Source organism: Vulpes lagopus, chromosome 7, assembly GCF_018345385.1.
Source record: "Vulpes lagopus strain Blue_001 chromosome 7, ASM1834538v1, whole genome shotgun sequence".
In the NCBI taxonomy this organism is placed as follows: Eukaryota; Metazoa; Chordata; class Mammalia; order Carnivora; family Canidae; genus Vulpes; species Vulpes lagopus.
Genome location: NC_054830.1, coordinates 38,030,286 through 38,318,643, shown reverse-complemented (window position 1 = coordinate 38,318,643; position 288,358 = coordinate 38,030,286). Strand labels below are relative to the sequence as shown.

The window sequence follows — 288,358 nt, the reverse complement described above, 5'->3', positions numbered from 1 at the left end:
AGGTTATATTAGTCCAATTCTATACTGAATGAGCTGAGGTCCTAAGCAGTTTAGGAGAATTGATAAAGGCTAAACAGTTAACTAGTGCCTGGGTCTGCCTCAGTCCACAGTTCAGCTGCTAAATAATTACTATGCTTTAAAATTAAAATATAGTTTACATACAGGAAATCAAACACATCCTAAGTGTGCTTGATGAATTATTACATACATGTACAACTATGTACACACCACCCAGATCAAGATAGGAAACATTCCCATCATTTCAGAGTGTTCCTTTGTGCTCCTTTCTCAGTCATTATCACCCCAACATAAGTACCATTCTGATTTCTATCAGCATGGATTAGTCTTTCCTATTCTTGAACTTCGCAAATGGCATCATGTAATGTGTGCCGGTTTGGGTCTAGCTTCTTTCACTCATAAATGTTTCTGAGCTTGACCTATGTATGTACTGCTTGAAATTAGTAGTTCCTTCATTTTTTATTGCTCAGTAGTATTTCACTGTATGAATATACTGCCCATTGTTAATTCATTCATTTGATAGATACTTGGCGAGTTGCCAGTTTTTAAGGCCAAGTGCTTTTAACACAAATATTTCACGGCAGATGGCTCAAGGCAGCTGAGTTACTTGTCATAGCAGAGAGGACAATTGCGTGAAAAAAGAACAGGGTTTCAGAGGTCAAGACAGTGAGCACTCAAGCTAAGAAAAAATGGAAGCTGAACTGGACCCTCATACCCTTGGGTTTTTACAGGGCTCACCATCTGGCTTCCTTCATTCAGACCTCTGCTTAGATGTCACATCCACAGAGGGACCATCCTACTTAGAAGGGCACTTCTCAATAGGCTAATTGACAACACAGAGGTTCAATCAGCAAAATCCAGACTGTGGGAAATTCTTTAGATAAATGACCTGGTCATTTCAACAAAAATCTGCAAGAAACAAAAATAAAGAAAGGAAATGGATGGAGAACCTATAGATTGAAAGATGTGTTGAGTCAGAATCAAAATAAGGTTTATACCGCGTAAGCAAGCAAAATATGTAAGACAATGAGGATGTGTGAGTGCTTATGGACTATTAGAGCGTATTAGGAAATTCTTGTTAATGTTGTAATAAGTGTGATAATGGTATCGGGGTTATGTTTTGTGAAAAGCTCTTTTTATTTTAGGGTTAAAATAAGTGCCCCTCTTCACTCTTTATCTTTCTCATTCTGCTTAACGATGTGTAGCAGCACTTCCCTCCCCAAGCATGATTCCTTTTGCCATTTTCGAATAGAAGTTTCATGAAGGCAGGGATTTTTGTCTTGCTCATAGCAATTTATACCAGCACCTCAAACAGCACCTGGCATACCATGTGCTGAGTAGGAAATCAAGGTACTCAATAAATATGTGTTAAATGAGTGCATGAAGTATGTGAGCAAATAAAATGTCAAAGAATTGGGATCCCTGGGTGGCGCAGCAGTTTGGCACCTGCCTTTGGCTCAGGGCATGATCCTGGAGACCCGGGATCGAATCCCACGTCAGGCTCCCGGTGCATGGAGCCTGCTTCTCCCTCTGCCTGTGTCTCTGCCTCTCTCTCTCTCTCTCTCTGTGTGACTATCATAAATAATAAATAAAAAAAATTAAAAATGTCAAAGAATTGAGAAACAGAAAGCAATGATGAGGCCAAGGGACATGGTTTCTGTAACCAGAGTGTCTTGCTGTGAGAATGGTTGGCTGTGAAGGGCAGGTTTGTTACCAGTGTTGATGAAACTCTTAGCTGTGCTTGACCAAGGGGGAGACAAAAACCTCCTTCCCCAAAGGATCCCTGTATTTGAGCTGTGGGCTGGGTTGTTTCTAGCAGCTGGGATCCACCGGGTGAGCCCGTGACACGGGCAGAGGCTGTGGTGTTTGAAGACATGCTCTGTGAGTATGTAACTAAGTCATCCTGGGGATGTCCTTTCACTTCTCTGAGCCTGTTTTTTCTGTTGTTAAGAGTTGTTCAATTGTACAGCTACCACACGGTGTTTTTGAGAGAAGCAAACAGGGATATTCATATGTGGGGAGTCCTGAGACATGCATTCGATGAGTCCCATTCTTCCTGTTTCCAATAATTTGGGGCAGTACTTTGAGAAATGACACAGATCCAATTCACTTGATACACAGAGGGGACGTTCTAAAGTTTACCTAAAACAAACTGCTAACAGGAAGAATGGCCCTTGAAAATTCTTTGGGAAAGTGCTTCACTGGTTGGGGGGCAGGGTGTGGACAGCCATGTGTCCACAAGTGGCACAGATTTCCGAGTCCTAAGTGAGCTCTCGATGAAGGAGGGAGACACCAGCCTCACCCTCCATCTCAGTGAGGAGGGCACAGAGAAACTGAGACTATCTGAGGAGCACCTGGCCATGGGCCTGGGCAGGAGCTGAACCCAGGCCACTTGGCTCCGGAGGTGGGTCCTTGACCACCAGGCTACATGGTCTCTAGCAGAAGAAGACCTCTAGTGTCTTCTCTTGACACAGTAGTGCGTGGCACAAAGTGGTGTTAGAAACGTCAATCTGGATTCAGCACTCCAGCTGACCTGAACATGGGGAGGGGGAGGTGTGGACACAGAAGTGATGACCACAGAAATGCAGGTGATGGGGAGGTGTGAGGCCTTGGCCCAGTGTCCATTCAAAGGGCAGGAGTAGCGCAGGCCAGTCTTGCTTCGAAATGGGCTCAGCCACCAGCCCTTGGTCCGAGCTGCTCACAAATCAGAGGGGCTGGCTGCTTGGAGTTTCTCCTTGTTTGTTTCTCTTCCTTTCCTTCCTGGGTGTAGGTGTCAAGAGGTGGCCGAACAGCCCCCAGCGGGACCTGGGGTGATAAAGGGCGTGGAGTATCTCGACCTGAAAGCCAACAGGGGGCCCCTGCCCTGGGTCAGCGGGCACTAGCCGGCATGCCTGCATTTCCTTGGGGCTTGGGAAGAGGCTGCAGGATTCCTGGTTCTCCTCCAGACCCTGCCACCGCTTCCCCTCCTCCTCCTTCCTGCTAGTAAATTTCGGTCTGTTTCCAAACGCTGTTTTTGTAAAGGCAGCAGCGCCGTTTCTGCTTTGGCTATTACCTCTGAGACACCAGGAGCGAACTGCCAAAGAGCTGCTGGTGGCTCGGAGCCTGGACTCGGGCCGCCACCCCCCTCCAATGAGTCATCTCCACTAGGAAGAGCCCTCCCTCCTCCGACCCCTGAGCTGCTGCAGAAATGGCCATAAAAGCCGATAGGAGCGTTGCTCTTGCCTTTCCCCCCTTGCCTGACCACCCCGCGCCTCCTGCTGCCGTCCTGCAGTCCTCTGTCTGCACCTTCACCCGCTGCCTGTACAGTCATTCATAGAGTCTCTGCCATCGGGAGCCCGGGGCCTGCCTTTGGCCACCTCCCCTCGGGCTGACCGGCTTCCCACTGCCATCGCTGCCTGCAGGCCTCCTCTGGCTCCCCCAGGCAGCTCGGCCCCAGGTCAGGGCCAGGGCGCCAGATGCTGCAGGGTGTGGGTGCTCCCAGCGGTGCCCAGCAGCCCCCAGCCGCGGCGTGGTGAGGGTTAGTGGATGAGTGCCAGGCCCCCTTGCCCTCTCTCGGGGTAACCTTGAGGTGGGCCCCGTGCAGCAGTCTCGAACACACGCTGGGCAGCTCCCTCACTTGCCTGTCTTCCATCCCTTCCCTCTTAGGTCGCCTCCCAGTGTAGCTACTTGCACGGGCATCCTTGTCAGTGGAGATTCGATGCAGGTCAGCGTTTCAGACGATTGGCAGGCGATGGAATACCCGGTATCGGCATGGCCCCTCTTAGGCAGTGGAGGGATGAAGGCCCACCGACAGGCCTGACTCCAGACATCGGGGAGACTATGGTCTACCAGATGGGAGAGTCGCTGAAGCACTATTACCAGACTTGCCAGGCTCTGGTGGCATGGGGATGGGCAAGTGAGACCAGGACCCTTCCTTTCCTGGGGTGTACACGTTAGTGTAACAATTGAATGACTGCGAAAACGTGTCATTTCTAAGTGTTAGGCTGAATGTAATGTTGCTACTTTATTTATTTATTTATTTCAAAGATTTTATTTATTTATTCACTAGAGACACGGAGAGAGAGGCAGAGGCATAGGCAGAGGGAGAAGCAGGCTCCATGTAGGGAGCCCGACATGGGACTCAATCCCAGGACTCCGGGATCATGACCTGAGCCAGAGGCAGATGCTCAACCACTGAGCCACCCTGGTGCCCCTAATGTCACTACTTTAAATCAGGTGCTCGGGGAAAGTGGTGTTGAGGCAGGGGTATGAATTACAAAAAGAGGCTGGTGGATTAAGACAAGACAAAAAGAAGTCACAGCTAAAGGGGGAAAACAAGCAAAAGCAAGAGAGATGTCCGAGTGTTAATAATTAAATAGTTGCCTGTAAGCAGGGCAGTGACTAAGGGTAGGTGCAGAGTACAGGCTTAAGCAAGCAAGCCAGCCTGGTCTGGGAATTCGCGAAGTCTTCTCTGAGGAAGTATGAAAAAAACATAAATCTGAACAATCAGAAGGAGTAATAGAGAATTGGGAAGAGAAAGAGCCTTCCAAACAGAAACCACATCATGTACAAAGGGCCTGAGGCAGGAGATAGCATGATACATTCAGCATGGCTGAGTAGGAAATCAAGGGTAGAGGGCTCAAGACGTGGCTGGGGCAGGGGGGCGGGGGAGTGACTGTGTTGTAGTTGAGCAAATATTCACTCTCTTCCCTGCTCCTCTTAGGGATAAGTATACTTGCCCATTGACTTGAGGTTTAGCTTTGTAGCTTGCTTTCATCAATGGAATGTGAGCAATCATGACAGAAGCAAAGTCTTTAAATGTGTTTGGGCCCTTGGACTTGGCCTCTAGCATTCCTCAATGTGGGAGACCATCAGGAGCTATGTAGGAAGAAGCCTTCTACAGCTCACTCAGATTGATCCGTTGGGTTGGGAGGCCACTTCTGCACAGTTGTTCTACAAAGGTGTTATGGTAAAGATGGATGGATAACTGGTGGGAAGCTGAAAAAGCTGCTTTTTTTTTTTTTTTTTTGGCAAGAGAGAAGGGTCAGGCTGCTGGGAATATGCGTGAATCCTGAGCTTGTCCATACTCATCAGTCTCTGGGGATCCCCAGGTAAACGGTCTGTGTGTGTGCACGGTCTAGGATGTTTATTTGGTGGGAAGCCACGTCCAGACTCTTGTTTCCACACTGGACAACTTGTGGACCAAGACTTAAGGACGGGCAAAAGTGCAGATACACATCCTGGCAAACAAAGAGAAAAGCAGCCAAGCAGAGGCATGCAAAACTCAGGAAATAAAATGTTAAGCCTTTCAAACGTTAAGCCTTTCAGCACAATACTGGAAGGCTGCCCCCACTCCCCCCACCCCACCCCTGTCTCTCTGCTCCCTGCAAAGAGCCTGCTGCCTCTTGGGATGCATGCCCCAGCCGGATCAGTGGCCCTGCAGTGGGAGAGCCTGTTCTCAAGGAATAGGAATCTTTGGTGTGGAAGAGAGAGCAGATAGCTTAAGAATAACAAGAGAGGAAACTGTCTGGGAGAAGCTGTTTAAGACCAATGTCAACAAATCCAATCGTGGTGTGGGTTGGAGGCTGGGTCAGGATGGGGGAGAGAAGCCAGGGCTCTTGTGAGGACATTTCAGCAGAAGTTACAGCCTTCTCTCATCAGCTCTTGGAAGAACTAGATTTCCCTCATCATCTTAGAAAAATGCTTCTAGAGTCAACTAAGAGCAATCGAATTAGTAGGGCTGTCTAGGTTTTGCTGAAATCCTGCTTTCATTACAGCCCTGAGCCTTGAGTCTAGAGGTGCTTCACGGGGTGTAGGGATCCTATGAAGTCATATTTGGTCCTTTGCAGCCAGGACAGAGGAGGGAGAGGGAAAGGGTGAAGCCGGTGAGGCTGTAACCTCTCACCTCACCGACGACGGAAAAGCTCTTTCTCTTGCCAACATGTGTGGGCACAGAAGCCCTCCCAAGGTGGGCATTGAAGCCTGACTGTCACTTCAAAAAGGTTCTTCTGATTCTTCTCCTGTGGCCATTTAGGATCAGAGAACGTTTTCATCTCCAAAGACTGGACTCCCATTTTATATCTCCGCGGCAGCCCGCAACTCACTTTGCTAACCTCAGTATTACACTGTTCTCTGTCTTGATTAGAGAATTAGAGAACATTGAGGCACAGAAGCTCAGTGACTCAGGGAAGTTGTGTGGTCTCCTGTACTCAGCTTGCAGAGGTTCAGAGCATTCATCAGTTACCCCTTTTATTCATGGGACAAATGTTTCTTGATCATCTACTGTGTTCCAATCACTGGAGCTGCAGGAGTTAATGTACAGTCCGGTAGGTGAGAACAGTGCTTTTCAAATTTCTGATGCCACGGCACATAGTAAAAATGATAATTTTATCTGATGTATCCCAAGATGCTCTCATCTAATACAGTCTCTTTCCTTTTTTTTTTTTTTTTTGCTTTATAAAAAATCATATTCTGTTATCTTTGGTTCAGACCATGGTCCCCAAAGAGCCTAATAATGTGCTAGAATCTATATGGTGGTCACCATAGTAAAAGAAATTATCTGAAGGCCCATCTTAACAGAAACCAATTTGGAGACAAATATTTGAGTGCATTTTTCGAAGAGGATGTGGAGACAGTCTTGGAAGGGAATGGAGAAGTGATACAGGGAGGAGCAGGCTGCTAATGAAAGATGTTACTAAGTCAAGTCCCACTGTGGTGGGCACCTGGAGCTGGTTTCCATAGGACAGCTCTGGGACCTGGTGTAGAGCACACACCTCAGAGTTGCCCCACCCAACGGGCAGGGGACCTGGGGTATTTGGGGGTATTTATATGCTATTCCATCTCACCCCACCCTGTTATTGGCCAAGAGCTGTTCCTGGCAGGTGTTCATTCTCAATACTTGCTCTGCTGCATTCTCCAGTTCTGGAATAAGACTTCTAGTTCAGAAATGCATTTGCCTATGGTGGCATTTGGCTGGAGCACACAGAAAAGCTAGGGACATGTCTGGGACACTGGCAGAGATTGCCAGACCCATCAGGAAGAGGTTGGGAAAAAATTGCATAACACATGATTTTAAGCAATGGGTAATGTAGGACTATATTCATCAACAAAGAAATGCTCAGCAACATATCATCAAATGAACAAAAGCAGCCTACAGAACATCAAGTAGAATTAAACCCACATGTGACTCACATACAGGAAGGCAAGGCCAGGTCTAGCCTGGGGCAAAGAGGTACTTGCAGATTCTATGGGGGCATCAAAAAAATCAGAATCAAGATAAATAATATTTCCATGCAATGTTTTAAAAATAGTAAAATTAATGCCAAAATGTTACGATGAACAAATTAGCAACATTTTTTTTAAAAAGTCCGTACCTGGCCCTCTACTTGCACAACGTGGCATCATTCACTTCATTCTAATCTTGCCCCCTTTGGATTCTGCTTCCTTAAAATTGGGATCCCTTGAGGTGCAGATAGAGTTGGGGAGATGCCCTGGTCACTCTCCTCTTCTAGCCCTTCAAATCTTGATAATGCCTCCCGTTGGCCAGTCCCAGCCACTGCTGACTTCGGAGCCTGAGAAACCCAACCTGCAGGGGGTCATTCTTTCCTCTTCTCTCTGTCCTCCTCTTTCCCTGCCCCTTGCTCAGCCCTGCACACAAAGCAGGGAAGCTGAAGGGTAAGGAATATTTATGAGGTTTTGAAGGCCCAGGACCAGTACAGTTCCCCCAGGAACTATGACAATTTGCCCGCCAAGAGAACTAGTTCTGGAGCCGGCCAACAAAAGCCTTAGCAACTGAGACTTTTGTCTTCCAGTCCTGGTCATCAGTGGCCAGTTAACGATGCCAGTTATTTGACAGTCCTCTAGAGCGACAACCTGGGGTCAAGCTGACCTGGCCAGGCTCTGGTTCGAGAGCTGAGAGCACACAGCCAAAAACCAAGTAATCAAAGCCAGCTTGTTAAAGCCACGCCATCCTGACCCTTTGCTCCCAGACAGTCGGTCCAGTGCCAAGAGCTTTCTGATCCCGGCTCCCTGGGGAGTCTGTGTACTGCTGCCTTGTGCAGCCAGCCCCTTCCCAAGTGGGGATCTCAGTCAATCAGGGATCAAGGGCTCGGTGTAGGCATCTTCTCTCCAGAGGCTCAGCATGGCGAGAATGGAGAACCGTGAGTTCTCCTAGGTCTTTGCAGGGCAGTGAACAGAAAGACCAAAGTAGCTGTGAGGAGTGTAAACTGAAGGACAGAATGAAATTCTATTTCCTTCGAACATTCCATTGATCCTCAGTAGTGTTCTTTTTGGGGGAATGTTGGCCCACGCCAGTGCGAACAAAATAATGTTTCCGTCTTGACTGAGTCATTTGGCCAAAGTATCAGTTTCATAGCCAACATTCAGACTGATGCACATGACCTTTAGTTTTCTTCCCCAGAAGACTGAAGCACAATGACTTGTTGTCAGGTTCTTGGCAAGTGACAATGGTGGGCTTTCTTTGTCATGTTGGACACCGTGGTTTCCATTCCCCTCTACCTGGTGTACTGTAATGAATGTATGTGGGAGGTCTCTAAAGCAGAAAAGGAGAGAAAGGAGGGGGCGGTTTGGAATATTCCCCAACCAGTCTGAGTACCGTGTTGAACACAGAACCAATCAGAGGGTTGCTGTTTCCCAGGATAACTGAACAATGAATGACCTGTGGTCCAGAGGGTGGAAGAGAAAGAATTTGATCTGTAAGTCCTCATCACTCTTTGGGCCCCAGCATGTTGGCAGCCACATCTCGGGAGCATGGGCTCTAAGTTCCAGTCCTGGCTACACCACTGTCTTCTGCTGTATGTCTTTGGACAGGTGACTTAACTTCTCTGAGACTCAGCTTCTTCATCCATAGAGTAAAAGGTGATAGTACCTACTACATAGTGTTGTGGCAACTGCATCCAACCATGCCTTTGATCACAGTATCTGACAAACAGTAAGAGTTTAATAAATGCTATCTTTTATTATTACTACTGGAAAAGGCCCATCTGGAAGTTCCATATTAAACGTCTGCTCCATTTCCCCCCACAAGCCCATAACTCTGGGTCAAATGCTTGCAGTCAACATTTACAAGTATGATATATGCATTGCATGTCACAACCCAAGAGGGACGGAGGGAGAGCAGGAGATGAATAATAGTTCATCTGAAATCCCATCCTGCTTTGCCACTCTTCACCCCGCTCAGCTCCCCTTCTCATACTCACCCTGTCCCCTCGCCGTGGAACCCCAGTCCACAGAGGAAAGCACCAGATCCTGCTGGCACATAGTAGGTGTTGAATAATCGGCATCCGTTTGTCTTTGGTTGGATCTACCGCCCCTCACCTTGCCACCCCAACCGTGAGACAAAGCATGGAATATCAGTACTCTCTTTGCGGGTTGAACCCAAGAAGCACTAGTAAGAAGCTGAAATGAGGGAAGGGAAGGTACATAATTAAGCAGATCACTGCTGTGGATCAACTGCTCTGGGCTGCTATTGACAACTGCTATGGGTTCAATCCCACTGGTAACTTACACGAGGCACTGGGGAATATGCCTTCGAGGAAGCCGGGGATTTAGCCACAAATTCCCATCAATCATTGGCTCAGCACTGCTTCCACGGCCATGCTCCTGTAGCCAGGGCCACAGGTGGCTGTGGGAAAGCCATCAGGAGTAGGAAAGCTGGTCCCAGTGAGACATAGGCGGGGCGCTGGCACCTATAGCTGGGCCATCCTACTATTGCTGACCTTTCAGATAACCTTTTGCATTTGACTCAGGATATGTAGTGCATGTTAAATAATTGTCAGATCTGATGGGATGATTTTGTGTCACTGTAACGCCCCTGGGGGCATGAGTCTAATTAGGGCAGTGTGATTTCTGCTACGTGGGCACCACTACCTGCTAATAAATCTACCTTGAATGGATTGTCTTTTCTTGAAGGGAGCTACAGAGGCCATGAGCCAGTGCCCCCTCACTGAATTATCCATAGAATAAGCCAGCATCTGGAGCCTGGAGTTTCCATGTGATAAGAACTGAGCCGAGCAATTAATCTCCTTAAGAATTTGCCAAAAACTGTAGCTTTTGGTCAAGGTGACCTTATAGGCATGAGCTGACAACTAAAGAGTAAACCATTGAGGCGAAGGCTGCTGACATGGGGATACCATGACTGTAGTCTCCAGGACTATGTTTGAAGCCTTTCTATGCTCCTTGATTCTTCTAACTTAACAATAGCTATCATTCATTGAGCTATTTTTATGGGCCAGGCTCTGAGCTAAGCGCTTCTCACATTTATTATGTCAAGAGGCAAATAAAAAGGTTATTCCTGTTTCACAGATGAGGAAATAGAGACAAAAAGCAGTTAAGTAACTTGCCTAAGGTCATAGAATCAATAAGGAACAGCACAGTTGAAACCAGGTCTCTGACTTTACAACCACCACAGTATAACCACCACAGTATAGCTTATTTGTATATAGGTTTTTCCTTTTTAACCGTGAAATGTTATTCCCAGTAGTATAGTAATAAGCTAGTTTTAGGAAGTAGGGTTGAAGGGGGGGTAAGGCGGGGCAGGGGGTGGGAGCCACTGGGCAGGAGGTATGGAGACCAGCCCTGATTTGTAGAATCTGCCAATTTCTGCGGTGTAAATACTTCCACCATGGCCAATTTCAAGCTACCAAGGATTTAACAACCAATTTACAAAATTTCTGAATATTTAACAGTTGGCTTGCATAAGCCAGTTTGAACCAGCTCCAGCACACCACTGTTGATACCACATTCCCAAAGGTCTTAATTACTAAGATTTCTAGAGAACATTGTTGCAATAGCTTCTTTTCTTAACCATCCCACTCCTTGCCCTGGAGCCCCAGGATTATACATAGGATGCCAGTACTCATTCATCCAACAAATAAAATCAAGTGTTGAAGAGGCACGAGGGGTACAGAGATTAAGGGTCCCAGTCTACCTTGGGTTGAGTTCCCCAGGAGCAGACCTAGAGGCAAAGAATTTGAGTGACTAATTAGAAAGTGTCTCAGGGGGAAACTGATAGGATGGTGGGGAAATGGTGTGGTATGAAGCCAAGTCCTATAGAGAATGCATTTGACTCAGTCTTGTTGGGGGAGCTCTGGAAAGAGAGCAGGGTATACTCACAGTATATTGATGAGGGAGAGACAGAGCCAAAGCATTAAAACTTGCTACCATCACTTGCTAGTCATTGGTGAGGGCTGTCTCCAGAAGGACATACATTTTCAGGCACTTCCAGCTCTGCACTGGTACTGACAAAGCTAGCTCTAGCACCCCCCAAAGACACAAGTGCGGGTTGGGTGGGGACCACAGCACATTTGGAGCTCATGCACCAAAGGGATCTGAGGGTTTAGGTGTAGATTCTGAGAGTGTCTGCTTTCCAGTCATTCATTCAAACAATGTTTACTGAGCAGCTCCTGTGTGCCAGGCATTGTCCTAGGCTCCAAGGATAGAAGGATGAGTGCAAACAGGCAGTGTTCCCGTTTTCCTGGAGCACACAATCTGGAATAGAGGGGAGTAGCCTGCAAAAAGATCATTACAAATTGGGATAAATGACATAAGGAAAAGTATAGGGCCTTGGGAAAGCATGTAAGACAGACACTGGATTAGCTGGGCATGGGGTTGGGAGAAATAGTACCTAATGCACATAATTTCTTATGTGAAAAGTGAAAGGAAATGAGTTGATGTATGCATAGTTTGATAGGGAAACCCCTGGCTTTCACCTAGGGTCTTGAAACAGTGTGCAGGGTGACAGACAGTCCTCCTTTGTCTTTGAGCTCTTTTAGGTACTGGAAGTCCTGTTCAGAAACAAAACAGGTACAACAAAACCACAGATTACTTATGGTGCTTGGTGATTCCCTGTACCTAAATCAACTATCCCAACTTATGTTGTGATTATTCCTGAGTAAATAATAATATTTATATATAATATAATATATTATAATATATTATATAATATATTAATTATAATAATTATTAATAAATATATAATATATTATATAATATATAATATAATATATATTATTATAATAATATATAATAATATTTATATATATTAATATAATAATAATATATATATTATTCTAGTCATTTATAACTATTCAGTGTGCATTTATGCATAGAGATCTTGGGACTTCCCTACTTATTTTTTTCTTTTAAATATTTTATTTATTTATTCATGAGAGACACAGAGAGAGAGAGGCAGAGACATAGGCAGAGGGAAAAGCAGGCTTCCTTCAGGGAGCCTGATGTAGGATTCGATCCTAGGACCCCAGCCAGGATCATGACCTGAGCCAAAGGCAGACGCTCAACTGCTGAGCCACCCACTTTCCCCTGGACTTCCCCACTTTTGACATCTAACATCTATAAAGCTTGCAGACTCTAGAATCAAAGTGTCTGCATTCAAAATTTTCTGAAACACCGAATTAGCTGTGTATCCTTTGGCAAGTAGCTTACACTCTCTGTGTCCTTTTCTTCATATGTCGAAGAAGAGAAATAGTACCTACTGCACATAAGTTCTTTTGTGCAAAATAAAAGGAAATTACTTGCTTTTATACAAACTGCTTAGCACAATGCCTGAGCACATTCTAAGCACTTAATAAAAAGTAGGTGTTATTTATATTATTGGATATTAGCTTTGGCATGGAAGGATATCCTTGATACAATTTTACAAAGATTTTATTTATTTTAGAGAGAGAGAGAATGATTGTGAGCTGGGAGAACAGAATAGGAGGGAGAGGGAGAGAGAAAGAATCTGAAGCAGACTCCATGCTGACCATGGAACAGTATTCAGGGCTCAGTCCCACAACCAAGAGATCATCACCTGAGCAGAAAGAGGGTGAGAAAGCTCTCTGGGGTCTCTTTGATTAGGACACTGATCACATTTGTGAGGACTCCCCACTCATGACCTAATCACCTCTCAAAGGCCCCACCCCCTAATACCATCACACTGGGGATTAGGATTTTAATTTAGGAATTTGGGGAGGAGGACACACACATTTAGTCTGTAACACATGTAAATTATATTTTTATGAAAAAATTATCTTTTTAAACAAAATCTATTTTTAAAATTCGATTGTTTTACACCTTTGCAAATCTTTTCAGTGCCTGTATTAGTTGAAAATAGCCAGATTCTCATGTCTGTTCTGCATTCCATCTGTTGTGATGTGGTGTTTTGGTTGATATATATGAGAAAAATCTAGCTTCACCACAGTTGGAAAAGGAAGGAAAATTTTATTAGCCTTTCAGATATTTGTGGTAATTTGATGTTACATGAAAACTCACCAAGTGGTAGTTTTTTAAAGGATAGTTGCAACATGAATTTGAAAACCAGATCAGTAAACTTTAATACCATGTTATGTTAAAATCAGTTGGTCTATGTTGTATTTTAAATGGATCTTTTACCCATGCAAGATTTTGTAACATCATTTGGAAAATACTGGTTCACTGAGTTGTGGAGATCTTTCAAATGTTGACACATTTCATTATACAATATCAAAATGTCACATTTGTTAATATCAACACTGATCTCATCAGAAAAGTCTTTAAACACAGGAAATCTGTCAAGCACATAGTAGAGGATCCAAGTTTTTCAAAATTCCAATTTTTGCTTGAAAGCTCAAATTTTTCATTGGCAACAAATACTGTCAGTTGCTTTTTGTGAAATGACAGGCCACTTTGTAAATTTTGTAAAAATTTTCTGCCAAATTTCCAAGAATGCAATAACCAAAGCTTGTCTGACAGTCATACTTCCAAGTAAAAATGGTGTTCCATGAAAAATGTGGCTAGTTGAGCTGGCAACGCAAATACCCCACAAACACTTTTCTTTGGGACAATCCTCATACATGATATGCAGAAGTGTGTCGTGCATTCTTCCTGTTTCATCATGAAGAATATTGAAAAAATGTGTTCTCAAAAAAAAAAGAAAGAAAAAGATGTATTCTCAAGGGTAGAGATTTAATAAAATTAATAGTTTATAAGGCTTCCTCAAGGACAATCTTTAGAAAAATTCAATTTGACTAAATTGCAAATGTGTGGAAGTGATGAATCCAATGACTGACAATGACAATGATTTATTGGTGCTATTTTTTAATTTGTGCCAGGGTGCTGGTTTGAACTACCACTGCTTTTGTACCATCAGTGCAAATTACACAGTGAAAAAGGCAAATACTCTCCTAGTACTATTATGAAAATAATTTTGACCCGAGGACTCTCTGAACAGGTTGCAGGACCTTCAGGGTCTGCAAATCATATTATGAGAAATGCTGGCTTAGAAAAATGTACACCAAACTGTTGAAGCATTTATTTTGAGGAAGAGGCATATAACACTAGGGGCCTCGGAGTGGGTGGGAGATTTTAACTTCTGTATTCATTGCAGTTTTTACATTGATCATATGTTGTCAGAAATAAAACAGAAGATATTCCCATTTTAGAAAAAGTATTAAAGAGACTTTCATTCTGGTCTTAGGTCTTTTTTTTTTTTCCATCTGAGAAATAGGCATCCTTCCATCCTCCTTCAGGAAGCTGTGAGAACCTAGGTTCCCAGTATTGGAAGGAGTGCCAGATTTATTTATAATTTTTTAAAAAGATTTTATTTATTTATTCATGAGACACAGAGAGAGGCAAAGACATAGGCAGAGCAAGAAGCAGGCTCCCTGCAGGGAGCCTGATGTGGGACTCTATCCCAGGACCCTGAGATCATACCCTGAGCCAAAGGCAGATGCTCAACCAGTGAACCACCCAGATGCCCCAATCAGTGCTAGATTTAATTGTCTCTTCCAGGCAGAGTGGTGGGGAAGGTCAGTAGAGGTGATGAGGACACAGTATTTTTGGACTCCCCAGGTCCTTTGATTACCCTCTGTGGAAGACTTCCTAGATTCACTATCTGAGCTCCAGCCTTTCCTAGCCATGACCTTGGGAGAGTTACCTAACCTTCCCATCCATCATTTCTTTCTTGGCAGAGGAGCAATAATATTACCTTTATCTTGTAAGATGGTGAGGATTAACTGAGTACCTGAAGAGTGTCTGACATACAATCAATGCTTAATAAACGTCAGCCTATATGAAGATGATCACTATAATAGCCAAAGTTGTTTTTCTTGCTGGGAGTTTCCAACATGGTCAACAATTCCAGTGTCTTCCCTCCTGGTATCCATGGAAAAAGTCTTTGTAGAGATGAGTTCTGGCCATTGAGCATGACTGAATATGGAAGCATCTCCTCCGAGCCTTTAGGGTCTAAAGGGGTTCAGCAGAAATGTGGGCTGTGTTCCCCTCACCTCTGGAACCAGGCCCCAAGGACACTACAGAGAACTGGGCTCTGGGTCAGACCACCTGAGCTTATTTGATAGTTCAGATCTGGGTAGGGCAAGGAGAGGTCTTGAGATTTCCACCCAGCCTTAATATCATCACATAAACGCCAAGCTTCCCTCCCATGACCTCTCTTCCCCATTGTTCCTACCATGTATCAAAGGTCATTGTTCTCACTAGGATTTAGCAGTGCTGTTTTGCAAGTGAGTTGACGGTATTTAGTTTTTGTGAGTCACCAATTTTTTTTTTTTTTAACTTTTCTCGTAGAGTGTGGGCAAGGCCATTATTTCTGCCTCCAACTCCTTCTAGTTTCAAATTACATTCTCCTCTTCTCTGTGGAATGATATATTCATTCCCATGAGCAGTTAGAGACAGGACAAGGAACAGCATGAGGTCACCTACTGAATAGCTCTTGAATCAACTCTGCTTTTCTTCCTCTGATCTCCCACAACTTCACTAGAAGTCACTGTTTCTTTGCTGGGATTTTAGCAACAGCTTGACAACTGGTTTGCAAGCCTCCCTTAATATACTCCCCTCACCAGCCAACAAGCAAATCTGCAATAGCCCTGCCCCTGTTATTTGTTGGGGCCTGGGAGAAAGGTATAAATGGAGGCCTAGTCCTGGGATATTCCCACCTCCAGCTCCACATGTATGTGGATGCCCCAAATCTGCTCCAAGCACTGCCCCCTGTACATGCACAGCTGCCTCTCAGACCAGCCCTCTGTCCCAGGGCTTGGCCCAGACCACAGTGGCCTCTCTGGAGAAGGAAAATGGAGGCTTACAGAGGCCCCAGAGGTAGGTTTGGGGCCTTTGGAGCAGGAAATTCTGAGCTCTGGGTACTAAGAGTATATAGCCTAGAAGGGAGCACGAGCTCCAGGTCATGTGTCCTCTGCCACTGCTGGCTCCCTGACCCATGAGGAGGGGACAGACTCTGAGCAAGGATGTGGGGTGCCCATGTGTGAGGGTGGGAGAGTCTGGAAATCTGACACACGTCTACAATGTATGCCTCTACTACAGCGCTTCAGCGGCTCTTCTCCAGCCACGAGATTCATCACCCACTTCTTGGTCTTCCAGCCCTCTCCTAGTCTGACTCCTGCCCACTTTTCAACCTTGCCCTTGACCATTTCTAGCTCTAACCTTACCCTTCCCTTGGTGGTCCCCACGTCCCACGCTCTTCCGCTGGCAGAGACTTTGCAAGATGTTGTATCTTCTGGACCTTTCTTCATGTGATGCCTCTTCTTTGCTTCCTGCACAGAAATAATTCTTGCCTGACACCCCATTCCCTCAGCCTCCCAGTCAGGTCCTGTTCTTCAGCCCGCGTAGCTTTCGTCTCTCTCTTCTCTGTCCTCTCCCAAGAATCAGAGCATGACAGTTACCATTAGGGACTGCTTACTGTATTTATTCCCATTTCACAGGTGAGAGAACTGAGGCCAAGAGTGGGAGCTAATCTGGTCAGTTGACCAAGTAATAACAGAGCCAGGCTTCGAGTTTAGACACCAAGCTTTTAACCTCTGTGCCAGGGACTTTTTTTTATTGTTGTTTAAAATAAAGCACACTAATTGTTTTACAGTTCTAGACATCATGAATCCAATCTCCTTATCTTAATATCAAATGATAGACAGTGATTCTTGGTTCTTAAACTTTTGAGTACAACAAAATCTCTGGTGCTGATGAGGGTAGGGAGAGGAAGTTTGTGAAAAATGCAGATTCCTAGGCCACACCACTCCAGTGATTCTGAATCTATAGCTAAAGAGTAGGACCTAGAAGTCTGCATTGTGATATGCTTTCCAGGAGCTCCTAATGCAGGTGCAGTAATGGCTATCACATGATTTACTGCAACCACAGAGCCTAAACTGTCATGTGCTAAATATGATTGGACTTTCTGGGTTCAGTGGAGCCCAGAGGAGGAGGAAAAAAGTAGAAGACTTTGCTTGCATCAAGCAGGCTGGGTTGGAATAGGGTGCCCTCCTCTGGGTGGAAGACGCAAGCCCTAGTGGTGCCATACAGGTCACGCCAGAGCCATAACCTGGGCTGGCCAGAAGCCAACGGACCCTCCTCTCACATCCTGTCTCCTCCACAGGGAGAGGAAGAACCTCATTTTAGGGACAGTGTTCAACTCTGGCTTAGCCTTCATTACCTGGAAACTTCTCTGTCTGGCATCCCCGTCCCCACCCAAGCCCACCAGCTCTCCTGCTAATTGGAAGCCAGATGGAGAAGGTCAGATGGAGAATGTGGGTTGAGAACATAATTTTGAAGTAGTCGGCCTGTGGCTATCGGAACCCATTCCAGACAAGCTGCGGGAGCAGTTCTGTACCTTTTCTACTTCTCTGTCTCTTCTCTGAGACTTGTAGACAGTTAAGCAGTTGAGCAGCAGCTGCCACTTAAATGTCCTAAGGTGCACACGTGTGTGCCTGTGTGTGTGTGTGTGTGTAGGGGGAAGGCAAAAGCGATTAACTCACTATGTGATGGCCTCATCAGGTGGGCCCTGCTCAGATTTGGTAGAGGCCTTCCCTGCAAGAACAGCTCTTCCAGGAGCGCCTGGGTGGCTCAGTGGGTGACCACCTGCCTTCTGCTCAGGTCATGATCTCAGGGTCCTGGGATTGAGCCCCATATTGGGCTCCCTGCACAGGGGCAGCCTGCTGCTCACCCCACTTGAGCTCTCTCTCTCTGTCAAATAAATAAAATCTTTAAAAAAAAAAAAAAAAGAAAAAAAAAAAGAACAGCTCTGCCAGCAAGAGCGGACTGACAGGGCCACTCCTTGCAGAGGAGAGAAGACCTGTCCCCAGGGAATCCCCGGAACAATCAGGGAGACAGCAGGCTTTTCTTCTATCTGATTATTTCCTCCATCGTGAATGTTCCCTGCCCTTTGATTCCTTCATCACGCATAACATAATCCTCCCAGCCCACTTCACCTTCTGAGAGAGCTTGTTCTCCGAGTTCCTGCAGAGGGGTCTATAGTCCTTGATTCCTGCCCCCTCATCCATAGGCTACTGACCACATGCCCCAAGCAGGGCCAATCAGACCCCCTCCCCCTCACCTGGTTACCTGGCATTAGGACTCAGATTTGAAGTGAGCAGCTGGGCAGAGTAAACCTTTCATGTATGTAGACTCGGGCTGGGACTGCCCGTGTAGGTACAGCCATGCCTGGGGCCTGAGATTTGTGTTCCTCCCACCAAGCTGGTACGTGGAAACATAACCCAAGGTGATGGTATTGGGAGGTGGGGTCTCTGGGGAGTGATTAGGTCATGAGGACAGAACCCTCATGAATAGTATTAGTGCTTTCCCAAAGGGGACCCCTCATCACTTCTGCCTGTGAAGACACAGGAAGAGAACCATCAGCAGAACCCAACCATGCTGGCACCCTGATCTTGGGCTTCCAGGATCCTGAACTGTGGGAAACAACTTCCCATTGTCTCCCAGCCCCCGGGCTGTGGGGTTTGGCTACAGCAGCCGGACAGACCAGGACGGCCATGCTGGGGCCCCAAGTTCTGAGGAACAAAACAGAAAGAGCTGGAAGGCTGTTCTGAAACCTAAGGCGGGAGAATGAAGCAGAGGAAGAGGAAAGTGCTCCCCAGGGACCCAAAGAGAAAGAGGATAAAGAGCCGATTTGATTCCTGCCAGCTTTCCAATTCCCAGTACCAGTCTCTTGTGAAGCATTTCTCGTCTTAAATGAGTGGGTACCCAAATGAATTCTCGCCCTTGGGGCCCACGAGATAACCTAACTCCTCATAATTGCTTTCCTTTTATTTAAGTTAGCTCAAGTGAGTTTGTTTTTGCCAAGCAAATGATCCCTGATTAAGACAGCCCTTTCGGGAGAGGTGAGGCCGGCCTGACGCTCTCCGATGCTAACCAACCCCGGCAGAGCCTGGATGTGCCCCAGGGCCAGGCGGTGGGATACAGACCCAGGCCAGAGGGTGCCCGGGGGCGGGGGCGGGCTGGGGTAGGAGAGGGGCTCTCCTTCCCTGGGCAAAGAGGAGCAGGGCCAGGGGACACATTTGAGGGATAGGTCAGTTTGGTTTGTTCTATTGCGTACTGGCCAGAATATAAAGCAGAAAGTTGCTGGGTCAGAGTCAGGGTGCCAGGATTGTGTGTGTGTGTGTGTGTGTGTGTGTGTGTTTTAAAGATTTTAATCATTTATTCATGAGAGACACAGAGAGGCAGAGACATAGGCAGAGGGAGAAACAGGCTCCTGTAGGGAGCCCAGTGCAGGACTTGATCCCAGGACCCCGGGATCATGCCCTGAGCCGAAGGCAGATGCTCAACCACTGAGCCACCAAGGCGTCCCTGGGTGCCAGGATTTCAGTCAGGTGCTAACCAGTGGCCCTGGACACATTTCTTAAACCGTGGAGACCTCCTTTTTCCAAGCTGTGACATAGGGATGGTAACTCTGTGAGGGAGCTTGACTTAGAACAGTGCCTGGTGTGTAGGAAGTGCCCAGTTATTTGTCTGCTATGATTTTTTTACTCGGGTGGGAGAAAGATTCACAAGAGCCAAAATTTTAGCAGGGCCGTGTTGCTGAAGGTTTAACAGACCAGGCAAAGGAGTTTGGATTTTGTCCAGGGAAACTTGAAGAATTTTAAGCAAGTAAGTGGTCTGATCTAATTCTGTACCCTCCCCCTAAAACACACACCCTCAGGGGACATTTGACAATGTCTGAAGACATGTTTGGTTGTTAACACTTGGGTGAGGATGCTTTTGGCTTTCAGTGGCTGGAGGCCAGGGATGCTGCTCCACATCCAACAATGCATAAAACAATCCCACGTAACAAGCATAGAGCAGTCCCCAGCAGGATCTGCCCCAAATGTCAACAGTGCCAAGGTTGAAAAAGCCTGGATTCATGCATGATGAAGAAGAGAAATCGGGGATCCCTGGGTGGCTGAGCGGTTTAGTGCCTTCGGTCCAGGGCCTGATCCTGGAGTCCTGGGATCGAGTCCCACGTCGGGCTCCCTGCATGGAGCCTGCTTCTCCCTCTGCCTGTGTCTCTGCCTTTCTCTCTCTCTCTCTCTCTCTCTCTCTCTCTCTCTCTCTCTCTCTCATGAATAACTAGATAAAATCTTAAAAAAGAAAAAAGAGAAGAGAAATCAATCATGTCCCATGCTGGGGACTTAGTTTCCCATCTTTCAAAAGGTGGGCTTGGAAGGATCAACCGATCTGTTCCTTCCACGGGAATCTGTAATGTTTTCCCATCGTGATTGACCCCGTGTCCTGGGCCCCTCTTACACCAGCTCTGGTGCTTTAAGGCTCACCTTACAGGTAATCCTGACAGAGCCAGAGAGTTTGTGAAGGATATAGGCTCGGGATCCCCCCACCCACTTGCCAGCTGCAAGACCTGGAGCGATTTTCTTTGCTTCTCTGAACTTCGGTGGTTCTGTCCATAAGCAGGGAGTGATAATAACACCTTGCTTGTAGTAGAGTTGAGAGGGTTTGGACAACACCTGTCCCATAACAGGTGTCTGTCCCATCAGCCTCAGCCCTGGGGGCACGGACTGCGCCACCTCATAGGGTGTGAGATTGACAAACTCAGGAAATTTTTGAGAAATTCAGACGGGGTTCTCTTTGGATGCCTGTGATAACCCCCATCAGTCAGAGGAAACCAAAGACACACACACAGACACACACACACACACACACACACACACTCTCCTTTGAATATTTGCTGAACTCCATCACAGAAGGGGAGCTGGAAAGGAAAAAGGAAGCCTCAGTGCAGTGCAGGACACACAAACCCCGTGTCTCAGGGCTAGGGAGGTAATGCCAAACAGCAGGGTTAGTCAGTCCGTTAATGACTTGACCGAATGGTACCAGAGACCTAGAAACGAGAAATGGTTTTCTCAGAGATGCTGAATGGTGGACCAGGAAGCCTGGAACTAGCTGTGGGAACTTGGGCAAGTCACTTTACCTCTCCATGCCTCAGTTTACCCCTCTCTAGAAATAGTAATCTAGAAATGATGATAATACCTACCTCAAAGGGCTCAGAGAATTCAGTATATATAATATACATAAAAGCACAAGTATTTGTGCCTGGCACAGTACAAGTGCTAGGGAGGTCATAGCTTCTAACTTCTGTTATGATTCTTACACTGAAAGCAAACACTCTCCATCACCCTGGGAGTGAAGCAGAGTGGTCTGTAGACCAACAGCAACATTATCACTTGGGAGCTTGTTAAAAATGGGAGTTCTCAGGCTTCACCCCAGAACTACCCAATCAGAAACTCTGCTCTCAGCTCTTTAGTGTGACATTTGTCTTCTGTCAGTTTCTAGACTGTGCCAACCTCTCTTCTGCCCCAGGGCCTTTGCATGTACTGTTCTTTCAGCCAGAATAGCTATGCCTTGCCTCTTCCTCCCTGTGGTTGATCCCTGCCATCTCTTCGGCTTTAGCTTAAATGTCACCTCACCAGAGAGGTCTTCCCTTACCATCCACCCCTGCCCATCCCTCATTACTCCATGTCTCTACATGTCACATATTTCTTTCCTGGTACTAGTCCCACTCAACAGTTAACATGTTTCTGAGTCTGCTTATGTGCCTCTTGCTGTCTTCCCTCTCAGGATGTAAGCCCCAAGAGGGCAGGGATTGGGTGTCTGTGCTCAATGTCTGGCACAGAGTGAGTACTCCATAAACATTCATAGAAGCAATGAATGTGTCATATAATGAGTAGAGAATGTTCATCACACTGCTGGGCACATGGTGAAAGTCCTGTTATAAAAATAGTATTATGATATTTTTAGGACAGAATGGGCTTCCATGCAGACCTGGGCTTCTTGTGAGTGTGGACCATGGCCTTTGCAAACGGCTCCCTGAGCAATGCAGGGGCTAGCAGAGGCCCTTCCATCGCTCAGCCAGCCCCTGGCTGTCCCTCCTGCCCAGTCATGTAATGGGGCCACGTGGAAGATGATGTTTCATTAAAATCTGGAAATGGCTGTCATATTGTTGTCACCTCACCCCAGCCATCAAGCACTCCAAATTGGTTTTTGCCATTTTATACAGCACAACATACATTTGTTAACTTTTCGAACAGTAAACACCACCTGCAAAGTGCCTTTAATATTTAATATAACCATAAATTGTTTTGAAAATAAATCCAGCCATGTGGAAAGGCAGCAGAAGAGGCAAGAAGCAAATCCAGGCACCTGCTCCGTGTGGGGCAGAGCTGGTGAAGCCAACACCAACCACAGCCCCAGTTCGGCCAACCCAGCTCTCAGCCCCCCGACCAGCCACGCCGGCCATTAGCACGGGGAGCATGCGGTGTCTAACAGCCTGAGTGTTTCATTTGCTCGGCACGTGCCATTTGTTCCCCTTTTTGTCTCTCTCTGTCCCTTCTCACACATGGGTATGGGGCCTCAGCTCTTTTTGTCTTATTCACCTCGGATGTAAAATTGGGGTGCTAATAATATCTACCTTGCTCATTGCTGTGCATCTGAATGGGGGAGTGTACGTGCAGATGTTAGACCAGTGCCCGGCAGACAGGACAGTTTATGAATGTTTGTTGTAGGTTTGCTGTGGGTTGGCTGCCAGGCCTGATGGGCATCGTGCAGCCTGCTCCCTGTGGCTCTCTTTACTCCCATTCCAGCTGCATCTGCCTCTCTGGGCCTCGAGTGTTCCCTGCTCCCTCCTGCCGCTGGGCCTTTGTACCAGCTGTGGCTTCTGCCGAGAGCACACGTTTCCTTCCTTTGTTTGCCTGGCTAACTCTTGTATATCTCTCAACTGTCAGCTCAGCCAACTGAAATGTTGAACTTTTGGGGAAAGGCAAACCTATGCTGGGTCCGAGGGATTTGGCAATGCCCCCAGAAGAAGGGAGCTGCTGTTCTTGGCAGACAAGGCTGTCATTGTCCATCACAATGAGATGTGTGTCCCAGGACAGTCCCCCTGGGGACCACATGAGGAGGAGGTAGGCATCTTTTGCTTTGGTGGAGGCTAGAAGGTAGAGGGCTGATGATTTGGAAGACATTTCAGAGAAAGGAATGAATGAGAGAGAGGGAGAGAGGAGAAGTCTGGGGCTTCTGACTTGGGTAAGAGAGTGTATGGTGGTACCTGGAAAGGGAATGACTGCATCCTTGTCTTACCAGTGACCTTATGTGATGTAGCACAAACAAGGAGTGGTGGAGGGGTCTGAGACAGTGGTACCCAGCTCAGACAGGAGGACGGCTGCGGGAGCAAACAGGGAGCCCGGAGTGACTCATTTCATACCATTTAAGCAGATAGATAAATGAATGCTGGCACTGACTCTGCTAATTAGCAAAGGGGAATTAATGCCACCCTAGTTAATGTTTGGCCCTCCTGGCCAAATTCAAGCTAAGACTCACTGTGTCTTCTTGCTTGCTTCTTGAAGTTTCCGAAAACACTGAAGGCTCCGTGTAAGGATATCTGATCATCAGTTGCCTGGGTTCTTGACTCTCCCAGTGACCATGCTCCCTAGTATGAGAAGGTTGGGCCCCTTACTGAGCAATTTGCTACTAGCCACTGAGTTATCTAAATGGCATACAGATCCAAATGGACCCATGGTTGGGAAGATGTTCTCAGCTCTGCTCATCAGTGGACCATTGGCCATCTCAAAACAGCATGCCCAGAGAAGACTTCTTGGCTTTCCTTCCCAGACATGACCTTCTCATCTCAGTACATGGCACCACCATCCACCAAATCCTCAAGCCAAAATCCCAAAGCTTGCATGCTGTCTCCCCTTTCCCCCTATCCAATCTACATAAATTTACCTATAAATCCCATTGGCCCTACCTCTAAAATATACTTCAGTGTCTCCCTATCTAGAATAATCCCCATCACCTCACTTCTTTCTAGTCCAGAGGTTGGCAAACTTTTTCTGTAAAGGGTCAGATAGTAAATATTTTGAGCCTTAAGGGCTATATGATGATCTATGTTACACTCACTCAAAGTATCTTTAGTGCAAAAGCAGCCATAGACAATAGTAAACCCAAGCATGACTACATTCCAGTAAAATTTTATTTACAAAGACAGCAGCCCGCAGGCCATAGTTTGCCGACGGCTGTTCAACACACACACACACACACACACACACACACACACACACACACACACCCCTGCTCCCAGGTCCAGACAGTACAAAACCTCCAAACTGATCTCCTTGCTTCCACTCCTGCCACCTGTGCCACACAAGATCCCCACAGCAGCCAAAGCAATCTTTAAAAAGTAGTCAGACGGTGTCTCTCCCTGGCTTAAAATATCCAGAAGCTCCCCACTGCCCTTCAGTGAAATTCCAGTCTTTGCCTATTTTCCCTCTGCCCTCTGGGCTCCTGCCCCCATCCTTGTCCACAGCACCACTCTTTCCCTGGGTTCTTTGGTGCAATTTTTCCTTCTGTCTTCTGCTGGAACATTCTTCCCCTAATTTCCTCCCCATTCAGCTCCCAAGTCAAATACCTCCTCACCAAAGAGAGCCCCTCTGACAATTGCCTATCGCTGCCCCCCGCCTTCCTCATTGGCTATGTGAAACCGTCTTGTCTGTGGATTTGTTGACTGTCTTCTCTGGCACATACGCTGTGTGAAAGCAGGGACCTGGTCTCTCTCTTTGGCACTACTAGCAGCTCATGGCCATATAGGAAATCCTCAAATATTTGCTCCCTGAATAAAGAGAGGCTTCCATGCTGTATTTCCAGGCCATGCCTGTTCTACTGTCTCTTCACCTTCAATTTCTCCACCGGTCATCCTGCCCTTCTTGCCTGGCCCAGGAAAGGCTTGCCTATAACTTGTTCAATGCATGCAATAAAGCAAAACAAAAACGAAAACCAAAAACATTTCTTGCTTGGCGGCGTCATTTTGCTTGTCCTGGGACCCCTGCCTGTGCAAACTTGTGTGTCATCCCAAGGCCACACCAGGAGAAGGACTGCTCTTCCGACAGCTGGGCTCCACACGGAGGCCTATTTACCAACAGCTGTCATGCCCTGGAAGGACAGTGGGGACGCTTGGTCCTCTTGAGGCTCTGGTTCAGGAATCTGCCTTCTGCTCCTGGTGCTCCCTGATGTGTGCTACAGGTTTACTGGAGCTTCATTTCCTTCTTTCTGAAGTGCTCCCTCTCAGGTGTCCCCACGTCTCTCCCATCCCCTCCCACCTGTTTGCGTTATTGATGCTGGGATCAAGGGACTGCTAGTTGCCACCAAATATCCTTTCTTCCCTCTTCCTTGGTCCTAGAACCCCAACTGTATTGGAAGTGGTAATGAGCCCGGCAAAAAGACTCCATTTGTCTCTTTTGCAGTTAGGTGTGGCTGTGTGACTATGTCTGGCTAATGGGATAGAAACAGAGGCTCTGATGGAATTTCTGGGAAGGGTGGTAAGAGGGGGCTGACTCAGCCATGTCTTAGTCTGCTCAGGCTGCCATAACAAATATCGTAGACCGGGGTTGGGGGTGGGGGGGCGCGGGTGGCAAACAATAGACGTTTTCTCACAGTTCTGGAGGCTGGGAGTCTGAGGTCAAGGCCAGCCAGTTTGGTTATCTGGTGATGACTCTTCCTGGCTTACAGCTGGCTGCCTTCCCAATGTAAGAGAGAGAAAAGACATTTTTCTTTTTCTTCCTCTTCTCATAAGGTCACCAATCCTATCAGATTAGGACCCTACCTAAGGTTAAATAACCTCATTTAACCTTAATTATCTCCTAAAAGCCCTAAATCCACATAAAGTCAAAATGAAAATTAGGACTTAAACATAGAAACTTGGAGGGACACAACTTGGAGGCTCAGCGGTTGATCCTCTGCCTTCGGCTCAGGTCCTGATCCTGAGATCTGGGATCAAGTCCCGCATGAGGCTCCTTGTAGGGAGCCTGCTTCTCTTTCCGCCTATGTCTCTGCCTCTCTCTCTCTCTCTCTCTCTCTCTCTCTCTCTGTCTCTGGGTATCTCATGAATAAATAAATAAAAGCAAAAAAAAAAAAAAAAAAAAAAAGGAAGCTAGGTATGACCTTTGCTTTTCCCCTTCCTTTCTTTCTCCTTCCTCCCACTTAGAATGCAAATATGATGGCTGGAGCTTCAGCAGCTATCTTGGGCCATGTGGTGACATTGAGAATAAGTGCCAGATGCTGAGGATGAAAGTGTAGACAGATGGAGAGGATCTGGATTGACTTTGCAGAGCCACCATTTCATCCCTGGAATGATGTTGGGATTTGCCTTATGGTCGAGCCCCGGTTTTCAATTGCAGCTGCACAGTAGAATAACCTGGAGAAGTGTGAAAAATCCTGGTGCTTAGGTGTCACCCCCAGAAATGTTGATGTAATTGGCCTTTTAGAGTGCAGCCTAGGAATCCTGGTGGTTTTTTTTTTTTAAAGCTTCTCTGGCGATTTTGATGTGTTAAGGTTGAGAACACTGTGTTAAAGAATAAACCCTTGCATAAGAGAATAGACTATATTTTAAACTCTGGTATTTTAGTTTTGTTATACGAGACTAACACAACTCCTAACAATCAGAAATCTAATTTTGGGAGATGAATCACTTCCATCTTCTAAGATCTGCAGAGCAGGAACTAGCCAGAGCCGGCAGGAGCCCTGGTCACATCCTACCACGTTCAAAAGCATGGACTGGTAAATCTCAATTCAAGCTGAATGGTGACAGAGCTGTGACATATTAACTACTATTTTCTTTCCCTCCACCCACATGAATAAAACAGTGTGTGTAACTAAAAATAAACTTGAGGATTAAAAATAAGCATTTGATTTAAAAATAGTCAGAGGTGGCACTTCTGTCAATACTTTTTTTCTTTTCCCCTGCAAGTGAAATCCATTGGTAAGGATCACTGGAGTCCAGTGAACTCTTCTTTTCTGTGACCCAAATCCGTCTTTGTGTCCCTACCACCAGTGAGAACAGGTGAAGGGTAGGAGCTCTGAGAGCTGGTGAGAGAGCTGGTTTAAAATCAGCAGGTGCCTGAGTTTGAATCCCGGCCCTACCACTGAGATGCTGAGCCCTCTGAGGCAAGTCATTTTACCTCTCTGTGCTTCAGATGCCCTCTGCACAAAATGGGGTTACAGTTCCACCCAAGCCCTGGGTTGGCGATGCAGGCTACACCACAGCAGGCAGAAAAAGGACTCAGCATCGTGCCTCACATGGAGTGTTTGCCAAGTGTCAGCTGTCACTCCTAGATATGGCCAGCTGCTCTTCCTAAACTGCGTGTCCTTCCCATGGGTGGGGATACTCTTCCCGCTCCGTTTCTGGGGAGGGCTGCCAAAACGGGGCTGCCTTTATGAATAGGGTGCCAAATGAGCAAACACACGTCTGGAAATAAAGGTAATTCATCCCTGGGGAGATACCATCTCCCAGGTTCAGGGGTTAATGGGCTTGGAGGATCCAGGACAAACGGGGCCTGAGACAAATTGGCTGAGCAGCTATTGTTGGGCAGACAGCTTCAGCTGTGTCCCATTTATTAGCGTGGCTGCCCGAGAAACAAATGGAAAGGCAAGCCCCCGCAAAGATAAAAGAACTCGAGCGCGTGGGGCAAAGCGCCCCGCAAGTCCTTGCTGCTTGGTGGCAGCCACCCCGGGGACCCAGGCTGGAGGGAGCTGGACAGAGGTCAGCTGCGTGCAAGGCGCAGGGCTCTGCTTGGTGGCCGGTGGCCGGGGAGCCACCAGGGAGGCAGCCCCGGAGAAGCACTGACAGATGCGAGCAAGCTCCCCCGGGGCCCTGTGCCACCCTCGGGTGCAGCACGGACCAAGCCGAGAGCAAACCAACCGTCCTCTCTGGGACTGTGCATCTGGAAGCGAGCAGCCAGGAGCGTTAGGACCAATAAGTGCACCCAGCCCAGCACCGTCCGGGGGTAATTGCATGTTTTCATCCTCCCGGACCATGTGGAAAGGCTCCTTATGCAAACCTGCCAAACCACAGCTGACACCCCCACCCCGCCCCTGCCCCTGCCCCTTCCTCTTAGCTGGCCTGCTGGGGCGGCGCTTCCGGGCCTGTAGGTTGGTGCAGCCCGTTTTCTCAGAAAGGACAGTGAGTGGCGAAGTCTTAAGGTCCTAGAAGCTTTGCAGTGGGAGTGGCAGTCTGGGAGAGTGACAGGAGTCCTTTGCAGACCTGTGGGAAATGTGACCAGATGGAGCGCAGGCCTCTGTGGGTAATTGGCTTCTTTAGGGTTTCTCAAAGTTGGGCCCTGGACTGCTTTTTGTTGTTGCTGTTGTGTGTTTTTTTTTTTTTTTTTTCTAATCCCAGAGTACTGGTTAATCATATGGATTTCTGTGCCCTACTCCAGACCCCCAGGATTCGACCCTTGGGAAATGAGTGCAGGAATCCTGCATTTTAATACAGCTTCTTGAGACATTCTTATGCATGCTAAAGGAGTCTTCCCAGGCTTGGGTGGGCATCGATCATCCACGGAGCTTGTGAAACACAGGCAGTAGAGCCCTGCCCCAGCAAGCACTCCTGACTCAGTGGGTCTGAAGTGGCACCTGCAGACTTGCATTTCCAACAAGCTCCCCCTCATGCTGCTGCTGGGGGCCTGGGGGGGCTATGCTTTGAGTAGCATGGCACTTAGATCCACAGGGTTTGCATTCAGGCCAAACAATGTCCCATTTGTCAACAAACATAAATGAAACCCCAGCTGAGTGCTACACCTCCCTGTCTTCAGGCATCAGACCCTGAGGGCCAAAGCTTCTTAACTCCTAGGCCCCCAAAGATGCCTGAAGATATCCCCCAAGTTAAAGATGACCCCAGCAGGACTTTTTGCTACGGCTTCGGCTTCGTTTGCAGAAACAGAGGGCTTACCTAGACAGTGGTTCTCAGCTGAGGGAGGTCTTAAAGACTCTCCAGTGCCTGACAAAAACACCAAACCAATTAATTTAGACTCTCTGGGGGTGGGACTCACTCAGGCATCATCGGGGTTTTTAATGCTGCCCTGGGGAGTCCAATGTGCACCCAGGGCAGAAAACTACGCGCAAATGTTATTAACCCTGAGTACTGTTGAAACCACCCAGGGAATGATGAAAGACCCCACTACTGGGCCCACTAGGCCCCACTTCCCCATCATCCCGATTCCTTATTTGGGGTGGAGCCTGTTCACTGGTGTTAAAACAAAGCCCGCCCACGATTCCCAGCGCAACCACAACTGGAGTGCAGGGGCGCACACCTGCTGGCCTAGTGGAAAGAGACTTGGGAGCAGCAGATCTTGGGAAGGACTAAGGGGTGGGATGAGCCAAGGATTGGGCCAGATTCCTTCAGGTCACCACAATCAATGATGTTGGTAAAGCAGATCACAACAGCGATGAAGCAGTTTTGTGAAGTGGGAGCAAAACAAATTTCTTGCCCTCATACCAGAAACAACCACAAACTCTTGTCTTCCTCCCTGGCCAGGGCAAGCATTTGTGGGCAGGGTGGGGAGACCAGGACAGGAACTCCCTCTGCAGCTTCAGACCTGCCTCTCCTGGACTGCACAGAGGGGCGTGTCCCTGCCGGCCGTCCAGCCTGTACACCCAGATTTCTCCAGCTTTGCGGGCCAAGGAGAAAGTTCTGCTAGAATTACTACCTCACCTGTGTTATCTTTTTTATCAAGATGCTGGTTCCCTGGGTGCCATTTCAGCCTTCTGAACCTGGGGGTAGGGCAGTGAAATCTGCATTTTAAATAGACATTCTGGGTGATTCTAATGTACTTAATAGTCCAAGAATCACTGGCATGAAGCTTCTCTAGCTCTCTGAGGAAAGGGGAATTTTAGAGAGGTAGGGCAGAGAACACGGAAGGGGTGTTCTTTGCCATTTTTGGGTTACCTGAGGTCTCTGCTGGGCCCAGGATCTCTCAGAAAATCATTTCCCCCAGAGATAAGAGCCTGACCTTTTAACACAATTTACATCTGGGTCTAATAAATGGAGCTGACTTTACCCATGTGAGCCTGGGTGTCATAGTCAGCTGTCTTTGTTTTGATGTGTTTTTAAGGCCTCTCTAATAGAATGAGCTAGATTTCTGGCAAAGAAATGGATTTCTCTTCTCTCTAGAGAATTCTAAATCTCCTCACTAGAGATTTAGGCTGCCCGTCCCAACAATGACAAATGTTTATCGGCCCAGCTTTGGCCAGTGGTCCTGGCCTGCTGTGTCTGCCCATGACAAATGTTCCTTTGTGATCTGCTCACTCTGGGGTTACCAAGAATTTCAAATGGGGAGAGGGGTGGGGAGCAAAAGGGGAGGGAAGTGCTGGGACCTATTTGAAGTCCACTATGACCTTGGAATTCACAGACCAACTGAAGGACCCGAAGCTCTGTGACCCACAGCCATTTGCTATTTTGATGAGGCACAAGTTTGGACAGTGTGTGTCTTGACACTAATGAAGGTGAGTAGCTGGGGCAGGGGTTGAGATGACCACCGACCTCTTCACTTTGTAGGACTCACGACACGGTGCAACTCTTGTTTCCTGGTGAATATGGCTATGTGGCTAGAGAGAGAATTTCAGAGAATAGGAAATAATTATCAAGTTGTGGTAAGAGAATGGCACAGGGTGCTCATGGCTCTTGGAAAGACATATGATTGGGACAAAGCCAGGGATCTGTGTCATCATCTCCATCACTCTGAATCCAAGATTCCTGGAGGTCTCAGAACTAGCCCTCCCAAATATCTGTGGTCTGCTCTGTGCTGGCTGGGTCATGGGGGAAGGAACGGTAAACAGGAACTCAGATTTGAGTGCTGGTTATGGGCCAGGAAAAGTACAAAGAGTTTAGCATACATCATCTCATTTAGTCCTCATGCGATCCTGGAGGTACATACTTTTGGGATCCCCATTTCCTAGATGAGGTACAAAGAGGTTATCCAGTTCTATCACAGCTGCACAGGGGCAGAACTGAGATTTGGACTGACAGACTCTTTCCTTGGCCAACTTCTTGGGCCTGTCCAGCCCAGTCTTAGCAAAGAATCCTGCTGAGTCGTTGAGAAAGAATCCCCCCCATCCTTGATGTCTGCTCACCCTTAATACCTGGTCATTGTAGTCTGTCTTTGATGTATCAGCCCTTGACCTGCCATTCACAAGAATCCTGTGAGATCGGTTTGCCAAAAGTCCTTACTTTTGACGTCCTCTCTTAATAATCTTCCATCCACCGACTCCTTTCTCCATTACTGGTCCTGCTGGATTCTACATTGAGCCTAATCTCTCTCCCCTGTTGCACTTGTCTTAAATAAAGTCTTTCTTATTATCTTAACAACTGTCATATAATTTTTTTCTTTCACAGAATACAGGCAGTTGAACTCTGGGAACTACATTCTTAATCCTTACACTGTCCTGGCAGACCAGTGGTGTCAGATAGAACTATAATGCCAGCCACATTTTTCACTGAAGATTTTCTGGTGCCACATTAAAAAAGGAGAAAGAAACAAAATGAAATTAATTTTTTACATATTTTTCTGTTTCTGAACTATTTCAACATGGAATTGATACTAAAAAGTAGTATTAAGATATTTTACATCCTCTCTCTCCCTCTTTCTCTCTCTCTCCCTCTCTCTTTTTCTTTTTTTGGTCTATTTAAGTGTTTGAAACCCTGTGTATTTTTGATTCAGCACATCTCGCTCTGGACGAGCACACATCAAGTGCTCAGTCATCACAGGTGGTGAGTGGTTATGGCACTGGGCAGTGCAGTGGGGGACCAGCCCCCAGCAGGAGACAGGCTTGAGTCAGAGGATTTGTTTGTGCAAGTGCCTGGGACAGGCAGACTGCCGAGGGTGGAGGAGAGAGGAATAAAGAGACAAGGAACCTACCTGAGGAGAAGCACTGCTGACACCCACTGACCATAGGGAAGTAGAGCCTACTGGGCAGTTGTGCCATGGTGGTAAAAAAACAAAAACAAAAACAAAAACAAACAAACAAAAAAGAATGCCCCAGATTTAGAAGTGAGAAGGATAAATGGTGAGCAGCCTGGAGGACCTGGCTCCAAAGCTAGGGCAGATAGAGCCTCATATGATTGGGAAGGGCAGGTCGGTGATCCATGAGGACCTTGGTATCTTGGTATCTTCGGTTGGAATGCTCATCTCACCCTCTCACCCAGGAGCCTGTTCAGATGCAGATTCTGATCTGGTTGATCTGGGATGAAGCTAAGAGGCTGCATTATTTCTCAAGAACGCTAAGGTAGGGTGGTATGGCTGGTACATGGACCACACTTTGAGTAGCAAGGGCTAGAACACATATTCGTGCTTTGAATGGTTGACAGGCAACATGGAAGTGGATGAGGTCGAAACTTTCTTAAGCCGGCGAGAGCTTTTGGCTTGAGTTCTTTCTAAGCTGTGGCCACAATTACAGCTCCTGCCTGTTGAGTATCTACTCTGTCCTGTGCTTTATACCAGGGGTCGGCAAACTGTGGGCACTGGGCCAGATCTGGTCACTTCCTGTTTTGGTGAATAAAGTATTATCGGAATCCAGGCACACCCATATGTTTACATACTGTCACAGCTGCCTTCATGGTACAATGGTAGAGCTGAATAGTTGCAACAGAGACCATATGGTGTGCAAAGCCTAAAATATTTACCATCTGGGCCTTTATAGAAACGTTTTGCCATCCCTTCATACAGTGTCTCATTCACTTCTCATCACATTTCACGGTGAGTTAAGTACTATTATTGTCCCTTTTTACAGATGGACAAACAAAGGCTTGGAGGCATCAAGGCATTTGCCCAGCACCTCCCAGCTAGTAAAAGAAGCAGAGCTGGTTCTTATGCCTGGGCTGACTTGTGCCAAAGAGGCCAAACCCCAGGCTCTTTGCTATCCTAGTCTTGTGGGACTAGGAGTGGCTTCTACAAAGTAAAAATGTCTGTGTGGAGCAGCAGAAGTCGGAGTGGGAACACATTTTTGTGGAATGGACACAGACACATGTGTTCCTTGAGCACCCCCTGTGTGCCCACGCAGGCTGGGTGCTCTCTGTTATAGCTCTTGCCCACCTTTGCCTTTCCCTGAAGCAGGGATGGCCTCCCACCGCAAACTGGCATTGCTGTCCCTGAGGCCTCTCTCTCTGCTGTGGGATGGCATTTGTTAGATCAACACCCCAACTTTGTGTCTCTCGGCGGGACAGATCAGAGGCACGGTCCCCCATGTCACCCACCTAGTCCCTGCCTTGCGCTTCTGGTGAGTAGCTCCCAAACAAACTACCTGCATCCAAACCGTATGTTGGGCCCCGCTCTTAGGGAAACCCAAACTAAGACTCATAGCTGCTCAACTAGATACCGTGATAACTGGGAAAGTGCTTGCAGACCCACATTTTACAGGTGAGGAAACTGGGAGCTCCCGAGGACAGTAGCTTGTGTCACTTTTAGGGGTGGGGGTTCATAGCCAGATCTGCCCAACTCATTACTCGATGAGTCACACTGCCTGTTCTTTGATGATGATGATGATTTTGATGGTGATGGTGAGGACTGCTGAATGCTCCCTGTGGACAGATGAGGAGTCAGTGGCTCAGGGCAGTTTGGTAACTTGCCCAAGTTTTGTCCCCATGTGAAGAGGTTTGACCCAAGGAAGCCTGGAGTAACAAGGCTGGAGACTGCCGTGGGCATGGTGTTGGCACTTCAGCCCTGCCCACTGGGTGGGATGAGCATCTTCAATGACTGCTCCTGGGGCCGGTTGCCATGGCTACCACCAGGTAACCCTTAGAATAATGGAGGTCAGTGATGGGAACTGCAGCCATGCCAGCACCTCAGTGTGATGTGCCCTCCCCCCATTCCTAGTGCAGTGGAAGCTGGGGGGTGGGCAGGGAGCAGCCTGATTGCTGTGAGACCCAAGGGAGCAGCTCTCATGATTGCATCTCTAGACACCTGTGAACTTGACCACAGTGACTGGGAGTTGCTCTTGCTCTCCCTTACCCACCTACCCCCTTTAATTCTTCCCATACCTGGATATGAGCAGGAGCTTGCCTGCCAAGGGGGGGGGTTCTCGCTCAGCCCCCAATCTGCTCGTGCCCTTGTTGTTGTCGCTCAGCCCCCGATCCTGCCTGTCTCTCCCTCCTCCTCTTCCTTCCACCCTTGCAGAACCCCAGTCTTGCAAAGGCTACAGACCTCTCGCTGCGTTAGCAGAGAGGCTTGCCCAAGTCCTGGATGCCCCCTCCGGAGGCTCTGAGGGTTTTGGTGGTGATCCCAGTCTTGTCATCTGGGAGATGGGGACACAGGCTACTGTGAGGACAATAGCAGGACAGCTAAGAGCCTGATCTGTGAACTGGGCAGACTGGCCTATGAATGCTGGCTCTGCAGCTGTGTGTCACCGTAGGCCGGTTAATTTTCTGAGCCTCTGCTTCCTCTTCTGTATGGTGAGGATCACAGTTGTAGCAACCTCCCCCGGGGCTGTTGTGTTAATGGTTCTAACGCCCAGAGCCTGCTACCTCTTATTTCCCGAGCCCCTGCCTGCCCGTGACCCTGTAAGGCTTTGAGTCTGCTAAGGGCAGTGGGTTTCTTGTTCCAGACCAAGCACGGTGACACAAGACTGTGCTCTGCATTGAGAGGGAGCAGCTTGCCTTCCAGCCGGATGCAGGAGAGGGAGATAAGGCACCTCTGTTTCCTCCCTTGACTCGCTGTGCCTGTCACACAAATCTGATAAGATAGGGCCAGCCGGGTGGGCCCCCACAGCTCTGGAGGGAGGGAGGTTAAGAGCTTGGAGCTGAAGGGGACACAGACTTCTTGAAGCCTGGGGTGGTGGCGTCCTTCATCACAATCAGGCATGGGGCAAGGGTGGCAGAGGGTGAGGATGGGGAAATGGGAAAGATCTGTAAAAATCCTTTCCCCAAGCTATGTTGATTCTTCTTTCCCTCCTTCCCGCCAGCCCTGAAGATGCTCTGATAGCATAGGAAGGAATAAGGGGGGTGGGGGTGTCTCCAAAATCCACGATAGGCTCTGGGATGTCTTTAAAGCCTCCAGGAATTTTGGGAAAATTCTGCAAGGTTGCGCATTTTTCAGTGCAAAAGGGGACAGAGTGTTCGTGCAATTCTCATCCAATGGGCTTCTTCCAGTCTGGTTCCTGTGGCCACGTTTTACGGCCGTGCTCCCAAGAGCTGGTTGTTACATTTTCAGGGATTTGGAGAGCTGGTCGTTAAACACAAACATTAAATATTAAATGACAGAAACTTACAACAAAATAAGTATATTGAGAACAAAGGTAATAAATACTTCCTGATGTGTATACCTGTTACTATTTTCTCGCTCTGGGAGCTGGGTACGTCTGTTGTATCTGTAGGTGTGTTGCTGAACATTGTCCAGCTCTGCCTCGGTGATGCCACATGGATAGCCAGATGTTGGCCATGGTGGCAATATTCTTAGCAAATGCCACAAACCAGCCCTTCCCTGCACTCTGAAACTCTTATTAAACATTGACTAGTACGACACGGTGCCCACATCACCCACAACAGAATTATCTGAAGTTGTCTGAATGCAGATGCTAGAGCTCCTCTCCAGACCCACTGAATCTCTGGGTTGGGGGTTGGGGGGGGTCCCAGAATCTGTGTTTTTAGAGAGCTCCACGGAGGATTCATGAACACTGTGTAAATCCTGAAAGCTTGGAAGGGAATAAGGGAGGGAAGGAGATTTTCAGGGAAAGTTAACATGAGGGAAATTCAGGAGAATATATCCCAGGATAATTGTAATGTGGGTGAAGACTGAATCCCAATATCTCCCATCTTTTATTATTATTACTGTATTGAGAGAGACATCTACTGAGCACTGGCCATGGTTCAGACACAGCGCTAAGTGCCTTCAATGTACGTTTCATCTCTGTCTCACCTCGATGTAAAAGTCAGTTTGGGTACCCGCTCTATAGATGAGCAAACTGGAGCTCAGGCTCAAGTGCCTTGCTCAGGGTCCAACCTAGTGAGAGTTAGAGAGAAAATGCAAACAACGGGAGTGACAACAGAGCTGGCGATTTTATTCCAAAACTCAGTGGTGGGGACCTAGAAGGGACTCGGTGAATCTCAATGGATGGACTTATCTAGAAGTCACCACCTGACCAGAGCAACATTTCCTCTGGAGCGGATCTTATGATTCAGGGTAATTTCTTGAATGCCATTAACTATCTCACATGAGGAAAGAGAAATGCACCTCCTCCTGAGATGTGAACAGTCAGGATGGGGCATCGCCATGCAGGGGTCAGGCATGGGGGAGATGCCCCACGTTGTGTTTTGTGAGGCACAGGGCTCCTCACAGGCTCGTCCTCTTCTGTTCCTTTGCTGGGCCACTTAACACACGTCGGTGAGGACGAAGACGAAGATGGCAGTGAGCATGGAGCTCTCAACACAGTCTGGCAGATTCCAATGAAACTAAGTGAAAAATTAAAAACACAGCAAGAGTCAAACAAGAAAGAAACCGAGTCACTGCCTGTTGTCACACATTTAGTTTACAAGCACGTGAAGGTTAGGGGGTAACAGGCAGGTCTCGTGGGGGCAGAGGAGGCTCAAAGTGGAGCAGCGACAGATGGAGATGGGAGGCTGGCTGATGTCCTGGGAGAGGGGTGGGTCAGGAATGCTGATGCTCGAAGTCAGGGAAGGATGCAGTGGTTTCCAAGAGCGGAAAGAAGCTTGAAAGGGCTGTGCTTGGAAGGCATCCAGGGCACTCTACCGTGAGCATCCAGCTGGGGCCAGGAGGCCATGGTGGGTGGGGAGCACCCCAGAAGGCCTGGTGCCCAGGCTGGCTGGCTTTCCCCAGGGGGTTCCAGAGGACTTCAGGACAGCATTCAGCTGAGGCTGAAAGAGAAACTCTTTCCTGCTCTCTACTCCCACCACGCACACCCCAAAGAGTGGTATTTCCCTAAACCGTGATCTCTAGGAATTCTGGAAAAAGAGAGCCTCATAGACAGGTTCAGGAATTGCTATATATCATATCTTTTTCTGTAGACATAAAAATCATCACAGTAAAGGTTCTGAAAAGGTCTGCACCCAAGAAACATTTTTAGCCTCGTGAATCATTTGGAATTGCAGGTAGCAGACACTGGCGGACTCCACCCACATCCCTCAGATCCCTGGTTCTTGTTTCCATCCCACCCCTGCTTTTCTGCCTGCCTGCTTTTTTTCTGCCTGCTTTTCTGCCAGTCACTCCTAATGGTCCCCCTGGTGCTTTTTCAGAGAACTCCCCTCTGGCTAGGAGGCCTAATGGTGTCTTGGAATTTACACCTCCCCACCCCCCACCCCCATGGCAGCCCTTAAGCAATGACCAATATGCTGTCCTAGTTGGGGCAGCTCTGAGGCTGAGAGCCCAGAGTTCCCCCACAGGACCAAGCCAAAGCTGCCCCGGTGGGACTTGGCTTCATGGGTCATCCCGGGCTGTGCCCTTAATGGCTCTCTCCACTCAGGGTCAGCCTCCGGGGAGCCGGGCCTGCCAAGACCTCATTTCTCCCACATCAGGACTGTGTGCTTCTGAAACACCTATTGATGTGGTTTGGATCTCCTGGCCCTCTTTGGCAGGTGCTTTGATAAACTCCGCCCTGGAGAATAGCCTCCACACCGTGGAATTGATTTTCTGGAGAGGGAGAGCCCTGATTTGATGAGAAGAGGCCTTGCTCTCGCTCAGCCTGTGCTTTCTGAAGCCTCTCTTTGCTGTCCTCAATCCCGGGCAGGGTTCCTGCAAGGGCTCTGAGAAGAGATTTCCTATCCCAGCACCCAGCATCTCACCTGGGGAATTCAACAGATCAGGCCACGTGGGCTGGATTTTCGAGGCGAGCATAATTCACCTCTGCCACGGTGCATGTTTATTTTTGGAGAATGGGTCCCCATAAACCTTTCTCACCGTCTTGAATCTATGTCTCCCTTTGTGGCATGAGGTTTGCCTGGGAAAGAAGTCAGATGCCTGCCTGGGCCAGGCGGATAGTGGAGGGTGAATCAGCCGTGTGGTGAGGTGACCGGGAGTGACAGGGGCTGGGACAGAAAGAGCAGGGTGCCTCCCATCAGAGGAGGCAGGGCCAGGGGCTCCAAGCTAGTTGTTGCTTGTAGGAATTGGACTTACAGGCCAGGAATTTTGGGGGAAAGCCAGAGATCCAGATGTTACTCAAAATCCCTTAACTTCCCAATATTAGCAAGTAGTTCTAATGTTTTGAAACGTTGTGGTACCAAGTAGTCTAGCAGTGCAGGCTTGATGAGAGATGCCGGGTCTGGATTATCTGCAGAAAAGCAAAGATGATGGAGAGACGCCGCCGTGGAGGCAGAGGTCTCTGCAGATGTACCCCCTACCCCCAGCACACATATGTTGTCCACTCACTTTGCACATGCTGGTCCCTCTGCCTGAGACACTTGTCCTCCAATGCGTTGCCTGGCTAATTCCTTCTCATCCTTAAGACCTTTGCTTCCTCCTGACCCCAGGCCCCTGAGATGGCCTCGCCTTCCTGTGAGAGCTCCCACTGGCTCTCAGCTTCCCCTTTTATAAGACTCATCCCATTTATAACCACCCGCTCAAAGTCTGTCTTCTGTGCCATTCTGCAGGCTTTCTAGGGGCCAGGACTGTGTCTGCCTTGTCCTCTGTTATATTTCCAGCACTGGACATAAGCCTGACACACAGCAGGTGCTCAGAAGTTGTCTTTTCAGTGAATGAAAGAGTAGTGCATCCAAGAAGCTTCCTTTAAGGGTAATGAAGATCCCACACTCAGTAGAAAGGATTTTGTTGTGTCCTTGAAAACCACTCCCCAAAAAAAAAAAAAAAAAGAAAACCACTCCCCTGGCTGTTGGTGGTAGGCACTCACTGCGATTGTTCTTGTGTTCACATTGAGGCCCCCAAGGATGGACATTGCTGAGCAGAGAGCTTAGGGCTGTGCATGTTGAGCTTTGTGAATAGAATCTCCTAGGGTGAGGGGTGACAAACTAGCCTTAAGCCAAAGCTACTCACTATTTGTTTTGGTAAATAAAGTTTTATTGAAACATAGCTACACCCATTATTTCTATGTTGTTTTTGGCTGCTTTTGTGCTGCAAGAGCAGAGCTGTATAGTTGAGACAGAGACCATGTGGTCTTCAAAACCTAAAATATTTACTACTACAGTAAAAATGTATAGGCCTCTGCCTTTCAGTGCTGCAGTGCCCAACCTGCACAGCTTTACGTAGCGGCCGTGTGGCTAAGTGCACCCCAACCAGATTTGAGAGCCACTAGCTACTGAGACCAGGCACATGCCCACAGGACTTGTGAATAGTCCTGTTTTGGCAGGACGATCGTCAGCACCCTTTCTCCATTGCCATCCATGGATAGAAAAGACGAGAGAGAAAAAGGCAGTAATCAGAGGGCCACAGATGGTATGTGGAATAGCAACCACCTTTCCCCCTGGCCTCTCCACCTCTTATGAGATGGAAAGTGTGGAACAAGTCAGAGACTGGTCATGGTCCTTTTGCTCCAAAGTTGTCGAGGTCCAGGCCAGTGACTCCTGAGTGTGGAGAAGGGGCAGGAGGGAGCTGGAAGAAACGGGATAGCCTGCAGGCCCACCTTCCAGCCTACCCCTGATTAGTGCCTCCCATGGTACTATGACTGAGCGTTCCCTTCACCTCCCCCTCCCCAGTCCATAGGTTGAAATCCTCACCCCCACCTTGATGGTCTTAGGAGGTGAGACCTCTGGGAGGTGATTAGGTTAGGAAGGTGGAGCCCTCATGAATGGGATTTATGTTCTCATCACCAAATCTTCCAGCTCCTCGATCTTGGAATTCCCAGCCTCCAAACAGCATGAGAAATCAATTTCTGTCGTGGGTAAGCCACTTAGTCCGTGGTGCTTCATTTTAGCAGCCCACGCAGACTAAGGCACGGGGGACAGTGGCTACCAGTGAAGGTGGCTTGGCTGTTGCCACCACAGGGATCTCAGCAACAAGAAGCCATGAGACAGATGGCCCAAAGCAGGACCTGCAGATGGGTTAGGAGGACATTGAACCTGAGCCCGATTTCCCATGTCGAGGGTCTATATGGCAGGGACATCCCCACTGGGCCTTCCAGAGGACCAGCGATTGTTGCTCTAGTTATCTAATGCTATAAATAAACAAACTATCCCATAACTGAAAAGCTGAACAAAACAACAGGATTTATTTTGCTATGAATGTGTGGGTAGGTGGTTCTCAGCAAGGACAGCTGGTCTCTGACCAACTCATCCTGAGCGAAGGGGTGTCCTGGGCCAGGGCTGGAATCACCTGGGGGCTTCTTTGCTGGTATATGTGGTGGTGCTCACCAGCTGTTGGCTGAGACCTTCCCTGGGGCTGCTCGCTGGTCCACCTCCCACCTCCATCCGTCCTCCCCATCAGCTGCTGGTTTTCCTCACGACATGGTGCCTGGTCCCAGTGCCCCTGAGACAGAGCTGGATGGAATTTGGATTGTGTTCTCTACCCTAGCCCAGAAGTTCCATGGCATAATTTCTACAGGATTCTGTTCCTTAGGAAGTCAGTCACGAAGGCTGGTGTATAAGGAGAGAGCATTGGAGAAATCGTGGACATGTTTAAAACCTCCACCAATACACTTCACCACGAATGACTCTTTGGCATCTGCCCTAGGGAGAGCCCAGAAAGAATGCAGCAGGAGAAGGAAGGAAAAGGAAGCCTGTTTCCTTCTCTCACTCCATCACTGGGGGGACTCTTGCGGGAGGCGGAAACAACCTCTGTGGTCAGTGCAGACTCCAGACACCATGCTCAGTCCACTGTTGGGAAAAGTAGACAAGCCTTTCAGTCAAATGTTAGATTCAAGCTTTAGGGTAGGGCTAAGCCTTAAGATCCAAAGTGAGGCAGCTTTGATAATCAGAAGGGATGGCCACGTTAGGGAATGAGATGGAAAGTCAGTTAAGGAATCCTTCACTGCTTAGGGAAGCAGGGAGGGGGTTGGGGGGACAGGTGTCCATAGGGCAGTGCAGATAGTAGCAACAACAAAAGTACAGATGGGCCATATTTCCAGCCCAGCATCAGCAGGCTGAGACTCCTCTCCTAACGGTCCCCTTTGAAAAGCCTTGCTCAGTAGTCCGGTCCCATGAAGTTTGCTTTTCAGGCCCTATGTTTCAGGGAAATTGGATAAATTGATCCCTGGGGGCCCTTCCCAGACTAACATTCCCCGATTCTCTTGCTAACAGGGGCCGGGTGCTGACAGTTTAGTTAGGAAACGGTGACTAAGAATGTATTTATTTCATTAAGGCAACTCTCAGTACAGACATCATAATAGTAGCTGGAGGAATTAGCTTTGTTCTCTGATTTCAGTGAAAGAGAAGTAGTTACACATGGCCTTTCCCGGTGTCTCTGTCTCTCTGGCCTCTCTGGAGATGGCAGCCTCGCCCCCCACCCCTCCCTGAGTGTGATTTGACAAGAGGCTTTGAACAAATTTCTAGCAGTGGGACCACATTTGGAGCCAGACTTCCTGACTACTGGGAGTCAGTTTTATAACCCCTGGTCTTTAGAACTTCACAGCCCAAAATGTGGCCCGGAAACCATCAGCATCACCTGGGAGCTTGTTAGAGATGCAGGCTCCCAGGCTCGTCCCAGAGCCCAGGGATCAGAATCTGCATTTTAACAAGATAGGGGTGGGGGGTGGTTCAAATCTTCTACATCAAAATTGGAGATGTGCTGTTTTAAGGATCACAATCCCTGGCTTATTATTCTTACTCTGTCTCTTTCAAGACATCTGGAAGTCAAAGGGTCTCAGAGGTGAATTTCTTCCAGTTTTGACCCCTGGAGTCCCTGGCAACTCCCTTTCGAGCTGGTTCTTCAGTGATGGCTAGAGAGCTTAGGGGTAGCTCGCTGTAAATCACTAGCTAAAAAGAATCATGCCACACTTTCAGTGCTTGAATTTAAAATGCCCTTCTTGGAGCCCCTGGGTGGCTCAGAGGTTGAGCATCTGCCTTCGCCTCAGGTCGTGATCCTAGACTCCTAGGATCAAGTCCCACATCAGGCTCTCTTGCAGATAGCCTGCTTCTCCCTCTGCCTGTGTCTCTGCCTCTCTCTCTCTCTCTCTGTGTGTGTCTCGTGAATAAATAAAGTCTTTAAAAATAAATAAATAAATAAAATGCTCTTCTTTACTCTTTATCTGGAGAATGCTAGGCAGAAATACTTAATGGTAAATGGTTTCTATTCAAATGTCCGTGTTGTGGAAAGCCAGTGTCTTTTTTTTTTCCTTTTAATTCCAGTCTACAGCAAGGTTTCCTAACACCCAGAGCCACTTCCAACTGTGCACTTCAGACTTTAGTTAATGTCAAATGGCTTGTCCTGTTGCAAATCTCAGAAACATTTCTGTTACAAGGTGGCTTGCCTCTAGCTATTTGTATAAAAAGCTAAATGAGCAGTGGAAAGGTACAATAAAAATCCTCTATGTACTAGAAATATCACACCATTGTGTTGGGCTATTGTGCATACTTCTCTTTTACCATTTCCCCCTTAGACCACGAACATAAAAACCAACAGGGAGAGGTTTATAATTTTAGACACCCACAGCTCTCTACATTGACTTGAGTTAAAATGCTCTCATCTGACCTGATGAAGTACTTCAGGCATTTCCATTTTCATTTCGAGGCATTTCCATTTTGAACAAATTTTGGCTTGATCAAGTGACAACAGTCCACAGGTGGACTCAATCCATTTTTAGGCCTAAAGTGGTATCTTACTAAGAGTGTATCAAGGCTCTTGGGCACAATCTAAGTCTCTGAGCTAGCCCACCTTAGAAGCAAGGTTTCCCAGCACTCATGTCTACTCAACTGTAGACGCCAGATGAATAGTGATAATAGTGGGTATTCTTAAAATGGCTGCTTGACATCTGCTAAGCTTGCTGATGATTTTTTTTTTTTTTTTTTAGATTTTATTTATCTATTCATGAGAAACAGAGAGAGAGAGAGAGAGAGAGAGGCAGAGACACAGGCAAAGGGAGAAGCAGGCTCCCTGAGGGATCCCAGGATCCCGGGATCATGCCCCGGTCCGAAGGCAGATGCTCAACCTCTGAGCCACCCAGGTGCCCCCTTGCTGGTGATTTTTAGTCTTCCTAAGTTTGGGTTTCCCCTGAATGCCCAGCCCAAAGCGAGTTTGGGTGCAGGGAATTGAGAAGTGGTCCCAGGAAGCCGGAGTGAAGGGAGCAAAGGGGGAAGGTGATCTGAAGGAGACCAGGCCCATATGGGTGGGGGGAGGGGGCTTCTCAAGTTTACTGCAGTCTGCCGGGGCCAAATGGCCTTGGGGCCTTCGAGAAGCATAGAGAACACCTCTCAGAAAGGTGCCTGAAGGGGGATCCCTGGGTGGCTCAGCGGTTCAGCACCTGCCTTTGGCCCAGGGTGTGATCCTGGAGACCCGAGATCGAGGATCGAGTCCCGCATCGGGGTCCTGGCCTGGAGCCTGCTTCTCCCTCTGCCTGTGTCTCTGCCTCTCCCTCTGTGTCTATCATGAATAAATAAATTTAAATTAAAAAAAATTAATTAATTTTAAAAAATCTTAAAAAAAAAAAAAAAGGAAAGAAAGGTGCCTGAAGCTCAGGGAGTCTGGAACATTCATGCAGTGCTCTAAAACCTGGTTGGCAGAAGGCCGCACCGGGGGCACGGAGCCGGCACTGCTCTGGCCTGGGCCTTAGCCCCAGCCTCGCAAGCTCCTGCGGCCTGGGCGCCTCACGCAGAGCGCGGCCGGCCTTCGCGGGAGAGGGCCGGGCATTGCCGGGGAGGGTGCGTGCAGACGGGCCCCTGCCCCATCTCGCAGCATCTGTGTGAGGCGACTCTGTCTCCGTGCTAGAGCCGAGGAATGGGAAGCCGGAGAGGCGAAGCCGTGTGCCCTGCTTGGAGGTAGGGACTTGCGGGTCCTGCAGCAGCTCTCTGACCCCAGAGCCTCTTCTGAGGACTGCAGACCACCCATCCTGTTTGCCCAGGACTGTCCCAAGTTTAGCCCTGCAGGCAGCATGTCTGGGAAACCCTCAATGCCAGGCCCTAGGAGAGGACAGGGGACCTGGCGGCATTTCCCTACCTCGGCAGCTCCTGGCTTCCTCCCTGGGCTCCCTCCCTGAGCAACAGCACGCACATGGGTTCCAGACGGTCTCTCTCATCTCTTGCTCCACTTCTGCATTCCGGTGAGGCTGTTTCCAAGTAAAACCCGGATAAATTTGGATTTCATATGGTGGTTTCTCCTGAGTGAACCTTTTGTGTAGAAAGTGGGAGACCAGAAAGTTTGGTTTTTTGTTTTGTTTTGTTGTTGTTGTTGTTATTTTACTTCTTTTAAATGAGGCCCATTTATTCTAATGCTCGTGGGGAGGGTGTGATGTCTAGAAATGAAATTTTATTTATCAGCTAAGTATCCATTATTGTTTCACTAGGGTTTTTTTTAATGTTAATGAAAAAAATGTGTGTGTGCACGTGAGGGTGTGTGCGCATGTAGGCACACATCATAAGTCTACGTGTATAGTTTCTAGGGCTGCTGCATCAAAGTACCACAGACCAGGTGGCTTATACAATAGAAACGTATGAACTTGTGGTTCTGGAGGCTGGAATTTTGAGATCATGGTATTGCCAGGGTTGGCGGTGAGGGAGGATCTGGTGCAGGCCTCTCTGCTTAGCTTACAGTCACCTCTGTTCCCCCTGTGTCTCCACAGCGCCTTTCCTTATGGATGTTCTGTGTCTATACTTCTCCCTTTACCAAGGACACTGGTCATGTTGGATAAAGGCCCACCCTAATGACCTCATCTTGACTTGATTGTCTCTGCAGAGAGTCTCTCTCCAAATATGGTCATATTCTGAATACTGGGGCTAGCACTTCAACATATGCATATGGGGGGACACAATTCAATACATAGCACCCTTGTCTGGCGTAACTAAGAAGGTCTCAGTTTTGCTGGGCCTTATTGCCTTACCTCCTTCCCTCCTCATCCCCTTTGAAGCTCCTCACAGTCTTCGCCTTGGAGGATCCCACTGACTCAGCTCTACCTCCTATCAGAATATGTCAGGCAGAGAATCAGCAGGTGTGACATTCCTATAGTTCTCTGACTCACACCTTCAACAAACATTTTTTGAGCACCTGCTGGGTGCCTTGAAATGGGCCAGATGCTAGAGAACAAAACAGAGATGAACAAGACTCAAGCCCTACCCTCACGAAGCTCACACAGGGTATAGGAAGAATCTAGTCCTTCGAGCCAAATGACTTTTGGTTCAGATTCTGCTTTTATTTTTATCCAACTTTTGGTGGCCCTGGCTTGCCACATGAGATCTCTGAGCCTCACTTCTATTCTTGGCAGTAGTAGGCAGGGCAGGTGATGAAAGTGCTCAGCCCTGAGAGGGGCTCTCCGGGCGCCGGCTGGCATGTCGGCTCTGATGCGCTTGGCGTCTTTCGTTCACGTTGGAGGCCAGTTGTTCAGAGGCCCCGGCCAGCGGGCGGCTGGAGGCGGTGGAGTCCATCATGCTGGTGGCAATGTGCATATCGAGCCCCGGTGTAGACAGCTTCTCCAGCTGACCAGGTCCCAGGTGATCCAGGCCGAGTTCTTCAGTGGCACCATGTGGTTCTGGATTCTCTGGCATTTTTTGGCATGACTCAGATGCTGTGCTGGGTCACTTTCCATATCCAGATCCTTCCCAGTGGACGGGTGAGGAACTGGGTATCCTTCCTGATGATGAAGACTGAAAATATAGATTGAACTCTTTGCAAGCAGGAGCCAAGTGAGAATTTCAAGCAATTACGGACTTCATATTGTACATGAAAGTTGTAAAATTAAAGTGTTTTGGTCAACAGTGAAAAAAAAAAAGTGCTCAGCCTCCAGGGTTGTTGTGAGGAGTAAGGGTCCAAGTAAGTGCCCAGCACAGTGCCCGACACACAGTAGCCATTTAGTTAATAGCTGTTCAGTGAATGAGAAGTATGTGCTCAAGTAGTAGCACCAAAGTGTTTATTAGGAATAGCTAATTGTATAAACAGATAAAGGAAAAATACAAAGAGGTAGGTCCTACCCTAGGCTGCGGAGGTCTACGATAGTGTAATTCTGGTCTGTTTGGCATGTTTCTTTGGGTATCCCCTCCACATGCTGTGAGTCCCACTGAAGCCCATCTAAAGTGCCCTGCATCCTCAGGGCAAGGTTAGGCCCATGACCTCAGATGGCCAATGACTGAAAAGTTTGTCTTCCCTGGCCAAACAACTGGGTTCACTGATGCATGGAGGAAAAACAGGGCCAATGATACCTCCCTGGAAACGCCATCTGTGTGTTGAAAGAGAGGGTCTTGTTTTCCACTGGCTTGCTAAACTGGGACTACATGTAGATGGCAGTCATTGTCCCATGCTGCATATAAGAGGACATCTGGGGACAGAACTAAGGAATGGAGATAAGAGAGAAGGAGACAGGAAACTGACAAAGTTGATGGTATTGTCAGACCCTGGATCCAGCCATGGGTGAAGCTAGACCTGCCCCTGAACATCACCTTCCTGAGTCTGGAAGTTATCTATACTGGCCTAATCTGAGCTGAGCTGAGAGATCTCTGCCTTAATAGTGGGTGTGAACAAAGTGATTGGGAACCCAGAAGCTGGTCCTACTAATCTTGACAAGGAGTATCAACAGTTTTCTTGAAGCACATGACATGTGGGCCCTCTTCAAAGATTAGTCCATCCTCACCCGGCAGAGGAGCCCAGAGGCACTGGAAGGAGTGGTGTGTGTGCAAAGGGAGTGATGGGTGGAAGGGCAGGGCATATTCATGCTGGAGAGGTTGTGGCATATTCAGCCACAACCTTGTGGCTATGGTTGGAGCTGGATCTTATTACTGAGGATGGAGGATATGGTTGGACTATGAAGGGCCTTGAATGCCAAGGCAAAGTGTCTTTGTTCACTCAACCCAGGGTCCTCTGCTTTTTTGTCTCCCTCCCCTTGAGAGGAAGATGTGGAGGTCAGGGGAAAAATTGTTTGAAAGGGGGAGAAATCTTATCTCCAGGCTATCAAATGTCAAGGGAGGCACCCATTTCCTCCACATTTTTCCAGTGTCTGAGTACCCAACCTGAAGACAATAACTGAATGGGAGGGACCAGTTCATCAGGAAGTAAGGGACCCCATTCTGTGGAGGCCCATGGTTCCTATGCTAAAAATACTGATAGATACAGGTGAGCAAAGGCCCAGAAAGAGGACCTGACACTGAGTGAAGAACTTGAAATGGTTTAGCGCAATTTCTTCTTCAAATGGAAAGAAGGGAGCATGAAAGAGGAGGCAGGCAGGTATCCTAGACAGAATAATGGCTCCTAGGAGTGTCCACGTGGAATTCCCGAGGTCTGTGGATAGGTTACCCTACATGGCATAGGAACTTTGTAGGTGGGGATAAGGGAAGGATCTTGAGGTGGGAATGTTGATGATCCTAGTGGGCCCATGTAATCACAAGATAAGAGGGAGGTAGGAGGGCCAGAGACCGAGAAGGAGGTGTGAGCACGGAAGCAGATGCCACGTTGCTTTCATTGCTGGAAGGGGCCACGCTCTGAGGAATAGTGATTCAGTCTCATGGGAAGATCCAGGTTGGAAGTGGGTGGTGGGATTATCTCCCTGCCCCATGCAATATACCAAACCAAACTCGTGGATCTGGGTGTGTACTATTTCGGGGAAGGCCATAGAGTCAGACAGGGGTCATCTTGAAAACAAGAGGACGGCACTATTTAAACAGAGGAAATATAACGTTTGGCATTCTATTTAAGCCTCTTAAATCAGGGTCCTCTGGTCAGCAGTGTCTGCATCTCCTGGGAACTTGATTGAAAAGCACATCCTCAGGCCTCCTCCCAGACCCCCTGATTCAAAAACTCTGTTAAGACTGTGCAGGCAGGAATAGATTCTCCCCTAGAGCCTCCGGAAGGAACACAGCTCTGTAGACATGTTAATTTTAGTCCCTAAGATCTATTTTTGGACTTTGAACTACAGAACTGTAAGATAAAAGTTAGCATTGTCTTAAATCCCTGTTTGTGTTAATTTGTTACAGCAGCAGTAGGAAACAAAGTATAGAAGAAGCAGTTCGGAAACAGTAGGATAAAAGCTTAGGGCATGGGCTCCTGGGTTTACAGACCAGTTCTGCCGCCGTCCAGCCTGCAAGTTAACGCACGCTCTCTGGGCCTCGGCTTCTTCCACTGTAATGTGCATTATGCCCGCTTCTTGGGAGAGTTGGAGAAAAATCAAATGAGGTAGTGCACACAATAATAATCACAGTGCCTTGTGCGTGGTAGGCGCTTAAGTAATATTAGCCATTTTCCTTTCATTTTTTAAAGATATTTACTTGAGAGCAAGAGCAAAAGTGAGAGCGGGAGCGAGAGAGAGAGCACGAGCACAACAGAGGGAGCAGGAGAAGGAAAGGGAGAAGCAGGCTTCCTCACTTTGCAGGGAGCCTGATGCAGCAGGACTTGATCCCAGGACCCCCTGATCATGACCTGAGCCTAAGGTAGACACAACCCACCGACTGAGCCACCCAGGTGCCCTTTCCTTCCTTCCTTCCTTCCTTCCTTCCTTCCTTCCTTCCTTCCTTCCTTTCTTCCTTTCTTCCTTTCTTTCTTCCTTTCTTATCATGACATGCAGAAAAATGTAAAAAATATGATGAGTAGTATTCAATGTAAAAAAAAAAAAAAAAGACTTTTTTTCCTTGTCTTTTAAATGTTTATCTTCCAAATCCTTTTCCGTGGGGGCTGTTTTGGGATGTCATTTGTAACATAAAACAAGAGAATTATGAAGGAACTTTTATGAACGCTTTTAATAACAATTTTTACATTTATATGATGTTTCATGGGCTCTGCCCAAACACATAAACTAATACGAAAAAAGAGAGCAAGCACAAAACAGTTATATTAAACCCAATCAAACCACAACTTGTTTTTCTAGCAGTTGGTTATAAAACATTTCAGCTGACTGGATAAAGGTAATCTGTTGCTTCAAATTATTTACTTTTTGATGCAGAAATAAGGACTGTTTCCATTTTTATTATTTTTATTTATTTATTTTTGTTTCCATTTTTAAAGCACTGCGTGTTGTCCCAGGACATGTTCCCATTTTACGCAGTGGGGAATGAATCTTTCCAGGATCCATGGCCTTGGACCTAGAGTTGGTACATGTTGGAGCGCATGAAGGCTTTGTCCTCGATCCCCCCATCCTCTCCCTGCGTCTTCTTTCATCTATACCCTCCACAGGTGACCTTACCCAGTTCAGTGATTTTAAATCTTGCCATATGCTTGTGAATTTGAAAAATACACCTCTAGCCATGGCCCTGTGCTTGCATACCAGGCTCATGAACTAACCGGCTACTGGCCTACGTGATGTCTCCATTTGGATGCCTGCTACATATGGCTGACTCATCCTAAAAAGAAGTTTTGATTTATTTCCCTTCGTGGGCTAGCCCCTCCTCCAGCCAGTCCCCTCTCAAAGAGTGGCATCCTCATCCACAATCCTTTGTGGGGTCTTTCCGACAGCTAGTATTATTGGCTGTATACCCACAATATGACCCAAATCTGTCCTTCTCTCGCACCTCTATCCCTGTCATCTGTACCTAGATGCCTTCAGCTGCCCCTTGAAGTCCTGTAATATTCTCGCTTATAGTCTCCCTGCTTGGTGCTTACTTCACTACAATCTGTCCTACACAGTAGCGGAAACGATCTTTGAAAACATTGAAAATTTGATCTTGTCACTCTCGTGTTCAAAACCCCATAGTGGCTTCTCATTGTATGATCAAACTAAACTCTTTACCTCCAGGAGTAAGTCCTCAAAGGCCATATAAAGAGCATTTTCTGGCTGAAATGATGTGGAAGGAGAGGACCACAAACTGTCTCAAGGTCTACTTTAGGGAAACCAAACTAAGACACCTTAACCAGGCTCTCTGCATAACGGGAGAAGCAAGTCCCTACTGGGGAATTGCCAATATGTGCTTCCCAATTACTACTCTAGTAATAACAGCCCTGATTTGCACATGACTGGTATAAAGACTAAATTTCCCAGTCTCCCTTGCCTCCAAGTGTGGTTGTGTGTGTAAGTTATGGACAATGCAACATAAAGGTTTGTGTGCACAATTCTGGGAAGTACCCATTAAGGAAGAGAGCATGTTCTTCAATGCTTTCCTTATTCCTGCTAGCTGCAATGCAGATGTGTTGGCTGGAGCTCTGGCAGACATTGTGAACCATGAGGTGACCTTGGAACAGAAGCTACATCATAAAACACAAGAATGAAGGCTGGGTCTCTGGTGGTTTGAGGAATGTCACACCACCCCTGAATTGCTAATCACATCTCTGCTTTTTTATTTTGAGTTTGTCCCTTGCAGCAGAAACAAATGCTAAGTACTGTAGAGGAGGGGCATGACCGACCAGAAGCTGGGAAAAGTTTTTTTTTTTTTAAGATTTTATTTATTTATTCATGAAAGACAGAGACAGAGAGAGAGAAAGAGAGAGAGAGGCAGAGACATAGGAAGAGGGAGAGGCAGGCTGGATGCAGGGAACCCAATGTGGAACTTGATCCTGGGACTCCAGGATCATGCACTGAGCCAAAGGCAGACACTTAACCGCGGAGCCACCCAAGCATCCCGGGAAAACAGTTTCAAGATGCCTGCAGCTCACCACCCAAAGGCCTGAGTAGACTGATGGTGATGGGGAGATGTGGAAAACATTGAGGAAGGTGTAGGATGCAGACACCTTGATAATAAATTAGAAGTGGAGCATGAGCACACAAAAGACAAATGTCAAGGACACTTCCAGTTTTCTGGCTGAGCAACCACATGGTTACTAGTTACTGAGTTAGGGGCCAAGAGAGCACACAATTAGCATTTCTGTGAAAGAGCTTTGTAGTGTTGTGTATCTCTGGCATTTTGTCATCTGAATCATTGTATTTATGTCACAAATTTGTGGTGAAATGAGCCACTATTTAAATCAATGCATATGATAGGGCTATTGTATACATGTCAGTGCTTTTCCAAATATCTGTAATTTCCATTTCTCATGAAGAGAAATGCCCTTGTTAGAGCCTATTTTTAGGGGTTGGTTCTCAGGTAATGATGTTATTCTCCCTTTGAGCTCTGGGTCAGTATAATCTACAACACGTACAGATTGAATCCTAGGCTCTTGGTAAGAGAAACACGATGAAAGATAATCTCCCAGGCCCTTATCCAGGCCTTCCTTACATTAGATTTATGATTTGGTGGTGGGGAGGGGAGGAGGGTAGTTCTAAAATGTGCTTGGAGCTTTAACTCATGTGGCCTTCCCACTTATTTGGGTTGGCAGAGTCACTCATCTTCTTTATAAAGGCTTGGCTCGTTGAGGATGGTATTTTATATTTTTTATGTTAAGCTGGAATTTCCGGGTTGGGTTCTGCAGCATATGGCTCTGTTTTTACTAGGTTCTGGTGGGCTGACAAAGGAATTTTCCCTGTTTTGTTTATTTCATGCTGGAGTTTGGGATTGGATCTCCATGGAGGAGGAAGGAAAGTATTGGCAGGGGAGACATTGTCTATCCAAACACAAGTCTATCCAGCACAAGTCACATTTTGGTTCCAGCTCTGGAGATCTGGTTATCCTCAGACTCCAGGCCAGAATCATAAGCACAAGTGAAATGAATTGCACCAAGGTCCTTCTTTTCGCAAAACAATTGGGCTACATGTTAAACTGTTACCCTAAGGCATCTAGCTGTAGACCTACCCGATGTAAGATGAGGGTCCCTGACTCTACTCGGTAGAATTATCAGTCATGTTCTTAAAGTCTTCCAAAAGAGTGGGCTGCTTTCAAAGAAAGTGATACTGCATAGCCAGCCTCTAAAATGGCCCGTGGTATTACCTATCTCCTGATATTTAAATTCTTATGTCCAACGCTTCCACTTTGAATAGGGCTGACTTGTGTAACCAGTAGAATTCTACAAAAACAAAAACAAAAACAAAAACACGATGTGACTTCCGAAGCTGGCCCCTAAAAGACACCACAGCTTCCATCATCATGCTATTCTTGGATCACTCACTCAGGGCAGCCAGCTGCCACGTCAGGAGAACACTCAGCAATCCTATAGGGAAGTCCATGTGGTGAGGAGCTATGGCCTCCTGCCAACAGCCATGGGAACAAGCCATCCTGGAGGCTTCAGTCAAGCCTTCAGATGACAGTGGCTCCCCACTGGCATCTTGCCTGCAACCTTGTGAGACACTAAGCTGGAACAACCCAACGAAGCTGCTCCCAAATTCCTAACCCACAGGAACTGTGAGATAGTAAATGTTTATTGTTTTAAGCTACATGTTTTGGGAAAAGCAATTGATAACTAAAACATGATGGTACAACTTGAGAGTCTTACTTAATTCATCTTAAAATAAAATAGCAAAATTAAAACTTATAATAGGAAACATTTTCAATAATTTTTCCCCTTCTTAAAAGTCTTATGAAAAAAACCCTTTTTGGGGGGTATTGTTGTGAATGGATGTGGCAGTTGTTTGTCATTTGTAGCTACTCCAATTCCCTTCACCTCATAGTTGGAATTTCTATCAGGGATGTTATTCTTCCCTTATGTAGAAAATCTGGTTAAAATGTCTTTCTTTGGGTTCCTATAAGGCAGACCTTGAGATGGGGATTTAAGTGCAAGTGGCCATTTGGGGAAAGGTTCCAGGAAACCCTGAGAGAGTGTGGAAGTAGGACATGGAAAGGAGGCCACTGTTTCTCATTTGCATTAAAACTCTGGTCATCACTGTGGGCAACTGGACTCAATCACACTGAGGACCTTCTGAGAAGGAACATACTTCAGAATTTCTTTTTGAAGGACGAGGGGGCTGAATTATTGATCTTCCAGACCCTGTCCCTCATTGGTTGAGGGTAGCTCACTGGCCAGGGAGAGAAACAGTCTATACATAGGTGAGCCAATAGGTAGCTTCTGGTGTAGGATGAGGGGATAAAGATGAGCATTGACTGCAGCTTCTGCAGAGGGCAATTTCTGGTGACCACTACCCACAGGGAAAGCCAGCTGGTGGAGAGGGAGGGGGTGATGTGGGATAGAGAGTATAAGATCTCAGCTGAGTTCCTCAGGCATTTTCTCGGGTCCCAAGAGTACAAGAGGAGGGACAGCTTAGAAGGCTCTCACTGAGTTAAAGACATTTGGATCAGACTGTTCTAGGTTCCAGACTGCAGCTCACCTCCCTGCTTCCTTGGTTCCTGTTGGTCCTAAATCCAGTCTCCAAAAATCATGGGGGTCTCCTGTAAATTCCACAAGCCCTGGACATCCTCTCAAGAAGTTCCTCTTTGCCTACATTGGCCAGAGTTGGGTTCTGTTGCCCAGAGCAAAGAGGCCTAACTGAGACAACAATGGGTCTCACTGAGATTAATAGTAAAGTTCATACTTTTCCAACCCAAATCCCAGCGGGATAGCATAGATTTAAGAACTTGCTAAATGGAGTCTAAAGGTCATCTGTATGTGCAAGATATTCAAGAAGGCTTTGAAAAAGAAATGTGAGGCTGCAAAGATCTGTGATGGCATTAAGTGGAGACTGCAGTTTATAGAACCACTGGTTTAAAGATAAAGGGCCGCTGGCTGGTCTAATTTGGCAGACAAAAATTTCATTATCTAGAGCACATAAGCCTCTCCCTCTGTTAGACAAGAGATGAGATCCTGTCTATAAAAGCTTGCTCTCGATTTCAAAGGTCAACACTCAAAGCGTGTACATCTGCCACCCTCTTACTGCAGACCAAAGACTGGGTAGGAATGACTTGATATTTAAGCATGACCTGCCTGTCTAGACCTTTTCGTTCTCTTGTGCTCTCTTTCTCCTGCTACCACTTACACTCCAGTGCCTGCAGACCTCATAGATTCAAAACTTGTGTTAGCCCATTAGGAAAGGGTGAGGAAAGGCTGCTTGCAGTGAGTACTTCTGAGAGGTGTCAGCAATAATGCTGCTCATTTTCATCAGGTGTAGACCAGCTACTAATCTCTTTGGTGCTGAGGGGCAGTGGGAGGGAACGAGTTTCTTTAAAATACATTATTGACCTGCTGAAGTTGTGCACATGGTGAGGTTGGATGGTCATCACGGCAGTATAGCATAGTGGTTCAAATCGTAGTTGGTGCTCAAACAGCCTGGGTTCCAGTCATGGCTTGTTATTTTCTGATTGTGTGAATTGGAATTTCTCTAGGTCTGAGAGTCATTGACTGTACGGCAGAATAACAATACCCACTTCATGGAATTGTTAGAGAGGAGGATTAAATGAAACAGCCTTTGCAGAGCTTACAGTGAGTGTTTAATAATCCCCATATCATTTATACCAGTGAGGCTCATGGCAGGAAGCAAATGGCAGACTCTGACTGGTACCTTGGAGAGAATTTAATAGACTGCTTACAAAGTATAGGCAGGCTATAGGGACATTAAAAGGGAGAGTGCAGTTTTACCAAGGGCTATTACCACCCCTGGCCAGGGAAGGGGGGAGTGGGGAGAGGCCTACCAGAACCCTGACACTGAGAGAGTTTTGTAGAGAGGACCACCTGACAAAATGGTCATGATGGATGTTGCTACCATGGTGGGCCTTGAGGAGGAGGGTAGGGAAATCAGCATCCTGACCTCCTTCTCTTCCCTCCCTCTAACGTCCTCATGTTGGTGCTCCAGAACACAAAAGAAACTGGGGGAAGATACGAACAGGGCACAAAGCAAGTTGAGAAAGGGCACAGCATGGATTTAGAAGGAACAGTAGGAAACGTTCAGGCTACGATTACTGCCGGTGTTTCTGGGATACTGAAAAGAAACTTAGAGGAATGCCAGGAGCTTCCAATCAATGTCCCCACAGAAGAACCATGGATTTTTTTTTTTTTCTTCTGAAAAGACTCTGTTTGCCTGAAATTTTTCTGTGTTAAGCTGTCTTGATTTTAAAGTTTTGTGATTCCTCATTCCTATGATTCCTCTTTTTCCAAATTCTCCACCTAGTTTTGGAAGAAGACTGAATTCAGTGAAGCAACTTCTCCCCTCCTTTGTTCATCTCTTTCTAGAAGCTTCTAAATTATGGTAAATTTCCCATCACCAGCTTCCCACTGAGCCTGTGGATGCAAATTCAATTATAATCAATACAATCTCCGGAGGTTAAAGCTACATTAGGTGGAAGCTTGGTAGCTAGATTGAGGACACACAGTTATACACCAGGGTTGGGTGTATATGGTGTACATGGTTGGGCCATGAGCATCCAGCTTTGCCTTTAAGGGTTAGCTGAAGTTTGTAGGTGTGGCTTACCCCATTGACAGGAGATGATAGTTCCCTCCTTTTTAATACCCTCGTGTTTTTATCATTTGATTTAATCATTGTGTTATTTCAATAACCTCCTGTTTGAAAAGACACTGGCTTATTTATAATAATTTAAAATATTTATATTTTGGGGTATCTGGGTGGCTCAGTCAGTTAAGTTTCTCTGCTTTCTACTCAGGTCATGATCTTGGGGTCCTGGGATAGAGCCCCACATCTGGCTCTCTGCTCAGTGAGGAGCCTACTTCTGCCATTCTCCCTGCTTCTGCTCTCTCACTCTTGCTCTCTCTCAAATAAACAAACAAATAAATAAAATCTTTTTTAAAGATAAAAATAAAGTAAAATATTTATATCTTGAATTTTTATAATTAATTCGCAAACCCTCTTCATTCAAAAAAATTTACTACAATCTTCAGCTCCACCTAACTTTCAGAAGATTAGGCATGTCTTATGACTCTGGTGAACTATTTTGAAGCGCCCACATTGACTCCCCAATTTAAAAAGTTTATAGTGAAATGCTTACTGACAATTAGAAATTTCAAGGCTCAGTGCTTTGGAAGTGGCCAGGCCTTTCTACCTACCCCCCCCCCCTTGTCAATCAGACATAGATGTGCCCCCTCCTTTAAGGGCTCTCTGCAGCTGAGACAGTCCCTCGGGACTGATGGGTTTTCAGCTGATCTACCAACTGCACTTCTCATCCCCAGGGCACCAAGGCCTTCCTTGAAGGGGGATTTAGGAAGAGTACCCCCCTGTCCTTCACAAAGAGCTTGAGGGAAGATGTGACTGTATGCGCATCTTGTCGATGAGGAACCTGAGATTTAAGGAGCTGAAAGATCTGACTAAGATCATACAACCATAAATCCACAAGCCAGTGCCTGACACTCTCAGGACAAGAGTTTTATATTCAAAATTTTCTCTTCTAGAAAGGAAATTTAGTGCATACACCACATATCACACTATATCTCTGTATTAGTTTCTGTTGCTGCTGTAATAAATAAGCACCAACTTGATGGCTTACAACAACACAGATTCATTATTTTACAGTTCTGGAGGTCAGAAAGCCTGAAATCGAAGAGTTGGCAGGGATGCGTTCTTTGAGGAGGCTCCAGGGGATATCTGTCCCCTTGCCTTCTCCAGCTCTAGAGGCCACCCACAGTCCTTGGTTCCAGCTTCTTCCTCTGGCTTCCTAGCCATCAGCATAGCTTCTTCCAGTCTACTCTTTCTCTTTGACCTCTGCTACTGCCATTTTGGCTCCTGTTGCTCTGAGCCCTCCGTCTCCTAGAAGGAGCCCTGTGATCACAGTGGGCCCACATGGATAATGCAGCTCATCTTGCTATCTCAAGGTCCTTCATTCAATTAGATCTCCACTCAGTCCATTTTTCCATATAAGATAATGTTTTTTTCAGGTTTCAGGAATTAGGCATAGTTATTTTTGGAGGCCATTATTCTATCTTTTTCTATCTAACACAACACCAGAAGTGTTTAGGAGAGCAGTCATAATCAGAATCATTAATATTTTTGCAGCAAAATGTGTATACATTCATGCCAAATCATGTACATCAGTGGTTAGCAAGCTATAGCTTCTAGGCCAAATCCCACCTGTTTTGTAAATCCATTTTGTTAGAACACAGCCCCTCCTATTTGTTATGGCTGCTTTCATGCTACAGTGGCAGACCTGAGCAGTTGTGACCTGCAAAGCCTAAATTATTTCCTGTCTGGCCCTTTATGGAAAAAAGAAATGTGCTGACCCCTGGTATAAGTAATATCTCTAAATGGTTCAGATCAGCTTTGCCACCAATTGAATTTTCCACAAACCTAAAGAAAATCTTTTGGTTTTCAAAATTCCTGAATTTTGGAAGTAGAAACAAGACTACTTGTTAATGTTTGAGCAGAGGACTTGAGCCCAGATTGCCATAAAGCCCATGCTTTTTTTTTTTTTTTTAAGATTTTATTTATTTATTCTCGAGAGACACACAGAGAGAGGCAGAGACATAGGCAGAGGGAAAAGCCTGTGGGGAGCCCAATGTGGGACTCGATCCCAGGACCCTAGGATCACCACCTGAGCCGAAGGCAGATGCTCAACCACTGAACCACCAGGTGCTCCAAGCCCGTGCTTTTAATCCAAACAATCCTTGACCCCATCGCCTTTGCATTTAAAGCAAGAGTATGGTGTGACTCTTTACTGGACCCATTTTAGGATCTCAGACACCAAGAGTCTTGGAGCAGAATGTGGCCCTGGGCATCACCCCCTCCTTGGGTCTGAAGATAATAGTCCAAAGGCCACTTGGGACCAGAGGTGTGGTAGCTAGAGCAGTGATTTCACAGCCGTGCACCCGAGAGCCTTTAGCCAGAAGCGTACATTCTGATCAGCGAGGTCACCAACATACCCTGACTCCCCGTTGCCTCACCCAAGCTCCTTCACTCATTGACATTCCCGGCTTGGTCCCTGAAGGCATTTGAGATCCAACTACTGACCTCTCTTCTCCCTCCTATCCTATAGAGGAAGAAAACAAGATCTAAAGAAGCAGCTAATGTAAGGTTACAGAGAAAAGAAGTGGCAGACAGGAGACCAGAACCTGGTTCCCCTGCTCTCTCTTCCAGTTCCCTTTACTACACTACAGGTACTTGGTCTTGGCGCAGGGCCAGCTGTGATTCATACACACGGCCTTTACTGGCTCGCTCCTCCTGCCACGTCAGTCCCCTCCTCTGCTTGACTTGGTTTTCCCCGCAGGTCACCAGTAAATCACTTGCCTAAACAATCATCACCTTTAAATGTGCAGTGGTCCCAGATGTTGTAATCTCTCTTGGCTTCCTTTGGTACTCTGGAGAGAAATTTCCTTGGAGATCTTCCAAATTTGGGGCTGAGAACTTGTGATCACATGAGTTTCAGACTAGGCCAGACTTGGGCTTTCAAAACCATCACAGCTCACCTTTCCCCTAAGTCAGGGTTGAGCTGTGGCCTGAGGAAAAGGTGCCTGAGTCTGGGCGGGGTCAGTTCTAGGTGGGGTTCTGGGGTCTTGTTGTTAGAAGGAAGAACTTTTGGCCCTGGGATGATGATCCACTTACATCATCCTCCCTGAGGTCATTCCTGAAGGGATTCCAGAAAGAAAGAAAAAAAAAAACCTACCTTAATGAGAAAGGGTATAAAATCTCTTCCAGCTGTTGGACTTTTGTGAGGACGATAAAGTTCCCTTTCTGAGCACTCCTCTGGCTTGAACTTAGCCAAACCTCCTCCATAAAGTATCCACCGTGGGGAAACAAATCACTTTTTAATTAGAATCCTTAACGATAAGTTCAGGGATAGGGCCAAGAACACCCTGGTATGCTCCATTACATCTTCCTCTTGAGGGACATTGCAGAGAGCTGGATGTTTCTAGAGGCTGAATATCTGTTTTTCTCTGCATTTGAATGTAGGTATTGTTTTCATTGCTATTATTACATGCTTCAACAAGTATATGGTCATTGATATAGATTGGAAGTTGTACCTGGAAGGGTCTGGTACACGGAAGAAATTTAAATTCTCCCATAATTTCTATCCACTGATCCTCCTCCAGTCATTCTAAAAGAACATACTATCTGAGTAAAAATAAGGAGCTTCTCTGTAGATGCACTTCCACACCAAGGCTTCCAGCCATTCCCTTCCCTTCCACCATATTGTCTCCAAGCATCTCTAGAGGGAACTTGTTCAGAGCCACTGTTTGGAATTCAGACTATCTTACTGAAGCTTGATTTGCTACTTGGATAATTACTGTAATGATCTCCACCATTCAATAAAACAGTATTTTTCTGGGATGCATGCGTAGATGTTTTGCCAAAAGCCCAAACTGAGGGAGCCCTGTAATGTCCTGTAGCCCCTTGATATTTCGTACGGGCTACTCGTGTTGGTGGGCATTCCATCATATCTGCCCTTCATCTGGGTGAGCCCAGAGTTTCTGTGAGGCTCTTGTGCCTACTATTTGAAGTCTTCATTTATCCTCCGACTGTGCTTGTAGGTGCCTGCTAAGTATGCTAGGCTCTGTGAGGAATAGTCTACTCCCTTTACTATAACTATTATGAGTATATAAAGCTGACGTTGGATTTCTTCCTACACACCAGGCACCATTTTAAGTACTTTATATGTATTAACACATTTAACCTTCATGAGAATCTTATAAAGTAGGTACTACGGCATGATTATTCACATTTTACAGAAGAGGAAACCGCATCAAGGAAAGGTTAAGTAACTTGCCAAAAATCACACAGCTAGTGAGCCGCAGCATGAAGCAGGACTCTAACTGGTTTGGGTCCCAAGTCCATGCTTTTAACCATTGCACCCTATGAAGATTAAGAAGGGATGCTTTCTGCTCTCAACTTTGGTACAGCAGGGCTGCAAACGCAAACGCTGCCCGGGAGCAGGCAGGAAATGGAAAAGAGAAATAGGCCAGCTGGGCAATGTGGGGAAACAGACAGCTCCACCTTTTTGCAGGGGGCAACTGCTGCACAGACCCAGCCCATCATCACCCTGTAGGCCTAGCAAGGCCCTGCTCACCCGTACTTCAAGAGAAGCCAAAAACACAGAGGTTTGGTTTGAAAGCTGAACTCTCTAGCCATAAATGAATGAATGAACGAGTGAATGAATAAATAAGTAAATAAATAAATAAATAAATTTACGTTTACCAAATATCTGTAAGCTGGGATAAGTCTGTGGGTTGGCAGTTTGCAAATCCAAATCATATAACCCATATATGCTGGTACCCATCCTGTAATGGGCACAGTGCTGTGCTCGAACAGAGGCACACTGGGGAAATGGTATGGGAATTCAGAATAACAGAGAAAGGTGACATCTACATGGCACTGGGTAGAAAAAAATGGCAGTTCTGGTGGTCTGTGACAAGGGGCTGGATTTGTAAATGCAGAGAGGCCCTTGTAGGGCAGGTAAGGGGAATCAGAAGTTGGCCCCAGGGAAGTCTGGTAGTCATTAGGTGTTGAATGTGCTGTACTGGTTGGTAGGCAGCCAGTGGCCCCCCCGGGGGTCCTCGACCAGGCCTTTCCCAGAACCAGGAACGATAAAGGGTTAATGCAGGGCACCACTGACGTCCAGTCTACTTGGTCAGTGCTTCTTTGGCTCCTTGTCAGGTACTTCAGCACCGCTGCCCCTGACTGTAGAGAGGGTAATGGAGCTAAGGCTGGCCCTGGGGAGTCAGGCCACGCGTAGTGACCCCGGGTGCCAAGCCCAGGTGTGCGGACCCTGACTCTGGAGAGCCCTAGAAGGTGTTCCTGCAGGCCCGGACTTGGCCGTGCGTTGGGCCTTTCAGTTCTGAGTCAGGGAGCGGAGGAGGGGAGCCCTGGTGACAGGAATTAGGGCAGAGGCAGTGGGAATGCAGTGGGAAGGCGCAGGCCGAGGAGAGGCAGGGCTGGTAGGGACGCCAGCCACAGGGGCAGTGCAGCCACGGCCGCTTCCGGATCAAGCCCAGGTGTGGTGCAGGTGGCATTACCAGATACCTGGAGCTGGGCGTGGGGGAACGGGGCGAGGAATAGAAGTAATCTTCAGGACAGTTCGGTTTTGAACAACTGCTGGAACTTTCAGGCCGTGTGTATCACTGCCTGTGTTTCCCAGGAGGATAGCCCACGGTCCAAAGCAGGAACTATATACATCCACCTCCTTGCCCCTTCCCCAGAAGTAATTTCTTTAAAACATATCAAAGCTTTGAGAGAAAGAAGCACGGGACTGGCAAGTTGTACCTCAGAGGATGAAACACTAGATTTGGGAGCTTTGTCATAAAAAGCCCAGGTAGGAGCAGCCCAGGTGGCCCAGTGGTTTAGTGCCGCCTTGGAGACCCAGGATCGAGTCCCACGTCAGGCTCCCTGCAAGGAGCCTGCTTCTCCCTCTGCCTGTGTCTCTGCCTCCCTCTCTCTCTGGGTCTCTCATGAATAAATGAATAAAATCTTTACAAAATAAAAATAAAAAATAAAAAAATAAAAAGTCCAGGTAGGCACTGCTAGAGGCAGCTCAGGAATGCAGGAGGTAATGTTTATGGAGGGCTTGCTCCCTCCCAGGCATAGGCAAGGCTTTATGCAGATTATCTCATTTGATATTCAGAGCAGAAGGGCCCTATGAGCTAGGTTACTCTGACTATTCCCATTGTATTTAGTTTTATTGTTTTATTATTCCCATTTTAAAGATGAGGCGGGGGGGGGGGGGGGGGGGGGGGTTACATCTATTTGTGGGAACCGTCCAAAGGAAAGACAGGACTTGTAAGGCAGACTTGATTCACTTTATGATGTGTTTTCAGAGAGTGCCCTAGTTCCAGGGGATGCTATTGTCATGAGTCGCAATTCCAGTGTTTCTACACGTATCTCAGAACTGCGGCTTTTCATGAACGCCCAGCCCTGGTGGACTTGTCTTTGAGCCTTGTTGAGGCAGCAAGTGCACAGCTTTTCTTAGAATTTAAGGCGCCTCCCTGTAAATTTTATGTACTGTTCAGAGAACTTCCATAGGAGGGGATATGTTTATTTATTATGACAAATCATATTGGGGTCGACCCTTGATGACACAGTGGCTTCTATGTGTGGGGTCAAGTTGAAAAGCATGGTCTTTGTTTTGTGTTTTGTTTTGCTTTGTTTTGTTTTTGAAAAGTATGCACTTTGGAGTCAGAGAGACCTGAGTGCCCATTTTATGTCCATTCTTTACTGGCCCTATGACCTTGTTCCAGGCATTTAAGCCTTCTTTGCCTCCGTTTCCTTGTATTTCATGCCAGCCTCATTGGATTGCTAGAAGGGTGATGCAGTCTTTTAAATAAATGCTTTTTTCGGGATGCCTAGTTGGCACAGTTGATTAAGCATCTGACCCTTGGTTTTGGCTCAGGTCATGATCTCAGGATTGTAAGATCGAGCCGTGTGGGCTCCATGCTTAGCTCAGAGTCTGCTTGTCCTCGTTCCTCTGTTTCTACCCCATCCCACACTTGTTCACTTGCTCTGTCCCTAAAATAAAGAAAATCTTTAAAAAATTAAATATATATATGCTTCCCCCCTCAATTCTCTCCTATAATTCTCATATTTTTCTTCTATATTCTCTTTTTTTCCACTCCACTTCCATTTTGGATATAACCTAGGCCAGGATCAGCAAACTTTTTCTTTTTCCAGATCAGGAACATCTTAGACTTTGGGGGCCCTACAGTTTCTGTTGCAACTACTCCACTGGTTTCTGTAGAAGAAACGCAGTCAACAGACAGGATTCACAGGTAGATGTGGCTCTGTTCCAATAAAACTTTATTCATAAAACCAAGCAGCATCTGATTGGGTCCATGGGCTGTAGTTTGATAACTCCTGGTCTAAACTGAGCGGTTTTGGGGACTGCCCTGGCAAGTTTGGGAATGAAAAGTGCTCTGCTGGTAAGGAAGCCGACTTCCCGATGGGGGGAGGATTCTAAAGAGCTGCTTTCTCAAACATCCCTCACGAACATGATGGGAACTCTGTTTCTAAGGAAATGCACAAAAAGGCCTTAGGGATTTCTGAAACAGCTTCTAGAAGATGAGATTTTAATCACTTTTAATGGTTCTGAGATTAAACTATCAGATTTACTTTCAAAGAGGTACTTGTAAAAACAAACAACAAAACAAAACCGTTGGGCATTGGGATGTCTGCCACACGGAGAATGTGCTCTGCTTTATGGCTTCTGGAGGACAGAGGGACCATTGCATCCCAATGGGGCTTTGCTCACTGCCTGCTTTTCTCCCACAACTCTGTTGCAGGACCATTAATGCCACCAATGTCCATGGTCCCTGGGGTCTGATTCTCCTGGCTCCGGTGAATTAAAAAAAAAAAAAAAATTGAGCCCCAAATTGGCCTTCTGAGGCTCGGACTCAAAACAAATAAGGCAAAAAAAATAATTCTCTGAATGTGCGGGGTTTCTTTAATAATATATGTGGCAGCATCGGGTGTGAGCCACTGTAACTCCAGCTCCTGGGCTCTGAGCTCCACCCCTGCGTTTACACCAAAGCCATGCTTCCCACAGATTGCTCCCCGCCAGTGACTGAGTGGATACTGGGGCCCACTTATTCCTGGGATTTACAGACTCTTTGGATGCTGACTTTGGCTCTAAACCTTCTTGAATTTTCCTTAGTCTACACACATCCTAGGATGCTTTTCTCTACACTTCCATTCTCTCCTTGGGGCAGGATCAGATGGGCATAGTTGTCTGAAGTCTCTCCCTTCCCTTTCTCTCATGAGTGTTTTCCAATAATAAAAACCTTGCCTGTCTAATCCCATCTTGGTATCTGTCCCTCAGAGGACCTGGACTGGCACAATATATACTTTAAAAAATACATGAACCCCCAGCACTAGAGTAAGAAGGCCCTTTCTGTGATAGCAGCCACCTCTTACAGAGAGAGCATTTTGAGTCCCCAGCATCCCTGCCTTAGTTCAGGTCTCCACAGGAGACTGCAAAGACCGGGACTTGACTATATAGTAGTTAGTACGGAAGACAACTGTGGGGATCAGCAGCAGGAGAGTGTGCAAGTGAGACAGGGAGGACCCAGAAGCCAGTAGAGGCTATGTTAAAGTCACTGTCATGGACAACTAAAGCCGAGTCCTGTGGGGGGGGGGGGGGGTCCCTGGAGACCTCCAAGTTGTACCACTGAGGGAGGGGTGGGCAAGGAAGCTGGGTTGGATGGTTTTTCCATCCATTCCTATGTGCCATTGGTTGGGGCCAGATCCTGGGGGTATTAATTCCCCAACACTTCGGTCTTCTCTGAGCATGGGCGGAGCATGCTCTCCTCTCTAGTGGAAGCTCTCAGGGAGTCACAGGTGCTTCCACTAGGAGGCCATGGGTGTAGGAACAGTGAGTGCCAGGACTCATGGTTGGAGCCTGCCAGTGCTTGCCCCAACCTTCATTTTTAGGTTATGAGGTTCTGACCCAAGGCGTGCTCCCATGACCTAAACACTGTCACCTTCCAGCCACGGTGATGAGTTTGGGGCCCCAACTCAAGCTGGACCAATCACAGTCCTCCCTGGAACTTTCACTAGCACTATCTGGAAGGAGATGCTTGCTTTTGAGGTCAAGAGGACTATACGCCACCAAACGGTAGCTGGCAGCTGTCTTGCCCTGACAGTGGAGCAACTGCCCTGAGAATGAATGAAGCCAGCATAGAAGAAAGTAAAGTGAGGGAATGGAAACAGGCAGAGAGGGGCTGATGCTTATTGGTGACATTACTGAAATGTCTAGATCCAGCTGTGCCTGAAGCCAAAGCATTTCTGGGCTTTCTGATCTCAGAGTGATTAATTCTGTTTCTTGCCAAAGCAAATTTGGATAGGGGCTCCATCATTTAAAAACAACAAGATTCTGATATGAGTAGACTCCTTTCTCCCAAGGGTATTATTTTTAAAATATTTTATTTATTCATTCATTCATGAGAGACACAGAGAAAGAGGCAGAGACAGAGGCAGAGGGAGAAGCAGGCTGTAGTGAGCCTGATGTGGGACTCAATCCCAGGACCCCAGAATCACTGCCTGAGCTAAAGGCAGATCCTCAACCCCTGAGCTACCCAGGTGTCCCTCCCCCAAGGGTATGAATGCGGACTTGAGAAAGAGGAAAGAACTATTTCTTAGCGTAGAATCTTAGTTTCATGAGAAGACTTGCCCACAAGATGTGATGATCTAGATAGAAGATAGAAAAATGGAAGATAGAAATGGCCCTGAAGTGAGGCATAGCAGGAGCATTTAGCAGACATCACAGGCCACAGATTTTGGAAGGACCCCTTCCCAGGTCCTATTCTTCTCAAAAGAAAACTTCATGGAATGACATAATGGAAGCTCTTACATTTGTCGTTTGAAGCTTTTCAATAATCATAAAGTAAATGAGCATGTCAGGGCTAGATTTCCAGGTAGCCATGCCACAGGAGTGTGCTATTGGAAAACTATTTTCACCAATATTTCATTCCATTTATTATTGAAGAATTCTCTGAGCTTGACTTTTTTACTATCAGTGCCCATCTCCTAAAATTACTTCTGTGGCTGAGGCCTGTAGTTATATGCTTTTTTAGCCAGAGTTCTGAACTTTGCATAAAGAGTACAGATAATTTGCCCTTTGCAAGGTTCAAATAGTCACTGTGTAAGACCTCCCAGTGAGGAATGTTACCAGCCCCATTCCCATGTTAAACCCCTAACCGTCAATGAGATGGTATCTGGAGATGCGTCCTCAGGGTGGCAGTTAGATGGAGAAGAGGTCATGAGAGTGGAACCTTCATGATAGGATTCGTGTCCTTATAAGAAGACACTTGTTCTCTCTCTGCACATGTATGCAGAAAGAAGAGGTCATAGGAGCACATCGAGAGATGATGGCAGTCCACAGACCAGGAACCAAAACGGACAAGACCTTGATCTTGGACTTTTCCAGATTCCAGAACTATGAGAAAACAAATTTCTTTTGTTGAAGCCACTGACTCTATAGTATTTTGTCATGGCAGCCTGAGCAGACTGAGACAGGGGAAGTGGATCTCACTGTAAGTGGAAAATGAGCCCAGGAGTAGGTGGCTCTTTGTCACCATCTCCAGGTCTACAGTCAGAGGTAGTGCTGCTCAGCACAGCCACATGGCCACAGTTGGTGGCTGCGGAGGGTGTGGGACCTGGAGATGTCTACCGTGGTTTCTTGACAGGATTGGTAAGGATATTTGGGGTGGGACAGTTCTTCGAGAGGGGCTGCTACATGCATTATAGGATGTTTAGCAAGCCTGGCCCTTGTCCACTAAATGCCAGTGGGGCCTCCCAGCCACGGGGATGAACAGAAGTACCTCCACACATTTCCAAACTCACCAAGGGGAAGGTAGTCCTGCGCCTAATTGCATCCAACTAGAACCCCCACGTTCTGAGCGTTTAGTCCTTGCTTTATTACCATTTTAATAGTTGGCGTGTTAAAGCTTACCCCGTGGTCAGGGCTGCCCAGGGAGTTGTAAGGGGAGAGCATGTCATTCCTTCCGTATTTGATGAGAAGGTGTCCCGGTGCTGTAAGATTTCCAGGGCTGTAAGATTTTCAGAGGTAGTAACATCTGAAATCCAGGCCCTGGAGAGGCAAAATGGCATGTGTCCAATGGGTATGCAGTCAGTATTGTACCTTGACAAATTATTTCATTGATTTCTCGCTTCCAGACAGAAACATTAAACTTATGAAGACTGTCACCTTTTTCCCTAGCTGGCCCTCTCTCATTTGTCTTCTGAGTCTGTGCTCTCAGAAATACCTTCCTTAATTAGTCTTGCTGCAACTTATACCACCTTCTCCTTGCCTGGGCATCCGTATTGTATTACGCTCAGAGACATTAGAACACACGGGGTCTGCAGATTGATCTCTGGAGTTAGATCATAGGTTCGAGTCCTATCTCCGTCCTTATTAATTGTGTAACTGTTAGTTGTATAACTAACAGCAATATACTTTTTTCCTCCTGTCTATAAAACAGGGGTAGCAGTAATAGCTCCTATCTCCTCAGGCTGTCGGGAGGGTAAAGTGAAATTCCTGGCATTTGAGGGATGAAGAAGCAACAGTTGCCCAAAAGTCTCCTTGCACAGAACATTCTGTGGCTTCACCAAGGTGCAAGATAATCTCAAAGTTTTCTGCCATTTTGGGGTTAAATTATTTAAAACTCCAGTTTAAAATGCAATTATTGGGAAACTCCTGGAGCACAGAGTTGTGTGTTATCTTTGTATCCTTTGTATGAACCCATGGAAGGTGGGCACCAATCGACTGTGCAGTGAGTAGTGTGTCCAAAGGCTTTCTTTGGCCATTGTGATGGTACCGATAATGGCAGCCCACCTCCACTGAGTACATACTGTCACGCTGAGCTCCAAGTGTTTTACATAGATATTGAGTTATTTAATCCTTATGAGGTAGACAGTTTTATCATTTCCATTTTTTCAGGGAGGAAACTGAAGCTGCAGAGAAATTAATTTGCCCAGGTTCACACGGTCGGTAAATGTGACCTCAGAAAAAGACAGAGCAGCTTGGGAGGGAAGCAAAGCTCTGTCCTGAGAACCCTGGCCTGCTAACAGCTCCCCGGGGCCTGGGTGGGTGGGTGCTGAGTGGCAGAGTGGATGGTGGTGGTGGGTGGGTGGTGGCTTTCCTCCAAAGAGTGATCGCACAGGATGTCATCTGTTCTCAATTTCCACTCTGGTTGTCCTCCGTGGCAGTCCTCCAGCCCAACACACGTGCTCAGGCTGTTGGCCAGGAGCTAAATTTATTTGCAAGCTCTGGGTTCAAACAGGTACATAAATTGTATGTATACACCCTCATTCCTCAGTTTAGCCTGACACAGCTGAGTACCCATAAGGTTTTCACAGGCTACGTACTCCCAGGCCTAAGCCATCAAGCCCATCAGATGGCCTCCAGTTGCCCTCCCTTCCATCGCCCCCCAAGCACACACCAGGCACCTCGATGGCCAAAAACTGGTGCATTTCCACCCTCACCTCTAGTGAGGGCTTCCTGATATCCCAAGAACCTAGAACTCAGTCCAGCCTTCTGTCTGAACTCTGCTCAGCTTAGTCCTTATGTCCTGTTCTCTCACGGCCTGACCTCCTCTGATCCTTGTGATTCATCCCTCTCATGCTCCTTCATGCTTTTCTATTGCTCCCAAATCAAAACCCACTCCATTCAAGGGATTTATTACTCTCTTTACCCTGGGGTTCTTGCCCACCTCTGTGGGCTCCCCCCAACTTTCTTCCAGTGCCTCCCTGCATCTTCCCGACCTTCCTTAGTTTCTTATGAGTGAACAGGATATTTTGTTGTTGCCAAGTTGGGCGATCACTTTTCCTTAACTATGAGGGAATAGTCTTCCAGTGATGGACGAGCCTGTGTCCACCAATAGGCTTTGCTGGAGGGATCCCAGCAAACTGCTCATAGTGTAAATCACCTTCTTAGAAGTCTCGTCTACCATGGAGTCGGTTCCCACGTTTGTGTTTCCTTCAGTGCCATCAGGTGTATGGCTTTCAGAGGCTGTTTTAGGGAGGCCCACATGACAGAAATTTCAGATGCTCTTTCCACATTTGAGAAAAGACTCCATTCCCCCCAAACACAGGGCTTTTGGTTTTTTTTTTTTGGGGGGGGGGGAGGTTAGCCAAACAGCCTTGAGAGTAGGGCCTTAGTTTTGCATCTTCTGCAGAATTTGACATTTGTTGAACCGAATGGAAAGGGGTAAAGTCTAGTTAGGACATTTCAGAGGATGAGGAGGAGGTTGTGCTAGCTAACATTGGTAGCAACCCGAACCCGCAGTGAGTGCTTTACAATACACGGCACCTGTTAATAATCCTCCAAACAATTCTCTGAGCCCATATTTTTTATCCCCATTTTGTGAAGAAGAAAACAGACCCAGAAAGGGTGAGCAGGTTACCTCAGGCCACACAGCTGGTCTTGGGCAGTGGCAGCATCATGACTGAGGCTTTCCATTCCTTCTACGGTACTGACTTGCTGATTAAAGTCAGTTAGGCCATCGTTGTGTTTCAGCTTAGATAGATCCATTTGCTTTTCCCTGTTCCTATAAGACCCTGTTTTCCAAACCTCTAGTGAGGGCTTCCTGATATCCCAAGAACCTAGAACTCAGTCCAGTTTCAAATGTTGTCAGAATTCAGAAGTTTTGGAAGGCTGGCAGCTATCCAGATTTTTCTTTTTAATGGAATTCTGGTAGTAAGTAGTCAGTGTTTGGAATCCACTATCTGAACATTCAGGAGAGTGTCGGAAACCTAGCTGAATAATTTACCGAAGTTTCGTTCACATGTGCCTGCATTATGAAATTCCAGTCCTTTTGCTTTTTCAATCATGGGAAATATTTGGGGTTGAGCTATATCTAAGAGGGAGCATTTCTTTCTTTATTCAAAGGAGTTTATTATTTTATATTTTGTTAAATACTGAAATACATTGAGGGGGCCTTACTTGCTGCAGATATGGAAATGGGACCACTTGGGTTATATGTTACCAGTTGCCAATCTCGCACGCGCTTCCACAATCTGTCTCCTTTCAAAGTATGACAGTTGGCAGAAATTCTCCAGCATATGAGACTGTGATTGTTTCCCGACATTAAAAATCAGCCTTCAGATCATTGTTCCCACATCTCTAGCCCCGTCCTCCGCTTGCCTCTTGCGCACAGCTGTAGCTCACCGGCATCCTCGGGCACGGAGGAGACCCCCTCGGGTGTGCACACCGGGGGCATCGGGTTTGATGCTCTCTACCTTCGCTCTGGGGTGGCTAACGGCTGCCATCCCCTCATGTAGAGAATCCATCAGCTGCCTGGAGAAGGCAATGAAGCATGTGAGACCCAGGAACTAACTCTATTTCCTAGCAACCGGGGAAAACCATTTCTCCTCTGTCAGCAGGAATGCTCAGATTTATGTAAGCTACAAACGCCCGTTATCACTATAATAAACCATATATTTGCAGGCGGTATTTACAGCCAGCTAATCGTGGCACTCCATCCTGGCAGCCCCCGGCTTGAGGGCTTCCTATTTGGAGCCCCCCAAAATACGATTAGGTGGATGCTGAGTACTAATTTAGTTAACAGCAGTGCCTGACAAAGCTACTAACCGCCTAATTATGAAGGAAGATTACTGATACCATTAATTGAATGGTTGTAAAACTCTGGTAAAGTCAGATGGTAGTAAAGTCCATTTTCAATTTACTAGGCTATTAAAAGTATTTCCGGCTATAAAATAAACAGACACAAAGCATACTAAACAGGCTAATATGGAAACATAAAAAGAGAAGGGAGAAGCTTGTCGTAGCAATTAGTGGTCATGATTAGCTGTGCCACAGACCCGGTGGTGGAAATTAAAGATTAATTTATGACAGTGCTCTGGCGAGGGAGATCTGCTGGTGACTGTTCGGCCTACAGGTGGGCTGGGCACTTGTCGTTTCGGTTGCCAAAAAAAATCATCTCTGGCTTAGGCAGTGCTTCAGGCTTCTGTGAGACTGTGTTTGTTAACCTGTAACTGAAAGCTGCTTCATTGAAACAGTCCCTCCTTTGGAGCCTCCGTTTCCGTACAGGAGTGAGCTGGTTTAGGGGCATTGCAGCTGTAGGAGACCCTAAGGGGACCTGTTCCAACATCATATCCTACCAGCTGGGATCCTTACTGATCCTTAAATACAGTTCATCTGTTCATGGTGTTCCTACCTGGACACTCCTCTCCACTCGCTCTTGGGGAAACTCTTCTGGTTTCCACATTTTGGAGAGTTCTTTTAGAGAACCTGGTCTCACTTGCCATTCATCCCCACTGCCTCTTCTTGTCTGTATTTTTAGTTGACCCAGCTGGTAGGTTCCTAGGGAGCTCAATAAAGGTATGTGGACTAAGGGAAGGGAAAGCATTCCAGGGCCGTGAAGCATGTCATATCTTGGTGAGTTTCACCTAGAAGGTGTGGGAAAGTTGAGAAGAGGTTACATAAGAACCAGTTACTATGCACAAATAACAGGAATGACGTTTGGTGTGGAATTTTGTTATCAAAACATCTTTCATGTTCTGATGTCCAGAAGCAGTGATCAAATAAGCTGTTATAATAATAATGCGTATTACGCCACTCTTGCTACTGAGGAGATCGAAGCTCAGATAGGAGCGCTGACCTCTTTCCAGGTCTCAAAGTCAGCAAATGACAGAGCTAGGAATAGAAGCCATGTCTCTGGCCCAGGCTCGATGAGTCGAACACAGGAACTCCTTTGGGGGTTAGTGTTGGCCTAAAACCCTACAAATGCACTAAAGTACTTATTTGCAATATGAATGCAGATAAGAATGCACCATGGGGGGACTCCTCAGACTCCATTTTGAGAATGATGTGTGACATGTAGCTTCATCCAATAAAGTGAAGACGTTATGCTCCAGCAGAGCTTGGGTTGCATTACCTTTTTTCCAGCTTCTTGGATTGGACAATTGGGGATTGCTTCACCAAAATTTAGCCACCCCGTCACTTTCTCGTTTCTCCAGCCTAGATCTGGGCTACTCAGAGCGTGGTCTCTGAGCCAGCAACATCAGCATTCCCCAGGAGCAAGGAAGAAATGTAAATTCATGGGCCCTACCCCAGATGGGCTGAATCAGAATCTGTTCCCTAACAAGACCTCAGGTGTTTTCTGGGGATGTTTAATGCACAGTAAAGCTTGAAGAATGCCTCTCCAAATGTTTCTTCCTAAATTATCCCAGAGTAAGAATCATCTGAGGAATTTGCTGAACACATAGCCTCCTTGGCCCCTGTCTGGAGCTTCCCCACAGCATTGGGTCCAGATGGGTCCTGGGCCTATGTGGGTAATGCTTTCAGGGGTTCCTTTCCCTGAACAGAAGTCAGGGTTCCCTGCTGTAACCCTGTGGTTCTCAGTCCCAACTGTCCATTAGGATTACCTGGCAAGCTTTTCAAAAATACTGAAGCCAGGAATGTACTGAGAGCAATTCCACTCCATTGGGAGGAGGTGGAGCCCAGGTACTTTCCTGGTGATTCTGGTGTAAAACCAGTGTTCATAGCCACTGTCTCAATCATTGGTTCTCAAAAATGTGGTCCATAGACCAGTTGGATAAACATGACCTGGGAACTTGTTAGAAATGCAAATTTGGGAGGCTACCTCCCAGACCTACTGATTCAGAAACTCTGGAGGTGGGCCCAGTTTTATGTGTTTTTAAGTAAGTTATCCAGACAAGACTGGCTACATAATTTGTGGGGCCCAATGCCGAAGGAAAACACAGGGTCCCTTGTTCAGAAATTAAGAATTTCAAGGAGGTGTCAGCAAAGCATTGAATAAAACATGGAGTCCTCTAAGCACCCATGAAGTCAGCACTGCTTCCAAGTGATTCTGGTGCATGCTAAAGTTTCAGAACCACTTGTCCAGATTTTTCTCTAGGTTCAAGCTTGTGTCCAGGGGTGATTCTCAGGACTTAGCATCCATTGTCCCTGGAATAATGATAATAACAGTACAATTCATTGATCATTTGTGAGATACCAGGTTTGGCACTTCCCACACATTATTTCATTCAAATCTCAACACAACCCCGGGAAGCAGGTTCTGTTATCTTCATTCCCCTTGTACAGATGGGAAAACTGAGGGCTAAGGCCAGTCGCCATTGGTTGGTTGACTGTGTTGAATATCAACTGCATATCTACTCCTTACAATTCTTCTTGCTACAGTAATTATCAGCCCTGAGGCCATCTTTACTCATAACTCTCTAGGTGAGGACAGATTGGAAGAGGAGGGTCTGAAAAGCTTTGCTCTCATAGGATATAAAAGTCTATAATCACAAGTCTTCTACTTAATGTTTTACCAATAGGGAGCTAGAGGCTAAGACAAGGGACAGAGCTAGTTAGTTAGTGACAGTCAGGATTTGAATCCAGAATCTTCGGATCTCGAGTTCCTCCTACTGTTTGAGGCTGCCAGAGTCCTACACACTCATTTACAGGGCAGATAATGTTCCTCTTCTGGTAGTTCTGAAAGAGAGGGGAAGAGTAACAAGCCAAGGAAAGAAATGACATCTTCAGAGGGCTAGAAAAAGTGAGCAAGGAACAGCAAAATACCCTAGAGAAGACTTGATTAGAAGAGAGAGGACACCAAAGTGAAATTGTTCCATCGTTGTCAGCTGGGCATCCCTGAGCAAATGACTTCACCTGAGTCTGATTGTTCTCCGATAATAGGAGTATAATAACTACTTGCCTTTATCGGGTTATTGTGAAAATTCAATGAGACCATGGTTTAAAAGAGCCAAAGTGCTTAATATAGTATGTGCTCCATAAAAGGTGGCCACTTGTGTTATCACTGGGGTAGCCTTTGCTCCAGGCCATGGGATTGTGAAGGAAAAGTCTTTGCTCTACCCCTCTCCCCATTCCTTCCACCCCCCATATCTGCCTTCCTTACAGTGGTGTTAAGTAAATAAGAAAATTCTGGACAATTTCAGGTTCTGTCCCAACTCCACCACTGTCACTTAGACTTTGGACTTGTCTATCCCCTGTTCTAGGTCTTGGTTTCCTCAGCTGATAGTAACAGGCTTGGACCAGTGACCTATGAGGCTCTAAGATGTCCTGCTCGCCTCTGAGCATCACAGGATCCATTTGCACTTGAAGCCTTGTTCCTGAGCACATGGTCTCTTGATAAACACTTGAAAAGAAAGCTGAGAAGGGAGAGATTCCAGAGGCAGGTGGGATTAAGGTTTGAATCTGGTCTCACCCAGCTATTTACTGGAAGAAGTGTGGGAAAGTGGAAAGTCCTCCCTCTACATGCTGAGCCTCAGTGGCCTGGCTTCAAAGGTTTTCCTGGCATTTCCACGAAGACCACGAGGATCCCTGACTTTCCATGAGCCCCAGAGCTGAATTCTGACTACCATAAATTATGGTGCAGCTCAATTCGTTCCTGTTTCCCTTTTGCCCATTGGATCCCCCAGGAAGCCAACTCCGAGCTGCCATTGGTGAGCAGGAGGCAACTCTGTGGAAGAGAAGGGGAAAGGAGGTGTGGGAAGAAAAGGGGAGAGGAGGAGGGAGGAGAACCAGGCCAAGGGAGAAGTGGAGCTGCAATGCTGTCACGAAGAAGTCCTCAGCCACCTCTGCAGGGTGTCATCTGAGTTGGAGCTGGAGTGGGGGGGGGGCGGTGTTGGGCCCTGATGCCCCCTTGTCTGTCAGTCGTTAGAAGCAGCCTCCATGGAAGGGGACAGGCTTTGGAGAGGAGGCAGCTCTGACTGGCTGCCTCCTTCCTTAAGGGGTATTTGGATAGCTCCGTGCCAGGTCCACCACTCCTTTTTCTAATTGGTGCACCTTGGAAATGCAGACCTCCTAATCTTAGTCTTTGCAAGTGCTAATTGTGTGGAGACTCTAGAGTCTCTTGGTTTTTCACCAATTTGTTCTTTTCCTCTTGAAAATAGGTCGCAGGCAGCTGGGTGGCTCAGCAGCTGAGTGACTGCCTTTGGCTCAGGTCGTAATCCCAGGGTCCTGGGATCTAGTCACACATCATGCTCCCTATGGGAGCCTGTTTCTCCCTCTGCATATGTCTCTGCCTCTCTATCTATATCTCTCACGAATAAATAAATAAAATCTTCAAAAAAAAGTGTCACACTGGGAGTCAAAGCTGGCTGAGAGTTCAAGCAGAGGGAGTGATATGGGATGATCTTGTCCCAATACTGATATTAAGAGCTCTTAGTTGCTATCAGTTACTGAATACTAACTATATTCCAGACTGAGGATGTCTCTCATTTTCTTTAAGGTCCTTTCACAGATCTAGTGTGGTGCTGTGAGCGCTGACTCTGCACCCAGTGGTGCTAAGAGCAGCCCAGTCAGGAGCGCCTGGCCTGGGAAAGGCCAGAGAGGCTTGTTCTGGAGAGGGCAGCTACAAGGCCTTTTGTTTCCCACATCTTGTGTGTAACAACCAAAGCTCTGCTCAGTAGCATCCGTAATGGTGGAGATGAGGTTGTGTGTGTGTGTACATATCAACCTTTGACCGGCCTCATGAATATTAGAAGTGTGCTGTCTTTGGTGAAACTAAAGCCGATACATGGATCGGCTCAGGTCCCTTAGAGGCATGCACGTGTTTTCATGAACAGGGTATAAGAATTCAGGGAGGTCTGTAAAGTTGGCCCCAAGAAAATCACGAGGCACAATCACTAAATGCCTCTGTAAATGTTCATGCCGAGGGGGTGGTTGCAACAAAAGAGGTCTTATGAACTGTTTCATGCTTGCTTGTTAATAAAATACTCATTGATAACTTTTCTTCTATGTGGCAGAGTCCATCTCTTTAAAACACAGAAACAGAGTGGTATGTGCCATGGCTCGCCCTGGTCACCTCCAGCTTCCTCAGCAGCTGCTCCCTGTAAATCCGTGAAAGAGCATGGGGGCTGTCCCTCGACCACATTCTCTCTCCAGGGCCACTGGCACCTGGGCACTAGGCCAGCCACCGTCTGCGTGTACTTCATTTAATACCCATGGCAACACAAGGAGGTAGGTGCTATTGTTTATATCCACTTGATTTGTGAGAAAACCAGAGCTCAGAGTGATGCACTACCCCCATCCGAGGTCCTCACAACAGACCGAAGTGGGATGTGGATCCCTGCCTGTTTGTTTCCCAAGCCTGTTTGTTCTCCACTTCTGGTCCGTGCTGCCTGCCAGAGGGTTGTCTGGGGCGGCAGGAGGGAAAATGAAGTGGGCCTCGTGCTGTTCAGCTAGTCCTTCTGATCCCCTGTCACTGTGTGCTACAGTAATATTAGGGAAGTGGCCATTCTTGCACATCTGGGTGACTCATTTCTAAAGGATTTTGGCCAGCTCATGAGTCTTGAATTTCACCTCAGCCACGAGAGCTTACTTCTAAGATTTTATCAAGCAGATCAAAAGGCCAATATTTTCACCTGAATGAACGAATGAATTTGAAAAAGCTCATTTCTGACTCTGTAAAAACCAAGGCCTGTATCTGCCTATGGCTCCATCATGAGCCATCCATGTGACCCTGAGCCAGTTCCTTTAACCTTTCTGCATTAATTTACTTCCTTAAAAAAAAAAAAAAAAGATTTTATTTATTCATGAGAGACACACAGAGAGGCAGAGACATAGACAGAAGGAGAAGCAGTTTCCATGTGGGGATCCTGATGCGAGACTCAATCCCAGGACCCTGGGACCAAGTGTCTGAGTCAAAGGCAGAAACTTAACCACTGAGCCACCAGGTGCCCCTTGGTTTACTTCTTCCAAAATGGAAATCATCCCTCCTGCCAATTTATGTCTATGATTTGGGTGTGTGTATGTTTTAAGAAATATAAAGTAGGACCCTAAGATGATGGAACTCATCGTGAGAATGCTCAAAACTGGCAAAAATATCCATAGAGGATGCATCTGCTGTCCAGAAAAGAGCATCAGGAAGTGTGGGCTTTCTGAGCCTTTTCATGAGTAGAACTGGCCTGTGGCCTGATAGAAAGAGGAACAGCTTTGGAATCAGCCTGTTCTGGTGTCAAAGATGATGGCAGCACCATCCCTCACCCCGCCATCCCCTTGGCACTCACCATTGCCATGTGTCCCCTATCTGGTGCTTTCTCTGGCCACTGGAGTATGCTCAGTTTATAGACAGGCATGGCTGGGTATGCCTAGGGATGATGCCCCTGACAGCAGCCCTGACCAAAGAGGAATGGGGTTTGGTGGATAAACACCCGTTTCCTTGTCCCCGAAGCATGTGCTCCATAGTCTTCCTGTGGTCTCCGGCTGACCTGAGCCCTAATCGCCCACAGAGGTACCCTAGGCACTAATGCATTCCATTGGCTTTCTTCTCTGTTTCATCTCTTCATTTCTTTCCCGTGTTCCCTGGGACCACCTTGCAGATGAACTCTTTGCTCTCAGATACCGGTTTCAGGGTCTGCTTTTATAGAACCAAGATCCCTGGTTCAGATCCTTTCTCTGCCACTGACCAGTTCTTCGTCTTTGGGCAAATTACTGCAGCATCCTCACCTAGAATAGGGAGATGGCAAACAGAGAACACATCTCACAAGACGGTTGTCAGGATTCCAGAAAATATCCTGTGTAAATTGTTTAGAACAGCATCTGGCATATGGCAGGCGCTCAGTCAATGCTACCACTGTTGTTTTTTATTATTGTGATTATTTGTATTATAATTGATAGCTCCTGAGATTCCCTTGGCCAAGTCTAAATCCATTCTGAGCACTCTAAGCCCTCAAACCTCCAACTTACTCTGGCTGAGTCTCCCTGGTTATTACAGGGCATCTAATTCATGTATTCCTTTAACATATCTTTAGCAAATGTTGACTTAACACCTATTATGTTGAAGACACAGTGCTACGGTGGATATAAAGAATAAGATGAGGTCACTGTCTCCAAGGAGATAAGACATATCCACACATAGTTCCGGTCTAAGATAAATTGTGATATGAGCTCTACTCTACCTGCCAATAAAGCAGAAAGTGAGTCGAGAGGAAAGTGAGGATCACTCTATCTGGTGGAGGAGGAAGTGGTATTGGAGGTAGATTTTGAAAGTTGGGTAGAATTTCAACAGAGGAGAAGGAGGAGAGAGAATGTGGTAAAAGGAGGAGTCTGGCATTCTGAAGAGAGCTCGTCCGTTTACAGAAGCACCAGTTGATGGATGAGTCCTCTTAGCTGAGGGGACAGCAGATTCTCATGATAATAATAATAATAGTAATAGTACCTTTCACTTACATAGTACTTACCATGTGCCAGGAACTACTGTAGATGTGCTATACATGTTAACTCAATCCTTACCTTCAAGGTCAGTTCATTGTACAGATAAGGAAACTGAGGCACAGAAGAGTCTAGTGTCTTGCCCAAGCTCACTCAGATGCTACGTGGCTGGCATACAAATCCGGGCGGTTTGGCCACAGGGTTCACACTGTGCACTACATCTCAAGAATGACACCTCTTCAGAACTTTAAGGGAATGTGTTGCTGGGATGTTGACAACGGTGTACAGCCTGTGAAAGAAAGCCCCAGAGCCCCATAGAAGAGGTCTCCAAGGGATCAGAGGGCTCTGGAAGTTGCAGTTACCCTGACAACGCTCCGCTCAGGCCAGCCACACCCCCAGGCTCACTCTCACTGGTTCCCAGCCCTGGCTTTGCCCCTGCACAGAGTCCCCTTTCCCCTCGGGGCCTGCGAGGAAGTATCCATGGCTTGCGGTGGGTGGCTGCGGTTTGGCACTTGGGACCCATATGTAAGAGGAGCTCCCTGGGGCAGAGGCATGTGTTTGTCTCCAGAACTCAAGCCCCAGAGAGCCTCAAATAGGTGGTAACATCACTGGCTTGATCCAAATCCAAACAGGGCAGGGTTTTCCTGTTTGTTTGTTTGTTTTTCCTCCAGCAGGGAGAGGAAAGAATGTGCCCCGGGCTGCTAATTGGATAGCGAAGTGACCGATTTATTATTTTCTTATCCATGCTGAGCAGAGCTATAGGAAATCTCTGGGGCGAGGAAGGACACAGTGGGGAGTCTCTGGGTCTCTTGGAGATGGAGTTCACTGTTAGGACCAAAGCTGCCAGCTGACATGTTTTCTTTGGCCTGCCCAGCATTTAAAAAATGTTTTTAAATAGATGCTGACATTTTAAAACGGGGGAGATTATACATGAAATCCTGCATTCCTGGCCGTATTGAGAAACTGGAAGATCTGGGCTCAGATCCCCCAAGGTAACGGTCTGGGCTGCAGAGCTGGGTCTGCCCCTTTCTGCAGATGGCCAGGATCCCCACCACCAGTTTGACTCACCAGCCTTAGCTCTGTGGCCCCCTCCACATCGGAGCCTGTGACCCCAGAAGGAAGAGAAGGTGTCCTCCTAGGACACCGACCCATCTCAGGACAGGCACTATCGTGCAGTTGTCGTGGTTCAGCAAGCAGACCAACAGCCAAGGCATCCTGCGAGAGGTGCTTCTGGAGTCAGTTTAATGGCAGATTAAGTTGCCCATTACGAAGCCATTAGAGCACAGCGTGATGCATCACTGGGTAAACGAGAGGGGCTGAAGTCAGAGACAGGTTCCTGGAGCGCTCCAGCCAATTTACTTCTGCTTCCCCCCACCCCCACCTCCACCCCTAGGCAGATGAGAGTAGAGACTGTAAATCACTCGCTACGCAATGGCTCATCATAAAGGATATGGAGAGAAATTAGGGGAGGCAAGAGAAGGAAAAGCAGTGATGAACAAGGCAGGGTTGTTACGGCGTGATTGAAGACAGCAAGACGGTGCCTGTGAAGCTGCTGGAAATCCAACTTGGGCTTCCGGCCTGATTTTGGCCATCCTGCACTAACTGGAAAAGCCACCATCCAGGCTACTGCTTTGCCCCAGAAGGCCTGGGGCTGGGGGTGGGGGTGGAGTTGGGGGTGAATACGTGGCTAGAGAACTTCCCAGACAGTGCCTGATGGTGCCAACTACATGGAATGTGAAGTCACTCAGGAGTCTCTTAATCCCGCTTCTGTTGCTTTGGGCTGTGTGACTTTGGATAAGTTACATAACCTCTCTGAGTCACATTTTCCTCATCTCTTGGAGAAGTAAACATCTAAATGCAAAGGGTGGTGCTGGAAGTCATTGTAGGCACTCACCAGGTGATGCTCTCTTCAATGTAATATAAAAGCTATAAATTGGATGATCCCTAAATAAAGGTAGAGTTCATGACCCCCTGTCTCAGGTGGCACAGTCAGTTGCACAGGGATGTCACTGGCAGGTTCCCTTTTGTTCCTCCTGAGGAATGGAGAGAAGGCTTTCCCCGTGCAGGGTTCTCAGAGTGTCACAGGCTTTCCATGAGGCTCAGGTAGGCAGTTTTGAATGGGAGAGCTCCGTGGAAGAGGAAGCTGCCCTCAGCTCGCTGTGCTTCTCCAGGACTCCCCAGCACCGGGCAGGAACAGCCTCCATCCAAGCTTGTTCTCTCCCCTCTCCCCCTGCTCAGGGCCCTGGGATGCTGACCCCAGCACCGCCTTGCTCTTTGTCTTTGTTTGGGCTTCCCCCAAAGCAGAGCCTTAGATGAGGACTTGAGGACTGCTGGTTTCTCAAGAGGTCAAGTGAACGGGGAGCTGCCATTCAGATCCCCCTTCAAGGAAGGACTGGTGGCCTGGGCAGGGCAGTCAGCTCCTTCAGAATCTGCCCCAGCTGCAGAGAGAGCAGCTCTAGTGCCTGAGGTCAGGCCCTCCCTTCTGGGGGCTGCTAGCATCCCCTCTGCTCCCACAGCCTGAAGGGTGGACGTGGAGAGGCCTGGCCATGCAGCCCCAGGGGGGCTCGCCCCAAATTCCCCAAAGCTTTGTTGGTCCTGCCCCACACCTCACCTTTTCCCTCTACCCAGGGCTCCTTCCTTCCCTAGGTTTCCTAATAAACATCTTGCCCAAAAATGCCGCCCAAGAGTCCGCCTCTAGAGAATGCAGGCCGTGGTAGGGTGGTCTCCGGACTCAGGAGAAAGGGCAGCAGGGAAGGCAGGAAAGGCAATGTAAGAGTGTGTTGTCAAAGCCAAAGGTGCTGCTAGGACCCGGAGAATGGGCCAAGACCTCCTGGCATTTGTCCACGAGCTGCCCACGGCCCCACATTCCTGGGTGTCGCCGTGGACTGGCTGAGAGGCCTCCCCACCTTCTGGGAGGACCCCGAACGGAGAGTGGGTGCACTGGAAATGGGATGCTGTCAGCATGAGTCTGAGCTTTATGACGCATCTCACTGCAGCTGGGGCTGAAGTCAGCAGAGGGTGAGGGGTGGGGGGGCATGGCATGGGACACCCCAAACATGTTGGGTATGGCTTCCAGGGCCCAGTGGAAGCCCCAGCAGGAGTTCAGAGTGAGGAGGGGCCTGTGATTTCTCCCCTGTTCCTTGCTGCCTCCACAGCAGCACTCAGGCAGAAACTCGGCTCCCTGGGATGCCAGCTCGTCCAGGGATGGATCAGAAACCCCAGCCCCCCTCACCCCTTCTGGCTGAGGAACAAGGGCCTCCCTGGATTGCTGGTCTCGGGGTGTCTGCCCCCCCTTACTGCTTCCTTTCGCTCTGCCCTCACCTCTGTCCATGGTCTCTTCAGGAAAGGGTCTTCGGCTGGATGCTCTGGGGACCCTGATTGACACGACGGACCAGGCCACCTCTCGAGGACGACACAGCCTTGTCTCTGAGTGACCCTCCGGGCCCCGTGAGCCCCCAGCCGCAGCTCCTCGTCTCTCCTCCCTCCCTCCCTGCCAGTGTGGGTCTCCCCACAGCGTCTGCTCACTTTTGAATCTCTTTCTTGTAGATAAATTTATGCCCTCCTCCTTCACGGCTTTGCCTTTTGATTTGGAGGAGGGAAAAAACCCATTTCTATAAAGCTATTAAATGTTTTCCTTTCACAGACACCAGTTTTGTACATCAGAAGCGCGTTGCCTTTCATGACTATTGAATTCTCGGAAATGGGCTTCAAGTGCCTATTTCAGGAGTTAAAATCTGAACATCAGCTCTTTTTCCCTCTGTGCATTCCTGCCACGCAATCCTAATCCTCTCCGTGATGGATCCCTCTGGCTGGGTAGAAGGAGGATCATTTAAAGGAAATGTGAGAAAGAAAGAGGAGTACTCCATTTCAAGAGATTTTTCTCCCAGTAGTTATTTTCCACAGGTGAGAGGCAGTGAGACTGGCAGCAGATTTTTTCAGTGAATATATAACCACTCCTCCACCCTGGGTCCCCAACACGCGCATTCTCCAGAAACGCTGGAATACCCTGTGAGCGCATTCATTCAGCACATGCTGAGTGCCTACTGCATGCCAAGCAGCCAGGTCCTGAGAACGAGGCATGCGATTCCTTGCCCCTGCCATGCAGTCTATATCTAGGCTGCGTGTTAGAGATGAATCCAGTGATTCACACAATGTCACGTTGCAGTTTTCTCTTTGCACTTGCTCTTCCGTCTGCCTGGAATGCTTTCCCCTTGGGTACGCACGTGGCTTGCTCCACATCTCCAGGGATTTTCTGCAGTCCTCACTCTTCATGGAGGACCTCTGGGCCACCCAGCATTCTTGCTCTCTTTTCTCTTTTGTTTCCTTGTTGATGGTCAGTCTCTGACAGAAAATAAGCCCCATGAGAGTAGAGATTTCTCTCTCTCTCTCTCTCTCTTTTTTTTTTTTTTTTGGTTCTCTTTAGTAATCTCAGAGCTGAGAAGAGTACACGGCACATGGTAGGTGCTCAGACAATGCTTACTGAATGAGTGAACTGTACCAAGTACTAATAAGTGTGGGGCTCACAAGGACTGGAAAAGGAAGGCTCCTGGGTGGAGATGCCGACGGGGCTAATCTAAGAAGATCCAGAGTAGTAACCAGGCCTCAAGGGGAAGGGACTGATAGCAGGCAGGAAGCCCGAGCTTGGGCAGAGGCCGGGGACAAATGGGAGCTGAGGGGCTTCAGGAACTAAAAGGAGTTGAGTGAGGTCAAAATGGGATGGAATTGTAACAGCTCGCTCCCGCAGTGGTGAGCAAGCTGCTGTACTTATCCCCATTTTAGAGGTTGAGAAAATCAAGGCACAGGGAGTTTCAGTGACCTGTATGAATCACAGACCTGATGGGCAGCAGAGTTGGAGTTCAAACCCAGGTACTCTGACTCCAGAGCCTGTGGTCTTTTCCCCTCTGGCCATAGGTCTCTATAGGAATAGACTCAGCCAGCACCTGTGGCGCTGTGGAGAGACACAGGATCCGGGGTAAGGGCTGCAGAGTTGCAGGCAGTTGCAAGGGGAGTGTCCCCCCACATCCCAGGAGGGATTCCACACTCAGCCCTCCCAGCTCTGCACACCTCACCTCTGCTCCCCCAGGCTCTCCTGAGCCACATCTGCTCTAATTGGATTGACTGTCAAAAACTTGTTCCAAAAACAAAACAAAACAAAACTTGTTCCCCATTTCTAGTCTGGATGGGCAAAAGCAGCCTAAACTCCCTAACGGTTTGGCTGTGTACCAATAAGATCCCTTCAGAGATTGTTATAAAGCCACTGCTCTGTTCTCTGGGATGATGAGTTATTTTAAAAAGCATTAACTAGGTCATTCGCAGTGCAGTGTGGGTGGTTCTCAGCCTTGGCTGTCCACTAAAGTCACCTGGGGAGCTTTTTAAGCATGTCTGTGTCTCAGCCACACCCTGGCCATTTATATCAGAATCGCTAGGGGTAGGACCCAGGCAGCAATATTTTTAAAGCTCTCCAGGGAAGCCTGGTGTGCAATCGAGTCTGAGAATCACAGCTCCCAGCTCCTCACAGGGTGGACGGGTGGCCAGTACCATCAGCATCCCTGGGAGCTTGTTAGAAACACAGAGGGGATGCCTGGCTGGCTCAGTTGGTAGAACATATGACTCTTGATTTCATGGTTGTAAGTCTGAGTTCCATGTGAGGTGTAGAGATTACTTAAAAAAATAAAATCATAAAAAAACCCATCTTGCTCCACTCCAGACCTACTAATTCAAAATCTGCATTTTGTTTTTATTTTTTTGTTTTTGTTATTTTCAAAGTCTGCATTTTAGTAAGGTGATTCCTGTCCACGCTGAAGTTGAAAAGGCAGCTCTCTCTAACCACACTGTCCAGTACTGTAGTCACATGTGGCTATTTAGATTTAAATTAAATAAAAAAGATTCAGCTCCTCAGTCGCACTGGCCACATGTTGCATGTCGCCACCTGCAGCTAGTGGCTACCACATTGGACAGGGTAGATACAGACTATTTTGATGATTGCAGAAAGTTCTACTGGAGAACGTTGCTCTAGAACATTCTGGAAAGGGGTAGTAATTAGCCACCATCTGTTTCCTTTGGCTGCTACCAGGCATACAGATAGCAGGCAATGCCACTCACTTGGGTGGGACAAAACTGAGATGTAGTCAACTTGGCACATATCTAGATTATTTTCCATTTATTTTAAATCAAGAGCATGGCCATATCTTCCTAAGCCCTGCATAAGTTCAGTTGGTGTGTGACATGGGGCTGGGGGCACAGATGGGTGGGGGAGAGAGAGGCAAGATCACTTTCAAGGGCTAGGACAGAAGGCGAGACTGTTACCCTGGCCCCCACCCTCCGTGTCAGTCCCAGTCCAAGGCAGCAGGAACACACTCCCTAATAATCACAATGCAGGAAAGCACTCGGCGACCAGATGTGACTCATTGGTGACTCCAGGTGCAAATATGAAAAGCGGGCATTTTGTCAGCTGAATAATAATAGCCAGGCTCCAGTGTGATGAGGCTGGGGGCTTAGGTCGTTTTTCTTTGCAGGGTAGAGTTGTTGTTTTTTGCGGGAAGGAGTTCAGTCCCTTCAGCAAAACCCTTCCTCTTTTTATTTTTTTATTTTTTTGAAAAAGGCCAGGCACTGTTTCTCCTGGAGACCTTTGGTTGCTGACAGCAGGCTGCATAATGCAGCGGGAGCTGAACAGTATGATGATGACAGCCCACACCAGCAGTGGAAAGCGACGTGCATTTTCCTGAGAGAAAGCTGTTCTCTATTTAGAGGGCCACTTTGCCAGCTGACAGCAGGAGAGGGGCCGCGCTCAGCAAGCAGCGCCTTCATTTACGCATAGGGTCCTGTGGGTGCTCGCCCTGCAAAGTACTGTGGGGCAGGAGATGGTTCAAAGGGTGAAAAAGCAGAATAAGAGAATGGTTGAGCAAAATGTGTCCCTCTGGGTAGCAACTTGTGCCATGGGGTGCTGTGTAAATCTTAATGAAATGTCAATCTTACCACTCCGTTCATATTGTTAAACAGCAAGGCTTTGCATTTTGGAGTTGTTTTGTGATAGCTTTATAAGCTTTATAAGGTTGGTCCTTGTGACTACCTCAGGAGGAAGTCGCAGCAAGTTTCATCATCCCCTTTCAGGTGACAGCCCAGGGTGGTCAAGTGATTCTTCTAAGGTCACACAGCTCCTAATGAGTGGAAAACATAAAGCAATCGTTTATTTACTAGTAACTATTTCTTGAGAATCCTATCAAGTGCCTGACTCCTGGGATGTTTCTGTAGAGTTTCTATTTCCATCGACCTTAGTTTCTTTTTTTCATGGAGCTGGGTTTCTAAAGAGGCTGTGAGAGGGGAAAAAAGGCGGGGGCGGGGGAAGAGGAGCAAATTAGCAAATGATTGCAAATTATGGTGAATGCCATGAATGAAAAAAACTCAAAAACTACAAAACAACCCAATGGCCGAGGGTAGAAGCACTAGGAGAGAGGTAGGCAAGATGCGCAAGTGGATTTGCAAAGGCTTCTCTGAAGGGGAGACATTTGCGTTGAGGCTTGAGGGATGGGTGGTAACTGGCCTAGGTAGGGGTGGTGTGGAGGCTGGGGGGCACTGCAGACCGAGGGGACTGAAGGATGTAGGGGGGGAATCTGCTGGCCTCCAGGGGCTGCCTGCAGGAAGGCTGTGAGACAGAGTGTGATGCAGGACAGGACACCTGGCTCCCTCCCTCTGCCTTTCACCCCACATACCTGTAACTGAGGGGCTAGCCTCTCAGTTCCTCCTTTCTCCAGGTCCTCTCCTGAGAATCAGATCTGCAGGCTGTTCCAAGATTTGGCGCTGTAGCATGCGGGGATGGTGGCGAGATATGGCTCTGGAAAGTTGGATGGAAGGGCAGTGGGGCCTCCAAGACACTGAAGCCTGGGTGTCCATGGAAGTGGGAGCAGAAAGGTGGAAATGAAGAATTGAGAGACAGTCAGAGGGCAGAGGTTCCAGAGCAGCTGTCAGCTGTGGGGAGAGGGGCACAGAAGCTGCAGCAGGCTGTGGGTGGAAGCCTCTTCAGTCTCATCTGAGAGGTTACCTTAGGCTGCGTCTCTCTGTTTCGTTGGACAGCCTATTGCCCAGAGACTGGATTAACATGAGCTTATGGAGGTTATTCTAAAATACGATAAATCAAGGCTTGACTCCCAACTGAGAGCCCTGCAGAGTTTGTCAAAAGGCAGTCATAACGATGGGCTCCTGCACATAGAGATTGGAGCCAGAGCCATTCAGCAAATAACAGAGTTCTTTTCTTCTCCACGCCTATGCCAATTGGCTCAGCACGGTATTTCCAGTGACTGCTGCATTTGGGAAGCCTGACTTACTGGATGGAACTGTACACATTGTGAGGTTGGGCCTTGTTAGGTCAGATTAGGAGGAGAGGAAGGAACTAATCAATGGTTTGATAGTCATTACTCACATGTTCACTAATGTCACTATTCTAAGCCTATTACATGCATGAATTTTTTTAATCCACATCAGAACCTTGCAGAAATGAGATAGGTATAATCTACAGCCCCATTTTACAGAAGAAGAAACGGAGGTACAAACTCCTATTGTTTTAAAAGTTATTTATTTATTTTAGGGATAGAGAATGCGCATGAGGTGGAGAGGGGGTACAGAGGAATAGGGAGAGAAACTTTAGCAGACTCCGCACATAGTGTGGAGCCTGACACAGGGCTTGATCTCAGGATCTGAGAGGAAACCAAGTTAGACGTTAAACCAATTGCACCACCCCGACACACCTTGATGTATAAACTCGTAAGAGTTAGTAGGTGGCACAGCCAGGACTTGAACTTACTGTGGCTCCAGAGTTCCTGCCCTTTAGCATCGTAGAGGTGACATAAGAGACCTACGGTCTCATTTGACCACAGATACCACCCCCTTTGGCCACAGTACCTGACCAACATGACAATCACTTCTAGAGCACTTATTAAGGGCAATATTAGGTAACTAATACATTACTGTAAGCTCTCTTCTCCCTCACGAATATGATACATACAGGATTTATCAGTAAAGGCAGTTGGTGAGGAGAGGATAGCTTACAGATGTGGAATGACAAACAACCAAAGGTCTAGAAAATTTGAGTTTCTACCAATATATGGCAAAGTACATTGCCATGCAATAAGCATTAGGTTGTTTCTAAAAGAACTAGTGAGAGAAATAAGTCACCACCATGTGAATTCAACAAACCATTGTCAGTTGCCTACTCTATGGAGGGCACTGTATGAGAGACTGGTGTACTACATTGGGTTGTTCTGACCAAGTACCACAAACTGGGGTGCTTAAAGTAATAGAAACTTTTTTCAAAAAATATTTTATTTATTTATTTGACACAGAGAGAGAGCACAAGCAGAGGGAGTGGGAGAGGGAGAAGCAGGCTACATCTCAGGACCCTGGGAACATGACCTGAGCCAAAGGCAGATGCTTTACAGACAGATCCACCCAGGTACCCCTAAAGTAACAGAAACTTTATTCTCTCACAGTTCTAGAGGCTTAAAGTCTAAAATCAAGGTGTTGGCAGGACTGTGGGCCCTCTGAGGGTCCTAGAAAGAATCTGTTCCAGGTTTGTTTTCTAGCTTCTGGGGTTGCCAGCAACCCTTGATATTCCTTGGCTTATAGATGCATCATTCCAGTCTCTTCCTCTGTGCTCACATGTTCTGCCCTTTGGTCTTCGTGTTGTCTTCATTCTATGCATGTGTGCCTCTGTGTCTCTACTCCCTGTAAGGACACCAGTCATATTAGATTAGGGCCCACCCTAATGACCCCAACTGACCTTGATTGTATCTGCAGACCCCACATCCAAATAAGGTCAAAGCCACAGGTACTGAGGGTTAGGACTGCAACAGCTTTTAGTGGGACACAGTTCAACCATAGCACTAAGATGGATAAGATCCTTTCTCCACCATGGCAATTAGAGACCTGTGTGTCTCTAAGAGTAACCCACATGGTAAGCTAGCAAGCATAATTTGGGAATACCTCATGGGCCAAGGGACAATGTCACTGGCCTTCAAAGGATGAGTAGAAATTCGGCATTTGGAAGAGAAATGACATTTCAGGCCAAAGAACTGGAGTGAGCAGAGACAGAAAGGCCAGAAAACAGAGGAACTGCTGAGGGCTAAGCAATGGCTCTGACGCTGAGTAGGAGGGAAGATTTGTAGCCAGGTTAGAGAGGTATTGATTGCTAGTCTGAGAATCTGTACTGGATTCTTGGAACAGTCTTTAAGTGCGGGCTCATAGCCCTCACCTACCCTTTACCGTGTCCACACCTGAAGTCAGGCGAAGGTGAGTGTATGGGGTCTGCCCAGAGGCAGGAACCTCTGGGTGCAGCAGCTTTGCCTTTGCCCCGGGGCAACCCTCTGGAGAGGGTTGCAGGCAGCAGCCGGGAAATGGGAAACAGAAGGACCCCGCGGGATCTGGCGGGACACCCCAGCCTCTGCTACACAGGGGAGAATCCAGGTGCCAAGATCCTGGCGGCAGGAGGAACTAAGGCAATGGAGATTTGGAACGGGGTCTGGGTTAAAGATGTGAGCTTGGGATTCATCCATATGTAGGGGATATGAACACCTGGGAGTGCGTGAGGTCCCCTAGACAGAACACGAAGTGTTCAAAGAAAGGAAGCCAGAAGGCAGAGATGAGAAAAACCTGAATCAAGGAGATCAGTGTGCCTGCACTTGTTTAATTAGGCAGCTCCAAGCGCTAGATAATTGCCACCCAGGGTGAAAGCCCATGCCTTGGGGAGCTTCAGTAAGACTCATCCCCACCATTCTTTAGGGACTGAAAAAAAAAGTCACACTTCTCCTGCATGGCTGAGGTTCATTTCCATAAGGGACCTTTGAAAGACACAGGTCTTTATTCAAAAAAATAGTGACCTGTGTTAGTTCAGAGCTCAGGCTCTGAGGTTTGACCCTTGGATCTGGCTTTTGACTCCATCACTTATTTAACTGAGAGACCCTAGTGGAAATTACTTACTTTTTTGAGCCTCCATTCCCCATCTGTCCAACGGGAGGAGTAACAGTACTGATCTCAAAGAGCTGTCCAGAAGATCATGAGAGACTGCACGTAAGGTGCATGGCGCAATGCTGTGCCCCTGACAGGTGCTGTCAGTGATGGTCACATTCAGTCAGCTGCTGGGGCCACACTCCTCAGACGACTGTTGCAAGTCCAGGTTGTCGGGTATTATGCTGAGTGAAATAAGTCAATCGGAGAAGGACAAACATTATATGGTCTAATTCATTTGGGGAATATAAAAATTAGTGAAAGGGAATAAAGGGGAAAGGAGAGAAAATCAGTGAAAATATCAGTGAGGGTGACAAAACATGAGAGACACGTAGCTCTGGGAAGTGAACAAGATGTAGTGGAAGGGGAGGTGGGCAGGAGGTTGGGGTGACTGGGTGACGGGCACTGAGGGGGGCACTTGGCGGGATGAGCACTGGGTGTTATGCTATATGTTGGCAAATTGAACTCCAAAAAAAAAAAAAAAAAAACAACAACAACAACAAAAAAACAAGTCCAGGTTGTCACCTACGCTTCTGGCCTACCTGCTCTAGACTGAAGTTTCCAGCGACCCTCTCTTTGGGTTCAATTAATTTGCTAGAGAGGATCACAGGACTCAAAAAGACCTTTTGCTTGCTAGATTACCAGTTTATTATGAAAGGATATAATTCAGAAACAGCCGATGTAAGAGATGCATATGGAAGATATGACGGGAGGATGCAGAGCTTCCTTGCCCTCTCAGGGCAAATGTGACACTTTCCCTGCAACTCCACATGCGCACTAACCTGGAAGCTCTCCAGATTCCTCCTTTTGGGTTTTTATGGAGGCTTCACCACAGAGGCATGACTGGTGAAATCACTGGCTGCTGGTGATCGCACTCCCTCTCCAGTTCCTTTTCCCTCCCCAGAAGGGGAGAGGTGAGGTGGGGGCTCAAAGTTCCAACCCTCTAATCACGTGGTTTGTTCTCCAGGCAGCCAGCCCCACCCCACCCCCCAATCCTTAGGTGTCTTCCAAATGTCACCTCATTAAAATAACAAAAGACACCTTTATCACTCTCATCACTTAGGAAATTCCAAGGGTTTTAGGAGCTCGGTGCCAGAAAAGGGAAGCTGACCCAATACACATATCTTATTATAAATCACAATGTCACACCATCCATCCCTTGAGGGAGAAGGGAGGGGTGGCGCTGAATTAACTCCTGAACTGCGGAAAAGCTCTGTTGATACCAGAAACAGGGGGAAAGATCACAAAAATAACAGATGTTTGGGGGATTGTGAAACACTACCCAGTCCTAACAAGCCTAGATTAGACAACAGTGTGGTGTGGATACTAAAACACTTGGGTATGTGGACAGAGAAAAAAGGGACAAAATACCTTCAGCCATTTTACTGTGCTATTGGGGGAGAACCCTGTGTCTCTTGATAATGTAAAATTGTAGGAAAGACAGGGCTTTGTAATTTGATAGGTGTGAATTCAATACCAAGCTCTACCAATTACTAGCTCTGAACCTATCATAACCTTCAGTTGTTTCATCTGTAAAACTGCAGTAGTGGTACTCACCCCCATAGGGTTATCACCAAGATTAGATGAGGGTGTGCACGTACAGTGCCAACGGAACGCTGGCATCTGTAGCTAAAAGATGTGAGGAGAAGGAGAATGATAAGGGCTAAAGACTTACTCTGTCTTTCTGGAAAGGGAGGACACCTCCCGACTCTAAATATGTTCTATTCTTTTTTTTTTTTAATTTTTATTTATTTATGATAGTCACAGAGAGAGAGAGAGAGGCAGAGACACAGGCAGAGGGAGAAGCAGGCTCCATGCACCGGGAGCCCGACGTGGGACTTGATCCCGGGTGCCCAGGATCGCGCCCTGGGCCAAAGGCAGGCGCCAAACCGCTGTGCCACCCAGGGATCCCTAAATATGTTCTATTCTTATATCACTTTATGCAAGGTTAAGATCCCTAGAAGAGACACTCAGATTGGTCAGGCTTGGATGACAGGGAAGGCCAGGTGGGGTCAGCACACCTTGCTTGGCCAATCCACTGAGACTGTCTAAAAGGGGGATGGAGTGGTTCCCAGCAGAAACTGGGATGCTGCTGGAGAAGAGTGGAGTTGGATGCTGGATAGGAGAAGCACAGATGTACACTACAGACATTCTCCAATGCAGCGTTCCAGGAAGCCCTGCCAGACTTTGGCCCTCTCCTGCTTCCTTGCATTAGGTGTTTCCCCTAGTGGCACCCAGAGAGGAGGTGAATGGGGGATTGTGGCTGACGCTGTCAGTTACCTCCCTTAGGACCTTACTCCACCTTCCTCATAGTCCACAGGGCCTGCTTAAATTCAAGAGTTCACTGTTCCATGTTGTGAGGGGGATGTTGCTTTTTCTCATTGATTGTGGTAGTTTCATGACCCTTGCCAACAAGGAAGGTCAGGTGGCTCTCATAGCCAGTGGGTTTTAAGGGGCTATCAGCTGTGATGCTCTTGGAGAGACACATGGAATAAAACCCTTCTCTTCTTCAGGCAGATGTTACTGGGTTCCCATGTGATACCTGAGACTGTGGCAACACCTTGTAATAACAAGGTGGCGGGGCAACTTGGTGGCTCAGTGGTTGAGTGTCTGCCTTTGGCTGAGGTCCTGGGATCGAGTCCCTTATCGGGCTCCCCGCAGAAAGCCTGTTTCTCCCTCTGCCTGTATCTCTGCCTTTCTCTGTGTGTCTCTCATGAATAAATAAATAAAATATTTAAAAAAATAACAAGGTGGCAATTTTTTAATATTAAAAATATTAACAATATTTAATATTGTTAATATTAAAAATATTAACAATTTTTTAATATTAAAATATTTTTAAAAATTACATTTGGAAATGCTAAAATAACCCAAGAGCTAAGTGGATGTGATGGCAATGGTAGGACAGAAATATATCACATCATCATTTGCTGATCTACTTCTTGTAATGCCTATCATCCAAACTACGTTTAGATAAGTTTTCTGTTACTTGTTGACAAAGCATTTGAATGATATATGCCCATCCACCTCAATATCTCCAACAACAAGGAAGACTTTCTGATCAATGGTTCTACAAGTGTGGTTCCTAGACCAGCAGCACAGGCATCACAGAAACTGATTTGAAAAGCCAATTCTCAGACCCCATCCTGCCTCCCTGGATCAGAAGGGAGGATTGGGGGCAGCAGTAACCTGTGTTTAAACAAGCCTTCCCACTGATCATGATTTAGGATGGAATTTGCCGATCCTTGCTTTAAATTAATATATGTCATTCTCACATCAGAACTAACCATTGGCAGTGGTCTCACACATTATTCCTTCTAATGTACCCTGTCCTGTTACTGCTTTGATTCCACCATGTCTAAAATAAAACAACTTTTTAAGAAAAGAAAATATTTGAAAACTATTGGCCAGATGAACTTTTTGCCCATTGTTTCAGTTTGCTTGCTTGAAGTCATTACCTCCTTCCAGACAGTACGTTGGTCTATAATAGCTAGCCTATAATAGCTAGAATGTGGCAGTTAGTTCCAAAATGTTTAGAAATGCTAATAATCTTTATTAGTAATGGTCCATGAGGGTATCCACTGAGCTTTTGGAAGTGAAATTAGTAAGGAATTTTGGGGACTTGTACACTGCTCAGGATAAGCAAATAGCCATGTGAAGAGCCAAAGGATTCAGAGTTAGAAGAGGAAAAGAATGAAGAAAGTCACTGCGAGAAAAAGGAAAAAACATAAAAAGGAAAGCATTCTGGTTGGGACAGTAGATGAAGATGGATTTGTCTTCTAGGACTCTATGCATTTAAACAAATGGAGGGGAATGTGTGGGGAGGCGACTCAGGTGGGGGAGGGCCATGAACAAGGTATCAGGGAAAGAGGGCATGAGATGTGTCTAGAAAAGTGGGCAGCCATGGATAGAATGGTCTACTGGACGCCCTGTGTGGGATGGAGGACCACAGCAAGCCCGAGCTCTGGCACCACTACCTACTAACTGTGGTCTTGGACAGCTTCCCTAGCTTCTCTAAGCCTTAGTTTTCTCAACAGTCCCTGGGCTCAAGAATAGAGGCTTGGTGGGAGGTTTACATGAACCAGCATGCTGTAGACTGTATTGTGTGCCCCCCCCCTCCCCATTCATATATTGAAGCTCTACCCCTGCCCCCCAATGTGATGGCATTTGGGAGAGGGGTCTGTGGGAGCTGATTAGGGTTAGATGGGTTCATGAGGGTGGCTTTATAAGAAGAGGAAGAGACCAAGATCCTGCTCTGTCTGCCATGTGAGGACACAGCAACAAGGCAGAGGAATGCAAGCCAGTAAGAGAAGTCTCGCCAGAAAGCCAATCAGCTTGCACCTTGCTCTTGGACTTCCAACCTCTACCACTATGAGAATATAAATGTCTGTTGTTTAAACCACCCAGTCTATGGTATTTTCTTATGGCAGCCCAAGCAGACTAATACACAGCATATGTTAGGGACCTTGTAGGGGGCTTGGCTCATTGTAAGTGCTCACTAAATAAGATGCATAACAATAAACACACTAATGAGCAGTAAATTTGGAGGATGAGATTGCTAAAGTCTTTGAATGGCTAAACTGGGAATATAATTTATTCTGTAGATGACTGGAAGTTTTCGAGCAGGAAACTAAAAGACAAAGCATATGTGTGCAGGGTCTGAGGTCACTATGACAATAGAACATTATATAAGGCAGGATTGGGCAAACTTTAGCATCAGAATCAACTCCAGGCCTTGTTAAAACAAGTCCATGCTGCCCCACTCTCCTTTTCAGATTTAGTGGGTCTGGGACAGAGTCCAAGTATTTGCATTTCAGATAAGTTCCTAGGTGATGCAGACGCTCCTAGCCCAAGGATGCCACTTCCAGGGAGGGAGGAAGAGAAAGGAATAGAGACTCTTGTGACCTCTGGCTGGTGACTTGCTGCCCGGAATGGCAGCAGAATGCTTGCTCTGCAAATGTTCAATCCACCCTGTGGTAGATGATGGATAATGTAGGTGGTACGTGGAGCTGCCGGGAGAAATTGCTACAAGTACAGCAAGCAATTATGGCATTGGGTTTCTGTTTCTGTTTTAAGGGTAAACCACTATAATTATAAAACTCGCAAAACCCTGACTTATGAAGTGTAGATCCTGGAATGGGGAGAAACACCACGTTCCTGCCTTCTCCAAGTTATAGATTTTGGGTCAGGGCTGACCGCTTGAGGCCACCTGCTAAAATGACACAGACTAGTTGCAGGGTGATGTCATAAATAATGCCGGTGAAGTTAGCTGAACACCAGGGTCATTAAGATGTTCAGTTGCATGTGGGATTGTAGGTATGAGACAGGCTTTCGTGTTTTTTTTTTTTTTTTGTATGACCTTGAGGTGAATGGTGGCTGTTTCTTCCTCAGCATTCCTTTATATTATACCTGCCCTTTCCCCTTAGCTTTCTTAGGGAAATTGCTTTGTCACCATGAACTCCATATGGTGCTTATGAAGCTGCCAAACTCTTTGGTCCGTCCTTCTGGTCCCAGGGTGGGCACCAGATCAAAGTCTGGCCAAACATAGAGCCAAATCTGCCCCCCCCCCAAGTGGGCTGAGGAGGCACGTGACCCAGCATAGCCTTCAGAATCCTTCTGTGGGACTCATCTGTGGACATCAGAAGAGAGACCCTCTCTCCCCCGGGGCACTAAGCCAAGCTGGTGTTGAGTCTTGGTGTTGAATAAAGCATGCTGTTCACCAAACCCCTAAATGTGAGGAATCCTCTTGTCATAGGAGGGAATGAGGCCAACCCATAGAGAAACAACAACCCAACCCTTGAAGAGATCCTTATCATCTCTGTCACTAGAATCCCAAGGCTGATACTACAGGTAGATTTTTATTTGCAAGAGTCAAAATTTTTTGCCTCTTTTTCTTAAGCTCTGAGTTGGTTCCTGGCACTTTTAATTAAAAGAGTGAAAAACAAAGTTCATATATCCACCCATCACCTTCTAACTTGCAGAAATCAGGTTGTGCCGGAGAAATTGCATATTCCATACTCAAATGCTGACATTGGCGTAGGAAGGAGTCTTTGGGAGGTGTCTGAAATTTCAGGGCACTGTCTCCATGGGAAGCTTTGAGCATTACATTTGGAAATGCTAACGAGAGAGAGGGAAAAAGAGAGCAAAGGTTTATTAATCTTCACATGGCCAAGTCAGTCTGTTTAGGAGGGAAAAAGAAACAAAAAGTGATGGAAGATGCTGGTAGTGTTCTTGATGAAAAAATGGAAGGTTTTCATCATCAGGTAGTGGGAACGCTGGTGATCAGGAACTTTTCCTACAAGAAGCACCCTAGTACTTTCATGTTGGTAGTGGGGGTTAACACTCCTGGGATTGTTCATCAAGCTAATGTTAAATAACCTACATATCTGACCAAAGTGAATTCACCCCTATGTCCTCAACAAAGGGAGCAAGCAAAGGGAATGATAATTCAGCAGTGCAGCCAACCCTTCCTCTCATCCCACCCAGTGGACGATGGACACTTTGGAGGGTGAGTTCCAGCCTTTCACAGTTGAGCTTGCTGGACTTGTGGGCATTGGAGGGGATTTTCCAAAAGCTAACTGTAGCTAATTTTTATTTTTGTGAAAATTTAGAATCTGACTCCCTCAATAAGATGAGTTACCCCTACAGGACGCCCCATATTTCAAGTTTTTATTGAAGCATATTCAGGGGCTTAAGTGGTGACTCTGCGCGCGTGTGTGTGTGTGTGTATATGTGTGTGTGTCTGTGTATGTGTGCTTCTCAAAATGTATCAGGTATTATTTGAGGCTCAGCATTAATAAGCCATATAATTACCAGGTTCTATAGTATTCGAAATCAAAATCACTTTTAGATTCCTTTCCTCCTCTGGGCTGTTGTAAATGATAAGCACATCAAAATGCTTTGTGATGGCTGTGTAGGAGAAAAGTCCTCTCGGTGCAAATTACCAGGCAACTTTTATCCCGTTGAATAAACTCTAGGCAGCGACTCTGCCATCAACAACACATATGAAAGGCTGAACTCTGTGGTTGATCTGTTTTGTGTGAGGTGGGCACTTGCTGTTCTATTTGCCCAGTGGCGCTTTTTAATTGGAATGATTTTTATTTGGTCTGATTTCCTGAAATAGAATACATTGCCTGCTAACCCCAGAAAGTCTATCAGCATAGAGAGCAAACTGTCCTGGGCTCTTGGCTTAGCTGTTTGAGGAGGAGCCATGGCAGTGGGAGTGGGGGAGTTGCAGCATATTCAAATCTGATATTGAAACAGTTTGTGTGTGTTTAGGGAGTAACCGCAAAATTTGACATGCCATCTCCACCCAAACCCCAAACCCCAAACCGGTTCCATTCCAATAGCCAAGCCTGCTCCAGGCCGTGCTCTCAAAGCTTCTTTTGAGTAGTTTATTTCTTCCTATTTACAACTCCCAGAGTGAGCTGTTTTTTAAGGGAAAATCAGTTTCTATTAACGTCTAGGACCCCGAGTGGGTCTTTGCCTCTAATTTGTCCTGCTTTGTTTCGGCGCAAGCACACTCTGAACGGGTAACCAGGCGAGCAGGGGGCCTGTGACAGTCACAATCACCTCGAGTTGATTTATGCACAGGGATTCAAGGAGCAATCATATTTTAAATAAGGCTAATCAAGCTGTCTTTTTGTGCAAGCCCCCAAAACCACACACAGACCTCACCCTCAGCGTGCTCTCGTTTCCACTGAGTAAAAGCAAAGGCGAGAGGCTTATTAGGAGCCTGAAGCTGGCCCGGAGAATTAAGCTAATGCTGCCCAATGTGTAAGCACAGCAGAATACTCATCGGAGGGGGGAGGACAAGGAAGCCACGTGGTTCCTGCAAATTAAGGGACTGGATGCTCCGCTCCGGCAGTGATTTTTCTGTTTCAGTTGAGCCCACTTTGGGTTTCTTGCCTTACGTTCTTTTGGTTGACTACTTTGCCTCATTGTGTTTTTACTGTTCAGGACTCTGGCTCCGGTCTTCCAAGGCCGCATAACCAAGATCAAGTTTACTTTTCAACTTTGTGCTGTCCTCTTTGTTCAGTCCTCACCTCCTCTCACTTTCTTCCTTCCACCTCCCACAACCACCTCTGAAACACTAACCCCCTCCATGTGGCACTGGTTTTGTAACCCACCCAAACCTGTCTTTTTTTTTTTTTTTTTAAGTTTCTACTCTGTCCCAGGATCCATAAACTTTCTGTTAAGGGCTACAGTAAAGCGTTCCAGCTTTGCAGGTCATATGGTATCTGTTGTAACTACTCCACTCTGTTATTGGATTGTAATAGTAGCCCTGCCATCAACAATGCATAAGGAAACAGGTGTGCCTTTGTTTCAATAAAACTTTATTTATAGATGAGACAATGGGCCAGATTTGGCCTGAGAGCCAAATGTAGTGAATCCCTGTGACATACATAGGAGGTCTACCAGACTTTGTAGAGTATTCCATCAGCAGATATACTGGCAGCTCTGATTGAAAGGACGAGGAGAACAAAGTGAAAGAAGACTATCAGACCCTCCCATTTTTATTAGCAGGAAACAGGCTGATAAAACTAGTCAGCTGCAAACAAATTCTACCTGTCATACAAAAGGAAGGAGAGGGTAGGGGTCAGTTAAGCGTCTTCAGCTCAGGTCATGATCTGAGGGTCCTGGGATCGAGCCTGCCATCAGGCTCCCTGCTCAGTGGGGAGTCTGCTTCTCCTCCTGCCCTTCTCTCACATCTCATGTTCTATCTCTCAAATAGGCAAGTGGAGTCTTTAAAAGAAAAAAAAAATGTTACAAAAGAAAAAAGATGGAGAGAGCAGAGCCATGGGCTTCAGGGCAGAGTTGGGAGCCAGGCTCTTGGCTCCCTGATGGATTTTGAGCAATTGGAGTTAGAAATTGCTTGGGACCAGGGGGTCCTTTTTTCCTTTCCCTTTTCTCCCTTTTTGAATAGGAATGTGTGTAAGGTATCCCGAGGGGGTTCTAAACCACAAGGGATAGATAACTTGTTTGCCAGTTTCACAGGCCCATAAATGGAGAGGAATTATGCCCCTAGATAGATCATACGAAGAGTCACACCCACACCTCATTTAGATAATTTAGGGGATGAGATCTGAGACTTTTGAGCTAACGAAACCTAGATGAGTTTCTGGACTTGAGTTATGCTGTTTTTTTTTATAATAATAAATTTATTTTTTATTGGTGTTCAATTTGCCAACATACAGAATAACACCCAGTGCTCATCCCGTCATGAGTTATGCTGTTTTGGGGATGTGGTAAATGCCTGTGAGGCAGATATTAGGGGACAGTTAGTAGATTGCTGTAGGTTGAATGATGCCCCACTCCAAAGATATCCACATCCTAATCCCCAGAACCTATGAGTATGTTACCCTTCATGGTAAAAGGGCCTTTGTAGAAGTGATTAAGTTAAGGATCTTGAGATAAGGAGATTATCTTGTTGGGCCCAATATAATTACAGGGGTCCTTCAGGGAGGGGCACAGAAGCATCAGAATCTTACTCCAGTGATTCTTAACAATGGTTGATGCTGTCCCCAAGGCGATATTTGGAAGTGTTTTTGGTTGTCACAACTGAGGAGGCTACTAGCTCCCTCTAGTAGGTAGAGGCCAGAGATGTTGCTAAACACAGGATAGCCCCTGCAAGAATGATCAGGCAAAAATGTAAATAGTGCTAAGGTTGAGAAGCCGTGTCCTATCAGTCCTGTGAGGGTGGGTGTGGTTATCAGGCATGCTTCATAAGAGAGGAAACAAGGTAAGAGACGCTGAATTAGAGAAGGCAGCAGAAGACCGAATAGGTGGTAGATCGCAGAGCTGGAGCAGAAGCACTTGTCTCCCGGCCTCCAATGCACGGCTTTCTCTTCACCTCCACTTTACCTACCACTTTACCTCCGCTTAGCTAGGCTGGACATACACTGATTCCAGCCTAGAGTCCATAGATATCAGATGCTTCAGCCCATAGACATTTGCAAACCAGGTGTCCTGGGGAGTGGTGGAAGTTTCAGGCACTAGAGCAGGCAGGACAGAATTCTTTCAGGAACAGATACTTTCAGTCTCCCTTGGTAGATGGGTAGGAATAGGGCTGATAGGCATATTCCACCAGAATCCAGAGACATCCCTGCCTTTTTACAAACCTGAGTTTTATATTCTCTTCCAACTCTTGTGAAGATTTTTGGGCCCGCATAGATACTCATTCAGCCAACATTTCCGATTCCTGTTTCTGCGGAAATCTACATCAATAGGACCTCTAAGTATTGTACTTGCCTCCCTGTTTGACAGAAGAGGAAACTGTGCCCCCAAGAGGCTTGCAGTGAATTGTCAGAGGGGGCACACAGCTTTCAAAGGGCAGAGCTGGGATTTGAACCCAGGCCTTTCAACTTTAAGTGCAGAGTGATTTCCACCATGGAACTTTGTACACAAGGCTCTGTGTGTATGGGGGAGGGGGAAAGAGGTTTTGTAAAATATTCCCTACTTTTAAGGCATCTGCTATCTAAAAGAAGAAGTGGAGTCATAAGCAGGTAACTAAAATATAAGTGAAAGTGAGAACATGTGTTTCACATGGTTGCAAAACCTACGTTTCCACAGGGAAGAGAAAGAGAGAAAGGCCCTGGGGGGTGGGTTGATGGACATCTGGAAAGTCTATAGGGAAGAGGTGCCACTTGAACAGAGGCTTAAATTGCAGGCAGAACAGAAGGCCAGTGCCCCACATCAAACAATAGATTCACTTCCTGAAAGTGGTTTCTGCCTCCAGATGCTAAAAGAAAAACTTCCTCATTTGACTTTCAGCCAGTCCTCAGTGACGAGCTGTGGGACTCCGTGCACGTTCTGATTATTGCTCTTTTTTTCTCCATTCATAATTGAACAGCCAAGCAGTCTGAGTTCTGTAAGCTTCTGATCGGGCCTGAAGATTTGCTGTATTTGGCATGCCTTGCGATTTCCATCATCATCATGATTATACTAAGTTTATGAGACAAGACTCTTATCGTTGCTATCAGCACTTTTGTTTCCCCATATTCTGCTCATTTTTCCCAAATAATAAGATCCAAGTGCTCTTAAAACAGTCAAATAATCACACTAACTAATACTCTCCTGGGCAATCACAGTAGCAAGGTGGAAAGGAAGACCACACGCTTTGATTCCACCCATTCAGCTGCTCATGAACTGAAACCTGATTTCTGGAAGTGAAGGATGATTTGGAGCTCTCAGAGCAGAAAGCATGAATGTGCAGATAGTATAAATTCATTCATTTATTCATTCCTCTATACATATTTATTAAATACCCACTCTACTCTGTGTCAGGCACTATTTCAGGAACTAAAGATAACAGCCACAAACTCTCCAGGCAAGTCCCCTGCCGGAGCTTCCTGACGAGATGGGGGAGACCTGTAATAAGCACACAAGCAAATCCATAAAGGAGGTAAGCTCAAATTGTGACAAGTAGGGTTGTCAGGTCACTTGCCCTCCTGGCTTGCCCAGCGCTGAGTCAGGGCACTTAGAGTTCCAGGCTCCACTGGGGGGCGGGGGGCGCTGGTTATACAAAGTCAGGGAATCCAGGCCATCTGGTTTGCAACCCAGAAGTCCTGGGGATACATCTTCTCCCAGGGAGCCCCTGCTGCTTTCCGCTCTCTGCTTCCCCTCCACCACCACCCCCAAACCTGTAACCTGTAATCCCTCCCTCCAGCCCTTCCTAACCTCTCCGATGCTGCTGCTTCTCTACATTTTATTTTATTTTATTTATTTTATTTTATTTTATTTTATTTTATTTTATTTTATTTTATCTTTTTGCTTCTCTACATTTTAGTTGTGGAGTTTGTTCTGCTAGTCTTCAGATCACTCTCCAGGTTATTTACCTGGAGGTAAATGATATCTACTTGTAACGTGGGATGGGGTGAGTCTGGTGTCCTCCTGTTTGGTCACCTGCTCTTCTCCCGGGTTGCCAGATCAAATACAGGCTGTCCAGTTAAATTTAAATATCAGATTTTTTTTTTTTTAATGTGTTGAGATGTATTTTTTTTTTAATTTTTATTTATTTATTTATTTATTTATTTATGATAGTCACAGAGAGAGAGAGAGAGAGGCAGAGACACAGGCAGAGAGGCAGAGAAGCAGGCTCCATGCACCGGGAGCCCGACGTGGGACTCGATCCCGGGTCTCCAGGATCGCGCCCCGGGCCAAAGGCAGGCGCCAAACCGCTGCGCCACCCAGGGATCCCTAAATATCAGATTTTTAAAAACCACTTTTTCAGGTGTATTTACCAAAATTGCATCCTGCGTTTTTATTTCCTCAGTCAGGAGGTACTAAGGAAGTTAAGTGGAGTAACTGGGATGGTGTATCATTCAGGGCTCCACCGGGAGGCCTATACAGGATATCTGTATTTGGAGATTTATTGCAGGGAATTGGCATAAGCAATTATAGGAGCTGGACAGGCAAGTCCATCGGGAGGGTAGGCTGGGGCTCAGGCACAAGCTGAACCTGCTTTCCATTGGCAGAATTTCTTCTTCAGAGAAAACTCAGCGCTGCTCTTAATATCTCTCAACTGATTGGCTCAGGACAGATTATGGAAGACAACCTTTTTTTTTAAAATTTTTTAAAAGACTTTATTTATTTATTCATGAGAGACAGAGAGAGAGAGAGAAAGAGAGAGAGAGAGAGAGAGAGGCAGAGACACAGGTAGAGGGAGAAGCAGGCTCCCTGCAAGGAGCCCGACATGGGACTCCATCCCAGATCTTCAGGATCAGGCCCTGGGCTAAAGGCTGATGATAAACCGCTGAGCCACCCAGAGATCCCCCAGAAGGCAACCCTTATTGCTTAAAGGAAACTGACCACAGACCTGATCATTTCTACAAAATACCTTCCCAGCAACAGTGAGACTAGTTTTCATAGACTCACTAGGGATTTTACCTAAGTTGGCCGTTGCAGATAGAAAGGGGGAAGGGTGCCCACAGTCAGCAGGGAAGGCTCCTCTGAGGTAGGGACATTTGAATTGAGACTTAAACTTTGAGACATTGAACGTTGAACTGCATCTAAGAATCAGGAGATCAGAACATTCCAGATGACAAGAATAACAGTGCAAAGGCCCTGAGGTAGGAAAGAATCCATTTCATTTTAGAAACTACTAAACAAGTTAATATAATTGGGAAGGAGTGATCAAGGAAAGAGTGGTACCTGTTTGGGTGGAAGAGGAAGGCAGTCTAGGTCACATAGAATTGTGTATGAAAGTCACATTTATAAAACTCCAGGACTATTACTATTTATAAAAAGATGTTGCAGGGGAGAGAAAAGAGAGCATGCCTTTGAAAAAGGTTTCTTTCTGAAGTATTTCTGGGTATCTGGCTGGTACTAAAGCTGTCTGGTTGGCTTTAAAAAATTCCTATGGGTCGTATAGGCATTGGACTTCACCCGACTGACATTATCTGGGACTCCACAAAGTAAGACCAACCCTTATTATTGCTTCTGAAAAGAAATCTTTTCAAGAGCTGGAGAAAAAGCCCAATAGGTAGGCAGCCACTGTAGGGCATCTCCAGCTCATAGGTTTATCCTCAACCAATCTTCTTTTTGAAGGCTAGAATAGTCAGATGGCAAGCCAATTGTTTGCAGAAGTAGCTGGATATGAGTCAACACTTACTTTCTGTCTGTGTGGCAGGACTTATGGTTTGTTTAAGGAAAGAGTCTAATAATTTTCCTTAAAGAGAAAACAAATCAGTTTTACCTATTGATCCTCTATTGGAATTCCACGGGCAGTTTTATCTCTTGGAAATTGTAAATATATTTGTGAGCCCTCAGTGCTGGTGCAGGAAAAATCACTATGTAGACTTCTGGAGTTTCTTAGAATCCACAACTTCTCAGAATTTGCCTGTTGCCTCAAAGTCAGATGCGGATCCCTCTAAAATGTATATGATATCTTTAGGAAAATCACTTGCTTTCTCTTGACCTAGGTCTATTTATTATTTTATAATGAAGATTTTTCTGCTTTCTGAATTTTTGCTCAGCCTGAAAATTCTGCTTCCATGAGAATTCTCTATATTGTAAATTATCCCAAGTATGACACCTTGATTTGATAGAGAATACGGCAAGAAATATTGATTTCTGTTGTGTTCACTCCCCGAAATACTGATGAATTCTTCTTGTTCTTTCTCCCACCCCCACTAATGATCAAAATGTGTATAGGTGTTTTGGTTATCTCACTGCAAGGTTGACACATTACCCCTGAAATTCAGTGGCTTAAAACAATAGACAGTACAGTCTCACAACTTCTGTGCATCAAGAATTTGGGAGTGGCTTAGCTGGCTTCTGGCTCAGGGTCTCTTGTACTTGTCGTCGAGATGTCACTGAGGCTGTGGTCATCTGAAGGCTTGTCTGGGGCTGGAAGATCACATGGCTGTTGGTGGCAGGCTTCAGCTCCTCAACATGTGGGCCTCTCCACAGACTGTTGGATGTGTTTCCATGACGTGGCAGCTGGTTTCCCCCACAATGAGTGACCCTCGAGAGAAAGGAAGCCGCAATGTCTTTGAGGATCTAGTCTTGAAAGTCATAGGTGATCAAGTCCACCATATATCTGTTTGTTATATAGAAGACCCATTTTATGTACTGTTGCATCCCATGATAGATTGTGCAGAAATGTTCAAGAGCCAGGCTTGGTGGAGGATGGCCTTCTCAAGAAGCAGCAAGCCGTATAGCTGGGACACCAGAATTAGCTGCCCGTGGGTGACTCCCAACTCAGGTTGGGTTCCCCTAGAAGTAGACTTGAGACAAGCATAGGTGTGCAAGCTGTTTATTTGGAAGATCTCAGAAACACTGGTGAAGCGGAGATGTGAAGCAAGAAGGGAACATAGGAAAAAGACATGGGTTACTGTTATGGCGCTATTTATTCTCTGGGTGACTGGAGCTAAATCCCATTGAAGAAACCCTGGAAATGGTGTAGAGCCCACATCTCAGAGTTTCTCCACCTAAGGGAAGCAAGAGACCTAGGTTAGGGTGTTCGTCCACCAGCTCCCATCAGACTTGGGTTGAGAGCTATTTCTGATTGATTCCTTATCCTTTCTGTATGAGGGTACTAGCCTGCATAGCAAAGACACACAAACTGAGTGGTTCACCATAACACAAATCTGTTATCTCACAGTTCTGGAGACCAGAAGAGCAAAATCACAGTGTTAGCAGAGCCATGCTTTCCTTGATTATGCTAGGAAGGGATCTGTTCCATGCTCCTTTCTAAGCTTCTGGCAGCCTCTGTTGTTCCTTGGCTTGTACATGTGTCACTTTATCCCCTGTCTTCCTGTGGCATTCTCCTTGTGTGCCCTCATATCGTCTTCCCTCTGTGTATAGCTAGTTGACTCTGTGTCCTTGTTTCCCCTTTTTATAAAGGCACCAGTCATATTTGATTAGTGCCCACCCTAGTAATCTCATTTTAGTACCACTGTAAAGTACCAGTTCCTAAATAAGGTCACAATCTGAGGTGCTGAGGGTTAGGTATTGAGGAAGACGTTACAATTAAACTCACAATATCCTGTGCAGTCAGAGCTGGTGTCAGTTGTTGGGAGCAAGAAGATATATCCAGTAGAGATCCTGTCTCAGGATCTCTGGGATTGGCTTCTGGACCTGGGGCTTCCTGGGTACTGTTGGAAGAGCCCAAGGGTCAAGTGCAGCTAGATACAACATAGGAGATAGGATGCCCCAGCTGTATGAATCCTTATTGTTTAGGTGCTCAACCTACAAATCTCTGAATCATCCTTGATCCTCTTTTCATTTACTCACTACTCCCAATCCACAGCAGATATGCCAGTTCTGCACAAACCTTTGTATCTAGATTCCATCCCTTGCTTCCCATCAGCCCTGACATTATCCTACTCCTGGCCATCTTCATCTGTCATGTGAGATAAGGCTTGCAGCCTCCTACCTGGTCTCCCAGCATCTGCATGGATCCACCTGGGAATCTGGGATCCTCTTAGAAATTGTTGTGGGCTAGGGGAGCCTGGCTGGCTCAGTCCGGAGAGCACATGACTCTTGATCTTGGGGTCATGAGTTCGAGCCCCACATTGGATATAGAGATTACTTAAGTAATTTTTTATAAAAAGGAAGCTATTGTCTGAACTCTGTCCCCCTAAAAGTTATAAGTTGAAGCCCTGCCTTGTTTTGTTTTTAAAAGGATGCACCAAATTTGCTCTTCAATCTTCAGTTCAATTTTACCTTGTTTTTCCTCTTATCTTTCCCTCCCCCTCCCCTTTTCTCTTCCCCACACGGCTGCCTCTCATTTCCTCAGAATGCATAATAGCACTCTGAAAGATTGAAAGGTCAGAGGCATGGAGTGTTTCCACAGAGTAATGTTAATATAAATATTCTAGAGAGAAAACTGATCCAAACATGGACCCAACTAACACTGATTTCAGCAAAATGAGGTCCCAACCTTCCAAACTATCATTCCCTCTCCTGCTAGGTTTTTGCATCTCCTGTCCTTGACCTTGCCTCACAATGTCCCTTCCAAGCTATAACTATATTTCTAGATAAATAATTGTATATCCTTTCTCCTGGGATAGATTATTTTCCCCTAAAGTCATATCTGCCCCCAGAACAGAGATAGCAAGCAAGTGACTGGAGTATTTGAAACAGGTGTTTTGAGCTGCAGTGTGTCTATGCCCAGCCAGGCTTGGCCTGTCAAGCTGGACAACATGGGGTAGGAGATGGATAGGATCCCAACGTTCCCACAGAGCCTGACTTTACAGCTGAGCCTCCTAGCCACCATCAGAAACCATCATGGAACCCATGAAACCATCAGAGAGGGATGCGGGGCCATGCCTTTTCCAGTGATCTATCCAAAGGCATCTATGGGTCAGGGTCTGGAACAAGTCACACTATATGGGTCAACTTCCCATGACTCAGCTCATTCCAGTTTTTTAAGTATGAGTGATACCTGGTTAAAAATGAGCACCAGAGTTGTCTTTAGACGAATTCAAGAACTAGGCATTAAAGGGTAAGATGTTGTTCGTTTCCTCTTCACTAAGTAATGGTGAAGGGGTCATGGATCCAATGTGTACCATGTCATACACTGCCGGGCCTCACCTTTAACCTTCTTCCTTACCAATTCAGTGATACTGACTGGATTTCCAACTGCCAGCACCTCTATTTCTTTTCCTGGGAGCTTTCTCTTGCTGCTGGACTCTCCTTTGAGTAGCTTTTTTTTTTTTTTTAAAGATTTTATTATTTATTTATTCATGACAGACACAGAGAGAGAGAGAGAGGCAGAAACATAGGCAGAGAGAGAAGCAGGCTTCATGCAGGGAGCCTGGCATGGGACTCGATCCAGAGTCTCCAGGATCACACCCCAGGTTGAAGGCAGCACTAAACCGCTGAGCCACTGGGGCTGCCCCTTTGAGCAGCTCTTAACTAATTACCAGTAGGAGTTGCTATATAAGTTAAAAATAAAATCCCAGTTCCCTCACCCCTGGGGCAGGGTAGCTCAAAGACACAAGCTCTATGCTAGCAACTAGAGTACAAGATACCCATATCCTAAGGACTTTAAAACTAGAGTGGCAAGGTTTTAAACCAATGATAAATGTTAGGCACCCTATCAGACAGCCCCTTTGTTACAGAGAGAAGGAAAGAGAACAAGTCCAGTCAACTCAGCTAGGCCCTTGTGGCAAGGAATGACTTTGTGTTTCACCTGGATCTTCATCTTTGTACATCCAGATCTCTTTGGGGGATGTGCATCCTGAGCTGACCCAGCTTGAAGAATGACTCACATTAACCAAGTCTCCAAGAGTCGGTATAGATCAGAATGCTAAGTTGTGAACTAAGAGTAAGTGAATTTTTGCCAATTGCCAAGCAGACTCAGGATTACTACTGTAGGCTCAGCAGTGTTTCTCCTCCTCCACAAGAAGGTTCCCAGCTGAAGCCAACTCGCAATCCAGAAGTCATGGGATTGTTTGGGGGAACCATGAAACAGAGCTAAAGTCAAGGCCTAGCAAAGACGCACAGAGATTTGAAGAATGAAGTCATTCATGTGTGATGGTTTTGAACTTCCCTTAGAAAGGGGAGGAAGGAGGAGATGTTTTCAGAAGGTGTGGTTGGTGAAGCTGGGGTTCAAGGACAGCAAAGTGTTTAGCAGCCATTGTGAGGAAGAACATGGAGAATGAACAAATCAGAGTAACAAGATTTTCAAGCAAGAATAGCACTTCTAGGGTGCCTGGGTGGCACAGTTAAGTGCCTGATTGTGGTTTCGGCTCAGGTCATGATCTCATGGTCGTGAGATCCAGCCCACTTTGGGCTCTGCACTCAGCATGGAATCTGCTTGAGGTTCTCTCCCTCCCTCTGCCCCTCCCGCTCCTGCTCTCTCTCTCTCTGAAATAAATAAATATTAAAAAAAATAAAGAGTAAATGCTCCTTCCAGTCACTACATGTATGCTAAAACAGTTTGATTTTGAACATGGCCAGAATATGAGCTTTTCAATCAGATAGACCCAGGATTTCATGCTCACCCCACCAGAAGTGGACAGTCCTCTTTCACCCTCATCTGTAGAATGGACGTAATGACACATCTGATTCCTAAAGTCGATGAATTTTCAGTGAGACGATGCAAGAGAAGTGCTGAGCATGGAGCCTGGCTCATAGTAAGCACTCAATGAATGGTAGCCAGGTTGACGGTTTTCATTTGTTCAATCTCCAGTCACCTGACATTCTGCAGCCTGGGGACAGTAGCAGATAACGTAGGTGTCATCTACTCTTGGCAATAGTCAAAGGTTCAGTCATTGGCCAAGAGGATCCAAACAACAAAGTAGCCCGAGAATTAAGTGAACATCAAATACAATCCTGAGGGAGAGAGAGATGAGTCTAGGATACCACATCTCAAACTTCATTGTGCACACAAATCACTTGGCGGAACTTGTTGAGATGCAGGTTCAGATCCGGAAGGTCAGGGCTAGAGCCTAAGATTCTATATTTCTAAAGAGCTCCCTGGTGACATCAGCGCTCTTGGCCCTCAGCCCACACACAGAGTTACAGGATCTAATGTGAAGTCCAGAAGAAAAGAAGGCCTGGAAGCTGGAGTACAAAACTCAAATGTGGTCAAGGAAAGCCAATGATAATCTTGGAGTTGTATTTCTATCACTCATCTGGAGCTGTGCTGGGTAGTCACTAGCCCCATGTGGCTCTTGACACTTAACCCTGATGGAGATGTGCTGGATATGTAACAAACACACTAGATTTTGAACACTGGGCGCAAAGAAAAGATCTCAATACTCTTTTATGTTGATTATCATTTATGTTGAAATGCTGTTTTGGAGACCATATTAAATAAAATATATTATTAAAATTAATTTCACCTGTTTCTTTTTACTTTTTTTTTTTCCTAAAAGGTGGCTGCTAGACATTTTTAAATTACATTTGCGGCTTACACTAAATTACTATTGGACAGCACTGGTCTAGAAAGAGCCTCTGTCTCCCGCCCCCTCTGAGCGCCTGCCTAAAAACCCATCCTCGCCAATTCTCTCGGTACCTTGGGGAACGTGGGAGACTGGAGAGGTTTGTCCCTCTGAAGGGAAGACAGGCAGGCCCGAGCAAGGGAGCTGTTTGGGAGGAACAAGAGAGAAATATGCCAAGTCATTCTCCGCAACAGCAGAGCTATTGCCATGGGGCCGGCTGGGCGGCCTGGATCCCGGAGATGCCAACCTGCCACGCTCCAGTGCCTTCTGTCTGGGCTTCTTCAGTTCTCTCTCAAGTTCCCTCCCCATCCTGGGCGACAGGTAATTAGCAGGGCCAGCTGGCAGCCTCCACCGGGCACTGCCGCCAGAGAGCCGGCCGCCGGCCTGCAATTACTGTAATCCTGGCGTGGCCTTGCAAAGAGCGCTCTGTTCAGCTCGCGCTCTGCAGCGTGGCTCTCGGGTGCCAGGGCTTGTAACCTCTGCGTTCTCAGGGTGTCTCTTGGCAATGAAAGACCCGCGGAAGAAAGTCTCCAGTGTGCATACCTGCCGCAGACTTCCCTTGGTAAATAGCTGGCCAGTCGGGCATACGTCGCTGCCTGCTGGCCGTATTTGAAACGTCTCGGCCCAGCCACAGATTCCTCGGACAGTTTATTTTATGAGTTCCCAGTATCTCCCTCTTTTAGGAAAGTGTTTCCAGGCCCAGTGGCCGGTCCTTCCAACTCCAGAAACGCTTGTCCAGGGCAGATCCCAGGCCCTCTAGAAGTGCATTCGGAATGACATTTGAAAAAAAAAAATCCATGAACCTTAGGTTCCGTGAGGCTAGAAGGGAACGAGGAGTAAGGCTGTTTCATCACGTAGAGATCTCTAGGCAAAGCCGGGCCTGCACAGAGGCAGCAGATAGATCCTCACAGTCACCGGCTGACGATTTGGATTCTCAGGCCTCAGTCTCATACGTAAAATGGGCATAGTAGTACCATGTACATTGTGGGGCTGTTGTGGGGATTAAGTGAAACAGTCCTTGCAAACACTCAAACGTATGCCTTTGAAACTAAGTTAAATAAGAGGGAATGAACTGGAAGAGGCTTGACAGATGGAATGCATGTAGACCTAACCCGAGAGAATGTTCCAAGTTAGAGCACAGAAATTTAAGTGGGCAGGAGCTCCTTTTAAAGGTGTGGTCTCTCCCTCCACCGAGGGAATGAGAAAGGGTTCTCTTGGAGACACAGTGAGTACAGGACCCCTCTCTACCCCGTCATCAGAAAAGTGCACATTAAATCATTTGTGACATTTGGCACAAGATGAAAATGCAGGGCCTCTCGGTCAAAAATCAAGAAGAAGGTACCATTGAAGGCACCAAAACGGAAAACTTTTTCCATTCTTCCACTGTCCATCTCTGGCTCTGGCTCTCTCCCCCTGTGCGTCTATTTGCAGTTTGATGTCCCATCCCTCGGGCAGGAGGATTCTCACCTGGCCAACGCAGAGCATCACATGCACCTGGGACCCTGCAACTCATCAACATGCAAGCACGTACCACCCCATCCCTCCCCACGAGCAGGTTCCCCCCTTCCAGAAACCACCAGACTGAAGCCCCCATGTCCTAACCAGAGCTGGAGAAGCCAACCCCCTACCCACAGAGGACAGGCCACCTCTGGCTGGGACACATCTGGTCTGGGTCAGGATGCATAAAAGACTCACTCCTGACCAGCTGCCTATCAAACATGCCATGGCACTGTTGTGTCTTGCTCTGCCCCAAGATGTGACCTGATCCTGCCTATTTGGGTGCTGGCCCCTAGGTCGGTCAGAAGAGAGGGTAAAATAAATTTTTGGGCAGAACTTAGGGGCCAGTGGTGGAGATGGTTGCCAGCACTGGGCAGTGGCAGGCAGACAGAGGCCAAGCAGGTTTCTGGGGTATCAGAGGGTACAAGAGCAGACAGCAGGGAACTCATCCTGGAGAGACAGAAGTGGAGATGCAGTAGGGGTCAGGATAGCACATGCTCCACTGTAGCACATGCTCTACTGTCCCATCAGAACTGACCTGTGCGGGATCCCTGGGTGGCGCAGCGGTTTGGCGCCTGCCTTTGGCCCAGGGCGCGATCCTGGAGACCCGGGATCGAATCCCACATCAGGCTCCCGGTGCATGGAGCCTGCTTCTCCCTCTGCCTATGTCTCTGCCTCTCTCTCTCTCTGTGTGACTATCATAAATAAATAAAAATTAAAAAAAAAAAAAAGAACTGACCTGTGAAACCCCAAATCAAGCATATAGTTATTGGGAATTCAAGATGGCACCTGTAGAGCCTGAGCGCCCCAAGCGCAGGGCCCCTCTGAGCCTGAGCCCTGGCTGACTGTGCTGCTTTAGACTCCAAGTAACCAGGCCCTGGATGGAGACGACTGTTGTGTTACCTCCTTATCCCTTTTTTCCCTTCCCAGCTAAAGCCTCGGATCCAGATCCCAGCTCTGCCACTCACTAGTTCTATGACTTTTGGCCAATTGTTTAACCTTCCCAAGCCCCAGTGTCTGCATTTATAAACATGGCAGAAATGATAGAAATGGACTCCAAAGTTGTTGCAAGGGTTAAAGGAGATCATGCAAGTAGGGTTTAGCTTACTGCTTGATGTAAAGCAAAATTGTAAACAACCATTAGCAATTGCTAACAAAGCAACTCTATAGGGACCCATCCTCCCAGTTTATCTCCTGGAGAAGCAATCCTTCACTCTTTTCCAAAGCTCAGGGATCCTATGGTTCCCTTTTTTGTGGTACCTGATGAGTAGCTGAAGGAAACAAACCAATAGGCAGGGTTCTATTAACATAAATAAGAAAGTGGACATACTTAGTCACATCCGGGCTTATTTGCTAGCAAGTGCTGCTCTTATCACAGGTGCAACCTGGTCCCATTTGTAAAAGAATAGCTGAGAGGCAATCCTATGGCTTCTATTTAACTTTATCTATTCCTTCTTAAAAGCTGATTTCATTCCCCATTTTCCTAAGTCCTGCTCTCAACCCCCTATGAGAACTCTTACTCTGTCATTACCTGCATGACCTTAAATGAACCACACCTAGTCGCGCCTCTCAGGTGTTTAGTGACAGTCTTTTTACTAGAAGGGAAGCTACCTGAGGACATGGACTATATTTGGTTTTGCCTAGGAATGAGAATGCTGGTACTTAACATGATCTCTCACTTGTGGAAGACACTCAAAAAACGTTTTACAAAGTAAAAGAATACTAGATGGAAGAATGGATGGATGGATGGATGGATGGACGGATGGACAGAAGGAAGGAAAGAAGGAAGGATAAATGGACAGATAGAAGAAGTTATATTTTATGACCTCTTGAGGTAATTCCCAGCTCTAACAATCTATTATGCTTTAAGTCTAACTGCATTGTCTTAACTTCTTCCTTGAAGGGTGAAATTGAAAGCTTCAGAAACTTCTCTTCACATGAGGGGCCCATGAAAGGGGGAAGCCCAATCAAAAGCATAGGGTGGGTTGGTGGGGTATCCCTGACTTGGCGAGGGCTTGAGACCCAGATACACTAGTGCCATCTTGGTTCTAGTGGAGCTTTTTATCCAGGTCGCATTATCTCTTTAGGTACCTAGGGCTCCTACTGCATTCCCCCGGGGGGCTGGGCTCACAAGAGTGGTAGGCAGTCAGATGGGGATTGAGGCAAATTCTCTGGGCACAGAAGAGCTGCAGCTCCCCTATGATTGGCTGGCAACGTGTCCGTACGTGTTCCCCAGCAGATGGCCTGAGAAGGGCAACTGAGCACTGACTGGGTTGCCATGTGGCTCCCTGGCACTAGAATGGATGGAATCACTCCCAGAGACCTAGAGTCTCTTGATCTCACTTAGCTCCTGTCTCCATGGTCCCTCTTCTCCTTCTCCCTCCCAGGGGTAGAATAGTTTAATTTATCTGGCAGTGGGGGGGAATATGTGTTCTGTAAGTATGAATATAAACATTTCTGCCTTGCTTTAAAATAGTGTTGTTTTTTTTTTAAACTCAATAAGCAAATTACATCCCCCCACTTCCTGCCTTTTTTTTTTTTTTTTAAATCTATATCCTATGGTGACTGCCTTCCCACAACACAGTGGGTGACTCATTCTAGCTGTTTGGGCTAAGGAGAAAGACCCCTAGGCTAGGGATTGCTTCTCAAACATTAATGTGCACATCAATTCCTAGGGGATCTTGTTGAGCTGCAGTTTCTGATTCTGTAGGTTTGAAGCAGACTGTACAGTTCCAACAAAGTCTCAGGTGATGCCAATGCTGATGGCCCAACAAGTTCACTTGGAGTAGCCAGGCTCTATGGACAAAAGAAAAGTTCTAGGATGAAAGAGCAGAGAACAGGCACATCATCTAATATTTCAAAACATTCTTGTACCACACAGAAACTTGAGTTCTAGGAACAAAACTGAGAATGAGAACGAGAGGGACAGAGAAGGGCAGGGGGTAGGGAAGGAGGGAGAGAGAGAAAGAGAGATTGAGAGAGATGATTGCAGCCAACTGGTCTACTCTCCTGTTTTTGCTCCAAATTGAGTCTGAAAACCAGATAGTGAAGAATTGCTTGTCACCAGTCCATGTTCACAGGCTGGAGGGGGTCATAGAGTCCAAGAGGGGAAACTGAGGTACTATATAGTAGGGAAGGATTTCTTCCTGGCCTCCAGAGACTACCCTTCCAAGATAGGATGGGAGCTGCCTGTGTTCACCACCCTAGGCCCTCCTTTGGATTGAAAACAAATGCTGGCCCTCTTCCCGTCCATCTGCCCGCCGGCTGCAAGGCACTTTGCTTGCCCTGCTGCTGGTCTCTCACACACACAGCTTCCACAAATGCTCTGGACTAATTGGAGCTGAGACAGAAAGATGGCTTCGGGCTTGAAGTGGCACTTTCCCTCTACTTCTTGGCAAAGCTCCAGGGCCATGGGATCATTTAGGACCAGAGAAGAGAGGGGCATGAGGGCCCTTGAGCAGCCAGCCCTCACAGTTCTGAGCGTCTAGTGGGCTTGGGCTCTGAGACCACCGGAGGGATGGATGGCAACTTCCATAGGCTTCATGTTGTCCTTTATTTTATAAAGCAGGGAGGCAATGACAGCCCCAAATGGATTAGATGTTCAAGAGCCCTTATGGGCCACTTCTCCTCCATCCATTGGGATCTTCAGTTCAAAGACCCACAAGAGTCCTTGCACATTTTCTTTCAAGCCAAACTCCAGCCAGCCATCTAAATCTTTCCAAAGAAAAACCGAGTAGAGGCTTAGGAGAAAACTTGCCCACTCAGCTAATGAATGAGGATCTTGGCCTGCCTTCATAGGTGAAGGTCAGAATTGAGGTTTTGCCTGACTCTCCAGCTCATCAATCTAGGATTTGGGATTGCAAGCCCAAATGCCTACTTGGGCCAGGCTGGAAATACACATGAGCAAAGATGGATGGACAGGAGAAAATCAGGACTGGTGGGTAAAGAGGGCCACTTCAGATGATGGCTGCCATATGGGTGTATGGGCCCAGCTCTCCCCAGGTCCTGGGCTTGGTGGGGGAGATTCTAGCAATTTTTTTCAAATAATAACAAAACAATTTATAAAGCAGGTACAACATGCCAGGCATTGCTCTTAGCACCTCAGATATTTTACCTTATTTGGTTGTCATTTTAACTTTATGAGGAAGGTACTATTATTAGTATCATTTTGCAGATGAAGAAATCGAGGCCCAGGGAGATTAAATAACTTGCCCAAGGTCTTCCAGCTTGGAAAGTGGCAGAACTGGAATGTGAATCTAGGAAGTGTGGCTCCAAGCCCCTAATCACCATGCTCTACTATAAGCCAGGAAAGAAACGTCTAGATTCTTATGTTCACACTTGTATTAGTTTTTTATTGCCAGGTAACGAATTACCACAAACGCTGCAGCTCAAAACAGCACCTGTTTCTTAGCTCACGATTCTATAGGTAAGTCAGAATAGGTTCAATTGGGATCTGGGCTTAGGATCTTACAAGGCCAAAATTAAGGTGTTAGCTGGGCTGGGCCCTTATGTGGAAGCCCTGAGGAAAAATCAGCTTCCAAGCGCATTCATGGTGTTGCCAGAATTCAGTTCCTTGTGGGCGTGTGACTGGGTGCCCATTTCCCTGCTGGCTGGAGGCCCAGGGTGATGTCAGCCTCTAGAGGCTGTTCTTGGGTCCTTCATCACCAACCACTCCATCCCAAAAGCAGCTACACCACGTCAGATCCTTTGTGTGTTGTCAATCTCTCTACTTCCTTTCTGCTACCAGGGGCGGGGGCAGGCGTGGGGATGGGGTGAAAACTCTGCTTTTAAGGGATTGCCTGATTGGGTCAGACCCACCCAGATAATCTCAATTAGGTTGATTGACTTGGGACTTTAATTCCATTTGCAAAATCACTTCACAGCAGGGCCCGGATTCCTGTTTGATTGAATAACAGGGGAGGGGGGTCTTGGGGGACCACATGTAGAATTCTGCTTACCATAGCACTTAACTTTAATAGGTATTAAAATCTTGTTTATGACAAACAAAACATCTTCAGGAAAGGGGCTGGGGGCTTCTGACATTCAGTCTTTTATTTTGTTTATTCAACAAATCTTTATCGAGGACCCACTGGGTGTCAGCACCATGCTAGGTGCTTAGAATACAGCAGCAAACAAGAGTGACCGCCCCTGGCCTTGGCCTTCCAGGTGCCATGTCACTAGGGCACCTGTGGGGGTCCACTTGGTGAAGTGGCTGCCATGATCCCCGGGCTCCATTCCCATTACTCCGCTTGAGTATTTATTTGTCTTCAGTTACATGCCCCACAAACCCTGTTTGTTTTTCTCTCTCCCTGAATATTCATGACCACGAACTGCTCAGATTCCCTAATCAGTCTCCCATGTGAGCTACATTCAAACAGGGACCACGTCTAACACCTCTGTTCTGATGTTTTGGCCAAAGCAAATAGAATTACCAATGAACAGGAGCCGGCTACATTCCTGGTCCCCGTGAGACAGCTGCTATAGGCAGGACAACTGGAAGTCCCAGGAGCAGGACAGCAGATGCTGGCTGGCACTGGGAAGGCAGGAAGAGACATGGTAATTTCCTGCCTGCCAATTTTTGTGAGTCCCGTGGTTTATCAGTAGCCTCCTAAAAGAAGAGAATGTCTCCCTCGGTTTTAGGCCTAATATTTCTTAGAGCTTGAGCTGTTAACCTTCTAGAGAAGGGACTTCCTCCCTCCATTTCGGGCTTTATATTCCTGAGAGCTTGAGCTGTTACCTGCTGCTAAAATATGATTATGCACAGCCAAATGATCTGATCCAATATGCACAGCCTTATGTTTTAATATTCTCATTAGTTCAATTTCATTAGTATTTACTGAGCCCCTTGCATTCGATGCTTTAGAAATGTAAGTAGTTCCCCGCCCCCCCCCGCCGCCCCCTCCACCCTTCTCTGCACATGTTCCACCTACATGTCGCATCCTATACAGCCTAGCAGTTGATCTGTGCATCTCAAAAATATGTCCATGTGCTAGTGTCCCTCAGAGTGTGACATCCAGGAAGAAATAGAATAATGCAGATGTGGTCTAAGCATGACCCCTTTGGTTGGAATGAATCTCTCCTTCTCCCCATGCTCCACTTTACACTGACTCCTGAATGCTGGGGTCATCTTGGGATAAAAGCAGATCCCAAGGGGCCGTTGCGCTTGACTGAGTATTATCTCCCAGTTCTGGATTCCTGGGAAAATGTGCCAGGCTCCCAGCAAGGTCCCCCCTTGGGGCTCTAGCATGCATAGGAATCATAGGCAGGCCACCAGGGGCGGTTTTGCATAAAGATTTCATAGCCCGTTGAGAGAGAGAGAATTGATCACCAACACTGAGACTCATTGGACCAAAACTCTAAGAAGGGAAAGAGTGAGGGGCTGAAATCACCAACTCTACCCCCAGGATGGGACTCTTAACATGCATGTGCTCAGTGTGTGCCTCTATTAGCTCACTGAATTCTCACAAGACCCCCTAGAGGTGGGTCCTGTTATGACCAGAGAGTTTCAGGGATTTCGGCTTCTGCAAGGTTACGAAGGCTGCAAGCTGCGGTGCCCAGGGGGAGAGGGTCAGGACCCTCCCAAGACGGTTTGGGAAGCTCAGTTTCTGTCATCTGGGGGAGATCAGAGAATGCTGCCAAATGCTGTTCGTCCCCTTCCCCAGCCCAGACTGCCAGTCTCATGAGAGAGGGATGGAGATCTGCCCCACTGGGGGAAAAAAAGAAAAAGCAAGGAGGGGGGAGCTTTTTAAAACAAATTTTGATATTAGCATTGAGGGGGCTGGCTGGAAACAGGCAGAGAAATGAGTTTTGGGCTTCTCCCAGGAGAGAGTGCTCATGGTTTTACTTTGTTTTAATTTTCTCTCCTGATGAAAAATTTGCCATGGTTAGAGAGGCATCGAATAAACAGAACTGTGACTGATGTTTTTCAAGTTCCTTAGCGGATTCCACGTATTTTTTAGAGTTCCATCAATATTTCAACAGTTTCAACATGGTTCCCCACTGGGAGGCTGGGGTGGAGGGAGGGGTACCTGACGTCTCCTTTCCCCCCAACCATAGCCAATGCTGGGCTTGTGTCTAGGGCCCTGAGTTTTGGGAACTTGTAGGAAGTGGGAGCAGATGGTACTGGGGACCCACTGTATGTCCTTGACGCTCATCTCTACCTGTGAAGGCAGCTACTGCTTGCTGCTGCGACTCTGCTTATGGGCATTGTCCTCATAGGACAGATGCTCCAGGCAGGGCCAAGAATGAATGCTCTGTTAGAGACTGAATATCTGTGTTCTCCCAATTTGTAATGTTGAAATCCCAACCCTCAAGGTCATGGTATTAGAAGGTGAAGCCTCTGGGAAGTACAAATCCCATGAATGGGTATACTGCCCTTATAAAGGAGACCCGGCGAGCTCCTTTGCCCCTTCCACCACGAGAGAACACGTGAGCCAGGAAACAGGGTCTCACCAGACACCAGACCCTAATACCTTGATCCTGAACTTCCCAGCCTCCAGAACCATGAGAAATAACTTTTTGCCTTTTATAAGCTTCCCATTCTATGGTATTGTTGCTATGACTGCCAAATGGATTAAGACACACCCTCAGCCAATATGATGGACAGACAAAACCCAGCCCTGCACTTTCAGGTAGAATAATTCTGAGGCATCGTCCGCACGGTCTCCCAGAGTTCCCCAGAAAGAATGAACCCCAACTGCCCCCAACAAGACCTTGCTTAATAATCCCCTCTACTGGGGCACCTGGGTGGCTCAGTGGTTGAGCATCTACCTGTGGCTCAGGGTGTGATCCTGGGGTCCTGGGATCAAGTCCCACATCACACTCCCCACAGGGAGCCTGCTTCTCCCTCTGCCTGTGTCTCTGCCTTTCTATCTCTCATGAATTAAAATAATAATAGTAATAATAATAATGATGATGATGATGATAATTCCCTCTACTGGCTTCTTTCCCTTCTCTGGCTCACTTTCCCACTCCCTCACTCATGCTTCTTCCCAAATAAACTATTTTGCTCACATCTTCGCCTAAGACACGGGAGAGGGCTCCACCCCAGAGAGGGCCACCTGGGAAATCTAAAGTAAAGACCAACAACTGGAAACCTAGAGAAGTGTCGCCTGTTAGCACAAATGTCTCTACTCTCATACTGTCATAGGCTGGAGGGCATGGTTCCCAGAGGCGCACCTGCCATCTGTCTTTGTCTTCCTTGGTGTCTTCTAGTGGATGGGCAAGACTGCCAGGAAGCAGGGCTTGGCTGAGGTTGAGATACCCATGGCTGGTGTGTGTGTGTGTGTGTGTGTGTGTGTGTGTGTGTGTGTGTGTGCGTGCGCAGGGGTAGAGGCTGACCTGACACAGGAAAAACTTCAAGGATTAGCCTCGGCCTCCTAGGTATGGCACAAATGGAGTAACACGGGCAAGGAGCCCATCCTGGCAGCAGAGACAGATGTAGAGTTTGAGAAGAGTTACTGGCAAGATTCTTCCCTTTGATCACGCTTGGCATGCACGTGCAAAGTCTATTTATTATTCCTTTCCTCTGAGTCAGACTGTCCCAGAATCATTCCTGTAAGCTGGGCCCTTTCCCCCTCCACTGACACATTCAGGGTCCCCTCTCCCTCCAACCCCACTCTCTCTCAACCTTGGCTTTGTCCTCTTCTAGTTAAAATCCCTCTGGGATGGAGCAACACCCAGAAAGTGTACCAGTTAAGAGGCACTAAGTTGGGGGCCCTGTGTGAAGTACTTTATTTACTTTTTTAAAAAAATTTATTCATAAGAGACACAGAGAGAGGCCAAGACATAGGTAGAGGGAGAAGCAGGCTCCATGCAGGGAGTCTGATGTGGGACTCGATCCCAGGACCCCGGGATCATGCCCTGAGCCACAGGCAGACGCTCAACCACTGAGCCACCCACGCATCCTGTGTGAAGTGATTTAAATGAACGGATTATATTCTGCTAAAAACATCGTTTCGTTCTACTTCCCAAGTGAGCACATCAGAAAGCACAGACAGGTTGAATAATAGGCCCGATGTCACACAGCCCACATGGCCCATCTAGGATTTGACAGTAGGGCTGGTTGCCTCTGCAACTTGGGTTCTTAACCACTTCGCTATTTTACCTCCTGGAAGTTTATTTGGTTATAGGTATAAATGTCTGAAGCAGGTGGTAATTCTTTTTTTTTTAAATTTTTTATTTATTTATGATAGGCACACAGTGAGAGAGAGAGGCAGAGACACAGGCAGAGGGAGAAGCAGGCTCCATGCACCCGGGGGGCCCGACGTGGGATTCGAGCCCCGGTCTCCAGGATCGCGCCCTGGGCCAAAGGCAGGCGCCAAACCACTGTGCCACCCAGGGATCCCGCAGGTGGTAATTCTAATTAGACTTTGGGTTTTTACAGCACCTTGCAGTTGACAAAGCCCTTAAGTTCCCATCATATAATGTAACGTTCGCCGTAATTCTTTGAACCGTATAGGGCGGGAATCATTAGGATGTGGTCCTTAGCACAGTCCATAAACAGCAGCCACTAGTGATGACAGCATCACTCTCCTTTTACAAGTGAGGAAACAGTCTCGGCTCAAGTGACTTGGCAGAGGCACCCAATAAATGAGGAGCCATGTCTTGTGAACTTGCACACAGCTCATCCTGTCACTCTTTCCCTTTGCACACCCTGGTTACGGGCCGGGTACATCCTACCCATGAGTGCTGGGATCCCGCTCTCTTCTTCAGAGCCTGCTGACTGATTGTCCTCTGGAATGCACGGAGCTTTCAAGGAGTGTTTATTTCCCCTCTGTAAGCCCAGTACAGAAACCAGAAGCAGGATGTCAAAATCACAAAGGCCTCCGGTTGCTGTGCTGCTGGAATGCAAAACCAAGGAATTGTCCTTTCTTCTCTTGAGAGGTTGTAGAGGAATGGCTGGAAATTAACTTGGACTTTTCTGGGGCATGGGAAGGAGGAGAGAGAAGGTTAGAAACAGTTTATCCAGACCTGCTCTGATTGGAAAGCTGGCCCATCACTCATTCCGGAGGACACAGGTACGGAGCGAGGAAAGGGAAGGTCTGGTGATATCATGGTCCATGCTTCCCATCTTTATCATGAAATGCCAAGACACAAGGCAGTGGCTCTCACTTGAAGGACACTTCTGGTTGTCACACGTAGCGGGGAGGAGGTGGGTGGAATGGTTCTGGCGTCTGGTGGGCAGCAGCCAGAGATGCTGCCAAACATCCTCCTATGCACAGGACAGATTATCGAGCAAACGTCTGTAGTGCGCAGGTTGAGATGGCCTGCAGGAAGACATCGCGAACATTCTTCCTGAATGAGCCCTGTCCGCAGAGAGCAGTGGACAGAGAAAAGGTACACCCCAAGTACACGACGTTTCTTGGAAACATGTTATCTGAAAATTGCCAAATATTACAATATATTATAAGAAAAATATATTGGTCTTTGTCCCCTTTCTGGCACCGAGCTCCGAAGACTCTTGGAATTTCCTGGGATGAGGGTGATAAAGATGTCTTGAGTCATGTCAGTGAGGGGGCTCTGGGACCACACCTAGGGATGGGGGCTGGCTGCCAGGAGAACAAACCATGTGATGAGGGCTGGAGCTCTCAATCCCACCCCCTGACCTCCTGGGAGGGAAGAGGGGCTGGAGATGGAGTTCAGTCATCAGTGGCCAGTTATGCCTGTGAATGAAGCCTCCGGAAAAACCCCAAAGGAGGGGATTTGGAGGGCTTCCAGATTGGTGAACATATGGAGATTTGGGGAGAGTGGCGTGCCTGGAGAGGATGTGGAAGCTCCTTTTATAATCAACCAGCAATCTAGCTAGTGACGTGTTTCTCTGAGTTCTGTGAGCCGCGTGAGCAAATTAATCAAACCCCAGGAGGGGATCATTGGAACCTCCAATCTATAGCCTGTTGTTTAGAAGCACAGGTGACAATCTGGACTTTCGACTAGCTTCTAAAAGGGGGCAGGAGGGCCGTCTTGTAGGACTGGGCCTTTAACCTGTGGGAGCTGATGCTATTAGCAGGTAGATAGTGTCAGAGCTGTGTAGGTCAGCCAGCTGGTATTGCAGAGAAGTGCTCGGTGGTGTTGGAAGAAACCCATAAATCAAAATTGTCACAATCTTAATTACATTATACCTCAACCCCAGCTCATTCACCACCTGCTTATTCTCAGCCTCTTGGGTGATTTCGGCTTAGCACTTGCACAATTCATGATTTTTTCAGTTACCTGTCTGTCACCTCTGTGGTAGGGCATTTCCATGAGGATAGGGGCCATGCTTGTCCAGTTGCAGCCTAGTGCCTTGCTCCTGCTGTTTTAAATGCACGATCTTACTATCCCATTTTACTGGAGAGAAAACTGAGGCATAGTTTATTCATTTATTTGGAGAATGAATGAACAAAACTGAGGTTCCCCTTCCCTAAAAAATGCTGTGGTCATGCAGCAGCTTAGTTATATGCTTTCTGATCTCGTGTTCCCAGGAGTCACAACCTCACCTGTTTGGGAGGTTTAGAGAAAGGAACACACTAGGGATCTGGTGAGGGACTGTAGCTCCCTCAGAAACTGTTTGATCTGCAGTAAGTCAGGTCTTCATTCTGAGCCTCGGTGCATTTGCATGCCAAAAAACCAAAACAAGATTGGATTAGGTCAGTCTTCTTAAAGTATATACCCCTTAGAACATTGACTCTAGGAAATGTTACACGATTTTCATCCAAAAAAGCTGAGAGTCCGCTCGTTGAGAAAATGTTTTAACTAAAGAAAGATTTTAGAAATGCAGGATTTACTTATTTATTTGACAGAGAGAGAGAGAGAGAGAATGAGCACAAGCAGGGGGAGTGGTAGGGAGAGGGAGGAGAAGCAGGCTTCCCACAGAGCAGGGAACACAATGTGGGGCTCAGTTCCAGGACCCTAGGATCACAACCTGAGCTGAAGGCAGACGCTTAACCAAATGAGCCACTCAGGTGCGCTTGAAATGCAGGACTTAATCAGAGCCTTTCATATACCACTATATGGTTGAATGCCCAGCAGGAATATGTCTTTATCCTTGTTTCCCAAATATCTGTTCAAGGAAACCTTTTTTTGAGAAGCACGTTAAAGGATCTGAATTCCATGACATACACCTTGGGCAATATTGGATAGCACAAAAGCTAGGAACCCCCTTACTCTTACGTGTCAAGCTCAACAGTGAATATAGAGAGGTGAGGGTCTATTATCATTGGGTGGGACCTAGTGTTTGTGTCAGAGCCTCTTGTTATTTCTGATACCTGATGTCCCCTCTCCTGCCCTGGCAAATTGTTAGCAAGCTTTTCTTACCCCTCTTACCTCTAAGGGCGGAGTCTGTGCCTAGTCTTGGCCAATGGGATGAGAGCAGGAGATCTGGCCTCCGGAAACTGCTCCTGGACTCAGGTCTTCCATATTGTCCCCCATTCCCAACCCTCCTCCGTCAACTCTCAGCCAGATGCAAGGGTCCAGTGAGGTGTCTCAGAGCCCCAGGAAATGTGGATCCACCAGATGGAGAAGACCCAGGCCTCTGAAGGCTGCCCAACCCCCTGATTGGACCCAAACAGGAGTGGGATGTCCACCTGCTGTTGTGTGAAACCTCCAGGATCTGAGACTCATTTGCTACAGCAGTAGCTGAGGCTGCCTGCCAGTGGTTATTTGGGGGAACATTCCTGCACAACTTGTGCCACTCCTATCGAAAGGGAGTGAGAAGATGTACAGATGACCTTGCCCTTTTCACACCTCGGGTCTCTGACCACGAGGCCACTGCTGACAGGAACAGGTGCCTCGTATTCATTTCCTGGTGTCAGTCACCAGAGGCACATGGAAAGACACCCGAGGAGGATATCACGATGTGTCTCAGGTGGCAGACCCTTTAATAATGATGACCAGTGCTCACAGGGACACTCTCCTACCTTTCTTCCTTTAATCTGGAACCAAAAACAGGATGAAAAAAAAATCCCCAGAAATCTGTGAGCTGTTGTCAAGCACGGCCCAAGCTTCTGTCGCTTGTTGTCAGTTTCCCGAGGATAGAGTACCTCTTGACACCTGTCAAGGCTCTGACACTTCCCACCTGCCTGTGGTTAGATGGGAGGCCACCGCAGGGATTAAATCTCTGCCGGCTGCCTGGCCCTGGGATGCCCGAGGCTGCTGCAGGCTGCAAAATCCCCTGCTTGGCACCTGCAAGCTCTGTGCCCAGCCACAGAAGAAGCAGAGTCCTTGCTGCCTCTCCAGGCTGCCTGCATGTCTGGAATTTGGCACCAGGGAGTCTCAGGGAGCAGGAGGCAGCCCAGGCCAAGCTGGGTTCAGTCCCATCTGTCTCTGGCTTCTGTTTGGCATCTTGGCTGTGCTGCTAGGAGCCCTCTGCAGTGCCCAGCCTCTCTCAGCAGCTGCTCAACAGGAGACAGGAAAATCACTCTCCTTCCAGTGGACTGGTCTAGGGAGGAGCCTTCCCCAGGAATCCATGGGCCAGAAGCAGCCCCGGGTGGCCACGACCGACAGGCCAGACCAGGCAGGCATTTGAATCTTCAGACGGAGTCGTGTGTCTTTATTTCTTCCCCATGCAGCATGGCTGCTTCAGGCTGAGATATTAGCTCAGATAAACTCAACATGGAAATCATAATCCAGCAAGTCATGGCCATTCTTGTCAATTCTCTTAAAGGTTAATCTGCTTTTCTCCTTATTAATGAAGGGCCTCGGAAATGCAGCCAGGCCTCTCCCGTGTTTTGGTAGATTTGGGCTAATAGACTGTCTTATTTCCATGGTAACAGCTTCCAGTGTTACAGGAAGATAATTTTCCAGACAAAAGATTTGTGGGTCTTATTATTCTGCAGAGATCTGACTGTGAAGGCTGAGAGAGTGGGTTCAAGGGCTGCCTGGGACTGCAAGGTTGACCCATTCTGGAGCACCTGTTTGCCTCCAGCTTCTGGGTCTCAAGGCTTATTAGGAGGATGCATTGTGGGAAATTGGCAGGGACTGAATAGGAAATTGGCTGGGACTGAATAAAGATATTCTTTGAAAGACAATACTCTAAATTCATTCTCTTATCAGCCAATGGGATTTCAGTGAGAAGTGGCTCGAATTATAGTAATCGCTGGTACAACAGGAGCCTCTGCCCTGTGGAGTGAGCGAGGGGCCAGCCTTCTCATAGTGAGAGTCTCCTGGAGAGGTGCCTCTCAGGGGTCATCACCCTCCCCACCTCCCAGTCCCAGGGCAGACTGGTTGAGTGCTCAGCACATACTCTGTGACACCAGCCAAGTCACAGGGAAACAAAGGATGAACAAAACAGGCGCGGCTCCTGCTCCAAAGGAGCTTAGAGTTGGCCTTTGTGTCAGGGAATGGGTGGGTTGAAACAGACAAGAAACCAGGCAATGGCAATACTTTGTGATACATGTGATAACTGGGATATCCGGGTGCTATGGGGATTCACAGTAGGGCAGAAAAGGCACCCAGAAAGAGCTCTTTTAGGAGGACTTGAGAGCTTTGTAGGAGCGAAAGCTGCTCGGTCATTTACTAAATGACTATCATGAACCAAGCACAATCATAGGTCCTGGGGACTCAAATGTGAGCAAAACCAGACAGATTCCTTATTTACACCCTGATAAAGAGGTATTAATCAGCTCTGAGGAGTAGTGACATGACCAAGGGAATTTGACCAAGACAAATATCAAGACTCTTGTGTATAAGCTTGTAGGCTGTGCACTGCCCAACTCTAGGGAGAACTATTCATCACAGATTTAAATATTTATTTTGATGGTTTTCTGGAAGATGATATCTAAAATGTCTTGAGAAAGGGTCACCATATCTTAAATTGCACAAAATTAATTCTGCGGCCTAGTGAAACTTTTGCCAGGGAAGGAAGGAGAGTCTTCTCCAAGTGAGTGACATTGTCTAGGGAACTGGACAGTGGGTAGGAACTCGCTGGGTGAGGAGAGAGAAGGAAAGGTGTCCCAGGTACGGAAAACCACAGGCATTCATTGGACCAGTTGCCTCCCAGAGACTGAAAAGAGGCCAGGAAGCTAGAGCAAATGGTACCTGCTGAGGATAGAGAAGGGGCAGGAGAGAGTGCCAGGTCAGAATCTCACTCCCTCTGCCTAGGGTTTCCAGTGACGCTGGTCATTTGGTGCCCTGGGCCTGTAGATGGACATAAGTGGGTAAAGTAGATGCAGGGGTGGCAAGGGGTCATTTGTTAGTTAAGGAAACAAGTCAGCCTTGGTAGCCTGTAAGCACACTGGTGACTCTAGAGATTGGTCCATGGATCACATGCATCAGAATCACCAGAAACACATATACGTATACAACCAGGTAAGTCCCACCCGAGACCTAGCAAAACAGGATCTCTGGGGCAAGGCCCAGGAATCTGCATTTCATCCAGCAGGCTATGCAACTCTGTTGCTGCCTAGGTTTGAAAATGGTGCCAGTTAGGCCTGCACCCAGGGTGGCCACACTCTGTTCGTTATTCTGTCTTAGCTGTCTCTCAGACTTTAGGCAAGCACAAGGCTTCCTTTGGATCTATTTCTTTATTGATCCAATGAGTCCCATAATATCTGTCCTTTCTTCCCAGAGGACCGTGTGTTCATTCTTTCCCCATGTTCACTGAAGGAATACTACGTTAAGTTGGCAAGACAGTTTCATTTCATGGGTTATATGCAATTCCTTAGGAAGTGGCCACAGGGAAGAGAGGGTTGAGAAGGATTCTGAAGCTGGATGCAGATGGATGAAGGGTATCTGTCACATGCATTGGAAGGGAGATGGTGACACATCAGTTCTGAACCTAGAGCTGTCTTAGATGAGATGCTGCATCCTCAGAGTAGCCTTCCCCGACCCCCTAACGTAGCACCACGCACCTCCCTCATGTCACAGAGTAACACACCCCCATGTGATTGCCATCACAGCCTTCACTATAATATGCATCTCTCTTATTTATATAATCGCTTCATTTTTTTTTGTTTTGTTTTGTTTTTTTTGCTCTCTGATCTTTTTCTTCATTGACTATGTGCTCCAGGAAGGCAGGACTGTGCCTTTGTATCTCTTTGGATTACCACTGTCTCCCTCGCTCTTGGCACAAGCTCTTGGCACAGAGTAGCTGCTAATTAAGCATGTGTTGAGTGCATGCAGAAAGGCATCAGGAAATTGCCATCCTGGAACCCAGTGCACAGCACTGCAGAATGCAGAGAAGATACGGTGAGACTTGGCAGGGACCAGCGTTCAGACAGGGAGGCAAGACCTGCTCCGAAGGAAGATAATGCTTAAGTCAGATAAAGGAAGCAGAAGGGTGATGTGGGACTACAGGGAAAAAAAGAGAAGACTTGAAAACACAGGGCAATACCCTTCAGTGAGAATGTTGTGAAATATATAATGAGTGATCCATGTCACCTTGCTCTGAATGGTTAAAAATGCTTTCCGAACACCTGAGATGGTCAGCATCCATGAGGTCTCCACAGGGAAGGGGTTGTACCAATGAAGGTGGGGATATGGATGAGCTACAGTACAAAGTGAGCCACAGCCTCAGGGCATCTATTCTGGAGAAGTGAAGACTTACGTTCACACAACCTATACACAAATGCTCGTAGCAGCTTTGTTGGAAAGAAGCCTGACTTCCTTCCCTGGGTGGTGCAGCCATACCCTTGCTACTACTCACTCATAAGAGGAAACAACCCACCCATACAGGTAACAACTGGATGAATCCCCAGAGAATTACGCTGAGTGAAAAAAAAGCCAACTGCAAAAGGGGCATAACATTCTTGAAATAACAAAATTATAGAAATGGAGAAGAAATGAGTGGTTGCCAGGGATTAGGGAAGAAGGAAAATGAGTTCCTCGGGAGGGAGGTGGGTGGGATTATAATTAAGCCACTGGATGAATCCTGTGGGAGTGGAATTGTTCTGTATCTCCACTGTGGTGGTGGATGTGCTAACCTACACATGTGATAAAATTGCACAGAACTCAATACACAGATGCACATTCAAACGAATCCTGGTAAAACTGGGGCAATCAGAATAAAGTATGCAGACGGTATCCATGTCGAAAACCTGGTTGTGGTGTTCTGCTAGTTTTGCAAAATGTTACCGTTGGGAGAGAGTAGGGAGCTGTGTACATGGGATCTCTCTGTATCACTGCCTACGATTTCATGTGAAACTAATTATCCAAAAATAAAAAAAAAAAAGTTTAAGTGGAAAAAATCAAATTTTTTTTTGTCTTCCAACCTGGTTGAAAGTTGGAGGATTTCCCAGAGTGCATTTCAGCCCAGCAGATTCCATTCTGTGCCCCCTCGCACCCTCCCCCCCACTGCAGTGGGACCAAATTGTTTACAGTCCATTCTCCGAGAGACTCTTGGCATTTCATGTAAGCTGCATGGTCTGTTATAGACTATAGCTCCAGCAAAGGTTTCTGGAAGACATCACTGGAACGCTTAGTGTCGACACAGAACTAGTTTTCTGGCTTCCAGGCTGGTCAAATCGGAGGATATCCGGATATTGGAATGGTAACCCATGAAATACATTTGGGGAGATTGCTCCGGTTGCAACCTGTACTTCCACTGTGATAAGATTTATGTCTTTGATTCTCAGTGCTTGCTCCCCACCAGGCTTCCTGCTAGAGTGTAAGCAGCTTGAGGACAGAGAGACTGTGGTATGTTCCCTACTGTTATCCCTGGTTCACAGACCCATCACACAGACATCCCCATAGTGGCCATTTGTTGTTTCTGCTTGTCTAGCATCCATTTGTCCTTCTTCTGATAGCAGCTCATTTTTCCTTTGGGGAACCACCCCTCCCCCATTGCAGACAGTCTTGGGGAGAGTATGAATCAAAGTGCCCTGGCTCCTTCTCTGGCTAAGGAGAGGCAGGAGACCCAGGCCAGAACGATCAGAGGTGGTGAGTGATGAGCCCTAGATTTTCACAAAAAGTATTTTAAAAGACAAGTTCTCTCCTTTCCCTATGATTACTCTTCTGATAGGATGTCAGTTGGGAGCTGCGGGAAGCCTTTTCACTAACTTCCCTTGAAAGAGTTTATCTGCAACAAAATGATGCATCATTCGAGCACCTGGATCTAGCCATACCTGAAGCTAAAATATCCTCAGACTTTTCACTCGAAAAAGTAGGCTACGGTGATGCCTTTTCTGCTTGAATCAATTTGATTTGGCTTTATGTCACTTGCAATCAAGACTCCTAAATCATTCAAGTACTTAGTATTCAACAAATGAATGAATGAGCAAATGCAATTCTGCAAATATTTACTGAGTATCTCCTACTGCTCAGGCATTGTTTGAAGTCCTGCAGAAAGCAGCAGAGGAGTGGCAGAAATGACGGCCTCCCTTGAAAGCCAAGTATGTGGCCTGACAACCTAGAATTTGGGTCAAACCATCCAATTATGGTGGCTGCTTAGAAATACCCCTTCTCCTCTCAGCCTCTCCCTTTCTTCTCCCACCAACATAGCTATGGTTTGTTGGTAACTCAGTTCTAAGACATGGCCCACGAATTCACTAACACCAACGCTCACATTCACTTGTGGGGCCAAGTGACTTGGTTCTATCTGGTTATCAGATGCAAACTTTGTCACAGCAGGAACTTAGACCAGACATTAGGGGAATATTGCGGGACCAGATGGTGTTTCTGAAGAAGGTTGTCCTATTTTTGCAGCTCTAGGATTTGACAATAAATCTGCCTGGCAGGCCTCAGATGTGATTTGGCCTCAAAATGGTCTCTGTTAATCCTTGATGCTGTGTGTATCTGTCAAGGTCCAACTAGGAAAACAGAGCCTGCTCTAAGTATTTGAACAAAAGGAATGTAATACAAGAGACTGTTTACTCAGATGAAGGAAAGCGACTGAGAAGCAAGGGACAGAGAACTGAGAGACCACCCAGAGATCTGCACTGGCAGGAAGACGCTACTACTACCAGGCTGGAGAGGGCAAGGGAGCAGGTGGTGTTACCTGGGTCCAGGGGCTGGAGCCACCCGGCAGAGGCTGGAGCTGGGCAGGTCTGCACGGTGGAGGCTGATGCCAAGAAAGACATACGGTCACTGCAAGAGACACAGAGAATGAGAAGGAAAAAGATTCTTTTTTATCCCTTCCTCCCACCTTCCAAACTCACAACAGCTTCCTCCCAGAGGTCACACCCAACCCAGCACCTGTCAGTAACCGCACCTAACCCAGCACCTCCCAGTGGCCACAACCAAGCCAGGACTTCCCAGTGGTCACATCCAACCCAGTAACTTCTAGTGGCCTCACCCAACCAGAAACCAAGTTGAGGCAGGGAGCCTCCTGTGATTCCAGAGCACAGCAGAGGTGGGCAAGAATGGATGGGGGGAGGGCGGGGGTGGCAAGAGACCCAGGGCTGCACACTTCTGTCACCCCAAAGCTGCCATTGCTGGGTTCCCATGTGCATCATTCCCCTTCTTATCTGGGAAGAAATGGACCTTTTGAAACAAAGATGTCACCAAGCCTCTGTCAGAAATCAGGACTCATATGCTGCTCATATGGAGTATAAAATGGCACAACCACTTTTAGGGAACTTCTACAAGTTTCTGATAAATGCGACACACATCCACCCTAATGACCCAGCAAGTCCACTCTTAGGTATTTGCTCAAGAGCAATGAAAATATTGCACAAAGCAAATTATATGAGAATGTTTGTTGCATTATTTATAGCCCCAAATTGGAAACCATGTAAATATATGTCTGTAGGAGAATGGATAAACAAAATTATCATGTGATCATAAGATGGTATACTTCTGAGCCATATAAAGGAACACGCTACTGCTACACACAACAATATGAATGGATGTCAGAAAGGGTTATAAGTAAAAGGGCCAGACACCTACAATCTCGTTCCATTTGTGTAGACTCCAAAAAGAGACAAAAGCCTATTGCACGGTGATAGACATCAGACAGTGGTTTGGAGTGGAGGTCAGGGACTGACTTGCAAGGGGAATTGAGGAAACATTCTAGTGTGATGAAAATGTCCCATATCTTATTTTGGATAGTGGTTATCCAGGGGTATATAATTATCAAAACATTACACTGGAAACCTAAGATTTATGCACCTTCTTGTACGTTATTTATAGGTGATATTAAGCCATAAAAATAAAAAACATAGAATCCCTTTTTAAGGTTGAGAACAAATTCCTTCCTTCTCTCTTTGGTCTGTACTCTCAAGAAGGACAGCATTAGGGGATCCCTGGGTGGCTCAGCGGTTTGGCGCCTGCCTTCGGCCCAGGGCGTGATCCTGCAGTCCGGGGATCGAGTCTCCCATCAGGCTCCCTGCATGGAGCCTGCTTCTCCCTTTGCCTGTGACTCTGCCTCTCTCTCTTTCTCTCTCTCGATCTGTTTCTCATGAATAAATAAATAAAATCTTAAAAAAAAAAAAACGAAGGACAGCATTATTACATCCTGGCAGATTTCTCATTCCACATTTCCACTCTGTAGGATGTCACCAAGAAGATGAGAGCACTCTGTCTCTTAAACCGACTAATTAAGAGTCAGATGCAGTCCTAATGCCCCCACCATCCATATGACTCGTGAGCATCAGGTTGACGTGTATTTAACATTTCAGCTAAGAGCCATAAATACTTAATCATGTGACCACTACTTTTAAAGACATCACTTATGACTGTGCATTTCTTTTGGAAATGGTGCTCATCTGGCTTCATCCAGATATCCAGTAAGGATCACTGGGAAAAGATACAAAGGCAAGAAATGTAATAATCTGTACGTGTTGTTTCCCCCAGCAGCCATTTCCTGTTTTCTTACTCCCACCGCTGGCTGTTATTAAAGGTTCATGTGGTTTTGGGGGAAATGGACTCTCCCCACCCACCTCTGATCCTGCCAGTCCTAGGTTTGTAGCATATGACCTAGAATGAGCCGATCACTGCATGCTAACCCTGCCCCCCTCACCCCCCACAGAGATCTGGTGAAGGTGGATGTATGACTTCCATATTGAATCCCAATACTTTGGCTTACTAAGACTTTTCCTCAACACAACCATAGTTTGGGAGTATGAGGCCTGGCACTGCTATAGCTATTGCTACTTCCAAGCAGGGAGTCACAGTAGGAACCTAGCAGAGAGAGATGAGAGCAAAATTGGAGTATAGCCCTGTTGTCATCATGATAATATGTCTGAGGTCTATTCTCTATCTTAACTTTTTGGTGACATGAGCCAATAACTCCTCCAGTATGTTTAGGCCATATATTCTGTTATATGTAGCCCATGGCATCGTTTTGTGTGATAACCAGCACAGTAGGCTCATTTGGGCAGCAGGCCTGAATCTGTGAAAAGTGGTAGGACTAGGAATCAGAAGCCTTGAGTTCTGGTGTTGGCTGGGTCACAGCTGAACGGTAGGACCCTGGGCAAGTTATTTAATCTGGCAGGATCATTCTTTAGTCCTCCGCGTGATGAGGCATTTAGAAAGCAGGACCTCCAGGTCCTTTGGCACTAACAGGAGTGACATTGTTGAAAATAATTATAATAATAACTTACTAAGTTCTTGCCATGTGCCTGGTTCTGTGTTAATTGCTTTGGACTCAATGTTTCATTTGATTCTTGTTATCACTTGGGGTTTAATCCAGAAAGAGGAACCACCATGAATATTTTGGAATCTGTGAATATTTCGGAATAAAGGATTTATTTGAAGAAGACCTCACAGGTTCATGGGAGAAATTGAAAACTGGGGTCCAAAAGGAAGAGTTGGAGGATCAGAATAAAGTCAACAGGAGCCAGTTCTCTAACTGGTCCCCCTGCAGAGCTGCTACAGGTGGAAAATAAGGAGTCTGCTAGGGAATACAGGAGGTAATGCATGTCCCACTGCCACCATGGGTGCAGCAAAGGGGAACCAGGTGTGAAGTCTACAGAAGGCTGTTATCACAGACTCTGGAAGAAGGCCTGGGGCCAGTTACATAGGACTGGCAGTCAGGAAGAAGGGGTGGGAGGCACCTCGTGACTCAGTTGGTTAAGCATCTGCTTTCTGCTCAGGTCATAACCCAGGGGTCCTGGGACTGAGCACTGCCTCGGGCTCCCTGCTTAGTGGGAAGTATGCTTCTCCTTCTGCCTCCGCCCCTCCTCTGCTCATGTTTGCTCTCTCTCTCTCTCTCTCTCTCTCTCTCTCTTCCAAGAAGAGATGGAAGCAGGGCAGGAGAAAGTGAAGCCAAGCTGGAACTGATACCTCTTCATCTACTTCTTAATGCATCAAGCACAATGACCCAAGAGTAATGGCTGCTGCTTCACTTTTCCCTTCCAAATTCATGCTTTTAAAAAATTAACTAATTAATTAATTAATTAGCCTAGAACAGCAACCCAAACACACACAAGGAAGAGGATTCTAGGAAATGTCATTCCAGCTTAGCCAAACCGACAGTGCAAACCAGCAAACCCTCTAAAGAAAGATGGATGAGGGACGCCTGGGTGGCTCAGCAGTTGGGCGTCTGTCATCGGCCCAGGGTGTGATCCTGGAGTCCAAGGATCGAGTCCCACTCAGGCTCCCTGCATGGAGCCTGTTTCTCTCTCTACCTGTATCTCTGTCTCTCTCTGTGTCTCTCATGAATAAATAAATAAAATCTTAAAAAAAAAAAGAAAGATGGATGAGCATTCCCCTCCAAAGTTTAGAGAAGCTAAACAATTTGCCCAAAGTCACCCATCTGCCTAGTCCTAGAATCAAGACTAAGACCCACAAATTTTTTCTTCTATTATACCTCCTTGGTCTATTGTACTTGATCACTTATCCTCCAAATTTAGCTTGTAAATTTTAGCTATGAAATGTTGATTTTACTCATAATTCTTTTCTCTTGACATTTTTACCTTCCTAATTCATTTCATTAATGACTCTGGCTCTTGCTTCTTTCACTTCACTGTCCTTAGCTTATTGATTTTTGAGCCTCACAGCCTCATGGCCACAAGACAGCTGCTGCAGTGCCAGGAAAAGCATGGGACATGACAGCAATCAGCTGAAGGAGAGACAGGGCTATTCCTTTCTTGAGACTCTTTTTATTGGTTAGGAGCCTCTTTCCAGAAGCCCCCATCCCTAGGGCCTGGGTCACATGCTTGGGCTCACTTGCAAAGGAGGCTGAGAAAACAAGTATCCAGTTTTCAGCCTCCTTCTTGGGAGGCCACTTTGCCAGAACAAATGTGGACAGGATACTGTGAGGCAGGCATCCACCTGTGTCTGCCATAACCTCACCAGTTCTTCTTTTTTAGCCTTACCCTTTTTAGCCTTACCCTTCAGTCAGCAAGACTAAATGGTTTTGTCTGTGTTTGATTTACACAGAGAATAGAAAGATCCTCTTTCTACTTGGGAATCCCTAGAATTGTCCACATTAGCATCACTATGCAAAGGACCCAAAAACAAAGTCACCAGATCATAATGCCCTCCAAGAAAGGAGTACACTACGCCAAACATATAAATTGGTGTTTCTCAGCCACTTTTTGTTATGATCCTCTCCAAATAGCTTTTGGAGGCATTTTTTTTTTTTTATGGTGAGCTCCCATGAAATTTTAAAACGACTGGTGTAGGTCTGTCTGTGTGCTATATGTACATCTGTGATTTATACATAGAAAGCGGAAGATGTTTTTCCATCGGAGATTCCATTTTCTCCTTCTTGGCTGTCATCCGGTCCCCGTTGGGAAGGCATGATCTAGATGCTACCTTGAGCTTTTTCAAACAGATTCTTCATATTTTCCGAGGATGTGGATATTAGTATTTGTCTAGCCACAGTATTCAGATGTGTCAGCCCAGCCCTGAGGAGAGAATGAATATTTGCCTCCATTTCTGACTTGCCTTTTCTTCTTTCTTTTCTTTTCTTTTCTTTTCTTTTCTTTTCTTTTCTTTTCTTTTCTTTCCTTTTCTTTCTTTCTTTCTTTCTTTCTTTTTCTTTCTTTTCTTTCTTTCTTTCTTTCTTTCTTTCTTTTCTTTCTTTCTTTCTCCCCAAAACTTTAACTCATTCACCTTAGTTTATGAGGCTTCAAATGTGGAGCTTGTAGTAAAATAAAATTAAAAGTTCAAGAAAGGGGCCTGGGCAAAATGAAGGTGACCTAATCATGCTGTAGGGGAAACACACAGTTCATTAGTTGAGACTTTTGACTCGCAAGTACCTGGACGAGTTACTTTTGGCAGGGGTGGGGGATTTCGCTGATGGGAGCCAGCACCCGTCTGCTCAGGCTACCAAACCTGAGGCAGGCAGACGGGTGACTTGAACAGCAGAAATTAACTGTCTCACAGGTCTGGAGACTAGATGTCTGAAGTCAAGATATCGGTAAGGCTGATTTCTTCTGAAGTCTCCCTACTTAGCAGGAGGATGGCCACCTTACTGTGTCCTCATGGCCTTTTCTCTGCACACGGGCATCCTTGCTATCTCCTACTCTTATAAGGACACAGTCCTATTGGGTTAGGGCCTACCGTAATTACTTGATACAACCTTAATTACCTCTTAAAGACCCTATCTCTAAATACAGTCTGTTCCTGAGGTCCTGGGAGTCAGGGCTTCAACATATGAATGTGGTGAGGCAGGGAAGGCACAATTCACCCCTTAACAAATATGAGATCTTTTGTGGACATTGCAGCAGAGCAGATACGAGGCTGTTCCACCTGCTATTGGAGATCTTTGGTTCTAGAGCAGGTATCTCCCATCAAAACACTTCCTAGCACGAGGAGGGAGGGTAAATGAGGAGGCCAATAACAAAATGATGCAGCAGAGACTGTGGGCAGTGGGACAGCAGATGCCTCATCTGAAGGAAGCGCTTACTAAACATCCTATGAGATAGGAGCACAGGCCCAGTGTAGCCAGATTGCCCAGTTTTCTAAGAAAAACTGAAAATCTGGGGGGTTTTGTGACGTTTCCAATTTTTAAAAAACTGCTGGCCAAATAAAATATCTGCCAGCTGGATCTACCCTGCTCATCGTTCCTTCTTCAGCACATTGCTGGGATGTGACCCAGCTGCCTTCTGTAGGGCTCCGTTCTGTGGGGATAGTTTCGGGTTTGCTGAGCCGGTGCCAGATGTCCCTGGGAAGGATAACTCAGCCAAACTATGGCTACTGGGTGGGCAGAGTGACAGACAGGGTGGTACCTAAAGAGCAGGGGCTCAGCGGAAACTGTAAAATCCCCCACTGGGGAGGGGGTCAGGGTAAAACCAGCTGGAGCATCTCTTCCTGGAGTCAATGAGAGTTGTATCATCAGTTGGAAGCAACTTTCCACAGCTTCCAGAAAAGCAAAATCGAGGTGAAACAGGTTTAAACTGGAACTCAGGGAATTTAAATTGGGCTTTTGGGGAAAGTTGTAAAGGAGTTTTATGGCTCTGAGAATCTACCATGGGGTCTCAGGTTCTCTCAGATGGAATCCAAACTGGGCTGTCCTGGCTGGTCTCCAGGAAGACCTTATCTGTCTTTGTCTCTACTCACTCTCTGCTACCCCAAATCCCATTCACTGCCATGGCCCCGAACAGCATAGGCCATTTCTTATCTCATCAACTTGCAGATCAAAGCGTGATTTGGGCTGTGAGAGCCAGCACCACCCCCCTTTTTTTCCCTTCCCATCCTTTGAACCACCAAAAGCCTGAGCACACTCTTGATGTTGCTGATTCTGTATTTAGGTGATGTCTTCATTTGGGGGGCGGGGGTGGATAGAGAAAGAAAGAAAGAAAGAAAGAGAAACGTCACTTCGATGGGCTGACGCCAGTGGGAAAACTGGCATTAAGGAACTGTTATTAAGGAAGAGGATGTGTGGAGAGTGATGATAAATTCCATGCGTAATTAGTTATTAAGAAACAGGTTGGCACCCCTATTCATCTACTCTGACACGTCTTCTCCCATCTATTAACTTGTGGCTATTTGAAGGTTTCACATGCAAACAGAGCCAGAGATATCAGTGGGGGGCACAGCTGTTTGGGGGAAACAAATTAAATCACGTCCACTGAACTGTTTTGCTGTTTAAATCCATTCTAAAGATATCCGAAGACCAATGAGGGTTCTTTCTTTCTTAGTCAATCAAACCCAGCTCAGGCTCCAGAACATTCATTCTGATGGTGGTTCTGTCCAACATTCAGAGGACAGCAGCTGCAGAAGGGGAAATTATAGCATCAGAAACTTCCCAGCTGCTAGATTCTGTGTGGATCTGTTTCCGATGACTTTTCTTTTATTACTTTTATAATTAATTCGCATAATGCTTTACAGTCAACACAGTTGACAGGATGCTTTCCAACCTTCATTTGTTAGAATCGGTTTATAGGGTGCCTGTCTCATGTGCCAGGTTCCTTTGTGCTAGTGACAAGGAGAGGCAGAAAAACAAGTAAAGAAATAAATAAGCAAGATAATGGATCTCAGAGGTGGGACATAAATGATAAAAAGGAGCTGTGTCCAGGAAGATCTAGGGAATGCATGTTCCAGACCAGGTATGATTCTGCTCCCCAGGGCACATATTGCCATGTCTGGAGACATTTTTGGTTGCCACAACTGGGGGCAGGGAAGGGTTACTGGTCTCTAGTGGGTAGAGGCCAAGGATGATGCTTAACCTCCTACAGTGCAAAGCACAGTCCCCACAACCAATATCGAGCCCCAAATGTCCGTAGTGTCAGATTGAGAAATTTGGTTCTAGGTAAAGAGAATAGCTTCAAATAGAGAGAACAGCAAGGAAGTTGCAGGAATCAAAAAGAAAACCTAGGATGTGAGTCTACTCGTCAGCTCTCATTGCAATAATGCTACAATGCTACTGCAAAACTCAATGACTTAATAACTGCAAGCGTATCATTTCTTTTTGTTGCTCTGGGGTCTTTTGGGATGGTTCTGCTTCAGGCACTACTTATCTAGGCTTTGCTCCAGACTACAGGGTAGGCTCAAATCTGCTGTACATCTTCCCTCAGACAAGTAGCTACCTGGGGTACATTCTTCTCCTGGCAGATCACAGAAGCACAAGAGGCTGTGCCAAACAGCACACACTAATTGCAGGGCTCTTCCCACACCATAACCACTAACATTTACTGGCCAAAGCAAATCTCATGTCCAAGCCCCAAGTTCAGAGATCACAAAGTCTACTCTATCATGTATAGACATGGCAGGGTTCTCATGGAACGTTAAGAATGGAATGCAAGATCCATCTCTATCTCACTGGGCATGGCAGAGAGGCGTTGGGACTGGAGAGGCAGGCTGGGGCAAGAATAGAGAGGTGGACTGTGGATTTCATTCTGAATGCTCTGCAAAACCATTGGATGGATATAAGCTAAGGAGCTGCACATAATTACGCTGAGCAATTACACATGGCTGCTTTGTGAAGAGCAGATTGTAGGAAGCAAGAGGAAGACGGGGGACCAGGTAGGACACCATTGCAGTAGACCAGGGGAGATACAGTAGTGTCTAAGTCTAGGATCTGGGCAGTGGAGAAGCACCACAGTGCACACGCTCGGGATGTATTGCAGAAACAGAATCATCTGAGCTTATTGATAGATTTGGGATGTGGGGAAAAGAAAAAAAAAATCAGGGATGATTAAGCATTTTGTCTTGAGCCACTACATTGGATGGGAGGTATAGCACTACTTTATGGAGCCAGAAAACCTGAGAATGAGCAGTTCCAGGGAAAATCAGTCTTCATCCCATTTAATTTTAATTGTCTCAACAGGTCTATCTAGAGGTGCTTATACCATCTCCTCTTCTAGAAGAGGAAATAGGAACTCAGAAAAGTAAAGTGACTTGTTCCAGACCACAACCCCGGTCAGTGGCAGAGCCAGAATTTGACTGTAGTTAGTCTGTACTCAGACTGCACAGCTGTACATGGTTGTTTCACTCCTTCTCTACACCTGTAGGAGGCTCCATGGTTTGAGGTTTCTGAGAAGCTTGCCTGCTTCTGAATCTATTTTTTTCCAGACCGTACATTCCAGAATTAGTCATCTATGTGTCAGGAAGCAGGCAAGAGCTTGGAGCAGAGCAGCCTGGCCTCATGTCCCAGCTCATCTGCATTCAAGCTTGTGTATAAAGAATACAGTTTTTAGAGAAGGCACAGGGACCAGACTACTTCCCATGGCCTTGAGCCCTCCAACCCTGCTTCCTCTATGGTCACTTCTATCCCATCTTCCTTCCCTCATCTGCACTTAGCCATAGGGACTCCTCTCGGTCCCCAGGACAAACTGAGTTCTTCCTCACCCAGGGACTCTATGTCTGCTGTCCCCTCCACCAGGGTCTTCGTTCATGGCTCTTCTACAGTCACTCTATCACCTCCATAGTGCTTAGCACTGTAAGCTTTTCAAAATAATTTCCTTTCCCTCTTTGCCATGCCAGAAGTGTGAGGGTATTTTTTTCCCCTACCTTCACTGTGAGACCCTGGTGGGGCCCCTGGAGGTAAAACCCACAAGAGAATGGGACCACTTTGGAATTTCTAATTCTCTAGGTGGTCCACATGGAGCACCCAGCAATTCATCAACTAGAAGTAAATATGCTCCTACCCATTGGCTGCAGTCCTGGGCCTTTTCTGCTCTTGGTAAGCTATGATACTCTGTCCATCTGCCTGTCACTCTGGTCTTGGGGACAGTGGTTTTTCCCTGTGCTCTCAGTTCTCCCAGGTGTCTTAGATTTGCTTACTTTCATTTTGTTTAACCTTTTTCTTCTAGTAAGGGTAAAAATGACAGCTTTTGTTCTTTACATGGTGGACCAGAAACCCCATGATTTTTTTTTATTATTGTCTTTTGTCTGTTTCTCCACTTCACAGAGATCTTCTCCATTTTATTCACTTTGTTTCCTTGAGATCCTGAAGTATAGGTTTGCACATGATAGGTGCTCAAAATTCTAGGCTTGTGGATAGATATGAGGACCTGAATCCATTGCTTCATGTCAGATGTTTTTAGCTAAGAGTTGAAATACATAATCTCTGAGGAATCCCTTCTAGTATATAAATGCTATGATGATGAAGCTGGGGAGTTTGCTTACAAAATGTGACCTGCAGGATAATTTACCAAGCCATGAAGTCTATTAATATAAATGAAATGGTCCAATTTGCTAGCCAGTCTCCTTTTGAAATTTATATACAGGAGGACCTCAACCACGAAATGAGGGGGTCCCCCAGCTCCTACAGATTAAAAAGAATAGGGGCACCTAGCTGTCAATAGGTGGAGAACACGACTCCTGATCTCAGGGTTCTAAGTTTGAGCCCCATGTTGAGTGAGGAGGTTACTTAAAAATAAAAAAATCTTAAAAGCAAAAAAAAAAAAAAAAAAAGAACAGAAGAGACTGGAAGCTCTTTTTTTGTATTTCTGAGAACCTTTGGAAAAGGCATATTTCTCTATTATTATGAACATGAACTCAACAATGCCACTTATTAATTTTTAAAGTGTGAGAATTAATTACTTCTAACTACATGCTGTTTCATTTGAATAACACAATATTTCAAAACACAAAACAATGGGTTATCATGAGGAAGAAAATGATCGAGCTTCTTGCTGATTTAAAAGGGGGGGCCAGTCTGGGAAACTCAGAAAGTGGAATTTCAGCATCCAACTCCTGTGACTCTTCTCCACCATGCTGAACCCCTATCACGTTCCTCTGAACTGTGAATATCCCTGTTTGGGGGCCCACATACAGTGAACACCTGGTGATTTGACCTGCTAATGATTTTTGCAACAAAGACCTGGTGAAGGCATCCTGATTATTCATAAGGAATCCATCCTTCCTCCTCCCCCAGACCATGGCAATTGAATAGAAGTAGCTCCAGGTTTCTTGACTCCTGGTGAGCAGGTGGCAAGACTTGGTCAAGGGGTATATTTCAACCTAGGGATGGAAGTGCGGCCAGCTCTAAACAATGAGAATCTGACTCAGGATTTTAAATGGAAGTGTTTGCAAGAGAATTGTCTCTGTATTTAATCAGAAACTGGCAGTGTACAAACCTATGGCTGTTTGCAGCATTTTGTCACTCTGTAGCTAAGACTGTCATAGGCTGGGCACTCCAGGAAGAAGACTCAGGCAAAGGTTTATGTGCCAAAGGTTTATTTTGCAGATGTTCCTAAATGGCATGGGCAGGAGAGTAAGGAAGTGAGACAGGGAAAAGGGAATAAGCCCAAGCAAAGTGCATTAGTGAGCTAGATACTACTGAGGGAAGTGGGGCTTCATCCTGTTAGAGACATCTAGAGAAAAGTATAGACCATGGCTCAGAGTTGTCCCATCCCAAAATAATCATGTTTGAATCTACTAATTCTGCCCTTCTTTGGCTGAGGACTGCTCCCAGGACAGTTGGTTCCCTGGCACTTTTGCTTGCTTGCCACAGCCTGAACCTGCTCCCTTGTCAGAGAAAGCCCCCAGGCTGAGAAGCACAGGAGCTACACCTGGGTGCCATGTGTGTGCACATGGGAATGCTAAGTGTGGAAGCTCTGTGTACAGGGACCCATGGGATCTGCTGCAAAGACCTTCCCTGAGAACAAAGCCAGCCCAGATCAAGCAGAGGACAGAGTCCTGACCCCACCATCTGGCACCTGCCTCCAGCATGTGTCAGCTAGCACTGCACCCCTGGACTTTCCTTTATCTGGATCAATTTCTCCTCCCCTTCTGAAGATGGTGTGAGACTGGTTTCTGTTCTATGTAATGAAAAGTCCTGATGGATATGCAGTGTTTCATCTCATCTTACAAATACTTGAACACGTAACTCCCTGTATCTCCCTTAGGAGTAGAATCTATAATGAATGTACTTTTGAGTCTTCCATAATACCTGTTAACAAGGTTCATATCAATTTTAAGAAATATTTGTTAAATGAATGAATGAGTACTGAAAAGACTCACCAAAATGCCACACAAGTCTGTATATAATGGTAATTCACTTTAAGGCACCTGGCAGAGGGTAAGTGACATAGGGAGAAAACATCTGCAGCAGATTTATCCTGACATTGGCCCCACTAAAATGGAGAGGTAGGGGTGCTGGGGATGGCAGGTACCACTGGGACTCCATGTGAAAATAACCCAAGTGTTAGTTCCTCTACCCAGAGAGATTCCTTGGTTTTATTTTTTCCCAAAAGCCTCATTTCCAGCTTTTCATTCATTTCTGAGAACTATGCCTTAGCTTTCCATCAATCCTTTATTTTTCCTTAATGTGGCCTGATTTTGCATTTCAATCTCTGTCACTTGCCACCCCAGAACCCTAACAAGCAGAGAAAATACAAAGCACAACCATCCCTGCAGAAACCAGCGTCCCCTCGTCTCAGTCCCAGATGCTGTCTCTAGTGGTGGCAACATGGGGGATTGTGTCATCAAGCCTGCTTCCCTGCAAGATGCTGACTTTAACAGATTAGAAATGTTGCCGGCACATCCCACGCTTCCGCTAATAAATGATTCCTTATCTATCATGAATGAATTTTTCAAGTCTTCCATTACTGCCCTGTGTACCTACTCACGAAGTACATTTCCAGGCGATTTTGTCTGAATTACATGGTTAATTGCCTCATATTTCCAGCTCATGTTACAGGCCCCCTGAGTTAGAACGAGGGAGAGAAGTACCATGTATCATTTCCTGTACAGAGGACAAATTCATGGATAGAGCAAGGCACGTACTAATGCTGAATGCTAATTTGTTTCTAGCTTCCAAGTATAACTAAGTTTAAAAAATCATAAAACCCAAAGATAGAGAGGTAGAAAATTCAGTCAGTTATCTAGATAGATGTGTTAGCTTCCAAATTGTATATTCTTTCATTCATTAATTTTTTTCATCAAAATATGCCTATGTGCTGTGTGCTGGGAAAGGTAGAGAGGGTAAATGCACCGAAGTGCTGTCACAACCACTCTAACTGGTGCTGTGATATGTGCACCCATTAAAAACCAGAAAAAGAATAAAAGCCAAATAATAAAGTTACAATACAAAGCAAGATAAGATAAATGGCTTCCAGAAGTTTAGGCAGTAAATCCTATGGGAGTTCATAGGAAGGTAAGTTTAGCCATTTAGACTGAGATTCATGATCAGAGTTGTCTCCAAAGGCAGGACCTGGATGGATTGTAGAGGGGTGCGCATCTGCTGGGTAAAGCCGAGGGGGACATCATGCCAAGATTCTGAAATTTCCAGGCACAAGGAAAATCTGGGTAATGTGCATTGCCAGTGTCCCTTGTTAAGTGGACCTTCCCAGCATAAATGTCTCATTGAGTCTGCTCCTTGGCTGTAAAGCCCCGGCTGTCTTAACTGTATTTGGAGCAGAGCTGAGACTTACCTCTCTCCCCTACTGCACTGGTCTTGACATATATCACAATAGTCCTGAATCAAGATGGGTCCATTTCACACTGCATGTACGGTATTCCCCACTGTCTGCAGGTGAGCTGAAGGTTACAGCAGTCAAGGCTGCAGCAGGTCGCAGAGGGCATGCTCAAAGCAGCAGGTGCAGGAGAGTTTACTAAGGGGACTGGTCCAAAAGAAGGGATGGGAGGGACACCACGACACACAGAACAGCACAGGGGTAGCAAGGAGAAGGGAGAGATTGAGCTGGTAGCTAAACAGTCATCACCACTACTAGGCTGAAGGGGGGAGGCAGATTCGGGGACCTGGAAGCAGAAGGGAGGCCACTGTGATGCCCACCTTCCAGATCCCATTCGGTGACAGGCTCGCTGCCCATCTGCTGGCAGTACTGTCCTGCCAAGGTCATACTTTTCTTGGTGCAGCCCACAGCCAATGACCACCGCATGTGGGAGTATCTTGGTCCGGTGCTGTCAGAAGACCAGTTCCAACTCCAGGTCCCCCGGTGGCTGGCCTGGACCATCACTGGGCTGTGTCAGCAGGGGCCACACTTGGTCACAGGGGTCTGGGCCACTCTATTTGGGCTCAGCCCTCATGAAGCCCTTCTAGAGCAGCTCAATTACATGAGTTCTGTCTTCAACCCCCTTCTCTGAATGGAGGGGTTCAAAGCTGGCCAGCGTTGGGGTATAGAGAGCAGCACATTATGCCTCCCAAGTTCTAGCTTATTGTGTAAACACATGTGAGGTGACTAATGTGGGCCAGATATGGGTGAGCCAATGCAGCCACAATCTCTTCCCTTCTAGAGCGTACAGTGTACCGAGGGAGCCACACATCATCCAACTATGTCAATCATGCACATGGCACCTGGGACAGGTGCTCTGCTTGAGCATTACTTGGTGCTCCGGAATCATATCATTGTGGGGCGGGTCCTGATCGGAGATGCTTGCCTTTAGCAAGACCCATATTAAATCAGATTAGCAAGAATTCACATACATTTGATGTCTTCTGTTAGTAATATTCTATCTGCCAACTGCCCCCTCCCTCTCCACCCCTTGGCTATAAATGCCCAGCCACCATTACTGTATTTAGAGTGAAGTTAAGGCCAATCTCTATGTCTTATTGCAACAGTCTTGACACCAATCACAATTGTCTGAAGTCTTCCTGCCATTTTAACAAGTGTCAGAATAATTTTTTTGCACACATCCAAGGCTGTGATTTATCTTTCATCAGATCCATGTCAAATTAATTGTGTTTCATTTGATTGCAACACTGAATTGCACACATTGAGGCATCCATTGTTTCTGTCATCCATTGGTCATGTTGAATGGATATCTACTCACAACTTGAAAAAAAATTAGACCAAGTACCATTTGGTACTCATCAGCTTAGAAATGAAATTGAAGTAATAGAAATAGATGAATTATTCAAAGGTGACTGGAGAAAAATCAAATGAGAAGACCAAAGCCCAAGCCTTGGAGAATCCTGGTAGTTAGGTTCAGCATAGGATACTCAGGGTTAGGAGAAGGAAGTATTCAGGAAAGGCAGCCTGTATCCCGATGTCAAATATACCAGGATGTCAGGGCTGAGATGGCTATATTGGGTTGCAAGTAACAGCGCTCAAGTATAACTGTCTTCAGCAAAAAATGTTAACTTATCAAATAAAACATTTCAACAGGATCTCTTCAGAAATGGTGGACCTACTGTCTCAACATACGACATGAGGATACTGCACTGCTTAGCTCTACTCTGCTAAAATGACAGTGGGGATGATTGTTACACCTGAAACCAACAGGTTACTGAAACTAGGAAACCCTCCTGCTTTGAGGTAGCCTTTCTTCATATCATGGCACCCAGTAGACTTGTATCCTCTCAACCTCAAGTCAAGTCTCTTCAGAAAACAGAGCCTCTATCTTTGCTGCCATTCTGAGACAAACCATGTAATGGGTCACACTGCATGACTCGGGTTCCACCAATTATGAACCAGCTGTGATGGACAAGAGAGTACAATGATCCACTTGCCGGTCTGAGTATCATGTCTACCCTAAAGACAAAGGCAATGCTAGGCCCAGTGTGGACCAAGCCTCTGCAAGGGCTGGTTTGCCAAGGGAAATTCTGTCACCAAAATGGGAGGAATTCGATGTTAGCCAGAGAAAAATAATAAATGCCTTCTGGAAAAATGGAATAGCCAGATATTTAAATCTGGAGCATTCTTCATGAAACCCCATGATACACCATACTTAAATATGTAGGTAAAACATCTGCACAGCCGAGTCAATTGTGCCTTTCCTTCTAGGGGTCTTATCATCATGGAATCACAGCCTCTATTATCCCAGTAATTCTGTTCTTTCCGAGCTCTAGAAATAATGTCAACAGATCCACAATTGTTGAGCTTTTGGGAGATAAAGATGTCCGCCCCCCTCCCCCCCATACACATATGCAGTGCTATTCTTGGAAGAAGGATTGTGAGAACTAAAAATGAATCATTTTGGCAAACGAGGGTGGATTAGTACAATACAAATGACTTTCAGGATAATGGCACCTCCTCCCCCAAGTAGATTTGATAGAGGTGCAATGTTCTGTGCTCCTAGTCTTACGAGTGATTCAGGCTCTCACTGAACACAAGTCATGTGACCGACTCATGAGTAAGGCAATCGCCTGCTGTATGCTTTATAGACTTTATTCTAGAGGAGCAAGCAGAGAATGTGGGAGGAAGTTGCACAGTGAAAAGGCCAAAAGGAATACCTGCCTTTTTAAAGCTGAGCTGAGCTCATCTCTATTGATAGGTAACCTAGTAAGGAGTGATAGGAGTTTACTAATGTTAGGAACCTGTTGTTTCCTATCCAACACCCATTCCCCATCGTGCCATGTTAGCAGCTCCCTGGTTTTATACAGGTATGAGGCAGCCATAGCTTCAGAGAGGCTAGGTCCCCTCAGTCCTATGATGGAGTCATGGTGTGGCCAATATCCATGCTTCTCACCACCCCATCATTTTCTGTAGTAATAGAAACCCCAGATTTTAGCTGGGCCCATAGCTGTGAAGAGTAAAGACATTTCTCAGCCTCTGTTACAGCTAAGTAAGGCTGGGTGACTATGTTATGGCCAGTGGGAGTAAGCAGATATGGTGCATATACTTTCTGGAAGCATTGTTCATAGGAAGGGATTTTGTCTTTTTGCTGCCTTTTTTCCTTTCCTCCATGCTGGAATGAGGACTAGAGACTGGAGCTGGAGCAGCCATTTGGGTTGTGAAGCAGGGTGGGACAGAACTCTAGAGGAGATGAGGAAGAGAGATTCCTGGGCAGCCTAACCGGACTTCTAGATAGGAAAGTCAACTCCTGTCTTTCATCTGTGGCCTGAAGTTTTCATTTCTTTTAAGCAAATGTAACTCCTACTTATATACATGCTAATTCTGTGTTTCTATGCTTGATTCAGCCTTGGGCATGTGAATTTATTCTGAACAAGGAGATATAATGGGACATCTAATGAGAGTCTAGGAATTTTTTCTTAGTTTAAAGATGAGGCAAAAAGAAGCTCCCTTATCCTTTTCTGTCTTTGTGGTTCTCTTAAATATTTTATTTATTTATTCATGAAAGACACACAGAGAGAGGCAGAGACACAGGCAGAGGGAGAAGCAGGCTCCCTGCAGGGAGCCCGATGTGGGACTCAATCCCAGGAACCTGGGATCATGACCTGAGCCGAAGGCAGATGCTCAACCACTGAGCCACCCAGGTGCCCCTTCTGTCTTGTTTTTGTTTGATGTGATGCTAAAACTGCAAGTGACCTGGGAATGCTGAGTGGATCCAGCCCAAGGCAGAGCAGAGGCTGGCAGAGCAACCAGCAGGAAAGAATATGAATCCTTGGTGTCCTCATCAAGCCATCTGATGAACCTCCCTGCTCCCCCAGCCTCCAGGGACACATCTTACATCTAGTATTCCTATTATGGGAGATTATATCCTTCCTTTACCTAAAAAAAGTACTTTGCCTTGTGTTTTCTCTCAAAAGCTGGGTGCAGTCTAACAGTCACACCAGTCTGTTTCCTTGTTGTATTGTAAATTCAGGCTTGGATTCTGAGGCAGGGCATCAGGGGGGCCTAAGCCACTGGCTCAGGGTCCAGCAGACCTAAGTGGCTGCATGTCTCTAGGGTCTTAGGACCTAGAAAGTAAAAGGAGAGGGTCAGACATCAAGCTCATTAAGGCTCCCTCAGGTCTAGCCATTGACCTGTCGGAGGCGCTCAGGACTCCGCCTTTACCTAGTCTGCACATTTCTCAAATCATTGTGGAATAGGGGCTGGGATGGTAACTTTTTATTTTGACATATATTCAGATTAAAAAAAAATACATTCAGGTTTATAGAAAACTCAGAGGAATAATGCCATCATAACTCCCCTATGCACTTCATCCAGATTCCCCATTGATGAACATTTTACTACCTCTGCTTTACAGGAGGAAGGAGGGGAAGTAGGAGGAAGGATGGGAAGAGAGGAGGGAGAGAGAGAGAGACAGAGAAAGAGACAGGATATGCTCCTTTCTCACTAAATATTTTAGTGCTTATTTCCTAGGAGCAAGTCTTTTTTTTTTTTAATTTCTTTTTATTGGAGTTCAATTTGCCAACATATAGGATAACACCCAGTGCTCATCCCATCAAGTGCCCCCCTCAGTGCCCATCACCCAGTCACCCCAACCCCCCGCAAGTCTTTTTTATATACAAATAATAGTTACCAAAATCAGAAGATTGACATTGAGACAAATACCACCATCCAACCCAGGGCGCTTTTCACATGGGGCTGCTTGTCTCAATATTGTCCTCTATAAATATCCTGTCCTCTCCGGTCTAGGCTCAAACAAATCCAAGGCCAAACATTGCTTTTGGTCATGGAGGCTACTCAGCCCCTTCCAGTTGGGAACAGCTCCTCATTCGTTCCTCATAGCCTTCATGATGCTGACGTTTTTCAGGAGAATGGGCCAGTGATGTTGGAGAGCATCACTCAGTTTGGCTTTGTCTGATGCTTCCTTATAATTCGATTCAGGTTGCACATTTTTGGCAATGATGTCACAGAAAGTGCTGTGTTTTCCTCAATGTGTGATATCAGGGGGCACCCAGGGTCTGCTGGCCTCATAACAGGTAACACTAAGCTTGCTAACATTGACTGAGGGAGAATCTCCCAGGCTTCTCAGCTGTCAAGTGACTTTTTCCCTCTTTATGAGTAACATCCATACAGTGGGAAGAGTCTCTGAGACCGTGTGCATAGCTGTTCCTCATCAAACTTTGACCCATTAGCCTCAACTCCTATTGATGTTTCTGAGCAAACATCAGTTACTTCAATGAGGACCCCATGCTGACTTCCTTGAATCTTGTCAACAGGAAGTTTGAAGAAGTGAGTGCTACCCTTCTGAGCAGGTCCTGTTCCCCAGACGAGCCCCTCTGCCTGACTAGAGGGTCTAGAGAGCCTAGCTGTGACCCCATTGTTCAAGGGTCCCAGGCCCCTTCTGGTCCTTAGGCATCCTCAGAAGTGCCCCACCCCTGAAAGGGGGGCTTGAGACCAGCCTCCTCTCTTGCAGAGTGGTGAGGCCTCTGCTGTGGGCTTAGGCACTGAGAGGTGAATAGGGCACAACTAGATCTTCTGATTTTGGTTACTAACACTGTGATTCCCACTGTGCTCTTACCTACACCCCTCTGTCATTCCCAACACAGACTTTCGATGCCTGTGACTTTTTAAGTTGTTTTTTTTTTTTAAAGTTTTATTTATTTACTCATGAGAGACACACACACAGAGGCAGAGACACAGGCAGAGGGAGAAGCAGGCTCCATTCAGGGAGCCCGACATGGGACTCGATCCTGGGTCTCCAGGATCAGGCCCTGGGCTGAAGGTGGCGCTAAACTGCTGAGCCACCTGGACTGCCCCGATGCCTGTGAGATGCCTGTGACATTAATGCTCTTCGGCTCTTCTCCTGGTCTCTCTTCCCTCTCAAATATCAATTTGAGATATAAGCGGATGCTATTGCTCTATTTTTTACAATGGCCAGCCCTTCCCTCACTCTGAACAGCTGGGTCACCTGCTCTTACTGTCTCAGGGAAAGATTGTGTCGAGGACGAGGCAGATAATTCTGAGGATTTTGTGTTTCAAACTTTATCTTTTTTAAAAAATTTAAAATAATATAAAATGAAAGAGAGAGAGGTTATCTTGTTCCTTGTACCCCCCTGCCCTTTATAAAGTTCCTGAAGCCTGGGCTAAAGTGTGAGGAAGTAGGGGAACCAGAGGGCAAGAGAAGATTCTGGGCATCCCGAACCACAAGAGAGCTGAGTCCTAGTGGAGAAGTGACAGCAGGCCCCCCACACTGATATGGGTAATCTGAAAACACAGGCTTGCACCCCTATTCTGAGGAGAATACAGGGATGTGCCAAGGACCCAACAAGTGTCCCAGGCATGATTAATTCAGGGAAGGGACCCAGCTGGAGCACAGAGGGCTGGCATTTCCAGAAGGTTCTGTGGTTAGACACAGAACAAAGACCAGACGGAACAGGCATGTCAGCGGACTCCAGGGTGGAGCTGGACAGAGGACTGCATTGCATTCTGCCCATAGATCTCACCTGGGGAACTTAGAGGCGATTCTGTACCAAGAAGAGACAGGGTTCAGAAGTGACAGAAATTAAGTTTCTGCCACCATGTGGGATGGGGGCTTAGCGTAATGTTTAAGTTGTTCATCAGGTAAAAAGAAGGTTATGTGTCTTACAACCTGAGCCTGCAGTCTGAGATTCACACTCACTTCATAGGTCTTGTCTTCCTCTTCCCTTCTGCTTTTCCATCTCTGTCATCCTCTTGTTCATTTTTACCTCCTGTATCGGTTAGGTTTAGGTTAGCTGCATGTAACAGAAAAACACAAGTTATCAGTAGCTGACACAAGAAAGAAGTCTGTCTCTCTTTTAGTGGGAGAGATCTTGAGGTAACAATCAAAGGCTAGCAACATCATCATCAGGAACCCCTTTCTTTCTGTCTGTGTGTTCATCCTCCTCAGCACCGGCTTCATCCTCCAAGTCAACTCATTATCCGAGATGGCTGCTGGAGCTCCCGCTGTCACAACCAAATTCCAGGCTGGTGTAAGGAGAAAGCAGGAGAGGACAAAATAGCATGATGAGTCAGATGAGTCAGCATCCTTTAAGGGGCCTTCCTGAAAGTCCCACACTAAACTTACACTCTTTAGCTCACTGACTAGAATGAGGGCTACACCCAACTACAAGGGAAGTTGGGTAATGTGGTCCTCTGCTGAGCACTGAATTAAACATTGGGTCTATTACTAAGTAGGAAGGGAAGATGGACATTGGATGGCACTTAGGAGTTTCTTTCAAGGCAACACCTTTTCTCTCCCTACATTTTCTTTTTTCCTCTCCTTTGTATCTCTCTGGGCCTCATCTTTTCCTGTCTGGCCCTGAGTTCCAACCTCATTTCATAGCACTTGGAAGAGCCACCAACCTCCAAGCCCTGGTCTATGTCCACAGTTCCACACAAAGGGCCATTGTCTGCATTGCATGAGCAGGAGCTAACAGAACGCACTGTGCTGTCGTGCTTGCCTTGCCCACATGGTTTCAGTTTCATGAGGTTGCAATGGATATGCTTCCTTCCTGACACTGATTAAAGTTTCAGCCTATCTCCTATTGCCTATTGTGTGGGATGGTCTGTATGTGGACACATGCCAAGGAAGTCATTCTAGAACCTCTAGGAAAGTGACCAAATGGCCCAGTGAGCTGGAGCTGACTTTGATACAGAAAGCCTGTAGTGCAGGTGTCCTGGAAAAGGCTGGAGAGTCTTCCCTTTACTAAGGAAAAGGGAGGAAAGGGGGAAGGAACAGATATTAAGGGACTATCTCATCCCAAGTCTTGTAATAATTCTAAACTATGACCGGATGTGTTTTTCTCTTACACCAAAATCTGTGAGGTAGGTAGGTACTTCTCTTAGTTTGGCTTCCACCTAAAGCCGGCCTGAGATAAGGACATGGGTGTAGGTATGTGTTCCAGCAGAGGTGCCAGGAGGGATAAGTGAGGAAGTTCTGTGCTGTAAATGTGTATCAACTGGCTTTCCAAGAACAACAACCCGATGTGTAGCACTTAGTGACCTCCATGGTATAAATATGCCATCATGATATCACTCAACACAGAGTTGGAGAGAGATGTACCCTCAGTTCTCACAAACCAATACAAGGGAGCACCATCAAATCAAAAGTGAGATAAAGGAAGAAATCCAGTGAAGGAGGCCATATGAGAGCAGGTCCTTGCTGTGGTCCAGGGGCACGGGTTGCAATGTTGTGTTCTGTGAAATAGTGTGAAGCACACCTTGGAATCCATCCACAGGGACTCTGGACGTTCATCAGCTCTCTCCTCCACTGGTTGTGGTTGCCCCTGAATTCTTAACCCTCTTCACCTCCAGTTGAGCCTTCAAGCCATTATTTATTTTATTTTTTAAATAAACATTTTGTTTATTTATTCATGAGAGACACAGAGTGAGGCAGAGACACAGGCAGAGGGAGAAGCAGGCTCCTTGCAGGGACCCTGATGTGGGACTCAATCCCAGGACTTTGAGATAATGACCTGAGCCAAAGATAGACACTCAACCATTGAGCCACTCAGGCATCCCAAGTTCAAGACTTTAGACAGAGAAGGGAGAGCACAGGTCGGTGAGGTGGGAAGTTGTCGGCAGGCTGGAAAGAGCCTTTGCCTACAGATGCAGCTGAACTCAGGTGGGCAAGAGTACAGGGGATGGGGCAGCAATGGCAAAAGCATGTGCCACAGAAGGAACCAAGACACTTCTGGAAAGGACCAACTTGTAAATATTTTACTAGCTGGCTTTACATGCCACGTGTGGGCTCTGTTGCATGTTCTTTGTTTTGTTTGTTGTTTGTTTTACAATGCTTTTAAAATGTGAAAAACATCCTTAGCTTGTGGGGCTGAGTAAAATTGGGCTGCAAGCCATAGACTGCCAACTCCTCTCTCCAGGGCAGCAGTGGCAGGACCCAGCATTTGTCAGAAAGGCAGGCTCTTGGGATCCATCCCAGTACTAAATCATAGTCTGTGCACAAGAAAGGTTTGAGAACCACTCTGCTACTACACTACTATGTTCATTATACAGTTAAAGAAACCCAACCCTCAGAGAGGTTGAGTCACTTAAGAAAAGTCACACAGAGCCAGGACTCAAGCCCAGGTTGACTGATCCCAAGGCCGTTCTTTACAGATCTAGGTATAATTATAGATCTAGGTATAATTATAAATGAAGCATAAATGAATAAGTTTTAAATCACCATATTTAAAGGAAGCTGGCTAGTTCAGAGCAATATGACAGTGATTTAGCACTAATGTCATTGAAGGAGCCCTGGATGTGGGGAAATGAGTCTTTTCAGCATTCACTTTTCAGGAAGACAAGCAAGGTAGCAATTCAAAGGGGAGCCTCTGTGTCTGAGATGACAATTTTTCTTATACAAGTTCTCAGATATCTTAGGAGTTTTCTGCCTTCCTCAGTAGATTGGGACCTCTTTGAGAACAGGAACAGGGTATTCGTTTTCCTTGATGACCTCACAGAGGTCAGTATATTGATCTACAATGGAATACAGATCAAGAGAGGATTACAAACTCCCACCGCTGGATTGACTTCAATGATACCCTTTGGTAGATTAGAGACCAATTTAAAAGAATCAACCTCGGGAATAATTCTTCACAAGGCACTTGCCGACGGGGTCCATTCTTCTACAAAGGTGTCATGGTGCAGAGGTAAGAGCATAAGTCAGGCCCCCAAATTGACTTCCAGATAATCTGATCTGTTCTTTCCATCAAGGGGTTCTATTATATGTGTGTTGGGTCTTATGGATTTACTATTTTTAGTTCTCTTCCTTAATCTTTTTTGCAAAATGATTAGTTTGTAAGCTATCAGATATTAATTCTGATCTTGGTTTTCAGTAGTATTGCTGAAAAGATATCACTTCTAGTCTGTGTGTGTGTTTAACAGCTTTATTGAAATATCTTTGATGTATAAAATCTCTTGTGTGTTTAAAATGTGACATCCATCTTTGGGTTGCCTTAGTGGCTCAGCCGGTTAAGCATCTGACTTTGGCTCAGGTCATGATCTCAGGGTCCTGGGATCGAGTCCCACATTGGGCTCCTCACTCAGTGGGGAGTCAGCTTGTTCCTATAACTCTTCCCCTGCTCGTAGTCTCACTCTTTCTCTCAAATAAATAAATCAAATCTTTTAAATGAATGAATGAATGAATGAATGAATGAATGTGATATCCATCACTTTCATCTCCAGCAAGTGTTTATCAGATATTGGATTATGTTTTTTCTTCATGACTATCTGCTCTCATTTCATAGATCCAATGTCCCTTTGAGTCATGTTGAAAACACTAATGATAAATCACCTAGTGTTTACTTTTTTTTATCTTTCATAAGAAAACATTAGCTTATTGCTTCAAATCAGTCCTCTTTTCATTGCCACAAATAGTAATCTCTGTTTGTTTATTTTCTTATTCTTATACAGAGTAATCTCTCTTTGTGAATTATTGGAACCCAGGATGGTTTCTTTCAGAGACTTTGTTTATCCATGTCTGAATTACTGGTACTCAGATGAAGGGAAAAGAGAATGTGAGATAAAGGTAGTAGTGTTTGCAGGCTGGGCTCTGATGCTAGATTGCCTGGGGTCAAGTCCCAGTACTGCCACTCCTGACTTATATGATTTTTGAGTCATTTGCTTAATTGCTCGAAATCTCAGTTTCTTCATCTGTCAAGAGGGCATATTAGTAGTACTGACCTCCTAGGTATGTCATTAAGATTAAATGAGCCTGGACACATGGTGTTTAGAGAGTGCCTAGCACATGGTAAACTCTGAGAAAGTACTAGCCATGGGGCTGCTGCTGGTAGTGGTGGTGGTGATTGTGGTGAGGATGGTGAGGATGATAATGATGATGTCAGTAGTCATGGTTATACCTCATTCATGCAAACTTTTTGTCTTTCTTTCCAAGTTCATTGTTTCTTTGCACTCAGGTCAAGCCAGTCCTTGAATCATCTCTCATATATTAACTGCATTTTGTAGAAGTTCTTCAATCAAGGTTTCAGGCATGTGGATCTGGGCCCACTCCCTGGTATAGTAATGTGGTAAACTTATTATTTTATTCAGAGAAAAATCTATCCTGCTAAAAAAAAAGACCTATTTTTCTTGGGAGATATTTTAGTCCATGTTCCATAGGAAATAGATCCTAAGACAGTGTTCATTTGGCAATGCTTTGTTGGAGGATGCAATCCCAGGTCACAAGAGTGAGGGAGAAAAGAAACAAAGCAGGGAAGGAAGGAAAGCAAGTGCAGCTCTGCATCGTTGAGTGAGCCACAGCTGCAAAATGAAGCACAGCAAGTCGATGATGCAGAGTGTATGTCTGCAGAGGGGTGATGTAGAAGAGTCCAGCAGGAGAACAAGGTACAAGGAATTTAATAGCTGGTTCCTTCACTCCCCAGTCTCTGACTGGTCAGTGTCAGCCCCATAGGGCACTGATTGGTGGTATTATCCCCACAGAAACAGCTGCTAAGGAAGTCAGATTCCACACCCTAAAGTGTGCTGCTTTTCCTTTTTTAAGAAAAAAGTTTTTTTTAAGATTGTATTTATTTATCTGAGAGAAAAAGAGAGCATGAGCAGGGGGAGGGACAGAGGAAATAGTGGACTCCCCGCTGAACAGGAAGCCCCACCCACAGGGCTCTAGCCCAGGACCCCAAGATCATGACTTGAGCTGAAGGCACCCACTTAACCTGCTGAGCCACCCAGGCATGCTGTGCTGCTTCTCCTTCACCTGGAAGTAATGGAAAAGCAATGAAGCAGGCCAGTCCTGGCCCCCAGAGCAGGTGTGACAGAAGCCATGAGAAAGCTTTGCCTTCCCTCCAGGGGAGACTGGGCCACCACAGGGGTTGAAAGAAGGGAGCCTGGCATATGGATGTGAGTCCTTCACTGATAGAATCATAAGAGGAACATTTTACCTTCTCTAGTACAGCTCATGCCCAGCTATCTGTTTGCCTGGGACATGTTTTAGCTTAGGTTGCCTAAAGATTGAAGCTTAGAACTGTGGAGCTGAGTGAACAGAGGGAGGACCGTAAACTGGAGCTCACACCTTTCAAATACCGAAGGATGTTAACATGTGTTTATTGAACTGTTGTTTTTTGTTTTTTAAAGATTTGCATTCAGGGCTGTTTTTTCTGTTGAGTAGGGAACCTGTGAGCTGAGGGCCAGGATGGAATTGCAGAGAGTGGTGGGAGTCTGTGGGGGTGGAGGGAGCCTGGGAGGAGGAGGCAGCCATTTCCCTAAGACAAACCCAGAGAATGACAAAGAGGCTTTTCCAGGAGTTTCATGAAGTTCTCTCTGTTCTGTGCTATAAATGTTCTTTCTTGTTTTCTTCAAGGTCATTAGCAACGTCTACGTTATCTCCAGTATGTTTCAAAGTGGATTTATTTGGGTCAGGGGCATTGGTGAAAGCGCGGAGTTTGGCCTCAGAGTGGCCACACAGCAAGCTGAGATGCCTGCCCCCTCCCCCTCTGAAGCTATTGGATTCTTGATTTTAAACAATAGAAATTAACTCTTAATGACTTCACTGGAAAAGGAATCTGGAAGATCCTGGGATCTGCATGTTAGAAAACGGGCAGGAACCAAGGCAATGCCCACAGATCAACCCACAGGAAGACCCACAGTGGGTTGTAATAGGAAGCATCTGCCTGGATGCCTCCACTGCCACCACCAGGAATGAATCAGTCACCTCGGGGCTTTGCCTTGCTGCCCGCAGAGGGACAATTCAAGGAGCTCAGCCGAGTCCCACGGGTACACATCCTGCTTGCAGAGGGAAACAAGGGAAGCAACCTATTTCAGCTAATGGTCCATGGGTGAAGAGGGGGAGTTGCTTCTTGTAATTCCACGTAGAGAGGCAGAGATTGTGTTGGAAAACACAGTTAACAGAACAGTCTGTTAAATAAGCAGACTCTAGGATCAGATGGCCTGGATTTGCAGCCAACATCTGCCATTTGCTTGCCAAGTGTGCTTAGGAAAGTCACTTGAACTCTCTGTTTCTCAGTTTCCTTGCTTAGGAAATGGGACAAAATTAATCCTTAGCTTCAAGTATCCTTATAAAATGAAATGGTTAGAGCTCTCATTTCTAGGGCCACATTTTTAGGGCTGAAAGTCGTTTAGCAACTTGTATTAGTTTCCTGTGGCAGCCGTGACCAATTGCCACAGACTGGGTGGCTTAAAACAACAGAAATTTATTTAGAAATTGAGGTGATACACTTGAAATCAAAGTGTCAGCAGGGCCGCACTCCCTCTGAGCAATTCTGTCCCTTGCCTCTCCCAGCCTCTGGTAGATCCTGGCATTCCTTGGGTTGTGGTCACATCACACCAATGTCTGTTTTTTTGTTTGTTTGTTTGTTTGTTTGTTTGTTTTTTCATCTGAATCTTCTCCTCTGTCTTCTTTCATCTATAATGAGGATACTTGTTTTTCCATTGGGGGTTCACCTAGATAATATAGGATGATCTCACTTTGAGATCCCAACCTAATTACATCTGCAAATACCCTTTCTCCAAAAACACTCCAAGGTCCCATTCATATGTTCTGGATAGACATATTTCTAGGAAGCCACCATTCAGCCTACTACATGATTCTTTTTGCTTTTTTCTCAAAAATTGGAGAATGGGTTGACTGCTAGATAACCAAAGCAGTAGACCCTTTTTTTATGTGTTGATAATCCCATTGTGGGGTGGAATTGGGAAGGGAGAGGGTTGCAAAACCTGACTTCATCACATGAACCTGTGCCATCGATATAGTTTTGACAAGAGTCCAGAAGGGTGTTTTTGGAGTTCATTTAAGAAAGGAGTGAACACACAGGAATGACAGATCATTCCCAAAACATATTGTTTCCTGCCTTAAGACCCAAGCTGTTATCTGGATAAGTAGTTGGGTGATTGAGAGCTTTTCAACCTTTGCTAAAATGACTGAAAAGCTTAAGGCTGGAACTTCAAAGATAAACTCCATGGTAAGACATCAGTGACCACGGGCTCTCTCGTGCTGCAGAAAACTTCACTTTTGTGCAGTCAGCCCTGCCTGTGTTTTGGAAAAAAAGGTTTCCCCTGGAAGAACCTGAGACATGTGGAGGAAAAGTCTAAAGACCCCAATTTCATTCTGTTTGTACCCTCTCAGGTGGTGGCAGAAAAGAGAGGATCTGAGATCTTTCAGTAAAAACTCAGGGATAGTGAGATGTGACTGCCTTAGCTTTGTACCATCAAGGCACATCTTACCTCTTGAAGGAGTCCAGAATATACCACTGTGATACAAATATTATTTTGAGCAGAAGCCATTTGAGTACCTGAAATTTCTTATTGTCTAAAAGAAGAACCTCCCAAAAGAACTCAAAAGAACTCAATTGTTGTAAATTCCCTCTGCCATTTGCTTGCCAAGTGTGCTTAGGAAAGTCACTTGAACTCTCTGTTTCTCAATTGTTGTAACTCTCTGGAGTTACCAGAGAACACTGACTCCTCCCCAGGGATTAGAAGTCTCCATATCACACACCAAAGAGATGTTTTCACAAAACTGTAGCTCCCATCTGTTCTAACAGCCCACTTACCATTTCAAAAAGTCATTTATTTTTCAACAGGTGCCCTGAAACCTCGAATTCTAACCACACCTTTGAGTCACATTTTTCTATGAACTTCCATATATGCATGATTAATTCTTTTCTCTTACCAATCTGTTTTTTGTTAATTTGTGAGCTCCCAGTCACTAACCTATGCAGGTAGAGTAAAAGTTTTTCTTCCCTGTCACTTTTGTACACAGTGCAACACAGTTTTGCCTTCAGGAGATACTCTTGAAGAAATGAGACAAGGAGGAGAAGGAAGCCAATTATGTGTGTCGCTGAACATCCTATCATAATGGACAACTGGGTCTCAATCCTGCTGGGACTCTTAGAGAACTGGGTAGGATATCTGAGAGATGTCAGAAGTTGTATCCAGGGGGTGAGGAAGCTGGGAATTTATCCTCCTACTCTCATTCATCATTGGCTGAGGGCTGGTCTTGCCTGGATCTGTTTCCCAGCATTTAGAGCCCCACATGCGTGCTGAGGAGGAAAGCCCTCTGGCAGATGACAGGTGCTCGCAGAAGACACCACAACACAGAGGGGTCATAAGGGCAGCAGGATGTGGGTGAGGCACCACCAAAGTCATGACTGTGGGCTTTGCAGTTAGAAAGTCCTGGATCTAAGTCCTGGTTTAGCTAACTGTAAGATTCTGGGAAGTTTCTTATCACTCTGAACCTCATTTTCCTCCTTTGTGAATTGAGGATAATAATACCTACCTCACAAGGTGTTGATTCAAAATGAAACCCTTGTGTGAAATGTTTGGTCTATGTCTGATGCAAGGGAAGTCCCTGTGAGCAGGAACTACTTTGTACCATCATAAGATTAACGCGGCATTAACATTATGGCTCTCGTTTGAATGGACCCTGAAATTCCAGAAAACCCTGGCAGAAGACAGTCTGTTGTGCACACATGTTGGTACGTCATTTAAATGAGTCCTGGAATCACTACATTCTTGGGTCTAAGATTGGGGGTGAGTGCCAGCATGGAGTTCTGCAGTTCAGTCTGGACATTATCTACCTGCAGTTAGCATCAAACCCCACAGGTTAAGGGGTCAGTCCCACAAGACAGTCACCCACTTCAGATGCCAATTGCAAGTAGTGGGTCCCCAGGGTACCCACATTTCTGACTAGCTGGGCTACGAATTGGAGGTTCCGTGATCCCCTCCTCAGATTCAATAATTTGCCGTAACAGCTCGCAGAACTCGGGGGACCGCTTACCTATGTTTATCAGTTTGTTATAAATAAAGGATATGGTAAGGATACTGATGAAGAACTACATGAAAAGTTATAGAGTGCAAGGTCTGGAAGGGTCCTGAATGCAGGAGCGTCTGTCCCCAAGGAGTGAGGGTATACCACCCTTCCAGCATGTGGATGTGTTCATCAACCTGGAAGCTCTCCAAACTCCCCACTTCAGAAATTTTTGGAGGCTTCATCATGAAAGCATGACCAATTATTAACTCAGTCTCTAGCTCCTCTCCTCTCCCCAGAGGATGGGGGATAAAGCTATAAGTTCTACATTTCTAATCATGGCTTGGACTTTCTAGTGACGAGCTCCTAATCTAAGAACCTACCAAGAGTTGCCTCATTCGAATAAAAGACACTCCTATCACCTATGAAATTCCAAGGGATTTAAGAGCTCTGTGGCCAGAACTGGAGCTGAAGGCCAAATATTAGGACAGAGCATGCTCCTAGCACCTTTATCATCTAGGAAATTAAAAACTTTTGAGGAGCTATGACCAAGAGTCAATGATGAATACCAAAATATATATAGAATTAAATATATATATATTATATATATTATATATATATATAATATATATATTTTATGTATCAGGATATCACAGGGAGTGTGGTGCATAGCCCCTCCCCTTTCTGGGTCTGGATCTACAACAAGTTAAGATAAAGCAAGGAAGTATTCAGCTATTCGGAGGATTTAAAAGGCCAAGGAGATGAAAGAGGACCCACAGAGGAGACCCTTCTGTGGCCATCTGAGACTGCCTGTCTAAGTGGACTGACAGTTACCATGGAGGCAGAGCCTGAATTGTCCTGTGGCGGCTCTGGGTGTATTTGCACTGCTAGAAGTCAGACTGTTCAAGAAGGGGACAGTGCCTTCCCACTTTTGTAAATATGAAGAGCCAAAGAGAAGGGCTATGTGTGAAAGCCTTCCTAAACAGAGCTAGCCTGAAGCATGATATAGGTTTTAATCCTAAATTAATCCTGCATCACATAAGGTTTCTGCTGGGCATGAAGGTCTTCAAACATATTATTCTTGGAATCCCAGTCTCCTTCGGGAGTCAGGATGCTAGCTGTCTTAGCCCAGACTCTTTAGAAAACAGAGCCCGAGGCACATGATTATATGCTAATCTTTTATGGGGATGTGCAATCACAGGGCAGCTAGAGTGAGGGAGAAAGGGAATGAGGCAAGGAACAAATGCCAGCAGATAGGAGAAGGTGTGTACCTAGCTAGCAAGACAAGAAACCAATTGCTGTGTCTCCAGTCACCATCCTCTGAAGGGCCATGTGAACATCTCAGGTCAATGTGCTCTTGGGGCAGGACAGGGAGGAATTACTCTTTACCTCCCGTATCCCACTGGTCAAAAGATTGCTCCATGGAGTGTGGACCCTCCCCAACACACACACTTCCAAGGGTTGCACATGTGGGGGTGCAGAGGCATCTTGCATCTCAGCAGCAGTAGAGATGCCCTTGGGCAGGAGGGCAGAAGAAGGCCATGTAGGTCTGAGGCAGGAGCTTACTTAGGTCATGCTGTAGTGGTGGTGAAGACTCTTCTTGACCGGATTCTTATTCTCCGAATATTGTTTTGACCAGGCTCTGTCTTTGGGCCTGTCTTCAAATGTCCAACTTTAGCAAGAATCCCGCTAAGTCAATTTTGCCAGAATCCATCATTCATTCCCCACTCCAGGTGATATCTGATCACTATGCTCTGCTTTCAGCAAGAATCACATTAGGTCAGTTTATCAAAGAATTACCTTGCCCTCTTAGTAATCTTCCATTCACTGATAGCCAGCCATAGTCTGCTCCTTGGCTCTAAATCCCCACTTTTTCTTGATATATTTGGAGGTGGCCTAATCTCTCCCCTATTGCAAAGCCCCATTGTAGCAGTACCCTTGGATCAGGTCTTTCTTAGCACCTTCAACAAGCAATAGGATAGGTTTTTCTTTAGCAGTAGTCAGACCATATAGAAGTGGTCGCCCTGGTGAGTTCAAAGTCCATGCAAGGTGCCTGATACACTAGCTTAGGATCCATTTCTACAAGCAAGAATGGACTCTAGGTAAATAATTTAAAACTAAGATTTGTTAAAGATCTTTCAGAAGGGATGTCTGAACACCAAAAGTTCTAATTAACTAAGTCTAGACTACTCAGCTAGTAGCTACCAGAGTCTGACTCTGTACCCAGGCGGACTAGTTCCACACCCTGCTATCTTACTTGTTGCATTTAACAGACACAAAAGAACATTATAGCATACAGAAGTGTACATGGGCTCCATCCCTTATCAACCTTGTGATCTAGGGCACCTCTGTGGCCTTGGTTTGTTCATCTGTACCACGCAGGTGGGCATTCATTGGGATTTTATGGGAATAAATATTTTGAAAGAAGTCACTGAAAGTATACCTCTCCAAGCCTGGCTCCACATAGACACACACTCAATTTTCTGTTGTTATTATTATGTTGTTGCTGTTGTTGTTATTATTATTATTATCAAATAACTTTGAAGTGTTTTCACCTAAAATGGTGCTTACTGAACACAGTACACTTTTTAGCACAAAGAAACACAATTAGCTTCTTTCAAGTTTTAATTTTGGCCACCTTTACCTCCCCAAAGTGTACAACTCATGCATATAATACAGTGTACTGGAATGATTAGTGATTGAGCATGCAGTGACCCCAGCTACTTTCTGTGAAATCCAAATTGAGTGAGCTGACACACCACAGAGACAGAAGAGCTGTTTGGATAATTGCTAATCATTCATGAGGATAAAATAAACCTTTGCAGGAGACCTCATCCTCATACTAGATTATTATAATACTTAAGCAAAATCTCTGCCTTTAAAAATGTCTTATAAATTTAGTTTGAACGCTTGTATTAGGTTTAATACCATCTTATTTTTCTGTTTTATGAATCATGTCAGTTTTTCTCTGGAGCTTGAAAGAAACGCTATCCATTAACAGAAGGGAAAGTCATTAAATGACTCATCCTGTCACACCACTGGGAGATGCTCACCCCAGGTTTGTTTTATGTGCTCATTTGGGTGTGGGACACGGAGATACTAATCCCAGAGCTGACCCTCAGCCCCACTCCTTTTGAGACCCTCCTGAGGCTATTTCACAGTATTCCTTATCAGCATACACATCACTCTTCTCTGGCTTTGGTAGGTGATTTTGCATAGCCACACATCAATAGTTCATTGATCAACTGAGTAGAAAAAGGAAGAGTTCCCCAAAAGTAAATTGTTCAACTAAATGGAGCTTATCCTTGCAAATAACACATTTAAAAGTTTTAATCATATTTGAAAGAAATGTTTCTAGGACGTACGTGTCCTAGTCAGAAATTATTTGGTAGTAAGTCACCAAAACCTACTCAGGCTGGCTTAAGCAGAGCGGAAGGTTTCTGGAACAAATACAGGGGCATCTCATGGAATCCAGGGCAAAAAAAAAAAAAAAAAAAAAAAAGACCAAAGTTTCCTAAGAGGCAGGTAAATTAACACTCCCATCGTTGGTCTAACTCATACTCTTGGGCACCATTTAACTACTGATTGCTGTTTCTCAATTAACAAACTGTAGGGACATGTCCTGATCAAGGAGGTGAAGAACTGGGTTTGAGTACCAGCTCTGGCTCCAAACAATACTGTCACATTAAACATTTGTTTGTAGTCCTCAGCCAAAGAAGGGCATCACTTGCCTCTACCCCAAAGAAGTATTAGAAAATAGATAGAGTAGTATTGATTGTCACAGTGACTTGGGGAAGAGACGCTACTGATATTTAGTGAGCAAGAGTCAGGGGTGCTCGTTTACCTCCAGTGTACACACAGCCCCACAAGTGAAGAACTGGTCTCACTTCACACCACTCCCTCCCTCAAGCCCCCAAATGCCAGTGGTGTCCTGAGAAACAGGGAACTCCTGTGAATATTGATTTAGCTTCCTCAAAATGAATGGGTTTAGCTCTTGGGTCCATTACAGTTTTTTAATTCTGTGACCTAACCATGACAGTTCAACATACTAGTACAGAGAGGCCCTCTGGTAGTGATTTGTGCTGTTGGACATCCATTCTGCTCATCCGCATTTCTGAGCACACTGAAGGGTGGAAGCATGTGACCAGTGCTGGCCAATGAGCTGTAAGCCAAAAAGCATGTACTTCCAAAATGAACTGTTAGTTGTCAGGGAGTTATCCATGAAGGTGCTCTTTTCCCTTTGCTGTGGCAACAGATATTATAATAGATGGTGGCTGCTTCATGAGCCATGGGTCCCAAAGTGAAGATAGTCCTGATTCCGAGTAAAATCACCTGCCTATTGATGATAGACAGGAGTATAGGTAAAAAATAAACCTTCATTATTTCAAGTCATTAAGATTTGGGGGATTGTTTGTTACTGCAGCAAACACAGCCAACCCTGACTGATACAGGCTCTCAGAATTGCTTTGTGCCAGAATTCTTTTTAAGTACTTTACCAACAGTAACTCATTTAATGTTTACAATAACCGCATGAAGTAGCTGTCACCACTATCCTTATTGTATAGATAAGAAAAGTGAGTTGCAGGTTGAGCAATGTATGCAGGTGGCAATAAGTGACAGTGCTGCGATTCAAACCCAAGCACTCTGGCTCCAGAATCTTATCTTAACTGCAGTGCTATACTGCCTCTCATGTCTTTTTTTTTTTTTTTAAGATTTTATTTATTTATTCATGAGAGACACAGAGAGAGACAGAGAGGCAGAGACACAGGCAGGGGGAGAAACAGACTCCCTGCAAGGAGCTGGATGTGGGACTCAATCCTGGAACTCCAGGATCATGCCCTGAGCTGAAGGCAGATGCTCAACCACTGAGCCACCCAGGCATCTCGCCTCTCATGTCTTATGTAGCAACTGCCCCTACGCTAAATGACCTTAAACTAAAGGACTTCAGTTATCTAACTTCTGCTTTCAGTATTCTAAAAATTATATTCCTTATTCCTGTTATCTGTCACTTTTTTGCCATTGCCAACATACCTGCCTCTAGCAATAATCACCTTCCCTTCTCTCTTCTAATATGCTGTTTATACTCAATTATGGACTAGGAAACCAGATAATTAAGCTTGTTACATATGTTATAATTGTGACTAATTGAGTCTGGCCACCTTGATAGTCAGCGTCGCTCTGTTCCTCACCTACTTGCCTTGCTCAGTCTCTGGTAATTGTGTGATTGGTGGCTCTTGTATTGTCCCCACTCTAAACAGCATGCTCTTTCGAGGGAAGGTAATGAGCTTAATTCACCTTTGTGTCTTTCTGTCCCCTTCCCCCAGCACCTAGCACAATGCTTTGCATATGTTAGGTAACTAATAAATATCTGCGAAGACTATTAAGTAATTAGGTCCTGAGTAATGGCCTAAGAGCTTGCCTATAAGTTAATTAGATGGGCTTTGCTACTAGCCTTTGGGACATCCATTTTAGCTGTCTAGAGGCCTTTGGGACTTTTTATTTGTGTCTTGGATACTTAAGATTATGGGACAGAGAGATCAATGCATTCTTTCATTTAGTTCCCCAGTAGATATTTATTGAGTTTATACCATAATATTAAGAATACTAGCAGCTTGTATATTTACCTGAATATTTACCACATGCCAGGGAAATGTTTGAAACACCTTATAAGTATTAATTCATTCAGATCCACAACAACCCAATAAGGTAGGTGCTATTATCATCATCCCATTTGCTAGCTGAAGAAGCTGAGGCACAAAGAACAATTTTCCCATGGCCCCATAGCTAGTAGGAAGTAGAGTTAGACTGGCTAGATGCTAGGGATAGAGGTGGACAAAACAGAGAAGCCACCTGCCCTCATGAGGTTGACATTCTAGTGGGAAAGCCAGAAAAGAAATAAATAAGTATATAAATCCATAAAATATTTGCAGGTTGTAATAAATGTTCTAAAAGGAATAAACAGAGTGCCATAATTGAAAACAAAGCAGTGGCATGGGAGTGTGATCCAGGAGGCCATCTGTGATGGAGTATATTAGTTCATTATCTATTACTGTATAAAAAAAATTATCCCAAAATGTAATGTTTAAAGCAATGAACATTTATTATCCCATATTTTCCTTGGGTCAGGAATTTGGGAATGGCTTAGTGGGGTGGCTCTAGCTCAGAGTTTCTCAAGAGGTTTTAGTTAAGATGTCACCTGGGGCTGTGATCATCCAAAGGCTTGACTGGGGCTGACGGATCTGCTGTCAGACACAGGTCCATCAGATGGGCCCAAGAGAAATGTCAGGGACTTGCAGTAGCTGGCTACAAGGCTCTCCTGATGTCTGATGCTAGGACTTGAAATCCAAAGAGCAGCAGCCAGACTGGAAGATCACAAGCAGGATAAAATCTCATGAGCACAAGGTAGACCCCACAGGACAGGCTGAAACCTGTGTTCATTCCTGGTGATGAGGGCGTCCTGTAGTAGCCAGGGCCCTTCAAGACAGATCGGAGCACACACAGCTGGCCCACCTCCTGCTTCACATCAACAAGATGAACCAGAAGACCAGCAATAAAGTATATATGCTGCTGCCCACCCTCTAGGCACCCACCCCCACACACAAAGTCTCTAAGAATCCCTACTTGGAAATATACAAAAAAGGGAATTCATTAGTTCACCTTAGCCAGGTTAACACATTGCAAAGCTGTCACACCATTCTACTCTCTCCTGTGACTGTCAGAGGGTGTCTTGACAGGAGGCATCAGTCCCTCTCTGTGAGGCCTCTCATTAGGGATGCTTGAGTATCCTCGTGTCATGGCAGCTGGCTGCTCCCAGAGTAAGTGATCCAGAGAGAGAGTGAGGAGAAACCTGCAGCATCTTCTGTGGCCTGGTCTTGGAAGTCCTGTGTCACTTCTGCCATTCATAAGTGGGTCACTGAGACCAGAACACACTCAAAGGAGGGATAATGAGGCTTCACCTCTTGCAGAAAGCAGCATCAAAGACTTTGTGGACATATTTTAAAAGGCAGCAGCTCAACCAGCACAGAGTGTTTTGGGCAGAGGTGACAGCCAGAAGCCCTGAAGAGCTTGACGTGAGCAGGATCTTTCCTGAAGGTCACTGCGGCCAACGCTTCAAGGGAAAGCCCCAGGGAAGAGCTGTCTAACCTGTGGCCGGGCTTTCTCAATCATGAGGCAGAGTTTGTATTTTATACTAAGTGCAATGACTAGAAGTCATGGTGAGGTCTGAAGAAAAGTGTCTGATTGACTTTTCTGAAGTGCTGCGGGGTCTACCCTGTGAGGAGGGGTTTGCATAGAAGCAGGAGCCCCCGGGAGCCCTGAAACCCCAGGTCTGTTCTTGTCCTGGCTCTGCCACTGATTTGATTGGTTCACTTAATAAGCTCTCTGGACCTCACTTTTCTCATCTGTAAAACGAAGTGACAATTTCCTGCACTCCTCCCAGCATGTCAGCAGGACGCAGGGAGAGATGCACGTGGAGACGTTTCATAACTGCCAAGTGCACTGCCATTGGGGATCTTTTGGCTGACTCGCTCCGGGTTACCACCACTTCCAGAGTTCAGGGATTTCAATGCCAGAAGGTACACGGTCACGAGAAGAATATTTTAGCTTCACTAAATCTAGTTGTACAATTGCTACTCAATGTTTTAACAGAGTTAATACTTACTACGATGGTTCATTTTATGTGTCAGTTTGGCTGGATCACGGGAACCCAGATAACCTGGTTAAACATTGCTCCAGTGTGTCTGTGGAGGTGTTTCTGGGTAAGATCAGCATCTGAAGTGATAAACTGAGTAAGGCAGTTGGCCTTCCCCAATGTGGGTGGCCCTCGATCAATCTGTGGAGTGTCTGAACAGAACAAAAGGGGAGAATTCTCTCTCTGCCTGACTGCTGAGTTGTGACATCAATCATTTCCTGTCTTCAGACTGGAACTAACACCATCAGACTCCCACTGGAACAGAACCACCGGCTTTCCTGTGTCTCTAGCATGCAGATGGCAGATCATGGGATTTCTCAGCCTCTGTGGTCATGTGAGCCAATTCTGTTTCCCTGGAGAACCTCACCTAATTCACCCAGCAGAGTATTTAAATAACCAAAGCCCATCACATTGTGTACAGTGCCTCCAGGTCGTGGTGGCATCCCTGCAACCATCCATGAGGACTTGCACCCCCAGCATGTGGCATCAGCTGTCTTTGTTCAGTGTCCTAGAAGCAGAGCCTAAGAGGGGAGTTTGGTGCAAATGGCACAAAAAGGGGTTACTCTCAAAAGACACGCATGGGGATGTGAGAGAAGATGACAAAGCAGGAGAAAGAGAAGGCCGTACTCAGAGGCCTGGCCTATGCCCGATCCCATGGGTAGGTCAGAAGCATGAACTGTACCTACTTGTCCTGCCCGGAGGTATGCAGGCCTGGTTGGCATATGGCATCTTTGCCTCTTGTGTAACAAGTCACCCAAGACGTAGTGTTTTCAATCAACAGTAACCCATGTTTACATGGGTACATGTAAACGTGGGTGCATGTTTACATGCACACCCATGTTTACAGCATTATTCACCTCAGCCAGAAGGTGGAAGCCACCCAAGTGTCCATCGATGGGTGAACGGATAAACAAAATGTGATCTGCATGTACAGTGGAATATTTTTCAGTCTTAAAAAGGAAGTTCATCACAACATGGATGAATTTTGAAGATGTTATGCTAAGGAGAATAAGTCAGACACACACACACACACAAAAACGAGTACTGATTGTGTGGTTCTGCCTAGAGTAGTGGAATTCGTAGGGATAGAAAGGAGAATGGTGGTTGCCACGGCTGGGGGAGAGAGGATGGGGAATTGTTTCATGGGTTTGGAGTCTTAAGTTTTGCAAGGTGAACAAGCCCTGAAGATTTATTGCATAACAAAGTGGATACACTTAATTCTACTGAACTGTATACCTAAAAATGGTTAAAGTGGTAAATTTTATGTGTTCTTTACCATGACTAAAACTAAAGTAAGTTTTGAAACAAGAGGGAACCTTTATTAATGGTCACTGTGTCTCTAGATCACATGTGTGGGAATGTCAAAGCTTCTTTCCTCATGTGCCTGGTCCTTAGCCAGAGAATACTTGAAGGGCCAAGGCTCCTTGGCTGTGGTCCCTCGGCACAGGCTCTCCAGTGTGGTGTCTTCAGGGTTGCTGGACCTCTTCCATGGTGCTTCAAGACCACAGTGGCACATGTTCAGAGACAGAGACAGAAACAGAGAGCCAGACCTAAGCTACATCTTTTCTTATAATCCAACGTTGAAGGTGCATGTGCTAGGGATACCAAAATGAAGTACCACAAACTGGGTCACTGAAAATGAGAAATTGGTTCTGTCACAATTCTAGAGTCTAGAAGTCCAGAATCAAGGTGTTGGGCCACAGTCCTTGGGAAGGTGCTAGGAAAGAACCCCTTCTAGCCTCTTCCTAGCTTCTGGTGTTGCCCACCATCTATAGTGTTCTTTGATTTGTAGACACACCACACCAGTCTCTACCTCTATCATTCATGGCACTCTCCCTGTGTGTGTGTGTGTGTGTGTGTGTGTGTGTGTGTGTGTGTGTGTAAGTCTCTACATCTCTCCTTATAAGGACAAGAGTCATTGGACTTAAGGTTCACCCTAATCAAGTGTGACTTTATCTTAACTTGATTACATCTGCAAAGACCCTAATTCCCAGTAAGGTCATATTGGGGGCTACTGGGGTTGGAACTTAGACATATATTTTAGGGAATACTGGTAAACCTAGAAGGCATGCAGCATCACTTCCACCTCATCCTACTTCTTAGAAGTAAGTCATAAGGCTGGCCCATCTTCAGAGGAGAGAGGAATTTGGAAACTGCCTTTGGAGAGGAAGAATGGCCAAGAACTTGTGGCAAGTGTTTGATCTCTCAGGTATCTCTGGATCTGCATCTCCAGTCAGCCATGGGCCAGGCTTCAGGGCTGGTGCAGGTCTGTATCAGCTGCCTGGTGGGCACTCCAGTCTGCGAATGGGGACCTGGGAGCAGCACCAACAGCACCTGCCACAAAGACATGGCCACCAGCCTTTTGAAGACTACATCTCCCCTTACATGACATGCTACAACAAACTCTTCTTCCATTATAAAAATAGGACAGCCTTTGAAATGAAAGAACATTTTAAAATTCTATTCAGACACTCAAATAATAATACCCTCCCTAGTAAAGCATTTAGAATGGGTTGGATACCGTTTCAACGACTTTTTAGATATTAACATATTTAATCCTCCCAACCATGGAAAGTCATTGCCACTATTATTCTCTTTGACAGATGGGGAAACTGAGGTCCAAAGAGGCTAAATAGCTTATCCAAGTTCACATTACTGATGAGTGGTGGAGCTAAAATTGGATGTTCAGCATCTGGATCCCTAACCTATGCTCTTAGCCACATTATCATACTGCTGTACTATCATAGAATCCAGTGAGAACAAAGCAAAACAAACTTGATCTTCCGCTACATAATAATTTAGATTTATAATTGAGTTTAAACATAATTCCAAGACATCAAGGATCAAACAGGCACATGACTACCTTTCCAAGAAACCCCATGCACTGAAGCATGACCCTGACATTAGCCCTTCTTCCAGAAGAAAGAACCTAGATCAGTCAAACCCAAGGCTGCATGGGGTAAGGCAGGGGTAGGGGTGTTTTGGAAGAGCAAAGCTCTTGAAGCTCCAAATTCCAGCATTAGCAAACCTTTCAGCTGTAACTAATCTGCAACAGAGCAGTGATGTGGGAGGTGGGTATTTTGCAAGCAGACCCTGTCTCCTGGTAGTCAGATGAGGTAAATCAACTGATTTCCCCAATGAGATATGTTTTCTATTGAGCTTGTGCTTTCAATTATCCAAATGAAGAAAAATTCCATTTTTTTGGCTCTTTACCAGATCTTGATTTTCGTGCTCATTCTCAGCTCCTGGACACTTCCTCTTCCAAAGCTACTTGGAACTAGAGATTCTGATATTTCACTTAGTGGATTCTGTGTGTGTGTGTGTGTGTGTGTGTGTGTGTGAGTGTGTGTGCATGTCTTTGAAGTGGGGCAGTCAGGGGTGGTACAGCACTCTAAGCAGTCATGGACTACCAGATAAAATGCCCTTGATCTGATTTTGCTTCAAACCATCAAATTGCATCACTCAACAATCCCACAGCCTCCAGCTGATGGAGTTGCACAAGTGCTCAAGGATAATTGGCATTTTAATGGGAAAATGCCATGTTCCCAAGTGTCAGAATAGCAATAAGATGCCCCAAGGGCCATTAACACAGTTCTTGGGTAATTAAAGTTGCTCACCCATCAGTCTTGGTCTCAGAACTGATCCCATGCTTGCAGCAGGGCTTCTGGGGTGCCCCTTTCTCACAGACCACTAAATTGGAACGCTAATGATCAAAATGGCTCTTCCCATGCAAACACACCCATGCAAGAGGTACTGAGCATCACTTGTAGCACTGTCACTGCCTTTCTTCTCTCTTATCTTCGGCCACAATTGAGCTTAGGTGAGAACACTGAGAGCTGTGGGTGATAGAAGGAATACCCTTTCTCTCTAAGTCTTCTTGTATCAACTTGAAATAAAGCCATATTTCAAAAAGGAATTTTGATCTCATGCAGTCATCATTTTCTGAGAGTTTCCTTCCAGACATTAGGTACGGTGTGTATGGAAGGCCTTGGCTTGGTGAGTAGGGTTGGACAACAGTTTCACCTCCATTCATCCCCTTGGCAAGGCACTCTGGTGTCAGCATTGTTCATGCTGGTCCTTGCTAATGTTGAATGTGCACCGAAGCATCACCTCACTCTACCATCTGATGCACCCAAGCATCACCTCACTCCACCACCTGTACAACTGTCATTACCTGTATGGAAGAGGAAGTGGAGATTAAGAGAGGGAAGGTGCCTTGTCCAAGGTTACACAGGAGTTGGAAATCAAGCTCAAGATGACTTCAAACTTTTTTTTTAAGATTTTATTTATTTATTCATGAGAGACACACAGAGAGAGAGGCACAGACACAGGCAGAGGGAGAGACAGACTCCATGCAGGGAGCCTGACATGGGACTTGATCCCCGGACTCCAGGATCACACACTGGGCTGAAGGCGGCGCTAAGCCACTGAGCCACCCAGGCTGCCCTCAAGATGACTTCAGAGCTCAAGATTTTCATCACAACACCATCCTTCCCTCATTCACTCTTCAAAATTTGTAGGTGACTTATGTCTGTTCTTATTATAAAAGTATACCCTCCTCAAAGAAGTTGTTGTTGTTGTCATTAAACATTTTATTTATTCATGAGAGGTACAGAGAGAGAGAGGCAGAGACATAGGCAGAGGGAGAAGCAGACTCCATGCAGGGAGCCTGATGTGGGACTCATCCCAGGGACCCCAGGATCATGACCTGAGCCACCCAGATGCCCCCCTAGGAAAGAATTCATTCTCATTTTGCCCAAAGGTTCTTCCCACCACTATCTTGGGAGTGTGGAATAGGGTTCAGGTTAAAGGGTGAGGACAGATGGAGGGCTTTTGGAAAAGACTCGAGGCTGCTAAAACAATAATACATAGGCTGGATGGTATAAACAACAAACATTTATTTTTCACCATTCCGGAGGCTGGGGAGTTCAAGATCAAGGAACCTGCAGAGTCTGGCAAGAGTCTGCTTCCTGATTGGTGGCTGTCTTCTTACTGTGTCCTCACATGGTGGAAGGGGTGAGGGAGCCCTCTGGCATTTCTTTTACAAGGGCACTAGTCCATTCATGAGGGTTCCACCTTCATGGATCACCTCCCACTGGCCTCACTTCCCAGTATGAACACATTGGGAGTTGGCATTTCAACATACGAACTGGGCAGAGGAGACACAGATATGCAGTCCATAACAGCTGGTGAGGTGGAACGGTGCTTTCTTTCCCCCAGCAGGAACCGTCTCCAGGAAGAGAGATGCAACAGTCAGAGCTCTGACAGGAAGCAGATGACTCACTCAAATAGAGTAGTTTGTGGGCTGTTGAATACAGGGACTCTACAAAGCTAGGATAGGGTTTAAGTGGATCAGGAAGGGATGGGAGAAAATTTCAAGTCCGGCAAAAGTCAGAGCTAATACCTCCTGTGATATGAAAGGAAACAGGACCACGGTTTCAGATCTCCAGAGAAGGTGGTACATGGAGATGGTTGTCCGATAGGAGCCATGGCCTTCACTGGAGGGACAGGGCCAAGCCCCTGTGACCTGGCAAACAGGATAAGAGACAAAGCCCAACCTCATTCTCTTCCCATTTTGAGCTTTCCTACCAGTGCTGCCATCGGCCAAACACACCCCAAATCCAAAGGGCAGAGGAGCCCCATTCTCAGGGGTGCCCCCTTCCCCAGGCATGCAGCTCTGGGATGGAGCTGGATCTGGAGTGGCAAACAAAGAGACCCAACAGAACAGAATGACACACCAGAAGTGTGTAACAGGATACAGAGTGGAACTAACTCCTTTCCTCAGAGCTTACTGCTGGGGAACATTCTTACTCTCCTATTCGTGTTTTTATTGGTTGGTTGGCTTTTTGTTTTTTGTTATTGTTGTTACTGGCTTCCTCCCCCAGCTTCATTTATTCATTAGAAGAGGAAGAATTAATTGACTGGCAAGCCGGCAGCCCCTCCCCTATCTCTCTCCCTTGGGGACCTGCCTGCCTACAGAAAGTATGTATTTAGGTCTGCTGTCAGCCAGGTGGTTATCTTAGCAATAAATCCCTGCCTCTGAGGAAAAGGAGAAAGGCCTATGATTTTCCAGTGTTGCCTGAGACTGGCTAGGTAGACACATCAAATTCCAGGATGCAGTATTGGTGAGTCTTTTGACCAAATCTAAGTACATCTCTGATCTGGCTTTATCAGAAATGAAACTGGTATTTTAATCTTGACTTGCCTTATATGCTTGTCATCACTCAGTTTCCAACCTAAAGTGGAAAAGAAAAGGCTGTATTTATTTAATCTCAAAATTAGCAACTGGTGCTCAAAGTTGAAGACAAAAGAGCGTCAAAGAGGTACCAAGCAGATATGTCTCTGGGGCTTATTAAGAAGCAGGTGACCTGGTCTGCCACCATGCAGCAGTCCCCTTCCTGTGCCTACCCCTGCTTCCCGCACCAGCCTGAAGCCTCTAGGGGTGTCCCTTACTGGTGGGTACCTAGAAGTTAGCATTGCTGCATCTCCCATCCCTCCCCATGGAGGACGGAAGGGTGGTGCCTCCTCCCTGAAGCCAAGTGAGAGGAGTTACAAAAGGACCACCGCAGAACTGGACAGGTGGTAAAGAATCAGAGAGAGATGGGAAGAAAGTCCACACTGTAGTAGTGGGTCATGTAGATGTCAGAAATTCTAGCTCCATCTGGGCCATTTTGCTTCTAACCCACCCAAGGAATTACTCCAGCACCACGGACAGGAGTCGGGGGAAAGGGGCTGAGGGTGGTCTGGTACCTATTGCTCTGTAGCAAGCCTTCCCAAGACTTAGGGCTTAACATGACAACCACTTCATTCTATGTCATGATTTTGTGGGTCAGGAATTCAGGCAGGATTCTGCTGAGAATTCATCTGCTCCCTGTGACACTGACTGCGGTCCCTTGGTGGTATGCAGGAGGTGAATGAGCTGGTCTGATGACTTGGTGGCACAGGTAGATAGATGGCTGGACTCAGACTATTGCTCTGAGCACCTGGCCAGCAAGGCATCTCAGAATACACTTTTCACATGGCAGCTCAGGGCTCCCAGAGAATGTTCTTAGAGACCCCAGTGGCAGCTGCAAAGTTTCTTATGACTGAGCCTGAGAAGTCCCAGCCTGTCCTTTCTATTGTGTTCTATCAGCCCAGGCTTAAGGGGAGTGGAAAGAGATCCCTCCTCTCCACGGAAGTTGTAGCAAAGACTCTGCAGCCATCCTTATGTACCCTGGAGGTGCTTGGCAGATGTCTAGCCAGAAGGTATGTCTCAGGTCAGGGAGATGCGGGTGGGGAGGCTGCTCTCCCAGGACCTACTGTATAACTTAGTTATCTGCCCCAGGAGAAAGCCTGTATTGGCTGCCAGCCCAGCAGAAGGCATTGCCAGAGAAGCTGGGAGAGCCTTAAAGAGAAACGAGAGTACCAGTTTAGGGACGTTTGTCCCTTCTTCCCCCATCTGCCTCTCAACCCCTGATGCACCAGAGGAGGGAGGCTAAGAGATGAGGGGAACAAGCCAAAGGAGAGACCATGCCCCCTGGCCCTCGCAGGATCCCCAGGTCAAAGCCAAGGGGGCTATAGGGGCTGGGAAGTGAGAGTTAACTTGGATATGAAACGGGAACTTGAAGCTAGCCTGGACTGGGCTTTTAAAACCTGAAAATGCCTAGAAATGGATGCAATGTGTTGAACTTTCATGAAGGGAGATCAGACACAGCACAGTTGAAGGCGGCAGCTAGAGGACAGACCGCAGTTGTCTGTCTCCATATCGAAGCCAGACTGTTCGTTCGGTAAACTGGTAACATTTGCCTGGTAACACATGGGCGTCAGGCAGCCAGAGATGGGTTTGTAAGACTGGATGGCGCTCCTTTCTGAAGAAAGTGCAGGACTTACAGCTTTCCCAAACAAGCCACTGAGAGCCCACCGCCTCTACTGAGATGGGGCAGGGACACTGGGGACATGAGCTTAGACACCAGAGCAAGGACAGTGGGCTGGGGAGGGAGAGAAGCTGAGGGGGACCAGACAGTGCAGACAGAGGAAGGACTCCCAGATGCCTGAGGCTGCATGCCGGGTGGGCAGAAGGGAAGGGCAGCACATTGTGCACCATCCCCTGGACTTTGTGCATGCTTCCAATGGGCCATGAGCGGGAGTGTTGCCTTCGGGTGAGGGACTCGGGTGGTGTACCCTTTCTGCACTGCTGGCACTGCCAAGCACTTACGTCGAACACAAAACGGAAGCACAGATGTCAGCTCTGGGTTTCTGGGCGGCTCAAAGGAGCATCCCCCACTTAGGAAAAGAGATGAACAAGGAGGAATGAGTTCTAACAGTGCTAATAACTGTGTCAGTCAGGATTGTGACACGGACACAGATGGCACTCTCAGTGTGGGTCATTTGAGGAATGGTTAGGCAAGGGACTATTTATAAAGTGGTGGGCAGGTGTAGGGACTCCACCATCGATAATACGCCTTCCTGGAGCAATAACAGGGAGCCATGACCCTCCCAGGACAGTCAGAGCAGGTGAGGTCACACTGACTGACCTGGAGGTGGCAAGGGCTTCCAGGTGTGAGCAAGGACCTTTAAGGGAATCCTGCCAAAGACAACTCCAGAGAGGAGAAGAGGGGATGAATTAGCGACACCCAACCAGAAGCTGGAGGACAGGAGGTAAGCCTCCTGGGGCACAGAGCAGGGGAAGGTACTTGGTGGACAGTGGATTGAGGGCAGAAAATAGAAAATATCCAGCATAGTGACAATAAAATATAATATCAGTGATGGTGGCCAAACAGATACTCATTAAATTCCAAATCTAGTGCTGATTTAATCCTTATGACGTTATCAGGACAGTTCCTATTAATATGGCCCAGATCACAGATGATGAAAACAGGGCTCAGAGAGCTTGAATAAACTACGGTGTCACAGGGCTCGGAAGTGGTAGAACCGGACCCAGACCAGGTATTTGTGCTCTAAAGCCTGTGCTCCTGCCCCTGAGTCATACTGCCTCTTCGGTACAGGGAAGCAGGGAGTCTTAGTCTTCAGGACATAGCAGAAGACCCAGTACTCCTAGAGATCTAGCATCAGCTCCTAAGAGGAAAAGTGGAAGCAGTTGCCTCTCCCCAAATTCCCAGGACTCCCAATGGTGGAGAGTGGTCAATGAAAGGATGGGACACGTGGGGCGAGAGTATGCCCAGATGGACCGTGTGAAAGGGAAATACTTTTTAAAAGTAAAAATCACAACCCTTATGCACATCAATAATGAGTACAGGTCAAAGACTTTATTTAACTCATTAATTAATGAAAAAAAAACCAGTTAAGTATTTCAATCAGTTCAAAGGAGAGTGAAAAAAAGCAGGCCAATATATAGGTAGTCAGAAATGTTGACATGGGTTTTTGCTAATAGACGGAACACCATCCTTTTCCATGTGGGGGAAAGGGCGAGGTTGGGGGGGCATCAATTGCATCTCCACTGGACAAAATTTATTTGCATTCTAACCATATAATTGATTTCCTACATCGTACAGATTTTGAAATAGCTCATTAAAGACAATGGAAGGGACAGACCCCTACAGAATCCGATAACCCACCCGGTAAAGTGCATCTTGTATTCCATTGAAGGAACATCAAACGATCTTTTCTCCCCCCCTCCTTTTTAACCTGTATCAAAGACTTTCCCGGCCACTCTTGACAGTTATGATTGCGCTCCTCTGCGAGTCTTCGAGCCAGTTGTCCCTGTGCTTATCCAGATTTGGGGGTGGGTGCCCCATGGGGGAAGCAAGAAGCTAGCAGAGGGGCATTGCACTGCCTCTAGGACTGCTCCCAGACTCTTCTCCTTCTCCTTCATTTCCAGGGAAAATACCACCCTCTTTCCTTTCTCTGGCTTCTTCACCCCCTCTTATCTTGTAACAATAAACTGTGATGTCTAATTCATTAGCAACTGAGAAACTCCTTCTTTTCTCCAGAGCAGCTTCATCTTCAAACTTTCCATGGAGAGTGAAATTCTTTGCATTCCATGTTTCAGAGCTACAAAGAAAAAGAAAAGAAACAACAACCAAAAAATTTAAATTTCCAGACGAAATTAAAAATTAAATTAATTGGTTGAATTGAAATTGAAATTCCATACTAAGGCATTCATCTTCTCCAAGTCTTGAATCACTGTCGCCTTCTCAGTAAGATCTTCCCTGACTCCTGTTAGATGGTGACCCATCGCTCCCATTCACGTTGCACCCTTCGCAGCTCTAGTTTTTGTCATCTACTAACTTCGGACTTACTTATTTTTGAAGGGACTCAGAACATGTCACCTCAAGCTATACCACTTTGGCATAAGGATTGTTTTGAGCCAAAGGCAGTTAAGAAAGGAGACACAGGAAGAGTTCACGCTCCTGCTATCTGCCTGAAAGTAGGGCAGAAATTTCCCTTTTGTAAAGGAAATTTCCATTTGCAAAGATTACCACCCCCCCCCAACCCCATAGCAGGAAGAGGAAGATCACTCTTCTCGATAGAGATGGGACCTGGATGAGGTGCATAAACAGCCCTCATCTACCATTGTTTCCTCCAAGCACTTCCTAGTCATCTGCCCACATTTACCTCCTTCTCCAAGCCCAAACCCCCTTGTCTTTTGTTTGTCGTATTTCCACAATACTGTCCCAACCTTTGTTAAAATGACATATAAGGGTGCAGGTATAACTGCCTCTTTGAGTTTTTTCACTTCTTTTCTGTGGAGCCTCCAGGCATGTAATAATATAAACATCCATATGCCTTTTGTCACTTAAATTTGCAGGCCCCAGTGAAATCACCTACAATGGTAGAGTAAAAGTTTTCCTCCCCTACATTGTCTATCTCCCTTTTCTCGAATATCACTTCCTTGAAAGTAGTGATTTTTGTTTCTTTTGTGCAATCAATAACCTAACCCCCTCAGCACCTAGAACCCCAGAGCCTCCCGCATAATAGATGCTCCATGAAGGTTTGCCAAATGAATGAATGAATGGAAATAGTCTGAACACTCAGATTCTTTCATATTTGCCTCGGCTTGAGTGCCTGGCTTCAAACTGCTTTTGTTACCAGGGTAGGCCCTTTCCTCAGTTTCTCCCTTCTTCCTCTGTTTCACTCTGGCTCTGACTTTGAAAGCTGCCTGAGATCATGGAGCAGGACATAGAAACAGAAAGTTCCAGAACTCTTGTTGTACAAATCTAGCTGTATGAGGCCCAGATTCTCAAAGCAAGAGTCTAGCCCTCTGAAATGCTCTCAGGAAAGATCTAAGTTTTGTCAAACCTGAGGCTTATAAATTGGTAGGGGAGGCTGGGTGGAGGGATCTTTAAGAAAACTAGATAGGAAAGTTTATATAAATGAAAAAGAATGATGTGGCATTGCTAGAGCCTTGGAGAGGAACATGTCCTTCTGAGATCTCGTTGGACAATTCCCTAGGAATGCTTATATCGAAGTACTTACACAGAGGGCTTCCTGGTTGCAACCTGGCCACTGCTCTGCTTCAGCTTCAGTGGACCAGCAGCAGGGGCATCACCTGGGAGCCTACTAGAAACACAGAACCAGGGGCGCCTGGCTGGCTCTGTGGGTGGAGAGCATACGACTCTTGACCTTGAGTTTGTGAGTTTGTGAGTTTGTGTACAGAGATTACTATTTAAAAAATTAAATTAAAAAAAAAAAGAGGAAAAAAAAAGAAAGAAACATAGAACATCAACCCTCACCTTAGGCCCACTCAATCAATATCTGCCTTTTCACAAGGCCCTGGGGTTTGGTTCATATGGCTTGGCTGGGACTCAGAATCCTAGAGTGCCCCATCAACTGACAGTCCCTCACACAGCCCATGCATGCATGGGAGCCCTGGAACATTCCATTAGCTGCTGGGTGGATCCTCCTCTGCCCCCCCCCCCCCCCCCCCCCCGCCCAGCTCTGTGGTCATGCTTGCTGCTGGCTAGTGCTCCCTTGCCAGTCTAAGGGACTGGGATACTAGAGTTCTTACTGAGACACTGATGGCATCCACTTGTCCTTCATGAAGGCACCATGATGCATACCAGCACCATTAAACAAGGGAGCTAGGGCCCTCAAATAGATGATGAGCAGCCCTGCATCAGATTTCTGACACTTGTTGGGGTCACCGGGGGTGGGTGGGACGGTGGCAGAAGCTGACTGTCTGTGTAGCACACTGACCACCATTATCCATCTCTAGCTAGAGCTCTCTGCCAGCAAGGCAGCCTGCAGTAGCAGAGAAGGAATGTCCCAGAATCCCAACCACCTGGGCAGCTTTCTGCCAGTGACTGATGAGACTGGGAGCACATATACCCCTACTCCCTCCCTTCCACGGGGTGACTCTGAAGCGCATGCTCTACACGGGCTCCTGGACCCCTCAGCAGGATCATGCTCCCACTCCTCCCACCGTGGTAATTTACCTGAGAGCACACCTTATCCTGGGGTCCTTCCCTTCCCTGTCTTCCCTCAATCCCCTAAAAAAAAAAATGTGTCCTGGGGCTTCTTTCCAAATCAACTACTTGTGCTTCGATCCTTGTCTTAGGGTCTGCTATGGGGGGAACCTGACCTAAGACAGGGAAGACAGGTTGCGGTGAAGATCCTGGGCTGATTTTTCTTCCTCTGTTGACTGTGATGGCATCTGGAAAACCAGACCACTTCCTGGGGGAACAATTCAATTCTGCATAGAATAGAAGCTGTGGAAAAAGGCAGAACGTGGTGCTCCTGCCCACTGAACAGGCAGGCCTTAAAATTCCTCTTGGGTTAACTCAACCTGGGAATTTCAGACTCGATAATCCTTTGCTAGAGGCAAGGTACATTCTGTGCATTGTAGGATGTTCAGCACCATCCTGGCCTCTCCTCACTAGTTGCAAGCGATGCCACCCTTGCCCCACCGTGTGACAATCAAATATGTCTCCAGACCTTGCCCAATGCCCCCACACTCCACTCACGGGGAAAGTCGCCCCCACTGAGAACCACTGGGTTAATTCAACCCGTTTTTCATCTGAGCCATGGCCAGCAAAAGTCAGGCCCACCATTTTCCACCTGCAGTAAAACTTAAAGCCCTTTGGTTCCCTTCTGCCCCTGCCCCGCCTTGCCCCAAGCCCTCATTATAAAACCCATTTGTCACTGCTCCTTTCGGAGGATGGATTTCCAGATTGTCTGCTCATGGTTAACTGGCTCGTGTTTCCGGTAAAAAAGGCCCAACAAATCAGCTCCAACCTCGTCTCGGGATTCCAGAGTGCCCTCAAGTGGCAAGAAAGCGCCATTATCTCTGGCTCCCCTTCAAATTCCACGCTGGAAAGAACTGGGGGTGGGTGGGTGGCCAGGATGGAGGGGGGGCCGGGACCTTCTCTTTGCTATGTTTTCTGGAAAATCTACTTCTTCACAGCGTTGTTTTGAAAATTTACAGCGTCTCCTCCCGGCTGCTTTGTCCTGGAGCTTGGTTTTGAATGCACCCGTGCAAGGTTTACCCTGCGGGGTGCGTGTGTCCATGGGCATGGGCATTCTGGAAGTCTGGTCAGGTAGGGCAGGAGTGCAAATGAGGTAGGTCCTGAGAGAAGAGGCTGCAGGCCACACTGGGTTGACTGGGGTGTGTGTAAGGCAGCCCGGGTGCAGGCAGAGGGCAGCCAGGCCCTGTCAAACCCAGGACCAGGCGGGCTGCGGCAGAGGGCTGGCCTGCAGCTCTTACTCACAGGCCCTCAGGTAGGTGCTGTCCCATCTCACAGACCCTGTGTTCTCTCTGACTCACCAGTTTTAGCACTCAGCAGCCATGAGAAAGAGGCATCTGAGTTCGAGAGTTTTCCAGGCTTGCCTCAGTTGGTCAGAATGCCTCTCCAGGAGGGACGCTTTGGAGGATGGGGGGATGAGGGGCATGCCTCGGGGTGAAGCCCATCCATCCATCCATCCCTCCATCCATCCAGTCTGTGAGGAGCAGGCCTGTGCAACCCGAACAGACATCCAGAGCTAAGGAGCGCATCAGGCTGGGAGGAGGGAAGGCTTTGGGCACAGCAGGGCATCGCCTTGCGATGCCAGTCGCTCCTTCCAGCACTAGGTGAGGGGCACTTTGCTCTCCGGAACATATTTTAAAACTGCTTCAACTCAGAGAACTCAAAACAAGCTTTTCACCCACATCAAGTCCCCGTGGTGCCAAGTGCACATGGGCAGTCCGCCTCGCCCGTCTTCCCTTTCCTGTGGATGCCCACGTTCATCTGCCTCGGAGACTCAGGGGAAGCCTCCCGACACCATGGTCATGCGTCACCGGAGCCCTGTGCACACGCAAGGAGCAAGGATCGGCCCATAGAGGCGCTCCATCTCTGTGTGTTGAATGAATGTGTAAGTCAGGGATGAGTAGCATTTTGAAATGCAGAAGGGAGAGGAGAGGGAATTCAGGGGAGGGATGCAGCATAAGGCAGTGTGTTTGGAGAACACTTCGTAAGAAGACTCATTTTGACTACAGAAGAGCGCTCATGACACAAGGCAGCAGGAAACAGTGCTAGAAGCTTGCCCGGTAGTCAAGGGTCAGGAGAACAGGTGACCTTCACTTCGTAAAGTCAGTGACATGTTCTCCAGCCGTTGTCCAAAAGCTTCATCATTTTCCTTAAAAAATATTCTGTAATGCTCCTTCATACCACCCTGAAATCAAATTCTTTCTAAAAATAAAACCTGCTTATTACATCATTGTAAAAAAGTATGATGGCCCAGCTCTAATGCAAAAGAATACAAGAAATGCTATTTAGAATATCATATGCATTTCAATATGTAAACGCTCAGACATGGATTCATTAAGAGAAATAATGAATTTGTCAGAAGCTTGTGGCTTATAGAAAAGTTGGGATATAAGAAATGTAAGACAATAGTCAGCTGAATATTCAAATTCACAAAGAATCACTGGATGCAGCATCTGCAAATGTAGACTTAATGGGCGTTTGCTCTGCTGACGCAGATACCTTGAGAGGTCTTGCTATGGGTGATATTTTTCCATGGAAAACAACTTTTGATAAAGGTTCAAACAAAACAAAATGCAACTACCCCTTGATTTACAAGGTAGTTTGGGTTTCTAGAAACCTCCATATATATTAAAACCGAACTCCAATAAAAAAATTTACAAAAAAATAAAACCATGCAAAAAAAAAAATCTGTGCTGGTATGTAGGTGGAATTAAATTATTTGCTCATATATTAGTCATCTACTGTTACAGGGCATTAACGCCCAAACTTAGTGGCTGACAATGCAAATAAGCATATATTCTCTTTCACAGTTTCTGAGGCCAGATTCAGACAAGGCACAGAAGGGACAGCTTGGCTCAACTCCATGACGTCTGGGGCTTCGGCTGTAACACTGAAGGGTGAAGGCTAGAATCATCAGTGGCTGGGGCATGCACTTCCTGGGTGGTTCACTCACATGGCTGGCGGGTTGGTGGCGGCCGTTGGAGGGAGGCCTCAGTTCCTTGCTGTGCAAAGTTCCCTGCAGGGCTGTCTGAGTGTCCCCACAACACGGCAGCCAGCTTTGCCCGGAGTGAGTGATCCAAGAGACACAGGGACAGAGAAGCCATCCGTTCCATAACCCAGCCTCAGAATTCACATTAGCATCACTGCTGCCATATTCTTCTCCTCAGCATAGAGTCACCAAGCCTGATCCATATTCTCGGGGAGAGGCATTAAGCTCCATGCTTTGAAGGGAGGCGTGACAACAAATATTCAGACATCTAGTACAACCACTATGACTCAGATAACACTGGTTTTTCACCTAGGTGAGCCCCCAATCAGAAATTGTGTGGGATGTGGCACAAAATCCATTAATTGGAACAATCTACACATTACAGGATGTCTGATACTCTGTTGCCCACCCCCTGCTCCACCAAATGCCAGGGTCACTTCTCTGTTGTTGGGACCATCAAACACATCCTCTGCATTTCCATCATCTCCTCACCTAGAGAACCACCTGGTGGATCATGAGAGCAACAGACAACGGGGGAAAGGAGGTGGCCAGGAGGCAGCAAAATCAGACTTGGGCATCATCATGATGATTCTAACAGCAGTGTGCAGGACAATTTCCCAGCTGCTTAGGAGACGTAAGAATCACCCTGGGCCGTAGTTCCAGCCTAGCTCCTCCACCCCGATGCTCTGTGCTCTGCTCACACCAGCCTCCTCCAGGTCTGTGCTTACACACTAAGCTCCCTTGCAGCTCAACTCAGGGCCTTTGCACCTGCTACTCTGTTTTCTAGAACATCGTTCTCCTCCTTTCTTTCCCTTGCTCTTCTTCACCTCATTCTTGGCATTGCTTTGAATCAACCTTCTTTTTTTCCCTCCAAAGACATCAGATTTCCCTACATGCACGGTTTAATCAATTTGAGCACTTCTTGCCGCTTTTAGTAACGGATTTAACGGATTGGTGTGATTCTTTGTTTCTTTTCTGTCTCCCTTGTACTCACAAGCTCAAGGATAACAGTGGCAGATGGGGCTAGGGGAGAGATGGAGGTGAAACTTTTGCATCAGCCATGGAGCTGGGCAGCCTTCGGTAATAGAGAAAAGTTGACTCTTCCTTTTGGGCTTCCTGAAGGAGCAGCCCCACATATCACCTGGTGAAAGGAAGAGTGGGGAGGGCCCAGTCCCTCCTGAAATATTGGCGAAGATATATATCTGACTGTGTCCATGCACACATAAAGAGGCGTAGTATCTCCCCAGTTCACAATGAAAACCCACAGCTGCTAATGGTGGTGTTGCTAGGTGGTTCTGTCAAGCATGATTCTCTGTTTCAATTACTGTGGTGGTGGTGATTTAGCAGCCAGACAGTCGGAGAGGTGCTCCTAAGAGGTTAGCTAGTAACTGCCAGTAGGAGAGATATGGCCTGGGTTTCACGCCCAGTCTCTGTCTCTGTCCATTTTTCTGTGTGTCTGTCTTTCTCTTGCACTCTGTCTCTATCTTTCCCTCTCTTTGACTCTGTTTGTCTGTCTCTGGCTTTCTCTCTTTCTTCCCTCTCCATCTGTCTGTCTCTCTCTGCCTCTCATGGTATAATAGGAGCGTTAGCCTCTGCTGTCCACCGGATAGACCCTCCAGTTTGGGCTTGGCCAGACCATCACTGTCGGTGAGCTGGCGCTTGTTGGAGGGCCATGTCATGGTCCAGGTATACTGGCATTCACCACTACTCTAGAGCAGGCCGGTTGGGCTACAAGAGACCTCAGAATACCTCCAACACATAGAGAGAACTTATTGTGTGGCAGGCACGCTGGCACATGGTGTGCTTCCTGCTGCTTGTCTGGGATGTGGGCTCATTTTAGCCTCATAGCCGCTTCAGTGGCTTCAGACTTAGGATAACCTCCATGGTGGAGGGGTGCAGGGGGTACTGGCCATGCTAAATGGAGGCCAAGATGACACTCTTCCACTCCCTGGAGAGGCCTGCAGGTAAGTGTGCAGGTGCAATGTCCATTTCAATGCCCTACCCTTGAGACGCCTGTAGAAGGCTGCTCTGGCATCACCTTAGGAGGAGAGACCCCCACCCCCACCCCCAGAGGGAATCTTCATATGGATCTGCCCAGGAGCTGAGGCTAATGCTAACAATCTCTTCCCTCATTAGAGCCCTCACACAGTGCTGTTGTGTGTAGTATATACTTATGGATTGAATGTTCTGAGTCTAGTCTCTAGCTTCATGGGGCATGAATGGGGATTGTGGGGGCAGTGGAGGTGGCAGTTACTGAAGCTCCCTGAACCCTGGACACACCCTTGGTAACGTCCTTGAACTCTGGTGTCCAGTTATGCCGCCGACCTTGTTCCTCCAGCCCTCCCACTCCCAGTACAAGCACTCAGTGCCTGCATTCAATTCTTTGCTGCTCCGGATACCAGGAGTGGTTCTGCTTCCCCAAACCCTGACTTAGAGACCCCATCTCTAGCCCAAGACTGGGTTCTGCAGCAATTCCTTCCCCCTCTGAGACTTCTCCTGTGCCATTCCCCACATCATACACCAAAAGTTCATCTTTCTCTCTCTCACCTCTTTTACAGTTTGAGTTTCTTTCCCTGGCAACTACAGAATCATGATGAATCATTTACATTATCTCATTTCATTCCCTTAAAGTAGGCGTTATGAGCCCCGTTGTGTAAATCAGGAAATCGAGGCTCAGGGAGTTTGAGCAGAGGGCTCTGTTAGTTCTTAGGATACCTTGAGTGAATCAGGAAAGGGAGACTCTTTTTTTTTTTTTTTTAGATTTTATTTATTCATGAGAGACAGAGAGAGGCAGAGACATAGGCAGAGGGAGAAGCAGGTTCCCTGCAGGGAGCCCAGTATGGGACTGGATCCCAAGACTCCGGGATCACACCCTGAGCCAAAGGCAGATGCTCAACCACTGAGCCACCTAGGCATCCCAGGAAAGGGAGCCTCTTCTTGGAGGATAAACTTCAAAATGGCACCCACTCAGCACATGACTTACAAAAGGGTGCTCCTTCTTCCAGGCAGATGGAGACTGAGAGCCAAACAGCTCAGTGAGTGTGGTGAGCAGCACATGGGCTGATTTCAGCCCCCACACGCCTTCCAGGCCAGGCACAAATGACGCAACAAATCCTGTCCAGATGTGCTTGGAAGTCCTCATTAGGTATGTCACCTAAGGTCACACAACTCTGAGCAGTAGGGCTGGGATCCAGACCCAGTTCTCTTTCTCTTAACAGCTATACTGTGTTGCTGGATCATGACCAACTTCTCACTTAACATTTGCGTGTTTTTGTGTTGTTGCTTAATGCTTAATGTCTAGATGTGTATATTTGTGGGTATGTCTTCCGAGTGCCTGCCTGGTAACTGTGTTTACACTTAGTAGATACACAGTGCTTACCGAATGAATGAATGAATGAATGTTCTGTTTCCTCAAATAGATTGCAAACACATGACAGGTAGGGACTACTATGGTTTATATCACTTTGACACCACTGTGCCTAGCACTAGGCATTTTATGTACTAGTCATTCAATAAAGATACTTTGTTAATGATGAGGATGATTATATACTATAAGTGCTAGCAGAATTTGTGCTATGGTGTCATGAGATTAACTTGAGAAAGTTCCATGGAGGATATGGATCCCGAGTGAGGCTTGAAGAATGAAATCTTCAGAGAAAAAAGGGGAGGGTGTCCCAAATTGAAGGAATGGCCTGGACAAAGGTGAGAAAGAAAGTCGAGCATGATGGGTTTAGAAGTAATTGTAAGACTGGCCCAAATAGGAGAGAAGATGTGTGTCGGGGGAGTGGTTAGAAGTAAGATTGGCTGAAATTAATCCCAATCCCACATCCAGCTCCACCATATGCAATTAACCCAGACCTCTGTTTACAGAAAGGAATTTGAAGCAAAGGCCACAAAACCAATATATCACGGTTCCCCAGGGATTCCAACCACACTGATGACATGAACAACCATCAGTGTTCTTCAGCTCTGACTTGGAGAGACCAATATCCATAAAAGACATCCTGTAATTAAAATTGTCAACCACTATCCATCTAATATTTCAGGCTCTGTGGGAGAGCATGGGGGGTGGCAAGGGGATGTATGCTGTGTGTTTGTTTGTGTGACTCGTTTTGCAAATTCTAACCAGCCTCTGGCCATACATTATACCCTTGATACTAACAGATTTGTTCTTTGTCGTACATATTTGTCATGATATAAATATTCAGGATAAGATCAGATAAATTGGTTGGGGCCCTAACTGCCAAAATAAAATACATTTGGAGACCAGATTAGGTCCTGAAGAGAGAAAACTGCCAATAAAGCCAAGGAACTCATCTTCCCATTGAGTAACTTCTGTGGTTTGGTGCTCCAAAGGGCATGCCTGAATGTTACCCGTTATTGTCCTCAATTTGCCTGTCTGTGAAAAAGGGAAAAACTAAGCCTTATTCTAAATGAGGTGGACAGAGGCGCCTGGGTGACTCAGTCAGTTAGGCATCTGCCTTCAGCTCAGGTCATAATCCCAGGGTCTGAGGATCAAGTCCCGTGTCAGACTCCTTGCTCAGCGAGGAGTTCACTTTTGCCTCTCCCCTTGCTTGTGCTCTCTCTCAAATAAATAAATTAAATATTTAAAAATAATAATAATAAATGAGGTAGACATTGCAAGGCTCCTAAAATAGTTGCTGTTGTACAAGTGACAATTCTGGAGTGACCATAATGCTTGTTCTTTTCTTACTTTCCATTCACTAGCACAGCAATCTGACCATTTCTGGCTAAGAACATATCTATACATGATGGGCAAGATTGGGGAGCAGTTAGGGATGAGGAGGGAGCTCCAGAAATGCCAGGAGTCCGGCATTGCACATCTGTGCTTTTGGAATGTGCTGTGTTCTCTACCTTCTGTGGTACTTCTGCCCGTCTTCGCCCTATCTGCCTCAGTTCTACTCCTTCCTGTGCTCTGTTCTGTATCTCAGCGAGGCTGATGTGCAGGGACTGTGTTTCCCAGGCCCCCCTTCCAGTTTATTTCTCTTAAAAGTTATATGGAGGCTCAGGTGGGGTACTGTGCAGAAGCAGAAGGAAGGGAGAAGGCAAGCTACTTCACCCTGCTCAGGCTACAGCTTCTATCTCTCTTGACTCTGCCCATGGCTGCAGGCCTCATCAGCACACCTGCCATGATTCCAGCTTCTACGAAGAGATCCTGGTGCCTGGGCCCCACTAGCACCTCTCCTTGTGTGTCCCTCTAGCATAAGAGCGGCGGTGCCTTTCTGCATCTGGTCCTCTATGGGGCTACCTCATTAAGCCCTGATTGCCTGTTTGTCCTCTTCCACGTCCTGTGAATCAACTCCTCCTACTAACTTGCCTCTAAGTACCTAGAATGGAGGGGTTTGTGGCTCAGCCAGTTAAACATCCAACTCTTGGTTTTCGGCTCAGGTGATCATAGGGTCATGAGATCCAGCCCCGCTTTGGGCTCCCCACTCATTGGGGAGTCTGCTTTGGTTTCTCTCTCCCCCTGCCCCTCCTCCAACTTGTGCTCATCCTTGCTCACATGCTCCCTCTCTCTCTCAAATATGTAAAAATAGATTTTTTAAAAAATTCGTAGAGTGGAACCCTGATTCAGCCCCAGTGGGGAGGCTTTAGTGCAACATCTTCATCAGATCCTCTCATTGCAAGCATAACCAATAAGGATTTGCACCCCAATTCTCAGGTTAAGGGGTGTCATGTTTCTTTATACTTCCCTAATTAATTGGCTTCAAACCGGCTCAGTCTTCCACCTGCGTGGCTATAGGTCCCTTATCAGACATCCTTGGGATTTGTTTCCTTTCTGTGTATAAGAATCTCAGGATAAAAATAAAAAAGAATCTCAGGCTCACTCTGTCTTTAGAAAATACATAGGAATCTGGTCCTTGATCCACCAAGTCCCCTATTGTTATCATCACTCCTTCTGTTTCATGACCATACTGTCAAGTTCAGGTTCTCCATCACTTATCAGACTGCTTTTCTGGGTCAGCCACAGAAATGCCCACTCTCAATAGTCCTCTCCTCCCACAAAAGCCTCAGCCACAAGGGACCCATGACAAAACATTCAAGACGATCATGTTTAGGGTCCCACCTCCCTGGCACCCCCTTCAGAGTAGCTCCCCCCTTTCAGGTTGCTGCATAGGACCACCCCAGCTTTCAGGAAAGCCACCCCACTCCATCCCATCAGTTTCCTTGGGTCAGGCCACACCTCCCACTTGGCCTGAGTCCCTCCACCTGACACGTCACACTGTCTAACTCCATCATCTCTAGTGACCTAGAACATAGGCCTCAGGCCAGAGAACTACTGGCAGGACAGTGCCCATAAATATGTTCTGTTTGGTGCTCAGGGTGTTTTTAACAATTTGCAAATTATCTGTAACATTTTCAAATCAGTACATTTTATGCAGAAATTCTAGCTTCCTTCTTCTGAAAAATCAGAAAAATCCAGCCCTGTGATCCCACCCTGATGCCAAAAATCATGCAGAGCTGGGCACCGGGTGTCCCTTCAGAAGAGCCCTCACCCCTGGCTGATTGCTCCTGTGGAGCATGACATGCCTGCTCGTAGGCATCCGGTGCACCAGCTGCAGCTTAGCCTTCAGAGCAAAGGCCTGTCCATTCTTTCCAGCACAGTGCTCCAGGACCTGAGAGCTTGGACTGACCTTCAGAGAAGGAGGACAAACCGCTCGTTTTGTCTGTGTGTCTGTGTGATTATTTTATCGGTCTAATTACATTTTCAAAATCAGGACATAATAACTTATCAAACTGGTTAGTTTATTATGAAAGTAACAGTAAACCCAGCTCATATTAGTTTAGCAGAAAATGGAGACTTGTAGGGATACATGGCTGTCTCTAAGAACTAAGAGGTGAAAAATGCACATGGGCCCCAGGAAGGGACTAGAACTGGCCTTTAGAAAATCTGGATCATCTTCCCATCTCTCATCTCTGTTCCTACATTTCTGCTGCATCCTTTCCTTCTCTTGCCAGAAGATTCTCTTCTACTTGTCAGTGAAAGATACCCTACTCACAGCTACCAGGAGTGCATGTAAAAATCAGGCACCCCAAGAGAAAGACTCCCTCCTAGGGTTCCACTTCAGCAGTGCGAGGGGAGGGACTTTGATGGGACCCACAGGCCAGTGTGAGTCAAGAGCGCATGCAAACCAATCATCATTAGCCACAGGAGGGGCTGCATGTTATCACATGTTACAAAATGGCTTTGAACTAAAGGGTGGTGCCTGAGGGCAGTTGTGAATGGGGCAGACACTTGGCAGGTGTCCACTGTGGGTGGCACCGAAGCAAGTGGAGAGTAACGCCATTGTCCCACTCCACCCCGGCCCGTCTCTCACAGCACATATGCCAATGGTGAGGAACCCTTGCTGTTGAAGCCCTGTGGTCTCAGAATCTGGCACAGAAAATGGCACCATGAGCAAGCCATGAAAAATTCATTAAATGCCTGCCTCTCTGTGAGGGAAGCGATGCCAAACCTCATTCAAGCTCATCATTAATTCAGACTCAGGCTGGACTCTTTGGCTCAGCGCTTTCAGTTGAAAACAAATGAGCTGGGATGTACAGTCGGCCCACGGTTATCTGCAGGTGATCTATGCCGATGCTGGCTTCTCTCTGGCAAACCCTCCTTTCAAAGTTATTGCCAGTTAACAGATTCCACGCAGCCCTAACTACCCCTTGGAGGACATTTGGGGCTCTGGATTTGCAGTTAGCACCTTTCTCTGCTTAATTACAGCATTATGGATATCTCTACACCCTCTGTTTGTTTTGCCTGCTGAGATGCTTGCTGAAAGCCAAGTGCCACCTGCCTGGCTCCAGGGAAGGTTAGAGATGAGACCTTTCATCAAGCAGAGAATAAACTGTCTACCCCCAGGGAGAAGTGGCTGGGGGGAGCGGGGCCCATGCCAGGTGGGAAAATTGGCTCTTGGTCCTCTGCCTCTTGAGAGTCAAGTCTTAACTGAGGGGTTTTTCTTTTATTTTGAGAATATAAATATAAATAGTAGCTCACATTACTGAGCTCTTACTATGTGCCTGTCACTTTGTTTGATGGCCAGGCTCTGAGGTGGCCCCCAAAGGTCCTTGCTCCCCGGTAGCCACGACCTGGGGTAGTCCTTTCGTATTATGAACCAGCACTGATCTGTATGACCAGTAGAGTCAAACAGAAGGGTCCGTATGTGACTTCTGAGTTTAGGCTATGAAAGACAGTGAAGCTTCTATCTTGGCCTCTTGGATAACTAGCTCTGGGGGTGCAGCTAGCAGTCATGTCATGAGGACACTCAAACAGCTCTCTGGAAAGGCCCATGTACAGGGAAACCCTACATTGTTTCTACCAACCCCCTTGTTCTACCAACAAGGCATGTGTGTAAGCCATCTCAGAAATGGATGCTCCAGCCATGGTCCAGCCCTCAAAAGATTCTAGCTCCTAGGCTTACGTCTTCCAACTGAGGCCCTGCACATCACGGAGCAGAGAGAAGCTGTCCCAAGTGTGCTCCATTTGGATTATCCACGTACTCTATGAGATGCAATAAATGATTATTGTCATTTTAAGTCATTAAGTTTAGGAATGGTTTGCCTCATAGTAATAGACCTCTAGCCTGTTCGATTTGTGCACTCTAGCATTATTTCATTTAATCATCACACTATTCTATGAGATAGACGCTGTTATCAGTCATTTCACAAGGAGGAAATCTGAGGCAGAGAAAGTCTACATAGCTAAATACCAGGTGGGTTGGCAGTCCATCCATGTCCCCTCGGTACTCACCCTTGTAGTCCTTGCCATGTCCTCCTGCAAGTACCTGCAACTCTCCATCTGAAAGTTTTCTCTCCACCCCCATGGGGCATTAATGTTTCTTGGAGCAGCCCTCAACTGGTAAAGGATATGACTTAGAGGACTGAATACTCCACCTTCCTTGCTTTTGGGTAGAATCACTTTGGGTAGAGTTGTGTTTTACATGATCTCCCAGATTCCTCAATGGGATGAAGTCCCAGTTGCCCATACTGGGAATTTGATCAATAACACACCTTTATCAGTCCCCTTGCCTTTCCTGCTTTACCCCCCACTCTCCAACAACACTCTTGGGATTACCTCCTGAATTAACTACTTGCAAGAAAATCCTTATCTCAGATTTTGCTAGCGGAGGGACCCCACCAACAGCAGCTAGGCAGTGGCACTACTGACTTCCAAGCCAGCTCTCTGAACCATGACACCACTGAGCTCATACAAGTCCAACTCCTTAGCATCAGAGATTCCAATTTTCAAATGCAAATAGACCCAACACCTAATAAGACTTTGAAATTATCTGCCATTTGGGATTAGCCACATCTTTTATTTCTCCATTCATGTACATCATTGAGATTTCACTAAGTAAATATGAGGCAGGGGGGATGTTATTTAATTCATGTTTGTGTTTTTCTCCTTAGCATCAGCCAGGCTTGTACTTGAGCCCTTGGCTTCATGTTTTCAGGGCCAAAGGGAGGAATTAGCCCAGAGAGCAGAGCCGGTTCCTCTGAGTTTCAGCCAGGGATCCTCCTGTCTTAGAGGGTTGTGAGCTGGAGCAGCCCAAAGCCCTGGAGAGCAGCGATGAGCGGTTGCCATATCAGTCAGCTGGAACAGAACTGCCCGGGCTCATTTTTTTCCTTCTCATTTGCTCTTTTGAAAGCATCAGTGCCTTTGGCAGCCTCATGGGGGTTGACCAGGAAGCCACAGGCTCTGAAAAAATCCACCTGGCTCTGGAGAAAGCCCCAAGCTTTTCATCTTCCTCTCGCCAGAGCCCTCTGCTCCCCATCCTCCTGCCTACCTGCTTCACCTCACCTCCCTAACTCAGGACCATTCTCACACCTCACAAACGCCACCCCAGTCTGCCTGTACCTCTCCTTGCCAGCGAGGCTCAGGCTCGAAGCCTTCCCATCCAACACCTGTATTCTAATGTTACTTCTAAAGCCTATTCAGGAATACTTTTCCCCAAAACTGGAAAGGAGGAAGTAGAAAGGAAAATAATAGTGGAAGAGGTATCTATTTCGTGGACCTGTCATCGAAGTTAGCATTTCCACAGGCCCCCAGTGCCTGTAGAGATGGTAATAGATGTTTTATAGCAAAGTTTCTTTGGGAAATACTGCACATATGACATCATCTTGAAGATTAACAAGCACATTGGCACATTAAAGGCTCAGATATGTCCTGCAGTCAAGAGTTTTATCCTAGCATTTTAAAAAAATAGATGACTGCACATCACTCCCACTTTTCAAAACAGAATACCTATTAACATCTGGTGGAGCACTCATGTTCCATGAAACAGCTTGGCAGTCCTTATTCTAAATCTTATAATTATTGCCTACAAGAGGATGTTTCTGATACCTGTTCATGCTGGGCATCTTATGTTTGCAAGATAATAAAGCAGATAAGGCCATTGTTCTTTGAGTATCTGCCAACCTTTCCAGATTGCCGAGAAGATTAAGTGAACCTGTGTGTGTTGGGTAAAGTATAAAGCATCACAGATGTCTCTTATTATTACTGCTTATAATCTCTCAATTGTAGTTTTGTTTGTAAGGATTGATAATGAGGGAACTTTTAACAAACAACTGTGGCGGGTTGAGTACCAAAAAGTAGACTCTGAGAGGCAGGGCGTGCCAGGTGTGCACCAGGAAATGCTCTTGGTACCAACAGCTGAGGAAGAGAGAAGACAACAGGACTGGGCAGAGGGAGAAGGCAGGCCATGATGCATCCCAGTGATCATTTAAGCCAACCCCAAGGGGCACAGTGGAGCTGGGCTGGCCTTTCAGACTTGGCCTTAGTTGGGGTTGGGGAAGCAGGTGTTTGTTTACTTCTACACACTGATCAGTCACTGGATACAGCTACCTCTGGAAAGCAACATGGCCTTGGGTTAGGTGGCTGTATTCATCAGAGGCAGTCTCTGCATTGGACTACCAGCAGTTGGGGGAATAAATTCTCCATTCCTGAGGGAGGACATGGGTGGCACATAATCATGTCCACTCAATAACATTCCAGGAGATTCAAGGAGATTAGTGTTCCATGTCTTGACCCCTTTTAGAATACCAATTGGCAATCCCATCACTGGCCCTTTATCGATTGGGGGAGTTGATTAATGTCTTGCCTTTTGGTACTGACCTTTTGATATTGAACAGGTGAATTTGCAGAGAGCCTCCAAATCAAAACCTCCCCTTGATGTATAGTCATCTGGGAATGCCAGATTGACCCCATCAGTCGAGCCATTTCCCTCTCAACTACCCAGGGCCTCTTGGTATCTTTCTTCCCTCCAGATGGGTTTCTGTCCCCTTCTTCTTTGTAGGTAGTTGTGCTGGGTATTCTTCAACTTGTCCCACTCTGTTCTATGCCTCACGAGAGGCTGACCTCCATGGATTGCACCAATGGGCTTCCTTCTTTACCTTCTAGTTTCCAATTGGATTCAGCTAATGGGAAGTACCAGTAAAGGAATGGAAAGGCTGGGAAGCAGAGATCGGGATGCTTCCTCCTCCCAAAGCCTGGTCCGTAGCCAAGAGCAGTAGCTACATGCCTTTTCCAGGGCCACAGCTCCTACTGGCCTTCTCTCTCCTGCTACTTGCAGCCATTCCTTCCACTTCCTCCAGCAGGCCTGGGTATGGGTGAGGGGAAGCAGCTACCCTCTGCTGTTAGCTGAGGTGTGCTTCCTTATTCCTTCCTGGCCTCCCTAACACGTCATTTATAAACTGAACCTTTAAGAAAGTCTCCCCAGCCATCCCTTTTGTGTCTTTTTTTTTTCTTTTCTTGCCAGAACCTTGACTCTCTAAATAACCCCATTCATTTTTCTCATACATCCCAACCTGTTGTCCAGAGATGAGGTGGCTTGGCCCAGATTCTCGCAAGACTTCTGAAAGTCCAGGAACCAGAGAGGATCTGTATGTCTCCGTTCTTAGAACCCCGCACTGAGTTTGCTGAAACTCATTACTCTACCTTTCTCTGTTCCGTTTTATCTTTAATCGTCAGCACAGTGTTTCTCAACCCTTTTAAAAGGCATACTGCCCATTAATAATCATTACAAGGTCTGTTTTACATGGACTTCCTCCTTGTCCTCCCGTCATGTCATTCTCGATAAAGGTTTGTGGGAAGAATGAATGAATGTCTTCAAGCCCCAGCGTCTTCATTTGAAAAATGAGACTAATAACCTTCACACAAAACCTTATAAAGTAGGTGTCTTTATTACCACAATTTTGCAAGGGTGAAAGTTAAGGATCAGAGAGGCTGAGGAATTTGTTCAAGGTCACACAGCTAGGAAAGCACAAGCTCGAAACAGTCTGAGGCTCTTGATCTTGCACCACAGCCCACAACCCTTCCAGAGTAATGCAGATAAACCAGTGCACCCTTGAACTGTAGGAAATTAAGATTCCTGAGACCAGAAAGGTACCTACCTTTTTTTTTTTTCTTCTCCTAATTATCCTTTGGAAAACCACAGCATAAATCTGCTCTGAAGCTCCCCTAGGATCTGGGTGAAAACATTCCTCTCCTCATTCCCATCATGGCCCCAGAAGTCCATTATCCTGTGGACACGGCGCCTGTCCTTGCAGTGTGCCAAGACCTTACCTTACCTCCCTGCAGTTGTGATTAAAAGGCTGAGTCACTGGGCTGTTAAGAGGCAGCAGAACATACGTGGGTTGCAGTTCGAGCTACATCGCTTGCAAAAGGACATGTTCTTAAACCTCACAGAGCTTCAGCTTCTTCACGGTAAAATGGGTAAAAATATCTCTTTCGCCAGGTGACGGGAAGAGTCACAAAACGCAGATACTCAGTACGGTGCCTGGTGCAGAGTGGCTGCTGAGTGAATGTGAAATCCCATCCCACCCACTCCCCCGGGTCAGCAGAGTGTCTCTGCCTTGGGGAGGGTGCTGGAGGGGAAGCGGGGACAGGCTGCTGATTTAGAGCTTGGCTTCCCATGTTGCATTACACATCAGCCAAGGTGTGGAAAGAAGTTATGTCAGGCCCTGTTGTTTGCCGGGGCATGTTCTGTTAGGTCAGGACACTGTGAGCAGAGCTTCAGAGATCCCAGTGAGCCGCTCACCGGCGCCTTGTCAAACCTGACAGCCACCATCTGATGTGAATTACCTCGAGCCACCGAGAGTGAAACCACTCTCAGGAACTCACTCTGCGAGGGAGTCAGAAATGGAAATGATCGGGAGAAAAGCGGAGCATTTGGGGGGCCTGTAATAGGATGAATGCCAAGCATTTCATAGTCCACAGGCCCTTTCGGGCTCCGTGGCTGGAGGCAGAGGGATCTCGAATTGTGTGGTTGTAAATGACCTGCTCACACTGGCTCCCTCAGCGCAATTTAAGGAAATCCTCCACCACTAGACTTAGGAGGTGGGGACCAGGCACCTCTCGGGAACAAAAGTGTAGAGTCTTATGTTTTGCCATTAAAATAAACTTCCAACTCTCTCACCTCGGTTCCTTGGTTGGAAGAGAGAGAAATATTTGAATGGCAAGAGGCCAGCCGGTGTTCCCCGCCGCCCCTCCCCATCTGGTTAGCTCTTGTGAAGGGGGCGGGCCTGGGGAGGTTCAGGGTAGCTGCGGGGGGCCTTCCCCCTGCTGAAGGAAGCCAATTCTCAGAGACTAATGTGAACGGATTGGCCAGGATCCCAAGGCTTGTCTGCAACAATAAGTAAATTCATGGGCTTTCCCATTTACACCTGGTTTCTTTTCTGTTTAAAGTGTGTGAAGTACTTCACCATTTGCTAAGAGTTTTCTAGAACTTCATTTCACTTCCTGATGGTGCCCAGCTCCATTCTGCCTTAGGGTTTTTGGACACTCTGCCTCTGGGCCTGGAAAGTCCTTTGACCTTGGTCTTTGCGGGATTTCCTTCTTCATCTTCAGGTTTCTTGTGTCACATACTCAGTGAAGTCCTCATGCTCAATGCCACCCTCCAGTCAGATTCTCTGCTTTTTTTCCCCTTGCTGAGTTTATTGCAGATAGAATGGCCCGCTCATTTGTAGATTTAAGGTCTGCCCCCTTTGACTCAACCAGAAGCTCTGAATGGGTAAGGATTGAGTCTTATTCAATACTTTATCCCCGTTTTTTGTCAGAGTGCCGGGAACAGGTAGGTGCTTGCTGTGGGTTCTTCTTCTGTTATCTGATTGAACTCTTCCAAATAACCTTTGTCTTTGTTATCTTCATCTGATAAGGACACTGGCTCAGAGACTGCTTGTGACTTGCCTGAAGCCACACAGCCAGGAATGTCAGACCCAAGAGCCTATGCTTTTTGACCATTCCATGCTGCCTCTTTCTTAGGCTTTTGCTTATTTAAGATAGAGCAGGAGCAGGTGGAGGGGCAGAGGGAGAAGCAGACTCCCTGCTGAGCAGGGAGACCCCGACACAGGGCTCAACCCACACCCGGGGATCAGAACCTGAGCCCAAGGCAGATCCCCAACCCACTGAGCCACCTAGGCCCCCTCCCCCCACTCTTGGATGCCATCTCCGCCAGTGCTGAGGATGTCCACACCCACGCACTGCTTTGCTTTTGATTCCGCTGCCCCTAGGAAGGGAGGTTTTCAGGGCTAGTCTGCAGATTGGTTTCAGGCACCACCAAACCCAGACACGCAGGGAGCGCAGGGAGCGCAGTAAAAGCCCCAAGGCCCAGCCCCACTCACAAGGCTTTGTCTCAAGCGCTGGGTGAGGCTCTGCTACCTTTTTTTTTTTTTAAAAGATTTATTTATTTATTTATTCAGAGAATAAATAAATATTTATTTATTTATTCAGGCAGAGACACAGGCAGAGGGAGAAGCAGGCTCCATGCAGGAAGCCCGACGTGCGACTCAATCCCAGGTCTCCAGGATCAGGCCCTAGGCTGCAGGCGGCGCTAAACTGTGCCACCGGGGCTGCCCTACCTGTCATTTTAAAGAGCAGAGCAACCAAGGTTGATTCAGATGCACATCCAGGATGCAAAAGCAGGATGATTCAGGTTATCCAGTGCCCCCCCTCCATGTATTTTTCTGTTTTGACTGTGACCTGGGGGATGGGGAGGCGGATTGGTGGAGGGAGTGCTCAGGTTTGCAGTGAAGGAAAGCTAAACCAACTTCTTACTGAAGAGGAAATTATTCCAGCTTCAGAAAAGACAGCTGGAGGCCCCTGAATGGTGGTTTGGAGGACAGGGACGAGGACTGGTTCCTTCCTGTTTGCCTTTTGTTCCTGCGGGTACCTGGGAACAGGTGGAGCTCACCAGGAGGCTTGTGGGCTCCAGAATCAGCTTGTAAATAAGTCATACAGCACAGCTGGGTCTCTGGCCTCGTAACTGTTGACCAGCTGTGATTAAACTGTCCACTCACGTCACATTATCTAGTGGGAGAGCTCCTTTATTAGGGTACTAAATAACCACTAAGCCGTTCCATACGACAGCTCTTCCCTGTGAAGTACAACATTCTGGCCAGATGACGTGTAACCTGGCAGGTAAGAGAACCAGCGTTCCCATGAAGCATGTTGCTAATTGAGCACTTATGACATGCCAGGCTTTGAGCTAGGTGTTGGCGTATTATGGTGAATGAGATGTTTTAATTAGTCAGAAAATACGTTAAAAATAGACTCACCTCTCTAAAAGTACCTGAAATGATGTCAGAGAAGGATGTGAAAAAGAAGGAACCGGAGCACTGTTGGCATAAGCCTTTATTCAGAGATGAGGGGTGTATTAGTTTCTGCTCAAATGAGAGCTTGCTACAGCAAGGCAACCAGCCCCCGTCACTTGCATTTGACAGACTCAAAGAGGAGGAGGGCTTTGCAATGGAAAAATAGAGAAGCCTTCAGGTGTGCCCCGATTAGAGGCTCTTGGTAGAGAGAAGCAATATAGGTTTCTGGAAGGCTAACGAGGACAGGAGCGTTCTATGGAATTGGTTAGGGGCACATGTTTGGCTTTCTCTGTTGGTTCTAAGTTGGAAGTAGAGGCAAAACGGAGGGAAGGTATGAGTAATCAAGTCCTGGCCTTTTAGGGCTGACAGTCCCAGAGGTGACTATTTGGTTTCCTGGGCTGCTTGCTTCCAGTGGTAGGTCCATGTTTATATGGAGTCTGGTCATTGCCCATTTGTATACACGGCCCCGCCCTCTTCTAGGGCTTCCAGAACAACATTCCATGTACTGGGTGACTTAAAAGAACAGAAATGTATTCTCTCACAGCGCTGAAGACAAGGAGTCCAAAGTCTTGGTATCTGCCGGCCAGGCTCTCTGAACTAACGCCTGCTTGTTGAGCAATCCTTGGCTTGCAGCTGCTGACTCTGGTCTCTGCCTTCCTTGGCCATCTTCCCTCTGCATCTGTGTGTCTACATGGCTTCTCCTCTGTGTGTGTGTGTCCGTCTCTGTGTCTTCTCCTCTTCTAGGAACACCTGTCATACTGGGTTAAGGACCCCCCTTAATGTAGTATGATCGCATCTTAATTTGATTACATCTACAAAGATCTTATTTCTAAGTCAGGTTACATTTATAGGAAGAGAGGGTTAGGACTTCAGCACAGATTTTGAGGCAGGGGGGACACAATTCAACCCATAACAAAGGGGTTATAGGAAATATTATGGGCTTCCAGATGATGTGATATGTACATTAGGGAAGACCTTGGCAGCACCATGGATATGAGCCTGACTGGGGCTTAAAGCAATGATAAAGGCTTCCTGGAGAAGATGATATCAGAGTTGAGATTCCATGGATGAACAGGGGTTCAGCTGAGTAAAATGAGTTCCAAATAGAGGAACACTACATACAGACCAGAAGATGAGAACGAACAGGGTATCTTTATGAAATTACAAATAGTTCAGCCTGGCTGGGGCATAAAGAATGAGTAAATAATGTCAAGAGAGGCGGTTGATGACAGAGAAATGGGACCATGCAAGTTAAGACTTCTTGAACAGCAGACACAGGGGAAAAAAGAGGGATGTACCAAAGAATCGTTAGTTGTAGGACTTTTTCTTTCTTTAGTGCAACTGTCTGAGTGTAATTATTTCTATGTATAGTACCTAGTATATATGAGCCTGGAGATGTAAAAGGAAGGACCAGGTGGCAAGCTTCCAGAGCTGATACCAGATGAATCTATTTGTTCCAGTTGTTAGCAAATAGCTACTACACACTGGTCATGTGGCAGTAAGTGGAAGTCCACATTGCATCTGCCCTGTAGGCTATGATAACCTAGCATAGAAGAGCGACATTAATCAAATAATCCCTCAAATAAATGTTCAACTATAAATTCAGATAAGAATATATCTGTAAGATTAGATATTCAGGATTTTTCCCCTTAAAAAAAAAACACAGTGGTTTAAACACAGTAGTGGCTATTTTTCTCTATCATAAATAAAATCCAGAGATACCTGGTGTGATATCTGTACAGTCACCAGAGACCCTTCTGTCCTTCCGGTCCACAGCTCTTAGCCCATCATTTCATAGTCCTGGATGGCTGCAGGAGCCTAGCCATTGGGTTCACATTCCAGGATGAAGCACAGAAGAATATACCTCTTTAGAGAGCTTTCCTGGAAGTACCAACCAAACTGTGTTTACATATCCTCCATCAGAACCCAGTTGCATGTCCATACTAGTTTTAAGAAAGGCTGGGAAATACATCTAGTCGGGTTCATTGTCACCCCAAAATAAAGTAATGGTTCTCGAATCAAAGAAAAGGGGCAGAATGGATATTGGCTGGGCAGCCAGCTGCCTCTGCCACAGCAGGCTATGAAACAAAGAGATGCAGGATTGGGTGGGGTTGACTAGTGAAGGAGAGGGAGCATGGGCCACATACCCATCTCCCCTAAACTAACCCGGTGTGGCTGGACCACTGAGGAGAGGACCAAGTGCTAGGAGGCAAGGAAGGTGGAGGCCTAGTGACATCTGGCCTTGCTAGGATTCAAGGCTTTGTTATAAGACCAGTTGAGCTACTAGAGGGTTGTCAGCAGAGCTTGGGGTGGCCTGATCACATATGTGGGTTTTGAGCTCCTACAAAGTGCCTGGTGCCAAACACTGGTGATCCAGAGGTGTGGCATCCCCTTTCTGGTGGAGCCCGGATTAGCAGTTTTAGATTAGCAGTCACAGGCCCATTTGTCCAGACCCTGTGTGCAGGAAAATGGGTGTCCAGAAAGGGTTAACAGCAGAAATGACTCCTGAGGGCTGAGTGCTTCAGCAGGATAAAGGGAAGGCCACAGGCATTCCAGGCAAAGTTGGGACAAAGGCTCAAAATGTCTAGTGTGGATGTTTTGCCAGTAGGCCTTCTTCCTGGAGGCAAGCCAGGAGATGAGACTTACGGTTGGGGTAGGGGCAAGTTCACTGAAGGCCTGTATCAGGATAAGGGGCTGAATATTAGGGAGTCATGGAGGGGCGGTCGAAGAGTGACCGGATGCCAGCTGAGGTTTTAGAGCATCAGTGCTGGCAGCAGCAAGCAGGAATATAGAATTACATGGTTGATAAAAGAGGAGGCTCCTTTTCATACACTTGAACTTCTGCCTATTGGGATCCTGACTCCCATTATCACAGCTGGCAGGCACCTACTTGTGAAATACGAAAGTTCAGGTCTACAATCCCGTAACTACCATTTCGAAATTCAGAAATCTCTGAAAGCTGAACTTCGTTTTGGCAATTCATTTAACAGCCAGACCTGAACTCTACCTAAGCGCGCTGAGTGGCAAAACCTTGACCTCATCTTGCATGAGGCTATTAATGGTCTATTTAGCCCATTTAGCATGAATATTTATGTTTTGCCCTGCAGAAATATTAATGAGCTCAGTGGCTAGCATTAAATAATAGATGGTATTATGTATTTCCACTATCCCCAAAATTCTGAATTTCATAATATATCTTTTTAGGTAAAAGATTGTCATCTCTGCCCATAAGCAAGGAAGGGATGGAAGGAAAGTCTTGTGGATGCAGTGGACAGTAATGCTAGGGAACCCATGTTTCCATGAATCCTAGAGGTTATAAGTTTTCCTGCCTTTGTGGCTGAGGGGCTAACGAGCACTTGGAGCTACCCAGGACACATCTGTTAATTATATGAAGTTAATGTCGTAGAGAACAACCAGCAACTGCTCTCACAAGAACAGTGATACTATTGTTATTAATAGTAATAATTTGTGTGTATATAGTGCTTTTGAGTGTATCAGGTGCTTTTAGAACTACTTTCTCCTTGAATTCTGTAACAGCTATGATGGACGGATAGGTTGGAATTTCCAGGCTATACCCAAGAACCCTGACTCAGAGGAGGCAGGTGGCTCATCCATGGTCATTTAGGCAACACAGGGCCCAGACTAAGTTCTTCTTATTCTGAGATCTGTGATCTTATTTTCAATAAGCAATAACATTCTTGGCCAAAGAGTGCCAAACTTTTAAAAACATGTATCTGCTGCCAAGGGCCAGCACAATACATTTCATCTTACAAGCCCACTCTAGCTCATTGGCTGTGGCTGAATGACATGTTCAGCTGCAGATTTTGAGGCTGTTTCCAGAATTCACAAGGACTTTGGTAATCCATCAGCCATGACTACTGAGGTGGAAGGCAGAAGCATGGCAGGTAGTGTATTACCATCCATTTCTAAGGGCTGACTTTTCCTCTCTCCATTTAGTCATCAAAAACATAAATTAACTCCCAACTGGGTGCCAGACACTTAGGATGTTGAGGCTAGCTCCATGCAGGTTAGCTGTTGTCCTCAGGTAACTCAGAAAAGCCCCAGTGCTGCCCAGTTGTATATTAAGAGTGATGTGTAGTATGTCAAGGCCACAGACCCAGAAGCCTAAAGAGTGGTTTAGACAAGCAAACTGAAAATCAAGTGGCCCACACAACCCAGACCTTAGAAGACAGTGTGGTTTGCAGGTACATGGATTATGGTTAAGACTTTGGGCTTCAAAGTCATTCAGGCCTATGTCAGATCCCTCCTACTTGGGTATCACCAGGGGCAGGGCTTAGCCTGAAACTGCTTCAGTTTCTCTCTCTCTACCCAAAAAAGAAAACAGCAATAATAATTGTTATTGCAGAAGATTGTCATAATACTTAAAAGGAACTGAGGGTGATACTAGCTACTATTTTTTGAGGCTTTTTAATGTGTCAGGTGTGTATTAAACCCATTATACATGTTAACTCACTGCATCTCCACTACAGCTCCATAAGATAATGCATGGAAAGACCCATGCCTAGCATATACTGAGCTCTCAGAGTGAGGTTGTAGTGGTCCTGGTGTCCTTGCTGCTGCCACTCATGCTGTTTTTAAGAACCAACCTGGGACTGGTGACTTGGATTCTGGTCCAATCTTTACCACTGGTTCTTTGTGATCTTGAACAAGTCAATCAACTTGTTTCTAATTTCCCCTGTAAAAAAGAGAAACTTGGATTAGATGAGAGGTTAGACCCTGGGGACCTTTTCAGAAACACAGGTTGATGGGCTTTATTCCTAAGGAGTCTGATTTGATAGGTCTAAAGCCAGGCCTCCAAATCTGTGTTGTTTTTAACATAATAATGAAAATGTCCAAATAGACACAAGTACCATCACCAGTTTCAACAACCTTCAATGTTTTGTCATATTTGCTTCATCTCTCCATGCAAGTATTTTCCAACTACTCCTCTGGGTGCACTCCAGCCTCCTCTCAGTCTCAGGTGGATGGGCTCCATGCCTGCATTCACCAGTCTCCCAAGCCCTCTGGCTCCCAATAGGTTCCAGCAGGGATTGGGAAATTGGGGGAAGGCAGGGCTGGTCCACGGATCTCCCTGGCAGATGAGCAGTGACTGTGTTCCGCCCCACTCTAGCCACAATTTATGGCAGCCTGACTTCTCTGTCACTACACCCCTATCTCTAGGTCCTTATCCACACTCTCCCCTTGCCACAGTGCGGAGAGCTTCCTTGCCATTGCTTGCTCCATCGCTTACTGCCTTCCCTGGACCTTGGCTACATCCTTATTAACAGTAAATGCTCCCTAGTTACCTACTTTGCTTGTGCCATTATTTCCTGTGGGGGCCCTGCCTGCTACACACCAACTCCTCTCTCTATTTATACCTGAATATTCTAAAGCAAATTACCACGCATCTCCAACAATGCTATCACGGTCTGCAAAACAATAATTCCTTAACATCTTCGATTAACAGGCATCTATATACTTTAAATGCCCCTTTGGTGTCTGTGAGGTTTGGGAATCACTGAAATAGCCCACCTCGGAGGGTCTTTCCAACTCAAATAATCCCAGCTTATAGACTTGAGTCAGTCTCCACCTGGTGGCAGGAAAGCTCATCTGGACTCTGGGCTGGTTAGTTGGAACCTGGTCCCACCGGTGAGGCGACGTTGCCATGGACACTTAGGAAGTGATTTGTACACCTACATGTGGCTGTACCGATAGGCGCAACAATCAGATGGACACCAAACTCCACATTCTACCTATGTATTCTTCCTCCAGGACGGGATGGCTGCCCACAGGACCAAAAAGACAAGTCTTTATTGCACGCCCCTCTCCATGGGAGCTGCCTCCCCTCATTCACTCAAAGGAAATCTCTCCTAATACTTACCCTTGGGAGTCTGTCCCCTTTTCTGAGTCTCACCTTAGATCACACTTGTAATTACACATGTTTTAGTCTTTGAACATTTGATTAGCTTTTTGGAGTTTAAGATCAAAAAAACATCCATTAACCACATTCCTTGGGCCTCTCCCAGAAAGAGGCAGGTTGTGGAACCTTGCCAGTTGGAAAGGCAACAGGTTGGCAGGATGGGATGTCCAGGCTTGGATCTATAGCTAAGTGGCTGGGACTGCGAGCAGGCCACCGCCTGTCTCTGGGGCACAGCTGCATCTCTGCCTTGATTCTTGGGAATTCAGAGTCTCTCGGTGAGTTTCCAGATATGATTTCAGCCTAACTGTACTAAATTATAATCCTAAATGAAGAGCTGGCCAGGAAAACTCCATTGAGATTTAGAGCAGCGTTAGTTGGCTGAGGATCAAAGTACCTCGCTCCTTAAAGACCGTCACCAGGGGCATCCGACTGGGTATTTGGTGAGTCTGTTCCAGGCATTGTTTTCCATGATCACTTCCACATGAATGCATTTTCCACCGAGGCAGGTGATTTGTATTACTCTAGTTTTCAAGGCAAACTCTTCAGGGACTCGGCTGTTAAAACCTAACTGACCCTCAGAGCCCTCTCTGGCCACACAGTCATCCCACCGTGCAATTACCACCCAAGGTCCACCTGGTACACTGGTACAGAGTGTTGCATGTAGGTACTCAAACAAGGAGCTCAGGCAGGACTCAAGCTGCAGAGGACATTTTTGGTGGGGGGAGAAAGGACCACCCATCAGCTAAGAGCCAGTGTGGCTGTTACCCCCACCCCTGCCCTGACTTCTTCATCCATAGCTTTGCAATTCACATTTCTTCTACCTGGGCTTAAGGTTGCTGGATCTGCTGAACAGTAGCAGACAAGGGAGACAGGAAGGCTCCATGCCAAGAGCTGCAGCCTTGCAGGCAGTTAAAGGAGACCTCACACTTCAAACCTGTGCACACAGGATCCTTCAGCTTTCAGGGGATGTGCAGAAAGAAGTGGAAGCAGCAATTACTTCAGAAAAACCCCTCCTGACGAGACAGGGCCTGGGCCAGCAGCCTGCTCCAGGCTGGTGTTAGAGGAGGCTTATATAGTGTGGATTCCAGACGGCACACCTCAAGAGCCTGATTCAGGAGGTCTGGCTGAGCCTGGGGGATTTGCATTTTTAATAAGCCCTCTCCCCTGTGGCCAGGAGTTGCAGGAAACCAGCTCCAGGCCTTCCATCTTCTCCTGGTGGTCTGCTTTGAGTTTCAAAGTTAACTTTTAAAAATAAAAGCCCTTGAATTTGCTGTGCAAGTCAGAATGATTTACAGAGGGCAAGTTGGCTTTATACCCTTAGACTGTGCCACTGGGGCATCAGACATCTGGATCAATTAGGAAAAGTGATTGCTTTCCTTTAAGGAAACAGAAGGCCCCCATTAAAATGCAAACATTAGCTGAGTGATTAGTGATGCTAGCGGGGCCCCCAGGATGCAGTCAGCGGCTACACGAGGGGGAGAGGCAAACACTTCACTGCTTCTGCTGAGTTGGAGTCTTGACTCAGCCATTTCACTAGCTGTGTGACCCTCAGTTGAGTTATTTAACTTGGGTTGTTCATCTGTAAAATGGGGATGACAATGACCGCACAGGATGAAGTGAGGATTTTTTTTTAAGGACCGCGCATGTAAAGCACTTAGCTCTGTAGGGGTCCCAGGCAGGGTCTTGGTATCTGTTCTCCTTTCCGGTTGTTGGCGGAGGAGATGAGACCCCTGAAGGATCTATTAAGAAATACAAGAGTCGCTTTTCCGTTGTCCTGTCTCTGAGTCACGCTGGGAATCCATCCTCCCTAGAGATGTCTCCTGAATGCATATCTCACCCTGCTCCATCACACCTGACAATTCTTGAGTGCGCCCTGTTGCCTCCATACTAAAATCCTACACTGCCTTCCAGGCTTTTGCCTTCACTCACCTCCTTAGCTCAGCACTCAAAACCTCTCAACTCTGATTTCAGTGTGATTTCCACCCCCATCTTTCCCTGCCCATTTCTGCTCTGGCTTACTTGACTCATCCTTTAAAACAGCCCAGAGGCTGCCTCCTCCAAGAAGCATCTCTTGCCTTTGATTTCCTCCTTCCCCCTGGCAGAGGGAAGGCCCTCTGCAATGCCCCTGGAATTGCGCTCTCTCACATTCTATTGTAACTGTCCATCCATCTGAGCTCTACGTCAGGAAGACTCACTTTTCTGCTTAGAATGACCTGCAATCTCTCTGAAGGTCCTATAGTGCCCTGGCCTCAACTCAGGTCAGTTAAATTACTCTTTGGGGATGGGACTCGGGCATCAGGGGTCCTTAAAATTCTTTGGGTGATGCACGTAAGGGTCAAAACCAATGCTCCAGAGGGTGGGCACCTTGAAGGCCTCAGATGTACGTACAGAAATGTCTACTTCTGACCCTTAGCACAGTGACTGGCACATTGGTGGTCTCCAGTAGACTTCTGAATACCTGTAGGTGGGTTGTTGTATTCGGGGACTTCGAGAGCTGCGTTACCATCTTGGAGAGCAGGCTATGAGAGATGTTGGGAAGGGTGGCTGGTGGACACTTAGGGGCCACGGGCAGGCCTGGAAATCAGAGTAGGAGGCTAGGATGTGACGGCTGAGGAGAAACTCCAGCCACTCTCTGAGGTCTGCCTGGGGCTACCCTGGGGAGTGCAGGGCAGGGGTATCCTGTCAGCTGGGCTAGAACCACATTCAATTCAGATATCTTTGAACCTCTGCAGCTTGGGGTACTTAGGAAGGAAGCGTGTCACATATGATCGGGAGCTCTGACAGGCTTTTAGACAACTCTCCTGCTCTCCAAGAGATGGCTTCAAGGTCCGGAAGTCCTGGCAGATGGAAAACATGCTCACAGCTCACTGTCCTGGCCATAAGCTCTAGACTTGCTTCAGGATAGTGGGAGATGGCAAGGGAATTTTGTCTCAGAACACACTGGGCCTCCAAGAGCCCTTTCTGATCAATTGTCTTCAAACTTGCTTTCCTTCTGAGTCCTCAATAGTTGAATCTTCTTTCTTAGCAAGAAAATTGGAAAATATAACTAAGAGTGTACACCTGGGTGACTCAGTGGTTGAGAGTCTGCCTTCGGCTCAGGTCATGATCCTGAGATTGAGTCCCGCATGGGGCTCCTCGCAGGGAGCCTGCTTTTCCCTTTGCCTATGTCTCTTCCTCTCTCTCTGTGTGTGTCTCTCATGAATAAATAAATAAAATATTTAAAAAATATATAACTAAGAAATTAACCAGCTTATTTTCCCATAGGCCTAAGCTTCAAAAACAAGCTATTTTTTCCCGTACCTTCTCTGAAGAGGACAAGCTTGTCGTCGTGACATGAAAAAGTTGCCCTTGTACCAGAGGACTGGTTAAAAAAACAAAGAAACAAATCCTTCAGAAGTATAGTCAGGATCTAGTTGGCAAAGAGCAGGATTGTCTACATCGTGGGGCATGTGACAGGTGGGGAGTTTGGATTTTCTGAGGCAAGGGCAGCTGAAGCTTGAGTTCAGTGTGTTGTAGGCATCTCTGGTCCCCACTAGAGCCCCGGGAGGGGCAAGACCCATGCTGCAGGCAATTGTGGGAGGAGCTGCTCTCTACATCCCTACCCTTAGCACTTTCTTCACAAGTGGTGGCTTCTGAACCTTCTGAATCATTTTAGACTCTTTTTTTTTTTTTTTTTTTTAAGTAACCTCTATACCCAACTTGGAGCTTGAGTTCAGCAACCCTGAGATCAAGCCCTGAGTGGAGATCAAGAGTCGGCAAGGGTTGGATGCTTAACTGACTGAGCCACCCAGGCACCCCTGAATTGTTTTAGACTTTGAATCTCAGTCGGAGCCTGCAGGGAGAGGTAGGATGGAGTGGGGAAGGGTGGAGAGATCTCAAATTCTATTTTGGTTGTCTCTGTGAGATGCTGTGGTGGAAGCATGTGGTGACTACAATTACTAACCCTTGCTGCATGTTTATGTGTAGGGACTTTTTAAAAAAGATTGATTGATTGATTTGAAAGAGAGAGAGACAGCAAGTGAGCAGAAGCAGCAGAGGGAAAGAGAGAAAGAGAATCTTAAGCAGACTCCATGCTGAGCACAGAGCCAGATGTGGGGCTCTATCTCAGGACCCTGAGATCATAACCTGAGTCAAACCCAAGAATCCAATGCTCAACCAACAGAGCCACCCAGGCACCCCCAAGTTAGGGACTTGGTATACAGAAGTCATTTCATCCTCCCTACAGCCCTAGGAAGTTGGTGTTTATTACTCCTTTTCAGGCTGAAGGAGCCCGAAGCAGAACGGGGTTACATGAGGGTTCAAGGTAACATAAGCAATAAAGACAAGCAGCCATTTGGTTATATAATCCTGGAGCTTTTCTTTTTGTGGTGGAGGTAGAGGCCTGATGGGAGGGAGGGATGCTATGTAGAGACATTGAGCCAAATACTATTCCCTGGGAAAGAGATGTAGGTTGAGGAAAGGAGACATTCTAGACTAATAAGCCCTGGGGGCTCCCAAGTGTACCGATGAGAACATAGAGAGGCACAGTGGCCAGGATGGGGACCTGAGGCAGGCAACCCACGGAGGAGGAATTTGAGGCCATGGGGTGCTATGGAAGTGAAGAAAAGGAAGTGTTGTCAAGAGGAGGGGCAGGCCACTTCGTGTGAAGTTTCTGGACCACCAGGTAAGATAAGGTCTGAGGAGTGAATGCCTGGCACAGAGACAGGGCACGGCATCCCTGACGAGAGCAGCTTCTCTGGAGGTGAGAGGGTGGAGTCCACCTGCAGGGAGCGAGAGGTGAGGAAGTGGTGTCAGGGAGGTGACAGCTGCGAGGGGTCCCCATTCGCCTGGCGTTCCCTCCGGTCCTTTCCCTCAGCAACTTAATTTTATTCCCTGGACTCTGTAGAGTGTTTTCTTTGCCCCATAAACAGTGTCATGGCCCATTTGATCAATAGCTGAGATACACCTGAGAAAGGGACTGAGGAGGTAAAAGTGGGAAGCAAAATATTAAAAAAGAATAATAATAATATGACAAGAAGGGGATTGGCACACAGCAAAGATCAATGAGGCCAAAACTGTCTGAGAAAACGTATCTCCTGATAAACCTCAGCCTCCGAGAAATCGATCAGCAGCTCTTGAAAAAATGTATCTCCTGTAAAAGTGTCATTGGAACTTCCAGTGTCACAACGCGGGTGCTGATGGCTGGATGCAGAATAGATGGCCCATTAATACCCATTGATGGCTTTATTGATTGGTGTGTCTGGTATAATTAGCCCTAAAGATCTTCAATCAACGCAGTGACGGGAGGTGACGGAGCCTGTGCATCCTGAACAGCGGGCTCAGTGGCTGGTTTGCTGTGTGGCCGGGACGCACCCCCAGACTCCTCAGAGGCTCAGTTTCCTCACCTGTAAAATGAGAAGATAACAGTTCGTGTTTACCAAAGTGATTTCCAGCAAACTTTAGTTGTGAGGATTGTTAGTGAGTATATTCCTTTCCCCACCAAAAATGTCACGTGGTGAGATTTGGGCGACACAGCTTTCAAACGACTTAAGCAGGATTTCTCAGAGTCTTTGGTATGCTGGACTTGTGAATCTCTCAGAAGCAGAAGAAGGATGTGTTTATTTATCCACTTGATCTGCGTTATCGAGCATGGAGCGTATGCCAAGCACCATTCTAGGAGCTGGGGACACAGCAGCGAACGGAAGATTCAAGTTCCTCTGTCAAAGTCTTTGCATCCTAGTGATGGAACACAAAGAGACAACCAAGGTAGCTAATATGACAGATGGTCCTAAAAACAGGCAAAAACAAAAGGCTAGTGCAGTGTAGGGGGTGGAAGGTGGTGCTACTGTTTTATACAGAGGGGAGGTGAAACTACTTCCTTTCTGAAAAGGGATCTTTTGAGCAGAGACTGGTAGGAAGTCCAGGAGCAAGCCATGCAGCTGGCTGGAGTAAACTACACGTGCAAAGGCCCTGAGACGGGAGCATGTTTATCCTTGTCACAGAAAATGAATATGGTTGGGGGCGGGGCAGGTGGAGGAACGTGGTCAAGTCAACAAAAGCAGCATTTCCTGTTCATATCTACAGAGCCCCTGAGTTTGGATAAACAGAATTCACATGACAAGGGCTGTTACAGAGGTGTAGTGTGTCTTCCCAACTCCTATCATCAAGCAGGTGACTTTTTTTTCTTTTTGTGATGTGATTCTCAGGATTGGCATCCCACTGGAATGGATTATTTCTGAGTGCAACACTAATGATATGACATGGTATTATGTGTAATGTTCTATACTGGTGTAGTATGAATTATAAAATCCTTTTAGAGAAATGCTATCTCACTGTCTCACTGGTGGTGGTGGTTTTTTTTTGTTTGTTTTTGTTTTTTTCTCCTGAAGACCAGATTATGATTTCTTTAGGAATGAGGTCTCTAAATCAGAAAGTAAGGGGCTATTGTGAACCCCACCAGTGACTCTCTGTAACCTTGAGAAGTTAGTTGGCTTTTCTATGCCTTGGCTCCCTCATCTGCAAAATAAGAATTAGATTACTGCCTGCTACAATGACCAGAGTGAAGATTAATTGAGATAATATAAATAAAGTACATAGTACAGTGCCAGGCACACAGTAAGTGCTCAGTAAAGGCTACCTGCTATGATTATTAACATTACAAACTGAGGAATCTCCTAGGTGATACCAACCAAATACCCCCTTTATACATGGAAAAGGATGACATGGAGATGTCAACTGCTGCGGCACCCTGAGTGCTTTCAGAGGAATCAGTGGTGTGCTTCATGATTGCACTGTTTTCTACATACTGTGGTTGCCATCCCAGCTGCCTCCAGAGCATCTGTTTTTCTGCTTTCGCAGAGCATCCCTTGCCATGTTCTGTGCCAGTTACCTGGACATGGTTGAGCTGGTCATCCAGTCAGAGTGAAGCTGGGCACTCAGCTGGGTAGCTCGGAGAAAGGAAGCTGTCTTGTTCTCCACAGTGTGGAGGAGAAGCCATGCATCCCAGGAACCACACCCATTTCTCTCTCAACCATGAAGGCAGCCAGCCTGAGTATGAAGCCAACACTCAGAGGGAGTCAGAGCCAAGGGAATGTCTGAGAAACAAAGCCTCGTGCTGGCCCCCCACCGACCTCTGGATCAGCTCAATCCTGAAATCCCTTCACTGTGGACTCTCCTGGTCTAGGAGCTGATAAATTGCTTTATTTTAAAGCCATGGTAAATTGGATTTGTCTTTTACTTTATAGCCCAAAGCATCTTAACTGATACCCATAATTTATCTCATCTGATCTCCAAGGCAACCCTGTTAGAAGATGCTTTTGTGCCCATTTTACAAACTCAGAATGGCGGACCTGCTGTTGACTAGTGAGAGACAAGAATCTGGTAGAGTGGATTTGGGGTTCAAACATTGGGGTTCCAGTCTTAGGTCCATTATTTACTGGCTGTTTCCTCATCTGTAAAATGAATATAGTTCTTTAAAAAAAGAAATCCTTTCTCCCAAGGTTGATATGGGGAGCTGAATCAAGATTCCTTAGGAGGAAGACTTTACAACTATAAAGTGCTATGCCAATATTCACCGTTCCTCTACCTGAAGCCTAATGCTCCCACCTAGAAGTTCAGGGACTTTGCATGATGTGTGTTGTTGGCTTAACCAGGTCTTGGCTCTAAGACAGTTAAATACTCTGCTATCTTGTTTATACTAACAGTTAGCAAATTCTCCCTTTACAACTAGTGAAGATCTAAAATCAAACCAAGCCCCTAATGTTACCCCACATGTTATAGGACTCAGCTGTATGCCAACATAGGCTATATTTATCAGTTGGTAGGCTTGTAGCACCCATACCTGCACACACACCCCTGCTTCCCCCAGTTTCTTGGGTGCACAGGCCTATACCATTTTTCACAATTGGTTGGTAGATTTTCATGTGCTGTTAGCATCCCAAATGTATGGGATGACTTCGGAGATTAAGAGGATAAACACATGTCATTGTGCAATGTTCTCTTACTAGGAATAACTTTGAGGTAAAAGTCCCTATAGTTATGTAGGATAATGGAAGTGAAAAACTCTTTATAATTCAGATAAGAGTGTGAAAATTTGTCCTTACCGTGAATATACTGGACTGCTTTGCCTAAGTGATTCAGAGTTGATTTCCCAAATATATTAATCATGAGTTAGAAGAGTTGTGTTCATCTTTGTACTATTTATATTAGAATAAAGTGCTTGTCAAGTAAGGCCCTAGCTTGATAAGCATAGTATACAAGGGAAAAATGAAATAGATTTATTCTTGTTATTCAGGGAGTATGTGGTTTATTATACACGCTTTGCTTCTGGCTCTGGGGAAAATAATTTATTAGTTTTTTGCTTTCATTTGCCTTGAATATAAAGATTAACTGATTGTTTAACAATCTTGTTCAGGCCCTATTTATGTAGGGTAGCCATCTTCACTCAAATAACTCCCAATATTTAAGTTGTAGCATTATTCATAAAGATATGATAGTTAAGACGTTCAGTCATAGAAGTGAGATATTACCTCCTAGTAACAACTTTAAAGGAATGTAAACGGGTATTTCTTTTGTATTAATTTACTTGGAAGGGAAAAGTGACAACCACCACAAATTGGAAAAATGCACTTTAGCAATCACATTGACTTCATTTGAACCTGTCCAATGCCTTAGAGTGATTGTCTGTGGCTCACTGTGGTGGTAAAACTAAGCAGTGGATATGACTTATTCTCTTCCCTTTGATCAAAGACCCTTAACATATATTCAAGGTTGGTAGCAAAGTCCTTGCAGTAGAAGGCAACCTGTTTATATTTTCCTCATCAATGTCAACCAAGGGGTTCCAAGGAAGAAGAAATATAATCCAGGTTCAAGGACAGCAACCATTAGAAATGCCTTCATCTCTGAAAGAAAACCAGTGTCTTAGTTTTGTTTATGAAATGCTTAAGTAATTTTTCTCTGCTGCTGGGGGAAATAAAAAACCAATCCACCACCCCACAGCTGGAACCATTTACAACATAGGTTTGATTGTTTTTTTGCAAATTGAACGATTAATTCAGGCAAACAACCAAAGATTTAATTTAATTTAAAATTGAAAGGGACGGACAGTCATGCTGGCTGAATTCCTCACTTGGCAGGACTTTGGGGCCATGGCAATTAGTTTAGACAATATTGTGACTCTACCAAGTCCACACTGGAGGCAGATCAAGTTTTTAAAAAATGTTTGAGTACCACTGGCCTGACTCTCTTTTTATTAATGTTTTCCCTGATTTAAAATACAGGATTTGGGATCACTTTAATCCTATCTCTCTATCCAAGGGCTCTATGACTTCGGCTTTCCCAACTCCTATCATCAAGCAGGTGACTTTTTTTTCTTTTTGTGATGTGATTCTCAGGATTGAGAAATGTAATGACTTAGTCATTACATTTCACTCCCACCCCAGGATGACAGGTGATCTGATCAAAAATTTCCAGTAACTATGAACAGAAATTCTTAGGATTTGAGCTAAACCTCCTGCAGTTGGGGCCCAATATAGATGCACAGCAGGCTTGGTCAACTCTTCCGCATTCAGACACTTCCAAGGCAAAGCTGGACTTTGCATGAGCCGTGGAAGGACACATTTGCTAGAATCATCAGCCTGAACCACCGCAAGGATCAAGCTGAGGATGACCCAGGTAGTGAAGTCAGACTGTGCTTCCATCTTTATCCAGCAGCTCTTTGTAAAGGAAGCTAGAATCCCAGCTGCACAAGGTTCTGAGATGTACTTTCACCTGATTTCAAAGTCTAGTTGGACAGTGAGGCAGAAGACAGCAAGGAAAAGATAATACTATTAAGGCTACTCTGAGAGTTTCTTTCTTTCAGGGAAAAGAACTGGATTGCATGGAATGCATGGGATTCTAGAACTTTCAATTATGTCTTTCCATTATTCTAGAACTTTTATGTCTTAAGAGGCCTGGCTGCTTAAAAAGACACTGGGATTTTACCACCTGGTTTTGGTCTTTTTTTGTCCCTCCTTCTCCCCTCTACCCCCACCAACCCACCATTTTCCTCCTTTGCTTCCTTCATAAAAGAAATCAGCTCAAATACTGACATCTGTCTGTCATTTCCTCACAGGAATAGATCCAAATGAATACATGTCCCTTAATGAATATATTTCTAAAAACTGAGACCCAGGCAGTGCTGGACGTGTTACAATGTTATCCCTTTCTCCTGAATTCCCACATCCTCTCCTTGCCTGGATGGAGATCTACACCCAACCTTCCTGTTCCAAATAAATCTTTCCATGAACTTTCTGCCTCCATCTCATCACTGCGTGATGGTGACTCCCACCTCTGAAAATTCACACCACCTGCAGACCATTCCTTGTATGCTGCCTTTCGGCAATTTTTTCTCCAAAACTTTCCGTTTCGTTACACAACGAAACACATGGGATAACATGCTTGTTGAATAATAATGAAATAATGGAGAAGCAAACAAACCAAAATGGCCAAGATCCCTTTACACCTGAAAGAGATAGCTTCAGAGCTCTGGATATACTGTCTAGCTATATACACCCAAATTCATGCCTATCTACATATGTATAGATAGTTTATTTTATATACATATATATGAAATCACACTTGTATATTCTTTAACACCCTTCTGGAGATATAACTCCTGTAACATTCTTTTCCATTTTTAACCATATGAGGATAATCCACATCTTCGGCAACACTTGTTATTATCTCTTTTGGATGATAGCCATTTTATTGGTGTGAAGCAGTACCTCTTTATAGGTTTGATTTACATTTTCCTAGAGGCTAATGAAGTATTGGGCCTTCGTTCATGTGCTTCTTGGCCATGTGTATCTTTTCTTTAGATCATTTGTCCATTTTTTATTGGATTATTTGTCTTTTTATTATTGAGTTGTAAGCGCTCCTTATATATTCTGGATACAAGTCTCTTATTGCAAATATCTTCTTTGATTTTATGAAGCATCTTTTTCCTTTCCCGATTGGTGTCCTTTAAAGCATAAAAGTTTTTAGTTGTGATGATGATGTTCATCTTTTCTCTTTTGTCACTCTTGCTTCTGGTGTCATATCTAAGGAAGCTTTCCATAACTTAAGTTCATGCAAGTTTCCTTCATTATTTTCTTCATATTTTATAGCTTTGGCTCTTCCCTTTGTGCTTAATTTTTGTGTATGGTGTAATTGAAAAGGTCTACTTGCTTTCTTTCTCTATATAGTTGTCCAATATTTGTTGTAGAGACTATTTCTTCCCTTTTTAATTATCTTGGCACCCTTGTCCAAAATCACTTAACCACAAACTTGAGGGTTTATTTCTGGACTTTATTGCATTGATCTATATGTCTTTGCTTACGCCAGTACCAAGCTGTCTTGATTACTGTAATTTTGTAGTAAGTTTTGAAATTAACTGTGAGTCCTTTTTCAAAAGTGTTTTGACTTTTCTGAGTGTCTTGCATTTCCCTTATGAATGTTAGAATCAGCTTGTCATTTTCTGCAAAAAAGACAGCTGGGATTTTGATAGAGATCTACATATTTGTCATCACTTGCTTTTCATTCTACTTGATGAAATTTTTCCATATGTAAAAAAAATGCTTGCATACATGCACAAAGTCAACATGTGAGAATTTTGATTCTATGACCACCAGTCTGATCAATGTACAGAATATTTGCAGCACCTTAGAAGGCTCCCTAAAGCCCCTTTCCAGTACCTACTTTTCTATAAAAGTAGCCAGCCACTATGCTGACATCTGTCACCATTGATCAGTTTCTCCTTCCTTAAACTTCCTATAAGCTGAATCATTTAGTACGTACTCTGTAGTGACTGACTTCTTTCACTTGAATATCAGTGTTACTGTTTGTAGCCTTAATTTTTTTCCCTTTATTGCTAAGTAATATTCCATTGTTCATCCATTCTTCAACTGGAACACATTTTGTTTTTTCCATTTGGGGGCTATTATGAATAAAGCTTCTATAAACATTCTTGAGCAGGCCATTGGATGTGGACATATTTCTGTTCGACGTATTCATTTCCTTAAGGTATATATTTGGGAGAAGAATTGCTGAATCATAGGTTAGATATATGTTTTGCCTTGGAAGATGCTGTCAAACAGTTTTTTGGAAGTGATTGCACCAGTTTACCTTCCCACCAATAGTGAATAAGCTAGTTGCTGACATCCTCACCGGCACTTAGTATGAATTGATGGTGGTTTGGTTCATGGGTGGTGACAATTTACATTTCTCTGATGACTATAGATATTTAGCATCTTTTCATAAGTTGTGGCCATTTGTATAATCATTTTGGGGAAGTGTCGATTAAGGTCTTTTGGCAATTGTCTTAAACTGTCTTTTTCTTTTTGACTTGTAGGAGCTCTTTATATATTGATATGAATCTTTTGCCAGATATGTTGTAAATATTTTTTCATGGTCTGTGGTTTGCCTTTTCACTCTTACTGTCTTTTTTAATGTAATTTTTAAAAGTGAGATATAATTAACATGCCAGAAAATTCATCTGTTTAAAATATATAGTTCAGTGTTTTTCTCCACATTGATAAAGTTCTGCAACCGTCACCACTATTTAAATCCAGAATATTTCCATCACCCCATGGAGAAATCCATTACTCCCTCCTTCCCCCTTCCCCCATGCCCTAGTAGCTACTAATCTATTTTCCATCTTTATGAATTTGCCCAACTCTGGATGTTTTACATAAATGCAATCACATGATATGCAGTCTTTTGTGACTGGCTTCTTTCACCTAGCATGTTTTTGAGGTTTACCCATGTTGTAGCATGAATTAGAATTTCATTCATTTTTTATGGCTGAATAATATTTCATTTTATGAATATACCAAATTTGATCTATCCATTCACTGGTTGATAGACTTGTAGGTCCTTTTAATGCTGTTTGATGAGTAGAAGTTCTTGATTTTAATGTAATTCAGTTGCTTAACCTTTTCCTGTATGGATTGTGCTTTTTTGAGATCTATTTTAAAAATATTTGTCTACTTCTGTGACTTATTATTTAAGTACTGTCAGTGTCCTGGAAATCTTCCCACATTGGAATATGGAAGTTTATTTCATTCTTTCTACTGACTCCTTATAGCAGCTTCTCCATTGCTGGAATTTGAGTGATTCATGGTATTGCTATTAAAGCAAAGCTGCAATAAAAATTCTCACATGTTGACTTTGTGTGTGTATGCAAGGGCATTTTCAGGTAACTTCCCAGAAGAGGAATAGTTGGATCAAAAGTTTATCGGTTTTCAGTATTGATAGAGCTTATCAAATTGCCTTGCAAAAAAGTCTTCACCAAATGTACATGCCCACCAACAGTTGGAGATGTGCCTGCCCATTGTGCCACTCCATGCTATCACTTGGTATCATCGGTCTCTAAGAATGTTTGCCACTCTATAAAAATTTGAAAAAGAAAAGAATGTTTGCCATTCTTATAAACATACCAGTCCTCTAGGACTTTCTTGCTTTCACAATAGCTGATGAGTAGGGACTTGTTTTACATTTATTTCCTTTAAGTCAGTAAGCACCCCTTCAGTTTGAGGTTAGTAGTATGGCACTGTCAGGGAGGAGGAAGTTTCCTTCTACCTTCGTAGGTTCAGTGTTTAGGAACCAGTGAATTAAACAACAAAGACAGATTAACAGGAGAAAAGGCAGACATACAATTTTTATTAAGATTTATGTGCACAGGAGTTTACCGAAAAGAAAACTCAAAGAAGTGATTAGGCTTAGAGGGCTCATATGCCATTTTAACAAAGGAAAGAGGGGCTGGACTTCAAGGGATGATAATTGCAGGCCAATGTCTGGGAACTACATGGGAGAACTAATGAAAGATAAAGTTTGGTTTAGTAAAGTCTGTTTATGAATAGTCATCCAGTGTCAACTCCCAGTCTCTGGTGATGAGTTGCTCTTCTCTTTCCTGTTATTGGAGAGGCACTTTCCAAAAAGAAATTTATGCCCTGCCTTTAGGCAGACAAGAGAAGTGCAGAGAAAGCCTCGCCCTGCATCTGCTGATTCTCACTTGCCTTCAACTCAAAATAAGTGGCATATTTTGGAGTGGCATACTCCAAAATATTTGGAGTCCAGACTCCTTTAGCAGGAAAATGAATATTTATTGTTTGTTAATTTAACAGATAAGGATAATTCAGATGTGACTTGCCTTAAATCCTTAAGTTGGAGATAAATATGTACGTTGCTGGGGGCTCCTTAGCTCCTTAGCTCTTCTATGCTGGGGGCAGGGTTTCCAGAGTCTTCCGTCAGGGTTTGCTGAGCTTTTGTCTGGGCCTCAAAGTCCATCTGAATATTCAAGTGAAGCCTCTACAGGCATTCGACCTGAACATTTACATCAGGGAGAAGATCAACTGCACTAGGGCTGAGCTCACACCTCTCCAGGGGCTAAATTGTGGACATTGCCTGGCTCACAAGGCAATCATTCACATGGCTTTCCTTTAGCGAGTTTAAAATGGACGAAAAGGATGCATTGGTCACCTGGCTGTCTTCTCACCCACGGTACGCAGCTTAGAGAAAGTTTTCAGTCCCAGTAGATTCATTCCTTTGGTGTTTTGTTTTGTTTTGTTTTGTTTTGTTTTTTTTATTTTTATTTTTATTTTTATTTTTTTTAGATTTTTTTTTTTTTTAGATTCATTCCTTTGGAAGCTCCAAGTCCTCTCTGATTTCTGAGCATTGTTCATATCGTTCTACCCATTCCCAACAGTCTAGGTATATTGTACCAGGTTTTGGCTTAAATCTTCACTTCTGCTACTTGTCTTTGAAAAAGAGACAATATTGGGATGTGATGAATACATTTATCTGATGGCTCTGGACTGAATGGGAAGCCAGGAAGACCAATTGGTGACTTCATGAATCAAGGTTCAATTGGCACTCTGCTTGTAAAGGAAGCAGTTTGTTAGTTTCAGCCTTATGAGTTAATTGCTGGCTTCAATTCTTCAAAGCATAGGCTGAATGTGAGTGTTTTTACTCTCAAGAGTTAGATCATGAAATTAACACCCTTAACTTACATGTGGCTTTAATTCACCAAGCACCTCAGTTGAAATAAACGATTACCCTTGGCAACAGAAATGGAAACAGGATGCTCATTCGTCTGCTTGCTAATTATTCTCTCCTTTCCCCATTTTCCTCTTGTCCCAAAATGTATACATTAACCGACACAGCAGGCACCCTCAGGTCAGTGAGGAGCTCACACACACAGCAAAGTTCATGGACACACTGAACTCCTGTGACACACTCAGGCCAGGGCTAACACCCATGCGTGTGACACCAGCCACAATGTTTGAATGGTTGTTTCTCTCTTTGTCTCTTCTTTGGTTTGGCTGGGACAGTATGGTTGAATTTGTGTGAATCAGCGTCACCTTCCCAGATCACTTCGAGGGTTTAGTTAGACTCTGTGTTGGGAGCAGAAAACCACTCCACCAGTTCTAGTAAAGACCACCCATTCCAACTGATGGAAACTTGTGGAAATTCAAAGACAGAAGCCCAATATAGCCATGACTCAAGGGAACTTGACTCTAGAACTAGTCTAAAGCTTTCACATTAAGGTAGGTCTGTCCCTCTGTGTGTGTGTGTGTGTGTGTGTGTCTGTCTGTCTCTCACACTCACACATTCTCTCTGCCTTTCTCCTTCACTCTCAGCCTCTTCTCTCTACCTTTCTTCAGCTGTCATGACCATTAGAGATTTCATTCCCACACTGACTACTAAAGATTCCCAAAATAGTCCGATTGGCCCACTTTCCTCTTCAACACACGTCACGACAGCAGCTGCCCTGAGTCCAGTGCCATCGTGTCCTTCGAACCCTCCTGGGCAGGCGAGGGTTGGCTCTCTGCAGCAGCTCTGCCATCCACCCCACATCCCACCCTGCCCGACACCCCAGGTGGTGCTGCCTACTGTCTCCGCCGGGCCTTACAAAGCCATGGTTGCACCTAGCACTCTGGACGCTCAGTATTTGCTAATCTATTTGTCTCCCTCACCCTTAAGGAGCTCATAAGGAGCAAAAACTTCTTTTCCTGACTGGCCTATTTCACTGTAGCCCCTGGAACATCAGGGTAGAGACAGGTGGCGTTGGGGGAGAAGGACTCAAGAAATGTTTGCACAGATAATTGAATCTGAATAATCCCTTATCTGAGAAATACTGTGAACATCTCTGTTTGTCTTGCTCAGTTCAGGCTGCTATTACAAAATGTCAGTGATCGGATGGCTTCAGGGACAAATGTTTATTTCTCATGGTTGTGGGGTCAGGGGGCGTCTAGGATCAAGGTGCTGGCTGCTGCAGTTCCTGATGAAAGCTCTGTTTGTGGTTTGCAAATGACCACCTTTGTGCTATGTCCTCACAGCAAACCTTTGTGCTGTGTCCTGTTTTGTTTTTGTTTCTTTTTCTTTTAAAGATTTTATTTATTTATTCATGAGAGACACAGAGAGGTAGACACAGGCAGAGGGAGAAGCAGGCTCCCTGAGGGGAGTCCGATGTGGGACTTGATCCCAGGACTCCGGGACCATGATCTGAGCCGAAAGCAAACACTTAACCACTGAGCCACCCAGGTGCCTCCCTCTTCCCCTTTGTATAAGGACCCCCCTCATGACCTCATCTAAACCCACTTACCTCTCAAAGGCCCCACCTCCTCACACCATCATGCTGGAGATCATATCATGGTCTCAGCATAGGAATTTGAGGGGGGGACACAGGCATTTAATCCATAACAATGCCTTGCACTGTTAGTCTGTCCGTGTACTTAAAATGCAATGGAAGCTAATGCTGGAGAATGATTTCCCAGGCTCTGGCTGCACTCCTCCAAAGGTTGGATAAATAGAACAGCACTGTGTTGGGGGTCCAGGACTTATTCCTTCAACACCCTCATTTTCCCTGTGTGCATCCGGTCTCTGTGGGGTAGCACCAGACCAGGAGGCAGGACCTCTGCCAAATTACAGGCTCTGAGGCTCCTTCACCTGGACGCTCAGCATGCTGCCGTCCTGAGGACTGCTGCCTGGCTGTCTGCCTGCTTCCAGCACCGAGACACTTCATTCCTGGCCTCTGGCCCCACCATTGGTTTGCTGTCAGCTTCCCCATTGATTTTAAATTTTATTATTGGCTTTTAGAGCACTTGAGGACCTGACGCTTTCCTTCATCATCGATTTGCTTGTTCCCAGTGGAGGGGATGAGCTTTACCATCTTCATCTGCTGGCTGGTGACCAGCCGCTCTGCTTGCACTTGGAGATATCCTTGGCTTGCTCTGGGTCAAGTCTGGGAGACTGGGCTCACTTCCCCAGACATCTGTGGTGCTGAGACTCTTTGCTCTGAGCCGAGCTGCAAGCTCTGTCTGTACACCATGACCAAGGGAGAAGAGCTATCTTGTGTTGAGTGGGCACCCTTTGTTGGCTACTAGGCTAAATGCTTGACATGCACTACCTCACTTAATCTTCCAGAAATCCCTAGGACAAGGGTCATTTAACACTGGTTTACAAACAGTGAAACTGAGGCTTAGGAAGGCAAAGCAACTTAGTGACTGTAGAGGTAAATTAATAATCTCCTCCGTCTTGCTTGTCAAACTCATAGCCCAGGATGTGGTGTGACTGTGCATGAGTAATACACAGCTCAGGCCATGGGCAGCTCGCTCTACAAGTTCATGGTCATCAGCACCCGAAATGGTCTATGTCAACATCTACGAGACGAGTCCGACAATAACACTGAGAGTTGTCTTGGAAGCATTAGATCACGATAAAAATGTCTGATCCCTTGCTGTCAGTTCTTTGCTTACCTTATCACCAGCCGGTAACAAGAATTCTCAGACCAGCTCTAGCCTGTAGCGCACATTTGCATGGCACGGCCCTGATGGACCTAGAGTTCTTCCTGTGGAGAGGAAGCCATATAGGAAGTTTCTGTAGCCAAAGGTGAGAAGGAAAAAATCAGCCTTGCTGCGTGGCATCCTGGCTTTTTCCTGCCATGGTGTCTCATCCCCGCTACCACCCGCGTGAGCCCTATCTGCAAACCTCGCTGCCCTCTTTTGACCACAGAGGAAAGAAAGTCCTCTCTGAAACTGTGAGTTATAATACTCCAGCTTACTCCAGCGGTTCCTCCTTTTCAAGGCCTAGGAAGAGGACAGAACCTTCTACAGCCTTTTCCCTTCTAGTGTGCCCTGCTCTCTCCCCTCCTGACCAGTCCTTTCTTCTCTTCCCTCTTTGTCTCTTCTCCTTCCTGCCCCTCTTCCCTCTCTCCCCTCTCTTTCCCTATTGTGTAGCAGTCTCTGTTTTTCTCCATGAAATACGTGTCTGTCTGTGTTAGATCCCAGGGAAGTTTGGGGGAGTGGAGATACCCTTGCACGATACATTCTGTGACTGGTACCTGACAGGTGGTGTGTGCCAGCAGCCTAGAGCTAAAAACACAGCCAGCACTCCCAGGTGTATGGCTTCTTCCTCTGGCCTGGCCAGCATCCCCAGCAGGCTGGGGAGCCCCGCTAACAGGCTGCTGTGTGAGTGCTAACAGAATCGGAAAGGAGGAAACCCTTTGAAAGGCTACCATTTTTCACAGTGCAGCAATCACAGGGAAGTTGTCATTCTCTTAGGCTGGGGGCATGTGTTTAATTTGTACACCCTGGATGTCAGGTTTTGGGGTCCACACTGGCTCTCAGTATGCCTGGGGATCTCAGAATCCAGGATCAGGGGGGTACTACCCCCAGGGAGCATGGTTAGAGGGCCCATTCCTCTAACCCGAAGAACGTAGGTGTCTTCGTCCACCACTCACCACCCACTCTCCCCTTTCTAGTAAGTAGTATAACCTCCTAACGCTAACTTCCATACATGTCAGATGGGGATGATAAAAGTAACCACTTCCCAGAGGCTTGGCAGGCATGACAGGAGGTACTGGACACGCAAAAGCCTGGGGTCTGGCACGTGGTAAGGACACAATAAATGTGAGCTGTTCTTACCGTTGTCATCATCACACGTGTGCACGTGTGACTGACACGTGAGGCCTAGAAGAATTCATCAAACTGCCCAGAGTCACATGTGGGCACAGTAAGAGGTGGGACCCAGACTTAGACCCTGGCAGTCTGACTCCCAAGCCCAGAGTGTTAACCACTGTGATTTACTACCATAGCTGCTTGAGCAGGATGTGAACTGAATTATAGAATAAATGATGATGAAAAAAAAAAAAAGAATAACTGATGATGGATTTCTGGAACTTTGAGGGACCAAATCGTGTAATTTTCCTTGCAAAAATCCTTGCATCACATTGCTTATTACAGTATCTAGCACATAGTAGGAGCTCAGTAAATGTTGATTCAGTGAATGACTGAATCAGGAAAAGCTTGGGTTGTGGAGGAATGAATTGGGTTCAGTAAGTCAGAGAAGGGTGTGGAAGGGTAAGGGGCCATAGAGTCTGTTAGTAAGTGTTAGCACTAATACACGATCCACTCAGAAACCAGCGGCATAACCTAATCCTAAACCAACCACATTTTGGATCTAGGGACTGCTGTGCTTCTTAGGCTAGGGATTATCTGGTCTTAAACCCGCCCTGTCCTTACATAAAGCTGAGATTGAAAGGTGAGGGTTAGGGGCACCTTACTTCTGCTCAGTTAAGCGTATGACTTCAGCTCAGGTTCTGATTCCAGGGTCCTGGGATCAAGTCTTGCTTCCGGCTCTTTCTCCTTCTACTCCTTCCACCACTCATGCATGCGTTTTGTCTCTCTCAAATAAAATCTTTAAAAACAAACAAACAAAAAGATGAGAGTAAATGAACTGAAGGTTAGCTAGGGGCCAAAAGTGAGACATCTAATTTCGATTCATGGATTCAGAATTTCCTCAACATCTAAAATCACTGGTTTTATCCTTTATTTGATTGCCAGGTGGGACCAGACAGCTAGCAAAGGCACATTGGTTCTTCTTGAGAAGGATGCTTGGTTCTTATGTGCATCGAGATCTTTTTTTCTTCCAAAGAAGAATGTTGCTTTATGTTTTGTTTTAAAACATGTCCTTGTTTGGGCACCTGGGTGGCTCAGTGGTTGAGCATCTGCCTTTAGCTCAGGGCGTGATCTCGGGGTCCTGAGATCGAGTCCTGCATTGGGCTTCCCTCCAGGAGCCTGCTTCTCCCTCTGCCTATGTCTCTGCCTTTCTCTCTGTGTCTCTCATGAATAAATAAGTAAAAAAAAATTTTTTTTAATTGTCCGGGCAGCCCTGGTGGCGCAGCAGTTTGGCGCCGCCTGCAGCCTGGGGTGTGATCCTAGAGACCCAGGATCGAGTCCCACATCAGGCTCCCTGCATGGAGCCTGCTTCTCCCTCTGCCTGTATCTGCCTCTCTCTCTCTGTGTCTATGAATAAATAAATAAAATCTTTTTTAAAAAATTGAAATGTCCTTGATCTTTATAGGAAATTTGGAAAACAGCATAGAAGGAAAAACTTCTTGACTAATTCAAGTCCCCAAATTCCCAAATAACTAGCATAAACACATTTGACTGTATTTCCTTCTAGAAAAGGATCCTGTTTGATTAGAGCTCATTGAGTAGTTGACACTTTTTAGTTCCTATGAATCTGGTAGTCTTCAAGGTCTCTTTTGTAAGGGAAAAAAATTCTAGATTTCTAAAAAGATGCAAGGGAATAATGGAAAGGACACTCAGTAGGAAGTCAGGTGACCTTGAGTCTATTCTGCTGTCATCTCAATGTCAGACTTCTGCCAAGACATTCACCTCATAGATTTCAGTTTATCCTTGCTTCTCCCACTTCATGTCCATCTTTCCTTCTGAATGACCTGCCCTGCAGACTTTAGGTTCCTATACCAGACAGAAACAGCAGCCTCACATACACTGTTTAGACAGCTCTTCCAATTATAAAAGGGCAAAATCTCTAATAAATCCCTCAAATATGTATTTTCTAAAGGTCCTGCTTTTCTGGACAAACCCTGATCAGTATGGCCAGTAAGGTGGCCCCTATATGCATGAAGTCCTCCCCACTACAAACTTAGCCCTGAAAAAGTCTTCTATGACTCATATGGTCCCCATATAGTCTCATGATCATTGCCTGCTCCCTCTCTCCAAGAACGAAGGCTCCTTGTGGGCAGGATTATATTAGTTTCCTAGGGCCTGCCGTAACTAAACACCACAAACTAGGGAGCTTAAAGCAACAGAAATCTATTCTCTCCCAGTTCAGGAGGCCAGAAGTGTTGAAGGACCCTTCCTTGCCCCTTCTAGTTTCTAATAGGCTCTGACGTTCCTTGACTTGTGACAGCAGAGCTGCAGACTCTGCCTTTGTCTCCACATGCATTCTCCCTGTGTCTGTGTGTCTTCGCATAGACATTTTCTCTGTGTTCCTCCCTCTGGTTATGAAGACACCAGACATCTTGGATTGAGAGCCCATCCTGCTTGAGTAGGACCTCAACTTAACGAATTACATCTTCGATCACCCTATATCTAAACAAGGTTAGGTTCTTAGGTTCTCAGGGTTGGACCTTCACTGTATCTTCTGGGGATGATACAATTTACCCCGCGTCTGTGGCTGTGATGGTTAATATTTTATGTTCTCTTGGCTGGCCCATGGTGCTCAGATACTGAGATGCACATTATTTGGGATATTTCTGCAAAAGTTGTTCTTGGATGAGATTAACATTTAAATTGGTGACCTTTGAGCAAAACTGTTTGCCCTCCACACACGGGTGGGTCTCACCCAATCATTTGAAGACCTGAATAGAGTGAAGACTTATACCCCACCCCCCCCGCACCCCCAAGCAAGAAGGAATTCTTCCAACAGACTATCTTTGGACGTGAACTACAACTTTTTTCCTGCCACAATCACATGAGCCAATTCCTTAAAACCAATCTGTTTCTCTCTCTCTCTCTCTCTCTCTCTCTCTCTCTCTCTCTCTCCCTCTCTCTCCCTCTCCCTCTCCCTCTCCCTCTCTCTAGAGGGTACAGGAACCTCTAGAGAGGGAGAGAGAGAGAGAGATGCATCCATACAGATGGATGTATATATCCTGTTGGTTCTGTTTCCCTGGAGAATCTTAATACAGCAGTGAAAAACTCAAACCCTGGAATCCTACTATTGAGGGTCAAATCTATCTTCTCTCACTTACTGGCTTTGTAACCTTGGGCACATTAACTTCATAGCGCCTCCATTTCCTCATCTTTAGATGGGAGATGATATCAAAACCCATGGCATAGGATGCTGTGGGGATTGAGTGGAATTCATAGATAAGAAAAGCTCAGAAGCATGCATGGCCCATGGCAAGCACTGTGCAAAGCATTACCTGCCTGGGCAGGACTCTGTCTCTGGCAGTTGAAACCAGAAGTGCCTGTAATAGGAGATGAATTGACATTTGTTGACTGATTCTACTCTCTCTAATGCCCTTGAGTTTGGGGCTAAATATGTTTAGATCTAAAAGACTTGGGTATCTCTAACTCCCCAGTTCTACAACACAGGTAGTTCTAAACATTAGCAGCTCATCTTGGAATGATAAGTAATTTTAGGCGCACTTAATAGGGTTACATGGACAACCCAAGCATCCATCTAATGCCATATGAGATATATGCCATATACCCTGTTTCCGTCCCCTCTCCTTCCCTTATCCTCCTCTCTCTGGATCTGTGCCACATTCTCTCCTACTCTTTCCTCCCTGTACTGTAGTAGGTAACAGGATATCCAAACTGGTGGCCTTATCCAGCACAGGTGGGTACAGAATGGGTTTAGATAGATCTTGTGAAAAGAGGCAAGGTCACCAGACAAGCTCAGAAGCACCATGCTGGCCAAAGCTGACTAATTCTACTCTCTTAATATCCAGCAGTGAAAACTAAACCAGTAAGCCATTACCAAACCTTCTAATATCAACCTGAAGATGAAAAGTTAGCCCTCCCAGCCTATGCTTCCATAGAACTTGCCTGACATTGTGCTTCAGAGCTCATGAGAGCTTCAGAAGAAAACTGAAATTAGGAAGCCATCAGACAATCCAGTGGCTCCCATTCACATAAGTTATCTCCATGGGTGGCTTGCTTAGGAAACCACATATGAGTTTCTAATTAAAGGAATATTAGAAGAATACGTCCATAAATTTTAGAGCCAGGCTTAATTTCCTTGTTTGAAAACTGCCAGGGAGGAAAGTGGATTGCAAATATATGAAATATGAGAAAATGAGACTTAATGAATTCTAAGTTTATTCACTGAAGTATTTAACTATCCAAGCCATCAAGTGGGGATAATAAATTTGAGTATGTCATAAGACTGGCCCACTTTAATTCACATTTGTAAAAATGAGCTATAAATAAAGGGCCTGATTCAGTGCTTAATTTTTAGAGATACATTAACTCATAATGCCTGTGCCTACGAGATGCCAAGCACTAGACGAAAGTGGAAAAGCCTTCAGTGTTCAGGAGGGCGGTAACAACCCTCATGCCTGCACCAAAGGGCAGAGGACTGGCCTCTGGTCATTCAGCATCTGCCATCAGTCCAGATGCCTCTTTCCTGGTCGCAGAAGTCAAGTTAAAACCAGAGTCAAGGGCGGCGTGGGTGGCTCAGTGGTTTAGCGCTGCCTTCAGCCTAGGGTGTGATCCTGGAGTCCCGGGAATTGAGTCCCACGTCAGGCTCCCTGCATGGAGCCTGCTTCTCCCTGTGTCTGTGTCTCTGCCTCTCTCTCTCTCTCTCTCTCTCTCTTTCTCTCTCTCTCTCTGTCTCTCATGAGTAAATAAATAAATCTTAAAAAAAAAAAAAAAAAAACAGAGTCAAGCACCTGCTAGGGAAGAGATGGCCCATTTACACGGGTAATTGGGGAGAGTTTAATCAAGAGAGCATAAGTTAGAAAGATGAGGACAGGGCTAAAGGAAATCAACAAAGCATGGTGAAGGACCTGGGGCTCTTGGCTGCCCCCCCAAACACACACACCCCATCCCCAGTTCAAAGGAACCCAATAGACCCACTCTGCTATGGGGTCTCTCAATAACCCGCCCTTAGGGAATGTATATTCTTGGGGGTAGGAGGTACAATCAATAAACTCAGAAACAAGCCATGTATTTTCAAAGATCTTCATAAGTTCAAAGATGGAAAATAAAGTAGAAAAGGAAGAAAGGAAGAGAGGTGGGGAGAGACCTCCTGAGGAAGGTGGAGAGGAGGGCTTCCCAGGAGCAGTGGTGTTCAGTTATTTCCTAGCTGTAATGGACAATAATGGAGGGACTTTAAGGAAGGAAGTAGAGTCATCTGATTTCATTGTAAGTGACACTCTGGCTGCTATGAAGAGCCACAAAAGTAGGAGCAGCAAGACCTATGACAGAGCAACTGTAGCTGCCCTGTGTATAAAATAGTGTTTTATAGGTCAGGTAGTCTGCCCCAGGGCAGGAGAAGTTGGAGACGAAGTACAGTGATGGGTCTAAGATCCATTCCATCTGTCCCACTTGCTTACTCTCTTCTTGCCATTATGGACAAGAGGCCTCTAAGCCTTGAGAAAGTCACTACCTGAGAATAAAACTATTTTAAAACAATTGGGGGGGGGGCGGCTAGTAGGCTAGTATCTTAAATATTCTGCATGCTGCATTTATTATTTTTGAAATTGGAAGAAAATAAAAATTTGTAAGACATCCACTGAAGGAAAGAATTGATAGAGGGGGCAGTTGGGTTACTACATACAGAAGCAGAAGAGAATATAGAGGGCTTTGGAAGATAATAGGCTCACTATAGGGTGGGAGAAGGCTTTCCCAAAACATAATGGAATTTTTGGTTGCATACTTAGAAAAATGGTATCTAGAATGTGGAAGTTGATTCTTTGAGCTCTTTGAGGGAATGACTATGTCTTACACATTTATTTGTCCGCCATTCATTGGTACACACTGCCTGGTACTTAAAAGGCTTGGAAGGTGTGATATTGAGTTATATAAAGAAGTATGTTTGGAGGCCCCTGGGTGGCTCAGTTGCTGAGCGTCTACCTTTGGCTCAGATCATGAATTCAGGATCCTGGGATCAAGCCCCACATTGGGCTCTGTGCTCAATGGGGAGTCTGCTGCTCAACCCCCCTTCTCCCCTACTGCTCCCCGCCCCCCCTAATGCTTTCTCACTCTCTCATATAAAACCTTAAAAAAAAAGTATGTATTTGCCCTTTGTCCCTGGTTCTTGACACAGAACTCCTATATCCCTTGGAATTCCTGAGGTGATAGAAGTGGTTTTTGTTCTAATGACTCTTGATGGGCTCCTGGATGGGGGCTGGTCACCAGAACATCCAAGCCATGATTAGAAACTTGGCGCTTTCAGCCTTACCCTATCCTTAGGGAAGGAGAGAAGAGTTGGTGATTGAATTAATAATCTTCCATGCCTACATGAGGAAGCCTCTGTAAAAATCCTTGAACTAGGTAGGAGCTTCCAAGAGTTTCCAGGTGGGTGAACACAGTAACTTGTTGAGAGGGTGCATGACCCAGCTCTATGGGGACAGAAACTCCTGTGACTAGGACCCTTTCAGACCTCACTTGATGTACCTCTTCATCTTGCAATTCATTTGTTTCCTTTATAATGAACCAGTAAGTATAAGTAAAGTATTTTCCTGATTTCTATGAGCCATTGTAACCAATTTTTGAACTTAGGGAGGCAGTTGTGGAAATCCCTGACCTGTGTAGCCAAGTCAGACAGCAGTGTGGGTAACCTGAAGACCCACTAGTTGTGATTGGTGTCTGAAGGGGCAGCAGTCTTGTGGGACTGAGCCCTTAACCTCTGAGGTCTGTGCTAACTCCAGGTGATTAGCATCAGGTTTAAATTAAATCCTAGGACCCCCAGTTGGTGTCTGAAAAGAATTAGAGAATTGCTTAGTTTGGAAAACCCACACATTTGGTGTAGGAAGTGGTATGAGTGGACAGTTTTCCTAGAGAAGAGGGAAAAAAGAAAGGATTTTTTTTCCCAAACTTTCTTTCAAAAAAATTATTCACGGGAGAGAGAGAGAGAGGGAGAGAGAGAGAGAGAGAGAGAGAGAGAGAGGCAGAGACATAGGCAGAAGGAGAAGCAGGCTCCCTATGGGGAGCCCAATGTGGGACTTGATCCCAGGACCCCAGGATCATGACCTGAGCCAAAGGCAGACGCTCAACCACTGAGGCAGCCAGTCCCCCTAAAAAGCCTGTTCTTAATAATGAGGTTAACATCTGTATATGATACCTTAAAAGGTGATCTATAACTGGGACAATATATGATTTGGGAAATAAACACTCAAGAGGCTTATCACAAACATCAATGCTTTCGTGAATAGAACAGGATCCAAACAACCATTTATGAACAGAAGACTCTGAGTCTTGTGACACTCCCAAGCATTTTATCCACTTTTGGAGAACAAGGAAAGTCATTCACCAGACTGACCCAGTTCTTAGGTAAAATCTCCCTCAATCCTCTGTGTTCTCCAGAAAAATTATTCTAATCTTCATTCATTATCCTAGGTGAATTTTCTTTGGGAAAGATGTGTCCTAGGTGAAGAGTACAAGAATTCCAATTGCTGGAAAAATATATCCTCCCCCCCTCCATTTTAAATCTTGAGGATACAGTAAGGAGGTCAGACCCCACCCCCACCTTGCAAAGATGACCTATTACATACACACTGACCACGTGAAGTTGTTTGACCTGCAAAACAAGAAGGAAAATTTGAAGTATGGGAGCCCAGGGTCCCCCGACTGTGAGGTTCCATCTAGATATCCCTTTGGCTTTTGTCTGCCAGCTTGCCTCCTGCAGAGGTTACACCTGGCGCTTGGTAGTGTGCTCATAGCAGATATTTTCAGATTTTGTTTTAAGATTGATTTATTTGGCAGAGAACACAAGTAGGGAAAGCAGAAGGCAGAAGGGAGAGGGGAGCAGATTCCCTGCTGAGCAAGGAGCCCCCAGTGTGGGGCTTGATCTCAGGACCCTGGGATCATGACCTGAGCAGAAGGTAGATACTTAGCTGACTGAGCCACCCAGGTGTCCCCCGTTACAGGTATTAATAGTGTTTTATATGTAGTCTTCTTGCCATTTCTTAGCAAATTCTTTACCCATCAAAACTTAAAGTGCTGTGTACTAGTCATTCCCTATCATCCCAGGCTTTGTTCCTAATTGTGATGCCAAAGTTAGAGGCTTTACTGGAATTCTGACACAACTCCTGAACCTAGTTACTATTGGAAATGTTGCTGAACTAGGTAGTTATATTGGTCCAGCCACTTTCACTTTCAAGAGACAGAAACTCAATTCAAAACCAGCATCAGAAAAAAAAAAAAAAAAAAAAAAAAAAAAACCAGCATCAGCCAAATGGTTTCCATCACTGGAAATGTTAGGGGTAGGTACAGCTTCAGGCCTGGCTGGATCCAGAGGCTGAAATGATGTCGTCAGGGCTCTTGCTCTCTCCCTATCTCCTGAATGGTCTCTTGTCATAAAGCCAGTATAGCAGATTTGTTCTGTCCACTTTGTTCTATTGGAACTATATTTCCCCAAATTTTCTGCATAGCTCTGGGTTAAATGAGCCACAGAGGCATTTTGTATGAGATTTGGAAGTGGAAACGAGCTGCCGTCATATTTCCTTTCATGCTGGGAAGGCCAGAGCAGGTCAGGAGGTGCTGTCCCGGCTTGCTCATGTTGTCCCTTATCTGCTCCCTCACATGTAGGGTTGGGCTCATAGCATTGTCAACTTCTACTGGATCCTCCTTCACCCTCTCTGACTCTTGGGCCAAGTAATGTCCAGCAACCCCTCCAGCTTAATTCCATCATCTGATGAGTGGGTGGCTCGGAGGTGGGAAGAGAGGAATGTGAGTCCTCATGCCCCCTGCACATGAATTCCTGCCCATCTTCACAGACTTCAGTTTACCCTCGCACCCCCATTTTGTGTCCATCTTTCCCTTTTGACAGGCTACCCTGCACACTTCAGTTGCAGTACTAGACACAGAAAGAGCAGCCTCAGAGTGTTGAACAATTCTTACAACTACAGGCAACCAAATCCCTTCAATAACTCCCCAGTGAGATAGATCTTCTACTGGTTCTGCTTTCCTGGGCAAACCCTGACCGATATGGCAGGAAAGGTAGCTGCCAGGTGCATGAAAGTCACACTCTACAAGCTCAGAAGGGAACGGATCTTTAACAATACCTCCAACGAGAACAAAGGGCCAGGGAAGACTCAGGATAGAGGAGCCTGACCCATGGACCCTTGCCTGCACCTCCCATTGTGGTTGGGGCAGGTCGGAGGTTGGACAAAGCCTGAGACTCATTCCCACCTGGCTAGAGAGAAGAAAGGCATTTGGCCTCAATCAATACAGAAGCGGTTATTGGTGGAGAAGAAGGAATTGGGTCCCCAGGAGGAGGAGCGATAGGCAGGCAAAAGCATATGTCCACGGTCCCCTTCCTGCTCTCTTGTTTTGGGTGCTACTGCCTTTACTTGAACAAGATGAAATGAGATAGAATCAATTTACAGGAAATGGTGATTGTTGCCCAGGCACTATGCTTAGCACTTTTTATATATGGTCTCTCCTTTGAATCCCTCCAATGACCATATGAGGAAACCAAAGCTCGGGAAGGTACAATAACTTGCCTGAGGTCCCTCAGCTGGAGAACCTCCAGTTCAGGTAGAACTTGAACTCATGGCCGTCTGCTTGCACTCCTGACTTTCCTCCCATTCTGCCCATGCATCTGGAAGTTGTTTTAATGATAAACATAGTCTCACTCTGTTAGATTTGCTCCACCTTGGAAATTTTGTACAAAACTATCAAAACAAAAAACAAAAAACAAAAAAAAAAACAAAAAAACCCAAAAAACAAAAACAAAAAACCTTTCTCCCTCACAGCAGAAGCCAACCATGCTGCCAGTGCTAAGTGGATGGATAGCCACAGTGTAATTCTCAATTGCACTAGCAAGACAACTTCTATTTTAGAAACCTCGAGGAGGTGAGCAGGCAAAAGAGTTTCCATTTGAACAATCGAGAAAGGTTGGGACATTTTTTAGAGTGTTGGCAGAGAAGGTTTCTGTTCTCTGAGTGCACCTGTAACATCACTGTACCATCAGATGTTTACTTTATGCAGCTTTTTGTGACCATGGAGAAAACCTTTCCTACTGTTAGCTTTTTGAACAGATTTTGAAATGAACTAGAGAAGAACAAAGGTTTCCATTCTAACACTGTATATATTCTATAGCATAGAATTGAGTGAGGGTTTAGGGGAAAGTGGACAATTTGCATGTTTGAAGAGGGGTGGAGGGTTCCTGCTTCTATACACCTGTGATGATTCCAGAAGCCTCAGTCTTTTCCAGGAGACTGTAAGATCCTTTGTATAACAGAGTTGCAGAGGTGTTTACAACCTGAAGTTCTTTTCTACGTAACAAGGAATATTAGTTGAGTACCTGAGAGGTGTTCAGGATTATTTAATGCATCAAGTGGATGTCTGATTATGACATGTCTCAGCTGGGATTTGCAGCTCTTTAAACCAGAAGCAATTGAACTGGAAATGTCCAGACCGAAGGTGCTGGGTTCGGAGGGTTTTCTCTACTCAATTCTCCTCTGCTCATTTAGCTGAAGTGGCCCGGTGAGCCCAGGCTAAAGCCAAGCTGCAGCTATTGCAGTGGTAAACTGGCTATGATCCTCTTGCAGGTGTCTCTCGGATCTAGAACAAATTCGTCACAACTGGAGTCTTTCTCTGTCATGGTCATACCCTTCTCTAGGGATAGGAGCTCTGAGTTCTATTGCAAGGACTCTTACCAGGGTTTGGGAGCCACTCACATGTTTTCACATGTAAATGGAGCGTAAGTTAGTTTCTTTTCTTTTTTCTTTCTTTCTTTCTTTCTTTCTTTCTTTCTTTCTTTCTTTCTTTCTTTCTTTCTTTCTTTCTATTTTTTAAAAATTTAGTTATCCATGAGAGACACACAGAGAGAGAGGCAGAGACACAGGCAGAGGCAGAAGCAGGCTCCCTGCAGGGAGCCCCACGGGGGAATGGGTTCCAGGATCCCAGGATCACCCCCTGAGCCAAAGGCAGATGCTTCAACCACTGAGCCACCCAGGTGTCCCTGGAGGGCAAGTTTCCTTCAGAACACGCAGCAGTTTGAGTTTAGGCGAATCTGATCTGTACTACCCTTGGTGAAAAACGAGAGGGAGAGCTTGGGAAATCCCATTTTCCAGAATACTCTTTAACGCATGAGGGTAGACAGAACAGCAGATGGGAAGCACGGCTCCAGCTCCTGCTCACCCACCTACTCCCTCGCTTCACAATATGACCATCTGGTTTGGGTTACCCCAGGAGCAGGGTTCAGGCTGGGATCTGAATGCAAAGAGCCCATTTGGGGGATGATCCCAGGAAGCGCTGTCAGGGGAGTAAAGAAGTAAGCCAGAGAAAGGAAGGGAGCCAATAAAGGGTATGTTGGCAAGCAACCATGTGCGTAGGCAGAGCTGAATCCTCCAGGGATGCAGGGTGCCAGTGGAGAGCACCCTTGGGGAATTATCCCTCCATCACTCATGGCTGAGAGCTGCAGTCTCTCTCTCTCTCTCTCTCTTTCGCTCTCTCTCTTTATATAAATAGGCACTTCTGGCCTGCCACAGACAAACGAGAGAGCTCTGCCTGCCAGAGAGAGGTCTCAGGCAAGAAAATGCAGATGGTGATACCAGGTGGCATGAGCTCCAGCACTGGTCAGGCGTGGGGGTCATGGGTTGACAATGGCAGTGACTGCTGCTGCCTCTGTTTTGCGGGGCAGGAGGGAAGTCTCCATCCTGCATCCCCACCTCTTATTCGGCTGTCTCTTCAGGCCCTCACTCTCCTTCTGTTGCGGACAAAGCAGACTTTGCCCACACCCTCTTAAGACACTCTGAGAAGTAAGTTCTCTCCAAACCACACTGAGAACAGACAATTAATTATTCACCAACAGCTTAGTTCTGCTGATAACTGTCTCCTTGGCAACCTAAGACCCGTGTAACAGAAATGAAATACATTTAAAATATATATATATATATTTATATTATATATAGTGCATAACTATATATATATATATATAGTCATGAAAAATATGTAAAGGCTCTTCTTACTTTTTCATAGAAATGCCTTTAAGTATGGTTTTTGAACAGTGATTAAACACAATGGATTTTCCAGCACTGTATCAAGAAGTCCTTATCAAATCAGCCCCTTGTTCCTCTAGATCCATCTCCGTGAATATGTGTTTCTAGGAGACAGGCATGGATGCTTCATTCCAACTGAGGTGCCTGCTTCCTTATGCGGCAAATGCCGCATTGCCACATGATAGCCCTCAAAGAGCACTGCACCGCTAGTGACAAGCCTGGACTGTCTTCAACAACAGTACTCACTTGCCGTGTGACCTCAGGTATGTCAGCTACCCTCCCTGGGCCTCGGTGACCTCAGTGTCGAAAGGCATAAGCTAGACGGATGCTCTTACAGGTGTCTCCCCAACCTAAAACAAATTCTGCGTGCCTGTGTTGTCTTTCTGCCTTGAGTTATACCTCTCTCTGGGAATATAAACTCTGGCTTCTATTTCAGGGACGCTAGCTGTTTCACACCCTCACGAGGGTTTTGGAGGCTTTCACATCTTTTCGTGTTTACTGGAGGGAAATCATTCTTCCGCCTTCCCCTTAAGATCTCAGCATGATAGCTAAGAAATAAAGCCCCTGCCCACACTTCCTCTTGCTGCAGCACAAAGAGCAAGGTTCCTATCGCTGCTCCTCCACTTTGCAGGCTGCGTGTTTGGGACGAGTCAGTGAACCTCCCCAGCACTCAGCTCCCTCATGGAAGAGGTGGAATGAATACTTGTACTAACTTCTTAGAGTTACTGGAAAGAGTTAAAGGAGGTCATGTAGGTAGAGATACTCAGAAAACGTTACTTTCGGAAGAAAAGGCCCTGTAGCTTCTCAGGGCTCTGTGTTCCCTGCCTCTCCTCCGCCTCCATCACGCCTCCCTGCGCTGGCTCTTGGGAGCTGCTCTCCTAGGATTCTAGAATGAAGTTTTTCTTTTTATCTCCTCCAGTGATTCTTCAATCTCTACAGTTCAGATTTATTGAGGACAATATTACAGTTTCGTTTGTTTGTTTCCTTCTCCAAAGGAAGTCATACTCACTGTAGAAGAGAGAAAGTAAAACAAAACAAAAACAAAAAGCATAAAGAAATGAGGTGGGGGGGGATATCATCCATCAATCTGAAAACCACCATAGTTAACAGGCATATTTTTCTGTTTACCTTTACCTTTATCATTACTGTTTTACACAGCTGTTAAAACATCTTGGGAGGCCTGGGTGGCTCAGTGGTTAAGCGTCTGCCTTCAGCCCAGGACATGGTCCCAGAGTCCTGGGATGGAGTCCCATAGCGGGCTCCCCGCGGTGGGGCCTGCTTCTCCCTCTGCCTGTGTCTCTGCCTCTCTCTGTGTGTCTCTCATGAATAAATAGATAAAATCTTTTTTAAAAAATAAAACTTCTTAAAAAAATAAAACTTCCTGATGTTGATCTATGACTGGTATGTTTTATAATTAACCAGTCCCCTCTTGTTGGACCCTTAAGATCTTTTTATGTTTTCCCCATTAAAAATAACACACAGGACTCAGCCATAAATCCCCCAGCTCACCTTCTTTTTAAGCCTTCTGTGGCAGTTGTGCGCTTTTTTTTTTTTTTTTTTTTACGATTTTATTTATTCATTTGAGAGAGAGAGAATGAGGGAGCCTGAGCAAGGGAAGGAGCAGAGGGAGAGGGACAAGCGGACTCTGCACTGAGCACAGAGCCCTACACAGGGCTTGATCCCACGACCTCGAGATCAGACCCGAGTGGAAACCAAGAGTCACACGCTCAACTGCCTGAGCACTTCTATTAAGAAATCTTCCCAAAGTTCATCACAGCCCTAAGAGCAAGTTCACTGTATCTGTTCTCAGCTGCGCCCTCTTGCTGTGCCCTGAGGCAGGTTTACTTGGCTCTGGGTAAGTGTCTTGTCCCTGGAGTAGATGGTCATAGCTTTTGCTGCTTACCAGTCCTGCAAGTATTAGCTCTGCCTTTTTTGGGGGCAGGGGTGGGGATAGGACTCCTATTGTTCTACCTGGATCAGAAATGGGCCTGTGAGTCGTCCTGGCCCATCCTAGTATCCCACCCAGACAGTGGTGCTGATTGGTCCAAGGAGTAGTGGTAGAAACTAGGGAGGACCAGAGTCCTTCCTGGAGATAAGCTGTAGATTCTGTGAGGTAAAGGATGACAAGATGGGAAGGGGGGAGGCTATGTCAGTGGGGAGCTGCATGTCATTTGCCCACAGCACGGAGGAAACCTTTGGAAATGGAAGCCTGAGAGAATGAATCAAGCAGAGACAGCCAGTAAGGATAAAAGAAGGGGCTTGGGCTTGGGGACAGGGAGCACCAGCTCTAACTCTGAGGTCCTGCCTTAAGTTTTGAGGACTACTCTCAGACCTTCCCAGCTACCTAAGCCAATGCCTTCTCCTTTTTTTGCCTCCACCAACCAGTTTAAGTTACAATTGGGCTCCTTACTCAGATCCATCCCTCTAAATGGCCTCCCTAAACGTTGTTCAAGAGACTGTCACATCTCCCAGTAGTGTTCAAGCTCAGGCGTCCTTGGCGACAGCTGCCAATTGCTCTTTCTGGACTTCCCCAGGGGAAAAGAAGGGGGAACCTGTGCAAATAAACCCAGGAACCCCAGAATTCCCCTGAATAACCCAAATGCCACGGTCAACAATGTCTCATGGTGACATGACCCTTAAGTCACTGTGAAGGTAAATGCTCCAGCCAAAGATAAGATGGGCCCAGGAAATGTGAGCTTGACTTCTCCTCATCTCCATTTTTAAAGTGTGAGTTTCTCAACCCTTTGCTTTTAGACTGCTGTTAACCTTTCTTGTCATTGGATAACAAGAAAATAAAGGGCTATTTTTGGGGCATGATGCATAGGAAAATTCTCTGTAACTGTTTTTCTAATCCTCTCCATTCAAAATGAGGCAGGGTGGCTCTGAAAGGTTACCCAGGGTGTGAGAAACCAGCTCTGCACAGGCCAGGCTGACATCAAGAAATGTCTCACATGTGTGAAAAACTTCTGGGAAGTCATTTTTGTTTTTGTTTTACCAAGTGGATCCATGAAGCAAAAGCTCATTTAAACAGAAATCCCCTCAGCAGGACCTGTCTTCTGTCAAAGAAGGAACCTCCTCAGACATACTCTGCATCAGAATCCCTGCAGGTGCTGGAATAAAATTTTCTGCCACATGCAGGGAGAGGCTCTCTGGGTGACTCTAAAACTGGTTGTTGGGGCTCCTGGGTAGCCCAGTGGTTGAACATCTGCCTTCGTCTCAGGTTGTGATCCCAGGGTCCTGGGATCTAGTCCTGCATTGGGGCCTGCCTCTCCCTCTGCCTATGTCTCTGCCTCTGTGTGTGTATGTCTCATGAATAAATAAATAAATTCTTTTTAAAAATAATAATAATAAAAAAAAACAGGTTGTCCAGTCTGCATACCATCCATGTGATGGGATTCGAAGACCTCCAGAGGGTGCCCTTCTTCGGATCAGACCCCCATTTACTGGCCAATGGCAGGGAGTCCCAAGTTAATTCTTACACTGCCTCCAAAGGCCCAACCTGTAGAGCTCTTGAGTGAACTCTTAGTTTCTTTTTAAAATGCAAATGTTCCAGAGCTGGAAAAGCACATTTTGAGTGTTGTGAAATCCTGAGATTAAATCCAAACTACCTTTGAGTCCCACCCATGATGTTTTTTGTACCTCATGTCAGTGCATTCTTACAGGGTTGTTAGGATGAAATTATCCCCACTCGGCAGAGGAGGAAACTAATACTCAACGAGGATAAATGACTTGCCTAGAGTCTCAGAGCTTAGTGGGTAACCTTGCTCTAATCTGAGTATGGGAACACCTGACTCCAAAGCCCGTTTCTTTCCAGATTGACAGCTGCTCCCTACAGTAAGGAGCATGGAACGGGTAACTTTTGCTGTATGGGACTGGAGGAAAGCTCTGAATAGAGATGCTGCCTAGGGTGGGCAAGCCTGGGAGGGTGCCAGGGGGAGGTGACCAGGAAAACTGGGTGGGTCTTGAGTCACACTGAGTGAAGGGCAGATGGTGGAGAGTTAGAGCCAGGCCCCCTGCCTTCAGTCCTTGGCCCAGAGCCGGAGACACCACTGTGGATTGGCCAAAGCCAGAAGACTGGCTATTGTATCCAGAGCCGTAACAGCAATGGTACCAGTGGGTGCCCAGTGATTGCCCACCGCTATTGACAACAGAATAGCAGTGTTTTACCATTTTACTGCCCTTCCTCCATTGGCACTCACACTAGACTCCCTTTGTCTTTTCTCTTAATCAAAGAGAGGTCCTGTTCATTAAACCCTCTGCCTGAGGCACCCTGATAGCTGGAATATTGCTCTCTTGGCTTCCATTGGCAATGACCCAAGAATGGCATATTTCTGGTTGAGTAGATAGAAAGACCTGTTTCTATTTTAGTATGGCCATGCTACCCTCTATTGGGTTTCCCAAAGGGTCTCTACCAGTCCATCTAGAGGGCTCAGAGTTCCAGGATCCTTTCCATTGGTACATCTGCCATTTCTGTTTCTTGCTCCCTGTTGAGCTGTCAAACTGGCAGGTAGGATGAGTGAGGAAGGACAGCCTCCTAACTTGATGAAAGGGGGACACTTTTATTCAGTGCTTCCAATGGCAGCATGTTAAGAATCATCCAGGGGGAGCTTCTACATAAACAGAAGTCTAGGCCCCTCCCCCAAGGATTCCTAGTCCTTCATCTGGTGGGGAGTCTGGGTAACTGCAGCATTTAAAAAGCTCCCCAGGTGATTCTAATGTGCAGCGGGAGTTGAGACTCACTACCCTAATTAATGAAATCTAAACTGCATAAGACCAAAAACATTGGACTCAGTGGCCTCAAACTTCCAAGTTTGGGTTTTGTGCTGCTACTGCTCAGTAGCCAGGCAACCCACCACCTTCCCCAGCACCACTCTGAGTAGAGACTGCTGAGTACAGGGGGTGGGTGTACCCTAAAGCTTATCACCAAAGGTACCCTCAAAATAATTTCTATCACCTATTTTTCTATGTAACAGGTACAGGTCCATAGAGTACATGCCCATAACATAACACTTACCAACTCACAAGAAGTGAGTCAACTAATCAAAACAGAGTATACTCAATGCATGCATCTCACCTCATGCTGTTAATCAAAGGTCCAAAATGGAAATAAGTTGAGAGATACTCAGGACCTGAGTCTCTAGAACACAAATTTCTCTGCCATGCCTATAACCATCCCACAGCAATGCTCTGGAATGGGATAGGTGTCCAGGGTGCTATGTGAGGTGTGGTAAATAGTAGCAGGAATGGCCCACGCCTTTTTCCTGCCATCCTATATTCCTGCCCTTCTGCGGGTCCATTCCCCCACTGGCTCTGGACTTGGCCCAGTCACCTGCTTTGGCCAAGGGGGCAATAACTAATCTGACATAAGTAACACTTGTGCATTACGTCTTGCTCTCTCTTCCTGTTCTTTGGAACATTGAAACCACCATGTGAAGAAACCCAAGACAATCTACCGAAGGATGGAAGGCCACATAGTACCTCCCCTCCTTCAGCAGAGAGTCCCTAGGCCACCTGGCCTGCCAGTCAGCAGTCCTGTGAGTAAGGCTATCCTAGACCAACCAACCCCAGTTCAAGTACTTGCTAACCTCTAAAGTCAGCCAAGACAGCCTAGACCAGAAGAGCCACCCAACTGACCCACAGAACTGTGAGAAATAACACGTTTTGTTGTGTTGAGCTGCTAAGTTTTGGGGATGGTTATATGCAGCAAAAGCTAACTGATAGCTAGGAGTCTGCTAATAGACTAGACAAAGGCATAAATTGAGACCGCTTACTTCTTAGTAAGTAAGACCCTTAGTTCCAACCTAGTTTCTTGGCGGACTAGTGCTGACCAAAGAGCCATGAGTCAAAGTGCTGTGTCCCAATTCTAGTTCATACCCCTTGAGGAAATGTGGAGGTGCTCCTGTGCCCTTTACACTTTCTGTTGTCTGGTGACATGGCAGCAACTCGATGACCCTCCTGGGATCGGAGATGAAAGCCAGGCATTTAAAGACATGAAAGCCCTTCCAGCCTGCACTGCCTCCCTCAGAACTGATTGGTGAGAGAAAATTACCTCTCATTTAAGCCAATGTGCTTTGGGGTCTTTTTGTTACAGCACCTTAGCCTACCCTAACTAATATACCCTCTGACTAGCTATGAAACTTTGAAGCAACTTGTAAACATTCCTCTGCTTCATGCACCTGGAGGAACAGAGCTAATTATAATTCTTTCATAGTGTTGTTGCCGAGATGAAATAAGAGCATGCTTAATAAAAGTGTAAAGCACTTAATACTGCCTTACATAGTGGCCTCTTCCATTGAATGACAGCTGTCATGACCTCCCCAGCACTGGTTTTGTTTTTCAAATGTTTATAGATGCTTAGCTAAACCAGTTTTTCAGTTTTACCTCTGGAGAGTGGCTGGAAGATCAATATGGTTGGTGGATGAGATTTTCTTTGACTAATTCTCTTATTTTGTTTGGTATCCATTGCCATGCAATGGCATGAAATAGGCCATGCCTATTTCTAGCTCTGGTAAATCCAAGGGTCTGATTATCTATTGCTATGTATAACTCATCACTCTAAAACTTAGTGGCTTTAAGAGTATCAGTTATTTTATTATTATCTCATGTTTCTGGGGTTGCCTGGACATTCAAACTGGCTCTCTCGTGGAGTAGTAGTCAAACTAGCTGGGCCTGGTGTCATCCCTTGACTCCCCATCTCACGTGTGAGAGGTGGATTCTGGCCAATTGCTAAGAACTAAATGGGACTGCGGATCATATTACCTACATGTGGGCTCTCCCTGTAGCTTAGCCTCCTTCACAACACAGATGCTTTGTTCTTGGACCGCTTCATAACACGGAGCAGGTGTACCCAACAATGAGGCAGGATCTCTCCTTCTTTTAGTGACTTAGCCTCAGAGGTCACATGAGGCTTACATTTGTCATAGAGGCCTTCTAGGTTCAAAGGAGGAAACAGACACCATTTCTCAAGAGGATGTCAGAGAGTTTGCAGACAATACTTTCAAACTGCCATGTCTGCCCAAGAAGCTGATGAAGGAAGGCCACACGGCATAGAGAAGATAGAGTGAGAGAGAATACAAAACAGTCTCTAATAGATTAGATTCTGAGTCCAGCTACCTGTGTATAGGTCCTAGCTTTCCTGATTTCTGGTTGGGTGACCTTGGTCAAGTCATCTCACTAACCTGCTTTTCAATGAACTCTTCTTAAAAGTTGAGATTATAATAGTGTTAGTATCATCCTCGTAAAGTTGGGTTGTGAGGCTTGAGTATAGCACACATGCCTGACTTGTAATATGAGTTCATTGAATATTAGCTACTTGGATGAGATTGCTCTTTTCAGCAACCAGAAATGCATTCTCTAGTGGACTTCTGGCTCATCCCCAATCAACCAAGAAGAAAACTCCACTCTTCAGACCTCAGTTAAAGCAGTTCCCATCCCAGGGCTGGTATTCCAGGGTTCTAATAAATATAGCTGTGTATTGTTTTAAGTCATTGATACTGTAAGGATAGAATAAAATCACACAGACTTTTGAAATCTCAGGGCCACCTCTGCAACCATCTTCCTATTTCCCAAGACCACATTTTCTCTTAACTCAACCTTTCCTTTTTGCCTCAACCCATTTTTCCCAAATGGTCATAGACTGTGGCATGGGGCATGATGACTAAACTCTCCATGAACCAGAAATACAGCTCACTCATAAATGTTTCACCAGGGGAAGGGGAGCAATTGGAAGCCTTTTCAAATCATTCTGGAGCCAAACATTCATTCCCAGCTGCAGTAAACAGCAACCAAAAACTGGCTGCCTCTCCCAAGGAAAGCCACAACTTGCTACGTCTTGTTTTATTAATTTTTAATTAGACCGCCAACCCATGAATGTGTTCTCCCAGTAAATAAAACTGAAACTGTACAAATAAGACTAATATCTCTTTGGCCACTCCTTGTAACAAATACCTCTGGACCCATAACACCCCTGAGGTAACTACCAACATTTTTGTCTCTATCTTTTCTATGCCTTTATTTACACACATTTAGAATCATTTAAAATATGTAGATTCTTGTGAGTATGTATTAGTTATTTATTGCTATGTACCAAATTACTGCAGACTTAGTAGTTGAGACAACAAACATTATGTCCCAGTTTCCAGGCCAAGAATATGGGGAGGAGCTCAGCTGATTACCTGAGGCCTGGGGTCTCCTACCAAGTGACAGTTAGGCTGGGCTCATCTGAAGGCAGGACTTGGGTGTGGGACCTACGTCCAAGCCCAGCAATATGGTTGTTGGCAGGCTCCGTCCCCTTGTTATCGGCTCCTCTCCCCCACCACACACACAGCTACCTCATGACATGGGGTCCAAATTCTCTAGGGCCAGAAATCCAAGAGAAAAAGAGAGAGGGCACCCCAGATAGAAACCACAGCCTTTTGTAACCTAATTTCCAAAATGGCATCCCATCATTTTTCCCATATCCTGTTAAGCAAATCCCCTAGCATTTACGGTCCCCAGCAAGAGTTCAAATGGAAGCCTGCATACCATACATTCAAATATTTAAAAGTTATAAATCAAGCTAATAACTTGTTAAATAACCAAGGTTCTATTTTCCAACCTTGAAATTTATTTCCATCACACCAAAAGATTTTTCCAGACTGCTTAGAATTCTGCACCAAAACATGGCAGTATCAGCAGAGCAGGCCCAGGCCCACGGCCCTCTCCCCTTTCTTCCTGTCTGAAGCACAAACAGATTCTTTTGTGGCTAGAGGTACACATCGTGGCCAGCATGAAGTTGAGGAAGAGGCCTACCTGGGCTCTGGATATGGATGGACTCCAGGGTCCAAAATACCCAGAGTATGATCCCCAGGGCTCCATGTAGGCGCCACTCCTCACTCTGCAGAATCCTCCCTCCTCTGACCAGAAACACAGCCAGTGGAGGGGGCTCTAAAGCAGTGCCCCCCAGCACAGTCCTGGAACAAGTGCCAGTCCAAAAGCCGACTGTTTCCCCTCTGCAAGAAGGTGTGAGAAAAATTGAGAGTAAACACGAGAAACTGGCATAGCAGTTTGACTTGCTGTGACATCCAAGTGTTTGCGGGCATCGAAATTTGAATTTCATATAATTGTCACATATCACAAATGTTCTTTTTAAAAATTTTTGCTCCCGAGCTATTTAAAAATGTCAAAGTCATTCTTAGCTTGCAGACAATAGAATAACAGGGGCCAGCTAGATTTGACCTAGAGCCCATGGTTTGCCTCACTCTGGTCTAGATGATAGTGTGGCAGGCTCCTGGAGCCATGTCCTTGAAGGCAAGAGGACATGGAGCCTGGTGGAGGTGTGAAAGGCCTGGCTTTGCGCCGGAATGCAGACTGTCCATCTGTGATAGGAAAAAGGACTAGAAACAATTAGGATTTCAGTCACTGAAATATTTTGGTTGAAATCCTCTTTTGAACCTTTAAAGCCATTTGCTTTCAGAAATGCACATACATTCTCCAAGCTGAAATGATTTCCATAAAATAGGTACATATTTACCTCCGAGACCATGAGACAGAAAATATATACTCAATATGTTCCTCTTCTCTATCTCTCAGCTTCAGTGATTAAATGATCCAATTAAATAATGAAATATTTATTATTGCTTCTTAATTTTTAAAAGAGAAATGCATTTTTTGCCACCATGGATTTTACTCTTTTTTTGGACCTTTTTCTCGCCCTGCTCCCACAATAAATCTGAGGACCATCTTCTTGGGGAAAAGAAAGCATGAGTATGTTCTCCAAACTGTTTCAGGCAATTCACCGAAGCAATGCGATGCTCAGACAGCCAAGGTTGGCCTCAAACCCCTAGTTAAGGAATCTTGATTTACAAGCTGACCAAGGCTCTCAGGGTTGTATTTTTCTTTCAACATTGCCCTTGAGTTTTTTGGAAGAAAAGAGCTACGTGCATGCAAAATGATTATTATAATTACCCACAGTGTTATGCTGATTCCAAACAGCCTACCATGGATTCTATTCAGAAGACTAGAGAAAAGGGCGGAGAAGCTTCTAGGAAGAAGGGAGAGGGTGGGTGTCACTAAACTCCATGTCTTTTAGAGCCATTCTACTGGGGATCCACCCCATTCCTAGTCCTCTCTCTGACCGGGCTAATCTTCTTCCCTCTCTTGAAAAGGAGAAGTTTATAATGCTTTGTGGAAATACATCACTTCTTTGATTATATATGCTTTGATGGTTACACCATGAACAGAAACTTTCCCCAGTAGTAGATTTTATCCTTTCTACCTCCAAGAAAGCTTTGCTTCCATTTGCCCAGCAATATCAGTATCTGGTGCCCCAAAGGTAATTCTCCTAAATCTACTGCATAGCGCTTATAAAATGTGCAGAATGAATATCAAGACCTAAGTCAGAAGAACAAATATAAGAGGTGTTGCCTTGAACAGACATAAAAAGTGAAGGAAAAGTCATATTCTAAAAACTTCTCATTTTCTTTTAAGTATTTACATTAGCAGGCAAGACACTTTGTCAATTCTAATCCTTTCATAAAACGTAAGTTGGAATATTTCTTAATGGAATGTCACCACAGGAGGCCAGCTAAGGTCTTGGCTGGAAGACTTTCCTGGAATATTTTGTTTCCCTTGGAATTTACAGTACTGTCTGGTTGAATCTAATTTGACATTCTAACAATTGGAGCATTGTATTAGGCACAGTGAAGCAGAAAATTTACCCTATCCTACTCCCCATTCATCCTTCCTTTGCCCTTGTGAAAACTGCCCGCTGTTTTATTCCACTGAATCAAAGTGTTTGGGAGAAGACAAATGTCACATCTAATACAGTCAACAGTTCCATAAAATGTGGGTTTTTAATACCTAGAATAAATCTTTCATTTATTCAACAAATAGTTTTATTTAGTGGTAGCTCTAGGGTTTAAAATATGCATTGGTGACTCAGTACAGTCTACCTTCAAATAACATCACACCACTTCACATATAGCATAAGAAACTCACAACAGTATCCCTGTTCCCCCCCCCCAACCTTTGTGTTCTTGTTGTCAGATGTTAGTTTACACATGTTATAACATCCATGATATGTTGCTGTTATTTTTACTTTAAATGGTCATTTACTTTAGATGTAAAGAAGTTAGAATTTTTTTTTTAATTTTTTTTTTTTTTTTTTATGATAGTCACAGAGAGAGAGAGAGAGAGAGAGGCAGAGACACAGGCAGAGGGAGAAGCAGGCTCCATGCACCGGGAGCCGGATGTGGGATTCGATCCCGGGTCTCCAGGATCGCGCCCTGGGCCAAAGGCAGGCGCCAAACCGCTGCGCCACCCAGGGATCCCCAAGAAGTTAGAAATTATTTAGAAGTTAGAAATTTATTTCATGGTACTGATCATTTCAAGTGTTCTTCATTTCTTCGTATGGATTTCGATTTTCATTTGTTACCAATTTCCTGCTCCTAAAGAACTTCCATTTTTGTGACGTCCTGCTGGTGATGAATTTGATTAGTTTTTGTTAGCCTGACAGTGAGTTTATTTCCCCAGTTCTGAAGGACATTTTCACTGGACATAGATCTCTAGGTAGAGAGAATTTTTTCTTTCAGTACTTAAAAATGCCATCCCACTGTTTTTTGGCTCACGTGTTATTGGGGTTATTTTTCCTTTTTTTTTTTTTTTTTTTTTTTTTAATTTTTATTTATTTATGATAGTCACAGAGAGAGAGAGAGAGAGGCAGAGACACAGGCGGAGGGAGAAGCAGGCTCCATGCACCGGGAGCCTGATGTGGGATTCGATCCCGGGTCTCCAAGATCGCGCCCTGGGCCAAAGGCAGGCGCTAAACCGCTGCGCCACCCAGGGATCCCTATTTTTCCTTTTTTAATGAGAAGTCAGCCACAATTTCTATGATTCTTCTGTATGTAATATGTCTTTTGGCTTTGACTACTTCTAATATTTTATTTTCGTCACTGGTTTCCAGCAAATTTCTTATGACATGTCTTAGTGTAGATTTATTTTCATTCATCTCACCTCAGGTTTGTTGAACTTCCTGGATTTCTGGGCTTATATTTTTCATCTAATTTGTGAAGATTTTGGCAATATTTCATAAAAATATATTTTTTTCTGCCCATCATTTACTCTTCTCTTCTTCAAGAACTTGAAGATATATGTTGTACTTGATATTATCTCACAGGTCATTAGAGCTCTATTCAGTTACCCTTTTTTCAGCTTTTTTTAATATATATATATATATATATATATATGTATGTATATATATATATATATGCTTTAATTGGATTATTTTGAGTCCCTGATACTTTCTTCTGTGCTGTCTCACCTTCTATTAATGCTATCCAGTGAATTTTTCATGGTGAATACTGTGTTTTTCAGTTTTTAGATTTCAGTTTGATTGATTTTTGTAGTTTCCATTTATCTTTGAGGCTCACAATCTATTCTCATAAAGTTTATATTTTCCTTTAATATCCTTGGCTACTTTTGTAATAGTAGCTTAAAAAGCCTTGTTCCCTAATTCTATCACCTGTGTCTTTTCTGGAATTATTGACTGGTTTTTCTTCCTTCACATTTTTCTATTTCTTCATGTGTCTAATATACTATCACGTGCTAGGCATTCTGGATGACGAATTGTTGAACATCTGGATTTTGTTGTCTTCCTTTAAATAATGTTGTGTTTTGTCTGGAAAGCAGTTAATTTCCTTACAGATCAGCTTGGTCCTTTGAAGTTTTTAAAAATATTTGTTAGGTTAGGTCTAGTATATTCTTAACCTCAGGATGATAGTAATCCTTCCCCTAATGTACAGTCTTTGTTGTGTCACCTGAGTGCCCAGAATCATCAAAATGATCTCTCCAATTACACATACAACAATAACTCTCAGTTCTGTTTAGGCTCCAGAATCTCAATTAAGCTCATAGCTCCACAGTATTTATTTTTTGCCTATTTTTGTGGATTCTTGTCCTGCGCACATGCCACTTGGCATGTCAAAGATTCTGAGAGATTCTTATGTGGATATCTGAAGCTCCTCTGTATGACTTCCATTTCTCTAGAACTCTGACCTATAAATTACAGCCATGCTATCAGCCTTAATTCCAATATTATCACACCTGCTCAGTGAAATTGCAATTCTCTGCTTGTTTTCCCTCCCTGTGCCATGGTCTGGAAAGAGCTTCAAAGTAAAAGCAAAAAACAAAAACAAAAAACAAAACCCCCGGGCAATCAAAGAATTCAACTCATGTATTTGAAAGCCAGGTTATGATGTAAGCAAATCTCCAAACATGTTGTGTCACACACATTGGACACATTATTTAAACATATTTATTAATAAGCAGGCATAAAATGGTTTGTATAAAATGTTTTTTGCAAGCTGCATGAGTGGTGGATCTCTGCCCTTTAACCCCAGCTATCATGGAAGGTTCACATGAGGTAGGTGGTATGCTAACATAGATACAGCATCAGGAAATCAAATCTCTAGGATCATCCTAAGAGTATGAGCTCCACACTTCATTAGATTTTACACTCTTTCCATACAAGAACAGAGGACTGTCTCTGCGAGGCTCTGGCTAAGACACATATTTTGAATACCACTGATTTACCCAATGAGAACCCATTTATAGCATCTAATGTGTTCATTTAAAACCCTTTATTTTGCCAGTGAAAACACATTTCTGATGTTTGTTTTGTTAATGATCAAAGACTCTTCACTTAAGGATTGTCATTGCTTCTGGAATTGGGCCTTCATGATTCAAAGCAAGTGCCTCTGGTATATATACTTCTCGCTTGGGTAGCCGTCTTCACCTAGAGTGTAGTTTATGCTAACACGTGCAAGATATCATGCTGTCTGTGCTAAAGTGTTTAAACTTCCTGTAATCTTGTCCATAACAAAGAGGTGGCATCAGAAAAATCTAAAATCTGTGCCATTCTAGGATCATAAACTAGGAACCAAAGGGGAACAGAAGAGTCTGTGAAATCTCTCACAAAATAATCTGGCTTTCAGGACTACTTTTCCCTTTGTAACCTGATTTTTTTTCTTTAATTTTTTTTTTTTTGTAACCTGATTTTTGATGTTAGGCCAACATTACCTCAGTCTTTGTCCATCTGTCTTTAGCTGATGACCATAAAGGTCTCAGGGCTATATGCTGGGGGAGTGGGAAAGGTTTTCACATCCTTTAGGTCAGAACAGTTTACAGTCGCCAGCCCCAAATGGAAAAGCTTCAAAGACTTCATGGCCACGCTTCAGCTACCACAAGATAAGTGCCCTGAAGACAAAAAGCAAGGTTCTGATATGTCAGAGGGTCAGTGGAATCTCATTGACTGAAGGCTTAGATCTACCCCCCATACATCTCAAGATGTATGTCAAGGATAAGGAGGTGTTAACTAGAAGGAAGGTAATATTTAGACAAACCATCACATGCAAAGGTTTGTGGCAGGTCATACATTTGATAAAGCTGAGAAATGCAAGGAAGCCTTCATTTATCAAGGACATCAGTCTGGAAACCTCATGACACTGTGGAAGGATACTTCCTTGTCAGTAAATATGGTGAAGTGAACACTGAACTGATCCTCCAGGTTACAGGGGTCCCTCCCAGCTCAGTTACTTGGTAGTTGCATCCTCTAATGGAAAAATGGTAGAATAAAAAGGCCATGGAATTATCTGGTGCTACATTTCCCAAAAGATGTTCTGAGCACTGTCATTGAAGTGGTCCAATGGTATGAAATATTTGGGAAACACCAGTTCAATGAGTTTATTGTTGAATTTCTTAGACACATGAATAAGGTAAAATGTATTCATACCAATGGTAATGCTGGAAAATGCCTAAACAACAAGCTATCTGAGAAAAAATGTAGCCCTGATTTTGAGCATAATCCAATGTCTGGAGTATAAATACTCCCACCATGACTAATTTGAAGCTACCAGTATGACATCACTAAATACACAGTTGGTTCAGAGAAGTCCTGCAAACTTCACCACCAGCCCCAGCACACTTGTGGTGGTACTTTCAGAGATGGAGGGAATGAAGCTTTGCCTAAAACTTCATGGCCATGGCACCCTTCTTGTGGGACATCTAAAGGGAGGAATACTTCATAGATAACACTTTAGGAAATCCTAGTTTGGTTATCCTATAAATGGGGAAACTAAGAAGCTGAGTATCTTACCCAAGGACTGAGAGCCAAATACAGAGTAAGCTCTTCTGAGCTTCTGTCCTGTGGCAGAAATTCTAATGTTCCTCCCTTGTTTAAGTGTCCTGGATTTGCAACTGCATTTCCTTGCCGTGAACCATGTTACTCTGCTAAATGCTTCTAACTCACTGTGAGATGTGTAACATTATTGTCCCCATGTTACAAAGGAGAAAAGTCAAGTACAGAGATGACTCCACAAAATGAAGTGAAGGCATGGTTTGTGAGGAGATACCCTGCTCTCCATAAAGGACTGTGGTGCCATATTGTCCCATACCTTGGCCAGATATGGTAGCCTAAGAATAAGGCTTGTAATCTTCCTTTCTCAGCAAGAAGAGTGTCAGCATGTGTCTGCCCCCTTTCTCGCTCTGATTCTTAAGCCAGAATATCTCTCCAGGCCAGCTTTGGGCAGTATACATACCAGCAGCCCAATCACCCCACCACCATTTACTAGGGTGATGTTATAGACTGAATGTTTGTATGTTGAAGCCATAACCCTCAGTGTGATGGTGTTTGGAAATGAGTCTTTGAAAAGTAATTAGATATAGATGTGGTCATGGATGGGGCCCTCACCATGGAATTAGTGTCCTTATAAGAAAAGTCATCAGAGAGCTCACTGCTCTCTCTGTGCACGCATAAAGATGAGGTCAGGTGAGCACATGGCAAAATGGTAGCTGCCTACCAGTTAAGAGAAGAGGCATCAGAATGAATGTACCTTGCCAGCACCTTTCTCTTGTGCTTCCTGGTCTCCAGAAGTGTGAGAAATACACTTTTGTGGCTTAGGTCACCCAGTCTATGGTATTCTGTTTTAGCAGCCCGAGCAGACTTAGCATCAGCTTGTGAAATATTGAGTTTGAGGGCTGGAGAAAATTAGATCAATGGTCATAGCATTCATGACCATACTTCTAGACATCTACACAGTAGTGGTAGTCATAATAGCTTTCTACTTAAAGTCTTTTACATCTATGATGCCATTTGACCCTTAAAGGACTCCATGAATGTTTCCTGTTTCAGAGAAGTCTGACTTTGTGCAGGGTCACATAGCTCCAAGGTCAGCAGCACTGAATCATCTTCTGCCCCTGTGTCCTTCCCAGTACATCAAGCTGATTTATCCTTAACTATTTAGAGTATAGTTAAGCTATCAGTTCTCCCATAATCCAAATGTGAATGGCGTTTGAGAGGCCTTCAAGATTAAAAAAAAAAAAAAAAAGTATGCATATCTCCAAATGCGAGTTTAAACAAAAAGAATAACATTCACTAACATGTCACAGTTGCAAGAACTCAGAATGAAGGCCAACCTGGTAATTAACACAGTGAACCTATATGTAGTGCTTCCCAGATGTTGGACACTGTTGAAGAGTTTGACATGTATTAACGCATTTAACTCTCCCAGTAATAACCCTAAAACATAGCTGTGATGGTGATGATGCCATTTTACATATTAGCAAATGAAAATAGAGGAAAAGCTTAGCTCTGACTCACAGTGTCTGTAACTGTAGATGATTGGGGAAGGGTGTGTGTGTGTGTGTGTGTGTGTGTGTGTGTGTGCATGCGTGCAGAGGTGGAGGTGTGAAGGGGGTGATTCCCAGTTACAGTACACTAGGTTCTGCTTCCTGCTTTCCCTCAGTATCAGAGCTATCTTGCCTCTTAGCTGTACATTTATACCAGCGATTTCTTCTTGAAACCCCCTCCATTCCTCACTCTTTGAACTTAAGGCATTGAGAAATTCTGTTAAAATGCAAATCTTACCCTGGAGGGGAAACACATTAAGATACTATTTTCCGTTTTAACTTTTTCTGTGAATTCGTTTTCTTGGTTGGTTTTTGATGCATCGAGAGAGCCCACCCAGAGTGCCCAACCAAGGGATTTTCATGTCTGTGGTTATTAGGGGGGTATGAGAAGATCAAGAGAGAAGACTGCCCTGAGAAAGCCTAATGGTAACTGACAGAGTTTAGCGAGCATCACCACCATGCTAGGCCCAGGACTCTGTTCTCTGAAACGTCAGCAGCCTGGCTCACAAGGTAAATATCATTCACCCACGTTACAGACAAGAAAACAGAGGCTGAGGGAGGTCAAGTGATCACTTAAGGAATACACTAGCAAATGCTGAGGAGGGATAGCCCAGCACTGGCACTGGAACACTGAGGCCTCTGGTCAACTGGAAAACCCCAGAAAAGTGCTGAACATTCAGGGTGTATCTGAGTGTGAAGCAAGAGGGAAGGAAGCCGGTTATTGTGAGAAGGGGACATTCAAAGAAGTCTAGACAAAGAAGGACAGGAAGGGAAAGGGCTCTGGCCACCCTTTCCTTCCTGCTCCCTGTCCACACTCCATTCTGCAGTGGCCTTGTGGCAGCAATGGGCATCCACCCCTCTTCTGGTAAGTTCTATATCTGCTCTGGAGAACTTACTTCTGCAGCGAAGCCCCCAGTGCTCAATGGAGGTCAGTCCCTGCCAGGAGGCCAGAGCCAGTTTTTGATCCTGCCTCCCACAGTTGTCCTGGTCTAGGCCTATTTCTGTTTCCTGTATCATTAGGCCCTCTTCCCCACGCAGACACCTGAGCATGCAGACAGGTGTGTAGGGAGGAGGCGATCTCTCAGAACCCCCAGCAGGCTTGGGTCCTGGCTCTCTACCCTCTCTGGGGACCATCTCTCCAGCCTCCTCTCTGGGGTGGATCCTGGGATCCCTCTTTTGATTGCCTTCCTTCTCAAAGCAAAGGCAGGATGGAGGTTCCAAAACTTCCAGCTTACCGACTCTGAGCAGATGGCTCAGTGCTCTTAATTTCTACACGTAAAAAATGGGGATGGTGATAATGCTTGCCTGGATCAGGGGGTTGTGAGGATTAAATGCGTCAATCCACAGAGTGCCTAGCCCGGGCCTGGCACCTGGTAAGTGCTGGTCAACGTCCTCTGCTCCCGGTGGTGGTGTTATCATCTACAACAGAGGAGTTATTCCAGTCGCATTAATTCTGGGCTGTGCTCCATATATTAACATATCTGTTGCTTTTCTTCACACACATGTGCACACACACACATGCACACACACACGCCCACATTGTGGCTAGGGGTGCAGCTGCACAGGCAGAGCCAGTAGATGGAAGCTCCATTCCCCTCTGAGCTGTGCCCAAGTCACTGGGCGGTCTTGGGGGAGCAGCCCCCTGCCTTCAGCCCTGGTGCAGCCATGCAGAGTAGGACACTCTGCAGTGAGCTGTCAGGCATCACGAGCTGGAGGGCTCAGGCACATCCAGGTGGCACCGTGCTTGGAAAACCCCGTAAGGTCACCCTGAAATCCAGATGTGTGGCTTCTCCCAGGACTTGCAGTTACTGCACACACACACTCACACACACACACACAGGTGCTTTGGAAAGTGTTCGTGACCCCCTGGCCTCAGGAGGCACTGGACTTTGCAAACCTCTGAACCTGCAAATTCTCAAGTCTCTTCCAGCTGCAAAATTCAGCTCAGGTCGGTCTTACAGGGCGGAGGAGGATCCCCGCGGCAGAGGGTTAAGTGGCTACTTTGAAAGGACAAAGCAAGAGATGACGATAAGATAAGGAGCTCTGTTTTCACCAGACACTCCTCGGAAAGAACAGGCTTTTGTTGTGATCCAGAGGATAAGAGCCTGAGCCGCGCATTCATCAGGCCTCCCCTCCGCCCCTGAGGCTCGGCGGGGCTCGGGCCGCGGGGATGTGTCTGCGGCTGCTGCCACCTGCTGGCGCCCAGAGCCTCTGCAGCCCGCTTGCGGGGTGCGCGCAGACCAGTCCTCCAGGCCCGGAATTCCAGGTCTTGGTCCCAAGGATGCGGTGGCCTTCACCTTTGCACAAGGATGCAGTGGCCTTCACCTTTGCAATTGCCGGTGTCTTTTTGAGCACTTACCATGGGTCAAGCATTATGCTTAGAACTCCCTTGGGTTGCCTCATATTAATCCATTCACTACAGGGGGAGCCCACGCAGGCAGGAACTTTTGTCTCTTTTTTTCATGAAGTATCCACAGCGTGTGACCCAGAGGAAGAACTCGGTGACTATGGACTGTATGAGAACAACTGTACAGATAGGTTGTGTTATTACTCTGGTTTTATGGAAGGGGAAGTTGTCACTTGGTAACATTTGTGGGTCAAGCGGTGGAGCAAAGCCAGAAAGGTTCTTGCCATAGGAAGAGTTTGTCTTTTACCTGGGTGATTTTGAAGGCCGCAGAGCCAGGCAGCAGTAGGAATGAACATCTCGGGCAGCTGGGGTCCTCTGGAGCTCAGAAAAGTTGGGGCTGCAAACCATCAAGGACCCAAGACAAATCAAAATGTTGCAGTGGGTCCCTAGTAGCTTTGAGGAGTGCAAAGGGGTCTTAGGGCAAGAGCTCCCCCTGCCCACCGCCCAGATGTTTTGTGCTTTTTTTTTAAAAAAAAGCAGTTTTAGCTTTACAGAACAATTAATTAGAAAGTACAGAGACTTCCCACCCAAATCCCCTCTACCCAGTTAGAATTAACAACTCCCATTATTAACATTTTGTATTAGTGTGGTACACTGGTTATGTATGATTGAGAGGCCGATGGTGATAAATTATTATTAGCTGAAGTCCATAGTTTATATGAGGGTTTATTCGCGGTTTCTGACATTCTGAGAGCTCTAACCAATGTATAATGGCATGTTTCCATGTTTACTCTATCATCCAGGAAAGTTTCACTGCCCTAAAAATCTCCAGTGCTCCTCCCTCCCCTACCTCAATCTGACTCCCTGAACCCCTTAACAACCACTAATCTTTTTACTGTCTCTGTAAATTTTGCCTTCTCCAGAGTATTACATCGTTAGGAACTTAGAATATGTAGCTTTTTTCAAATTGACTTTTTCAGCTAGGATTTTGTATTTAAGATTCATCTGTGTCTTTTCAAGACATGATCACTCTATTTATTACTGCATAATATTCCCTTGAATGCACGTACCATAGTTTTTCTACCCATTCATAGATCAATGGACATTTTTGGTGCTTCCAAGTTTTGGCAATTACAACTAAAGCTGCCGTAAACATCAGTGTGCATGTTTTGTGTGAACATAAGTTTCCAGCAAATTGGGTAAATACTAAGGAGTGCAATTGCTGACTCATATGGCAAGTTTTGTAAGAAATTGCCAAACTGTCTTTCAAAGCAGCTGTCCCTATTTTGTCCTTTTGAGCACTGCTCTTAGTGACAGGCATGCTGGCCTGCACTTTCCCGTCTCTGGGGCTGGCAAGACTGAGAAGAGACAAGCCGACGTCTCCTCCCTTCCTGTCTGCATCCACCTCTCTTGCTGAGCCAAACCCACTTCCTCTGCGAAAGGTGAAGAAAACAGGATTTTTTTTTTCATCCTACAGAGAGGGACACATTTCAGACAAGGTGTGATACTGTAGCAAGACTGATCACTTGAAATCCCCAAGCTATTCTCTTGGGCTAGGGGCAGGTGGAGTGGGCTTACCTGTCTGGAAGGTCATCCTGTGGCTTTTGGTTCAAAATTCTTGGCTTGAGCATGACCACGTGAACTAGAGAAAACAGTTGCTGTTTTGATGTGTAGAGCTTTTGGGGCTTGTGTTCATGAAACCCTCATGAAACTGGTGCTTTTGGAATCAGAACACCTAGCTCCTGCTCACTTTCCACTCTTTCTAAAATGTTGGCAAGTTAGATAGCAGCTTAATTCACATCATATCAAAACTTAAGGTAATTGGAATGTTCTGGAAATAATGGAGCTATATGCAACTAGGCATTTATTTCACTTTTCCTCTCTCTTTTCTTTTTTAAAGACTTTATTTATTTGGGAGAGTGTGTGAGAGAGAGAGCACAAGCAGGAAGGAGGGTGAGAGGGAGAAGCAGGCTCCCCACTGAGCAGGGAACCCGATGCAAGGCTCCATCACAGGACCCTGGGATCATGACCTGAGCCAAAGGCAGACACTTAACCAACTGAACCACCCAGGTGTCCAATTACTCTCTCTTTTTAAAAAAGTCACGAAAAAATAGATATGGCCCTTCAAAGTTACTTTAAAAACAAAATTTTAAGGTCAGGCTAAGGTCAAACTGCAACTAAAGGAAAGAGAAGGTGCCCTTTTAAATCACATTTTTGACATTATTCCCCAGAATTCAAAATTCCACGTTCGGTTACTTCTGTGCAACTGCCTCTCCTTTCTCTGCCCAAACAAAACCAACCAACAATAATAACAAAACACTTAATGTTCCACCAATAACTTGCAGCAAGTTATGTAATCATGGATTCACTTTTTAAGGCTCAACCTCTTTGGTGACTGCCTAGGAAAACTCAAAGGATCTCATCTGAGCTGCCTCAATCTGTAAAGAGGTGGTGGGGGTGGGGGGAGCTTTAGTTCTACTGGTAGGAGGAGGATTTATTTATGTGTCTCGATTTACAAGCCTAAGCACTGCAAATGTAAACTCTCTGAAGGAAAATTTCCTAATTACTTAACTGAATCCAGAAGCATCTGCTTTGATTTATGGCAAGTCCGGTTGGGTCTTAATCTGGCATTTTAAAGCATGTTGAGGAAACTTAACAACTAGTACCTTTTCTGCTCCAACCAAGCATTTCTCAAAAGGTAGGGATAGGGTGAGGTCCAGAATAAACAATGTTAACAAATTCTCCAGATGATTCTTATAAAGAATGAAGTCTGAGACTCACTGCTCAAGACAATACTTCTTCCTTTTATTTTTTTTTAATCCCTTTTCAGCTTTACCTACAAAATAACACATTCTGGAGAAGTTTCTTCTTTCTGATACGTTTGATTGTCTCACTGGAAACACTTTGACTTTTTTAATTTCTTAAAATTCTACTTTCTAAGTGAATTTACAGTAAAATTGGCTTTTTGTGTGAATTTTAACAGATGTGTAAATTCATGTAACTAGCACACCACAATCAGAACACAAAACAGTTCCATTAGTCTAGAAAACTCCCTCATGTTATCCTTTTGTAGGCACACCCCTCCCCCAACCCCAGTGCCTGGCAACCACTGATCTGTTATCCATCACCAAAGGTTTTTTTTTTTTTTTCCAGGAAGTTATATAAATGGAATCATACAGTATATAATCTTTGGATACTGGCTTCTTTCACTCGGCATAATGCCTTTGAGATTCGTCCAAGTTGTTGCTTGTATCCATAGTCCATTTCTTTTTTATTGCTGAGCAGAATTCCATTGTATAAATGTAACCCAGTGTGTTTGTTCCCCCATTGGAGAGCATTTGGGTGTTTCCAGTTTGGGGCAATCATGAGTAGAGCTTCTATAAACATTTGTGTGCAGGTTTTTGTATAAAAGTAAGTTTTCATGTATCTAGGGTAATATCTAGGAGCATCAAGGGCTCAAGTAGTAGGCATATCTTTTACTTTATGAGAAACTACCATGCTGTTTGCTAGAATGGCTGTACCAGCAAGTGTGAAAGTTCTAGATGCTTTATATTCTTGCCAACACTGGAGGTTGTCAGTATTTTAAAAAAATTTCAACCTAATAGGTATGTGGTGGTATCTCACCATGCTTTTGTTTTGCAACTCCCTAATGGTTAAGAATGTTGAACATTATGTGCTTTTTTGCCATCCACATTTCCTCTGTTCGAGTCTTCTGCTCATTTAAAATACTGGATTGTTTGTTCTCTTAGGGTTGAGTTTTGCGAGTTCTTACTATATTTGGGATACAAGTCTTTGGTTGAATATGTGATATGTAAATATTTTCTCCTACTTTGTAGCTTGTCTTTTCAGTATTTGAACAGTCTTTCCTGAAACAAATGGTTAATTCTGATGAAGCCCAATTTATCAAATTTTTTTGTGATGCATCATGAAGATTTTTCCCTATGTTTTCTTCTAAAAGTTCTGTAATTTTCTATTTTACACTTTATTTTTTTAAATTTTTAAAAATTTATTTATGATAGTCACACAGAGAGAGAGAGAGAGGCAGAGACATAGGCAGAAGGAGAAGCAGGCTCCATGCACCGGGAGCCCGACGTGGGATTCGATTCTGGGTCTCCAGGATCGCGCCCCGGGCCAAAGGCAGGCACTAAACCGCTGCGCCACCCAGGGATCCCTATTTTACACTTTAATATGTGATTTCGTTTGAGTTAATTTTGGTATAAGATATGAGATTTATACTGGGGTTCATTTTCTTGTATATGAAATCCAAATATTTCAACATCATTTTTAAAGAAAAGAATCTTCTCTATCGAATTCTTTCTGCACTTTCAGCAAAAACTCAGTTAGTAAATTGAGTGTAGGGAAACTTCCAGAGTGATGGAAATGAAAATTTTTTTATTGGGTGTATGTTATGTGAGTCTACACCTTTGTCAGAATCTTTAATTTGTACACTTCAGGTCTATGCATCTTACAGTATATGAATTACACTTCAATTAAAATGGTATGAGTTGGCTATAGAATCAAGTCTATTTCCAGAGTCTCTTCTGTTCCATTGATCTACATTTTTTGCCAATAGCATACTATCTTGATCCCAATTACTGAGCTTTATAGAAGACTAAAAATTGAAAAGTGTGTTTCCTCCAACTCTGTTCTCCTTTTTCAAAATCATTTTAGCTATTTTTGTTTCTTTGCCTTTCCTTATCCATTTAGAATCAACTTGTATCTGCCTACAAAAAAATCCTTTTGAGATTTTGATTGGAATTGTGTTAAATCTGTAAATAAATTTGGGGAGAATTGACATCTTCACAGTGTTATCTTCCAGTCTAGAAGATGGTGGGTCTTTCCATTTTTTTGAGATCCTCTTTGATTTTTTTCATCAACATTTTGTAGTTTTCAGCACACGGATCATCTTTGCACATTTTATTGGATTTATATCTGAGTATTTCCATTTTTTAAAGATATTTTAAGTGACATCTAAAAATATTTGATTTCAATTTCCTTTTTGCTATTATATAGAAATAGAATATTTTTTTTAACTTTTATCCTACAACATTGCTAAACTTACTTAGATTCAAAGGTGTGTGTGTGTGTGTCTTGAAATTTTTCATGTAGAGAATTATTTCATCTGTGGATAGAGGCAGTTTATTTCTTCTTTTCCAAATTTTTATTTTCCTATTTATTTATTTCATTGCACTGGCTAGGAATTCCAGTATGGTGTCAAATAGGAATGAGATAGAGGAAGTCTGACTTGTTCCCATTCTTAGGAGGAAAGTATTCAATCTTTCATCAATAAATGTAATGTTCTTTGTAGATTTTTCAATGATATTCCTTATTGGGTGCAAAAGTCCCTTCTTTTCATAGTATGCTGAGAGTTTTTAATCATGAACGGATACTGAATATTGTGAAATGCTTTAATGTATTAATTGATATGATCCTGCACTTTTTCTTTTTTTGACATTTAATAATACATTGACTGATTTTCAAATATTGAACTCACCTGGCATAACTCAAGATAAAATCCATTATGGTGTGAGAGCATACTTTAGATATATGTATTCTGTTTTTATGAACATATCTTTTTGTATAGTATTTTTAGTAGTTGCTGTGGAGCTTGCAACATATATAACTTTTCACTTTTAAATATTTTAGTATTTCAAGCGGAATATAGAAACCTTACCAGTAGGTAGGTCTTTTGCTATAGTTATTTTGTGCACATCTACTTACAGTGAAAACCTCATCAGACAATGTTATAATTTTTGCTTTCCACTATCAATCATACCTTAAGAAACTCATAGGAGAAATGTAGTCTGTTATATTTACTCAGAAATGTACTATTTAAATTTTTCTTTCCTTATTCTTGATGTTCCAAGTTTCCTTCAGATATCATTTCCCTCTGCCTGAAGAACTTGTTTGGAAATTCCTTTAGAGCAGGTCTGCTGGCAATGAATTCTCTTAGTTTTCATTCACCTGAGAATGTCCTTATTTCAACTCATTTGCAAGGCTATTTTCACCAGAATAGAATTCTGGCTAGACATTTGTTTTCCTTCTGCACATTAAGTATATCGTTATACTTTCTCTTGAGTAATCTGTGGTCACTTCAAGTGTTATTCTCCTATAGATAGTGTGTCCATTGTTCTCTGGTTGCTTTCAAGATTTTTTTCTTTTTCTTTAGTTTTCAGGAGTTTTATTATTATTTGCGGAGGCATGGATTTCTTTAGCTTTGTATTATTCGAAATTAGCTGAGCTTCTTGACTCTGCATGTTCCTACCTTTTACCAAATTCAGGATGTCTTCAAGTCGTTATTCTTCAAATATGTTTTCTGTGCTCTATTCTTTCCCTCTTCTCAGACTATCATGATAGGAATGTCAGGCCTTCTCGTATTGTCCACAGGTACCTCAGGGTCTGTTTAGTTTTTAATCTTTCTTTTTTCTCCTGTTTAGCTTGTATACTTTCTATAAATTTACCTTTATATTTACTGACTCCTCTGTTATATCTTTTCTGCTGATAAACCCATTCAGTGAGTTTGTCTTGATTATTGTATTTTCCGGTAAAATTTTTGTTTGGTTCTTTATATATTCTTTTTTCTTTCTGAGACTTTCTACTTTTCCATTTATTTCAAGAGTGTCCAGGATTCCTTGTTGGAGCATTTCTTTCATAGCTGCTTTAAAGCATTTTTTTTTCCTTAAAGACTTTATTTGAGACACACGTGCACACACACACACACACAAACACACACGTCAAGTGTGTGAAGGGGGGAAGGGGGGAGGGAGAGAGAGAAAGAGAGAATCTCAAGCAGACTCTGCTGAATACAGAGCTTGACATGGAGCTGGATCCCACCACCCTGAGGTCATGACCTGGGCCAAAATCAAGAGTCAGACACTTAACCAACTGAGCCACCCAGGTGGCCAAACCCTTTTTTCAAATAATTCTAACTTCTGTGTTATCTCAGCTTTGGCATCTTTTCCCATGTGAGTTGAGATCACCCTGATTCTTTGCATGTTGAGTAATTTTGCTTTGCATCCTGGACATTTTAAATATCATATTATGAGACTCTGAATCTGACTTAAATCCTATGGAGAGTGTTGATGTTTTTGCCTTAGCAGTTAATCAACCCAGTTGGGTTCAGGCCTCAATTTCCAACCAGTTTTTTGTGGGTTGTGGTTTCAAGGTCAGTTCAGTTTTCAAATCCTTTGCAGTGCTATTTAGATCTGTTCCAGATGTTCAGCACCCAGGGCCCAGCCTGGGACTTGGGCGTATGCTATTCTGTAGCTCAGTTCTCAAGTCTCTGTGTGTCGCTTAGGGTCACATCCAAGAAAGAGTAGCTCAGAGTTTAGCCCATGATTTTAGTCCATGAGCAACTTTCTCCTCTCTTGGCTGCCTTTGACACTTTTTAGCTTCCTGAACTCCTCTTTATCTCATTTGGACAGAAAAGTAGAGTTTTCTGTCCAAATGAGCAAATTTACCCCACTCCTACATACACGTCCCATAGTTATGCTCACGTCTAGAGCTAAGTTTTAGGACAGAAAGCAACAGGAGTTTGCCTTACTCTCTGGGGACCACAGGTCATCTTACTGGAGAGGAAGTTCCCTTCCTCAGAGTCTTAGCTTCCTGTGGGCCTCCACTGCTGCCCCTGACACCACCACTATTGGTCCCTACACCAAATAGAGCACCAAGACTGTTCATGGGCTGAGGTACAGGTACCAGAGAGTGGAAAGAAGACAAGAAAGAATGAAAAAAGGAAAACAAGGTATTTCCTCTCCCTCTCTCAGTACCAGGAAGCCTCTCTTCCTGTCCACAAGCTAGAACTAGATGGCTTCTCCATGATTTCTCTCTGTTCACCTCCAAGTTTGAGACTACACTGAGTTCAGGCCCGTGGACACCAGAGAGGGAAAAAGTAAACTCTGGTTTGATGGTGCTTCAAATTCTGGTCTTCTTTTCTAGCCTCCTTGCCACTCCTTAGTTTTTAGAGCCCTCGCATGACTGTCTGATCCAAGTTCTCCAGGTTGTATAGCTGCATTCCCTGAGAGAGCATATAAACTATGTTTTCTTTTTAAACTTTATTTATTTATTCATGACAGACACAGAGAGAGAGAGGCAGAGACACAGGCAGAGGGAGACTCCATGCAGGGAGCCCGACGTGGGACTCGATCCTGGGTCTCCAGGATCAGGCCCTGGGCTGAAGGCAGGCACTCAAACGCTGAGCCACCCAGGCCTCCCTGAACTATGTTTTCTTATGTTCTGTGTTCTTGATGTGCTGGCAACTAGGGTCTTGCTCACGTGGTAGAGTGAGTACCCTCCTGGGATTAGCTCATCCCCAGAGATTGTAACAAACTCATCAGGGAGCATGCTTTTCATATGCAAGTTAACCAGTCCAAAACCCATACTCCAAGCACCCCTTTTATTGAAGTTTTACACTCTGGGCTACCAGAGCCAGCTCCACCTGCTGGGTACCAGACAATATAGGACAGCCCTTACACTCAGCTTCCTGAGATTATTCAAACTAGCCCATGCCACTTACCTGCCTCTCCTGTTCCTTCCCACAGAAACTACAGTGAAGACTCTTGCCGAGATTCCCCTGCTGCCTCTGCCTGCTGACCATCCCAGGTGTTTCACTGTGTGGGCCCCATGGAACGGCATGCCTTCCTCCTGGCACCTGTGAGTAACATCTACCAGGTCAATGACAATCATCTCCTAATCTTTTAGGCTCACTATAACTAAATAATAATGGAACCTATGTTTAAAAACAGAGAGGTTAAAGTGTGCTTATTTTGTCTCACTTGGAACCATATATATTACATATATGATATACATTTGTCAGCCACAAATTTTTTCAGTTTTAATCAGAGAAATTGGCTTTCCCAAAATGTGGAATTTTTATGCCTTGAGTAAGTGAAAAGTTTTGTTTATTTGTTTATGTTTGTCTTTACTTTCTCATTTTTTTAAAGATTTTTTTAAAAGTTTGTGTGTTTGTTTTTGGTTTTTTTTTTTTAAGTTTTTTTTTTTTAATTTTTTATTATTTATTTATGATAGTCACACAGAGAGAGAGAGAGAGGCAGAGACACAGGCAGAGGGAGAAGCAGGCTCCATGCACCGGGAGCCCAACGTGGGATTCGATCCCGGGTCTCCAGGATCGCGCCCTGGGCCAAAGACCGGCACCAAATCGCTGCGCCACCCAGGGATCCCTGTTTTTGTTTATGTAATCTCTATACCCACCATGGGGCTCAGACCCATGATCCCAAGATCAAGAGTGACATGATCTTTCTGACTGAGCCAGCTGGGCACCCCTGTACTTTCTCATTTTTTATATAACAAGTCTGTTTTAGCGTCTTAGGGGGTCATGCTTCTCTGTGTAGTATCCGTTCCCCTTCCAACCTTGAATTTCCTAAAGCAACCACACCTGAGCCACTGCCAGGCTGTATGGCTGGGGTGGGAATCACCACTGCCCCTATCCCCCACCTCCACCCCCCACCTCCAGGGCTCACAGGTGGCGTACTCTAATGCCCTGACCACAGCTGTCGATTCAGGAATGAAGTCAAACCCGAGACTTTGTGTGGAACTATTGAGAAAGAGCATCTCTGTTTCTGCTGGTGTTACTTAGTGAGTGGAATGTAAATTGGAAGTTGCCTCTTCCCACTCTTTTTGAGGAGCTTACCAAGTGGTAAAACAACCAAGAGGAAAGCAGAGCTGCACAATCGTGGTAAATAGATTTTTGATAATATTGACACAGGCCCACCCCTGCTTAAGATCTTTCTCTTCCTGTGGCACTTCAGTGACACAGACTGGTGATTCCTGTTTTGCCTGATCCAGTAGATATTTGTTTTCTGTCACTTGCAGCCCCAAGTGTCCAAACTAATGCACAAATGAGCCCTTTGTCTCTTACAGTTTATTGTGGCCAGAATCTTGAGTTGATTATCTTTAATCAGCAACACATGGAAATTTTTACTGGAGTCATTTGTTGAAATCCACTGGAGGGAATTATAACTTGCTGGGTGAATATTATCTGTCCATACCCTCTTGTTGTTTTTGTCAACGAGACTTGGTCTGTGTTGCTGAGAGTGCTACTCGATTTGAGTTTTCCCCAGAAGCGGACCCTGGGTTGAGGGTTTGAAAGCCAATGACTTATGTCAAAGGTGATCTGGGATCCCTGGGTGGCGCAGCAGTTTGGCGCCTGCCTTTGGCCCAGGGCGCGATCCTGGAGACCTGGGATCGAATCCCACGTCGGGCTCCTGGTGCATGGAGCCTGCTTCTCCCTCTGCCTGTGTCTCTGCCTCTCTCTCTCTCTCTCTCTCTCTCTCTCTCTCTCTGTGACTATCATAAATTAAAAACAACAAAAACAAAAAAATTAAAAAAAAAAAAGGTGATCCTAGGAGTTTCAGTAAGGGATTGAGGAAATAAAAGTGGAAAGAGAAGAATGTTTTACTGAGAAGTCCCTTTCAGAGTGCCCCTGGGGCTCATCCTGCCTGGGAATTCTGGGGGACAGTGTTAAATCAGCTCCAGAAATACCTGCTCAGGGGCCTTTGTCTCCCAAATCACATATGTCATTGGCTGAAGAGTATTTCCTGGGCTTTGATTCCCCCAGCACATCTGGCCTGCCCTGATCCATAGCTGAGAGCAAGCTTTTAGGTGGTGAGTTGTAGGTACCTGTAATAGAATGTGATAGGCACGTGCTGGGGAGGACCCCAAGAGTTCAAAGGGACATGGGAGGGGCACAGCTGGCATCTGCCCCCAGAAGTGTAAGTGTTCTTATTTTCAATTCCTATGCTTCTAGCTTAGCCTCTTTTCATAGTAGGAAGGTGGATTGATTACATGTGTATTGATTTGTAAGTAATGACTCTTCGCAAACACAGTAGCTTTTAAACTTTCTATGTTTGGGATGGTGAGATTGAAGTCAAAAGTGTGAGGTTCTGTAGGCTATTTCAATCAATCATTCATTCATTCCTACAACAGATGCTTTGGGGGAACAGAAATCCATAACAAAAGTCTCTGTCCTTGCAAAGCTCAGGAGCTGATGTCAGGCAGAAAGAAATATAGTCGCTCTTCGAATAAAATCATACTTGCTTTGATAAAGGTAGATAAAAACTGCTATTAGAGAATGGAATAGGGACACAAAAAAGGTGGTACTTGGGTCTTTAAAGATGAGGAAGGGATGGAGGAAGGGCATTTATTCTCCTTGCTTTTACCTTGGGGGTAGCAAGCCACCCCAGACTTGTGGCATAAAATAGCACCCATTTTATTAGGCTCGTGCTTTTGTGGGTCAGGAGTTTGAAAGGGAGTGTGGAGGAGTCAGCGTAATGTCTGGAGCCTGGCGAGGAAGACTGGAAAGCTGGAGGCAACACAACGGCTGGGGTGTGGGACCATCTGAAAGCTCCTGGCAGTTGATGTAGATGTTTGCAGAGACTACAGAGTGGTTGCCAACTGGTACTACATTTGGCCTCTCCGCGGGGCTGCGTGGGTATCCTCATAGCGTGGTGGCCAGATCCAAAAGCAAGTGCCCCAAGACAACCTGTCAGAAACTGTGCTGCCTTTGAGGGCCTCGCTTCAGAAGTCACATAGCATCGCCTCCACTGTGATCACAAGCCTGCCCGAACTCAGTGGGAGGAATCTTAAACCCATCTCTCAGGTGGGGGAGTCTCAGAGTCCTATTACACAACGAGCGGCATTTGAGAAGAGAGACACTGGTGCATCTGCTTTGCAAAAATACTGTCTACCACAGTATTGAAGGGATAAGATCATTTTGTCTATCTGCTATTTAGTGATGTCTAGCCTGGGCTGCATTATTTTCTGAGAAGTACCCTTTTAAATTACTTAAATTGCCTCAGTTAGAGGCACGTGGGTGGCTCAGTGGTTGAGCATCTGCCTTTGGCTCAGGTCGTGATCCCGAGGTCCTGGGATGGAGTCCTGCATCCGGCTCCCCACTGGGAGCCTGCTTCTCTCTCTAGGTCTCTGCCTCCCTCTGTGTGTCTCTCATGGATAAATAAAATCTTTAAAAAAAATTGCCTCAGTCAGATCATCTCATAAAGATGCAAGAGAAGGATTTATTATTTGATGCATTTGTCACCCCACTTTGCCCACAAAGACTACTTCTCTGGTCCACACTTTGAGAATCGATGCTGTAGAGTCTGGACAGAGTGGGGAAGAGGGCAACAGAATTAGCAGACCACGGTCTTTTTAGAGGTCAGGCAAGGGCAAAGACTGTAAATATCCTTAGCTTAATATTGAAGTTGGTTATAAGCTTAGACACCCATATACCCACTAAGTTCATTTCTTTTCTTATTGGATCTAACTCTCAGAAATATTTATAAAAAAAAACTTGAATTTATTTAGCATGTGGCATCATAATCCCCCAGAATAACAATCAAATTTATGTTATTTTTTGAACAATTGTGCGCTGAGTGTCGGGGCTGGTCGAGACTATCTCTTCTGTCCGTTACTTGGACTTTTCTTTTAAAGCTGAAATGTAATTGTTTCCATTTTTGAAAGCCATATTTAAAAAACTCTTCACAAGAAACACCTTGTTTACAGTAGACAGCACATGGGGACATTTCGACACTTAGCTGAAGGAAGTAGCTAGGAGGCAGTCTTGTACTGTGGTCTGACAGCTTGTGGCTTGAATCCCAAACGTGCCACTTACTGTTCTGTGATTTGGGGCAAGTTACTCAAACTTCTTGGAGTCTTGGTTTCTTCATCTGTAAGAGGGGGGTCGTGGTTCCTACTTTTTAGTATTGCCATGCAGAGGAAGTAAGACAGTGAAAGGGCCCAGTGCCTGGACATAATCCAGTGACTATTGGAGGGTTCTAAGAAGCGTAGCTATTGCTCACTCGGTTCTCTGGAGTTGGAGAGCAGGGCCGTATGCACATCATCAGCCTTCATATTTGTCCCTTGGTTCCTGCCTGCTGGGGCTGAGAAAAGGCGGAGTGAGCTGGAGCCGAGGCCTTCTGGTTACCAGTGTGTGTGCCTCTGTGCGCGTGGGTGTGGGTGTGGCTGCTAGAGCCCTGGCCGTGTGCAGCTTCCTTTATCACCCATTTCCTCCCCCTTACCTTGGCTCCTCTGCTTCCATCTCATGAGACCACAGGCTTCACAGACATTTCTTGGTTATTTCTCGGGGACACGTGTGCAATGAACAGGAGGCCCAGCCTTGCAGCGGAAAGGCAGCTCCAGTCGAAAGCTAACTTGGCCAGGCCCCCCAGCCGTCTGAGCGGCCTTGCTCTCCTGTCCTCACAGTTTAATTTAGAGGCAGCCTGCGGTGTGGCTCCCTGGCCCCCACGGACTTGTCAGGAAGGGCAGAGCCGGAATCTGGCCTGCCAGCAATTAAAGGCCCGGTCCTCCACCCTCAACCCCACCGTGTCGCGTCGTCGGGACACCAGGTTCACTTAGCGCCACTGGAAATGGCAAGAAAATTAACGTCTTGCTTGCTTTTCTTCCCTTTTCTTTAATTTTTAACTTAGGAAGCCAGGAAGTCACCATGAAATCACTGGAAATGTCAACCAAAGAACTGCCCGTTTCTTCTGGCCCCTGTGTGTGTCTGTGTGTGCTCGCGTTCGTGTTTTATCTTAATTATTATATCGATGACATCCCACCTTTCAAATTAAATCCCTTTCCTCATTATCTGGGTTTGCCGTTATTATTGTGCGAGTTGAAATGGATTTCATGACAACTCTGAAAAACCGGGGTTGGCTAAATTTAGCTTTAATTAGGCATCATCGTAGCCCCGTGATTATTCCCTCATTTCATTCGGATTCTAACTGGAATGCTGAGCGAGGGTTTGGCATGGCTTTTGTGCAATTTTCACAGAATTATCCCCCACATTTCTTGCGATCATGGTAATTGTTTTGTGCCACAAATGGTTTTTGCAGATAGAGCTTTAATCCCCTTTTATAACCCAGAGTTTATTAGGGATAGTCAAGCCATGTTCTGCAGCTGGCAGCTTCTGGGAGGAAAACCCCAAACAAAATATCAGGGCATCTCTGTCTAATCCTGACCCCAACCACCCCCCCTGTAGTACTCCCAGTGGGAACTGGTCACCGGCTACTCCGGGTCAGGTATGCCCGTCACCTCTGAATAGAGAGGGATTGCCACAAATAGTGCGCCAAGTAGAATTTTTCAGACCTTGGCTGATGCCTCCCTTGCCTGGAGACAGTCGAGTGTCCTGGTTAAGAGGTAGGTTCTGAAGCCAAGAATGTCAAGTTCAAACGTCAGCTTGAGTTTTCACCAGCCCTTAGACTTGGGGGAATTTACCTCTTTGAATCTTGGCTTCCTCATGTGTAGAACAGAAATGAGGTACTACTGCTGCCTCACAGCATCGTTGTGAGTACTCAGGGAGCTAACGTCCACAGAGCATTTAGAACAGAGCCCGGCGCCAGATAGGACACGTAACCGCTTGTTGCTACTGCTGCTTCTGTTTCTACAGGCCTCTTGGAAAACAGCACCCGGGGGTTACGTTAGCAAGTAGCAGTAAGGCAGGCACAGGCGGGGGGGATTAGGGGTCACGATTTCATTCCCTGGCAGAGGAACCCATGGGACCTAGCTAGAATTTAATCTGTACTGGCCATCTATTGATTCTGACTGCCAGACATACTTCGCCTCTCCTAGATTTTCCTCTAGGGTACTGTCTGGGTCAGGATCTCCTTGGCAAAGTAGAAACCATTCCAGGTATTTCAACTAGTGAATTGCATTGTGGGAACTAGTGATGCAGTTGGTGGGAGGGCTGGAGGGCCAAGGGGATGGCAAGCCTGCCGGGTGGTTAGCCTCCGCACCATCTCTCTCCCACACACACACATAGGGAGACCAAGGGAGGAGGCACAGTCCGGGGCCAGTTTAGGCCTGTGGTGGGCCTGCCCAGCTGGAGCTGACCCTGAAACGAGGGGCTCCAAGGGGAAACAGCCGTTGTAGCAGAGGGAAAGGTGGATAAATACCTTGGCTTCTGTCTCTCTCTAGCCTCCAATCTAATGTCAGTGTCTCCAATTAGCAGAATCCACCTGAGAGCCAGAGGCAAAGCCATCAAGCTGATAGAGTTCTGTGTGATGCTGAGCAGAGATCTGACAGCAATTAGGCAAACATCGGGCCCAGAATGATCTCTTTGCCCACCACCATTCACAGGGTTCTGGTGCCTCTTGGCTTTTGGCTGCAAGGGCGCTCCTATGTGACCTACGCTTGGCCAATCAGGATTTTCCCCTCTTCTAGCTACAGTGCCCCAGGTGGGTTCAATGACAGTAAGCCCTGGAACTTCTGTGAAAGAGGAAGCTGCTTTCTGACAGGGCTCCCAGCCATACGGAGCGGAGCGGAGCGTAAACATAGAGTTGCTAATGGCCATGTTGCTGCCCTAGAGAAAAGAATGGCTTAGAATAAAGCCAGCACAAGAGAAAACAGAATGAGAATGCAAAGATTGCCAGCAACTACGTCTGAATACGTGGATCTAGCCATTGCGGTGCCTGGACCTCTCAGCTGTGTGAACCATAATTTCTATGCTTCCCTTTTTAAATTTTTTTTTTTTTTTTTTTGGTAAGTCATTTTCTGCCACTTTCAGCCAAATGTGTTCTAACTCATACACAATAGACCTGAGACAGATCTGGGGTACTAAGAGACGACTGCAGTAGAAGCTTGAGAACACTCAGAGGGATGTCTGTCTATGGGGTCAGTCATGGGGTTGGACATTTTTGTATAAGTCAGAAATCCAGAGATCAGAAGAAAGCCCCTCCTCGGGGTCAGATGCCCTACTTCTCATGCAGGATCTAGCTATAATAAACTTCTTACAAATCCCTCAGCTGTGTTTTTTCTCTCCCTTATCTCCAGCTGTCACACTTGCTATTCCTTCAACATTGGGAACTCGGTCTTACTTTCATCCTTAAAAATTATTTTCTGATGAAGCCTTCTTCTATGTCAGATACTGTGATAATGAGCTTATGTATATGGGAACTTATACAAATAAAGATCTAGATATGAATATATATGTATATTCATATGCATATATATATACATATACATCTCTTATTTTTTTTAAGATTTTACTTATTTATTTTAGAGAGAAAGTGTGAGTGGGTGGAGGGGCAGAGGGAGAGAGAAATATCTCAAGCAGATGCTGCACTGAACACAGAGCCCGACATGGGGCTCAATGCAGGGCTCAATCTCATGACCCTGAGATCATGACCTGAGCTGAAACCAAAAGTCCAGTACTTAACCATCTGCATCACCCAGGCACCATACACCTGCTATTTAATATTTTTTTTTAATTTTTTTATTTATTCATGAGAGACACAGAAAGAGGAAGAGACATAGGCAGAGGGAGAAGCAGGCTTGATACAGGGAAGCCTAAGGTAGGACTTGATCCCGGGACCGTGGGATCATGACCTGAGCCAAACGCAGACACTGAGCCACCCAGGTGCCTCTCCTATTTAACCTTTACCCTTTCAGACATCAACTTATGAGGTAAGAATTATTATTATTCCTCTTCGCATTCTCAAAACATGGAAATTGAGGCTGAGATGAGTTGATGACTGTCTAGGACTTGAACCTGGGCCATCAGATCCCATATCCCACCCTTCTAACCTTGAAGCCTCCCTCTTCTCGGAGTATCCTTATCTATCCATCTGGTCTCAGCTCACATCTACACTTCACTTAGGTTTAGTTCCATCGCCCTGCTCTTCCTGAGCCCCTGTTCTTCCTCCTCATAGCTGTCCACAGTATTAAGCACCAGACCATGGGCCCTGACAAGTGTACCTTGCATCTGCCTTGGGCACTGTACTATCCTCAATGTCTAGCACATCACAGACTTTCAGTAACCATTTTTATAACTAAAGGAAAAATGAATGTCGAAGCACGGGTGTTCATTTGAAGGGATCCTGCTTTTCATTCAGACTTTATCTGAAATTAAGAAGTGACCATTCTCACATAAGGATCAAGGAGTCAGGCCATGCAGGAGCCACGGACTGCTGTAGGAAGGAATCAGATACAGTTTGATCCAGTACCAGAGTCTGTGGGATGGAGAGTCCAGGCCTGATGGCCAGATCAGGAGAGACTGTGAGGCAAGGGTAGTCTTGCCATGCTCCCAAATCATACCATGTCTCTCTGCCCTGCTTACCCCACAATAAAGATTCTCTCTTCATTTGCCTTCTGTAGCTGGCTGTAAGCTTTTAAGAGCAGGAATTCTGTCTTTTGGCTCTGTTTTCTGGCCCTCAGCCTGGGGCCTGGCACCCTGTGGGCCCATCCTGAGTGCTGCTTGGTTAATTGCTGATGGAATATTCACTCCCAAGTGAATCTTTATCACTGTCCTGGGCTGAGGTATGATGGACAAGGCCCATGCTAAATCCTGAGTGGTTGTCTGCTCTATGTAGCCTTACTGGAAGTGCCAGCTGTTCAAGGGACTAGTGCTTTAACGTTTTACAAATTCCTCATGCTGCCTTATTATTTCTGGTAATGTTATCTGCTGGCAGACACTGCTCTTCATTACTCAGAGTATGTGATGATTGGTTTAAATGTATTCCTGTAGGTATTGTAGCACATTCACTCATTTATTCATGTAGTTATCATTCAGCAAATATTTACTGAACGTGTAAATGCCTCAAGTACAAGGAGATACATGGTAGGTTCATGGCTGTCGATGGTGGTAGAAGGCAGTGGATAAAACAAACATGAATCTTGCTCTCAAAGAGCTGAGTTGAAAATACAGTAGCTACTATTTCTTGGGCACCTACTTTGTGCCATGTATGTGCTAAATATCTTCCATATATTGTTGGTTTTATTCTTCACCATCACCATAAAATGTAGGTAATCAATGAAACACCTGAGGATCTCTATGTTAAAGCTACTTGCTCAACATGACATAGCTGGTAAGAAGCAGAATGGGATTCCTTTCCCCATCTCTGAGAAACCAAACCTCTCATTCTTCCCTCTATCCTCTACTATTTCCAGAATAAGGGTGAGATAGAAGGTGGGCTATGACCTTTGGGGTTCAAAGTGCCATAGAAGATCAGGGTGGCCACTTTCAGCCATGGGACTGCTGACTACTTCTGGGTGTCTGTAATGCCTGTCTCCTAATCTGGATGGAAACTGAAAATTCATTGGAATCTCAGGTACTTGTGAACCCCAACATGAAATCCTAGGTTTTTGGAATCAACTTTCCATTTCTATAAGATGGTCCGTGTGTGGCACACACAGCCTTTGGGGTTTTTCCATTTTGCCTTGCTTGGCTCCAAGCATTTGTGTAGCTGTGCTCCATATGGAATGGGGTTCTGGAAGCAGGCAAGGTTAATCTTTTTTGCTTGTTTGTTTCAAAGTGAAAAACTGTAACTTTTTAAGACTTCAAATGTATGCTGTCTAAGGTAGAGACTATCTTGAGGGCAAAGTCCCCCTGGTTCTAGAAGGTCCCCTCTGGCGGGCAGTGCTAGTCAAGACTATGGAGCCCAAGCATAATCTGGGAAGTCGCCCAAAGGCAAACTATACAGCCTGTCCATGTTCTTTTGAGTCCTATAAAGTGAAAGTACATCAGAGCTGTGTGAGAGAATTCCTTTCTTCCTAAAGTTAGAAAAAACTTATCTGAGCTATTTATATGTTCCTTATAAAGATGGTGAGTGTTGGCCAAGACAAGGTTTCTTCACATCAGTTTAGAAGAAAATATAGGTTGGGCTTAGCTGAGAGGTACCCACTGGATAATGGTTTCACACACAGAGTGAACAGCCCTAGCTGGAGAACCTAGACCAGTCCACTTCAATGTCCAATCCTGGCCATTTGTGTAGGACCACAGTGTGTGTTGGGTAGGGTAGGTGGTGAGTTGTGGTGGGCTTCCTTTCAAACAAGTGGATCTGCCACTGTCGATCATGCTGGGAATTTAACAGGCACCCTGGGAACTATAGTAGGCTTGAGCATCTTTTTCTCCCCTTTAAGTGAGACCTTGACTCCTCAACGGGTGGCTTTAGTTGATCCCTGACCTGTGGGGGTCTCCTAGGAAGCCATTAAAATTCCAGAGAATGAATTCAGGACCACGGGCTCTGCAAGTAACAAATCTTGGAGCAGATGTGAGTTATCCTCTGTGGGGCATTTCTGTGATTTCCAAGTCTTTAGTAAATTCTCATTAGTAAAGAAAAAGTAGAAGTGTTGGCATCATCCAGGTTTTACACTCTTTCATTTACTAGCTGTGTACTTGTCCGCTTACTTCACCTCTCTAAGCCTGTGATTCTTTATTTGTAAAGTGGGTAACAGTCATCCCTAACTCCTAGTATTATTGCACACTAGCTGAAAATGTTAGAAGAACATCAGAATCTCACTGTGCTTTTGGTGTCTCTATTACTAATTTCCCAGAGGCAGGTTGGCTGTAAACTAAAGACAATTATCATTAGACATTCAAAGCAACATACTTATACTTTTCATAAAAAAAAAAAAAAAAAACCTTCCCCAGAGAAATTCCAATTAGATGTTGACAGGATATTTTCATTTTTTCTTTCTTTCTTTCTTTTTTTTTTTAGTGAGAATTTTGAAAAGCATTAATGCTTCTTAATGAGATCATCATGACAAAGGTGTTGTAAAGAAATGGGGGGAAAATGAACCTATAACGATAACATCACTTTGGTTAAACTTATTTATTATTAAGCATATTTAAAAAGAAAAATGGATAGTAATTGAATTCAATTTATAACACTTTAATGGAATCATTTTCATTAAATGGGAAAGAATGCATATTTTGAAACATACTGTTCATATTTGTCTGTGAGGGAAAACTCTTGCTTCAGGAGCCAGAGAAAGCTGAACAGCATTTCCCCTCAACAAAAAAGGCATTGTCCTGGAAATCTGATCTTCCTTTTCCCACCAGGTTCAATTGTTCAACTTCTCTGCTAATTGTTTCTACTGGCAGTTTTCAAAGGAATCAACAGGAAGAGTTCTGCAAAGTGAAATTGGGCATTCGCTTATAAAATCTGGTGTGAAGTCATTCTGGTGCACTATTGGGAGACCAACAGAACAGCTCGTAACTTCATGAGCCATTAACGAAGCTTAGATTCTAAACACACAGGCAATATTTCTTGACTAAGTATAATGTTACAGGTTATTTTCTGGTGCTTTTGGTTATGTGCCTAAACTCTTTTTTGTTTTTTGAAAAAAATATGTTATGCTTTCTACATTTCTCCATCACTTCAGTAATGCTCTAAGAAACATTTAAGACATATGAATTCATATCTTGAAGAAAGAAAAGTGAATAAAATTGTATTTTAGTTTAATTTTTTTCTTTGGGGTTTTTAAAAAATTCAGTTTATTTAACCTAAAAAATAAAAATTCACTTATTTCTTATTTCAATAAAAGTTCACTTATTTCTCCCTTCTCCTCACCTCTGGAAATCACCAATCTGTTCTCTATATCCATGAACTCAGTTATAATATATAAATTATATATATATATATATATATATATATATATATATATATATATTTTAGACTCACGTATAAGAGAGGTCATACAGTATTTGTTTTTCTCTGAGTTATTTTACTTGGCATAATGCTTTTTAGTCCATCCATGTTATTGCAAATGGCAAGATTTCATTCTTTTCACTGGCTGAATAACACTCCATTGTATACATATATACCACATCTTCTTTATCCACTCACTCATTGCTGGACACTGAGGTTGTTTCCATATCTTGGCTCTTGCAAATAATGCCCCAGTGAATATATATCCTTTTGAATTAATATTTTCATTAATTAATTCAGATAAATAGCCAGAAGTGGAATTGCTGGATCATACGATAGTTCCATTTTTAATTTTTTCAGGAACCTCCATACTGTTTTCCATAGGGGCAGCACCCACTGACATTCCAACCAATAATGCCAAAGGGGTCCCTTTTCTCTGCATCCTTGCTAACACTTGTTATTTCTTGTCTTTCTGATGACAGCCATTCTAACAGGTATAAGCTCATTTTGGTTTAGATGTGCATCTCTCTGAGGATTAGTCATCTTTCCTGAGGAGGATGTTCATCTTTTCATGTACCTGTTTGCCATCTGTATGTCTTCTTTGGGAAAATGTCTATTCAGACCTGCCCAACTTTTAATCATATTTTTTTAATGTTTTGCTATTAGGTTGTATGCTTTTTTAATTTATATTTTGGGTATTAGCACATTATCAGATACATGATTTGCAAATATTTTCTCTCATTCAGTAGGTTGCCTTTTCATTTCGTTGATGGTTTCCTTAGCTGTGCAAAAGCTTTTAAGTTTGATGTAGCCCTCCCTTGTTAATCTTATGGTTGTTGGCTTGCTTTTGGCGTAAGCTTCAAAAAAATCATCACCAAGACCTGTGTCAAGGAGCATATCACTTAGGAGTTTTATGGTTTCAGGCCTTATGTTCAAGTCTTTAGTCCACTTTGAGTTAATGTTTGTATATGATGTAATATATTGGTCCAGTTTCATTCTTTTGCATATGGCTGTCTAATTTTCCTAGCACTATTTATTGAAAAGACTATTCTTTACTAAGTGTATATTCCTGCTTCTTTTGTCATAAATTAATTAACCATATATTAATGGATTTATTTCTGGGCTCTATATTCATTTCATTTTTCTGTATTTCTAATTTTATGCCAATACCCTAGTTTTAATTACCATATCTTTGTAATATAGTTTGAAACCAGGAACATGGTCTCTCCAGCTTTGTTCTTCTCTCTCAAAATTGCTTTGGCTATTCAGGGTCTTTTATGATTGCTTACAAATATTAGAATTTTTTGTTCTATTTCTGTGAAAAATGCCATAGGAATTTTGATAGAAATTTCACTGAATCTATATATTGCTTTAGATAGTATGGATAATTTAACAATATTAATTCTTCCAATTCATGATCATAGAATACCTTTCAATTTATTCATCTTCTTCAGTTTCTTTCATTAATGTCTTATAGTTCTCCATATATGTCTTTTACCTCCTTAGTTAAATTTGTTCCTAAGTAATTAAATGTGAGACCTGAAACCATAAAATCCTAAAAGAGAACACAGGCAGCAACCTCTTTGACATCGGCCAGAGCAATTTCTTTCTAGATAGGTCTCCTGAGGCAAGGGAAACAAAATGAAAAATAAACTACTGGGACTACATCAAAGTAAAAAGTTTCTGCACAGTGAAGGAAACCATCAACAAAACTGCAAGGCAATCTACAGAATAGAAGAAGTTATGTGCAAATGATGTATCTGATAAAGGGTTAGTGTCCAAAACATAAAGAACTTAAAAAACTCAACATACCTAAAATGAATAATCCAATTAAAAATGGGTAGAAGATATGAATAGATATTTTTCCAAAGAAGACATCCAGATGGCCCATATCACATGAAAAGATGCTCAACATCACTTATCATTAGGGAAATGCAAATCAAAACTATAATGAGATATCATACATCAGTCAGAATGGCTAAAATCAACAACATAAGAAACAACAGGTATTCACAAGGATGTGGAGAAAGGGGAGCCCTCTTGCACTGTTGGTGGGAATGAAAACCGGTGCTATCACTCTGGAAGACAGTATGGACGTTTCTCAAAAAATTTAAAAAACAGCTACCCTATGATCCAGCAATCGTACTACTAACTATTTACCCAAAGAATACAAAAATACTAATTCAAAGGTATAATGCACCCAGTTGTTTACAGCAGCATTATCCACAACAGCCAAATTATGAGAACAGCCAAATTATGAAACAGCATATGACTTCCATATATATAGGTATTATATATATATATAAAATATATATATTATATATATATAATGGAATATTACTCAACCATAAAAAAGAATGAAATCTTGCCATTTGCAATGACATGTATAGAACTAGTGAGTGTTATGCTAAGTGAAGTAAGCCAGGGAAAGACAAATATCATATTATTTCACTCATATCTGGAATTTAAAAAACAAAACAAATGAGTGAAGGGGGAAAAGAAAGAGAAAGGCAAACCAAGAAACAGATTCTTAACTGTAGAGAATAAACTGATGGTTACCAGAGGGGGCGGGGATGAAATAGGTGAAGAGGATTAAGGAGTGCACTTGCTGTGATGAGCACCAGGTGTTCAGCTTTACTGAATTCATGTATGAGTTCTAGTAGGTTTTTCAGTGGAATCTTTAGGGTTTCCTATATAATATGATATCATCTGCAAATAGTGACAGTTTTACTTCTTCCTTACTAATTTGGATGACTTTTGTTTCTATTTCTTGCCTAATTGCTCTAGCTCAGGCTTCTAATGTTATGTTGAATAAAAGTGGCGAGAGTGGATATCCTTGTCTTGTTCTTGATTTTAAAGGATAAGTTTTCAGCTTTTCATGGTTTTTTATTTAAAATATTTTATTTATTTATTTGAGAGGGAGAGAGAGAAGATGAGTGGAGGGAGGGGCAGAGGGAGAAGCAGACTCCCCATAGAATAGGGAGCCTGATGCAGGACTCGATCCTAGGATCCTGGGATCATGACGTGAGCTGAAAGCAGATGCTTAACGGACTGGGCCACCCAGATGCTCCAACTTTTCATTGTTGAGTGTGATATTATTTGTGGGCTTTTTGTAAATGGCTTTTATTATGTTGGGGTATGTTCTCTGTATACCAAATTTGTTAAGATTTTTTAAATTATAAATGGATGTTGAATTTTGTCAAATGTTTTCTCATCTATTGAGATGATCAGATCATTTTTAGTTTTCAGTACGTTAATGTGTTATATCACATTGACAGATTTATGGATGTTGAACCATTCTTACATCCCTGAAGTAAATTCCACTTAATCATAGTGTATGATCCTTTTAATGTATTATTGGATTTGACTTGCTACTATTTGTTGAAGATGTTTATATCTATGTTCATCAAAGATACTGGGCTATAATTTTCTTTTCTTGTGGCATCCCTGTCTGGTTGTGTTATCAGGATAATGCTGTCCTCATAAAATGAGTTTGGAAGCATACCTTCCTTCCTGTTTTTTTAAGAGTTTGAGAGGGGTTGTATTAATTCTTTTTTGAATGTTTGGTAGAATTCACCAGTGAAGTGTCTAGTCCTGGACTTTAGTTTGCTGGGATGTTTTGGATCACTGATTCAATCTCCTTACTGGTAATCCATCTGTTCAGATTTTCTATTTCATTATGATTCAGTTTGGGGGTTATATGTTTCTAGTAATTCATACATTTCCTTGTTGCCCAGTTTGTTAGCATATGCTTGCTCACAGTAGTCTCTAGTGATCCTTTGTATTTCTATGGTATCAACTGTAACATCTCCTCTTTTATTTCTGATTTTATTTATTTGAGTCCACTCCCTTTTTTTTCTTGGTCAATCTACCTAAAGGTTTGTCAGTTTTATCTCTTCAGAGAGCCAGCTCTTCGTTTTGTTGGTCTTTTCTATTGTCTTTTTAGTCCCTATTTCATTTATTTCTGCTCCAGTCTTTATTTCTTTTCCTCTACTAACTTTTGGCTTCATTTATTCTTCATCTTTTAGTTCCTTGAGATGTAAAGTTAAGTTGTTTATTTGAAACTTTCCTTGTTTCTTTCTCTCTCTCTCTCTCACTCTCTTTTTTTTTTAGTAGGCTCCACACCCAGTGTGGAGCCCAACCCAAGGCTTGAACTCATGACCCTGAGCAGATATGAAGAGTTGGATGCTTAACTGACTAAGCTGCCCAGGTGCCCCAAGACTTTTCTTGTTTCTTAAGTTAAACATCTATTGCTATGAACTTCCCTCTTAAAACTGCTTTTGCTGCATCCTATAAATGTTGGGATGTTACATTTCCATTTTCAGTTATCTCAAGGTATTTTTATTTTTTTTTTAATTTCTTGTTTGACCTATTGGTTCTTCAACATGCTGCTTAATTTCTTAAGTCCCTATACTTTTAATTATTTCTAAATCACAAACAATATGTAAGCAATTTGGAGCCTGGATTCTGGACTCAAACTGCTAAGGTTGAAATCCCAGATCTACCACTTACTAACACAGTGACCACCTCACTTAAAGTTCTTGGAACCTCAACTCACTTTTAAATTGATCTTTAAAATGGGAATAAGAAAACTTATATCATGGCTTAAAGTGAGGACTTGGTGAAATAACATGTAAAGTGCCTAGCACAATTCACAAAAATCATTGGTATTATTTTCTTTCTTTTTATTATTGTACTTGGAAATGACAGAAACCTAGCTCAAATTAGTTTCAAAAACAATAATGATAGCATATACTGGGGACATACTATGGGCTACTCAATAGGATAAGCATTTCATCTTAATTTTTTTATTTAATTAAAATAACTTTTCAAAACTGCATTAGTGGGAAATCTACATTCGATCTCAGTCCAGGTAAGGCTGGATCCAGTAGTTCAAATGAGGACCTCAGATATCTGTCTTTCTCTATGTTTTAGTTCTCTCCTCTCTGTTGACTTTGGTCTCAACCTGATTCTCTCCATGAGAGAGCCAGATCTACTAGCAGTTCCAGGTGTTCATTCATTAAGCTCCTCTAGCCCACTGTGTCCAGCAACAGTTTTTGTTTGAATAGATTTGGGTCAGTGCCCTTCCCTAACAAATAACCATGATAAACCTTTTGATTAGTTTGAGCTGGGTCAGTTTGTAATCTTCCCACTTTAGTTTCTGAAAAGCAGGGAGATCATCCCAGGCAACAGTAGTCAAAACTCAATGGACAACACCCTCAGATGTGGTAGGAGACAGAAAAAAAGAACCCCAAACTGAAAGGTAGCAGAATTGGTGTGAAATCAACAATGGTGCAACAGGAAGGAAGGGGGATTCTGAAATGTCCTGCATGCTGCAAATCCACCAAATGGCCAAACACAAGAGGGGGTTGCATCCTGAGTGAGAACTGCTGTGAGTAGATTTGAGAGCAAAGAATAAAACTAGGGAGCTGAGAAAGAGAGAAGCACTTGTACACTGCAAATTACATCTCTATAAATGGAATGGCCTGCAAGCAGCGTCATCTCTGGATCGATTGAAGCACCCAGATTGTGTACTTCAATACATCCCCAGGGTTCCTTAGAGAAATGGCCGATTCTAGATCTGGGGCAGGGAGGGTGCAGGGTGAGCTTGAGATAGCTTGTTTTTCAGAAAGCAAGGAAACTAAGATTAATGGATTTGCGTCAAAATGACATAGAAGGTGGTCGGTCTGAAGGAGCTCCCAGTGCCAAAGTTGGGAAAATTTGGACATCAAAAAGAATAGTGATGATAGATAAAATGTATTTGATGTATAAAATTCATGACTTCATAAAGATACTCAAAAAAGAGAATACCAGAGAAACATCATATAAGATGGCCATTAAAGAGCTCCTTACTTTTTAATTTGTAATTAAAGGAAAAATGAAATATTTACTCTGCCTTTCCCGTAGGAACTATATAACAGAATAACCAGCTAGCTCATTTGACAAAGAGCTCTACTTTACAAAGGAATGCCATTTAATAAATACAGAAGGAATGATAAAAGTGGAAAGCATAATTTTGTAAAACCTAAAACCTAATGGAAGTATGCATTTAAGCAATGTTTGTATGTTAGGTGAGTGTTTGATGGAGGTCAAGACATTGCATAGGGCCAGAGCAACACTATGGCAATTACTTTCTGATCACATATCCATTATTTATTGCCAAGTAACAAACCACTCAGAAAGTCTAGTGGCTAAAAATAATAATTGTCTATGATTCTTCATGATTCTGGGGGGTCAGCTTTGCTGGTCTCTATGCTCAGCTGGAGGCTCACCTGGAGTGGATGGATGTCAGAGGGGCCTCACTCATGTGTCAGGCAGTCCACAGGGGTGGCTGGATGGCTGAGGCCCTTCTCTACAGAGTTTCTCAAGATGACCTACACTGGCTTTACTCACGTGTCTGCAACCTCAGCTGGAATAGCTGGTGCGCTCTCCCCATGGTGTCTCATGTTCCATCCAGTAAGCTAGTCTAAGCATCTTTACATGATGGTCTCTGGGTTTCAGCAGCAGAGTGGTAAAACTCATGGTGCATATCTTCCAAGCGTCTGTTTGCATCGTATTTACTAGTATCCAATTCAAAGTCACATAGCCATGCTGACTCAAAAAGTGGGGAAATGGAATCAATCTCTAACTAGTGATCGAGCATCACTTTCTGGAGTGCAGGAAGTTCCATATCTGTACTGTCCACATGATAGCCACTAGCCATGTGTAGCTCTCAAGCAGTTGAAATGTGGCTAGGGCAACTGAAGACGTTAATTTTCAATTTTAATTCATTTAAGCATAAATTTAAATAGCCACATCTCCACATTGGAGAGTGCAGTTCTTTTTTTTTTTTAAGATTTTATTTATTTATTCATGAGAGACAGAGATAGAGAGAGGCAGAGACACAGGCAGAGGGAGAAGCAGGCTCCCTGCAGGGAGCCTGATGCAGGACTTGATCCCAGGACCGTGGGATCATGACCTGAGCCGAAGGCAGACGCCCAGCCACTGAGCCACCCAGGCAACCCAGAGAGTGCAGTTCTTGATACAGAATCACCTATGGAATATTTTAACCAAAAATGCTTATCATGAACCCATCAGTACTTTAGATCTAACCTCAAGTTTGTAAAAAATAGAAGGGTAGAGGAATCAGCTACATGGTACAACAAGGAAGCAACCAGATAAATCTAGAAGGTGAGACATTCCACAGGAAAACTGGCTCTGTGTCTTCAACAAGCCAGTGTCATAAAAAAAGAGGATTGAAACAGATTGGAGAGACATAAGGAATATAAAAGCCAGATAATGCTTCTTGATAGGATTCCTGCATAGGACCAAACAGTTGTAAGAATTTTTTCAGCTTAAGTGGGGAAATTTGAATATGACTGAGCTCTTAAATGACATAAGAAAATACACTGAAATGGAAAGGTAAATGTCACTCACTAAACAAAAGTTTAACTTTTAGAACAGTATGTAGAGTATAATCTCATGTATTGCAAAGAAAAATACACACAAATAGCATGCATGTATAAATGTATACACACACACACACACACACACACACACACACACACAAACCCACACATAGCCAGAAGCACAAGCGCTAAGGTATAAGAAATGGTAAGTAATTCTGGGTGGTGTGGAAAGTGAAGTTTTGCTTACTTGTTTGCTTGACTTTACTAATATTTTGTAAATGTAAAATGTGCTGCTTCCAGAATAATAAAGGGGTTATTTTTTTAAAAGGTGATGACACGGGACAACTGGGTGGCTCAGTGGTTGAGCATCTGCCTTCAGCTCAGGTGGTGATTGTAGGGTCCTGGGATGGAGTCCTGCATTGGGCTCCTTGCAGGGAGCCTGCTTCTCCCTCTGTCTTTGTCTCTGCCTCTCTGTGTGTTTCTCATGAATAAATAAATAAAATCTTTAAAAAAAAATGAAGACACCACTAAGTGCCTACGAGGTACCAAGACAAGCAGCCATTATACAGTGTGTGTGTGTGTGTGTGTGTGTGTGTGTGTGTATGTGTGTGTGTGTGTTGGGGAAATGCTTCATCATGATAAGGTTGCAAATATTTCCTGCAGACACGGGAAGACTATAGGGCCCTGCAGCTGCTGGAAATGGCTTAGCTAATCTCGAGGATCTGGTAAATGGATCACTTCCTCCTGGCGCCACAGAAGTGTCAGCCGTCAAGTTAGATTAGACATTCAGCGTATCCCATTGACTAGCATGTTCTAGAGTGTTCTAGCATGAATCATTCATGTAGGCTTCTAATTACATTACTTGGTTTTCCCTCAGAAATAATAGCCCCAGGGACTGAATGCCGTGTAACAGAGAAAGTGAATAAATTGGTGTAGGTCCTGCCAGGTGTCAAACAAATAGGAATATACCACAGGAAAAGTGTCCCATCCATAATTAATGACAACATTTTAAGGTTTTCCCAGAAATTGATAATACAGTGCTTTCTTTTAATGTGATGTTCCCTTTAGTAATGTGTACATATTTTAAAGTAGGTTTAATATTAGATCTACATTAAACTTTTCTTATTGGAAATGTAATTGCTGAATAGAAAAATATTATATTGATAAGCATCTTAGTGTCCTCCTTCATGCATTTAGACACCGTGGGTGTTCAATGTAAAAGTTTCAAGAGCAGAATGTTTTTCACAGAAAGCGTATTCAGAACCACTAAGTAAAAAGTGAATTGATGCCTGCTGATTTTTTTTTACAACTTTTTACATAACTGCCAAATTGTCACTGCCATAATAAAAATGTAAGTTGACACTAGTTTGTTTTGGAATTACATGTCTATCTTTTAAAACAAACATGTATTATCATTTCTGAGTTACAGGCCCATTTGGGGAGCTAAGTCTTTCTAGCAGTCAACTGAATCATTAAATAGCAAGGCAAGAGCTTTTACTATTCCCCCAAATCTGCAATTGAACATTTGCGATGGAACAAATGGATACATTTCTCTTTGGGACCCATTAAGGAGAAAGGAGAATTTTAATAACTCTTATAGTCTAGCAAACAGCAGTTGTTCAAGTGTTGAGTTCTATCAAATAAAATTAAGCGAAATCAAATTCTTTTCCCATTTGTATACTTTATGTCTTTGTTGAAATTACATATTCTGAGATACAATAGGCTATCACACCTGTCCCCTAAATTTCCAAAGCATTAAGTCATTGCTCTACTGTCTAACTCCTCTTACTGCCATCTGCATTTATCCCTTAAATTTGGGAGTAAACACAAGCTTTAACAAGTTCACAGAATCATCTCCTTTTCTACAGAGTGTCCTACTGCCAGCATTGCTATCAAGTCTGTGACAATATTGCTATTTCATTATGGTGAATTTGCAAATGATACACAATATGATGCTTTGGTTAGAGATAAAGAATGGTAATGATTTTGTGGCATTTTGCCCTTTACCTTTCTATTTCCATAGAATCCTCTCAAATTGCTTGTCCGGGGATCTATCCACAAAGTTTATTGAGCATGGTTGTTTCCATAGTATTTCATCTAAATGAGGAGAATGAAGGACATCATGGGAGGAGAAATGCAAAGCCGTCAGAGCTGGAAAGTGTTAAGTTGCACATAATCATTTTTTATATGTATCGAGTGCTTGAAGTATGCTAAGCATCGTGCTAGGTGTTGGGAATACGTGGGTGAACAATATAGACTCTTGTGGGGGATCCCTGGGTGGCTCTGTGGTTTAGCCCCTGCCTTCAGCCCAGGGCGTGATCCTGGAGTCCCCGGATGGAGACCCATGTTGGGCTCCCTGCATGGAGCCTGCTTCTCCCTCTGCCTGTGTCTCCACCTCTCTCTCTCTCTCTCTCTCTCTCTCTCTCTCTCTCTCTCTCTCTTTGTCTCTCATGAATAAATAAATAAAATCTTAAAAAATATATATAAGCTCTTGTGTACTATACACCCTACTGAGAGTAGCAGATATTAAAAATGTAATTAATCAATTAATTAACTGTAATCATGAGAAGTGGTATGGAGGAGAAAAACATAGGGCACTGACTTTTAGAGTGAAGGGATTAGAGCCTGGGTAAGGGGAAATCACTTAGAAAAAGCCTAACTAAATGCCATTCAAAAGGAAAGAAGGAGGAGGAGGACTTAGTAAGTAAAGAAGAGAAAAAGTATTAGACAAGGGGAAATAGCATGTGCAAAGACCCTGCAGTAGAAGGGATGTGACAAATGTGTTAACAAACACAATTCAACTGGGTAAATTTGAAGATCTAATTGGCTTTATTAAATGACTTGTGAGTTGGATGGCATCCCATCTAGGGTGCAGAGAGACCCTCAGAGGAGTTGTATAAAATGGAATGTTTTAATAGGCAGGAGGGTGAGACAAGGAAGGTATTAGCAAAAGAAAAAAAAAAGGATTTCAGGCAAGTTTACCTCCCCTAAGGGGAAGGGCAGGGAGTCTCATTAGGTGTATTACCTCATTTTCCTTTGTCAGGGATGGAGAAGGACCCATGTGATACATTACTGCATTGGTTCTGACCAGAAGTTTCCTGACTAACTGGTTAATACTACATTTATGGAAGAGGTTGAAACTACAATTGGGTTAGGTACTAAGCCCCTGTTTGGTGATTCAGCCTACCATAAATGAGTCAATTTGGGGTCTGTGGTGTGTGTGGTTTGTTGTTGTTTTTAGCAGATTTAAGAATTGAAAGAAGGCAAATAGGACTGACATACAGAGAACAAAGGGAGAATGGCATGGTATGGCCAGAAAGGGGCAGAGGCCAGGGAGATAATACAGATCACACAAAAGTCATCAAGTAGATTTGATTACCTGGGTTAAAGTGGGGTAAAAAGGAAAACTTGTGCCAAATAATTTGGCTTTAATATAAAAAGCAACAGTGCACCACTTGAGCAAGTAACACCATTGTGTTACTGGTGTTGGAACAGTAGTACACGGCCAAGGTGGCATCATTGTGGAACCAGACAGGGCTTCCAGCTCAGGGGAGGCACAGAATTCTGCCCAAGGGGCTCAGGAGGAAAAAAGGAAGAGTGGAGCTGAGATATAGCAGAGGGATAAGAACCCATAGCTGTGAGGAGAGAGTAGATGAGAAGAGTGAGAGAAAGATGAAAATAAGGCTAAGAATACGAACCTCATGCCAATAGCATTGACTAACTGCTACCTGATGGCAGAGTGTGAGCACACGTTCCAGCTCCTTGGGGCCTGTTGTGCCCTGTTCCCCAGAGGTCCGCAGTGGGGTTGAGCCCCAGTCACCCACTTTTCTGCTTGATAACACATCTTTTATTGGCTTCCTTTCCTTCTCCATCTCACTTCCAGGGTCCCCTTCTTCCTAGAAACATGTCCCAGATAAACCATTTGACCTTACATTACTGGTTTAGGAAAAAAAAATACTTAAGGCAGTGTGAGTGGAGAGAAGAAGAAACACAAACACGCGTGCATGTGCACACACACACACATACACATTTTCAGTTTCAAAACTCGGCAGAGTGGAAAGCTCAGGCTATAGCTCTGGATGTCATTTCTATGCACGTGATAGCTGAATTCCACAAGAGGCTGAGTTTCTTTCTTTTTTTTTTTTTTAGGATTTTATTTATTTATTCATGAGAGACAGAGAGAGAGAGGCAGAGACACATGCAGAGGGAGAAGCAGACTCCCTGCGAGGAAGCCTGATATGGGACTCGATCCCAAGACCCCGAGATCACGCCCTGCGCCGAAGGCATATGCTCAACCACTGAGCCACCCAGGCACCCCGAGGCTGACATTCTTCAAAAGAAACAGGAGTCTCAGACTGTTGGGGGGTATGGGAAAGAAGCTTACGGTGCCAGAGAGGGTGTAGTTATAAACTAAGAGTGACAAAGAAGTTTGGCTTTGTAGCCTTTAACACAGAAAGCTTTAAGAATAGCTGCTCAAAAATTTGGAAGAGAATTTACACCTTCGAGAAGATTGTGTAAGTACAGTGCACGTGGTATATGAAAATCTTCTGGGCTTGTGTGTAGTTTTTCTTGTCATTAGTTTATGGAGTAACAAACTCCTCTTACTTCAGTAAGAGGTCATGCAATTTTCTTAACACAACAGGTTTAAAAAAAAAAGTCTTCAACTAGTGTGTGCTTTATGAGATTCTTTTGACTATATTTCTATGTGTTATTTCCAAAGTTTTTTTCCCCCAAAGTATTGGCTTGGAAATTAAGCCAATAAGAAAAACGTTACATGTAATACCGCCTTATACTCATCTAGCCCATTGTTATTCCAAATATTTCACAACTATTTGCATCACTTTAATCACTTACCAAATATTAGTTAGGAAATGCATTATTATCCTCATTGTCTGGCAGAGGAAATTGACACAGAAGAAATGTGACTCACCTAGTTACTAGTTACTTTCACAATTAATGATGAATATGAGACAACAAACCCAGAACACTTCACTTCTGGCATTTCTGTAGTTTGAATTTAATTAGAAATTAATATAATTTAATAGGTTTTTTCTGTGGTTGGGTATTTGATGATGAATTATGAAGGAAATGTTCCTGGAGCAAACATTTTGAAATGAAAGGGCATATTAACATGGGCATATTAACTGAATGAAAGGGCATGGGTGCTATTTAGATAATGTAGTCTAATATGTCTATATTATAAATTTGTCTTTTCTTACATTTCACATGGTCCAATAACAGGAAAAGTTCCCACAGGATAAAGGACCTAACTAACCACAGGATCAGAGTTCAGTGGGAGACAGCATTCTAAACAATTTGGTCTAATGGAGTTCATGCTTATTTTTAAAGACCTTGTTGTAACTGAATTCATGTGACTTCACTCCTTGGTGAGTTATAGATAGAGACTATACCAGGTGGAGTTACAGCACAAAAAGAGAGATCGAGTAAGATAATCCTGAAAGCTGGGACTCCCCAAGCAGGGGTGAGTGGGTCCCTTTTTGGGGTAGGGTGACTATAAAGAAAGGGGAGTTTTATCATCGCACATGGAGGTGGGCATAAGGTGGCGTGCGCTTACATAGGAAACATTCCTGTACATGCATCATATGTTATGTTAATGGGGTTTGTGCTCCCCCTTGGGCAGAGATTTTAACATTACAATGAGGTGGAAGTAACTGCCTAACACTCCATGGTCCATCTGCACAGGTTGAAATCAGTGGTCAAGCTCAAACTGGTCTAGGCTGGCTGGAGCTCATCCTGTGATTTCCTTCTGAAAGATAAGGTTAAGGATGCCTGGGTGGTGCAGTGGGTTAAGCTTTGGACTCTGGTTTTTGCTTAGGTCATGTTCTCACAGTCATGGGATCAAGCCCCATGTTAGGCTCCATGCTCAGTGGGAAGTCTGGTTAAGATTCTCTCTCTTGGGGATCCCTGGGTGGCTCAGCAGTTTAGCACCTGCCTTCTGCCCAGGGTGTAATCCTGGAGTCAGGGGATCAAGTCCCACAACAAGCTCCCTGCCTGGAGCCTGCATGTGTCTCTGCCTCTCTCTCTCTCTCTCTCTCTCTCATCAATAAATAAATAAAATCTTTAAAAAACATTCTCTCTCCCTCTGCCCCTCCCCCTGCTTGCGTGCATGCTCTGTCTCTCAAATAAATAGATAAATCTTTATGAATGAATGAATGAATGAATGAATGATAAGGTTAACATTCCTTGAAAAAGGATGGGAGGGGGTCAGTGGGAGTCTTGCTGGTGACATTATTAGACCTAACTTCCTCAGTCTGAAAACTGGAATCATTTCCAGGGTTGTTGTTGTTGTTGTTTTCTATTTCTCATGTTTTTGTTAGACAGAAGCAGCATTTTCACTTGGGCTTTTGAGCCACCGGACATGATCTTGGGCAAGGAATTTTCACTCTGTCAGCCTGTTTTCCCACTTGGGAAATGAGAACCAGAAGAGGCTCTCCCATAAAGAGGAAACCCATAAAGGTTTCTGATAAGGTTCAGAGAAGACCATGCAAGCAAGGGAAGTACTCAGTCTATAGTTGACACTCGATGAATGTTAGCTCTTATCATCATTAGTGACCATCCAAGTCACTGCCTCAAACCGAGAGGTTAGGGAATCCAAAGCTTGGTCTCTGATTCTACTTGGTTGACATTCCTTCTAAATCCCTTCTTCATTTCAGGCAGCTTCTGGTTGTCTGAAGTCTAAGGGAGATGAGTGGCCTCAAGATGCACTTGAAGCCATGACATGTGTCTGAGGGGCTTCTACGCGTGCAATCCATCTGACTTTGTCTACAAGAACGCTTATAGCAAAGGAACCTAAAGGAAAAGTCTTCGTGTTTCTCCTTGCTTTACCGAAGACGGTAATTACAGTTGATGAGGAGCACCCAAGGAGGCGCTCAGCAAGGGTTACAGCTCATTTAAAAACGAGTAAGAGCTCAAATTCAAACATTAATGGGGTGATTTGTGACTTGGTATTCTTTCAAACATGTAACCACTTTTCTCTTTTGAAATTCAAGGCTGGGCGCTTTATTCCCTTAGGCCTTCATTTAGAAATGAGTGGCTCATTAATTATCTTCTTGACTGCAGGATAGATGTTTCATTTCATTTTCACATTGGATGAGTCAACGAAAAGGGGTCTCGTTGCTAAAAATCATGGAGCAGGATTTCTTTTTTCTCTTCTGTTAGGAATAGCTCAGACCTACCTACCCTGCAAAGAAGCATACTCATTCTCCCCAGTTGCATGTAGCGTGTTTGTTAGTTCTCATAACTTTGGAACCCTGAGACGTTTGGATATAATTTCATCCGAAATCTCATCTACATCCTTTGCCATAACAGCATGCCAGGGTAATCAGACAGTGGAGACCCATCAAATAAAATGGTTTATGAAAAGTATTGATTCCCATCTTTTTTTCCACACAGATATTTACAATTGGAAACAACTTTCCAAATAAAAGGAATATGAAATCTGTCTTTTATTCTTGGGTATCAGGGGAAAGCAGTTTGTAAATATTCTCTGGATGAACAAAGTTTCAGGCCCATTTGCTTGATGTGCGTATTATACAGACCTGAGTTTTCTCTCTTTTTACTTCATTTCCAAACTTTGAAAGCTGATTCATAGGGTTATTTTTTAAAGCATAGCTAATTAACAAGATGACCTCTACAAATGCTGCAAAATACAGGAAAGAAGTCCAACCTCTCCTCTGCTTCTTACAGCCAACATCAGTTTTTCTGACTTCCAGCATCCTTGTTTAAATGAGGAAATGACGCATTCTCTATGTTGGAGGCATGATTGTTTACCATTTATTTCACTTCTCCCTAAAATGCTTTTGCTCCCTTTTGTATAATCACTATGGGTTTTTAAAGGTCTTTTCTAAACAGAATTGGCGTACTTTTTCTCCTCACTTTAACAAAAACTGTGTCTTCAGCTGTCTTTTGCTTTCTTTTCTTTCCTTTCAATAGAACCAGTTAAACATTAGCAGCCAAAGGAGAATAATTTATTTATAGGATGTACACCTTTGAATGAATTACCCCCAAATCCCACACAATTATAAAACAGAAGCACTTAAATGAGTTCAATACAATAAAACAGAGTGAACCAATCAAAAAGAATATCCAGACAATGAGTCTCGATTGACTGTTTAAAGAGTGGACCAGGAAACCCATTTCTAAATGGCTTTTGAATATTCAATTAGACAAATAAATGGTGGTCCAGGGAAGCTTCCCATTACAGAGGTGGGTAATTTTTTCAGTGGATGATAGATTTGAGGATTTTTTTGCATTTGTAAGGAAGCACTCCTTAAATAAACACAAAATCCCCCCAGTGATGACCAAAGAACTTTGAAACAGATGGAATCTGATTGGGTGTGACCTGGAAACTTGGAGTAAATTGAGGACTAATGGAATAAACAAAGAATAGGAATGAAAATAGCAAGACACACCCAAGTCCCAACTGTTGTGCCCTAAATTTTCACTCTCCCCGTTGGAGGTCTCACTTAAATCTCTGGACAATCTGCAAATATTGGGCAAAATTTGCTGGTATGGGACCAGGTCCCTCTGTAGGGCTTCAGAGAAGAAAGGAAGAGGTAGCATAGAAGGCTAGAAGACTAGGATACTCTTCTGGGATTTATTTTTTTAACTTTTTTTCAAAGATTTTATTTATTTATTCGTGAGAGACACAGAGAGAGATTCAGAGACACAGGCAGAGGGAGAAGCAGGCTCCCTGCAGTGAGCCTGATGCAGGATTCGATCCCAGGACTTGGGATCACACCCTGAGCCAAAGGCAG

At 45.3% G+C, this 288,358-nt stretch overlaps 1 pseudogene; it reads left to right on the top strand.

Annotated features, from left to right (window-relative positions):
- The first annotated feature begins 45,424 nt into the window (after positions 1–45,424).
- Positions 45,425–45,864, top strand: LOC121496230 (annotated as a pseudogene).
- The last annotated feature ends 242,494 nt before the right edge of the window (positions 45,865–288,358 follow it).